The sequence below is a fragment of the Bufo gargarizans genome, chromosome 2, assembly GCF_014858855.1.
Source record: "Bufo gargarizans isolate SCDJY-AF-19 chromosome 2, ASM1485885v1, whole genome shotgun sequence".
Lineage (NCBI taxonomy): Eukaryota > Metazoa > Chordata > Amphibia > Anura > Bufonidae > Bufo > Bufo gargarizans.
This window is the reverse complement of record NC_058081.1, coordinates 561,781,903-562,070,260: the sequence shown is the minus strand read 5'-3', so window position 1 is coordinate 562,070,260 and position 288,358 is coordinate 561,781,903. Positions and strand designations below refer to the sequence as shown.

Sequence of the window (288,358 nt, the reverse complement as noted above, 5' to 3'; positions counted from 1 at the left end):
TCTCAAGAGGTTGATGAAGAGGATGAGACAACGTTGTCAATCACTGAGGTTGTGGTCAGGTCAACAAATCAGGAGGATGATCAGAGTGAGGAAGTGGAAGAGGAGGTGGTGAACGATTAGGTCACTGACCCAAACTGGGAAGGTGGAAAGCCGAGTGATGACAGCAGTACAGGGGGGAGGGATCTGCAGCACCACAACAGGCTGGAAGAGGCAGTGGGGTGGCAAAAGGGAGAAGGCGGGCCAAACAGGCCCATAACTGTTCCACAGAGCACCCCCTTGCGGAAATCTCCCTTGCCAAGCAGTATGGCGCTTTTTTGAAGTGTGGACGACATAAGAATAGTAGTTTGGAACCTGTGCCATACGAAAATGAGCCTGGGCGTGAACACTAGCAACCTCACCACCACCAGCATGATCTGCCACATGGCATCCAAGCACCGTAATAAATGGGACGAACGCCTGGGTCTATAATCTGTGTCTGTGGGTCACACCACTGCCTTCTCTTCCCCGTGTTATGGGCTGGCCAATCCCCTGTCGAAGGCGCAGGCCCGGATGGCTCCCACCTTGCACCTGGACCTTCGCAAGCACCATCAGCGACCACATCCACTTCCGTGTCCCAGCACAGCGTCCAAATGTCGTTACCCTAGGCCTTTGAACGCAAGTGAAGCATACCCAGCCACCCTTAACCCACAGGCCATAGCACTAAATGTGCAGCTTTCCAAATTACTGGCCCTGGAAATGTTGCTATTTAGGTTTGTGGACAATGAGGCCTCCTGCAGCCTGATGTCGGCGGCTGTCCAGCATTACGCAGTCCCTACATGCCACTATTTTTCAAGGTGTGCCGTGCCCTCCTTACACCAACATGTGTCCCGTAACATCACACGTGCCCTGACCAACACAGTTACTGAGAAGGTACACTTAACCACGGACACATGGACATGGTGCATTCGGCCAGGGATGCTACATTTCCCTGACAGCACACTGGGTGAACGTTGTGGAGGCCGGGAGCGAGTCGTACCCTGGGATGGCACAGGTGCTACCGACGCCAAGGATTGCGGGCCCTACGTCGATCAGGGTTTCCGCCAGCACTTATGTTAGTGGCTCCAAACCCCACTTCTCCTCCTCTGCCTCCTCATCCACTTCCACCTCCGATTTATCTGCGTGTAGCACCAGTCATCAGTTGGTAGCTGGAAGCAGTGTAGCACTGCAGAGGTGAAGCGACAACAGGCCGTGCTGAATCAATATGCTTAGGAGACAAACAGCACACCGCCGCAGAGCTGTGGCAGGAGACCAGACTAAGCTGTGGCTCTCACCACTCAACCTACAACCAGGCATGGTTATGTCTGAAAATGGCCATAACTTGGTGGGGGCTTTGGAGCTCGGCAAGCTAAGACACATCCCATGCCTAGCCCACGTGTTCAACCTTGTAGTTCAGCGTTTTTTCAAAATAGACCCCAATTTGCCTGAGCTATTGGTGAAGGTGAGCCGCGTGTGTGCACATTTCCACAAGTCATCGACAGCTTCAGCCGGTCTGTTAACGCGGCAGCAGCACTTGAAATTTCCAGCTCACCGGCTGTTGTGCGACGTGAGCATGCGGTCCACATGTTGGCCAGGCTTTGTGAGCAGCAGAGGGCAGTAGTGGAATACCAACTGCAACATGGTTGTCGCCTTTCCAGTCAATTTTTGCAATTCACAAGCGAGGAGTGGGCATGGATGTCTGACCTCTGTGAGGTTTTAAGAAACTTTAAGGAATCAACACAGATGGTGAGCAGCAATAACGCTATTATCAGCATAACCATCCCACTTCTGTGTCTACTCAAACGCTCACTGTTCACAATTAAGGACAACGCTTTGTATGTGGAAGAGGTGGAAAGGGGGGAAGACATTACACAGGATGATAGCCAGACCACCCTCGGTTTGTCTTCTCAGCGCGAATTGAAACAATGACGAGGAGGAGCAGGAGACGGTTGCCTCCGCTACAGAGGGTAGTACCCATGGAAGTTTAATTCCATCTGTTTAGTGTGGGTGGGCAGAAGAGGAGGAAGAGGAGATTGAGAGTGATCCTCCCGATGATGACAGCGAAGTATTGCCTGTTGGTACCCTGGCACACATGGCTGACTTCATGTTAGGCTGACTTTCCCACGACCCACGCGTTATACGCATTTTAGACAACATGGATTACTGGTTGTTCACCCTTTTCGACCCCCGCTACAAAGAGAACTTTTCATCTCTCATTTCTCTGGTGGAGAGGACAAGCAAAATGGTGCAATACCAGAAGATCCTTGTTGAAAAATTGCTCTAAAATTTTCCATCTCACAACGCTGGCGGCAGAGTCTGTAGTTCCTTGGCCAACCGAGCAGGGGAGACAAGGGGAACACACAGCAGTTCCAACAGAGGCAGGGCAACACTCTTAAAGCCTGGGGAAGTTTCATGACACCCCGCTAGCACCCTCACCCTGATGCGCGGACTAGTTTCACAAGGAGGGAAAAATTTTGGAAGATGGTGAAGGAGTACATAGCAGACCGTGTCAGCGTCCTCAATGATCCCTCAGTGTCTTACAACTACTGGGTGTCTAAGCTGGAAACGTGGCACGAACTGGCGCTCTACCTTGGAGGTGCTGGCCTGCCCTGCCGCAATCGTTTTGTCTGAGCGGGTATTTAGTGCTGCTGGTGGCATTATAACAGATAAGCGTATCCAGCTGTCAACTGAAAATGCTGACAGGTTCACTCTTATAAAAATGAACAAGGCCTGGATCGACCATGGCACTTTAAATGTGTTGTTTATAATGTACTGAATACACTGTATTTACATGCACCCCTTCCACCACAAACAAGGGTATATGGTTGAATCTTGTTTTACAGGGTCAGCTCACCAGCAGGCTTGCACCTAAAATCTTTTACAGGGTCAGCTCACCAGCAGGCCCTCACATATAATTTTTCACAGGGTCAGCTCACCAGCAGGCCTTCACCTACAATCTTTTACAGGGTCAGCTCACCAGCAGGCCCGCACCTAAAATCTTTTACAGGGTCAGCTCACCAGCAGGCCCGCACCTAAAATCTTTTACAGGGTCAGCTCACCAGCAGGCCTGCACCTAAAATCTTTTACAGGGTCAGCTCACCAGCAGGCCCTCACATATCATTTTTCACAGGGTCAGCTCACCAGCAGGCCCTCACCTACAATCTTTTACAGGGTCAGCTCACCAGCAGGCCCGCACCTAAAATCTTTTACAGGGTCAGCTCACCTGCAGGCCCGCACCTAAAATATTTTACAGGGTCAGATCACCTGCAGGCCCTCACCAAATTATACCTAATAGGTAATTTGCACGCATGCTGCCTTGCTTGCATGTGGTAGCCATAGCTGTTTCTCAGGCTCGCTCTCCGGAATCGAACCCTGATTCCCTGTTACCCCTAGTCCCCATGGTTTGCGCTGACAATAACATCGAAATTTGATAGGCCAGATATCCGAATGAATCGTCGCAGTCACGGACACGTGCGATCGGCCCCAGGTTATCTAGAGACACCAAAGGGGCTGTAGGCCCTCACCCATAATGTTTTAGATGGTCAGATCAGCATGCCCTTGCTCCAAATGTTTTTGAGGGTCACCAGCAGGCCATCAATCATAATTTTTCAAGGCTGTGTATGATGCCCTCCTTTATGTGTAACAAAGGGTGTATTGTAGTGCTATTCCCTTGTAATTTTTGGCAGCCCTTTCACTTAGTGCATAGGCTTTATGAGTGTAGGAGTCCCACTACATGAACAATTGTACCACAATGTGAATGAGACCCTCCTTTATATGATATACAGGTTGTATCGGAGTGCCTCTTCCTTTTAATTTTTGGCAGCACTTGCACTTTATATACAAGTAAATATACAGGAAAGAATGTTTTCTAACAATTTTTCCGCTAAAATCAATTTTATCTTCGGTTTTGTGCGAATTATTGTCAGTCTGTAAAAGTGGCGTACTACTTAGACAACATCGTTCCCAGCAGCGACCTGGGAGTCCAAGATTCATCCAGACATCCTCCTCATGCTGTTCCTGAACCATTTTGGTGGTGTTTCCATAAATTTCTGACCTATGAACAAGGCACCCTCCCATCTTCAGAACAGGGGGTGCCTGGTTTAATGCTCGGGTTCTCCCATTGACTTCCATTATACTCCGGTGCTCGGTAGAGCAACCAAGCATCCCGATGTGTTCGGCCCGAGCCCCTGAGAACTATGGTGCTCGATCAACACTATTTTTTTTATATTTTTTAAAATGTATTATTGCTTTTTTTCACTAGGGGATTTGAACATGCAATCATATGATTCTCTATGGCTGCTACAGCAACTGAACGTCTCCCTAACAGTGCAGGGGAGCCATTGGGAGAATAGCGCTCCTGAGGTTTTACTGCTCAGCAGGACCGCCATCAGGGGGGTACAGCCGATACCCCAGTAAGGGGCCCAGACCCTGGGGGGGGCCCGGCCAGCTCCAATGTAAAAAAAAAAAAATTAAATTTTTTTTTTTTTTTTTTTTATTTATTTTTTTTACCCCCTCTCATTTGTCAGTGACTTGAGTTGAACTTTATTGCATTGCTAGAGGGGGGCAATTGATCATTCCTTGCTAGTGATGTCCAGTTCATGAACGAATCATTCATTTGAATTGATTCAGTTCACTGAACCGGAGGAGTCGATTCCTCTGACTAAGCCGATCCGAGTGAAACAGCTCAGTCTGAGTCAGTGAGTCACACAGCACACAATAGCAGAGCCGCTGGCAGCAGGGAGGGACTCGGGAGGAGTGTAATCTGATCCTAGAGTGGAAGCTGCTTCAGCCAGCCCCTCCCCTCCCCGCCCACCAACCAATCAGAGCTGAGTCAGTGAGTCACAGCACACAATAGCAGAGCCGCTGGCAGCAGGGAGGGGAGGGGCTCGGGAGGAGTGTAATCTGATCCTAGAGTGGAAGCTGCTTCTGCCAGCCCCTCCCCTCCCCGCCCACCAACCAATCAGAGCTGAGTCAGTGAGTCACAGCACACAATAGCAGAGCCGCTGGCAGCAGGGGGGACTCGGGAGGAGTGTAATCTGATCCTAGAGTGGAAGCTGCTGCTGCCAGCCCCGCCCCTCCCCGCCCACCAACCAATCAGAGCTGAGTCAGTGAGTTACAGCACACAATAGCAGAGCCGCTGGCAGCAGGGAGGGACTCGGGAGGAGTGTAATCTGATCCTAGAGTGGAAGCTGCTTCTGCCAGCCCCTTCCCTCCCCGCCCACCAACCAATCAGAGCTGAGTCAGTGAGTCACAGCACACAATAGCAGAGCCGCTGGCAGCAGGGAGGGGAGGGGCTCGGGAGGAGTGTAATCTGATCCTAGAGTGGAAGCTGCTGCTGCCAGCCCCTCCCCTCCCCGCCCACCAACCAATCAGAGCTGAGGCAAGGCAAGCACTAGCAGCTCTGAGTCACTGACACAAGTACACGGAGTCTAAGAAAGAATCAAATGAGTCTCAGGTTAAAAGAATCTAAAGATCCGACTTAGAGACTCATTCGATTCTTTGAGTTAAAAGAGCCGTGAGTCACTAGAACTGTTTACACTGAGGCTGAGGCTTTTGCTGCAGCAGTGATAAGATTAAGGGACAGGAGCAGAGAGATAAGAGAAGTGACAGATGACTGTGAAGACCACGCGATCTGTTGCTCAGAAGCCATGAGATTGTAAGGCTGCTTTCACACTAGCGGCAGGACGGATCCGACAGGCTGTTCACCCTGTCAGATCCGTCCTGCCGTTATTTTGCCGGACCGCCGCTCCGTTCCCATTGACTATAATGGGGACGGGGGTGGAGCTCCGGCGCAGCACGGCAGTGCATGGCGAAAGGCCGCCGGACTAAAAGTACTGCATGTCCAACTTGTTGTGTGGTCTTTGCTCAGGAGTAAAATGCAAAGCTGTTTTCTGGATTATCCCACAGGGCCAGGATCCTCCATCATTGTTATTAACCCCTCCCTTGCTAGCCCACCCAGCCCTTTTTAGCTTTGTGTTCAGCTTTGAAAAAAATGTTTAGGCCATGAAGGGGTTAATTAAGTGTTGGAGGGGGTGGGGGGTGTTATTGTGCATATTGTGTTTGGGATCCATTTAACAAGTTTGACCAGTTGGGTTTGAGAGTGGTTGAGTGTCATCCACAGATCCCCCATAACAGTGTGTCATCCACAGATCCCCCATAACAGTGCGTCACCCACAGACCCCCCCATAACAGTGTGTCACCCACAGACCCCCCCATAACAGTGTGTCACCCACAGATCCCCCATAACAGTGTGTCATCCACAGATCCCCCATAACAGTGTGTCATCCACAGATCCCCATAACAGTGTGTCATCCACAGATCCCCCATAACAGTGTCATCCACAGATCCCCCATAACAGTGTGTCATCCACAGATCCCTCATAACAGTGTGTCATCCACAGATCCCCATAACAATGTCATCCACAGATCCCCCATAACAGTGTGTCATCCACAGATTCCCCCATAACAGTGTGTCATCCACAGATCCCCCATACTAGTGTGTCATCCACAGATTCCCCCATAACAGTGTGTCATCCACAGATCCCCCCATAACAGTGTGTCATCCACAGATCCCCCATAACAGTGTCATCCACAGATTCCCCCATAACAGTGTGTCATCCACAGATCCTCCATAACAGTGTCATCCACAGATTCCCCCATACCAGTGTGTCATCCACAGATTCCCCCCATACCAGTGTGTCATCCACAGATTCCCCCATAACAGTGTGTCATCCACAGATTCCCCCATAACAGTGTGTCATCCACAGATTCCCCCATAACAGTGTGTCATCCACAGATTCCCCCATAACAGTGTGTCATCCACAGATCCCTCATAACAGTGTCATCCACAGATTCCCCCATAACAGTGTGTCATCCACAGATTCCCCCATAACAGTGTGTCATCCACAGATTCCCCCATAACAGTGTCATCCACAGATTCCCCCATAACAGTGTGTCATCCACAGATTCCCCCATAACAGTGTCATCCACAGATTCCCCCATAACAGTGCGTCATCCACATATTCCCCCCATAAGAGTAAGTCCTCCACAGATTCCGCCCATAACAGTGTGTCATCCACAGATCCCCCCATAACACTGTAACAGTAAACCTTGTGCTTTTTTTTTTTTTTTTGTGCATATTGTGTTTGGGATCCATTTAACAAGTTTGACCAGTTGGGTTTGAGAGTGGTTGAGTGTCATCCACAGATCCCCCATAACAGTGTGTCATCCACAGATCCCCCATAACAGTGCGTCACCCACAGACCCCCCCATAACAGTGTGTCACCCACAGACCCCCCCATAACAGTGTGTCACCCACAGATCCCCCATAACAGTGTGTCATCCACAGATCCCCCATAACAGTGTGTCATCCACAGATCCCCATAACAGTGTGTCATCCACAGATCCCCCATAACAGTGTCATCCACAGATCCCCCATAACAGTGTGTCATCCACAGATCCCCCATAACAGTGTGTCATCCACAGATCCCCATAACAATGTCGACAACAGATCCCCCATAACAGTGTGTCATCCACAGATTCCCCCATAACAGTGTGTCATCCACAGATCCCCCATACTAGTGTGTCATCCACAGATTCCCCCATAACAGTGTGTCATCCACAGATCCCCCCATAACAGTGTGTCATCCACAGATCCCCCATAACAGTGTCATCCACAGATTCCCCCATAACAGTGTGTCATCCACAGATCCTCCATAACAGTGTCATCCACAGATTCCCCCATACCAGTGTGTCCTCCACAGATTCCCCCCATACCAGTGTGTCATCCACAGATTCCCCCATAACAGTGTGTCATCCACAGATTCCCCCATAACAGTGTGTCATCCACAGATTCCCCCATAACAGTGTGTCATCCACAGATTCCCCCATAACAGTGTGTCATCCACAGATCCCTCATAACAGTGTCATCCACAGATTCCCCCATAACAGTGTGTCATCCACAGATTCCCCCATAACAGTGTCATCCACAGATTCCCCCATAACAGTGTGTCATCCACAGATTCCCCCATAACAGTGTCATCCACAGATTCCCCCATAACAGTGCGTCATCCACATATTCCCCCCATAAGAGTAAGTCCTCCACAGATTCCGCCCATAACAGTGTGTCATCCACAGATCCCCCCATAACACTGTAACAGTAAACCTTGTGCTTTTTTTTTTTTTTTTTTTTTTTTAAATGTGCCAGGGGAAGATTGCTAGGGCAGATAAGAACAGGTAGTGTAGTTAGTGTTAGTGGAGGGTCCTGCTTAAAAGAGTCTACCTTGTCGTGGTAGCAGGCTTCATATTATTTGGTCAAAAATGAATTCCTTACTGAAATCACTGATTATCACTTTTTGCTGTCTTTGTAGTTGTAAAAAAATTATGAAATTGGGGGTAGGTCCTTGGGGGTGGAGGGGAGGTGGAGTCAGGATGGATTCTAAAGGGGCGGGCTAGGAGGGGGGGCCCAGGCCTTGAGCTGTGTAAGGGGCCCCAAAATTTCTGATGGCAGCCCTGCTGCTCAGATGGTGCAGTCATAAATGGTATCTGAAGGGTTAAAAGCTTGTGATTAGTGTTGGGTGTGAATATTCGAATAGCGAATCCTAATCGCGAGTATTGGCACTTCGAGAATTCGCGAATATTTAGAATACAGTGATATATATTCGTATTTTCGAATATTCTAGATTTTTTGGTCATCTGAACTCATGATCCCCCCCTGCTTCTTGCTTGTGGGCCAATGAGAAGGCTGCAATGTCTTTGTCTGAGCTTAGCAACATCCCTAGCAACCAACAGGAAAGTTGCCTACCCCTTACTACAGGGAGTGCTGAATTATTAGGCAAGTTGTATTTTTGAGGATTAATTTTATTATTGAACAACAACCATGTTCTCAATGAACCCAAAAAACTCATTAATATCAAAGCTGAATATTTTTGGAAGTAGTTTTTAGTTTGTTTTTAGTTTTAGCTATTTTAGGGGGATATCTGTGTGTGCAGGTGACTATTACTGTACATAATTATTAGGCAACTTAACAAAAAACAAATATATACCCATTTCAATTATTTATTTTTACCAGTGAAACCAATATAACATCTCAACATTCACAAATATACATTTCTGACATTCAAAAACAAAACAAAAACAAATCAGTGACCAATATAGCCACCTTTCTTTGCAAGGACACTCAAAAGCCTGCCATCCATGGATTCTGTCAGTGTTTTGATCTGTTCACCATCAACATTGCGTGCAGCAGCAACCACAGCCTCCCAGACACTGTTCAGAGAGGTGTACTGTTTTCCCTCCTTGTAAATCTCACATTTGATGATGGACCACAGGTTCTCAATGGGGTTCAGATCAGGTGAACAAAGAGGCCATGTCATTAGATTTTCTTCTTTTATACCCTTTCTTGCCAGCCACGTTGTGGAGTACTTGGACGCGTGTGATGGAGCATTGTCCTGCATGAAAATCATGTTTTTCTTACCTTGCAGACTTCTTCCTGTACCACTGCTTGAAGAAGGTGTCTTCCAGAAACTGGCAGTAGGATTGGGAGTTGAGCTTGACTCCATCCTCAACCCAAAAAGGCCCCACAAGCTCATCTTTGATGATACCAGCCCAAACCAGTACTCCACCTCCACCTTGCTGGCGTCTGAGTCGGACTGGAGCTCTCTGCCCTTTACCAATCCAGCCATCTGGCCCATCAAGACTCACTCTCATTTCATCAGTCCATAAAACCTTAGAAAAATCAGTCTTGAGATATTTCTTGGCCCAGTCTTGACGTTTCAGCTTGTGTGTCTTGTTCAGTTGTGGTCGTCTTTCAGCCTTTCTTACCTTGGCCATGTCTCTGAGTATTGCACACCTTGTGCTTTTGGGCACTCCAGTGATGTTGCAGCTCTGAAATATGGCCAAACTGGTGGCAAGTGGCATCTTGGCAGCTGCACGCTTGACTTTTCTCAGTTCATGGGCAGTTATTTTGCGCCTTGGTTTTTCCACACGCTTCTTGCGACCCTGTTGACTATTTTGAATGAAACGCTTGATTGTTCGATGATCACGCTTCAGAAGCTTTGCAATTTTAAGAGTGCTGCATCCCTCTGCAAGATATCTCACTATTTTTGACTTTTCTGAGCCTGTCAAGTCCTTCTTTTGACCCATTTTGCCAAAGGAAAGGAAGTTGCCTAATAATTATGCACACCTGATATAGGGTGTTGATGTCATTAGACCACACCCCTTCTCATTACAGAGATGCACATCACCTAATATGCTTAATTGGTAGTAGGCTTTCGAGCCTATACAGCTTGGAGTAAGACAATATGCATAAAGAGGATGATGTGGTCAAAATACTCATTTGCCTAATAATTCTGCACGTAGTGTATATAAGAACCTTCCCAGCAGCCATTTTCTGCTGTTTTTTAAAGTTCTGAGAGAGACAGCAGCGTCATTGCTGTGCTCTGTGCTTTCCACACTACATTAGATAGATAGTTAGATAGCTTATATATAATACAGATAGTTAGTGTAGGTTATATCCTGATGTAGCTGTTGCAGTGCAGGGTGTTAGGTAGTGGGATAGGTTCTGCTGTCCATACATACATGCTACAGACATAGTGCTGTGATGTCACAACAATACATAGTGCCCAATCAGTAATATCTACTCAGACCTGCTAAAATGTGGAGTTTCACGTATTGCGCCAAAATATGCGCATTATTCATTGCCAATTAGCGCAATCGTGAATATATTGGAGCAATCTGTCTGCATATAAAACCATTTTTAATGGCTGTGCCAACCATTTTCTCCAGTCTCAGGAAACTTCTAGCAGCTTGGAAAATGTAGCAAAAGTGACCAATGCCTGTATTGCACGTGCATTATGCGAATATTACAATTAGAAAATAATACAAACCGGATTCCAAAAAAGTTGGGACACTAAACAAATTGTGAATAAAAACTGAATGCAATGATGTGGAGATGGCAAATGTCAATATTTTATTTGTAATAGAACGTAGATGACAGATCAAACGTTTAATCCGAGTAAATGTATAATTTTAAAGGAAAAATACGTTGATTCAAATTTTCACGGTGTCAACAAATCCCCAAAAAGTTGGGACAAGTAGCAATAAGAGGCTGGAAAAAGTAAATTTGAGCATAACAAAGAGCTGGAAAACCAATTAAAACTAATTAGGTCAATTGGCAACATGATTGGGTATAAAAAGAGCTTCTCAGAGTGGCAGTGTCTCTCAGAAGCCAAGATGGGTAGAGGATCACCAATTCCCACAATGTTGCGCAGAAAGATAGTGGAGCAATATCAGAAAGGTGTTACCCAGTGAAAAATTGCAAAGACTTTGCATCTATCATCATCAACTGTGCATAACATCATCCAAAGATTCAGAGAATCTGGAACAATCTCTGTGCGTAAGGGTCAAGGCCGTAAAACCATACTGGATGCCCGTGATCTCCGGGCCCTTAAACGACACTGCACCACAAACAGGAATGCTACTGTAAAGGAAATCACAGAATGGGCTCAGAAATACTTCCAGAAACCATTGTCAGTGAACACAATTCACCGTGCCATCCGCCGTTGCCAGCTGAAACTCTACAGTGCAAAGAAGAAGCCATTTCTAAGCAAGATCCACAAGCTCGGGCATTTTCACTGGGCCAGGGATCATTTAAAATGGAGTGTGGCAAAATGGAAGACTGTTCTGTGGTCAGACGAGTCACGATTCGAAGTTCTTTTTGGAAATCTGGGGCGCCATGTCATCTGGACCAAAGAGGACAAGGACAACCCAAGTTGTTATCAACGCTCAGTTCAGAAGCCTGCATCTCTGATGGTATGGGGTTGCATGAGTGCGTGTGGCATGGGCAGCTTGCATGTCTGGAAAGGCACCATCAATGCAGAAAAATATATTCAGGTTCTAGAACAACATATGCTCCCATCCAGACGTCATCTCTTTCAGGGAAGACCCTGCATTTTTCAACAAGATAATGCCAGACTACATTCTGCATCAATCACAACATCATGGCTGCGTAGGAGAAGGATCCGGGTACTGAAATGGCCAGTCTGCAGTCCAGATCTTTCACCTACAGAGAACATTTGGCGCATCATAAAAGGAAGGTGCAACAAAGAAGGCCCAAGACGATTGAACAGTTAGAGGCCTGCATTAGACAAGGTACTTGAGAAACTGGCCTCCTCGGTCCCCAGACATCTGTTGAGTGTTGTAAGAAGAAGGGGAGATGCCACACAGTGGTGAAAATTGCCTTGTCCCAACTTTTTTGGTATTTGTTGACACCATGAAATTCTGATTCAACATATTTTTCCCTTAAAATGGTAAATTTTCTCAGTTTAAACTTTTGTTCCGTGATTTATGTTCTATTCTGAATAAAATATTAGAAGTTGGCACCTCCCCATCATTGCATTCAGTTTTTATTCACGATTTGTATAGTGTCCCAACTTTTTGGGAATCCGGTTTGTAGTAAATTCTCGAATTCGCAAATATATGACGAATGTTCCACAAAATATTAGCGAAATATCGCAAATTCTAATATTGCCTCTGCCGCTCATCACTACTCGTGATCTTTATTATCAGCGATCGCAGACTTTTCCTCTGAGTGTCTGCTGTGTAAAACAGCAGGAACCCAGTGGCTATGGCGCCCACTCAGCTCCTGAGCGGGAGCCATGTTTAAACGACTTTTACTTTACATGTACAGTGGCGGTCAGGAAGGGGTTAAAATTGTCCCCTCTGAGACATTTATGACATATCTTTCTGGGTACTGCTTCTATCTCCTCAATGGGTCCTTGAAGTTAATGGAGAATACACTGCGGATGCGTGGCGTCCTCTCCATTCACTGCTATGAGGCTTATAAAAATGGAGTTTGTACACTCTACTTTCTGAAGTCCATTAGCAATGAATGGAAAGAAAGCTGCACAAGCACAGCCACATCTCTGTTCACCACTATGGCTCTAACATGTGTGGCTTGCACTTCCCTCACTAATGGCACCCTGAAGTGTGTTGCTTATATTGAGACCAGGCAAAAAGTACTTAGAGGGAATGTGTCACCAGCGACCTCCAACTGCACAGACACATAGCTGTGGTTCACAACTTCACCTGAATAAAATTCAGTTTTTCTTTTGTTGATCCAAGGCTCTGTTCCCAACTTATGATACGTTATCTTAATATGCAAATTAGGCCTTTGGTGCAATGAGGGTATTACCATTACTCATGTTGCACCCAAGCACCACTCCTTTCTGTGACCAGCCCTTCCATGGTTGCTTTGACTGATTGACTGACAGGCAAGTGTGGGAAGAGCTGGTGACAAAAAGGAGTGGATGACGCCCTCATTACAATAAGGGCCTAAATTGCTTATTAAGGAATAGTATCATAATTCCAAAACGGAGCCCAGGATCACCAAAAGAAAAATAGCATTTTAATTAGGTGAATCCCAGTTGGATAGGGAGGTCACTGCTGACAGATTTCCTTTAATATAACTTTTTTTTTTTTACACAATAAAAGCACACAGAGCTATGGGGACTGGGTATTGCGGATGTGCTAGCGGCCATCTAGCAACCCATGTCCTCAGCTCTATACCCAAAATCCCGGTGACAGGTTCCCTTTAAAAAAAATTAAGGGTTATGGACACCCATGGAAAAAAATATTTATACATGTTAGTAACCTTAAGGGGTTCTGCAGTTCCTCTGGATAGATCATCAGCATCTGATCATCGAGGGTCCAAGGGACCCCCCCCCCGATCAGCTGTTTGAGAAGGCAGCAGCGCTCCAGGAGCGACACAACCTTCTCTCGGTTTTCCTCAGGCCCCGTGATGTCACGACTAGTATCACTGGCCTAGGCGGGGCTAAGCTTTGTTCACTTGAATGGAGCTTAGCCGCGCCCAGGCCAGTGATAGTAGTTGTGAAGTCACAGGGCCTGCAGTAAAGAGCGTGAAGACCGCGGCGCTACTGCGTTCTCAAACAGCCGATCGGTGGGGGTCCCATGTGTCGGACCTCTGCCGATCAGATGCTGATGATCTAATGAGATAGATCATCAGTTTAAAACAGGGGTGCACAACCTTTTTTGGTCTGAGGGCCGCATTGTCACATCACTCTATTTCAAGGGGCCGCAATGTACACAGGCCGATGTAAAGTAACTGGGGAGGAATGGAATAGAATCGCTATCACAGTTATTCCTCCTTCTTTAGTTACATTGACTATCAGTAGCACATTCCTAATCACACAGAGAGATGTGCGGTACAATTATACTGCCAGTTATCATGAGTGAGTGTCCCTATGAAGACGTGTTTCCAGTAATTGACCTGAATATCTCGCTGCTGTCCCTGGAAAAATACTAACAGTGGCCCTGTTTTGTAGTCGGGTACAAACTGATGGAAGTCGGGGGTAGCAATACCATATTGTAGCACCTTATGCCGCCCCACAGTTCATCACACAATCGCCCCCATGAGCACAAAATACATCCCCAAAAACTCTCACTGGCTGGCCGTGAGGAGGACCCAGGAGGCCCCCTGGGAAATTTCCCTGTGAGATCTATGGCTAATCCACCCTGGCTTAAAGGGATTTCCCAGTAAAAATGAATTTTAACACGTTCTTGCAGCATGGCCCCTGAAACCGAAGAGTTATACTTACCTGCTCCCAGCGCTGATTACACCTCTCAGTGCATGGCCATGGTCAAATGTACCTCTGCAGCCAATCACTGGCTTCAGCGGCGTATGTGACCATGGTCATGCACGAACAGGTGTTAAAGTGCAGGAACCGGAAGATGGAGACAGCGAGGGCAGGGCGGCATGGAGCAGGTAAGTATGCATCTTCTGGTTCAGGGGCCACTCCTCAGGAACTTGTTAATAAAGCAGTGATTTCCCTCACTGCAGAGGCCGTGCTCCCTGGTTATTACCGCCTCCTGCCAGTTACAGGCTCCCTGCAATAACCAGTAAGCACTTTCTCTTACTAGTGGGGAAAGCGCTTATTGGTTAACACTTTAATAACCAGGCCTGAAAAGACACTTTTTTTTGTGCACCTGGTGGTTCGAACGGTTGTAACTTTTTTATGTGTTGGGACTACCAAAATAATTTTTGCAACAATTTTTCACTTGACAGATAGGGCCTTATAATGCATTTTTTAGTTTTATTTGGAGAAAACTGCACAAAACATTTTTTTATATATTTTTTTCAAACTATAGCTCCTTATTCTTTAAATATGCAAACTGACACCAAAATAAATTATAATTAGTTCCTTATTTTGTGTCGGTCGTTTTGTTATATTTTTATGTATAGTTTCACATGAATGGGGCGATAATGGCAAAGGTTTTGGTTGGTGTGGGTGTTTTTTCTTTTATGTATTTCATTATTTTTTTATCTTTTTTTACTTAATTTTAAATATATTTCTGCTACAAATAATATCCCCCAAAAGGTCATAAAAAAAACTTTTAGGGGACACCGACACTTTTTGTGAATTTTTCACTCTTTCCTTTTTATTTATTACTTTTATTTGTATTTTAATAATATTTTATTGTATTCTTTTTTTTTATAATTAGTTTATTACTTATTATTTAAATATATTTTTGCCACATAATATCTCCCCCAAGAGGCCATAAAAAGACTGTTCGGGGACAATGAACACTGTACTATTTTGCACTTTTTTTTTTTTTTATATATATATTTTTTCCACATAATGACAAGGGATAATAAAAAAGACTGTTAGGGGGCAGTGAATGCTCTTTTACTTAGCAATTTTTCCTTTTATTTTTTCCTTTTATTTATTTATAATTTTTTTTTGCCACATCATATTTTATTCATTTTTTTCTTATTTGTGATTTATTATATTTTTAAAATAATTTTTTTAACTTATTTAATATATTTTTTCTTACATAACCTGTCTCCATGAGGTCACTGAAAGACCTTTGGGGACACAGCCTTTTTTATTGCACTATTTCCACTGTAACTGGGGCATCCAAAGGAGCCCCAGTTACAGGGGAAACCAGCCTGCGGTGGGAGCATTGTACACAGGCAGAACTGATCAGGTCTCCTAAGGTCCCTTTCACACGAGCGCGATTTCCGCGCGGGTGCCATGCGTGACGTGAATGCATAGCACTCGCACTGAATCCGGCACCATTCATTTCAATGGGGCTGTGTACATGAGCGTTTTTTTTCACCCATCACTTCTGCAATGCTTGGAAATCGCAGCATGTTCTATATTCTGCGTTTGTAACGCAGGACAGGCCCCATAGAAGTGAATGGGGCTGCGTGAAAAACGCATTGCATCCGCGATGCGTTTTTCACTGATGGTTGCTAGGAGATGTTGTTTGTAAACCTTCAGTTTTTTATCACGCGCATGAAAAACGCATCAAAACGCATTGCACCCGCGTTGAAAAAACTGAACAACTAAACGCAATCGCAGACAAAACTGACTTGTTTTAGTGCCAAAATCGCTGCATTTTCACTGAACGCACCCTGAACGCATCCGGCCCCAATCCGCAACGCCCGTGTGAAACCAGCCTTACCCTGCAGCTCTGGCTCCTCTGCCCCCAAGCCGGGTCCACCCTACATAGTGCTCACCTGTGTGAGGAGAAGTCAGAAGCGCTGATAACTGCTTCTGCCTTCTCCTCGGCTCCCCAACTGTCACTGACAGCCGACGACCCGTCCTGCTCCTGCTACAGTGCAGGGGCAGGAGCTGTAATGATCCATCGCGTGGCGCTACGGGCAGAAACACAGCTGATTTTACGATCAGCTGTGTTTCTGTCCAGGAGGACGGGGGCTGCAAATCTTGGCTCTGGGGGCCGCATGCAGCCCGCGGACCGCAGGTTGTGCACCCCTGGTTTAAAAGAACTGCAGAGCCCCTTTAAGTTAGAAAAATTGCACAGTTTCAGGTTGCAATCCATTCCTTCATTTATTTTCAGATATTCAGTTTGCAACTCACTACTAGTTTCAGACTTTTCTCATGTGGACGTTTCCCTCCCAGTATTACATGCTAGACCAGTGTGTCCAGGATGCTGCTGCTGCTTCTTCAGCTCTGATGTATTAGAACATAATCATTTCTGGACTGATTTTTCCTTTGATAGTCCATAAGAAATGTCCTCCTTGTAATCACAGACAATATTAGGGAGAGTTCACATATCAAATTTTATTTTCCTTTCTTCTGATCGGTCAGAAGAACAGAACTATTTTAACCGTCTAAAAAAACGGATCGCAAACAGAAATGGCTAAAACAGGATGCTTTTTTTTCTGTTCTTCTGATGGATCAGAGGAATGGAAAATGAAACGGAGATGTGATCTCTACCTTACGGAAATAAATCCCAACACGATCTATGGTGCTGTCCGTTTGGGTCATTAGACTTGTGGCTGTGATATGGGTGAAGGGGGAAACTGGCCTAAATCAAAGGCTAGAGCTACATTTAGACTTTTTGTCATGCTCAAAATCACAATGATATCGCTGTGAGATCATTATCCATAGGGAATGCATTAAAGGGTTTCTGTCATGAGAAATAACGTTATGTAGCTGACTGACATTAGCGATGTGCTAATGTCAGCAGTACATAACAGTATGCTTAATGACTCCCTGCCTGCCGCTGTTCTCTTAAAATAAAAATACTTTTATAATATGCTAAAGAGCCTCTAGGTGCTATTAGGGCGTTGCTTCAGCGCCTAGAGGCTCGGTCAACTCACTTTTTGGCACGCCTATGTACACTTGATTGACTTTCGAGTTCTCCTCATCGTCTTGTAAATCCCGCACCCGCGCCGTCCCTTTTAGTATTTGGCGCAGGCGCAGTGAGTGAAGGAGTCAGCTACATAACGTTATTTCTCATGACAGAAACCCTTTAAGCAGCTCTTCCAAATTCCTTTCATCGCTAACTGCTGGGAATTCAGAGAGATTTTACAGCCCTTTCAGAGGTCCTTTGCTCCTCATACTATTCTACCTCCCGTGTGCACACCCCATTCTTCTCACTCCCATCAACAGAGATAACTATTCTGTCCGCAATGCGGACTAGAGTAAGACCTGCTCTATAATTTGTGAATATGTGCATGGCTCCATATAAATGAATGGGTCAGTGAGCTATCCGCAAAGAAATGTGGTTACCACATGGATAAAAAATACGGTCGTGTGCATGAAGCCTATCATGTAACATGTTTAATGGCTATTGATTAAATCACTCTAATAGAGTCTAATAGGGTCATTTATCAAACTGGTGTAGAGTAGAACTGGCTTAGTTGCCCATAGCAACCAATCAGATTCCACCTTTCATTTTTTACAGCTCCTTTGGAAAATGAAAAGTGGAATCTGATTGGTTGCTATGGGCAACTAAGCCAGTTCTACTTTACACCAGTTTGATAAATGACCACATAAGTTTGTACTCAGTTGACGACACTCACCAGAAGAGATTTTCAAGCTACTCACTACTTTTTCAATGGACAAGTAGAAGGACATGAGTTTTAGAGCTCAGTTTTTAGAACCTCCCTCCACATCTTTCTCTACATACCTCATGAAAATGTCTTCATTTCAGAGGTTTAAAGGAATGATACCATAGAATAATAGCAGAGTTGAAGTAAGAGAATGTGTTTTTCATAAAAGTACAGTAGTACTTCTGCTTCAGGCCAGGAGACATTTCATGGTTGACTGTGACAAACTAATCCCAGTTTCAGTATACAGACAGAAATGTAAAGAATGCATATTGGCTTCGTACAGTAAATCAAACCCACATCCGTACTGGCTGTTAAGTAAAAGCTCTATTTGTAAACTCAGCTTACATCACGTTTTCAATAACTATATAGTAAAAAATGTCATTCTGCATAGTATGTACGGTAACTGAACCTAAAGACCCATTTGAAAAAAACAGGTTGCCAGATAATGAGTATTTATAACAATAATTTCCATGCCTGAGTGAGAAGAATATCCACGGGTAACCCTTTGATGAAATATGACGCAGATGTGCTGTAATCACTGGGACTCCCATATTGTTGAATGGATTAGGCAGTGGCTGAGGGACAGACAACAGAGGGTTGTAGTCAATGGAGTATATTCGGACCAGGGTCTTGTTACCAGTTGGGTACCTCAGGGATCTGTTCTGGGACCCATATTGTTTAATATCTTTATCAGCGAAATTGCAGAAGGCCTCGATGGTAAGGTGTGTCTTTTTGCTGATGACACAAAGACTTGTAACAGTGTTGATGTTCCTGGAGGGATACACCAAATGGAAAAGGATTTAGGAAAACTAGAGGAATGGTCAAAAATCTGGCAACTAAAATGTAATGTTGATAAGTGCAAGATAATGCACCTGGGACGTAAAAACACAAGAGCAGAATATAAAATCAGCGATACAGTCCTAACCTCAGTATCTGAGGAAAGGGATTTAGGGATCATTATTTCAGAAGACTTAGGCCCCTTTCACACGGGCGAGTATTCCGCGTGGGTGCGATGTGTGAGTTGAACGAATTGCACCCGCACTGAATCCGGACCCATTCATTTCTATGGGGCTGTTCACATGAGCAGTGATTTTCACGCATCACTTATGCATTGCGTGAAAATCGCAGCATGTTCTATATTCTGCGTTTTTCACGTAACGCAGGCCCCATAGATATGAATGGGGTTGCGTGAAAATCGCAAGCATTTGCAAGCAAGTGCGGATGCGGTGCGATTTTCACGCATGGTTTCTAGGTGACAGTCTATTCACTGTATTATTTTCCCTTATAACATGGTTATAAGGGAAAATAATAGCCTTCTGAATACAGAATGCATAGTATAATAGCGCTGGAGGGGTTAAAAAAAATAAAAAAATTAACTCACCTTATCCTCTTGATCGCATAGTTCCCGGTCTCTTCTTTACTTCTTTAATGATGAGCTGTGGGCTAAAGGACCTGTGGTGACGTCAGATCACATGCTCCATCACCACGGTGATGGACCATGTGATTGGAGCATGTGATCTGACGTCACCACAGGTCATTTAGCCCACAGCTCATCATTAAAGAAGAGACCGGGAACTACGCGATCAAGAGGAGAAGGTGAGTTAATTTTTTTATTTTATTTGTAACCCCTCCAGCACTATTATACTATGCATTCTGTATTCAGAAGGCTATTATTTTCCCTTATAACCATGTTATAAGGGAAAATAATGCAATCTTCAGAACATCAATCCCAAGCCCGAACTTCTGTGAAGAAGTTTGGGTTTGGGTACCAAACATGCGTGATTTTTTTTGGGTACCAAACATGCGTTTTGCACCCGCCTCTTATCCGGGCCAAAAATATGACGCCCGTGTGAAAGAGGCCTTACAGGTAGGCAGACAATGTCACAGAGCAGCAGGATATGCTAGCAGAATGCTTGGGTGTATAGGAAGAGGCATTACCAGTAGAAAGAGGGAGGTGCTCATGCCGCTCTGCAGAGCACTAGTGAGACCTCATTTGGAGTATTGTGCTCAGTACTGGAGACCATATCTCCAGAAGGATATTGATACTTTGGAGAGAGTTCAGAGAAGATCTACTAAACTGGTACATGGATTGCAGGATAAAACTTACCAGGAAAGATTTAGGCCCCTTTCACATGGGCGAGATTTCCGCGCGGGTGCGATGCGTGAGTTGAACGCATTGCACCCGCACTGAATCCTGACCCATTCATTTCTATGGGGCTGTTCACATGAGCGGTGATTTTCACGCAACACTTATGCGTTGCGTGAAAATCGCAGCATGTTCTATATTCTGCGTTTTTCACGTAACGCAGGTCCCATAGAAATGAATGGGGTTGCGTGAAAATCGCAAGCATCCGCAAGCAAGTGCGGATGCGGTGCGATTTTCACGCATGGTTGCTAGGTGACAATCTATTCACTGTATTATTTTCCCTTATAACATGGTTATAAGGGAAAATAATAGCATTCTGAATACAGAATGCTTAGTATAATAGTGCTGGGAGGGTTAAAAAAAATAAAAAAGTTAACTCACCTTATCCCCATGATCGCCTAGTTCCCGGTCGGTCTCTTCTTTAGCTGTGACTAAAGGACCTGTGGTGTTGTCAGATCACATGCTCCAACACCATGGTGATGGACCATGTGATTGGAGCATGTGATCTGACATCACCAAAGGTCATTCAGCCCAAGCCCACAGCTAAAGAAGAGACCGACCGGGAACTACACGATCATGGGGATAAGGTGAGTTAACGTTTTTATTTTTTTTTAACCCTTCCAGCTGTCATGAGGGTGTCAAGAGCCACGCCTGACTCCGTTGTACCCGGGGTCAGGAGGTCGCAGCGGTTGGCTGCACGCTCTATGTCAGATAGGGAAGTTTCCTTATTGTAGCTTTCTGGGTTTGCTTTACAAACCCTTTTGGCTCACTCAGGGATCCGTAGCTCCTTCTCTCAGCTGTTCCTTGTCCAGCACTCCCAATCCTCCTTATATTCCCCTCTCACACTTCTCTGGTTGCCAGATATAGAGCTTCCTGCCTGGACATCTATTCTGACCCACTGGAGCTGTGTTGCTGCGTTCTCTGAGTGTTGCCTTAGAACGCTACCCTCCAGATCCCTGTTGGACCTTTATGGACGATTGTTGCCGTCCACCTGGGTGTTTGTGTTTGTCTGTGTTTGTCTGTCCTCTCCCTGGTGTTTCCCTCTTAGTGCAGTGGTGAGGACTAGCGATCCCACCGGCCCGTTCATTATCTAGGGCTCATTTCAGGGAAAGCCAGGGTTTAGGCACGTGATCGCCGCACGGGTGAGGAACCCGTCTAGGGACGTCAGGGCAGGCAGGTGCCAGCTGCAAGGTGAGTTAGGGGTCACCACCTTTCCCTCTCCCTTGGGCAGGGCTTTCCCTGTTTTCCTCCCTGTGCGTGTTGCCGGTCATTACATTATATCTGGCCCTTATTTTTGTGTAGGTAAAAAAAAAAAAAAAAAAAAAATAATAATAATTTTTTACCTACTTAGAATCCAGTATGGATCAAATTGCTGCTCTGTCCGAACAATTTCATGGCCTGTCTTTGGAGGTGGCAGGATTGAAGGCGTCGGTCCTCCAGCAACAGCAGCAATTACAACAGACCGCAAGCCCAGCGGTTGCTACTGGTAACCAGGTTGTTGCGGAACCCAAGGTCCCTCTCCCTGACAGATTTTCTGGGGGAAGGGACAAGTTTTTGACGTTCCGTGAGGCCTGTAAACTATACTTTAAACTGCGCCCTTACTCCTCTTGTAATGAAGATCAGCGGGTGGGTGTTGTTATTTCCCTGCTGCAGGGGGACCCGCAGTCCTGGGCGTTCTCTTTACCTACTGATTCCCAGGCTCTTCGGTCAGTGGATGAGTTTTTCGGGGCCTTGGGTCTCATATATGACGACCCTGACCGAGTAGCACTGGCTGAATCAAAATTACGGAGACTCCTACAAGGAGAGCGGTCGGTAGAGGAGTATTGCTCTGACTTCCGTAGGTGGGCTACGGATACCCAATGGAACGACCCGGCTCTCAGGAGTCAGTTCTGCTCTGGGTTATCCGAAAGGGTTAAGGATGCGCTTGCATTGTATGAGACCCCCTTTTCCCTTGATGCAGTTATGTCCCTTTCTATCCGTATAGATAGACGCCTTAGGGACAGGTTGAAAAAACCGGAGCCATTGGTAACCCCTCCCAAGCAGCAGTTAGTCTGTACGGACTTAGACGAGCCTATGCAGCTAGGAGGAACTACTCGTCAGGTCCGTCCTCCTGAGGTTCGCCGTAGGCGTGGGGGTTGTTTTTTTTGTGGGGAGAGGGGTCATTTCATTAACGTCTGTCCTTCTTTCCTCAGAAACAAAAAAACCGTCAGAAAACTACTAACCCCAGGCTGTGTGGAGGATGTCAGCCGGGGGGTATACGTTTCCTCCATACGTACATCGCAATTTGTGTTGCCAGCGGTTATTGTTTTTGGTGATAAGACAGAGACTGTTTCTTTCTTTCTAGACAGTGGAGCAGGGGTAAATTTGATAGATGCCCATTTTGCCCGCACTATGGGTTTGTCTCTCTGTACGTTACAGAGACCTATTCCCATATTTGCTATAGATTCTGCTCCTCTGTCTCAGAGAAACCTCACCCACATCGTTCATAATTTACACCTTCGGGTAGGGGACCACCATAACGAGATGCTTTCATGTTATGTTCTGGAGGGGCTTCCCACTCCGGTGGTGCTGGGCACCCGGGTAGTAAAGCAACCTTAGAGCTATTGTCTCGTCGTTTTTGGTGGCCAAGGTTGCGTCAGGATGTAATGGATTTTGTGTCCTCTTGTTCTACCTGTGCGCGCGCAAAAGTTTCACATACACGTCCTGCAGGGTCTCTATTACCACTCGTCATTCCCAATAGACCATGGACACATCTGTCTATGGATTTTATCACTGACTTACCTTTGTCTGCGGGTAAAACAGTGATTTTGGTAGTAGTGGACAGGTTTAGCAAAATGGCACACTTTATTGCGTTACCCGCACTACCTAATGCTAAAACTCTTGCTCAGGTATTCGTCAGTGAGATCGTGAAGCTTCACGGGGTCCCCTCCGATGTTGTTTCGGATCGGGGAACCCAGTTTATTTCTAAATTTTGGAAAGCTTTTTGTTCCCGTTTGGGGGTTCACTTGTCCTTTTCCTCAGCTTTCCATCCTCAGTCGAATGGACAGACTGAGCGTACCAACCAAAACCTGGAGACATATCTAAGATGTTTTGTGTCTGAAAACCAAGAGTTGTGGTCGTCATATTTACCGTTAGCTGAGTTTGCCATAAATAATCGCCGTCAGGAATCCACTGGCAAGTCACCTTTTCTTGGTGCATATGGTTTTCATCCCCAATTCTGTACTTTCAAAGAGGGGGGGTCTTCTGGGGTTCCCGAAGAGGAACGGTTTTCGTCATCTCTTTCATCAGTATGGCAGAAGGTGCAAGCTAACTTGAAAAATATGGGAGGTAAATACAAATGCATGGCTGATAAGAGACGGTCGCCAGGTCCGGACCTAGGAGTGAATGACTATGTGTGGTTGTCTACTAGGAATATCAAGTTGAAGGTTCCCTCTTGGAAACTGGGTCCTAGGTTTATTGGTCCTTACAAGATTGTAGCCATCATCAACCCCGTGGCTTTTCGCCTGGAGTTACCTCAGACTTTTAAAATCCATAATGTCTTTCATAAGTCGTTACTCAAAAAATATGTTCCACCTCTAGAACCGTCACCGCTGCCACCCCCTCCTGTTGTCGTGGATGGTAGTTTGGAATTTCAGATATCCAAAATTGTTAATTCTCGTCGGGTCCGCCGCTCTCTCCAATATCTGGTGCACTGGAGAGGTTACGGTCCCGAGGAAAGAATGTGGGTTCCTGCGTCTGAGGTAAACGCCGACAGGCTAGTCCGGATTTTTCATGCCTCTCATCCTGAGAGACCTGGTCCTGAGTGTCCGGAGGCCCCTCGTAGAGAGGGGGGTACTGTCATGAGGGTGTCAAGAGCCACGCCTGACTCCGTTGTACCCGGGGTCAGGAGGTCGCAGCGGTTGGCTGCACGCTCTATGTCAGATAGGGAAGTTTCCTTATTGTAGCTTTCTGGGTTTGCTTTACAAACCCTTTTGGCTCACTCAGGGATCCGTAGCTCCTTCTCTCAGCTGTTCCTTGTCCAGCACTCCCAATCCTCCTTATATTCCCCTCTCACACTTCTCTGGTTGCCAGATATAGAGCTTCCTGCCTGGACATCTATTCTGACCCACTGGAGCTGTGTTGCTGCGTTCTCTGAGTGTTGCCTTAGAACGCTACCCTCCGGATCCCTGTTGGACCTTTATGGACGATTGTTGCCGTCCACCTGGGTGTTTGTGTTTGTCTGTGTTTGTCTGTCCTCTCCCTGGTGTTTCCCTCTTAGTGCAGTGGTGAGGACTAGCGATCCCACCGGCCCGTTCATTATCTAGGGCTCATTTCAGGGAAAGCCAGGGTTTAGGCACGTGATCGCCGCACGGGTGAGGAACCCGTCTAGGGACGTCAGGGCAGGCAGGTGCCAGCTGCAAGGTGAGTTAGGGGTCACCACCTTTCCCTCTCCCTTGGGCAGGGCTTTCCCTGTTTTCCTCCCTGTGCGTGTTGCCGGTCATTACACCAGCGCTATTATACTAAGCATTCTGTATTCAGAATGCTATTATTTTCCCTTATAACCATGTTATAAGGGAAAATAATAGAATCTTCAGAACATCAATCCCAAGCCCGAACTTCTTTGAAGAAGTTCGGGTTTGGGTACCAAACATGCGCGATTTTTCTCACGCGAGTGCAAAACGCATTACAATGTTTTGCACTCGCGCGGAAAAATCGTGGGTGTTTCCGCAACGCACCCGCACATTTTTCCGCAACGCCCGTGTGAAACCAGCCTAAAGGACCTTAACATGTATAGCTTGGAAGAAAGACGAGACAGAGGGGATATGATAGAAACTTTTAAATACATAAAGGGAATCAACAAGGTAAAAGAGGAGAGAATATTTAAAAGAAGAAAAACTGCTACAAGAGGACATAGTTTAAAATTAGAGGGGCAAAGGTTTAAAAGTAATATCAGGAAGTATTACTTTACTGAGAGAGTAGTGGATGCATGGAATAGCCTTCCTGCAGAAGTGGTAGCTGCAAATACAGTGAAGGAGTTTAAGCATGCATGGGATAGGCATAAGGCCATCCTTCATATAAGATAGGGCCCCGGGCTATCCATAGTATTCAGTATATTGGGCAGACTAGATGGGCCAAATGGTTCTTATCTGCTGACACATTCTATGTTTCTAGGTAGCTCTCACATAAATGCCGTACACGTTTGTGAGAATTTCCACCATTGCAACCAACTTTTTTTTTATTATTTCAAAGTATCTTAAAGAACTTGTACAGGATTAGAATAAAATATGACTGCTTTCTTCCAAAAAACAATGCAACATGTGTTCACAAGTTGAGTGTGGTATTGGAGCTCAGCTCCTTTTACATCAATGGAACTGAACTGCAATGCCAGATGCATGGATGGGTGTGATGCTATTTCTGGTAGAAAGCAGCCATGTTTTTGTAATCCTGTACAATCTCTTTAAATAAAAAATAAAGCATGGGAATGGTTGACAATTAGCAGTTTATTACTGTTTTGTATTAAGAAGTACCTAGGGTCTCTGTCTGAACCACAGCCAGTGAACCCCAGAACTGCAGTCTCCCAAAACCACTCTGATTAGTAGGAAGCTAAGGCTACCTCTAGGTACTTCAACAGAGCCTTACAATGACTGAAAATGGTGCACTCCAATTGTAAATGCAATTGACAATATATGGCTAAACCCACACACTGATATTAAAATGAGACTTTCGCAAATATATTCTTATATCAAGAACATACCAGAGCCCACGCACCCCGTCAAAGTCTCTCAATGTGGCACAGGAGCTAACCTACCTATACCATATGGGTAGTTACTGATAGGAGCCACAAGGCCAGATGGACTTTGTTGATAGGGACCCAAGGTTACTTATGTGAAGCTGCTAACAGGAAACTGGTATGTGCCCACTAGTGGTAGACCTCCCAGAGTGACCAAGTTGGTACAAAGAGAAGTCAGCAAGAGGGGTAAAAACCAGGAGAGACAGACAATGTCAAGGCAGTAAACAAGGGGTAAATCAAGAAACAGGCCAAGGTCAGGATAGTCAATATAAGCATGGACAGCAGCCACAGCTTTATTCCAGGAACAAATCAAAAGTCATTCACCAGGACAGTCCATAGGATATCCCACAGTATAGAGCCAGCATATGCAGTTCTTTACAGAAGCCTATGGGAAAACACCATGAAAAAAAATTCCATCTCTAAAGCATCAAGAATACTGTATTTTCAAAGAAAGCTAGTTACCTAAAAAACACACTAAAAGTGATGAAAAGGCATAAAAATGCACTATTTGTTGTGCAATTTACTGTGTATTTTCCTGTTGACTTACAGCTGGGTACACATGAAAGGGCATCAGTTAGCATCTGCTTTATATAGACTCCATGCTGTGGTGGTCTGCTGCATAACAAAATCATTCACCCCTTTACGCTGCTTGCACAGACGCTCTAGCATAGGCAAGGTGGAATTCCAGCGAGTTGGAATGTAGTGGACCATTCTTTAGCTGCAAGTCCAAGAGGGAGATCCTTGCCACATAAAAATGGCTGAAATGCGAGGACAGTCTCCTGGATATGGCCAGCATCATCTACAAGCTGCAGTACTTTTTCAAAAAGTGTTTTGCGACTAAATTTTATCATGTGTGCCATGCAGGGAGCATGTTATATTACCCTCAAATGCAGGGTGGCCGCGATGCTCTTGCCATTGTCACTGACCACCTTGCCTAGTTGGAGTTGGAGAGGAGACAGCCAGCGTGATGTTTGCTGCTTAATGCACTTTAGCAAGGGATCTACTGTGTTCCTACTCTGGCCCAGGCCAATCAGCTCCAACACAGCATGTCAACACTTCACCTTTTACTGTCTTTGCCTGTAAAAACTGCTTTTGGTCTCCATGGTGGTGTGCACCTTGCCAGACAGTGGAAATTGCAATGAGCAGCCCACGATCTCTGCCATGTGACAATACAAGCAAGGATGTTTTTTTTTTTGAGAAATAATGGTGGCTAGGTATCTTCCAGCAAGAAAGCACACAATCAGTTCCCTAAAAGCAGCATAATCCACTAAGTGGTATGACAACGACTGCACTGCTAGCAACTAAGCCAGGTGGGAGTTAAGCTTGCACACCATCGGATTACCGGGTGAGTAGATTTTTTTCCTGGCTACACATTTCATTTTAAATGGATGACAACGAAGAGTGTCCCTAGTATAGCTTGATTACTGGCTTGTATCTGCTCTACAATTGCTTTTTGGCAGACAAAGCCAAGACACATGCTCTCAGGTCGCAAGAGAAACACAGAATGGCATTCTATTGCATTCACAGCAGCAGGAGCCGACAGAATTCTTCCTCTGAGCTAAGCCCCCTCTCTCCCAGAGTCATGCGAACCTCCATCTTCTTCTTTCCTGACATTTCCCCCACCAATTCTCACAGTAAAAGGGCACTGGGTGCCATTTTTGTGCGACTCATCCAAAGCGAATCTCAAAAACTTTGGATTTATTTGGCAGATGAATTTATGTGAAATTTGTAACTAATCCAATTTGTTTAGAATTAATTCACTCATCTCTAGTATTTACTAAAGCAAACATATCAGGATTATGTTTCATTATTTAGCATTTATAACTAAATGACCCTGGACAAAGTCATGCCGGCATGCGCGTCGGGGTGGCGTCATCTCTGATCACACATACCAATGGGTAAGCCTGTGTTATGCTTTCATATTTCTGTACAGTTCATTTAATGTCTTTTACGGATCACTATTTGTTTAGTAGTCCTTTTACCTATTGGTCAAAAATATATGCACTTTGCCTGTTCAGTTTTTCTTACACAGGCTACATTCACATGGCTGTGGCCTGTTTTGCGGTCCGCAAATTCCAGATCCGCAAAACCACGGACGATGCCTGTGTGCCTTCCACAATTCGCGGAATGGAACGGGCGGCCTGTTATAGAAATGCCTATTCTTGTCCACAAAACAGACAAGAATAGGACATGTTCTATTTTTTTTTGTGGGGCCATGGAATGGACCAACGCATGCAGACAGCACATGGAGTGCTCTCCGCATCTTTTTCGGTCCTATTGAAAAAAATAGTGCTTCCATGGGGTTACGGTCTGTGCCTCTATACTGCAAAAAAATTGTGCATGCACTACTTTTTTGCGGTGCGGACGGACCACAGACCCATTCAAGTTGAATGGGTCTGGATCCATCTGCGGAATCAGCACGGATGTTGCTTGTGCATTGGGGACCACAAATTGCGGTCCCCAATGCACGGAACGGCCGATCAACGGCCGTGTGAATCAGGCCTGAATTTTATTATTTTATGGGTCTATTATGGCTCATTTTTCTTTGTAGGTGTTACAACATGTTTTTGGAGCCTTACCTAGTGATACATATTAGTGTGTAGTCGAAGCACAACAGCAGTGTATTTTACATTATCAATAAACTGGTTATTAGTGCCTCTACTGTTTGGTATTTTTGTTTATTCATTTATAACTAAAGTGCAACAAGATCAGCTCTATGGGTGAGATATAATCGTCATGCTTCTAAATACAGTATCTTACCAAACAGAATAAAAAGCAGTACCACTATACATCACAAGGTGGTGCAATTCATCTAAATCCACATTATTCTTGTGTAATATGTCATGTGAGGCTGGGGCTGCACTGAGACTTTTTGTAGCTCTTGATTGCAGCTGTCAGGGGTGCACCTAGCTTTTCTGCTGCTTGAGGAGAAAACTGAAATGGCGCCCCCCCCATGCTAATTTCTTAACCTAACCCCTTTGCCACAATGAAAGCGCTCATTGCCCATGGCCCTTCTGCTGCCCCCCTCTTGCCCCTTCCTGCTTCTTCCTCACCTCTACCTCAGCCAGGGTCATACCCAGATATCATAAGACCCCATATGGTGAGCTGTTTGACAAAAGGGATTTTTTTTTAAGGGTACTGTAGTGTTAGTGTGATCCGGCAGGCAGTTCCGTCGCCAGAGCTGTTTAACGGATCCGCCGATCAGTGTGACAACTGACAGCATTTGTAGACGGATCCGGGTCCATCTACAAATGCATTGGAAGAACGGATCCGTCTCTCCGCTTGTCATGCGGATGGACGGATCCGTCTTGCAGTCTTTTTCACAGTTTTCCCGGTCTGCGCTGCGGATCCGTCGTTAAGTTGTTTTGCAATGCCGGATCTGGCACTAATGCAAGTCAATGGGAATTAATGCCGGATCCGGCATTCCGGCGACTGATCAGGCATTTTGGACGGACAGAATACCGCAGCATGCTGCGGTATTATGTCCGGCCAAAACGCCTGACAGTGACTGAACGGAAGGCATGCTGATGCAAACTGAACGGATTTCTATCTATTCAGAATGCATTGGGATTCTTTTCCAGCATAGAGCCTCTGTGAAGGAACTCTATGCCGGAAAAGAATAACGCTAGTGTGAAAGTACCCTGATTCATGGAAGATTCTTTTAATGAAAAACAAAGGTCATGCTTTCCTCAACTGTTATGCCAGAAAAATTAGAACAGATTCATTTTTCTCAATGGTCAGTATCCTTTGCCTCCTTCCAACCAGTATGGGGTAAAAGTGTCTGCCTGCGGCCACTACTAGGGGGCTCGGTGCACAGGAATTTATAGAGGTAGCTTTGAACAAAAGTTGTAAAAATCTCTTTTGCACCAAGTGTCCCCTAGTGGGCGATGCAGTAAAATGCTGTGGATTTATGTAGGAAGCAGAAAGAGTTTAGTGTCAGATCCCCTCTCACCATGGGCCCCAGGGGCGTAGCTATAGGGGGTGCAGAGGTAGCAGTCGCTACCGGGCCCAGGAACCTGAGGGGGCCAAAAGACCCTTGTACCACATGAGAAGACACCTGTTTCATAGAAGGCGCATGCTGTTCAAGTTACACCTCTAGCTGGAGAGAAGGTGTTAGGTCAAGAATTTGGCATGGTGGGGCGTGCAATTTCAATTTTTGCCTCAGGCAGCATAAAGGCTATGTGCTTCCCTGCCCCTGGCCACAAAGCAATGAGGGAAGGGGGGCCCAAGCTGAACTCTTGCATCAGGGCCCATGAGCCTTTAGCTACGCGCCTGACGGGCCCCATAGTTGTGGGGTTGTCTGCCTCCATGGTGAGTACACCACTGCATTCACGCAGTCATGTAGCCAATTCGCCTTTTGTCGTCACTTCACCATTTTTTTGCGGTGCGGAGGCACGGACAGAAACACCACGGAAGCACTCCCTCGTGTGCATGAGCTCTAAGACTTTTTTGAGGAAATGTTGTGTATGGGGGCCTTTACTCAAGGCTTTATGACAACAGTTTACTGCTAACAGGAAGTGTACTAATATATAGGGAAAGACGGGGGTATGGTCATGGTCAAAGGCAAAGGAGGAGAGACCGTTTGGTATGACTCACCGCTGTGAGAAATGTGGTAATGAAATGGTTTCACACATATGGCAACATAAAGCACACAATGAGCTCAGAGTTTAACTACTTACCGCATGTAATGTTAATGAGTCACAAGTTATTTGCAAAGTTCCAGTCTAGTCGAAGCAAACATCATAACCGGATTCCAGACGTCTTACATACCATGTAAGGGTTAGGCTACTTTCACACTAGCGTTTTTTGCGTATCTGTCATGGATCTGCAAAAACGCTTCTGTTACAATAATACAACCGCATGCACCCGTCATGAACGGATCTGGTTGTATTATCTCTTCTATAGCCATTTTCTATTGTGTCAGAGAAAACGGATCCGTCCCTATTGCTTGCAGCTTTTTTCTGTCCGCGATGGGGACGCAACCAAATGGAACTAAGTGCATTTTGGAGCACTCCGTTTTGTTCAGTTCAGTTTTGTCCCCAGTGACAATAATTGGGGACAAAACTGAAGCGTTTTCTTCCGCTATTGAGATCCTATGATGGATAATGTGAAAGTAGCCTAACTCCTCTCAGACTCAGAAACCTGTTTCTTCTCCACTTTCGGTGACAATTGCATAATGATCGCTTATAAATCATTATTCACCCTCCTTAGGGATATTAATGAGCTTTTGGAAATTCCACCCCATTCCCAGAAAATCCTATGATTTTATTAGAAGTCATTTCCTCTTCCCTTTACTTCATGCATATATAATTATACAAGATGCTGTTTACTAAATATAGTGAAAATATATCATTTAGATAAATTAAAGGGCTTTTCCAAGACCTAAAATGCCCCCCCCCCCAAATGCCCGGGCCCCTCACACAGATTGTACTTACCTCGCTGCCCAGCACCCGCGTCGCTTCTGAAGCCTGCACGGCCGTCAATGCATCACCCTGTCACGCTGATGAAAACATTCGGGGGGAGGGGGGGGGTCTGCCAATCGCAGGTGGTGACGGGGATGAGTCCCCATCACCGACTGCTATTGCACCCTGCCCTGACGCCATATCTTTATATTTATATGTGGCATACATGGCACCAACACATTTTGCAATGATGTATAGCCTCAGCGTGGCTCACAATCTGATTGCTTATCTGATGCCGGCGAATCTCCCCGTCGGGCAGATGAAAATATCCGGCGCAACGGGAACAAGTGGGTGACGCTAGGGAGGCTTGTTCCTGTTGCAGCCTGCTATTGGCTGCAACCCAGTCCCCACCCATTTCATCCGCGAGACGGGGAGATGCAGTGACGGCCGTGCAGGCATCAGAAGAGACGTGGGTGCCGGAGAGAAAGGTAATTACAATCTGTGTGAGGGGCCCGACAGTTGGGGGGGGGGGGGGGGCATTATAGGTCTTGGATAACCCCTTTAAGATATTATTTTATATATGAAGTAGTGTAATCTATGCTGGTAATTATAGAGATATGACAAGGTGTTATGGAGTTCTGTCACCTTTACACAAAGCCGTTCCTGATAATTGCCCAATGTAATATAGGTCCTTTCACACGTGACGACTCTTCTGGCAAATTCCGGATCCGCAAAACATGGATATCGGCAGTGTGTGTTGCGGAACGGAACACTTAGCCCATAACAGAACAGTCCTATCCTTGTCCGTAATACGGACAAGAATAGGACAGGTTCTAATTTTTGCGCGTGCCGCGGAACGGGCACCTTGTGCCGTCTGCATCTTTTGCGGCCCCATTGAAGTGAATGGGTCCTCATCCGACCCGCTAAAAATGCGGATCGCATGCGGACTAAAACAATGGTCATGTGAATGCTGCCTTATCGGGAACAAGAACAATATTCCTGATAATTACCTGATAGTCAGTGGAGATTAAGTGGCATCAATCTTCTCTGCTGTATGGGGACAGCCGATCGCTACTTTCTTTGCTCTTCCCCATAGAGAATGATTGTTTCTGGGCAGAATATGCATGTATTGTAAGCCCAACCAATGGACAAGCGTCTGCTCGTTGGTCAGGTGGGCGCCGGCACCATTACACGGGACATTATCGGTTAAACTCTCATCCACGATAACTGACACAATGGTCGATTAATCTAATCATTTGACATTTATCATGTTTTATCAACACACAAATATACGGTAATTATCAGCTGCACATCCCCTCGTGTAATCAGGGGTTGGTCATGGAAAAGAACGGTAGAGCAAACAATTGTAAGTTGCAAACTAAAATTCTTATCCATGTTCTTGATCATTTTCCTGTGTAAAAGACCCTTAAAAGGGTTTTCCGGGAATTATTTAAAATGGCCGCCAGCAACTTGTCCTAGAATGTGAGAAGGACTGGTTGCCTCCATTTTCAGAACGTTGAGAAGACTTGGTCTCACTACTTCCCCTAGTGGTGGCTGCATCAAAATGCCGTGGATATATGTTGGAAGCAGAAAGAGTAGTTATGGGTACTTTCACACTAGCGTTATTAGAATCCGGCAGGCAGTTCCGGATCCGGAAAGCCGTATGCAAATGGCAAGCCTTTTTTTTTACGGATCCGTTGATATACCGGATCCGTCTCATCCGGAATAACGGATCCGGTATTCAAATGGTTACAAAGATCAAAAGCCAAAATAGCTCCTCCTATATCCTGGCACATGCGCAGACCGGAAAACCGGATCCGGCGATGCAGCAATTTCCAGAACACTTGGTACCGGATCCGGCATTAATACATCTCTCCGGCAAATGCGTTATTGCTCCTGGGTTTTGGCCGGAAAAAAATACACACAGCATGCTGCGGTATTTTGTCTGGTCAAACACCGTACAAGGGACGCAACGGAAGACATCCTGATGCATACTGAACAGATTGCTTTCCATTCAGATTGCATTAGAAAACTGATGTTTTTTTTCCCTGTATTGAGACCCTTTACCGGATTTCAATACCGGAAAAGAATAACGCTGGTGTGAAAATACCCTAAGTAATACCTCTTTAATTAAAAATGGCAAAAAACTAAATAAGGGCTCATGCACACAAACGTATTTTCTTTTCGTGTCAGTTCCGTTTTTTTGCGGACTGTATGTGGAACCATTCATTTCAATGGGTCCGCAAAAAATAAATAAAGGAAGTAACTCCTTGTGCGTTCCGTTTCTATATGTCCGTATTTCCGTTCAGCAAAAAAATAGAACATGTCCTATTATTTCCTGCATTACGGCCAAGGATAGCACTGTTCTACTAGGGGCCATGGCATGCACACGGACATCATCCGTATTTTTTGTGGATCCGTTTTTTGCAGACCGCAAAATACATACGGTTGTGTGCATGAGCCCTTATAATCACCCATATTCTCCCTTGCAGCTTCCAGGGTCGCGCTGTGGGCCTGCATCACTGAAGTCATCTTCCTGGCTGCAGAGGCGACATCCCATACACACCAGGTCACCATGCAGCCAATCACTGGCCTCAGCAGTATACAGGACACGACTGCTGAGGCCAGTGATTGGCTGCAGTGGTGACAGGGTGTACACAGGATGTCATCACCGCAACCAGGAATGCAAACACCGGCAGAGAGGACTGGAGCAGGGCCCTTGAAGTGGCCGGGGAGAAAGGCGGGAGCACAACTTTTTAGTTAAGACTAATAGCGTTTTTTGTAGTAGACTAGGAATCTTTCACAGGATTTTGACTTCTCTAAATAAATATCCTATTATAATATAGTAATCTGTTGATTGTGCTCGACCATTACGCCAAAAATGTCGTCAGCAGCAGGATCCTATACTAAACAACCCACCAATATGGCGGCACGTGACGTAAGCGACACATTTCTCAAGGCACGCAGCGTAAACATGACGCTCCACCCACCCGCACACTCATTGGAGCAGTTAACTGCCTTTCAAATGAAAAGACAGCTTGTTAGCCAATCAACAATAAGCACTTCTAAGACAGCTAGTTCTGATTGGATAACGGTATGCGGCCGGAAAGAGCTGACGACGAATCCTGGGAGGAGGGGGGCGGGAAGCCGTTATCTCCGGAATAGCAGCTATCGCGTCCGACATTTTGTGCTCCAGAGGCCATTTCTGTGATTCTTCCTCGAGAAAAATCGGTCGTTCGAGAGCTAAAGAAACAATTACGAGGCCATAAATCGCTCTAAGCACCCGGAGACGATTTCGTCGGTGAAGGCCTGCGCCCGAGGGTGAGACCTCCTTCCAGGGGAGGTCAGAGGAGACTTCGGCAGTGGTGAAGGCGTTGGCTGGTCATAGGAGTTTCCTGCATGAGCTGCCTGGCCGAGGCCGCGCCGCTGACTACACGGTACTGGCTTAGAGGGCAGCTCCAGATACGTGAGCCGTGCTAATGCGACCTTTATTTAGTTAGTTTTCAAATGGTTGTCCCCAGCCATATCCATCGGAAACATGGCGTCCTGCAGGGTACATTCTGTATAAAGATGGGGGACTGCAGAGCAGGTGAAGAAGGGGTGACCACGGCCCCTACTTCTGGCCTCCACTGGGCCCTGTCAGTGTCTGGGTTCTAGTCTGATGACACCTCCGTATTGACTGCATGTGATGTGACCATAGGAGTCAATAGTTTCCACAGGGCATCACAGTATTAGGCCTCATGCACACGACCGTTGTTTTATTCCGTAAACGTTGCACCGTTTTTCGTGCTCTTCTGCGGACCTATTGATTTTCAATGGGTCAGTTGAAAACTCGGCTAATGCACCGTTAGCGATCCGCGTCCGTGGTTCTAGTCCGTCAAAAAAATAAACTGTCCTATTTTTGCGGAAAACTGTTCGCGGACCAATTCAAGTCAATGGGACCGCTAAAAACCGCTGAGGCACACAAGATTGTTGTCTGCATCCGTTTTTTCCTATCGTGACTTTTTTTTTACATTCCTTTGTCTGATGGTCCTCCGAAAATAAAGGAAGACACACGGAAACGGGTCACGGAACAATGGAACCCCATGTTGCGTAACGGAACACAACGGTCGTGTGCATGAGGCCTAAGGGTGCGTTCACACAAACATGTCACTGCATAACATGGGAACCGGCTGTGTGCACTCCGACATGCGTGTCCATTGACTTATCTTTTGTGGCACGGATCTGGAAGCGCGCAGAAGGGACTCCATGTGTTTCTGCGTGCTTCTGGGTCCGCAAAATATAGCACTTGTCATTAGTGTTGCGCGAGCTTGTGTTATAAGTTGTGTCCAAAGTTCGGGTTATCGAAGAATCGTGTTATGGATTCCAAATTCCATTATGGTCCGTGGTAGCGGAATCCATAACGCGATTATTTGATAACCCGAACTTTGGACGCAGAACTTAAAAACACAAGTTCGCTCAGCACTACTTGTCATGTGTTTGGCTGAATCTTGTAGATCGTGGACCCATTGAAGTCACCAGGGCCGCACCGCCATCTGGAGGGAGCATGTGTTTTGCGGATCCGCAGTCCACAACACGGGCACGGCTGTCACTTGTTCATATGAACGCGCTCTTCATGAAGGAAATGTTGTTGTCACATCCTTATGCACATGACCATATCCGCAAATCACGGCTGCTGGCGGTGTGCATACCGTAATTTCACGTTCCACACCACCCTATGTTAAAAAATGCTGCAAAATAGACAAGAATATAATTTTTTTCTTTTTTTTTTTTCCTTCGGGGTGGCGGAGCGGACATACGGATGTGGACAGCGTGCTGTGCTGCCCGCATATTTTGGATTGGATGCGGACCAAAAATACGGTTGTGTGCATGGGGTGTAAACCAGGGGTATCGGGTACCAGAGTGCTGGTCTCCTCCTAGCTGTGGTGGAAGGAGGTTTCGCTAAGGGTCCATTCACATGCCTGCAAATGGGTTCGCATCCGTTCCGCAGTATCGGGAACGGGTGCGGACCCATTCATTCTCAATAAGACAGACAGGGGTGTGGAAATAAAATAAAAAAACTATTTGTTGAAGGACTAAAGCGGGGGCTCTGTCTACTTGTCCATCATGACAATCTACTTGTCCTGATACAAAAAATCATTTTAAATCGAAACCCTATTTCAATGCACTGCCACACTTCCTCATGCAGGGAGGCAGTCTTTGTTCCAGTCTTTGTGGTGTAAAATGACTTAGTTTAGTCCTCGTTCACACCAGATGATTATGTCCAGAATGCACTACATCACGGCCGTCTCGCTATGTTGTGGCGTGACGATCCATTGAAGTGAATGGCACCGTAGCCACAGGCGATCGGATGCACGGGATCGCAAGGCACAATTATGCCTGAGGTCCGGTCAGAATGCTGCTTGCGGCATTTTGTTTGGACTAGACCACAGGCATAATGTGCCTTGCGATCCTGTGCAGCCGATCGCATTGCAGCTGTTGGGCATGGTTATGGTGCCAATCGCTTCAACAGACCACTACGCCCTCTCCTGCCCCACAATATAGTTAGCCAGCCGCAATGCAGTACAGTGCATTCTGGACAGAATCAGGCCAGAACGCACTGCTTGGTGTGAACGAGGCCTTAATATGATCATAGCAATTAGTTTACTGCACACTCTTGTTCTTGGCACATTACTACCTGTACCTGTAGGTGGTTTAGGCAAATTAGCTGCTGATGTGGCATGGAAAGTACCCCCCTCACCTTCCCAGTTTGACTACACCTGCAGAAAGGGGGTCCTCTGAGGGATGCTGGCAGAGTTGAGTACTATCAATGCTCCTGGCTCCTGACGTGACAGAACCTTTCATTGCTCCACCGCTCCAGCTCTCATTTCTTCTTCCCCATGCTGTCACTACACCACTCTACAGAATGTGGGAGCCATCTATGGGATCGTCCCATGAATGAGACCGCCGGCAACTGGTTGATCACAGAGCTTGTGCATAGTGGCAATTGCTTAGCCGAATTTTGCCCCTAACTCGAAAACCCCTTTAACTTCTGTTTCATTTTGACTTGTCAGCAGGCCACATCTGAACACTGCGATGTCTACCAACCATGGGGACCAACTGAACCCTGAATGGTAAGCGTTCACAGAAGTGATATTCAGTTCTGGTACTGTAGATGAGGGGTGTCTCTTCATGTTCTGTTTAATCCTGTTCCATACAGGGGTCAGCAGTACAATGCTGGTAGAGATGGCAGCTTAGAGGCACCAATGCATGAGAATCCTGAGTGGGAGAAGGCGCGGCAAGCTCTGGCAAACATAAGTAAAGCCAACGCAGCGAGTGCCAATAAAGGATTAAATGATGGGCAAGCCAATGCTCAGGTAAGGACCATGGATGTGACTGCGGGGGTAATTAAATTCTGTGCATGGCGCTATAAGTTAGCTCCTTCTACAGACCAGTGTTTCAGAGTCAGGTACCAAAACTCTGTAAAACAGTCAAGAATAGAACATTTTCTGTAATTTGTGGAACGGCCGCACGGATGACATCCTTGTGCTGTCTGCATTTTTCTAAGGACTGATATGGGGTGTACTATCTCTTTGTGGAGATGCCACCAGATGTAAGGCAGCTATCCTATAAGTCAATGTTTGTTCTTTTTGAATAGGCCTTAAGATATGACTTAAGATATTAAATAAGCCAACATCTCATCTGCAGACAACTGTTTGGTGGTGATTGCCCCTCACCAGTACAGAGCAGAGAGAACTAGGTGAGATTCCTAAGGACCAATAGGCCAGGCAAAAATTGGCTCTAATGCTGGAAACAAGGCATGTCCCATTATAGTCAGTGGGGTCTGGCAGTGCTTCGGCTGTCCGACACTGTCTACTTTTACACTGGCGTTTTTGGCTTTCCGTTTGTGAGATCCGATCATGACTCGCAAGCGGTCCAAAACGGATCAGTTTGCATTGCAGCGTTTTGGTGTCCGTCTGATGAAACTGAGCCAAACAGATCCGTCCTGGCACACAATGTAAGTCAATGGGGACGGATCCGTTTTCACTGGCACAATAGAAGACTGATCCGTCTCCCATTGACTTTCAATGGTGGTCAGGACGGATCCGTTTTTGCTATGTTAAAGATAATACAAACGGATCCGTTCTGACCAGATGCAGGCGGTTGTATTATCTGTCATGGCGGATCCGCACAAAACGCGAGTGTGAAAGTAGCTTATGACGGATACAGGGAAGTCTGACGGGCTCTTTCCTCTTTAATGTTAGTGTGAAACTAACCTTACACAGTCAGTATCTGGTCAGTATTCTGCAGTAGTATTTGTAAGCCAAAACCAGGCGTGCGTCCATATATAGAAGAGGGGAAGATCTTCCCGTTATACTATTTCTCTCTTTCTTTTCTCTATTTTGGCTTAAGGGTCCATTCACACATCCGCAAAATGGGTCCGAATCCGTTCTGCAATTTTGCGGAACAGGTGCGAACCCATTTATTTTAAATGGGCCGGAATGTGCACTTGTGGATCCGCACTTCCGTTCCACAAAAAAAAAAAAAAATGTCCTGATCTTGTTTGCAATTGCGTACAAGAAAAGGCATTTTCTATAAGAGTGCTGGCGATGTGCGATCCGCAAAACACACATGGACGTCTGAATGGACCCTAAAGGGAACCTGTCATCAACTTTATGCTGCCCATACTAAAGGCAGCAATAAGTAGAGACAGGTGAGTTGATTTCAGAGGTCTGTCATTTATAAGTTAATAAGTGGCTGCCGAGAACCAACATCACAATCCTTGCAGACTGGGCCTGGGAAAGAGTCCCGGCCACCTGAGAAGAGTCCTGGTTATTCATGAATTCCTGCTCTCCTGCCCACCTGCTGATGGCTGACAGTTTTCTACCTAGTTCTCTCACTTCCAATCAGCAAATGGGTGAGAGAGCAGGAGATTATGAATAACCATGACTCTTCTCGAGTAGATTTGACGCTGCAATGATTGATGCTGGTTCTCAGCAACCACTTTTAGCTCATGAGTGACACACCGCTAAGATCAGCATTTCTGTCACTATTTTATGCTGCCCTCAGTGAGGTCGGAATAAAGTTGATGATGGGTTCCGTTTAAAAACGCTTAAGCTAAATACTGACTGTGAATGTGGCCCAATTGTAATGCCACTGAACTGCTAAGTGGTGACTGAACACTCGTGCATGCCTAGAATATAATTTTAGTACAGGTTTTATGGCACATTTTCATTTTTTGTCCCTCTGCTCCTTATGATAAGGTGACTGTACAGGTAATAGTTTCCTTTTTTTCTTTTGCAGTATTCAGCATCACAGAATGATGCGGCGATGCAACAGCAGTATTATCAGTGGTATTCACAGTACAATTACCCATATGCTTACAACTACTACTACCCCATGGTAGGTATCTCATATCTGTTCACTCACCCTGGAGACGTTTTCAGCTTGCAGATAAACTGCATATTACATCATGAGCACTGGGTGACGGAGAAGTTATATTCCCTGCTGACTAGTATAGCTGTGAATCATCTGACGTACACCAGATTTAAAGGGATTATCGTGCAAAATATGATGGATGAAATGTATAATGCTATTGAGAAGATGTGAGGTGTCACCCTCCTCTGTTTCTGTCTTTGAAAAATGATGTATTAGAATTATAATTAGTTGGATATGATGACCCTATTTTTATTTTTTACCAGAATGTCTATGGCGGATACAATGCTTCTGGTCAGTATGGTATGTCTGGCAATTACCAAGGATCAGCATCACAACAGGGTCAACAAAGTGGACAGCACCAGGCAAGCCTGGGTCAGGTATGGTGGATTCAGGGTCTCTATATTAATATATACATGCATAAATTATAAACTATATACTGTAAAAAAAAAAAAAAGAAAACAGTCTGTGCTCCTTAATTGCATGGTGAAAATGTATGGCGATCAGAGCCGTAGTGTTAACTCATTAAAGGGGGTCTCTCGGAATGATTTAAAATGGATGCCAGCAGCCTGTCCTACAATGTTAGCAAGACAATGAAGAGAACACTCTCATTAATTCATATACAGGAAGCGGGAGCTGGCTGCAGAATCATATAGCCATCTCCCAACCTCTGAGCGGTAGCTGCAATCCGCGGCAGTTAACCCCCTCAGCTGCCGCACCTGAGAAGATAACTACCGCAGATCGCAGCTACTTGTCATGGAGGTCGGGAGCCGGCTATGAGATTCTTCAGCCAGCTCCCACTTCCTGTATATGAATTAATGAGTGTTATCTTCATTGGTGGTGCAGTGGCCACAGCACCTCCCCTCCTCTTGTCCTCTCACCTCTCTTTGGTGGCAGCAGCGGCACAGGAGAGGGAGACACTGCTTCCTTCTCACCTGTGCTGCTGAGGGAACACGGATCGCGCTGACAGCAACGCGATCCTTGTTCTCGATTCGTTGTTGGCATATCTGCAAAATAGATGCCAATAACTTTCAAAATCCTGAATATCGGCCTATAATATCAGTAAAACCGATAATCGGTCGATCCCTAATAGGTAAGATTACATCATTACCGTCTATTGCAGAGAAGTTCAGTGAAACCTCACCACCCACCCCAGGCAGCTCTGCATTTGGAGCAACATGTCCTTTAAAACATTACCTGAAAACCATTTAAAGACCGGCCTATTTTCATTTTTCCTCCCCACGTCCCAGTCCCCATAACTTTTCTTTTAATACTCTTTACATAATCATGCGAGGGCTTATGTTTTGCAGTTCAATATTTAATTTTTTTTATTAATGGCACCATTTAATTTACCATGTCTTGTATAGGAAAACGGGGGAAAAAAAACTCCACGATTCTACCAAGATTTTTGACGTTTTGATATCACTGCGTTCACTGTGTGCTAACAATGACATGGCGTTCTTATTCTGCAGCTCAATATGATTATGGTCATACCAAACGTGTATAGTTTTTATTTTAATTACCTAAAAAAATAAATTTGAAAATAATAAATTTTATTTACATCACAATTTGACAGCCATAAGTTTTATTTCTCGTGCATGGCATTGGGGGACACAGCACCATGGGGTATATGTCCAACTACCACTAGGAGGCACTAGACACAAAAAGTGTTGGCTCCTCCCAGGTGGGCTATACCCTCTCCACAGGCACGAGGCTATTCAGTTTTAGTCTAGTGTCCGTAGGAGGCAGACCTGTCCTGCTTTTTTGCAGGTTCTGCTGTTTATTTTTATTCTTTTTTTCTCTCTTCCGCAGGTCGGTTTTTTTCCACCGTTATACCTGCTGCAGGCTGGGGCTCCATCGTGTTCCACTTTAGTTGCCCCCCCTGCGGGCGCGTACTTCGGTACCATCGCCGGTCACCCAGTCCCCACGGACTGCATCCGCAGTGGCTTGCCGGCATTCCCACGGTTCCCGTGTTGAGTCTGCCGAAGGGGTGACCGTGCTGCGCCCGAAGACATCGGATGGTGAGTATATCGGATGGTGAGTATACTCCCCTCCTCCCTGGCCACAGTCTCTCCCTGGCTTCCCCGCTACTTTAGTCCCCGGCTTCTGCCAGGACTAGGCCTCATCTTCTATGGCCTGTCCCCGGCTCCCAGGTGCTCTGTTTGCCCTGATCTGCCTATCCCCAGGTGTCGCTTCTCCCCCCCTACCCTACTCACCTATTTTTATGGTTCGGTGGGCCCTCTGTCGGCCGCGGTTCGCCCCGCCCCCCTTGCTCCATTCCCGGCCGCCTCATAAATCGAGGCCCCGGCTTTTGGGCCTGCTAGGCCGCAATCTTCCCGGCCCCTCCCCCTTGCTTCCCGGGCTTTTCTGAGCCCCGCCCGGCCCTCGGGAGGAGCTATCTCCTCACCCTTTCCTGGGCTAACATGTTTTTTTCTGTTGGAGGGGGTGGTTAACCCCTCGATTGCTTCATGTCCCCTGCAGCCCTACTGACCACCTCTTTTTTGGGGAACAGCTGCTGCTGCACCTCTTTGGGGGAACACTGCGTCCGGGTCAGGATAGACAGCCTCTGCTGGCTGCTTTTTGAGCATCTCTTCTCCCAACAGCTCCTCGGTCGCCACGTGTTTTCACGTGCGTCCGCTGTCTACAATGGCTGCCATGTGGTCATCCTGTCCCTGCTGGTGTGCAGTACCTCTTCCCAGATCCCATTGTTTTCCCTGAACAATCTTTTTGTGTAGGTTCCCCATGAATGGGTCCCTCCGTGTCAATGCCATGGGAACCTTGGCCGACTCTCCCTGGCAGTGTCGCTGGAACGCTACCAACCCAAATTGCGGCCACCTCTGCCCTCCCAGGGTCCTCCCTGCAGATGGGGCATGCTCAGTTAGGGGTACCTGCACCCGGGTTCGGCGAGGGGTAGCTCACAGTACACCCTCGGGTGGTCTCAACGGGGTCCCACCCCTCCTCGGCATCCTCGGATCCCCCCCAGGACAGGCCTGAGGCTGGTGACGAATCCTTCCTGTCACCCCATCCGTTGCCTCTGGGGACACCTCTGCACCGATTCCCTCGGAACAGAGCATCAGGCGGTCTTCCTCCATATAGAAGCCCTCTGGGAGGTCAAGACTACGTGCACGGAGGAACCTCTCCTACCTAAACAGGGTTGGTATCCCCTCTAGTGGATTTTCGGATGGTGCTCCCCTGACCGCACAGGTAAGGCAGCCGTCCCCGTGTTTAGCATACTGAGTCACCTACCCGGTGTCTGATACGTACGCCTTCTCCTTAACAGGGGGGTTCCTGCACCACTGCCATAGGCTGTCCCTGACAAGCCTTCCTGGTTCCCCTATACCAGGGGTTATCCTCTACACATTTGAGAGTGTTTCCGTGGGGTTCCCATCCTGGTGTTGGTGTTCGCCACTCTACCTCATTACAGGGAGTTCCTGTTCTGGGCAAGCGGTTAGCTCGGCTATCGCCTCCTGTAGGTTGGTGAGTTCAGAGCAATTGTACAGCCGCCTTGCCCCTTTTCTTAGGTAGTGTACCTACAGGAGCCATTACTCCTGGCTGGCTCTATGGTGTTCCATACAGCACTATTTCTCCCTTCCGGGTGAGATATACAGGCCGCTTCAATTGCCGTTGCAATTGCACCTGTCTGTTCCCAGCCACTTTGCTCCTGTCATAGGTGGAGTACCTACACCATCTCCTGATGCTGTAGCCGATTCCCCTGGCTTGGCGCTATGGTGTTCCATGCGACACTATTTCTCCCTTCCTGGCGAGATATACAGGCTGCCTTTAATTGCCGCTGCAATTGCGCCTGTCTGTTCCCAGCCAATTTGCTTCCTTCACAGGTAGAGTACCTACGCCATCACCGGTGCTGTAGCCGATACCTCTGGCGGGCTCTGTTGTGTTCCATGCGGCAACATTTCTCCCTACGGGCGGAATATAGAGGCCACTTTCAATTGCCGTAGAATTGCCCCTGTCCGGTTCAGTTACCTGTCTGTTCCCTGCCGCCTTGATCCCTTAACAGGTGGAGTACCTGAGCCATCTCCGGATGCGGTAGCCGTTCCTCCTGTCCGGCTTTATGGTGTTCCATGTGGCATTTTCTCTCCTTACAGGACGAGATATTGAGGCCTCCTCCTATTGCCGTGGCCATTGCACCTACCTCATCATAGTGTGCACCAAACGGCCATCTTACTCCCTTCATGGGTAGAGTCCCTGAACCGTCTCCGATGCTGCAGCCGTTCAACCTGTCTGGCTTCTAGGGTGTGCTATGCGGCCCTGTTTCTGTTGCCATTGCACCTACCTGATTGTGGTGTGCACCTGTCTTGTTCTTTGTGGTACCGTGCGGCCCTACTGGGTTCCATTGTTAACGCGGTTGCTGTTGCACCTCTCTGGGTCTAGGGTGCACCATGCGGCCACATTGCTTCGATCTTAAATGTAGTTCCTCTAACACAGCCATATTTCTACTTTACAGGTTGTGTACCTGTACCCTCCGTATGCTGTCTCATTCCCAGATGCTGTGGCTATGTTTCCACTCTCCTTAGTTGGCAACATGCAGCCACTTTGCCCATATTTTAGGCGTGTGTTTGTAGTACCCCAAGCGCTGGGCCCTGTGGTGCGGTCTGTAGCTCAGACAGTTTCTGTATCACTGGGTGTTTTCTGCCCATGGGTTCTAATCTGTGCTGCGGATGTTGGTTCCATCCATTTGGTTCTTCCATACATCTGCCACTCCTTTACTGTCGCGCTCATTGGTCTCCTTCTACCTCTCAAGGCACGGTCTGCACCAGGCCCCCTTCGTTCAGCGTGTGCATGGTTTCCATGTCTGGCAGGTGTGGGCCAGCCCAACCCCCACCTTGTCGGTCTACTGCTACTTCTGGTAGCTCCAGTATATGACTGATCTGTCTGATCCGGCGGGTGGTCCTCATTCAACCACGCTCCCTACTCCGTGGCCAGGTGGTTGTTGGCCTTCGTGCTGTAGTTGCTCTTGCCTTCTCTTTACGGTACTACGGTATGCTGTGCTCCGCGTTACCCCATGTTATAGGGGAGTACTCGCGTTGTTTCCTAATTGCTGAGCGGCCCATTCCTGGTGAAGTACAAGGATCTCCACTGGATCTTCTACCTTGTTTGGACACGTAGCTGGTGGCATCGGCCGCGGCTGCGGTTTTCTGTCATCGCTGGATGTCCGCCACACGGAATCCTTCTGGGTCCACGGCTTTTATCATTGCTGGACATCCTCCCTGATGGGTCAAGGACAGGACCTCTGAGCGCCACACACACACCTGTCTGAATTTTCAGCTGATTGCTCTGGTATCGGACAGGGCCCCGTAGTTCCTTTTGGGTCCAGGTGTTTTCGGTATTCCCTTGTATTTTCTGCTTAGTTGTGCTACATGGCGGAGGGGCAGTCCTCTTGGACCTTGCCGTCGTCTGCACCTGTCTGGTGCTTTCTCCCCCCTGGAAGTTTTCTGTATGCCGGTCGCAGCTGGTTTCTACATTTCTATGTAGGCTACCCCGGTTTTTTCATGGCGACTTCTGCATTCCTTATGCATATGGATGTCTGTCGTTTTGTGGTACATCCCGAGCTGCTGTACTTGCCCTCTCTGGGACAATGTTTAAGGTTTGCTGGTCAATATTCTTGGTACGGCTAGTTGTCCATGGCCAATGCCCCTTCCCCTATGGTGGTTTCTTTTCGCCTTTCCTGGATATTCTGGCTTGCGTTGTCTTCTGGTGGTTCAGCTTCTGGTTCCTTGTGAGCCCATACTGGGTACTCCTTTCTGGAGTCCCTGTCCCTGTTCATTTGAGGTCCTCTTGGGATTTGTGTCTCTTTTTCCAGCCTCCCACGTCAAGTACCTGGTATTGAGTGGTTTAGTGCTGCGGTTTGCAGTTCCACCGTATGGTCTCCTTCGGGAGGGACCTCCTCCTGTTGTAGGACCTTTCCTCTTTAGGTTTTTTGGAGTGCTCTCCTTCTACTCCCATGTCTCTCAGTCCAGTGTGTCCTGCCGAGGTTGCCTGGCCTGTATCTGGCTTCTTTTTTCCATGATACTTCACATGCCCAGTGTTTCCTCTGGTCTTACGCTTCACGGTGATATCTTGTTTTCGGAGGCTTGCGCCTCGTCTCCTGTTTTTGGGGACGCAGGAGCTATCGTTCTTTTCCTGGTTTTTTACCTACAACCCCCTCCTTCTCCAGGGTTGGCGGTTTCCTCTAGCAGCCTTGGGTTTTCACCTTTACATGGGGCGCTTAGCTTCTTTCCTGGCCTTGCGGTGAGGGGAGTCCCCTCCCTTCACATGTGAGCCTTGCTATGGCTCCCCCACTCGTTTGGTTTTCAGTGCTTCCCTGTTTCTTTTCTCCCCTGGCCTTTCAGGGGATGGCCACAGGTTTTTTGGGTCTGGAACAATGTAGAGCGTTGGGTAGTTTCACCACGCGGTGCTGTCCTAATTTTTTCTCCAGCCCTTGGCTGCGCTCTGTTTCCTTTTGCCACCTTCTTGCATTTGGGATTTTCTTCCAGTCATTTGTCCTGGGGTGCTGGCAGTCTTCCCTGCTTCTTCTGAGGTTTCTTCCTTGTTATGGAACCTCTTGCCCATCTCGTGTTTTTTCCCGTTGGGTCACATGGTTCTCCTGCACCTGTATGCCCAACCGGTGGCGCGTCTCTTCTTTTCCCTCCCTCAGGGACTGCTTTGGGACGTCCCATGGTGCTGTGTCCCCCAATGCCATGCACGAGAAAATTGGATTTTTTGTACTCACCGTAAAATCCTTTTCTCGTAGTAGGCATTGGGGGACACAGATCCCTCCCTATGTTTTTTCTTCCGCTTCTCCGGGCTGGTCTCTTGATCTTTCCCGGTACGGGAGTTGTTGGTTCCTTGCTTTTCTTCTCTCTCCTACTGCTTTTGGTACAAACTGAATAGCCTCGTGCCTGTGGAGAGGGTATAGCCCACCTGGGAGGAGCCAACACTTTTTGTGTCTAGTGCCTCCTAGTGGTAGTTGGACATATACCCCATGGTGCTGTGTCCCCCAATGCCTACTACGAGAAAAGGATTTTACGGTGAGTACAAAAAATCCAATTATTTTGGTCTACAGGGCTTTATAAGGGCTTGTTTTTTGTGTGGAATTATGACTTTAACGACTTTTTTAATGAATTTTCTTTGGGGGGGGGGGCGCAAGGTGACAAAAAAATGGCGACTGGTGATGTAAACTTTTAAATTTTTGTTTTCATTTATTTGTAAACTTTTTCCCACTATTTAATGACTATTAGCCCCCTTAGGGGGCTACAAGCAGACCCCTTGTCCCATTTACCCTAAGGGTCCATTCACACGTCCGGAATGTTTTTTTGGATTATTATTAATTGCCTCTGCAAAAATGCAGACACCAATCATAGTGCTGTCCGAATCACGGAATCAGTTCCGTTTTCCTATTTTCAAGTATGCGGATCCTGAAAAAAAAATTAAGCTCGTCCTACTTTCTGTCTGTTTTTCGGGTCCGTTGTCCATTCAAGTCAATGGATCCGCATAAATGCGGATGACATGCACAAAACCATCCGAATGTCATCCGATTTTGCGGATCCGTTGACAGGAAAATGGATGGGAAAAAAAACGGAATAACGGAAACACAAACGAATTCAGAAGCACTTTAGTAAAAAAAAACAAAGGTTGTACAGAAAAACGGATCTGCAAAAAAAGGAACGTTTATCTGGAAAGGTAAAAATACTGAGGTGTGAATAGAGCCCAACATAGATCTATTGGGGTAAATACAATTTCCACGTGTTCCATGCTGAGCTGCGTCTTATGCACAGCTTAGAAAAAAGCTTGTCAGGCCTGTGAAGCTTCAGAAGTGTCCAGGCTACCATGGTAGCCAGTTGGACCGCCGATCAGAAGACAGAGGGAGCCGCATCCCTTTGACTTACCTTGCAGATGCAGTGATCACTGTTGATCTCTGCATCTGAGGGGTTAAATGACAGGATTTGGCATCATTGGGGCTGGGTGCCTGCTTTATTATACAGCCGACACCAGTAGTGTATGGAGCGGGTTCACCGCAGTAGCCCGTTCCATACAAATGCGGGTGCATAGTTCTGTGCATAATTACTACAGCTCAGCTCCTATTCTGTGGGGGCTGAGCTGCAGTAACCCAACACAACCACTAAACTTTGAATGGCGCTGTGCTTCCTGATCCATTCAACAGCTAGTTCCAGTGCCTGGAGCCTGTAGGGTGCTGGCTGTTGGACCCTTCACAGATCAGACATTAACTACCTATCCTGAGGATAGGTCATCAATAATCGGGAGTTCAGGTAGACCAGTCCAAAGTTTTATGTATCAAACCTGCTTGGCGAGTGTAATAAAAGTTGAATGTATTGTCCAATAAATATATGCCATTTGTAGTTTAAGCGGTATTTCCACCTCAAAGCTGATGACATATTGCTAGAAAATGTCACTTTATTATTGGTGCGAGTCTGGCCTCAGGGATCCTCCCTATTCCAAATGAAAGGACCACAGAGGTCACACCTTCACGGATCATGAAGTGATGGCCTATCCTTGTGAGATCTCATCTCTTTATGAGATTGGAACAACCCCTTTTAACCTGCTCTATTTCTTTTCCGCTCAGATGCTGATCCCTTATGTTTGTGTTTTTTAGCCTGCTGTGCCTGGTCTAGAGGATGAGATGTCTTACGCTAATATCCAGTCTCAAGTGTCTGCCCCTAATAACCAAGGTCAACCACGTCACCAACATGTCAGCCATAATTTACAACAGTCCTGTCCACAGAACTCGGGAGGAGGCAACCAGCAGTCTCCCCAACACTCATCCAGCAACGCCAACAGTTACAATCACCATTCCTACAATGAGGCTCCCAAACCAAAGAAGGGACAACAGATATGGAACCGAATGAAACGTAAGTTGTCACTTATGTCTAGTACGTGTTTTTGTAGACCTGTATCCTTGAAATAACAGCTAATGGCATCACCATTGGTAAAAATAATGTAAGTTTAGATATTCCATTCCATCCATTTTATTTTTTACAGAAGCCCCCGGAGCTGGTGGTCTGAAGTTTAATCTTCAGAAGCGTCCTCTTGTAGTGTCCAATCAGAATTTTGCATCCAATGAACAACACAGTAACAATAATGGGCTGTTGCAACAAGCGCGCATTCACCATCACATGTTACAGCAGCAGCAGCAGCAGTCTGAGAAGAGCCACCAGCACAGGTATGTAGTTGTCGATTATTCTAACCCACTGCTCGGGGTGCTTTGTGTTTCTTTATTTTTATTTTTTTAATCCATTTTTGACTTACGGTAATTAGAACTTGATATTTGTTCAATATTGTTAAAACTTCTCCTTTTCGATTCTGTGTGTTTTCCAGGGCTGTACCAATGCCCGTAATTCTTTTTGCTTGGCCTAAAAAAAAATATTGGGCTTCTGAAATGGTCAAACTAGCACATAGCCAAAGTATTCTCAGTCCAGACTTCTGTGTCTTCCTGTTCTGTTAAATTCTCCAGTTATTTCTTCTTTTCATTATTACAACTTAAAAATATGACCTATTACAGCAACAATCCCTCCACAAAACCAGAGGACTGGCCCCCAGCCATGAAGGAATATGTCCAACGTTGCTTTACTGCATGTGAAAGTGAGGAAGACAAAGATCGAACAGAAAAACTGCTGAAAGAAGTCTTGCAAGCCAGATTACAGGATGGATCAGCCTACACCATTGATTGGGGTAGAGAGCCTTTGCCATGGTATGCTTCTGGGTTAATTTTCCTTCTACGTTATTTTAGATTTGATGGATTATTAGATGTTTAGACACATTGAACTTGAACCTGGTTTGTGCTCAGTTGTCCTACTCTATAATGCAGTAAATATGGCCCAAGACACATCCCTCAACCTTTCTCAGATCCATTAAAGGGGTTATCTGCATTTCACCATTGATGAACTATCCTCAGGATAGGTCATCAGTATCTGATCAGCAGGGGATCCTTCTCCCAGCACCCCCACCGGTCAGCTGTTTGAAGAGAAGGCAGCGCTCAGAAGTGCTACATTCTCTGCACTATCTGCATGCAGCAGCAATTGCAATGTTGAGCAGGTGTAAGTACAAGTATGCAGTCCCAATCACTTCTATGGACAGCTCTATAGTATTCACTTGAACAGAGCTGTCCCATGGAAGTGAATAGGGACGCCATACTAAGCAGCAATTGCTGCGGTGAGCAGAGAAAGCAGAGTTCATATGACCACTGCCTTCCCTTCAAACAGCTGATCAGCGGAGGTTCCAGGAGTTGGACCCCCACCGATCTGATATTGATGACCTATCCCCAGGACAACCCCTATGCCGTTTGCTATTGGATAGGCATCTAGTCTTTTTTAAATGCTGACATCTTATTTTCCTTTAATAACCTCTTGGATAAGGTCAGTTTTTCAGCAGTACTTGTTCTATTCAGTCATTTTCTAAAGTTTCAACCCCTAAAAATCCTTTTGGTCGGGTGCTGGGTTAACAGTAAAATGTACGTTGCATTATATATTTTTATTTTCTTTTAGTAAGGATAGTGTAAAGGAGTCTCCAAAGAAAAAGCACTGGGAACAGAGTACGTTGCAGTCTTCTCTTTGCAGCACCATTACCGTCACACAGTCTTCACGAGGCGGTGTGAGTAACAGTACTGGTACACTAAGGGGCCGTGGCAATAGCTTCCCCACAAGGTTTGGTAACAGGAATGTTTTCATGAAAGACTCCAGCTCCTCTTCAAGCACTGGTTCAAGGTCAAGATCAAGGTCACCTTCACGCTCACCCCACAGGCGATATCGTCGCAGGTAAGAAATAATAGTAACATAGTTTATAAGGCCGAAAAAAGACATCTGTCCATCCAGTTCGGCCTGTTATCCTGCAAGTTGATCCAGAGAGAGGCAAAACCCCTGTGAGGTAGAAGCCAATTTTCCTCACTTTAGGGGAAAAAAAATTCCTTCCCGAATCCAATGAGGCAATCAGAATAACTCCCTGGATAAACGACCCCTCTCTAGTAGCTATAGCCTGTAAAATTATTACATTCCAGAAATACATCCAGGCCCCTCTGGAACTGTTTTAGTAAACTTATCACCACCACCTCCTCGGGCAGAGAGTTCCATAGTCTCACTGCTCTTACCGTAAAGAATCCTCTTCTATGTTTGTGTACAAACCTTCTTTCCTCCAGACGCAGAGGATGTCCCCTCGTCACAGTCCTGGGGATAAATAGCTGATGGGATAGATCTCTGTACTGACCCCTGATATATTTATACATAGTTATTAGATCTCCCCTCAGTCGTCTTTTTTCTAAAGTGAATAACCCTAATTTTGATAATCTTTCAGGGTACTGTAGTTGCCCCATTCCAGTTATTACTTTAGTTGCCCTCCTCTGGACCCTCTCCAGCTCTGCTATGTCTGCCTTGTTTACAGGAGTCTAGAACTGTACACAGTACTCCATATGTGGTCCGACCTAGTGATTTGTAAAGTGGTAGGACTATGTTCTTATCATGGGCATCTATGCCCCTTTTGATGCAACCCATTATCTTATTGGCCTTTGCAGCAGCTGCCTGACACTGGTTTTTACAGCTTAGTTTGCTGTTCACTAAAAGTCCTTCTCCATGTCAGTGTACCCAGTGTTTTACCATTTAGTATGTACAGGTGACTTGCATTATTCCTTCCCATGTGCATAACCTTACATTTGTCAGTATTAAACCTCATCTGCCACTTCTCTGCCCAAGCCTGCAATCTATCCAGATCCCTCTGTAGCAGTTTATTGTCCTCTTCCATGTTAATTACTTTACACAGTTTAGTGTCATCTGCAAAAATTGATATTTTACTGTGCAAATAATGATGCAGTTCTATTTTTGTCAGCATAGTTTTTACTAGGGATCAACCGATCATCTGTTTAACCGATATTATCGACTGATATTCAGGATTTTGAATGTTATCGGCATCTATTTTGCCGATATTCCGTTAACTTATGGGGGACACGGATTGCGCTGCCGACAGCGCTCTTCGTGTTCCCTCAGCAGCACAAGGGAGAAGGAAGCAGCATCTCCCTCCCCCTGTGCTGCTGCCACCAATGAGAGGAGGGAGGACAAGAGTGGAGGTGCTGTGGCCACCGCGCCACCAATAAAGAGAAACTCTCTCATTAATTCATATACAGGAGATGGGAGCTGGCTGCAGAATCGCATAGCCGGCTCCCGACATCTATGAGCGGTAGCTGCGATCTGTGGTAGTTAACCCCTCAGGTGCTGCACCTGCGGGGTTAACTGCCGCGGATCGCAGCAACCGCTCAGAGGTCGGGAGCCGGCTATGTGATTCTGCAGCCAGCTCCCGCCTCCTGTATATGAATTAATGAGAGTTTCTCTTTATTGGTGGCACAGTGCGCCCCCCCCAACCCCAGTATTAATCATTGGTGGCAGTGGCCACAGGGTCCCCTCTCCCCTCCTCCTCAGTAGAAGTTCTGATCGGAGCCCCAGCAGTGTAAGCCTGGGGCTCCGATCGGTTACCATGGCAGCCAGGACGCTATTGAAGCACTGGCTGCCATAGTCGGCTCCCTTGCTGCTGTGTGCACAGAGCAGCAGGGACAGTGTGAGGTTCTATTCACCCTGATAGATCTCTATCAGGGTGAATAGGGCAAGGGTTCTAGTCCCTAAGGGGGCTAATAGTAAAAAAAAAAAACACACCAAAATATTAATTATAAATGAAAAAGAAAGATTTACAAAAAAAATAAACCTACACGTTAACCAACATTCATTTTCAGCAGATTTGTGTAGGAATGTATTTAATTTTTTAATGAAAATTCACAGAATATCGATAATTTAATCGGCCTGAAAGTTCACAGATTATCGGTATCTGCCCTAAAAAATTTATATCGGTCAATCCCTAGTTCTTACTGTTTTGTGACGTTTTACTATGTCATATGAAATCTGGCTGTCTCATTTTTAGTAATTCCCATTCCGACTCTGAAAGCAGTTCACTCTCTGGAAGTGAAAGTCGATTAGGCAATCGCAGAAACTTTCAGAAAGGACGTGGCCGGGGAGGACATATGGATCGGGGCCGTGGACGAAATCAGCGGGGCAAAAGGTGAGTAACGTTTGAGTCTGTGTATTATAAAAGAATCCCGTTACTGGAGTTGTTTGCGAAGCCAGCAAATCTCTGCCATCCCCACTCTTGATGGTGTGTTTTCCACCACATATGTATGACTCTCCCTTCCCTCCAGTCTGTGTAACATTGCTTTATCCAGTCATCCGCAGCCTTTTATAATCGGTTATCACATTTTAGCAGCAAAGGTGCAGTAAGGAGCTAATTGGCTAGTAGCACTAAAGGGATTGTAGCAGGCCATTTTTACGTTATACCCGTTGATCAGGCAGGTAGTAGTAATAAGTTAGGAGGTCCTGCTATTAGGCTCGTCCTCACTTATCACAACAAGGTGTTCTCAGTTCTCTTTCCGGAGAGCAGATCAGACTAGGCATGCACTGTCATTGCCCAGAGTGGTGGATGCCCCCCACCGTTGCTTTTAGAATCTGTCTTACTGACGGGCTATGAAAGTAGAGAAGGGGCTGCAATAGGACAGCCCTTTTAGGCTATTTGCAGAGGACCTGTCACATTATTTTTTTCTTCTAAGGCTACATGCACACGAACGTTGTTTGTTTCCGTGTCCGTTCTTTTTGCAGATGGGATGTAGCTCCACAAAAAAAATAGAACATTTCCTATTCTTGTCTGTTTTAGGCATTGTTACAAAGGATCCGCAAAAAATAAAAAAAAGATGGCATACGGATGTCCTCAGTGTGTGTGTGTTTTTTTTTTTTTGTTTTTTTTTGGGTGTGGATTGCAAAATGCAGATGGTCGTGTGCATGTAGCCTAAAACTAATACTTTCATCAGTAGTCCTCCTCCAGCAGTCATCGCGTGTGTGTGGCAAAGGTACGTGGAGGAGACCTCGGCTCTCCTCAGTTGGTGTATCTTCTCCCTGTCTGTGACAATGCCCAGTTGCTGTGTACTGTTTCACATTCAGTAAAACAAGCTGTTTTCACAAGATTTACCAAATCGGGCTGTGTAATCGACTACTATGTTCACTTGCATAGCATTTTAGGCGCCAGAACAAGGGGCGTAGTGGCCAGTTCAAAGGAGGGGAAAAAACTAACGCCATGGCATATGCTGGAGGAGGACTACAAATGAAGGTGTTAGTTTTTGAACAAAAATCCTTTAACATGTTATTGGAGACTGCAAATGATGGCACATTTCCAACAGAAATCCTAGAGTCATACTCAAATTTTAGGAAAATATTCCATTGTATGAACATGCCTTTGGTGAGTCATTGTGTGCCTTTATACTGCAGTTTAGTATCCTTCTGCATATGCAAAATCTTCTGGGTTTGTATAGGTTTTTATTTTTGAACCGTATATATATTTTTTTAAAGCTGGTCATGTTGAACATGCAGTCAGATCTGTAGGCAGCAGGTTATTGCACAGGAGGAGCTGCGCAGAGTGGTTCACTTTATGGGGCAGATTTATCATGGCCCGGTGGAGTACGTTAAGCTATGATAACAAGATGCGCTGCTGGACGAGGTATACACAAACTAAGCGCAGCATCATGCAGTCTGGATTTCAGTGTTCTATGCCAGAAAACTGATGTAGACTATTATAAACGTGGTGGGGCTGTCGGCCACATCCCCTTTTTGCAGAAGTGGCAAGGATGGTGGAGAAGTGGCACACGTGCACAAATTTTTTTTTTTTTGCCGGAGATGAGATTCCCTTTAACGTTATTACCCTCTTAGTTTATATTTCGGTCACGTCAATTGATACACGGTTTCCTTCTATTTGCTAGGAATGAACAAAACGTAAGCAAAAGAAACCGCAAAAAGAATATGACCATGGATTTTGAGGATCCAGAGAGAGACTTCAAGAAAGAAAAGCGAGCTGCACGCTTCCAGCATGGGCACAGTCCTAAGAAGCTGCGTGTGGAGCCCTTGGTTCTTCATATTAATAATCTAGATCCAAGTGAATCGGGGAGTTTGAACTGGAATGAGCTGAAAATTGTGGGAACGTCGCAGGATATCACAAAAATTTACCTGCGTCTGACTTGTGCTCCAGATCCATCAACAGTTCGACCTGTTTCAGTAAGACTTCAAGTGTTCTACTTTTCCAAAAAACGTTATTTTAAAATTGCTAAATCCCTGTAGTACACACATACTTTATTATGGTTGTGAGTTTTATGCACGGACGGCACTGATTGGACAATGTCAGGACACGAGGCACACGACCCACCCCCCCCCCCCCCCCCCCCAACTGCTGACAATTAATTTATATCTTCTAGTAGGCATAATAAAATGGCACGGCCTAGAGTCATATCTGCTCAGGAATTATTATATGGGGAATGCAAGTAGTTACTAATGCAGACGTGTCAGGAGAGGTGACGGCTCCTCTTTTTAGTTTAAGTTGTCTTGGTATTTATGAAACTTCTTTGATTTATAGGTTTTGCGAAAGTCTTTGACAATGGTAAAAGGGCACTTTAAGGAAAAGCAAGACTATGCGTTTGCCTGTGAGCAGTTGAAATCAATTCGTCAAGACTTGACGGTATGTACCACTAAAATCTCCTCTGTGCTTTATCTGATGTTCGTTTTTCTTTTTTTTTTTTGGGGGGGGGGGGGGGGGTTGTGGGTGTTTTGGTGCCAAGTCAGAGAGATGCTTGTAGGCCAGGGATCAGTAATCCCCAACACTCCAGCTGTTCTGAAACTGAATCCTCCATTCACTTCTATGGGAGTTACAAGAGCAGAGTAGGTGTGTATGCTGGGAGTTGTAGTTCAACAGCAGCTGGAGTGCCAAAAGTTGCTAATAGAAAAAAAAAAGCCACTGACCCCCTAAAACGCAACAGAACCAAAACACTGTACCTCAGATTTACAAATGTGTCTGCATTAAAAATATTTTTATTATAAACTCTCATTGTTGCACCAGAATTCTGGCGTGCAGGACTTTTGTCTCTGCTTAAAAATCATCTTCTGAGCGGAAACATAACGGACTCCATTATAGTCTATGGGGTCCTAAGGGCTCTGTTTGACTCAGTTTGGCGTCAGTTAAGTGCTTTTCCGTTCTCCTGCCCCTAAACGGAGCAGGAGAACCGAAAGGCTGAACGGTGATGTGAACGAAGCCTTAGTCTGTCAATGATTGTCAAAAGATCTGTAATTGCCTCACAATAGCAGCTTTCATTAATGTCGTCTGTCCCTTTCCACTGCTCCCTTAAAAGACAGTTGCTATGGCTTGTCTGTCTCTGGCTAAGAAGACAGGAAGACGGAGGGGCGGTCCTACACACTGCATGCCTGCATTAGGCTTCAGAGTGAGGAGGCGTGTCTCTCAGTAATCCAATCTGGCTGGCTGGCAGGGAACTGCTTGCTACAGCAAGTCTGTATGGGAAGTAAGGGAAAGCAGTTTTGGCCTCGGAACTGACAGAGGAGCCATCTTGAGAGGGTCCTCTTATTGTAAATGTTTAAAAAGCCGTAAGGGAAAAGCTCAAGAAAAACAGTGGTATGTGAAGAAACTAAAGATTGCTTTATGCATAATTCTGCTGCAGCAGTAACATATGCTAAAAAAAAAAAAAAAACATGACAGCTACCTTTTAAGCTTACACCATCTGCAAGATTAGTAAATCTGGGCCTGTGTGTGCGTTTTGAGCAATGAAACTATAGCCTTAGGTGATCTTGCCAGCGGTTTCAGCACAAACTCTCTTCTCGATTTGTATCACTGGAGACACTGAGTGTAGCTGCTGCTGCCAGGAGGTGACACTAATCTGCTATATTCCTCCTGCAAACAGACGGAAAGTCATTATTTCTCGCCCATTTTCCTTGGGGGACACAGACCTTGGGTATAGCTCAGCTCCCTAGGAGGCGTGACACTAAGTAAAACTGTTAAGCCCCTCCTCCATCAGCTATACCCTCAGCCTGGAGATAGAGGCTACCAGTTTTAGCTTAGTGTCCAAGGAGGCAAGACACTCCCTGCTACTGCAGGGCTGTTTTCTCCTTGTTATTTTTACTTTTTCTTCTAATTTTGTTATTTTATTTTTTCCTAGGGATACCAGAGACGCATTAGACCTCTCTGCTCTCCCGGGGTTGAGCTGCGCCAGTGCCAACTTATCTGCACTGCTGCCTCCCCCACAGAAGCAATAGGAGGATCTGGGCAGCAATGGCTCCCCTACATCCCGCCAGCTAGGGGGTCGTTCGCACGCCAAGCCCCTCTTCCAGCTTCCTGCCACTGCGGTGCCAGTGGCTGAAGGGGCGACCCTGCTGGAAAGGACTGAGGGTGAAGACGTCGGACGGTGAGATGGCTATTCCAGCCCATACCCCGCCCCTATCTGCAGCATCTACCCCTCTGGGTAAGGGGGGCACCCGTGGTCGCTCATTCTGAGCGCTCATCTGCAGGACAATGCAGCACAGCAGCATCCTCAGCACCCCCACGCCGTTCCCCCCCACGCTGCTATCTTTCTCTCCACCCCCCCCTCATTCGGGGCTGACTCCATTTTTTCTCTTCTCTCTCTCCCCCTTCCCGCCGAGACCGGGGGGCGGGGCTTAGCGGTCCCGGCAGGGGGCGGGGCTTACGCGCGCGTCATTTTGGGGGCGGAGCTACGTTCTCCTTCACAGGAGACATTTCAAGCGCTGGAGGGGGCGGAGCTTGTTCCCTGCGCTTTCTGCTGAGGTTTCCCGCGCTTCCTCACTCCTGACAGGAAGCTGGGACACGGTGGGGGACTCTAACCTCCTGTGTACATTGCTCGGCTTCTGTGGGCGCTCTCTGCTGCTCTCTGCTGCTCACTGCTGTTCATTGCTTCTCTGCTGCTGCTGATCTGGGCCATCTCCTGACGTTCTTCTGAGGCACTGGTAGGACAGTTAACCCTCTCCTAACCCTCCTGGTCATAGCTGCTATAACCCTTTGTGGTCTCTATATTAGAGTACAACCACACTTCAGCATGTCAGATCCCACAGGTGCCCCCAAACCCTGGTACCATGCCTGTACCGCCTGTAAGGAACTTTTTCCGCGTGGGCAATCTGAGCCGCATTGCCTTGCATGTCAGGCCCCGGTGCAGGGCCCGCTTCCCGCTGCGCCCCCCGGTGCCTCTGAACCCCCTGACTGGGCTAGGTCTCTGTCTCAGGCGGTGGAAAGCCTTACACACGTAGTGGGCCGTCTCGTGGATAGACCGCCTCTCCCGCAGGCTGCCACAATCCCTGTCGCACCCGCTGGGACTACCGTTTCTGCCGCCCCCACTGGTTCCCTGCCTCCCAGCGAATCTTCCAGGGCCCGGCATACTCAGAAACGTTCAAGGGTTGAGCGCACATCTTCTCCAGATGCTTCGCTCTCTCCGCCATGCGTGCGAGCTCAGTCAAGTCTATCCTCTCAAAGGGATACGCTTTCTGAGGGAGAACTGGCGGATTCGGAGGTGGACATGGACTCAGAGCTTCCGTCCAAATTGGCGTCCGCGGTGGGGCATCTTGTCACTAGCATCCGTGATACCTTTCAGCTACACGATGACCCCCCCAGCTCTGAACAGGCCGGCGTGTCCTTTCTCCGCCCCAAACAGGCCTCCAAGGTTTTTCCCATACACGCTGATTTTTCTTCTGTGGTATCCAAGGCTTGGACTCGGCCTAACGTCCGCTTTATTACACCCAAAAAGCTGGACATTTGTTATCCCTTTCCAGCGGATTCTGTGACCACGTGGACATCCCCGCCTAAGGTTGATCCTCCCGTGGCTCGCCTGTCCAAAAGCACTACTATTCCTGTACAGGACGGATCTTCCCTCCAGTCTGTTGAGGACCGTCGTACGGAATCCCTCTCCAAGGCCATATTTACTGCCTCTGGTTCGGCCCTTAGACCGGTCTTTGCCTCCGCCTGGGTTGGCAAAGCGGTCTCTGAATGGGGTTTGCAACTGGAACGGGAGTTAGGGTCGGTCGTCCCTGTTCAGGACCTCCGTTCCTTAGCCCAACTAATTGTTCAGGCCGGAAAATTCGTCTGTGAGGCCTCCCTTGATGCGGGTGCCCTCATTGCCCGTTCCTCTGCCCTGGCAGTTTCTGTCAGGAGGGAACTCTGGCTGAAGGTTTGGGCGGCGGACGCCGCTTCCAAACGCTCTTTGGCCGGCCTACCATTCACGGGTTCCCGCCTGTTCGGAACCCGTCTGGACGAACTTATATCAGAGGCCACGGGTGGGAAGAGTACTCACCTCCCCCAGTCCAGGCCAATGGGCGCCCCCCGTGGTCGCGCTGGTTCGTCCCGTTTTCGGTCCTTTCGCAAGCCCACCGGGTCTAGACCCGCGGCCAGTTCTTCTTCCTCTGGCCCAGCCCAGGATAGACGCAAGAAGCCGTTTTTTCGGACGCAACCTACCTGGCGCAAGTCCCAGCCTGCACGGGCTCCCACAGGCCAGCAGCCCTCTGCCTGAAGGTGCGCCCCCACCCACCCGGGTGGGGGGCCGCCTTCTCCTATTCAGGAACGTATGGCGGGCCCACATCTCAGACGCATGGGCGCTCGAGATTGTATCTTGCGGATACAAAATCGAATTTGCGTCCATTCCGCCAGACCGTTTCTTCCGATCCCGTCCTCCGCGAGATCCCGTACGAGTGGCCGCCTTCTTCGCGGCCATTCACTCTCTAATGGACAAGGGTGTCGTCGCCCCCGTGCCTCCGACGGAAAGGTTCAGGGGGTTCTACTCGAACCTCTTTGTGGTTCCCAAGAAGGAAGACTCAGTGCGTCCGATCTTGGACCTAAAACGCCTGAACCGTTTTCTCCGACTGCAGAGATTCCGGATGGAGTCTCTCAGGTCCGCAGTGGCCTCCCTGGAAAGAGGGGATTTCATGGCCTCAATCGACATTCAGGATGCATACCTCCACGTTCCGGTTGCTCCATGTCATCACCGCTTCCTGCGCTTCGCGGTGGGGGACGATCACTTCCAATTCGTCGCCCTTCCCTTTGGTCTGGCGACGGCTCCTCGAGTGTTCACCAAGGTCCTGGCCCCTGTCTTGGCCCTTCTACGTTCAAGAAGTGTTTTTCTTCTCCCATACTTGGACGACATCCTGGTCAAGGCACCCTCCTTCTCTCAGACATCCCGCAGTGTGGAACTCACTCTGGAGACCCTGACGCGGTTCGGTTGGATTATCAACCACCCCAAATCTTCCCTTACCCCCTCCAGACGGCTGATCTTCCTGGGGATGCTCCTGGATACAGAGTTGGCGGAGGTCCGCCTTCCGTCGGACAAGCGTCTGGCCCTTCGCGGGTCGGTTCGCAGTCTCCTCCGTCATCACCGCCCTTCCCTCAGATCCAGCATGCGGTTGTTGGGAAAGATGGTTGCCTGTTTCGAAGCGGTGCCGTTCGCACAATTCCGATCCCGCACCTTTCAGAGGGCAATTCTGTCGGCCTGGGACAAATCACCGAGGAGTCTGGACAGGACCTTTCTTCTGCCTCCCCTGGCTCGGGCTTCCCTCGGCTGGTGGTTGCATATCCCTCTAAGGGGGAAGTCCTTCCTTCCACTGAACTGGCTGGTGATTACCACAGATGCCAGCTTACGGGGGTGGGGGGGGGGGTTTTCCCTCCCCGGTCCGTCCAGGGCGTTTGGTCTCTATCGGAGTCCAGACTTCCAATCAATATTCTGGAACTGAGGGCGATTCTTCTGTCCCTCAGACACTGGACCCATCTGCTGAGGGGCCACCCTGTTCGGATCCAATCGGACAATGCCACGGCTGTGGCATACATAAACCATCAGGGAGGCAGCGCTGCAGCGATGCAAGAGGTGACCCTCATTCTCCTCTGGGCGGAGACGCACGTGTCGGCCTTATCTGCGATTTACATCCCGGGGGTGGACAACTGGGCGGCGGATTTCCTCAGCCGGTCCACCATCGACCCGGGAGAATGGTCCCTGCACCCAGAGGTGTTCGAAGCCCTTTGTCTTCGCTGGGGTCGCCCCGACGTGGACCTCATGGCCTCCAAATTCAACCACAAGGTCCCCCTATACCTGGCCAGGGCACGGGACCCGAAGGCATACGGCGCCGACGCGCTCGTCCTTCCGTGGCGCGAATTCTCTCTTCTGTACGTCTTTCCTCCTTTTCCCCTCCTGCCACGGGTTCTTCGGAGGATCGCGGCAGAGGGCGTCCCCGCGATTCTAATCGCCCCGGATTGGCCCCGCCGGTCTTGGTACGCCGACCTAATGTTGCTGTTGGCAGACGCACCGTGGCCACTGCCCTCCAGGGAAGACCTTCTCTCTCAGGGACCGATCTTCCACGAGCATTTAGGCTCGCTACGTTTGACGGCGTGGCTATTGAGACCGCCGTCTTAACGCGACGGGGTTTCTCCGCGGACGTAGTCCGCACCATGATCCGGGCTCGTAAGCCCGTATCCTCTAGGATCTACTATCGGGTTTGGAGGTCCTATCTGGGGTTCTGTGAGTCCCGGAGCATCCCACCTCTCCGGTTTTCTCTTCCCACAATCCTGTCCTTCCTCCAGTCGGGTCTGGACCTGGGGCTGTGCCTCAGTTCTCTGAAGGGTCAGATTTCGGCGCTGTCTATTCTTCTCCAGCGTCCCCTGGCCCCTCTAGGGCCAATTAAGACCTTTTTACAAGGGGTGGCTCACTCTGTTCCGCCGTACCGCCCTCCAGTTCCTTCCTGGGACCTGAATGTGGTGCTCTCGGCGCTCCAATCAGCCCCCTTCGAGCCTTTACGGGAGGTCTCCCTTCGCCTTCTGTCCTGCAAGGTCATCTTTCTTGTGGCCGTCACGTCTCTCCGACGGGTGTCAGAGTTAGCGGCTCTTTCTTGCTCCGAACCTTTCCTGATCTTCCACCAGGATAAGGTTGTGCTTCGGCCTGTCCCCCGACTTTCCTGCCAAAGGTGGTCTCCGCCTTTCACATCAATGAGGACATCGTCCTTCCGTCGCTCTGTCCCTCTCCTTCCCACCCCAGAGAACGGGAACTGCACCGTCTGGATGTGGTCAGGGCGTTGAGGATTTACTTGGAGGTCACCGGGTCCTTTCGGCGCACGGACTCCCTGTTTGTGGTTCCGGAGGGTTCGCGCAGAGGGTTGGCGGTCTCCAAGGTGGCTATTGCCCGTTTCATTAAACTGGCGGTGTCTGAGGCTTATCGAGCCAAGGGCAGACCTCCGCCTTTCGGCGTCACTGCTCATTCCACCAGAGCAGTCGGAGCTTCCTGGGCGCAGAGGCATCGGGCCTCGGCTGAACAGTTGTGCAAAGCAGCCACTTGGTCCTCTCTGCACACTTTCACAAAGTTCTATAGGGTGCATACGCATCCATCAGCGGATGCTGCTTTGGGCCGCCTGGTTTTGCAGGCAGCGGTTTCCTGATGCTTTGGTGGTGTTCCGCCTTGGGTTTGTGGTCCCTCCCTTCTTGGACTGCTCTTGAACGTCCCAAGGTCTGTGTCCCCCAAGGAAAATGGGCGAGAAAAGGAGATTTTTTGTATAACTTACCAGTTAAATCTCTTTCTCGCTCTTCCTTGGGGGACACAGCACCCACCCTTCTGTGTTTGGTTACAGGGTTATGGTCTGGCGCCCCGTTGGGTTGCTGGCTGGTTGTTTCCGTTATTGGTTGTTATCCTTTCACTACTTGGACACGCAACTGGTAGCCTCTATCTCCAGGCTGAGGGTATAGCTGATGGAGGAGGGGCTTAACAGTTTTACTTAGTGTCACGCCTCCTAGGGAGCTGAGCTATACCCAAGGTCTGTGTCCCCCAAGGAAGAGCGAGAAAGAGATTTAACTGGTAAGTTATACAAAAAATCTCCTTTTTCTGCATTTGTTTTTATATGTTTGTATGCTCTACAGGTCCAGGGCATTCGCACAGAGTTCACTGTCGAAGTGTATGAGACCCATGCCCGGATAGCACTGGAGAAGGTACTTTTTATTGCTACATAAAAATGCTTTATTTGGGTACAGAGAATCTGGTTGAGCTTTTTAAAAATTAGATGAAATGAGTGGATCTGAGGCAGTGAATGACAGAGGGAGAGACGCTGAATAGAAGCTAACTGCCAGCTTTCCCTGCCTACACACTCATGCTGGGAAAGCACTCCATCAGCCTGCGTGAACGAGGACTCGCAGGCTTTTTCTATATGTATTTCATGTAACTACTGAATCGGATAATGCAAAACTATTCCCAAGCACCCTCCGTTGTCCTATACTGCTTTCAGATGTTCTTGCATATAACTGCTTTTACTTTAAGCATCTTTTTCTAATGTAGGGAGACCATGAGGAATTCAACCAGTGTCAGGCACAGCTGAAATCTTTATACTCAGAAAACCTTAGTGGAAATGTTGGAGAGTTTACAGCCTACCGTGTTTTGTATTACATCTTCACGAAAAACTCTGGGGGTAAGAAAATACTATATACACATCAGCTTTGGCTATGTTAACACCATGTTTGCTGTGCCTATTTGGCAGACGTCTGCTGAGAGCTTGTGTCAAGAGTATTTTGGCATATCTTATTTCATAAATTGAAAAATATATTTAGCTACACATGCCTCAATGTTCTGCATGGTATTTATGATTGGAAACTTTCAGCATAATGGCGAACTGGCAATGCCAGCGCAGCATGAACAGATAGGGGATCATTTTATGAAACTGGTGTACAGTAGAAATGGATTGGTTGCTGTGGGCAACTAAGGGTACTTTCACACTTGTGGCAAAGTGATCTTGCAAGAATGGATCCGTCTCTCCGGATTTCATCTGGAGAAACTGATCCGTTGTGGTTTTTTTTTCTTAACATTTTATACGGATCCGGCATTGCGGTATTTTTAATGCTGGATCTGGTACTAATACATTTCTATGTAAATTAATGCCGGATCCGGCATTCCGGCAACTGATCCAGAATTTTGGACGGAGAGAATACCACAGCATGCTGCAGTATTTCCTCTGTCCAAAACGCCGTTCAGTGACTGAACTGAAGACATCCTGAACGGATTGCTCTCCGTTCAAAATGTATGGGGATAAAACTGATCAGTTCTTTTCCGGTATTGAGCCCCTGAGACGGAACTCGATGCCGGAAAAGAATAACGCTAGTGTGAAAGTACCCTAAACTAGTTCTACTTTACACCAGTTTGATAAATCTCCCCATAGTGTTTGCAGTCTTATGACTTGTGTTACATTTATTTCTTTTCTCTCTTACAGACATCACAACTGAGCTGGCATATTTGACCAAAGAGCTGAAGGAAGACCCTTGTGTTGCACATGCTCTTGCTCTTCGCAGTGCTTGGGCTCTTTCAAATTATCACCGATTTTTCAAGCTATATAGAGAAGCCCCCCGCATGTCTGCTTATCTCATCGACAAGTTTACAGAGAGGGAGAGGAAGGCAGCCCTTAAGGCCATGATTAAAACGTATGTGCAGGTCGCCCGATTAGTGTACATAATTGAGCCTTCTTTTATTAGCTTCTTTGGCATGCTGCTTTTATCATTTGTGTTTTTAAGGGTTATTGTGAACAGGGAGATACATAGGAAACACGTACGCACATTTCTAACCGCATCCTACACGTGATTTCTACTTTAACGCTCTTTAGCAGGATTAGCTGTTGTAAACAAGACAATATCTCTTCTGTATCTTGTCAGAAATGAGGAGGAAGTTCCCAGACTAAGATGGTGTGTCCTTCCTAAGGTGTGGTGGGACTTAACACTCCCTCATAGAGGCTTAGAGGAAATGTAGGTCTGCTCTTGCTCGGGCAGTACTCTGTAACCTCTGTCATTTAAATTCTACAAGTCTGAAATATTCAGTAATTCAATGTCCCTCTTTTCAGTGCTGCCAATGTTGCCTTCAGTCATTGATCTTGCAATCTCTTAGAATGTGTCTTGGACCTCAGACCTTTTCTCTGGCGATTTCCTGGAACTTTTGTTCTAAACAAAATGTTCTGACATTAGAAATCACGATGATTGAATTCAGGTGAAAAGCAGAAACATGTTTGAGAATATGAAAAAAAAAAAATTGCAGCCCTTCAGACGCATTAGAAAATATCTGAATAGAGATGTTAGACATATAGAGCAGATTTATTAACTTGCCAGAAGGGCCCCAGTGAGGATCTTGCCATACTATCTAACTTAGCTTCCCAACAAAAATGGTTATGTTCATCCATCCTTTTCAAACCTGTTGTGTGCATGCATGTGTGTCTATAATTAGTATTATAATCGTTATTTTTATTTTTTTTTAAATTAAGGTAAGTAGTGTAATGTCAAGTAACTGGGGATGCTTTTTTTTTTTTTTTTTTTTTTTTTTTTTTTTAAATATGTAAATCATGTTAATATCCTATTGGGATATGTTGAGGTAACTGAAAAGGATCCTGTAATCAGGAGATTCCTCCCCCCGCCATCTCCAAGGGCTGCTTGAGGTTTTAGTGTCTACTATTGTAGATTACAACAACCCCCCCCCCCCCCCATTTGGTAGGCCTTATTCATTTTTATTTTAGGGCCCAGCATAATCTAATAGAAATCACTGTCTAGTTTTACTCTTTCCATTTTTATAAAAGGAAACTGGCTCATCCGTTCAATATATTTAAAATGGTGAATGCCATTTTGTACTTAAATTGGCATTTGAGTAGGCACTACCTAGCATGCATGACTATATATTTTAGGAATCTGCAACCTCTGGCACCCCAGCTGCTGTGAAACTACAACATCCAGCATGCAAACATGCTCTGTTCTTCTAACTCTGATAGAAGTGAATAAAGCATCCTGGGATTTATAGTTTCTGAACAACTGGAGGTTGTTGATCTGACCTATGTCATGCTAGAGCGGCCTCCAGTTGAGACGCTACAATTTCCAGCATGCCAAGGCGTGTTGGGAATTGTAAATGTCATTCATTGAACAGGGCTGTTGTACTTTGAGTATTTAAATGGCATCTGTCAGCAGATTTGTATCTGACACTGGCTGACCTGTTACATGTGCACTTGACAGCTGAAGGCATCTGCGTTAGTCCCATGTTCATATGTGTCTGCATTACTGAGAAAAATTATGGTTTAATATATACAAATGAGCCCCTATGAGCGACAAGGGCATTGCTGTGACAATTGGTCTCTGCGACCGCTGCACCGTCTGCATTTTTATTGACTGTGTCAGGCAGTGTAAATGTCATCATGCCTGGCCCTTTCAATCAAAGTGCAGAGGATGCGTCAGTTGCAGAAAGAGCAGAGCCTCTAGGTGTAATGGCCCACTTGCATATAATAAAACATAATTTTTCTCAGCAATGTCAGCACATATGAACATGGGACCAACACAGATGCCTTCAGCTGCTAAGTGCACATGTAACAGGTCAGTTTCATAGGTTTAGATCTGCTGACAGATGCCCTTTTAAACTAATTCAGAAATGTTTATTTTGCAGGTTGCCTTAATTTATATGAATGCACTTTTACCGGCCAAGGTCATTTATTTTAGGATTTAAAAATTAGGTGAATTTGAGGCAACCCCTCACTGCCATTGTGACATATATGACCTGCAGAGTACTGCATTTGGCCATCTCTGGTAGTGATTGGAGCGGTGCACACATGGTGGACCTGGGAACACCTGTCCTTGCTAGAGGAGCTTTAGTAGTTCTACATTTATCATATGTTCCTCTAGATAGTTGATACATGTTACAGGATTGCAACGGTACCTTTGTTCTTTTCTTTAGACTTGCACAAGCAGGAAAAACGAAGTTTAATACATATGCAAATGAACACTCGCAAGTGCCCAGGGGCGGCGTTCAGTGTGTAGGTGCCCAGGCTGCTCTGCCTTTTTACTTTACTCCTCCCCAGTCTCTCCCTTTGCCCGCCCTCCAACTCTCTGGGCACTTGCGAGTGCTCATTTGCATATGTATTATACTTCATTTTTCCTGCTGGTGCAAGTCTAAAGAAAAAGAACAGAAGGTACCATTACAATCCTGTATAGGTGTGCTACAGAGCCATGTAAGCACTCTATATGGCCATATGGAGGTGACAGACTCACTTTAAAGTCGTCGTTCCCCCCCCCCCCGAGGGATTTTAATATTAATGACCTAACCCAGGATACAGTCAGGTCCATAAATATTGGGACATCAACAAGATATGCTTTAACTGCAGACTGTCGGCTTTATTTTGAGGGTATTTACATCCATATCAGGTGCACGGTGTAGGAATTACAACAGTTTGCATATGTGCCTCCCACTTGTCAAGGGACTAAAAGTAATGGAACAGAATAATAATCCTAAATAAAACTTTCACTTTTGTAATACTTGGTTGCAAATCCTTTGCAGTCAATTACAGCCTGAAGTCTGGAATGCATAGACATCACCAGACGCTGGGTTTCATCCCTGGTGATGCTCTGCCAGGCCTCTACTGCAACTGTCTTCAGTTCCTGCTTGTTCTCGGGGCATTTCCCTTCAGTTTTGTCTTCAGCAAGTGAAATTTATGCTCAATCGGATTCAGGTCAGGTGATTGACTTGGCCATTGCATAACATTCCACTTCTTTCCCTTAAACTCTTTGGTTGCTTTTGCAGTATGCTTTGGGTCATTGTCCATCTGCACTGTGAAGCGCCATCCAATGAGTTCTGAAGCATTTGGCTGAATATGAGCAGATTATTGCCCAAAACACTTCAGAATTCATCCTGCTGCTTTTGTCTGCAGTCACATCATCAATAAATACAAGAGAACCAGTTCCATTGGCAGCCATTCATGCCCACGCCATAACACTACCACCCCCATGCTTCAATGATGAGGTGGTATGCTTAGGATCATGAGCAGTTCCTTTCCTTCTCCATACTCTTCTCTTCCCATCACTCTGGTACAAGTTGCTCTTGGTCTCACCTGTCCATAGGCTGTTGTTCCAGAACTGTGAAGGCTTTTTTTAGATGTCGTTTGGCAAACTCTAATCTGGCCTTCCTGTTATTGAGGCTTTTTGGTTTACATCTTGTGGTGAACCCTCTGTATTCACTCTGGTGAAGTCTTCTCTTGATTCTTGACTTTGACACACATACACCTACCTCCTGGAGAGTGTTCTTGATCTGGCCAACTGTTGTGAAGGGTGTTTTCTTCACCAGGGAAAGAATTCTTCGGTCATCCCTTTCCGTGGTCTTCCGGGTCTTTTGGTGTTGCTGAGCTCACCGGTGCGTTCCTTCTTTTTAAGAATGTTCCAAACAGTTGTTTTGGCCACGCCTAATGTTTTTGCTATCTCTCTGATGGGTTTATTGTGTTTTTCAGCCTAATGATGGCTTGCTTCACTGATAGTGACAGCTTTTTGGATCTCATCTTGAGAGTTGACTGCAACAGATTCCAAATGCAAATAGCACACTTGAAATGAACTCTGGACCTTTTATCTGCTCATTGTAATTGGGATAATGAGGGAATAACACACACCTGGCCATGGAACAGCGGGGAAGCCAATTGTCCCATTACTTTTAGTTCCTTAACAAGTGGGAGGCACATATGCAAACTGTTGTAATTCCTACACCGTTCACCTGATTTGGATGTAAATACCCTCAAATTAAAGCCGACAGTCTGCAGTTAAAGCGCATCTTGTTTGTTTCATTTCAAATCCATTGTGGTGTATAGAGCCAAAAATTGTCAATGTCCCAATATTTATAGACCTGACTGTAGGTCATAAATATCAGATCGGTGGGGCTCTGACACCTGGCACCCCTGCTGATCAGCTGGTTGAAGAGAAGGCTGCACTTCGTGTTCCCTTCATTGTTTACCTGCTTGCCATCATCATCGCAGCGGCGAGCCGGTGTTATTACAAGCCATCCCATTCACTTTAATGGGATGGTTCCTTCCTATTTAAGTGTATAGAAACGAGCCGTCCCATTAAAATGATTGGGACGGCATGTAGTTACACCCGCTCACCACTGCAATGTCGATGCTGCTGATTTGATATTGATGACCTATTCTGAGGATAGGTCATTGATATCAAAATCCCAGAAAACTCCTTTAAACAGTCCCCTAATGTCCCTTAGTCTCTATTATCGGTCCACCTCTGCCTGTAAGTCCCAAATAACTTCTGTGGGTTCTTGAAAGGTAAAGAACGTATTTCCAATAGACATTGAGGCATGCAAATTATATACAGTCCAGTTAGCATATAATACTTTGAACTTCTAGCTTCAGGCGGGCTGCAGCCCTGTTGGGTTATGACTCCAGGTGGGTATACGGTCTTCTGGTTAAAGTGTTTAAAGCTGTAATGTGGAAGGTAAATTCAATTATTGTCATTATTGTTCTAACGTGTTTTTTCTTCTTTCTTTGCTCCTTTTCCCTCCACTACTTTTTTTGTTTTAACTCTTTAGTTTTCGTCCGGTGCTACCAGTTTCCTACGTTCAGTCAGAGTTGGCCTTCGAGAGTGAGGAGGAATGCCAGAGTTTCCTGGCTTCTCTGTCTCTTGTGTATGCAGGGAACGACGCCAGCAAGATTGAGTGCAAGCAAAGCTTAGCGGTCTTGCCTAACTTCTAAACCAGTCTTTTTCTACCACAACCTACCAATGTGTTTTCCGACACATGATTTAAGCTCACACTGTGTGTGCATGTAAAAATCCGCATTTCACCATCGGATCTCTTTATTTCATATGAAATACCTCCTGGGTCAGAGGGCACAGGCAAAGACAGGGCATCCCAAACAAGACTGCGTTCGGTTTCGTTTGTTTGCCAGAATATCAGTGATTCAAACAGCCACCTTAGGCGTTGGTAATTTCCTGGGTTCTGTGGATAGATGTGCTATCGCTCGAGTGTTTGTATATATATTTATATATGGCACTTTCACCCAGAAGTTACCAAAGAACATCATATCAGCTACTTGTTGGTAAAAAGGTTTTGTCAACTTGTGTTCTGAATGTCTTGGGGTTAGGCGGAATATACAGATGTTGCCGTTACTTATGTAGCTCTGTAGAAAACGTTTCCATAGCCCTGTGTTCGACCATTTGTCAGCAGCACATGTAAGGCAGAATTGCCTTGGACTCTGACCTTAATATCGGTTGTCAGATGGTATGTGCTAGCTTTTTAGTAAGCAATGTGTATATTTGTGAATAGCTTTTTTTCATTTTGAAGTGGGCACAAGGGATTTTTGTATGCGACTGTTCACCCTGTCAGCCTGTTGTGTAATGAGAAACTAACAATGTCTCAGTTTTTCTCTCTTTACCTCACGTGCACAAAGCCTCTGTCCACATGCTGCACAAGACACCACCTCTGTGGCTCTGGGGAGAAGGCATCAAAGTTAGAAAAATTCAGCTCAAAGATTTGGAGACGTGACACAAGCTTCGTGCGCTGCTCCGCCTTGACAGAAAAATGAGAGACTATGTAATGTAAAGAAAAGAACTTTTATTTTAACATCCACCACGTCTACTAACGAAGACTGAAGTTTACATTAAAGTCGAAGAGAATCCTCCCATTACAGGAATCTCCTGCTGCTGGAACCTGTGAGAAGATATGTTTGTACAGTTGTTCGTTTGAGATCCCTTGCTTTTTCTTTTTTCTTTTTTTTTTTTTTTTTCTTCTCCTTCCCCTTGCAGTATTAGTCTTTTTTTCTTTTTCCATCAGGTAAATATTAGGTAACTGCTATATAAACCTACTTTCTCCACATGTATTTTTCTTTCACTGACTCATTTATATATATTTTTTTTCCTTTTCTCCTTTCTCCACCCATTATCAGTCTTTTCCTTTTTTTTTTCTTTTTTTTTCTTTCTTTTTCCCCTCCCACGTTGAGGATGTAATAGATAATGTGCAATAATGAGCAGTTGTCGGTTAAGTGCTCCTTTCTTTGCAGATGCTTTTTAATTTTCCTTTCTCCCCCTAATAAATATGCTTTTGTGACTTGCAAGTGGCTTGGTTTTTTATTAATTTAACAATCGGAGGATGAAAATCTGAACGCTTAGGCTTGTAAGGGTATATTCACACGTGGCAGATTTGTTAGAGAAATTGTGACTGAATGAGGTTGTCACAAAGTTCAGCAGTAAACATTCTGCATCCGAATATATCTTAACAGCGCTTTCTCTTAATGCTGTGACAGCAGGACATTTTCACTTAGGAAATCTTAACAATATGTTCCAGATACACAAGCAAAATTTGTGTACTATGGGGGGATTATAGTTACTGGGAGCACTGTGGGGTGTATAATATATATTGAGGGCACTGCAGGGGTTGGGATGTACCCAAAAAAATGACATTCATCCAATGGACAGAAAATGGATGCAGTGTCCATTTTTAATGGCTTATTTTTTCATTTCGTCCAAGATGACGGCTACATGAGATTGACTTCCTGCCCCTACAGCGGTCGAGGGGTCAGAGTTTAAAAGCCCACCACCCACTCTCACCCTCAGTGTTTCCTGTCCCTGATAGGTCACCTCACAGAGACCACTTGTGGGAGGTGAAGATGTATATACAGATAAAAAAAAAATTAAAAATAATTGTACCTTTCTGGAGGGGATTACTGCGGTTTCTCCTCCACCTCTGCCCACCTGCGGGCTTTTCATAAAGCTGGGCAGAGGATTAAACAGGAGGAGAGCTCGTCCCTGATTATTGGGGGCCTGTTTCTCCCCATTTTTGTAAGGTCTTCCTTCCCTTCTGTGTGGGAGCTGACTGCGAACTTTAGAGCACGCTGCCTGTAGTCCTTGGTGGGCCGCAGCACTGTGCTCTATTCCCAGCTTGGCTGGGGGCAGAGCCTGAGAACCACATGGGAGTACACGCGCGCTTGTGACGTTAGACGCTGTGCTTGGATGATAAAGAGCTGTGTTTTCAAACCACCGCTGCTCCACTGTGGTTGTTCCTGCCTCCAGAGTTAGGATGTCACCCCCTGATGCCCCTGCAAGTAAGATGGATTCTACAGACCCACCTTCGGCTACTTCAACCGGAGTGAAAGAGACCAGAGTTAAATCCAGGGTCGCAAGATGTGCAACTTGTACCAAAAGACCTTCCTTCTGAAGGTTACATCTATGATCCAAAATGAGATAAAATCCTCCTTGGCCTCTTTCAGATCCATTCCTCCAGCCAAAAGGTCTAAAATTTCTGTTCCATTCTCTGAAGCAGAGGACAAGGACGAGGAGGCTTCCACCTCCAGACAGAATATTGATGTACTGTCAGAGGGAAAAATTGTGGAAGATAGAAATAAATAAATATTACTTTTCTTCTGAGGATCTGCTGGGAGAGCTACTATGGGCATTAAAGATGTGCAAAAGCCCCGATCAGTCCAGAATTAAATGTTTGGGGGGGGGGGGGGGGGGGGTCATCCGAAGAACAATTCCAGCTCCTGGAAGTAGCCATCAGAGGATGGGTACATGGTGGTCCTGAAGGGATTGACATGGTCAGAAACAATGCTCAGGTAGCCCGTGGCATTTAAATGATGGCCAATTGGCACTAAGGGGCCTAAAGTGTGCCCAGAAAACATCCCCCACACCTTTACACCACCACCCTGCACAGTGGTAACAAGGCATGATGGATACATGTTCTAATTCTGTTTACGCCAAATTCGGACTCTATCATTTGAATGTCTCAACAGAAATCGAGACTCATCAGACCAGGCAATATTTTTCCAGTCTTCAACAGTCCAATTTTGGTGAGCTTGTGCAAATTGTAGCCTCTTTTTCCTATTTGTAGTGGAGATGAGTGGTACCCGGTGGGGTCTTCTGCTGTTTTAGCCCACCTTTCTTTCCCATTCTGACATTCAGTTTGGAGTTCAGGAGATTGTCTTTACCAGGACCACAACCCTACATGCATTGAAGCAACTGCCATGTGATTGGTTGACTAGATAATCACATTAATGAGAAACAGAACAGGTGTTCCTAATAATTCTTTAGGTGAGTGTGTGTGTGTGTGTATATATATATATATATATATATATATATATATATATAATATTATCCTAATGTTAAAGGGTTTCTGTCATGAGGAGAAAAATCGTTATGTAGCTGACTGACATTAGCGATGTGCTGTCAGCAGTACATAACAGTATATATATTATAACTCCCTGCCAGTGGCGTACTGCCAATAGAGGCAGGGTACGCCACTGCTATGGGGCCCGCTGCAGCAGGGGGCCCAGAGCGCTCGGAAGGCGCCGCCCCCTGCAACTGCACTCACTGCAGGCTCAGAGGCGGTCTGCCCACTTATAATTGGCTCCCAGCGCCGCCGATAATACACGCCCCCCCCCCCCGTCTGACTTCTCATTGACTGTGCTCTCCCTAGGATCCAGCCGCGCTCCCTCGGCTCGTGCGTGTGCTGCGCCTGCACCTCTTCACATACTGGGCCAATCAGCATTAGCAGTGTGCAAAGATCCTGCTGCTGATTGGCCCAGCCAGTGCAGGCAGCAGGCGCGCACCCAGCATGGAAGAACTGGGTGCGCGAGTTTGAAATCAAAATGTGTAAAAAATGACCTGTGAAATCCTAAAGGTGCTCTTTGGAATGTGTGCCCCTGTGCCCACCTAGGCGGCAAAAAAGTGTCACACGTGGTATCGCCGTACTCAGGAGAAGTCGGGGAATGTGTTTTGGGGTGTCATTTTACATATACCCATGCTGGGTGAGATAATATCTTGGTCAAATGCCAACTTTGTATAAAAAAAAAAGCGAAAAGTTGTCTTTTGCCAAGATATTTCTCTCACCCAGCATGGGTATATGTAAAATGACACCCCAAAACACATTCCCCAACTTCTCCTGAGTACAGCGATACCAGATGTGTGACACTTTTTTGCAGCCTAGATGCGCAAAGCGGCCCAAATTCCTTTTAGGAGGGCATTTTTAGACATTTGGATCCCAGACTTCTTCTCACGCTTTCGGGCCCCTAAAAAGCCAGGGCAGTATAAATACCCCACATGTGACCCCACTTTGGAAAGAAGACACCCCAAGGTATTCAATGAGGGGCATGGCGAGTTCATCTAATTTTTTTTTTTTTGGCACAAGTTAGCGGAAATTGATTTTTTTTTTTTTTGTATTTTTTCACAAAGCCTCCCTTTCCGCTAACTTGGGGAAAAAAATGTCAATCTTTCATGGACTCAATATGCCCCTCACGGAATACCTTGGGGTGTCTTCTTTCCGAAATGGGGTCACATGTGGGGTATTTATAATGCCCTGGCATTTTAGGGGCCCTAAAGTGTGAGAAGAAGTCTGGAATATAAATGTCTAAAAAATTTTATGCATTTGGATTCTGTGAGGGGTATGGTGAGTTCATGTGAGATTTTATTTTTTGACACAAGTTAGTGGAATATGAGACTTAGTAAGTAAAAAAAAAAAACATTTCCGCTAACTTGGGCCAATGACAGGGGGGTGATCAGGGAGTCTATATGGGGTGATCACCCCCCTGTAAGGCTCCATTCAGACGTCTGTATGATTTTTACGGATCCACGGATCGGATCCGCAAAACGCATACGGACGTCTGAATGGAGCCTTACAGGGGGGTGATCAGTGAGTCTATATGGGTGATCACGCCCTTGTCATTGATCACCCCCCTGTAAGGCTCCATTCAGACGTCCGTATGTGTTTTGCGGATCCGATCCATGTATCCTTGGATCCGTAAAAATCATACGGACATCTGAATGGAGCCTTACAGGGGGGTGATCAGGGAATCTATATGGGTGATCACCTGCCTGTCATTGATCACCCCCCTGTCAGGCTCCGTTCAGACGTCCGTATGGTGATCAATGACAGGGGGGTGATCAGGGGTTAATAAGTGACCGGGGGGGGGGGGGGGGGGTGTAGTGTAGTGTTTTGTGGTACTTTACACAGCTACCTGTGTCCTCTGGTGGTCGATCCAAACAAAAGGGACCACCAGAGGCCCAGTTAGCAGGTATATTAGACGCTGTTATCAAAACAGCGTCTAATATACCTGTTAGGGGTTAAAAAAAAATCGCATCTCCAGCCTACCAGCGAACGATCGCCGCTGGCAGGCTGGAGATCCTGTCTCTTACCTTCAGTTCCTGTGTGCGCGCGTTCACAGGAAGTCTCGGCTATCGCGAGATGACGCGTATATGCGTCACTCTGCGCAGAGCTGCCGCCTCCGGACTGCAGATCTGCGTTAGTCGGTCCGGAGGCGGTTAAAGGGGCTGTTTACATACTGCATGCCACAGTGGCAGTTTTCCCAGCTACATTATTGGGTGGAGCCAGTGTATACAGTGAGGTGTTTTGGCTTGCCTCATGGTCTACAGCAGGGATCAGCAACCTTGGACACTCCACCTGTTAAACTACAACTCCCAGAATCATCCTTTCACTTCTATGGGAGTTGCAAGAACAGCCGAGTAAGTGTGCATGCTGGGCAGTGTCATAGCGTGGGTTGCCAGCACCCTGGGCAAGCCAAGTATTGCGCCCCCCCAACCTGTGGACATGCCCCTTTTTGCAGATAATGTAGCAGATGTCACCTGCAATCCTATGTAACACTACAGATAACACAGGGATAACTCTCTGAGTACAGATAATGTAGTAGATGGGTGTGAGGCCCCACAATTCAGAACACGCAGGGTGGGCCATATTCTATATCCACCCCCCCCCCCCCCCCAAAACAATATTTGGATGGATATAACATACATTGCTATGAAATATACAGGAGAATACCGCACCATACCTGTTACATCCAGTGATATCTCCTGTGATGTAGACTTTCCTCAGCGTCTTCATTCGGAGATAGGACTGCCATGATACCTTCTTTCAGCTGCGTCTCGTCTCTGCAGAGTTTCACAGAAAGATTTTTGGATTTCCCACTTTACGATCATCCTCAGATAACAGACCCCCCCCCCGTAGTTCCCATAACTATAATGCCCTCTGGATAATTATAATATATACTGGCCCCTCTATATTATTAACCCCTTCTCGACTGCTATACGACTATATATGTGCAACTAGCGCTGCAAAACGCTTGGATTAAAGCTACTGCCCCTGCCCTGCTGCTGTCACAGACAGCATACAGTGCAGTAATATCGGCAAGGGACCAATTAGAGTGGTCCCTTGCCAGCAATCGATCCGATTGGTTAGTCTGTGCAGACTAACCAATCGGATCGCGGCAGTGTTAAAATGCCAGTTTCATGCTCTGATCTGCGCTCTGCAGATGAGAGCCTGAAATCAGATAATGTGCCTGGTGCCCCCCGATCTGTACCCCCCGTGCGCCTCCAACACCCCCCCCTGTAAGCCCTGCCTCCGCCATCCGACCCCACCTGCCCCTGTTGCGGTTCCCCCCCGCCCCCATCCATATCGATGTATCCTGCCCCTGATGCGGTCCCCCCCCCTCCATGCATCCTGCCCCCATCTGTGCCCCCTCAATGCTGGCCGTACCCCTCTGATTTCCAGCGCTGCCCCTGATGCAGACTCCCTGCTTTATTTGATGGCTGAGGCTCCATTCCTGAGCCGCCACCATAAGCAGCGATGCTGTAAGCCCTTAAATGCCGCGGCAGCGGCATCCATGTGGTCAATAGAGGGAGGGGGCTCCCTCTCTCAACCATCGTGGCTGCCGATGGTTGCCATGCCAACCGGATGCTTCAAGATCCAAGTGAGACTTGATAAAAAATAAATAAATAAAATAATAAAAGTAAAAATCAATAAATAAATGAAAAAAATGAATTACCTTTTCCTATAAATAAAACTACACATATTACTTATCACCGCGTCCGTAATGACCGTCTCTAAAAATATATCACATGATCGACCCGTCCGATAAACACCATGAAAAAAATAAAAAAACGATGTAAAAAAAAAAAGAAGCAATTTTTGTAACCTTATATCACAAAAAGTGCAACACCAGCGGATCAAAAAGGCGTATGTCAAACAAAATGGGACCAATAAAACAGTCACCTCATCCCGCAAAAAATAAGACCCTACATAAGAAAATAAAAAAAAATATAGCTCTCAGAACATGGACACACTAAAACATAATTTTTCTACAAACCGGATTCCCAAAAAGTTGGGACACTATACAAATCGTGAATAAAAACTGAATGCAATGATGTGGAGGTGCCAACGTCTAATATTTTATTCAGAATAGAACATAAATCACGGAACAAAAGTTTAAACTGAGAAAATGTACCATTTTAAAGGGAAAAATATGTTGAATCAGAATTTCATGGTGTCAACAAATCCCAAAAAAGTTGGGACAAGGCCATTTTCACCACTGTCTGGCATCTCCCCTTCCTCTTACAACACTCAACAGATGTCTGGGGACCGAGGAGACCAGTTTCTCAAGTTTAGAAATAGGAATGCTCTCCCATTCTTGTCTAATACAGGCCTCTAACTGTTCAATCGTCTTGGGCCTTCTTTGTTGCACCTTCCTCTTTATGATGCGCCAAATGTTCTCTATAGGTGAAAGATCTGGACTGCAGACTGGCCATTCCAGTACCCGGATCCTTCTCCTAGGTAGCCATGATGTTGTGATTGATGCAGAATGTGGTCTGGCATTATCTTGTTGAAAAATGCAGGGTCTTCCCTGAAAGAGATGACGTCTGGATGGGAGCATATGTTGTTCTAGAACCTGAATATATTTTTCTGCATTGATGGTGCCTTTCCAGACATGCAAGCTGCCCATGCCACACGCACTCATGCAACCCCATACCATCAGAGATGCAGGCTTCTGAACTGAGCGTTGATAACAACTTGGGTTGTCCTTGTCCTCTTTGGTCCGGATGACATGGCGTCCCAGATTTCCAAAAAGAACTTTGAATCGTGACTCGTCTGACCACAGAACAGTCTTCCATTTTGCCAAACTCCATTTTTAAATGATCCCTGGCCCAGTGAAAACGCCTGAGCTTGTGGATCTTGCTTAGAAATGGCTTCTTCTTTGCACTGTAGAGTTTCAGCTGGCAACGGCGGATGGCACGGTGGATTGTGTTCACTGACAATGGTTTCTGGAAGTATTCCTGAGCCCATTCTGTGATTTCCTTTACAGTAGCATTCCTGTTTGTGGTGCAGTGTCGTTTAAGGGCCCGGAGATCATGGGCATCCATATAAGCCGAGCGCTTCTATGGGAGCAGCGCTTGGTGGTGGACGGGGTCTCAGTGGGAGGTGGGACCCGCACCTATCAGACAATAGGAGCATATCCTAGCGATATGCCCCCATTGTCTGAGATGGGAATACCCCTTTAAGCTCCTCCAGCATACAGTCCCATGTAAGATACATCACTCTCCTGCCTTCAGCCCCTCCAGCATATAGTCACATGTAAGACACATCACTTCCCCGCCTTAAGCCCCTCCAACATACAGTCCCATGTAAAATACAAAACTCCACCTGCATTCAGCCCCTCCAGCATACAGTCCCATGTAAATAATATCACCCTCCTCTCTTCTCCACCGCTGGCCTTCAGCCCCTCCAGCATACAGTCTCATAAGATACATCACTCCCCCTGCCTTCCAGCCCTTCTGGCAAACAGTCCCATGTAAAATTCACCACTCTTCCTGCCTTCAGCCCCTCCAGCATACAGTACCATGTAAAATAATATCACCTTCCCCCGCCTTCAGTCCCATGTTAATAATATCACCCCCACTACCCTGTCTTCAGACCCCCCTAACATACAGTCTCCAGTACAAGGATTATTCCTCCTCCCTTCAGCCCCTGCAAAAAGCCCCCCAGTCACTATTCTCCTCCACACACCGACCTGCAGCCTCTGCTCCTCTCTCCAACAACATGCTCTGTAGAATCTCCTGCAAATATTGAGGCCCCACCCCCTGGATGACGAGACTCCACCTCGTCTCCCAACATCATATCTCCTAGGAGCAACTCCATTCTAGTCACTACGGTCGCTTTACTGCCTCATAGGCTTCAGGACACTAGCCTGAAGCCTATTAGGAAGAACAGAGGGGAGGGGAGCCATAGGCTTCCGTGGCCCTCATTGAAGTGCTTGCTGCCTGGCGCCCCCTGCAATTCTGTGCATGGGGCAATGCCCCCCCCCCTCCCCACGCTACGCCACTGATGCTGAGGGTTGTAGTTTCACCTCAGCTGCAGTGCAGAAGGTTGCTGATCCCTGGTCTATAGTGTGGAGACAGTTTGTGTTTGGAGAGTACAGAGAACTTGTCCGGTGTGGGATAAGTATGCACCGGACTGACACTCCTAGATCCAGAGGAGGTCGTGAACAGGAGTTGGACCAGCATTTGTTACTGTACAGTGTGAACCCTGCTGAGTGGTTGTGGACTGATTCCAACATCTTGACCCTAAACCAGACTGTTGTGTTTCTTGGGTCAGCTAGGAGAGTGCTCTGTGACTGGAAAAGGCCTTGTGTATACTGCAAGTGGTTCCAGACCACTTCTAATGTGTTCCTGTACCATGGCCTGGTGGAAGACGAGTCACCTTTGCCTTGTAATAGTGACCAGAAATAGTGAACGAGAGTACTAAGCTCATGGTGGTCTGGCATCTACCAAATACCATGAGTTGTTCTGTGAGCACATTAGAAACTATAACCATAAAGCTGTGTACCCATCTGAGGCTCTAAGCGTCATGGTCTGTAGCCGATAGGATTTGTGCCTCAGCCAGACTAAAGTTCTGTGCTGTATCCACCTCTGTTACTGTGCCATTTTCAAGTGGGGTACCAAGTCAGCGAAAAAGGTCTCACACAAAAAACTGACCTTCTTACATATCTACTATGGTCAATTTGTTGTCCCCTAACCCATTTGTGGATAGAGCTTCTGACCCTACTTGGTAAATTGAGTTTATATAAAGTCTGATCTTTCTAGAATCCATGCTGGGATTGCTGAGCAGTATGCGTCATGTCAGATTTTTTCTTTTTTTTTCTTTAAAGGCCAAGCATGACCATTCATTGATATCAGTGATAACAGTTTAATTCTGCCTTTTCCTTGTGGTGTTAGTGTAGTGAAAGTGAACTTGTTGCTTGCTTTCTCAGCAGGTAAAGCTGGCCATACACATGAGATAGTTGTCCGCAGAACCCTCTGGCAGCAGCTTAGAATGGGCAGTTGAAATCCATCATTCTTGATCCTTATAAAGTTAGGAGGCCACTATACACTTCAGATGCTCGATTGAACCCACCAAAATCAGAGGGTTCAGTTAATATACAGTACATCTAATGTCTATGGCCAGTTTAACAGTAAATTAAATAATTATGACTGGACAATCCCTTTACGGATGGATTTTCACACAGTGGAAAAATTGCAGTATAGATCCCAGAACCCACTATAGGACTGAGATTGTGGTGCAGATATAGCCATGGATTTAACTCTTTGCATAGCAACAGATAGGACATGCTGCAGATTTGAAAATCACTAGCATGCCTAGCAGCTGTTGCAAATTTTTTACACTGTAAATGTATGGGTTACGGGTGCAAATTCCACACAAATATGTGATATGTGAACCCACCTTCATACTAATATTGTCACTACAAAACACTTAATACATGGTAGTAGATAGTGTTTTTACTGATCTGATTTAGCTTGTATTATAACATAGTAAAAACCGACTCAACATCACACGCAGGCCTCTTGCACACGACCGTATGGCTTTTTCAGTATTTTGCGGTCTGCAAAAAACGGATCCGCAAAAAATACGGATGACATCCGTGTGCATTCTGTATTTTGCGGAACGGAACAGCTGGCCCCTGATAGAACAGTACTATCCTTGTCCGTTATGCGGACAATAATAGGACATGTTCTATTTTTCAATGGAACGGAAATATGGAAACGGAAGGCATACGGAGTACCTTCCATTTTTTTTGGGCAGATGCATTGAAATGAATGGTTCTGTTCACGGTCCGTATACAATTGTAGTGTGTTAAAAGGACCTGGAGACAATATGCAAAATACTGATCCGTTGTTTTTTTTTAGGACCATATGTGGAACCATTCATTTCAATGGGTCTGGAAAAATGCATTCCGTATGTCCGTATGTGTGTATTTCCGCTCGGCAAAAAATGTCCTATTAGCGTCCATTCACACGTCTGCAAAACACGGACATCGGCAATGTGCGTTCCGCATACCGCGCATCACGGCTCTATAATAGAAAATGCCTTTTCTTCTCCGCAGCTGCGGACAAGAATAGGACATGTTCTATTTTTTTCAGGAACGGAATTGCAGATTCTGTAAATTCGGATGCGGACAGCACATAGTGTGCTGTCCACATCCGTTCCGGCCCCATTGAAAATGAATGGATCCGCACCCGTTACGCAAAATTGCAGAACGGATTTGGACCTAAGTTGCAGACGTGTGAATCGACCCTTATTGTCCGCATTACGGACAAGGATAGTACTGTTCTATTAGGGCCCCTATGTTCCGTTCCACAAAATACAGAATGCACACAGACGTCATTCGCATTTTTTGCTAATCAGTTTTTTTGCGGACTACAAAATACATAAGGTCGTGTGCATGAGCCCTAAATGTAAGCCACATTATGATGAAAAATATTCTACAGTTTTCAAACCAGCACCTGGGTCTGAATACTTTTGTAATTGCATGCAATTAAATTTTTTGTATAGCCACTGAGTTATTCAATAAAATGTATCTGTGTAGCGCCACCTGCTGTTTGCTTGTTTCTTATTTCTTTGACCTGCTCCCTGAGATGGCCGCACATGCTCAGTTTCATCCTTCAACTGGCTCCTGAGCTGGGATAGGGAGAGCATGGGCATGCCCCCTTGAGCTGCAGCAGAAAAGACACTTTCTTTGAGCTGTCAGCTGGATATAAATCTAGCAGAGCAATAAATGGGGAGATCTCTGGATCCATGTGAGGTACAGGGCTGGTTGTGTCTTTGATAAAAAGAAGTTGTCATGTACTATATGATGTCTTATTTTTTTTTAAATTACATTAGTCCTGGGATAACCCCTTTAAGCAGCTTCATTTTATCATCTGTACCATGACACCAAGACCCAGGCTCCCCACAGTTCATGAGAACGGACCGTAGATCTCCATAGAACCCTACAGTGATCCAAGTATGGTTCAGTTGAACCATAAGGGGTCTGCATTTTGCTCCGATAATACAGATGGCAAAATGAAAGCACAATTTTGAATGTGGACTTACATAGCTTAGATTTACAAGCATACCTTCATTGCAGCAATGTAACGAGACTTATCAAATGAGTAACCAGGCGAAGCAAGGTAAAAACTTCACTTTTCATATAGAAAGCTTTATTTTATAGACATGTTGCATATATTATTTTACTGATATACACACTGCAAGATAGATTGCATAGCACCCAAGGAGATTTAAAAAGTTACGGTATGTCCACTTATGGACAAAATTCGACAATTTACATATAGACATAATCTATATAAAAAGTGGAGTAACCATGTAAATACGTTACTAATTTTGCACTGATCCTGAGTCATATCTTGTATTATAGCTTAGAGCTACATTCACAGTTCTACTAGTTGCCAATGGATGCAGGCAATAAGCGTTCCGACAGAGACAGGATTAGAAAACATGGCTACTCTCTATCAAAAACAGCACCACACCTGTCTATGGGTTGTGCCTGGCATTGTGTTTTTTTTTTTTTTTTTTAAACATTAGACCAGCAAGGAATGCTAGGAGAATTCTGATCTACTACCAGCAGAATTATGGATATAGCTCTGAACAACCATAATAAAGGCTGCAGTCTAGGGTCAATTCAAGTAAAGCTGTGGACATACAAAGCTAGGCCTTGGCTTTACATCTGTATACCTCTGATTTCATACAAAGGCATATGATTTATTTTTGTCAGATTTTGTACAAATTCAACAGGGAAAAAAATTGGGAGATTGTCCTCCAGGACCCAAAGTCCCCATGCAAATGGCTCACAGCATTGCATAAGGCCTAATCAAACTTTTTAGGTATGTTTCTTCTATATATAAAATGTTAATGTTGTCACAAATTCAGTTGGTGTCTTGGGCTAACAATATTAAGGTACTACCCATGTACAGTAATTTGGGTGCTCATTTCTGCTTTTGAAAATTAATTTTGATGCAGTTATACAGTGTAATTATATTATGGAATCAGTAAAGAGGTAATTCTAGAAGTGTTGTATAAAAGCCATCAGTTCGTCTTGAGCTTCCAGCATAACAGAAACTAAGGCAATCAATATGTTGTGCCCCAAAATGGGTGAGCTGAACTGTACTGTACACCTCTGGGAGGAAAAGAAGATTTGGATTTTTACTAGCGACGTTCCTAGGAATTTTTGCTACAGTCAAATGGAAGGTGTTGGATTGTGGTGGATCAATTATTTTCAAACCTTTACTACGAAAACTTTGATTTAGCTTGCTTACAAAGCTTGCTAGGCCAGGAATGGGCGCAGGTTTTAAGTAGAGCACACGTGAATGAAAATCCTTCAGTCCATCGAAGCTTAGGATAAGACTTGGGGGAAGAATACGTTGAATGTCGCTTTTAAGTTCTTGAAGCACTATGTAGGCAACATCAATATCTTCTGGAGATTCCAAATGCAAAAGGCACAAAGTTAAGTGAAGTTCTGGCAATGGGATACAAAACTGTGACATATCTGGGTTATGCTTTTGGAGGATATTTTGAACCTCCTTTACTGATTGTCTCAAATCACCACTGCTTATACGAACTGCTATAAAATGTGTTGGCCTCAATTTTTTGGTATCCTCTTGCGCTAAAGAATTACAGCTCTCTTCAAGTTCTTCTTCTGCATCATCTTCTTCAACGGCCACATCAAGAGTCTCCTGTTGATTGTTATCATCCAAATTATTTATTTCTGCTTGTATCAATGTTTTATACTGATCAATAATATCCAAGATTGTCAGGCCACTTCCTGTTGACCCAAAGACATTGTCTATTCGACTAGCCTTGTCCCACACAACCAAATCTTGATATTTGAAATGCTGAATGCGATGTTTGGGTATGGCAAGAACATCTACCCCGATGGATGCTAAATCTTCCCAACAAAATGCAGAGAAAGGTTTCTCAATTATTCCCAAGAATCTATCAAGGTAACCAACTATAAATTGTTCCTTTGGCAACTGTGTGTCCCATTGAATCCGGGAGATGACATCACTGGCTGTCTTCATTGGAGGCTTTTTCCCCTTTGGTTTAGGTGTTTGGTTGCCTTTGTTATCTTTTGTCATATGAGGACTGGATGCTGGAGGAACACCTGAGTGGGAGTTTCTACATTTATCCCCAAACCTGCAGCGTCCTAAGAGAAAAAATTGGCATACGGCATCATCAGGTATTACTTCTAATTCCTCTGATGTTATACTTTCCTCATTCTGTGAAGCCACTTCTTTTACATTGACCTCATTTTCCACCTTCAGTTTGTCACTGTCAGTGTCTGAATTATCCATGGCTTGTATTACTGTGGGAAGACAAAACATGAAGTAATGGCAAGGACAAAGTTGAAAATATCAGTTTTTAACATGGCATTGCTGTCTTATGGATGTAATACAGACATTGCTAGGAGTACCATACATTTACAAGAAACATTGCTAGGCAAGCCTAGCCTAGTATACTGTGGTATACTTAAAGCAGACCTGTGCTACATTTCTAATTCTCAGTTGTCTCTAAGCGGGTGCACAGAGAGTGACTGCTCCTCATAGAATATACACAGAGACAGGAGATTCTGCTTCCTCTTTCACACTCAGAATCATTCATAAGTCCTGTAAAGGACATTGCAGAGCAACACTGAGCAGTATAGATGTGAATAAAGCTGTTAGAGAACACTTGCTATTAGCTGATGAACATGTTGAAACATGTCTGTGAATCTGCTGAATCATGTGTGCACTGTCTAGTCTTTCTTCACTTCCTTACTCCCCCCCCCCCCCCCCCAATCCTTCAGTGGACAGACAGCCTGCTTTGATCTCACAAGATAGATTTCTCTTAAATTTCAAAGAGAATGTTAGCTAAAAAAAAAGAAGCTGGAGGCAGGGGGTTTGGGGGTAACAGCAGATAACCCTATGATGAGGTATATTTCTAATAAAATATATTAAAAAGTCTCTTAAATTCACCTGTACCATATATGTATGCAAAGTTGTATGAAAGTACAGTGACCATTTAAAGGGGTTGTGCAGGGGTTTTATATTGGAAAAAGGACGATTGATCCAGCTCTGTAAAACAAACTAAACTTTATTTCTTGCGGTATAAAAACTCCAAAACACACATCGTAACAATCTACGCGTTTCGGACCATCACATGTCGGTCCTTACTCATGATACATGCTACAATAACTCCATGGTATATATGTGCTTGTACCGTTTAAGCTCTGTTCACATCTAAGTTTTTCCTCCCATAAGAAGTATATGTCAGGAGTAGTCCACAATGTATACCTCGGATGGAGGGCTGTGATATATGTCAATGTATAGACATACAGTGGCATGTCACTCATGTTGTAGAAACAATGGGGGTCATTTATCCAAAGGGTGTAAAGTAGAACTGGCTTAGTTGCCCATAGCAGCCAATCATTTTCCAAAGGAGCTGTCCATGCTGCGGTATTATCTCCGTCCAAAATTCCGGATCAGTTGTCAATTTACATTGAAATGTATTTAGGGCTGGATCCGGTAAAAATGTGAAAAAAAAAATAGAAACTGATCCGTTTGTCCGTATGACAAACGGAGAGACGGATCCATTCTTGCAATGCATTTGTGAGACGGATCCGCATCCGGATACCTCTACAAATGCTGCCTGTTTGCATGCAGATTGCTGGATCCGGAAGGCAGTTCCAGCGACGGAACTGCTTGCCGGATCACTCTGCCGCAAGTGTGAAAGTACCCTCATTAACAAATCTGCAGTTGGTAAATTTGGGAAGAATAGTTGCTGCCTCATGAACACCCTCCCCCCCTTTCCCAAACAGTGCAGGACCTTACACAGTCCTTGCCCATTTTCAGCCGAGAAAAGCGAAAATTTGCAGGGATTGTCTCTGAAAATTAGGGACAGTCCCTACAAATTTGGGACTGTTGGCAACTATGCGCATACTGACCCTGCATATCACAAAAGGGCAGTTATTTGGCATGCCCCATGGGGCCTTATAGATGCATTTAGCATGTGGTCTAGGAGTTTTACTGGTACGCCTAAGGCTACTTTCACACTAGCGTTCGGCTGTCCGCTCGTGAGCTCCGTTTGAAGGGGCTCACGAGCGGACCCGAACGCTTCCGTCCAGCCCTGATGCAGTCTGAATGGATGCGGATCCGCTCAGACTGCATCAGTCTGGCGTTCGGGTGTCCGCCTGGCCGTGCGGAGGCGTGCGGATCCGTCCAGACTTACAATGTAAGTCAATGGGGACGGATCCGTTTGAAGATGCCACAATATGGCTCAATCTTCAAGCGGATCCGTCCCCCATTGACTTTCAATGTAAAAGTCTGGACGGATCCGCTCAGGCTAATTTCACACTTAGCTTTTTTTTGCCAATTTAATGCAGACGGATCCGTTCTGAACGGAGCCTCCGTCTGCATTAATATGATCGGATCCGTTCAGAACGGATCCGATCGAACGCTAGTGTGAAAGTAGCCTAATCAGTAAAAAAAAACTAAAAAAAAACTAAAATGTCAATGGAGTCAAAATAGTGGCTCCTATATAAATGTAGCAAACAAGAGCCTCTTGATTATTAAAAAAAAAGGCTGAAAAATGATAGAGACAACCCAACAATAAAGTTATAATCACAAAAGGGATAGACTAGTAATATGGCTACTTTTGATCGCTCCCCTCTAGAATGAACGATTACAGCCAAGCTTCACAATGTTACCATTAATACTTACAGAAATGTCTGTGCTTCCTCACTCGTCCTCCTCTCCTGACCTTCTAACCAGACACTTTGCACTGTGGGTGAATTGGCGATGTTTGTGACTCACCTGCACGTTACGTCATTGTCCCTGGTTACTACAAACACATTTACAAAACATATAGAAAGCTTTCTGGTCACATGTCAACAGAGCTGAGTCATAGAGTTGAACATAGAGCCAGAGCGGCTTTCCTGCAAGGTTTTCTGGGATTAATGCTAATGCAAACTTTTACCACAAGGTGGCAGACTTGCCATTTAAGAGAATAGTCAAATCCATTGAGCATCAGTTTATCCTGGCTTTCAGCAGCTGAATTGGGCATATGTAGACCTTCACCTCTACGTTTCTGTAACCTGCATAGAACACTCACTTTCATTGCCACCTCCTCTGTGTGTCTTTATCGAAATAATTTTGCAACAAATTTTCCAAGAGGAAATTATTGTTAAGGGTCCATTCACACATCCGTAGTGTATTGCGAATCCACAATACACCCGGCCGGCACCCCCATAGAACTGCCTATTCTTGTCCGCAATTGCGGACAAGAATAGGACATGTTCTATTTTTTTCCGGAGCCGTCGACCGGAAGATCGGGGGCGCGCTCCGGAAATGCGGAATGGTCGGGATCTCAGTGCTCAGACCCCACCTATCTAAACTTTTGATATATCTCTATGACTTATCAAAAGTTTTTTTTAAATTTAGTGACCCTGTACATGGGAATATCCTGTCCTAGGATTAAGATTTTTTTTTGCAAAAATTTGTGTATTGGTCCATGATCTTAAGGCCTTATGCACACAACCGTATTTTCCCCTCACCCACAACAGCACCACAAGAGAGGATCCGCCAACCCTACTCTCAAACTTCAGTATGGTTTCCTGTCTTTGGAGGGGAAGCCTGTGGTTCGTCTTCTCTCCCTGTGGTTGCCCTTGTTACCTGCAGTCCCTGGTCTTTATTCGCAGCAAAGGGGTGCGCGGTGGGTCCAACAGAGGAGCGATGGCTGGGGGCTCCTGAACCTGAAGGGCATGAGGCTTCTGTGCGATTTAAAGCACTAGTAAGCATCGCAAGCACGTCTGGGTGAACTTAAAAGCAGTAAGAAGATCGATTAACCGGGGGGAGGAGTTTCTGCTCCACTCTATGGTAAGATTCCAGAAGGAGGCCTGGAGCGCACGTGGCGTTGTGACGTATCACGTGACATCGGAGGAGGTGCAGATAAGGCACAAATCCCGGAAGTGTGTTGCTGGCGGTTAAAGACACCGTTTTGAATTAGGAGCGCAATAATTGTCTGGCAGCCACTATGGAAGAAGAAAGAAAAGACACAGCGGAAGTTCCAGTGTCAACTCTGGCCTTGGTACCTATTGGAGGGGTGAGAGGCCTATGGCCATGTATACCTATTATTTTCTCATGGCATTGAATATATGTGTTTTCCAGGGAAAGCCTAAAAAAGCCGTGGTTAAAAGGCGAAATAGAGAATGTGCTATATGCTAATTTTCGCTAGCCTCTGATTATGAGAAGAAGCTATGCCAGACCTGCATTGATAAAACGGTGGCGAAGGAGTTGCCATCTTTTTACAAATGTCTGCAGTCACTGGCCAGATCGGAAATTGACTCGTCCCAGGCATCTAAAAAGATCAGTGCTACTAAGAAGCACAGGCATAGGAAAATGCAGATGCGATGTAATGTGGTTTCCTCAGATTCAGAAGAGGGGGAAGATTTACAATCTTTGAAAAGTCCTTGTTTGGACAATTCATCTTAGGCCTCTTTCACGCGGGCGTTGAGGGAAAAGATGCGGGTGCGTTGCGGGAAGATTTCGCAAGTGCAAAACACTGTAATGCGTTTTGCACACGCGTGAGAAAAATCGGCATGTTTGGTACCCAAATCCAAACTTCTTCACAGAAGTTCGGACTTGGGATCGGTGTTCTGTAGATTGTATTATTTTCCCTTATAACATGGTTATAAGGGAAAATAATAGCATTCTGAATACAGAATGCATAGTACAATAACGCTGGAGGGGTTAAAAAAATAAAAAATAATTTAACTCACCTTAATCCACTTGATCGCGCAGCCTGGCATCTCTTCTCTTCTGTCTTCTTCTTTGCTGTGTGCAGGAAAAGGACCGTGGTGACGTCACTCCGGTCATCACATGGTCCGTCACATGATCTTTTACCATGGTGATGGATCATGTGATAACCGGAGTGACGTCACCACAGGTCCTTTTCCTGCACACAGCAAAGAAGAAGAAAGAAGAGATGCCGGGCGAGCAAGTGGATTAAGGTGAGTTAAATAATTTTTTTTAACCCCTCCAGCCCTATTGTACTATGCATTTTGTATTTAGAATGCTATTATTTCCCCTTATAACCATGTTATAAGGGAAAATAATAATGATCGGGTCCCCATCCCGATTGTCACCTAGCAACCGTGCATGAAAATCGCACCGCATCCGCACTTGCTTGCTTTCACACAACCCCATTCATTTCTATAGGGTCTGCGTTACGTGAAAAACGCACAAAGAGGAGCATGCTGCGATTTTCACGCAACGCACAAGTGATGCGTGAAAATCACTGCTCGTGTGCAGAGCCCCATTGAAATGAATGGGTCAGAATTCAGTGCGGGTGCAATGCTTTCAACTCACACATTGCACCCGCGCTGAAAACTCGCCTGTGTGAAAGGGGCCTTACTCTGCTGAAAATGAAGAAAAAGACATAGGGAAGCCCTTCTTTCCAGTTGAAGATGTAGATCGTTTATTTAAAGCAGTTAAATCAACTATGGATAGAAGATTCTAAGGAACTGAGATCAGGATATAATGTTTGGTGGCCTTGAAACAAAACATCCGAGATTTTTCCCGGTTCACAAGAACATGTCAGCATTAATTAAGGAAGAATGGAAAAGACCTAATAAGAGGGTGTTCATCTAAAAAAATATAAAGAGAAAATATCCTTTTTCTGAGGAGGTAGCAGCCACCTGGAATAAGGCGCCAAAGATAGATGTCGCTATTTCCAAAGTAGCAAAAAAGACATCCCAACCTTTTGAAGACATGGGATCATTAAAAGATCCCTTAGATAAGAAAGCGGAGGGGTTTTTAAAGGAAGCCTGGGAAGCATCTACCTCTTCCTTCAGACCTTCGCCTCGGCCCGCTCCTTAATAATCTGGTTGTCGGAGCTGGAAAATCAAATAAAAAGTAAGTGTACTAGAGAAGAAATTTTAGCTGGACTCCCAACTATCAAGAAAGCAGCAGATTTTTTGGCAGATGCCTCGGCAGATGAATTAGGTTAGCGGCTCGTTCCTCTGCTTTGACCAAATCTGCACTGCTCTGTGGTTAAAAAACTTCAGTCAAAGAAGAGGGTTTGTGCCGTGCCCTGTGAAGAGGAATATTTGTTCGGTTCATTATTGGATGAATTGCTAGAGAAAGCAGCAGACAAGAAGACGAAATTTCCTGTGCAAAACTTATTTTCCTCAAGAGGAAGATATAGTCAGTCCTTTAGCCTCTTTCAGTCCAATAGAGAAGGAGAGGAAAGAGACAAGGATCTTAAATTTAAATCCCAGAGACAGGGGAAAGGGGGGGAAGGTTTTTCTTTAACAAATCCTTTAGAGACGAGAAAGAAAATCAAGTCAACAATGACGCCAGGTACCATGTGGGAGGAAGATTAAAGAATTTCCTTCCTGCATGGATAATTTTCAGAAGCCCTTGGACCTTGGACACCTTGAGTCAGGGTCTAAAACTGGAATTCCGCTCTCTTCCGCCATCAAGATTCATAATAACAAAATCCACCGGGTTAGAAGGAAAGGCTATAGTGTCAGAAGTGTATTGGTTCCAGTACCAAAGTGTCAGAAAGGAGAAGGGTTTTAGTCTTTTTTTAGTAAAAATACCAGATGGTACTTTCAGAACCATCATAAATTTAAAAAAGTTAAATCGGTTCTTGTTGGTAAAAAAATTCAAGATGGAGACCATAAGTCAATGATAAATCTTCTGTTTCCAGAGTGCTTCATGGCAGTGTTAGATTTAAAAGACACTTATTTTCATGAACCTATACATCAGGAGCATCAGAAGTATTTAAGAATAGCAGTGGAAATAAGGGGAGTTATCAGCCACATGCAATTCCAGGCCCTTCCCTTCAGGTTGTCTATGGCCCCCAGAATTTTCACCAAAGTGGTGGCAGAAATGTCAGCTCACATTCGAGAAAAAGACATAGGGACAGCTCACTCCACTTTCACATATGACTAAAGTCAGTTTTAGCCAAGTCAGATTTATGATCGGCCCTTTAAGACTGTAATAAATGTGGTTTGACAGTAGCAGTTTATCTGTCAGTAAGCGGCTTTGCAAAAGTCGCACATCCTTACGAAAAAGTCGCATGTTCTATTAAAAAGTCTCATAAGATAACTCACTGGAGTGAAATTGCGCATTTTTGGGGGACTTTTTTGCGACTTTTTAAATCGTCCCAATAGTTAATCTGTCTAGAGATTAATTTACATAAGAAAACACACCCACTTTCAGAAAACTGGCAAGCATAGTGCAGAGCAGAAAAAAGTGCGCAGATTTGTGCGCAGTTTTAGCGTTTGCGCATTTTTTTGCGACTTTTTCACTCCATTATTCTGACTTGAGCTAATGATAAATCTGGCCCATACTCTTTATCCCATACTCTTTATCCCATACTTAGACGTTTTGTTAATTAGAGCAGAGACCAGGGAGGCATGCAGCAGGGCAGTACAAGAGGTGATCAGAATTCTAGAGAAATTGGGTTGGATCTTGAACAGGCAAAAATCTAAACCAAATCCCCCTTCAGCGTAAACAGTTCCTGGGTCTAATTCTAGACTTAGAGATCTTAGCCAAGATGTTACTCAACCTGAGATGGTGGTTGAATATGGACAATTTGAGTCAGGGAACACCATGGATAGTGAACGACTTACTATGCTTGATGACCGATGCAAGTCCTTGGGGTTGGGGCACCCATATTCAAAACTTATCCTTTTATGGATTATGGAAGGAAGATCTGAGATTTGTCTCCTCCAATATGAAGGATTTGATGGCGGTAAAATTAGCAATTCTACAGGTTCTTCCATTGATTTCAGGCAGGAACTTTAGAATAATGTCAGACAACAGTACAGTGGTATCTTATGTAAACAAACAGGGAGGTACCAAATGCCGAAGTTTGATGTCAGTGCTGGCCAACATTTTTCAGAATTTTCAGATTGTAGTACAAAACTGCAAGTCTATCTCGGCAGTCCACATAAAAGGGGTAGAGAATGTACAGGCAGATTTCCTGAGCCGCCACTTAATCTCACAGGGAGAATGGAGCCTGAACCCAAGGATATTCAGAAAAATGACAGACAGTTGGGGTCTTCCATGTGTAGACCTTTTTGCTACAATTCAAAACAGGAAAGTGAGCACATTTTTTTCCCTGTCTCCAGAAGGATCCCCCTGTGGTCTAGATGCCTTTCTCCACAGGTGGAATTTTCCACAAGCTTATGCCTTACCTCCCTTCCCCGTAATTCCACGAGTTTTGAAAAAGATAAGGGATGACCAAGCGAGGGTCATTGTAATCACTCCATTTTGGCCCAAGAGACCATCGTTCACTTGGCTAAGGAGATTGTCGGTAACAGATCCATGGGTTCTCCTAACAACCAACGATCTTATTTCTCAGGTGCCGGTGTTTCACCCTCAGGTAGACAGTCTGTATCTGACGGCCTGGAACTTGAAAGGCAGCTTCTAGCTAGAAGAGGTTTTTCTGATGAGGTAAGAAATACCCTCTTAAAAGTAGGAAAAGAGTTATGGTTTCCATCTATGCTAGAGCTTGAAAATATTTTTGTCATTTGCAGGGTTACTCTTTTCAGGCCTTCCATGTCAGGCACCAATTACTAAAATCTTGGAGTTCCTTCAGAGGGGTTTGCAGATAGGGTTGTCTCCCAACACCTTAAGAGTTCAGACTTTGGCTCTATTGGCTCACTTTAATGAACAAATTTCTACAAACACATGGGTCATACGTTTCTTTAAGTCAGTCACTAAAACAGCTTTGAACTTGTCCCCATGAGTAGCTACTTGGGACTTGAATCTTGTCCTGAATGCTCTAACAAAAAACGCCTTTGAACCTATTGAGCAAATTCCAATTAGTATACTATCTCTTAAATTGTGTCTCTTGGTGGCTCTTACTTCACCCTCTGGATAGGTCATCAGTATTTGATCAGTGGGGGTCCCACACCCGGGTCCTCCGCCTTTCAGCTGTTTGAGAAGGAAGCAGTGCTCCCGTGAGCACTGATGCCTTCTCACAGCTTAAGGGCTCATGCACATGACCGTTGTTTTATTCCGTGTCCGTTGTGCCATTTTTCGTGATTTTCTGTGGACCCATTGAATTTCAATAGGTCCGTTGAAAACTCGGCTAATGCACCGTTTGTCATCCGCGTCCGTGATACGTGGTTTCAGTCTGTCAAAAAAATATAACCTGTCCTATTATTTTCGAGGAAAATGGTTCACGGAACCATTCAAGTCAATGGGACCGCTAAAAAACACGGAGGCACACAAGATTGTCGTCCGCGTCCGTTTTTTTCCTATCATTTGCATGGCAAACCTGTCTTAGATTTTTTTTAACTTTCCTTCATGTCTGGTGATCCTCCAAAAATAAAGGAAGACACACGGAAACAAAAACGGAAACGGATCACGGAACAACGGAACCCCATTTTGCGGATCGGAACACAACAACGGTCGTGTGCATGAGGCCTAACAAGCACACCGCCGTACATTGTATAGCAACTGTGCTTGGTGTATTGCACTCACACCCATTCACTTCTGGGGCTGAGCTGATCCTACGCCATGTGACCTATGAATGTGTCGTCACTGGAAAAGCAGAGAGAAGGCTGCGGCGCTACTGCAAGCACTGCTTCCTTCTAAAACAGTAGATCTGCGGTCCTAGGTGTTGGATCCCCACTGAACGCAAATGCAGCTTCCTCTGCCTTCCGATTGGAGCCCCTGGAGTTAATTTGCGTTGCTCCAAACAGTTACCATGACAGCATGGGAGCTGCTGGAGGCACAGCTCAGCAGGGAGTATGTCAGAATACTGTTCATCCTAATAGATCCTAAAAGAAAATATTAAAAGTTTAAATCACCCCCTTTCACAATTTTGCATATAAAAATAAACAATAGAAAAATAAACATATCAGGTACCACCGCGTTCAAAAATGTCAGAGCTATTAAAATATTTTAACAGTGATATTCACGGTTAAAATCTGCTGCTTTTACGCAGAAGAATGAGCATGCTACGGATTTGAAAATCCAAAGCGCACTCTGATTTTTATGGTTTTTTTTGTTGTGCTGCATAAGGATAGATTTGGAAAATCCCATTTGCTTCTATTGAACTGTAAAATGCAGCAAATTTGCAGTGTGGATTCTGCAAATTCACACTGAATTCTCAACATCTGGAACTACCCTTTTTGTCACCAGTAGCTCTTGTGTATTCCAACGTGGCACCTGAACCAGCTGCTAAGTGTCACTTTATTCCTTCTATCTGCACCTAATAGCTTCCATCATGCAAATTGCAATTAACATATTACCTCCATGAGGTCCTTGACCTTGTGTTGATTATGATAAACAGATTATGCTGACTGAAGCATGAGTCACCAGTATTTAATGCCTGAGATTTCTTGTACAAATCATTCTGATTGAGAAAGCCAGTAGGATGACTAGTGAAACATCTTCAAGAGAAAATACAAATCCACTTGCTCTGTCTTCTTAGTACTGACTTTTTATATTGACAACTTTTTTCCCATTCACTCTATTTCCAGTAGTCCTATCAAAGTGAATGTCTCTGTAATCATGCATGCCATCACCACTGCACTCCTAGACATCTGTTCTTGGTGTCACTGGGTGTCCCAGAGGGTTGGATACCCGGGATCAGGGATAAGTATTGTTAGTGTGAAAACCCATTTATTCCCTTAATGACCGGCCTATTTTGGGCCAGACCTGCCAATTGTTTTCATGTTATATCCACACATAGCAATAATTTTTATTTTTACATTGCAGTGGCTATATGAGGGCTTTTTTTTGCGAGACAAGTTGTTTTTGGGGTGATGCAAAAAAGACAGCAATATTTTTGAGGTTTTGTATTTTAGGTTTAATTTTTTTATTCTCCATGAGGTATACGGTAATTGAAATGTTAACTTTACACCGTGGCTCAATCTAATTATGGCAATACCAAATGTATATATATATATTTTTTTTTTATCATTTATTACTTTTGCACAATTATAAAAATTGACTTCTTTTTGTGTTGCTATATTCTGACAGCCAACTGAAACAATTATTTTTAGCACAAAATGTATAAAATTTAATCATAAAAAATTGCTCCCTAAGGCCTCTTTCACACTTGCGTTGTCCGGATCCGGCGTGTACTCCACTTGCCGGAATTACACGCCGGATCCAGAAAAACGCAAGTGTACTGAAAGCATTTGAAGACGGAGCCGTCTTCAAAATGCTTTCAGTGTTACTATGGCACCCAGGACGCTATTAAAGTCCTGGTTGCCATAGTAGGAGCGGGGAGCGGGGGAGTGGTATACTTACCATCCGTGCGGCTCCCGGGGCGCTCCAGAGTGACGTCAGAGCGCCCCATGCGCATGGATGACGTGCCATGCAATCACGTCATCCATGCGCCTGGGGCGCCCTGACGTCACTATGGAGCGCCCCGGGAGCCGCACGGACGGTAAGTATGCTGCTCCCCCGGTCCCCGCTACACTTTACCATGGCTGCCAGGACTTTAGCGTCCCGGCAGCCATGGTAACCATTGAGAAAAAGCTAAACGTCGTATCCGGCAATGAGCCGAAACGACGTTTAGCTTAAGGCCGGATCCGGATCAATGCCTTTCAATGGGCATTCATTCCGGATCCGGCCTTGCGGCAAGTCTTCAGTTTTTTTGGGCGGAGCAAAAAGCGCAGCATGCTGCAGTATTTTCTCCGGCCAAAAAACTTTCCATTCCGGAACTGAAGACATCCTGATGCATCCTGAACGGATTTCACTCCATTCAGAATGCATTAGGATAATCCTGATCAGGATTCTTCCGGCATAGAGCCCCGACGACGGAACTCTATGCCGGAAGACAATAACGCAGGTGTGAAAGAGCCCTTAGGTGTGTATAGCCTTTAAGAATTGAGTTTTGTTTTGAAAATCCAAGAAAACTGAACATGCTTGTAGACTGTAATTATACCATTTAAACATAGACTATATTATTTTTGTCTCCTTGTAACTATTCCATGCTCCATACTTGCTACCTTAGACAAGTATGTAACATGGCCAGGCATGTTACATACTGTAAGCTTTATAGCACTTTACATAGTATAGTCTTTATTACATACATTTTGTTCTTATCAATGTGTGGTAGAGTGTCAGGATTCATCCTGTTATGTCTGTTTACTTCAGACTGTCTTGCCCTTAAGTTTTCCCTCAGTTAAGATGGTGGATTGTGTTTCAGCTGGGTGCCAACTGACTTGCTGTTTCATATATAAACTAGGGTTGCACAATATCAAAAATATTCCCACGATAACGATATTAAGAAATTTATCGCAATAACGATATATATCGCGATAAATGCCCATTTAGTAACAACAAAAACATTACAGGGTTAATTCTGTATCAGAACGAGTGGTTTATAGTAGGGATGTCCCGATACCCCTTTTTTTTTTTAGACCGAATAAGAGTACTGATACTCTTATTTAAGTACTCACCGATACCAATTACCGATACCAATTATAACAATTAAATAAATAACACATTTATTTTGTGACCACTGACCAACCAAAAGTCCAAAAAACAGCCCCCAGCCTCTCATGTGCCCCCCAGCCTCTGATCAGCCCCCCAGCCTCTGATCAGCCCCCCAGCCTCTGATCAACCTCTCATGTGCCCCCCAGCATCTGATCATCCTCTCATGTGCCTCCCAGCCTCTCCCTCTTATCAGCCCCCTCTGGTAACTCAACCCCCCCTAGTATTGATCATTGGTGGCAGTGGCCACAGGGTCTCCCTTCTCCCCCTCATCATTGGTGGCAGTGGGCAGTGCGCCCCCTAGTATTAATCGATGGTGGCAGTGGCCACAGGGTCCCCCTCCCATCATTGGTGGCAGTGGGCAGTTCCAATCAGAGTCCCAGCAGTGTAATGCTGGGGCTCCGATTGGTTACCATGGCAGCCAGGACGCTACTGAAGTCCTGGCTGCCATGGTATGTTAGTGAGCAGCATTATACTCACGTGCGCCGTGGTCGCCAGACGCTCCTTCTTCTGTCTGTGCAGCGCATTGCTAATGCTTATAGCATTATCAATGCGCCGCACAGACCTATGAGAAGAAGGAGCGCCCTCCGGCCACGGCGCACGTGAGTATAATGCTGCTCACTAACATACCATGGCAGCCAGGACTTAAGTAGCATCCTGGCTGCCATGGTAACTGATCGGAGCCCCAGCATTACACTGCTGGGACTCTGATCGGAACTGCCCACTGCCACCAATGATGGGGGGGAGGGGAGACCCTGTGGCCACTGCCACCAATGATTAATACTGGGGAGGAAGGGGGGGCACACTGCCCACTGCCACCAATGCAGAGACTGAAGAACATTCCCGGCACCCGACCTCTGAGAGGACGCTGTGATCCGCCCAATAAACCCCTCAGGTGCCACAAGTACTCTGCAAAATGTTCACTATTGGTTCATGCTGGGGTGGGCGGCCGCAGACGCAGAGTTAGAAGCGGTCAGTGCACATGACCGTTTCTATGACGTCACAAAATACCGCGGTATTTAGGAAACAGCGATATCGCCATATCTCCGTTTTTTTAATACCGCGGTATATCGTGATACCGGTATATTGCCCAACCCTAATATAAACCTCTCAAGCCTGTTATTCATTGCTTGAGAATTATGTTTTAGCTCCTCCTTGTGCAGCCCTCTCGCCTGGAACTTGCTCTCTGGTTTGTTCCTTCTCCTTGCGGTTTACCCTGCTACTCCTGGACACCTGCTGGCCACTCGCTGGGTTTCCCCCTGACCTCTCTACTGGATCCCTGCTTTCATCTGCATACCTGCTACCTCCTGTTCAAGACTCCGATGCCTCCTGTGTTTAGGCCTTGTCCCTGCCATTGGATTCCAGCAGTATTCCACTTGTGACATAGAGGGAGGTGTTTGGCTTGGAGTAGTTCTATGTTAGAGAGACATCTAAAAAGAACAGTACCTAGAGGTCACACATCTGAGTGTAAGAGGACTTTCTGATAGAATTATGAGATGACAAGCATAACCATATTTTGTATGTTTTGAAGACCAACATTAGTTTTATTGTTAAGATAAAGAATTTTAGAGAAACCACAAGTGTTATCAAAAGTCATTTGTGTTAATATAATTACAAGGTGTACCTGTAAGTATTGGGCACATGCAATGCATTCGGAAAGTCTTTGGACCCTTTCACTTTTTCAACATTTTGTTATGTTGTAGCCTTGTGCTAAAAAATTAAAAACAAATTCAAGCTCTACCCCATCATTTTCCACTCAATACTCCCATAATGACAAAGTGAAAACAGAACATTCAAAATCTTTCCTAATTTATTGAGCGGAAAAACTAAAATTTTGCATTGACATAATAAGTATTCAGACCCTATACTCAGTACTTAGTTGAAGCACCTTTGGCAACGATTACAGCCTTAAATCCTCTTGCACACCTGAATTTGGTGATTACTGCCATTCTTTTATGCAGATCCTCTCAAGATCTGTCAGGTCAGATTGGGACTTTCTGTGTACAATCATTTTCAGGTCTCACCAGAGATGTTAGATTGGGTTTAAGTCAAGGCTCTTGCTGGGCCACTCAAGGAAATTTACAGAATTGTTCCTAAGCTAAACGGTTTATTCTTGGTTTCATCAGACCAGAGAATCTTGATTCTCACACTCTGACAATCCTTTAGGTGCATTTTTATAAATTCCAGGGCTTTCATGTGCATTTTTACTGAGGAGAGGATTCTTTCGGGCAACTCTGCCATAAAGCACAGATTGGTGAAGTGCTGCAATGACAGTCGACCTTCTGTAAGTTTCTCCTATCTGCAAAAAGGATTTTTGGAGCTCTGCCAGAGTGACCATCGGGTTTTTAATCACCTCTCTTACCTCTTACCAAGGCTTTCTTCCCTGATTAATTTGTTTGGTGGGGTGGCCAGCTCTAGCAAGAGTCCAGGTTATTCCAAATGTCTACCATTTTAGAATTATGGAGGCCACTGCGCCACTGGGAGCTTTCAGTGCAGCAGAAATATTGTTGTACCCTTCTCCATTTCTGTGCCTACACATAATCCTGTGTATTATCTGTACAGGCAGTTCTTTCCTCCTCTTGGCTTGGTTTTTGCTCTGATATGCATTGTTAACTATGAGACCTTATATAGACAGGGATCTATCTTTCCAAATCATGTCTAATAAACTGAAGTTACTACAGATGGACTCCAATCAAGGGGTAGAAACGTCTGAAAGATGATCAAGAGAAATCTGAAGCCCCCAGAGCAAAATTCCAGTTTTTTTCTTTTTAATAAATTTGCAAAAATGTCTAAAATTCTGTTTTCATTTTCTCATTATGACGTATTGGGGGCAGAATGGTATAGGATGAAGACTTTCTGAATGCACTGGAGGTCAAATGTACATAGAAGAATATGTGTGAAAAGTTTGGTGGTTGTGGAGCTATCTCATTGTCATTGCTGGTTAAGTGGTGGGTCCATGAAAACCGTTTTTTAAGCTATGCATAGAAGGTGGATTAAAGGAAACTGGATTTTGCACACTAAACTGCCAGTACCACATTTTTTGTATAAAAAAGAACTTACATGTAATACACAAATTACCCATTGTAAACAGTCATGGTCTCCTTGCTGTAATCACACCCATTGAGGCATAATTGACTTTCCAAAGATGGGTCAACATCAGGCTTTGAGTTGAACATGAACCTCTATCACTCACTATCTCTCACTGTGCATGTCCAAAGAGGAGGAATCAATGGCAAATGTGCAAGATTTCAGGAGCACTTCTGCTGATGTTAGGCCATCTTTTGAAAGGGCGTAATTGCGATTTATCGTGCCTTTACTTCAGATTTGGCTTCAAAAAGTCGCAAATCTGGCTTCAAAAAGTCGCAAAATAAGGACTTGTGCTCAAAAATGTTGAAACATGGGTGGGAAGGTGGACATGGTTAGCTATATTAATGATTTTCACTCTAGATTTGTCACTGAGACTTTTTTTTTAAAAGTCACACTCTCACTCCAGTAGGAGGATGGAGTAGAAAAACTCTAGTAGCTTTTCTAGACAAAAAAGGTTTAGGTTTTAAATTTATCAAACATACCATATTTGATAAACGTGGCATAAAGTACTCCAACACAGACTAAAGCAAAACTTAATTCAAATATTACCCGCATAATAAATCCCCTCATTCCACTATTGACACAAATGGCTCATACAGATGGCTAGTCAGGGATAATTAGCATATGGCATATAAGTTTGTTTTTTACTCTATGTATGTTTTCGCAAACTTTATACAATGGTGTGTCTATAAATTTGTATAAGGAAGGAATAACATGATTCTTTTTGTATAGTGTACAAAATCAAATCAACGTGTTCTCTTTAAATAAGGATAATATTTCCATAAGGTTCATTCCTTACAATAATAAAAAAAAGTTTTACATGGGTAAGCTACAGTAAAAATAGCCCTGTAGAGTTACGGCTGTAACTAAGTGATTGGACTATGACTTTTACCATCTGTGCCAGTGTATCCCAACCATGATTCACTGAAACCTTGGTGTCCATGCAACCTGGTCAGAAGACAGCAGCAGGTGTAGGAATAGCAAAATTAGTTCAACCTACTCGAGGATGCTTGGCATGGGGGCAGGCAAGACAAAATCATGGTCAGAATATAGATTTTAAAATGCTTTACCTGCCACCACACCAAGCATCTTTCAGGTGAGAATGGAAGTTGGAGTTCACTGGGAGAGGACAATTTTTCAGGAGTTCCCCTATGGTAATCTCTGTTCTGAAAGCATGTAATTTGCATCCTATGCAACCCTCTTGCCCAAATCTAGATATTGTGATACTTTGTATGTAAACCAAAATGTACAGACAGTTGATGCAAACAAGAATAAATTATTTTTTAAAATAAAGTGTGTTTTTCCCTTTTATTTCAAATCAGTGTAACATATGAGATAGTGTTAAAATGTTCTAATAAAAACAGATCCATCTGTGAAGGAAGGAGTTTTGCAGCAGCAATGTCCTTGATCCTTAACTCTACAATTAATTCTATGTCCTCCCCACTTCCATATTATGCACACATGCCAGTCAGTGTCAGAATCATTGGTCTCTCTATATCCAGTAATCCAAATATAAGAGTATAGGAGGCCTTCTCTATTTGATGATTTCCATTCCTTCTCTTTACAACAGCAGTTTTTTTTCTTCAGGAATGAACATCTTCACCACTTAGGTTCTTTCTGTGTCCTCCTAAAAATCCTCCTGTACAGACTCCCCACGGTGCCCCCTTTGGAAGTCAATTGCAAGGTCCAATGTATGTTAAAAGAAATATTGAACAAGTCTTTATGGGTAAAAAGAACATGAACCAATACAAAATATATAAAACTGAAGGCAGAGGAACAGTTCAGAGAAAATTACCCTGGCAACACAAGAGGGTAAGAATTTAATACCAAGCACAGGAAAGCTGAAGGGGTTTAGCACCCAAGTCTCCTTCCCAAATGAGGTTAAAGAGCACCAAGCTCAGTCTTTATTTTGTTTGTCTCTGTTAGTCATCTTTATAGCTTGGAGGGAAACTGAGGAGAGCAAAAGGAATCTTCTAAGATACAACTTCTGTTCGGCAATAAGTATCGGACTCTTCTTGGGTTGCACTGATGAACGATGTTCGCATGCTAGGGGAATACTGGTGGGATCCACGATAAAGATGAAGAAGGGAAAAGAAAAATGGAATTAGATAATACAGTAATTTCACTAACTTTTTCTTTATTATTAAAGCAATCCATTTAGTGTAACATAGGGGATGTAAGGTGCTCGGTTCTCTCCTTATTTGACCTCTTGCCATAGATCCACTAATTCTCGGTCCCCTCTGTTTTCAACTACCATGGCCTTCAGTTTCTCTTACCAGTCAGAGACATTACCCCTGCTCTCAAATTACCTAGTAGTGGACCCAAAGAATTTAAAATTTGGTAGTGAGGCTGATCGGTCTTTAGAACATCCATGGTTAGTTCGAACCTGCATGGAACTCTAAAGAAAGTACTGAAAGAGCTGTTTGTTCTCCCTTTGATCCAGCTATTAAATAGAAAAACCCTTTAAACAATAATTCACCAGTAAATGGAAAACCTTGAGTGGCCTCTGTCATTTTATTATTTCTAGTTAACCATTTTCATTGTTTTGGGGAAAATTTTGTCTTAAGCAATATAGCGACCATCTCGGCACCAACAGAGGTTGTCACCTAGCACCCAGTTACAGCAAGAGGGTATGTTGGCTGGGCACAGTATTATGAAGGCGTTTACAACTAGAGATAGCGCAAAGGGGAGAAACTTGGTAATACGGCATTGATGGAGAACACAATGATTTTCTTTTTAAATCAGAGGCATGTGGAGGTGCATTATGGCTCCATATACATTTTTGGGTGTTGCATAATGCATCCATAAAACATGTAGGCTATATAGGGTCAAGTGCATGAGCCCTAACTAAATAATGGTTCTAAAAGTGTGATGGCCACAGTGCCCCCTAAAAGACACAAGAATAACTACGGAGATAGCTAACTGCAATGTAACTCTTTGTTCCCTAGACTAAGTTTGGAAGGCAGGAGGTCTATTTTCAACAGCTCATACCAGTTTTCATATCTATAAAAATAAAATAATTGTGCACATAGACAATGTACACAATGGCTGCAGTACAGCAGTAAATACAAGATACAAGAACCCTCCTGCATTCTCCTGTATTGATGTCCTTATGACAGAGATAAAGTTGAATACTGCAGCTACGGCGGCAGTATTTTATGCTGGACTGGGGTATTTGGTTGTTTTGGGGCAGTATTTCGTGCTGCACTACAATATTGCTGGCCCGGCTTCTTATGCTGACCATTCAATCTGTCAATTTGGACCCCCCTACAACATAAGGTCACTTTTAGCTTTTTTTCCTGGGCCACTTTAAGTTCCCAGTTTGCCCCTGTGGGTTATAAATTGTACTAATGCTATATTGAATATAAAAAGAAATATGAGGCCATTAGCGCATATTTTGATTGATGCATTGGAGGCCATCTGCCCCAACAAGGCAACCACTTTTACAGCAGAGTATTGCTGGATGAGTTAATTTGGAAGCCTATGCCCAAGAAAAGATGAGTCATTATAGTGTAGGGTCCCAGCTATAAAAAGGATTGCTGAAAGCATCTACTTCAGGCACTGGTGCAGATACTTGACAGGGGCAGGACCATTAGAGTTTATAGTGTTATTGATACTACGTGTTACGGTACTTGATGAAGGTGACAGTCCAGCTCACTAACATGTAAGATCAATAAAGCTAGCAACTGCACTGGTCTTGCCTATCTCCACCAGTGCCAGAGGTACCTGCTATTTAACTATTTTATCTGCAATCCCTTGGTCTGTCTATCTATCTATCTATCTATCTATCTATCTATCTATCTATCTATCTATCTATCTATCTAGTTATCTCTATTAGTATATCTATCACTATCTCTCTATATGCATATCTATCTATCTATCTATCTATCTATCTATCTATCTATCTATCTATCTATCTATCACCTGCAGAGTTCTGTTGCATCTCATGTTTACTATCTATCACTTAATCATTGCCTACCCGTCCTCATGAGATGCATTTTATATTCTTGTTCTTTGAATCCCAGATTACGTTTTTCCCTTTCCACAATTCTCTGCATGCAATTCATTCGCTCTGCCTCTGTACGGTGTTCTCTATTTGACCTTGTTGATACGTCCCATCTGTCACATTGCCAGCTCTGTGATTTCCAGCTCGGCTATGCTCATTATCTGCTGCTTGATACTGCTTTGCTAGATTGCATTTTGAAACTGTTTAAATTCTGTGCTTTCCAACTGATTTAAGTATAAAAAACATTACATTACAGTGAAATATATGTTGCTGCTGTGTTATATTAGAAAATGGAAAGGGGCCGTGGCAGATTTTTAAGTTATTACCTACCCACAGGATAGGGGATAACTAACTGATTAATGGGGGAGGGGGGGGGGGGCGGCGCCCACTGGGATCCCCACCATTCCTGAAAACAGGGGTCCCCTGCACATGCACCCTACTGCTCCCTTCATTCTCTATTAGACTGATGGAAATAGACCATTCCCCCCACCGCCCCAGAAATAGCTGAGTCAATGCTATTTCCTGAACATCATTATAGGGTTAGGCTACTTTCATACTAGCGTTTTTTGCGGATCCATCATGGATCTGAAAAAATTCTTCCATTACAATAATACAACCGCATGCATCCGTCATGAACAGATTGAGTTGTATTATGTCTTCTATAGCCATGACAGATCTGTCTTGAACACCATGGAAAGTCAATGGGAGACGGATCCATTTTCTATTGTGCCAGGTTGTGTCAGAGAAAACGGATCCAACCCCAATGACTTACATCGTGGCTCAGTTTCGTCAAGCGGACAGCAAAACGCTGCAGGCAGCGTTTTGGTGTCCGCTTTCAGGGCGGAATGGAGACTGAACGGATCTCACAAATGGAAATCCAAAACACTAGGGTAAAAGTAGCCTTAGCCATTTAGCCTGAGCTGTTCTTAGCAGCATTTAGAGATATGCTTTACAGCAGCCATCATGGGAGATAGACACAATGGATAGGATGGAAAATCATTGACTTCTATGGGACAATTTTCTAGGCATGCTTTATGACCTGTGCAGCGGTCAGAAGGGAGTAGATAAGCTGTGATATCACATATTGTGGTTAGTGGATCCTATGTTATCAATAGGTGATATTTGTCATTCTAATCCTGCCTACAATGGTAGAGAGATGACTACTGAAAATTGATCTGCACAGACTACGGAGTGGAGTCTATTATTAGACAGGGTGAAAACTGCAGGATTTTTTTAAATATAGATAGTGAAATTAAAAATATCAACAAAAATTGTTTAAAAATATGAAAAATGCTATGAAAAAGGCATGTTCGGTCTTATAGTAAATGATCGCAGCTTCAAGTTCCTTAGTGGGAACTAATGTTTAAAAAAGTTAAAGGGTTCTCTAGTTTGTTTAAACTGATGATCTATCCTGTGGATAGATCATCAGCATCTGACCGGCGGGGGTCCGACACCCGGGACAACCGCTGATCAGCTGTTTGAGAAGGCAGCGGCGCTCCAGCAGCACCGCGGCCTTCTCATTGTTTACCGCAGGCCCAGTGACGTCACGACTAGTATCACTGGCCTGGGCGCGGCTAAGCTCTGTTCACTTGAATGGAGCTTAGCCCCGCCCAGGCCAGTTGATACTAGTCGTGATGTCACTGGGCCTGTGGTAAACAGTGAGAAGGCCGCGGCGCTGCCTTCTCAAACAGCTGATTGGCGGGTGTCCCGGGTGTAGGACCCCCGCAGGTCAGATGCTGATGATTTATCCAGATGATAGATTATCAGTTTTAGGGTCCATTCACACGTCCGTTGTTTCTTTCCTGATCTGTTCCGTTTTTTGCGGAACAGATCTCGACCAGATCTGGACCCATTCATTTTCAATGGGTCCTGAAAAAAATCAGCACAATGTCAGATTTTTTTTCAGGACCCATTGAAAATGAATGGGTCCAGATCTGGTCCGCAAAAAACGGAACAGATCAGGAAAGAAACAACGGACGTGTGAATGGACCCTAAACAAACTGCAGAACCCCTTTAATTACAAAAAATATTTTACTGTTTTAAACATTTAAAAAAACACATAAAGGCACTGTCACATTTGTAAGGACATACAGAACTAGAAAAGCTACAATTTCTGGGGAAATTGTGTGAATTGTTCTTGCCTCCACCAGTAGTCTACAACTGGAGTGGGCGGAGTAACTGGGTGGAGTGGCTTAGGTAACTGTTGTGTGGTTGGAGTGGCTAGAGTAACTGTGGAAAGGTTGGACTGGGCAGAGTAACTTTATGGAGTGGGCAGAGTAACTGTGTGGAGTGTTTGGAGTGAGTAAAGATAGTAAACATTACACTAACCAATTGATTTAACAAATTTAAAAAGTTCACATGGCAAGCTTGATAGAGTGAGAAATGCATTTCAACTTTTATTTATTTATATAGCACATTTAATTGCAATGTTGTTGCCCAAAGTGCTTCACAGTTACATTAAAACATACATTTATAAAAACATTAGCAGCCGATTTGTGTAGGTGCGCTTGAAAATGAGGGAGTGGTGGCAGTTTACAAATCATGTCCTGATTTTTTAGCTCACACTCTAGCTTTTGTCACTCTGCTGGCTGCTCACACACCTGGGTTCCTATGGCAACTCACTCTATAGCAAGGACAGAGAAGAGCGGTTAAAAACAAACTGCTCCAACTTGCTCACTTCACTGGCGGTTGCCATCTTCAAACGGTTGTAGTTTAAAAATTATAAATCCTACAGCAAAGAGCTTTATATTGTGAGAATCACAAGACCCAGACCTACATAGTATATCTCTGACATATTAAAAATGAAGGCACAGTTGCAGTTTAGAAATTGCCCTTCAAATTTGAGGTGGCTAGAGTGGAGTTTCAATGATTGTCGATGGGCGGCGTGAGTTGCAAATAAATGGTCATATTGTGAAAACTATCAGGACTATGGCTTAGCCGTGGACATTTTTAATGGCAGCAGGGATAGCTAAAAAAATTAATATAAGATTTGTGTAGGTGGGCTTGAAAATTAGGGAGTGGTGGCAGTTTCGAAATCATGTCCTGATTTTTCAGCTCACACTCTAGTTTTTGTCAGCTCCCACTCTAGTTTTGAACATTCCACCATTCATTCCTATGGGACGAATTTTGCCACAAAAACGCCGATATTTCGTGAACCATTCGGCAAAATGTTCCACAAAGTAATAGCACACCAATCAGGAACAAGCCGCACATTTCGGTATATTACTGTCTATGTAGTGTAAAAACTGTGGGAGGAGTTAGGGTGGTAAATTTGGCTATAATAAGAATATATATATATATATGTGAGATAACAGTAAGTGGTTTTGCCATGCAAGAACACCTAATAATGTTAGCATATTATTTATACCACTGGGGAAATGGCATAACAAAAACAGTGATGGGGGATTAGCTTTTTGTCCATTCCCCCTAAAAATTTATAAAAATGAGTCAATAAATTATATGTAACCCAAAAAGGCGCAAATAAAATCTACAACTCATTCTGGAAACAATAAATAAAACAATCCCTCACAAGACTACTTAAATAGAAAAATGTATGCCTCTGAATGCGATGTCACTATGGACCTCAAATGCCTTAAAGGGGCTATCCAAGTTCTATAATGCTCCCCATTTGCCCCTCACAGAGGTTGTAATTGTATGCTTCTAATATCGGCCCGGGCCGCTGTTGCATCTCCCCATCGCACGGATGAAAACATCCAGCCCGGGGGGGTGGGCAGCCAATAGCAAACCGCGACAGGCACGCGTCTCCCTAGAATCGCGGGTGATGCTAGGGAGGTGCGTTCCTGGCGCGACCTGCTATTGGCTAACCCTCCGCGCAACGGGGAGATGTAGTGACAGCCGTGCCAGTATGAGAAGCGATGCGGGTGCCGGGGTTGTAAGTACAACCTCTGTGATAGGCCCAGGCATATAGGGCAGCATTATAGAACTTGGATAACCCTTTTAACATGTGAATTAGACCTAAGGAACAAAAACCTCAACAAACCTCACCATAGATGTTATCTTCCTTTCAACTTGAGTTTGGAGATGTGGGATACTGATTTTAAATGCTGAGAATAATTAAATATAATTTGATATTTTAAAACAAACCATGTTTCACTCGAGTCGTCATGTTTTATTCATGTGTTTTTATAAATGTGAGCCTTGTTAGAAGAAGGATTCAAAGTAGATGTTTGGACAGATATTTCCATCAACTTTATTGAAAACACATAGGCTCGGCTGTGTCAAACTTTTGCAGAATCTACTGATGTGTCCGGAAATTGCTTAAATTACAATCCCCCAGTAAGTTAGCAGGAGAAGCAATCCAATATTAGAGCAGCTTTTTTGGACAATTAAAATTACATCCATCATTTAGCCCATTGGTTCATTGCAAGCTGTGTACAGTAGCAGCAGCAGACCAACAGTTTGGGCACTGCCCCAGGTCATAGAACATTATAGGGGTTGGACCTCTGTTTTTATATATCCTGGCTATCTGAAGCTGCCACTAGGGGGAGCCTACGGCATACAGTTAATACACAGCAAATTATTTGGGGGACCTTTATATCAGTAGATATTGTATCAGAGCAGCAGGCATCTATAATTCTCTAATATTTTCCCATAGCCTCTTCAAAGATGAATCTTTGCTGAAACAACATACAAAATGCATAAAAAAATAACTCTAACAGTATTTATACTTACAGAAGGGGGCGGGGACTGCCTCTCAATCAAGGGGACATTTTCATATCGAGGATTGCCACTGAACAAACCGCTTTGATTCCTAGAGGGAGAAAAAAGGGGAGACACAAAAGCTCATAACAAAACAGGAAAACATCCATTTGTGAGAAGTATGTCTGTATGATGTAGTGCTGTATCTGGTATTTATACCGCATCTATGTATCTTTTTTGGATATATTTTAGATTTATCTTTTGTAGGTGTTTAATATTGATTACCTATCCTCAGGATAGGTCATCAATATCAGATCAGCGAGGGTCCAAATCCTGAGCCCCCCCCCGCCAATCAGCTGTTGGGGATGTTGTCCATTGGATAAGGGCCATGCTTGGCATTACAGCTCAGTCCCATTCATTTGAATAGGACTGAGTTGCACCTAGACCATGTCATTGATGAACATACATAAAAGGCACAAGTAGAGGGCACGGCTCTTCAAACAGCTGATTGGCTGGGGTGCCTGGAGTCTGACCACCCACCAATCAGATATGCCCCATCATATTGATAGGCGATCAATATAAAAATCTTGGACCACCCCTTTAACTTGCTAACATTTTATTTTGTATATCGCCTATATATGTGAATCAAAGCTATTGTTCTATGTATATTTTTTATTGCAACATTTATCTAATACAGATTAAATAGGTTTATAAGGTTCAACAAATATTTCATAAACAGTGCCACTGTTACCCAGGGCGTGTGTGTTGTGCCATTCAAGTGAATGGAGCTGAGCTGCCATAGCAAAAATTGTAGTGGGCAAAAGTAGCACTTTTTCTGGAAATGTATTTTACTTACATAGCGTTGACATATTCCGCAGCGCTTTACAGATGTTATCATGACTGGCTATCCCCAGTGGGACTCACAATCTAGATTTCCTATGTCTTTGGGAGAAAACCGGAAACCCACACAAGAACAAGCACCATGCAGATGTTGTCCTTGGTCAATCTGAACCTAGGACGCATCACTGCAAGGCACCAGTGCTAACCAGCCACCGTGCTGTCCCTGGAAATTATACATTTTCTGATTTAGTCTCTACTTAAATGGAATCTGTCCCCAGGTAATTCACTGTGCCTTGTAGGCGTGGGCCCAGGCCAATCTGTCCCCCCTTGTTCCTCTTGCTTTCTCTAGCAGTCCCTCCCTCTCCTTCCTGGTTGACAGGGCCTGGTTTCAGCACTGGCATCTTGCCTCATCCTGTCAGTTAAGAAGAAACAGGATCTAGCACAGGAAACAGGAGGCGCAAGGGTGGACAGAGTTGCTTGGGCCCGCCCTCTGTGCACTTAACTCTGTGCACTTAACTGAACAAACCGCTTTGATTCCTAGAAGGAAGATTAAAGGGGAGACAGAAAAGATCAACTTTTTCTCCAGCATGAAGAAGTGAAAGGTATCATTATGTTCAAATGCACTAGCCCTACAAGGCATTGTGCCTGATCTAACTGTGAATTGCCTGACAATAGACTCCCTATAAACAGTTTTCTGACCAGATGGCGATAGGCTATTCCTAGAATGTCTGATCAGCAGCATTCTGGCCACTGGAACCCCCTCAGTACCTAGAATGAAGATGTCTCTGTCCAGTGTTACAATTCTATACACAACACTACGATGGGCCTTCTCCACTGGTTCCCACACTAATAACATTATAGGAAGTAGGTTCCTCCTTGTGCAACTCTTGCTTGATTAGTAGGGAATTGCATTTCTAGCATCTCTTTGGTATCTCCTTGCATTTCTAGCATCTCTTTGGCATCTCCTTGCATTTGTAGCATCTCCTTGGTTGTGATTAATAGAGCAGGGAAGCCGCAGGGATAGTTCATTTCTAGCTGGTGCCTGAAAATCTGTCAGCAGAACACAGGCTGCTCTTTACAGCAGCCTGCACTACATATAGTATGTACAGGACTTTTCTAAAGCAACGCACGGTATGCCTATTGATGTGCTGTAGGAACACCGAATGTAATACCCTATGACATATACTGAATGTATTGGAATTTAACCCCTTAATACCCCAGTATACGGTAATGTAGCCAAAAGTCAATTGGCTGGATTATGTTTGGGACAAATTTGTAATGTACGTCTGGAAAATCCTTACACTTTATGGTCTCAAACCAGCAGACATGGGCATCAATGTGTTAGTTTAGCCACTTTAAAGGGCAAACCTGACGAGATGCAGGTACTCTGCCACTAGCAGCATATCGGACACATTTCTGCCGCTGTAATGGTATGATCAAAGGGCCAGAGGCATAGCTGTAGGGGGTGCAGAGGTGGCCATCATACCCAATGCCCGAGATGGCCCAAAACCCCTATTGTCACCTAAGACATGAAACATGGCAGGTGGGGGACGGGGGCTGTTTCAGATTTTGCTTTGGGGTGATGCCTCTGCAGAGAGTAACCATATGCTACAATTGAAGGGGAGGGAGCACGTCTTACAGTTCCTATATTAATATGTCACTATATGGAAATATTATAAAAGCCCGCTTTTTCTAAGATCTAATTGTTCCAGTCATACACGATAAGCTTCAAATGTTTTTTTTTTTTATCTATATTGTGCTAACATTAAGAGCAGAGCACAGCAGCATTCGACTGCGGGTCTCTCTGCAGGAATAACAAATTAATATTGTTAATGGCTTTTTTAAGGAAAAAAAAAGCCCCCATGTGGCTGCCGGCCTGTGTCTGCGGCTACTCACATGTACTGTGAGACGGGGGCGTTGGATATAGGCGGGGCCGAGACCCGCACGCTGTTGTGGCTGCCGCAGCTACTGCTGTAACTATAGAAACTGGGCAGGTGCGGTCTGCCTGCCGTGCGCAGCATCTCTCTACGTGCCTGGGGGTTAAAAGGGTCGTCCTCGTCCATATCATCATAATCCAGGTCCCTGGAACCAAGAAGAAACAGTTTTCGATCACTATAGTTTAAACACTAAGCATACATCACAAATGCAGATATGCTCATGATCACCGATTCACTCTGCATGTTGATAATAAATATTGGTTTGGCCTACAAATTGGCTACATCAAATAAACTGGTGTGGAGCTGGTTTTGGAAGAGAGCAGCCGTGCAAGGAAGAGTCCTGCCGTTGTGTTTACTGCCGGTCAGTATGAAGATAAAAATTACAGTAGAATCAGCATCATACACCGCTTACGCTGATTTGGGGGGTGTTTTGGAGCTGACAGATTCCCTATAAAACCACGTTAACACAACAGATTTTTCATTGAAGATTTTGGCACACTGTCCACACCAAAATTTGTGTGGAGCCTGCTCTCTACCCACCTTCTATTATTTTCAATGGAAAATCCACGCTATAGTTCATATGGAGCATTTTTTTCTCATGTGTTTATTTTAATCCAAATTGCAGAACACATCCTTGGTGTGGATTCCATATTGAAATTCCCATTGAAATCAATGGGAAGCCTACAAACCATATCAAAATTCACACCAAAAATTGCTTCAAACAAATAACTGCATTAAAAAAACTGCATGGAAAATGCATAGAATTGTGATGCTGATTCCGCTCCTAAATTTTCAACGTACTAATATAAACGTATGAAAGTAACTATGAAACTTTGTAATATATCTTATCAGAAAATGCATTTATCTCCACTTATCAGTCCCCCCCCCAAAAAAAGAATATTCTCTGTCTTGAGAACATTCTCTCTATAGACTCGTTCCATAGGCTTCTACAAGCAGCATGTAATCTGATTATTTAGTGAGCTGAAAGTCTGTTTCACCCTCTCAAGATGCAGAATATAGGGGGAGAGAGCCTGAAAAGTGGAGAAAGAGGCATTTTTTTCTCTGATAAAATATATGACAAAGTTTTATTGTATCACCATTTACTATTGACCTATGCAAGGTTTATTGAAAGCACAGTGACCATTTAAAGCTCTTTTCTGTATCTAAAAATATACTGTGTATCTACATATATATCAATTCGTAAAGGTAATCTGTCAGCAACAAGACACCCCTAAACTAAAGTAAGCGGCGTATAGTGTAAATGGCGCTTAGTCTGATTATGTAATTTTTATCATCATACTCACTTTCATCCTGATGCTGTGCTCCCACAAACCAGCAGTAACATACATTGTGAAGACTCCTCTTTGAGTCCTCTCCATCTCCTCTACACCGTGTATCTCCACATCCCTACGTCCATTCCGCAAAAAAGATAGAGCATGTCCTAGGCATTTCTATCATAGGGCTGGCAAAATGCAGAACGCACACGGCCACAAAACACATGCAGGCCGCAAAACACATACGGTCGTCTGAATCAGCCCTTATGGGCATGAGCGTGGGAGTCCTCTCCATACATTATACTGCTAGTTTGTTGGAGCAGAGCATCAGCACACAAGTGAATATGAATATAAAAATTACATAACCAGACTCCGCTTCACTTACACTGTACACCGCATACTCTAGTTGGTGGGCTGTTTCAGGGCTTACAGATTCACTTTAAGAGTCATATAAAAAAAAATGACAAAGTATCTTGCATGACCTTGTTTCTCATATAATGCTCTACATATGCTTAAAACTGCATAGCCATTCATCCTATAATCTAATAATCCTGTTCTGCATTAATAAAGCAATCTAAGAGATGACTGCATGCACTCTCATTTATTAGATAAAGAATATCTGGGGGAATGGGAGTCAGTCACGCCATGAATAGTGCTAACCAAGCCAACCATGAATCAGGCAGTATGATGGTGTCACGGATTAAGGGTGTAAGAAGAGTCAATCAAGCCTCTTGGTGCCACCTACCTGTTCTGAAACCGTTTCCATGCACGGGGCAGACTGCATACAGCAGCCGTAAAAGAGAGAGCGGAAAGGAAAGAGAATAGTAATAGAAACAGGATTCCTTCCATGCCATCATAACATAGTCCTTTGAGGGCATCTACATAGTCCTAAAAAAAATAAGCAGAAATTCAAGATACATTCTCAAATTTACTACTAGCCTTTTAAAATAGACACTAGTGTAAACCGTATATATATATATATGTATATATATATATCTATATATACATTATATCGGGATGTCAGTGCTCTAACTACATTGTACAAATACAGTAGCTATGAGGCTACATTGTGATGCAGACTGATCTGCTAAGATCTACCCCACCCCTCACACGGAAGAAAGCTTGTAGTAGGAGATTTGTTATGCTTATGCTATAGACACATTTTCTGGGTTCTCTTACCTTATGGAGCCCACGACAGTTCAAGAGAGCTACGAGATGGTGGAAGTTCCCCTCTGTTGTATTCAGCATGGCTTGGACCACTAGTAAGTGTCTCTGGTTGGAAAGTAAAGACATAAATAGTTCATATCTTTTACATGGGCTGATAATCGACTGTATTGTATAAAAAGTAATTTCTAATTCAAAGCTGCATTAGGGCTCATACACATAACCATATTTTGCATTTGTGTCCGATCCACATATTTTGTGGCTTGCACATGGACCCATTTATTTCTATGGGTCTGCAAAAGGAACGGACAGCACACGGATGACATCCCGCATCTGTATGTCCATTCGGCAAATGTTCTATACTTGTCTGTATTGCAGATAAGAATATTAATTTCTACAAACCGGATTCCCAAAAAGTTGGGACACTATACAAATCGTGAATAAAAACTGAATGCAATGATGTGGAGGTGCCAACTTCTAATATTTTATTCAGAATAGAACATAAATCACGGAACAAAAGTCTAAACTGAGAAAATGTACCATTTTAAGGGAACAATATGTTGAATCAGAATTTCATGGTGTCAACAAATCCCCAAAAAGTTGGGACAAGGCCATTTTCACCACTGTGTGGCATCTCCCCTTCTTCTTACAACACTCAACAGACGTCTGGGGACCGAGGAGACCAGTTTCTCAAGTTTAGAAATAGGAATGCTCTCCCATTCTTGTCTAATACAGGCCTCTAACTGTTCAATCGTCTTGGGCCTTCTTTGTTGCACCTTCCTCTTTATGATGCGCCAAATGTTCTCTATAGGTGAAAGATCTGGACTGCAGACTGGCCATTTCAGTACCCAGATCCTTCTCCTACGCAGCCATGATGTTGTGATTGATGCAGAATGTGGTCTGGCATAATCTTGTTGAAAAATGCAGGGTCTTCCCTGAAAGAGATGACGTCTGGATGGGAGCATATGTTGTTCTAGAACCTGAATATATTTTTCTGCATTGATGGTGCCTTTCCAGACATGCAAGCTGCCCATGCCACACGCACTCATGCAACCCCATACCATCAGAGATGCAGGCTTCTGAACTGAGCGTTGATAACAACTTGGGTTGTCCTTGTCCTCTTTGGTCCAGATGACATGGTGTCCCAGATTTCCAAATAAAACTTTGAATCATGACTCGTCTGACCACAGAACAGTCTTCCATTTTGCCACACTCCATTTTAAATGATCCCTGGCCCAGTGAAAACGCCTGAGCTTGTGGATCTTGCTTAGAAATGGCTTCTTCTTTGCACTGTAGAGTTTCAACTGGCAACAGCGGATGGCACGGTGGATTGTGTTCACTGACAATGGTTTCTGGAAGTATTCCTGAGCCCATTCTGTGATTTCCTTTACAGTAGCATTCCTGTTTGTGGTGCAGTGTCGTTTAAGGGCCCGGAGATCACGGGCATCCAGTATGGTTTTACGGCCTTGACCCTTACGCACAGAGATTGTTCCAGATTCTCTGAATCTTCGGATGATGTTATGCACAGTTGATGATGATAGATGCAAAGTCTTTGCAATTTTTCGCTGGGTAACACCTTTCTGATATTGCTCCACTATCTTTCTGCGCAACATTGTGGGAATTGGTGATCCTCTACCCATCTTGGCTTCTGAGAGACACTGCCACTCTGAGAAGCTCTTTTTTATACCCAATCATGTTGCCAATTGACCTAATTAGTGTTAATTGGTCTCCCAGCTCTTTGTTATGCTCAAATTTACTTTTTCCAGCCTCTTATTGCTACTTGTCCCAACTTTTGGGGGATTTGTTCACACCGTGAAAATTTAAATCAACGTATTTTTCCTTTAAAATGATACATTTACTCGGATTAAACGTTTGATCTGTCATCTACGTTCTATTACAAATAAAATATTGACATTTGCCATCTCCACATCATTGCATTCAGTTTTTATTCACAATTTGTTTAGTGTCCCAACTTTTTTGGAATACGGTTTGTATTTATGGAAGTGAGAAAATGCAGATTGCACATGGAATGTACTAGTATTTTTTGGATCGGAGGTTTGCGGACCGCAATATGGACAGGATCATGTGCATGAACCCTTAGTCTAAAGACATCCACATTATTTTTCAAAGGTAAGCCTTATTAGTAGAGAAGACCTCTATATCTATAGTGTTCTTGATCAGTCCCATCTTACCTCTGCTGCTGGAAATTGTGGTACTGCTTCTCTTTCCAATCCATAAAGTTGAGGGTGAATGTTGGAGAGTGCTCTCTGTGACATGGTCAATCTCTGTATACAAAAATTAGTGTGAATGTGTGCATAGAGGTATATTAGCCATTGTGTCATATTTTTCATAGTAAAAGGAGTCTGCCAGCAGTTTTGTCCATAGTAAACTGCTGACCGCACTAGGTAGGGACTGGGTAGAGCTGGACAATCATACCTTTTGTGCAGCTTTTATTGTCAGGAGTAGGGTGAATATGAATTTTTATTCTTCAAGATTCTGCTCATGCAAGAGCTCATGAGGAAGAGGAGCATCACTCTGAAGTGCTCTTTGCAGTGAACTGCTTCCCAATATCTCTGCTCTGAGTGACATCTGCAGTTCAGATGCTAAGAGTGGAGAAGAAGGGCTGTAAAGCAGCTCAATATAGAAATCAGAGAGCACATCACTGTGAAGCTCTGCCATCTGGGCACGTGCTAAAGCAGAATGTGGAAGAGTAAAAGTGCATATTCAGATTAAAAGCTCCTTAAAAGGTATGTTTGTGCTGATCTCTTCAGCCAGCAAGTGCTCTCATCGGCTTATCATGGTCAAGTGATGCACCTGGAGTTCTCTGCATCTCTGTATAACCTATTCTATGGTCTCTCTATAGTGTGTGCAAGATATTCCTCCTTTAGAGAATTGCTTTTCAAAGTCACTAAATTAAAAAATAAATACATAAAGCCTACCTCTCATTAGAACCCCTTCTTCGACTGCTATAGATGTGTATTAGGTATTGTACTGCCATAAACATTGTGTGTAACCTGCGTCTATACCAGGATGAGATGTTCCTGGTATGATGTAAGAGCTGTGCTGTGTGCTTTGAGGAAATCAGATGTCTACCCCTGCTATCCCACCTCTCTTCTACTCCTCGTGCTCTATTCCTAAACAATGAATGAGAAGCTGCAGCTGCATCTCCCTCCTCCCCATATTCTATTTTCATTCTATACTCGAGGGGAGTCTGAAGGCAAGGAAAGGTGAACCAGCTGCTGGACGGTAAGGAAGGTGGTACTTTCTCCCGATTTTATTCACAAAATAATGATAGGTGCACTTTTAGTTATTACTGATGTTCATGAATGATGACAACAGATAACTGTACCTGGCGGAAGGGATTTGTAACATCTTGGTTACAGGAGATGTAATACTGTAAAATATCTGAAATTAACACAAAACATAAAATAGTATGTTAAGAAATGTTTAGAGAACAAAGTTGTTATAATTGACTCACCAGTGAGTTAAAATAAATCAGTGCAGTGCACCAATACAATGTACACAACAAAGCCGTCCAGACTCATAATCCGGAAGTTTAGGTAAGCTATGATTCATTGTACAAAAGGAATCTGCAGAGACTGCCACACAATAAGAAGCACAGAATGCCACATGGAGCTAATTTTTATTCACAAGAAAGAGCGATGTACCCTGCTCGTCGCTTACATTAGAAGGAACATTTTTTAATAGGTTCTTTTTATTGACTTTAATGAATATAAGAACATCAGCCGAACCCGGCCTCAAAAACATTTTTAGCATATATTAACAACCTATATGTGAATATTCTACAGATTTTACATTTTAATCCATGTTTTTCTTTAACACATTGAGGGTTAACAGCCAAACAAAATGGTTTACAGAAACACCCCACTGGTCGTAAACTGATGTAAGGGCACATGGCAGGGCACATGGCAGGGCACAGAAGAAAAGAAGCGCCATATGATGCCATGTCCCATTTGAAGCCCCCGTGATGCACCCTTACGTGGAAACTCCCAAAAAGTTTCCCCATTTTGGAAACTAGGGGATAAGGTGCCAGTGTTATTGGTACTATTTGGGGGGTACATATGATTTTTAATAAAAAAATGGTTGTTTTGGCACCATTTTAATTTTTTATTTTTACAACATTTATCTGACAGGGTAGATCATGTGCTATTTTTATAGAGCAGGTTGTTAGGACACAATGATATCAAATATGTCTACTTTCTTTGTTTGTTTCAGTTTTACATAATAAAGCATTTTTGAAAACAAAATTATGTTTGGTGCTAGATCATGTGATGGACCATGTGATGAGTGCAGTGACATCACCAAAGGTCTTTTTACTCCCAGGTCATCAAAGAAGAAGACAGAAGAGAAGCCGGGCTGCGCGAACAAGTGGATGAGGTGAGTTATAAGGGAAAATAATAATGATCGGGTCCCCATCCCGATCATCTCCTAGCAACCATGCGTGAAATTCGCACTGCAACCGCACTTGCTTGCGGATGCTTGTGATTTTCACGCAGCCCCATTTACTTCTATGGGGCCTGCGTTGTGTGAAAAACGCACAATATAGAGCATGCTGTGATTTTCATGCAACGCACAAGTGATGCGTGAAAATCACGGTTCATGTGCACAGCCCCATAGAAATTCAGTGCGGGTGCAATGCGTTCACCTCACGCATTGCACCCATGTGGAAAACTTGCCCGTGTGTAAGAGGCCTAACAGGTTGCCTAGAAGGCAGGTCCCGATGCCATGCAAGGCATTGGGCAGCCTGTGCATGGCATCGGGCTGCCTTGTCACCCATTGGGTCCCTGCCACAGCAGTGTGGGGACCCGATGGGCTCCCTCACCCACCGCATGCACCTTCTGTGCTGCGGTCAGCGCTGACCGTGGCATAGATAGGGTTAATCCGCCGGCTTTTATAGCGATGCCGGCAGATACAGCAGGGGCGGGGCTATTAGGGACTTCAGGGGCCCCTGCAGTGATCAGGCACGCACCACCATGACTTACTATTATGTCATATGTCGGGAAGGGGTTAAAGAGTGTGTAGACCTTTAAACATTTTTAATCTAAAATAAAAGAGAAGTACGGTGGCTCAGTGATTAGCTCTGGTGCCTTGCAGCACTGGGGTCCTGAGTTAGAATCTTACCAAGGACAACATCTGCATGGAGTTTGTATGTTCTCCCTGTGTTTGCGTGGGTTTCCTCTGGGTACTCCGCTTTCCTCCCACACTCCAAAAGTGTGGATAGGGAACTTAGATTGTGAGCCCCATTGGGGACAGTGTGATGCTAATGTCTGTAAAGCGCTTCGGAATATAGTAGCACTATATAAGTGCGTAAAAAAAAAAATAATAATAATAATAAATAACCTACCACTGTCTGCACAGCTAGTATGCAAACCTATATGTCTCTATGGTTTCAAGCTACAAACAAACCCTAGTCATCTCATCCCACAATCATATTTGTTTCCATCTGTGCAGGGAGAGGATGTGGTCGATCTGTGCCAGCTACACGCCCAAATGAAACACCTTCCTCATGTGCACGTAGGCGACAGAGCCTTGACCGTTATTTAGTAGGCCGAATGCCGCTCTACGAATGGCGATGCCAGAACAAGTACAGGCGCTAGTAGATTGGGTGGCTGACAGTGCCTCCAGTTCCTTCACATTGTCTTCCACCCAGTCCCCTGCTGAAAGATCAGAGTTGGCACCTGCAGCCCATGGCCATCAGTCTATCACCTCACCCCCTTGCAAATCAGCCAAGCAGTCTGAGCCCCAAGTCATGCAGCAGTCTCTTCTGCTTTTTGATGACTCTGCTAGCAGGGCCATCCACATAGCCCTGCCCCAGAAGTGAAAGAGATTAAGTGCACCGATGGCAAGCCACTTATGTTTCAGGATGAGTACATGGGAGGACCACCGCAGCACGTCTCGGATGATTACGAAACAGGTGCCAACTGCTGTGGCTTTCTGCAGTGTGCAGACCGACAAGGAGGACAGGAGTGAAGACTGGGTGGAAGATGATGTGGAGGACAATGAGGTCCTTGACCCCACATGGAATCAAGGTCATGCGAGTGACCTCTGTAGTTTGGAGGAAGAGGCGGTGATCGCACAGAGCCACCAGCACAGCAAAAGAGGAAGCAGGGTGCAAAAGCGGAGCAGCCATCCCCTAGACAGTACGCCTGCTACTGTCCACCGCACCAAGAGACCGAACACACCAAAGCCAGCTCCAAGGAGTTCCCTGGAGTGGCAGTTCTTCAGACAATGTGCTGACAACAAGACACGAGTGGTTTGCACGCTGTGCAATCAGAGCCTGAAGCGAGGCATAAACGTTCTAAACCTGAGCACAACCTGCATGACCAGGCATCTAAGTCTAAAGCACGAGCTGCAGTGGAGTATGTAACCAACGTACCTGTACGCAGACGGATACCACACGTATCAAGGGGTGGTTAGCTTCCGGTTAACCCTTTATAGATGCAATTCGGTATACTGCCACCACGTGTTTTAACGGCAACTACCGGTCACTCACCCTCATGCAAATCAAGGAATCAACCAGCTACCGCTTGCTGACCGATCGCAATCGGTCAGCCAAGCAACAATCAAAATGACCTTTCTTACACAAAATGGTAACCTTTGCTTAGAACACGGAAGACTTAGCAAATAAGATTTTTCAATCTTTTAATAAAAGGTGAAAGGAAAAACTGCATATTTACATTTACAGAAAAATTACTATTCTAGATAATAATAATTCACGGTTCTAGTAATTCACGACAGTTAAAATATAAGGGATAATGGATGAAAAGTATATTTAAGTTCCTCCGTTCCAGTCCTTGAAACCGTTGTGTAATCCGATTGGTATAATATCAGTGGACCCTGAGCACTGACATTTAGAAAGCGATATAAATCCAGGTGTTAAGGCAAGGCAGGGTTGACATACAATGCCCTGACAGCACCTTATACCAGTTCTAAAACAGGAGGTGCCAGCAGTTCTTCCCACTAATGGTACGAACATGTGGGCAGGGTCAATGAGGTGTCAGAAAGGTTTATGACCCAGCTAAGGTCAGCCCAGAATGTCCTTATTCTGGCTGAGCCCACAGTTCTGTGGAACCACTAATTACAGCTATGACATTTATGTATTAATGACCCTTATGATTTTACGAGTCTAACAAGACCAAACTTGACTCTGCTGGGGCTTATGGTTCTCCAGGACGACTTAAAGCTGGCTTTTCAGCCTTCCAAGGGCACAAGAACATACTGTTTGATATCTCCGTGATCGCACTGGTCCACGGAGGTTGAATCCGGCCTTAGCCAGTGCAGAATATGCCTACGACCAGAGATATGAAAAATGACTATGTTTGAGTCCCTCAAAGGTTCAACAGGTCACTTTCCCATCTCTCTCTCTGGTCCCCTGCTGGGACTGTAGTCAGAATGTTTCACATTTTCCCAGGATCCAGTATTTTACAATGAGCCTCGGCAGGGGTGCTTTTGAAGCTCCCATCATTATCTTTAGGATGGGTAAGTGTCATTTTTAATTACTAGGACACAGCTCCAAGCAAGGGAATATTTATCTTTTAAAGCAGAATAAAGTGGGCCTCTAGGCCTGTGAGTGTGTATTTAAAAAAGGGACTCTACTTGGGGTACCCTCGACACAGAGTAGACAACTCAAAAACCAAGAAAGGTCTCTGGCTCCTCCTGCTTCCTCTTCTGCTGCAGTCTCGGCCTCTTCATCCCCCTCTGGATTGACAGTGGCACCTGTCACCCCGCAAACAGAGGATGTGACAGCAACACCACCACCTCGGTCATCAAGCATCTCCAAAATGTCCCATGGAAGTGTTTAGCTGTCTATCTCCCAAACATTGGAGTGAAAGAGGAAGTACCCCCCTAGCCATCCGTGATCCCTGGCCCTAAATGCCAGCATTTCAAAATTCCTGGCCTTTGAAATTCTGTCATTCTGTCTGGTGGACAAGGACCGTTTTAAGAATCTGATGGCGGTGGTTGTCCCACAGTACGTTGTGCCCAGCCGCCACTACTTTTCCAGGCGAGCCATCCCTTCCCTGCACAACTAAGTGGGGAACAAAATCAGGTGTGCACTGCGCAACGCCATCTGTGGCAAGGTCCACATAACTATAGATACGTGGACCAGTAAGCATGGTCAGGGACGCTATATCTCCCTAACAGCACACTGGGTAAATGCAATGGCGGCTGGGCCTGAGGCAGATAGCAGTTTGGCACATGTCCTTCCACCACCGAGGATTGCAGGGCGTTTCTCTTTGCCTCCTGTTGCTTCCTCCTCCTACTCTGCTTTCTCATCCTTTGCCGCCTCCTCATTCGGTCAGCGTAACACCTTCACCACCAACTTCAGCACAGCCAGGGGTAAACGACAGCAGGCAGTTTTGAAACTTATCTGTTTGGAGGACAAACCCCACGCCGCGCAGGAGCTGTGGACGGGCATGGAACAACAGACCGATGAGTGGTTGGTGCTAGTGAGCCTCAAGCCCGGCCTGGTGCTGTGCGATAATGGGCGAAATCTCGTAGCAGCTCTGGGCCTAGCTGGTTTGATGCACATCCCTTGCCTGGCGCATGTGCTTAATTTAATTTAATACCTTCCACCCGATCACATTTCAGCCATTGACCTCCCTTGGATGTGGTATCCCTGTCTCAGGCTCCCTCTCCAGCATGGAACCCTGATTCCCCGTTACCCGTGATCACCCTGGTAGGCGCATAAATGAACATTGAAAGTTGATAGGGAAGATATCCAATTGGATCGTGGACGTCACGGAGACGTGCGACATAGTGGAGCAGTATGTGTGCACACTCCTACACATACTGACTGATGGGTCTGCCCCCTTCAACTTCTGGGTCTCCAAATTGGGCACATGGCCTGAGCTTGCCCTTTATGCCTTGGAGGTGCTGGTCTTCCCTGCAGCCAGTGTATTGTCTGAACGTTTGTTTAGCACAGCAAAAGGTGGTTATCACAGACAAGCGCAGCCGCCTGTCCACAGCCATTAAAATGAACCAGGCAGGGATCCCACAGGACTTGTCCGTACCTTGTGCAGAACAGACATGTATACCGGCCTCACCCAGCCATTGTTGTATTCCAGCGCACTTTCTCTTTGTTTTATTTTTTATATTTCCCAATGTTTTGGGGTCTACCCAAATTTTAACAAAAAAATAATAAAAAATAAAATAAAGAACAAAACAAAAAAACTGTGTTGGCTACCTCCTCCACCGCCGCTTCCACCTACACCGCCACATCCACCGCCTCCTCAACCTCCTACTCCATATGGACCTCCTTCTCCTAGATCAAGATTATTATTTTTTATTTTTACGTATTGTATGTTATTTTAAGTCATTTCCATATCCACATTTGTTTGCAGAGCACTTGCCACGCTCTTAACCACATTTTGATGCCATTTGCAGCCCTCTAGCCCTTTCCATGACTTTTTTAGAGCCATTTTAGTGCTCTAAAGTTTGGGTCCCCATTGACTTTAATGGGGTTGGGGTTGGGGTTCGGGGTCCAGCTTGGGTCCCGAACTCGAACTTTTTTGCGAAGTTCGGCCGAACTTGGCGAACCCGAACATCCAGGTGTCCGCTCAACTCTATTAATAGGTAGAAGCCAGTGGCAAGTGAGTATGTCTACTAAATTAGATAACACAGGGATTGTCTGTAGTGTGTAATTGGAGACACAAAACGGTAGGAAATGTATAAGCAAGGCAATTTGAAAAACTGTTTCATCATATTTTTTTTCATTTTTAGATGTTTCTTTTTAACCCTCATGCATAGTCCAGTAGGAATAAAGCTAATGCACTTAACAGCAAAGAAAGAATCTATGAAGTTTAAAGGGGTTTTCTAAGACTTTAATACTGATGACCTATCCCTTAGAGGACATCAGTATCTGATCGGTGTGGGTCTGATACCTGGGACCCCCGCTGATCAGCTGTTTGTCCCCTATACACGACTCCATTCATATGAGAGGTGCAGGACCCCCGTCCCAGTACTCAGCATGCTCACTCAGCTATTTTCGCAACTGTCATAGAAATTCATGGAGAGCATGCCGCGCATGACTTCATAGGCCATTCTGGATATAGGTGCGGGTGCCAAATTTAGGATCCGCATCTATCTGAGATAGGGGGCATATCCTAGTGATATGCCACCAATGTCTAAGATGAGACAGCCCCTTTAATGACTCTATTACCTCTTCTTCTTAATCCCCTTTCCACTAATGTATCCAATTTGCCATAATTTTATAATTCCATGAAAACTGCATTAAACAAACACTACACTAAACAAATGACCTATATAAGCCATCTGCTCCAATTCTACTGCATTGAATTCTGGAAGGCCCCCGAGTTGCTCAGCTCTTACTCCAGATGGAAATTTATATTTTGGCTCCTCACAATAAAACTGAAACAATATCCTATTCATGTCTCATGTGCTTCCTGGGATGATCTCTGGTTCTACTGGTTTCTACTACTAATAAATAAAGAGGATCACAATTCAGTCTCAACAATGCCACATTATAATACCCTCCGCTCTATACATTGTATAGCAGGGTTGAGTAGCTCTAGTTAAACATTAAAGCTATAAGGACTCAAATAAAATAATAAAGTCATACTGGGAATATAATATCCGGATTAATGTGAAACAATTGTCCTCTGACTTTACATTTGTGTAGTCATGAAGGCTAAGGCTACTTTCACACTCGCGTTTTATGCGGATTCGTCATGGACGGATCCATTCAGAAAATACAACCGTCTTCATCCGTTCAGAACGGATCCATTTTTATTATCTTTAACATAGCCGAGACAGATCCGTCTTGAACACTATTGAAAGTCAATGGAGGACGGATCCGTTTTCTTTTGTGCCAGATTGTGTCAGAGAAAACGGATCCGTCCCCATTGACTTACATTGTGTGCCAGGACGGATCTGTTTGGCTGCAGGCAGCATTTTGGTGTCTGTCTCCAAAACAGAATGGAGACTGAACTGATGCATTCTGAGCGGATCCTTTTCCATTCAGAATGCATTAGAATGCAAACTGATCCGTTTTGGACCGCTTGTGAGAGCCTGGAACGGATCTCCCAAATGGAAATCCAAAACATCAGTGTGAAAGTAGACTTACATCAATGTCTTACCTGGACTGATATTTGTCACCACTTGGGTTTGATTTAACACAAATGCATCTGGATCAGAGCAAAAGTCACTCAATCCCTGCATAGAAACAAAAGAAACAAAAAGAAGAGCTGATGTTTATTTAAATGTAATTTTAATTTTGTTTTAAGGGTGCATGTTACAGGCAAATAATGAAATGCAGGCATTCTGTATGAAGTATGAAAAAAGGTAATTTTACCGGAATCTGTACACATATCCTAAACCTAACCCTAACATTTCCTAACCCTAATAAAATGAATCTGCACATCTTTCCTCACCATACCCCTAATAGACATCTCCTAATCCTAGTGCAAATTTCCTACCCCTAATATACATTTTTCCGAACCCTGATAAATAAAACACTGAAATTGTGCAATGCAATCTTTTTAAATATTAGTCACTATGTTTTCTATTATATTTTAATTAATCTGGGTTTCACAGGTTTCAATGTGTTAATAAATCAGAATATTATGGACTTTAGGTTTAATCATTTTACTTTTTTATTTATTAGTGTTAGGATTGGAAAGTGAGGCTAGGAATTCCATTGAGATGGACCATGTGATGGACCATGTGATGAGCACAGTGACGTCATCAAAGGTCCTATTCCTCAAAGATGAAGACAGAAGAGAAGCCGGGTTGCGCGAACAAGTGGATTAAGGTGAGTTAAATTTTATTTTTATTTTTTTAACCCCTCCAGCCCTATTGTACTAAGCATTCTGTATTAAGAATGCTATTATTTTCCCTTATAACCATGTTATAAGGGAAAATAATACAATCTACATAACACCTAACCCAAACCCGAACTTCTGTGAAGAATTTTGGGTTTGCGTACCAAACATGCCGATTTTTCTCACGCGAGTGCAAAACGCATTACTATGTTTTGCACTCGTGCTGAAAAATCGTGCATGTTCCCGCAACGCACCCGCATCTTTTTCCGCAACGCCCGTGTGAAACCAGCCTAAATCTGTAGATTTCTGTGTGAAGTAGAAGACTAAATAATGCAATGTTAGGTTTCAGATACCAGTTAAACTACCTTATTTCATACTTCACTTAAAGGGGTTTTCCAGTTCCGCACACAAAAATAAATAACATCAGCAGTCAACCTTACGACATTATATGTCAGATGATAATGATCTGAGTGCATTTTGACTCCTCCAACGTAATTGCTATCTGTGACCTGCACCCTGTGTTTACATCCGAGTGCAAGACTTAGTGCATGGTGATTGTGTCTGTAGCATCAGGTCTCTCCATCTCCTTTCTCTTCCAACTGGAACATCAATGCATTGATTATTATAATATTCAATGCAATGAATACTAATGGAACTGTGTTGGATATGGGTTGGGAGAGAGGTCCTCTTCCAGCGCATAGACTTTTACAGTAGAAATTATTTAAAAAAATCTTCATCAGGATTTGAACTTCAGACCTTCTGTATGTCAGGCAGAAGAGTTACCATTACACAACAGACCTGCTGTGTTGGAAGGGCCACATTTTCTGTGCTTAAAAAGCTATTTTCTTCACAGGCATAACACTAAAACACTAAATAATATTTTTTTCCTTCTACCAATCACCATAAATAATGTGTTCATTATATTGTACAGCTTATTACAGGGATAGCAAATACTGTTTTGTGATACCACATACTAAGGGCTCATGCACATGAACGTTGTTATTTTGCGATCCGTTTTTCACTGATCTGTTGTTCCATATCTTTTCTCTGATTTAAGTCCTCTTCCGTTCCGTTATTGCACTAAACATATCCGTATGGTTTCCGTATTTGATCATTTTTTTGCGGACCATTTACAGAAAGAGTAACTTATTAATCACCAAACACATGAGCAATACGGGCTGGGCATAGCATTTCTACAGTATGGATCCGCAAAATACGGATGAAATATGGATGGCAAACGAATGTGTTCCGTGTGCTTTCCGTATTTTTTGCGGACCCATTGACTTGAATGGGGTCTTGGACCTTGATTTGTGGACAATAATAGGACATGCACAACTTTTTTGCGGAATGGCCTACACGGACAAATGGAAACGGAATGCACAAGGAGTAACTTCTGCATTTTCTACAGCCCCATTGAAGTGAATAGTCCCGCATACGGTCCACAAAAAAAAAGGAACGGAATCGGAAGGGAAAAACGCTCGTGTGCATGAGCCCTAAGGATGTTACAAAAACTTCAGTGGTATTTGCTTTGTTATCTTTTTTAGTAACAATTGCAGTAAATTGTAACTTTTATCATAAAAGAAAAAAGTTCTATATGTCATTTGACCAGTATGGAGTGCAGGAAAATGGGGCATTACAAATAAACAATTAGTAAATGATAGTATGTGTTGTTTTCTGTCAATTGATGCTAAAAATTACAAAACCGGAATACCCCTTTAAAAATAGAATATTTGCATTTCAGACATTAAAGTCAATTTATGATGAAAAAACTTAAGTAGTTCTGATGAAAAATATCATACCTTTTAATCAATACAGTTTTAATGCAAAAATATCTGTGTCCATGGTTCTACATTACAACCATCCTACACACTACACTTAACTTTTTTTGTATTAAAAGTTAAATCAAACACCCTCACTCAACAAAAAAATATTAAAAATTATTAAAAATATTAAATATGTAATACCAGGCTAATTTACTAAGTTATCCAGCCTTATATACAGGCAACACTTAATTGCTAAAATGCTTGACTCTGCAGTCATTATGTATTGAGGGCAAAGTGGAGTGCAACTCCATATATAGTATATCTCCTATATCCCTGTGTTATTTCAGCTCAGGTAAGAAAAAAGACATGACACCACAATGAATGGGAACTGACTGGGTCATTCTTGAAACCAAAACTATTTGGTCTCTGCATGCTGAGGACATCTCATCCCGCTGTTTTCCCAATTGACTCAGCAAACGTTTTCTCGTTCAGTATTCCCGTAATGGTAATGAACTTGAACTCCAGACCCATAGAGAGTTAAACATGGCTGGGGGGAGGCAAAAGAGGTGTCTGTGAATTGAGCAACGTGATTCTGGTTCAACAGAACTGCAGTAATACCTAGTTTTGGATGCTAATTAAATCTGACAGATGTGACAGAGGGTGAGGGGTGGGGGAAACCACTGACCCAGCACATAAAATAGACCAATTAAATTATCTCGCTTCACGGGGCTTGATGGGCATGCGGGCAGGACACAGAATAGAATAGGGGAGGGAGGACCCTCCAGCAGAGAGCAAATGAAAGACACAGTACAACTCTGACAATTGATTCATACAAAAACAGAGCATTAGACTTATGTCCTCAGTTTAGAGAACACTCCAGGAGGTTGTCTTCAGGGAAGAAGTTGCCTGAATTCTGTGGGGTCTAATTGTCAATGACAATGACATGAGTTATTACTTATCTGAAAATGTGCAAAAAGTGAGCATCTCCATATGGATTTAGAATTAAAAAAAATTATATTATGGTAGGCAGAGGATTAACTTGAAGCCCTTGGGCCACAGTGTAAAATTGTAGCAGGGCCTGTCTACCATATGCCATTTATACTACTAATGGTTTCTTATGTGCCCCCCCCCCCCCCCCCAGGCACCAGGGAATGGATGTGACTCTTATCTCTTTAGTTGCTATAGGAAAGTTTGTAATGCTAATTCTGTTATATCTCTAACTAGACTTACACAAGCAATGGATGAACAGTAGCATGATAAAGCCATGCTGCTTCACAAATGTGTGCTCTCATAAGCGGTGTCAAGTAGAGTAGCACCACCTTAGGTATGTAAAAGCTTAACTCCACGCTAAACTACTTTTTAATTATCTCTTAGCACTATTCAATATTTTCCATTCCAATATCTTCTGCCTATTCTCAAAGCTGCCTCACAAGCTAAGGAGAGCAGGACATTACAAGAATGGTGCCCTTTAGGTGATACTCTAGTGCAGTAATTTCACACATACCAGATATCACCACAGTAGACTCCTGAAAGTTGTCACATAAAAGGGTCTCCATCATCAGTAAGGTCACATGGGGATAGCAGTCTACAGGGAATTCTTGTAGCACATGGGACCATATATTCAACATCCAATGGCTTGGTTAAATTTATCGTGTAATATCTATGTAAATTATTGTTAGATGAAGGAGACTAGTTGTCATGGAAGTATACATGATTTGGTTGATAGTGATATAGTGAGTGTCCATTCTCTATTGTCCAAAGGTAACATCAGCATCAAGACCAGTCCTTGGTGGTACAATGACTTTATAATATTTGATGCCCAGTGATTTTGTAATCCCTTTGATTTATTTGACAATTTATCCCTGGTCTGGTGGTGAAAAGCCTGCTAATTCCTGGTCGATCAAGCATATTTTCACAGTGGATGATGTATTAACCACTCTACAAAGTCTGACTGGATTTCTATGGATATTAGAGGAGTAGAAAGTGGACAACACTACTGTTGCCTGAAGAATAAGACCTTGCGTCTAGGAACAAAGACTTGGACATGAGCAGGTAGAACATGTCATGTTCATTGTGCATGAAGAACTTTTTCCTCCTCGAGAGTTTACACAAGTGAGAAAAATTGAAAATATGATATTCCTAAAATGTTTGTATTTGATTCTCTCTGCAAAATACTGTACTATAATCTTTAACTCTTTATTATAACAGATTAGAAAGTGTATTGTGTAAGACCTACCACAGCTGTGGCCATCTCAAGTCCCATTGATCCCCAGCTGAGTAAGAGTACAAAGAAGCTTATCACTGTTATCCTGCAGATAGAGATGAAAACAGAAGAATATCATCAGGATATACATTTAAGAAGTTTGCTCTGGCATTATTTTCACAGTATATTAGTTCAATAGATCTTAGTTCTGTAAATGATATACATTGGAATAACACGTCCACCAAAAGTCAAAGTTATGGAATTTAAGAGCAAATTTAAAAAATGTTATGTTCAAAGTTTAACCACAGAACCTAAATTCCTAAGTTAAATTGAAAAATATTTGAGAAGATCCCCCAAAATTGCAATGAAAAATGGTCCCTCACAGGGGAGGTCCTCTTATAGAAGAGATACAGTATAATGCATCACAGAAACATGTGTCTGGATCAGGCATGGACTTTTCAAAAAGCTTATTTAGCTTATAACTACTATATACGTACATTTGTGGGTTGCAAACTTTATTTTATATCCTCTATTATAGCAATTGGTGGCCAAAAGTTCTTGTGGTATTGCAAAATATATTTAGTTGCAGCATCCAAGGATCAGGCATTGTAACAGCGGTCCCAAAAAACGTAATGGAACCCAGTGCAGTGTGTAATGCATTAATTCAGTGACATTGATACATTCACATATTCAGATTACATTGGGCTACTGTTGAATAATGGAGCACTAGACTCCAGGTAGTGTTCAGATTTTTCTACATAGATATTTGGTGGTTAAAAGATAAATAAGAAAACCTAGCAATAATTGTCGCTGCCTGTTAAATACATCAGAAATATCTGGCTCCCAAGGGGCTAATGATAAGAGCCCTTATTGTGTCCCCTTTTGTCTCCAACAACCTCCATCGTGTACCCTATAGCATAGGCACCTGAGGGATACCTGTTCTCAAGCATACCACTGATTTCAAAATAATTGGAAAACTATAGGGGGACTATTTACACCCAAAAAAAAAGTCACACATTTTGGCTTACTTCATGTTTGTAAGACACTCTCCAGTTCCGCGATACACTGGGACCCCCAGGGGTCCTTCTGGGGCTCGGCCTGCGGGGGACCCCATTGAAGTAGTGGGACAGGTCACGCATGTGCCTGGGGAGTCTTCGGTTCCGACTCCTTTGCGGGCAGACGTGGTAGTGCGTCCGCATGGTCGCCGGAGGGGAAGACCGCCAGGGTCTCGGAGGCAGTTTGACCGGACTGATGGTGGCTTGCAGCCGCCGGTCCTGTCTCCGGTATTACCTGCAGGTTCCGTGCCGACGCGATCATGTATTCATGCTGTGCCACTCGAGCGTCTGCGTGCACGCTCGAGAGGAGGTTCACAAAAGGATACGCGGCCGAACGTAAGCGCATCTTATTCGCTACGCCGGCCGCTGACGGGGAAAATACCTGCACGTAAAATCTAGTAGATTAGAGGGCAGGCATGGGTTAAGTGACTAAGGACCAGACTAGGCCGCACAAGTGTCAGGGATTAGGGTCATTATATGACCTATGAGGAATAGACACATGGCACTTTGTGATTGGCTAGCAGGTACTTATAAGGTTGCCACTGTTGTTTTGACAACCCGGGTGTATGTTGCAGTTCATATTCTCCCAGACTTACCTGTGCATGACCACTGCCTTCCTCGATTTATCTCTAAAGACTGCCTCTAGATACATCATCTTTGCTGAACAGTTTGTCTCATGTATGACCTTGGATCGGACCCTGGAAATCCCTAGGTACCACGTTACACGGACTAATACTGCGCATAAGAACTTTGGCCTGATAACTGGCTGTCCCCTTGGTGTTTCCCTGCACAGGTTATTATTCGGGTTGGTTACCTGTATATGCTTACTGGTTTGGACTGTACTGCCTTTTATTTAATAAATTCACTATTGTTTAACCTCTGTTTTGTTGCTTGGGGTTCTGCACCATTACAATGTTTGTGCAAAATTTGTGAGTTTTCCCTTTCTGAAAAGTGTTGAGAAAAGGGAGCAAGGCGAGGACAGGAGGAGGGGAGGGCAGCAGGTTGGCACAATTATATGCATTCACGCTAGTTTTCTGGTGTGAGTTAAGACATAGAGGATGCACCAAGTCCACGAGAGCCCTGTGCCTCTAAATATATTTGGTGCATCCTCCGGCAGCACAGTGGTAATCAAGTCCAGCAATGAAAACTCCAGTAATGATAAATGTCTTCCATAATCTTTATGCGGCCTCTTAGGCTCATACCGTATACTTTGTGGGACATTGGCAGAGATAGGACAGAACATAGGTTGAAGTCTGTTCATTTAGGGTCGATTCGCACGACTGTATTTCATCTCAATGGGCCAGCAAAAGATGTGGACACCAAACCGCGTGCTTTCTACATCTGTATGCCCATTCCACAGCCCTGCGAAAAACATAGACCATGTCCTATTCCTTTCTGTTTTGCAGACAAGAATAAGCATTTCTAACATTAGGCGGAATGTGTGGGACTGCAAAATACGGGACACACATGGTTGGTATCAGTGTTTTGTAGAGCTGCAATTTGCGGATGTGAATGGACCCTACACTTATTTATTGCATTTACCTACATCATAAACAATACAGCAACTGGTGGGTAGCGGTCGGAGCCCACAGTTTACTTTGGGCCCCTTATTTGCATGGAACCCTGACAGCAGCACCGCCTTTACTACCCTGATAGATGATACTGTGCCTTCCAACAAATAGTAGAATTCCTAGTAGGCCAGCATAGTCAATGACTGCAAGACTTACAGTATTCCACATTGTTTGCTGACTGCAACATTTACTAAGTAAAGGAGTTGTGAATGCAGCTTATCAACTCACTATGTAACAGTAACACCCCTGAGACTTGTGTCCAGGGACTTCACATACCACATGCCATTATCTATTGGTTCAACAAACAAGTGACTGTGCATTGGTTATATATCGCAAGTTCCACTTAATAATCCAATAGTTCTTAGTAAGCATGTATCTGACATAAGAGTCTAAGTGGTTCAGAAGGCTAGGCACAGCAAAACAAGGTTTGTAATTGATGTTGAGTTTTTTTTTTAATTATAATTACTTTAAGCCCTTTAAAGAGGACCTTTCATCTGACAAAAAATTGTGAAGTAAGTATCATGATATATACAGCGGCGCCCAGGGATCTCACTGCACTTACTATTATCCCTGGGCACCGCTCAGTTCTCCTGCTATGCCCTCCGGTATGTTCGGTCACTGGGTTATAGTAGGTGGAGACTTAGGGGACTTGGTTATAGTAGGAGGAGACTGCCCTTGTTCTCCTGGGTGTCTCCTTTTCCCAGGCTGTAGTGCTGGCCAATCGCAGCGCAGAGCTCACAGCCTGGGAGAAGAAGACGGCCAGGAGAACAAGGGCAGTCTCCTCCTACTATAACCAAGTCCCCTAAGTCTCCACCTACTATAACCCAGTGACCGAACATACCGGAGGGCATAGCAGGAGAACTGAGCGGCGCCCAGGGATAATAGTAAGTGCAGTGAGATCCCTGGGCGCCGCTGTATATATCATGATACTTAGTTCACAATTTTTTGCCAGATGAAAGGTCCTCTTTAAGCTTGAAAACTACGCTAGGGATCCCTATTACTGGTCGAGGAGACATAATATCAATCATAATCCTGAATCATTGAATTTGAGGATGTCTATACTTTAAATTAGAACCAGTCACAATTCTTAGCATTTAATATAAATTCATCTAAGCCCATTTCTCCAAAAGATATATAGATGAATAAATAGATAGATAGATAGATAGATATGAGATAGGTAGTTATATAGATAGATATGAGATAGATATATAGATAGATATGATATAGATAGATATGAGATAGATAGATGAATAGATAGATAGATAGATAGATAGATAGATAGATATGAGATAGGTAGTTATATAGATAGATATGAGATAGATATATAGATAGATATGATATAGATAGATATGAGATAGATAGATGAATAGATAGATAGATAGATTTGTTACAATCATACATGGAACTTGTCAGCAGATACTGCCATAAGAATGGACAACATTAAATAATGACAGACTCCATTAATAAAAATCAATGTTTTATCCTGAATTACTGCAATGTTTCAGAGGAAGCATAGCTGTAATAAAGAGCTGTGCACGGGGAGAAGTATCCACTGGGTGGCGCTCCAGCAGCTTCTCTCCGCCCCTATCTGTGTCTATCTGTGGCTTTATCCTATGCTTTGCTCTTTTTAAAGTTGTTTCAGAGTAAAATGTAGTTTTCTGTACTGAAAGAAACTGTGAGTATTATTCTGCCCATGGTTAGAACAACATAAATCAGCTAACAGGTCCCATTTAAGACAGGCACAGTGACTTGTCGGGCTAGTTCAGCTGAATGTAAAGATACCTTTCACTTAGAAATCTGACGCTTTAGTCTGGAGAAAAAGTACTTTTACTCTATATGCAAATTAGCAGTTAAAAGGGTATTGCACGTTATCCCATATCCAAAGGATTAAAGGGGTTGTCTCATCTGAGACATTGGTGACAAATCACTAATTTCAGATAGATGCGGGTCCTACCTCTATGACCAGCACGTAACTCCAGAACAGGCGCCTGAAATGAAAAAAATAATAATACACCGATCATTTGCGGCAGCCATCCATTGATTTTAAATTTTTATGGGAGTAAAAAAAAAGCTGAATGAGCGCACACAGCTATTCTCGGAAGTCCCATAGAAATAAATGGAGAAAGTAAAACGCAAGTGCAGCCACCAATCTATTCACTTCTACAGGACTGCCAGAAATACCCGAACCAGTGCTCGGCTAATTTCGTCGGTCCCCTAGAAATGGATGGAGGGCTGCCTCCCGGTCTGGAAATAGGTGCGGATCCCAGAGGTGGGATCTCCACCTATCTGACATTGGTGGCATATCCTAAAAGATTTCCAACCATGCTTCCAACTTCTAAAATATTTGGCAACTTATTTTCTATCTATAAACCATCATTTTATTTACCAAATTGAGCCAGTTATAAATACTAGGTGGCTCCTTGGCCATCCATCCTCTTGCAATAATCATACAAGCCAAAAGGAGTACTTTAGAAATTCTAAATCACAATCTGCATGTTAAAGTGTAGCACCACATTGAGCCGGCTATTAATAGTTTCGTAGACCCTACGCCGAAAATTCCAACACCCCTACAAGACCAGCACATATGAACAAAGTCAGCAGACCCATGGTCACCACTAGGGCAACCAGAGTTATAATTCCTGTACGTTTTGGTCCTTGTTGCTGGGGAAACATATAACCAATGAATAAAATTAAATTGAACCATCATTTGATTAGCATCAAGTGACCAAGTGCTAATATTTTTATATATCCATTCCCAAGCTACTTGACTTAACCCAGGGATGTCTCGATTCCATCACTGCTGACTAGAGAAAGGCATACAGTACAAGTCGAGAAAATTTGTATCAGTGTTTTATATATGTGCAGCACTCTAATACTATGGCCCTGTGATTGAACCAGAGAATCAATTAATCTATTAGATTCAATTGAAAATAATCTTGACTGTCCGGTTCCAATAAAGGCAAAGTGTAATGGACTATAGCTAAACCAATTAATTCCCCTCACACCACTAGTTGTCCAAAATGTTTTATAAGGAATAATTCTACATTTACTAAAAACCTGAGAAACACGGGGAATACCTGATTTCTTCCAAAATACATCTGAAGACATAAACGAAAATTGCTTCCGGTGAAAATTTCCTTATCGGGTGAAACATCAAATGCACCCGTACCACCTAATAACTCCTTCAAACAATTATACGTCTTAACAATTAATTTACCCAAATAGCAAGGCTTATTCCCCATGGATAATTGACCCAACTCAAGTAACACAAAAATATCGCTATATCCTGAAAACTGGACCATTTAGTTCAGAATGGAATGATATTGCCAGTCCATAAGTGTATGAAGTTGAGATGCAAAAAAATAACCCTGAAAGAATGGTAAAGCAAGACCCCCTCTATTAACAGGTCTGTATAGATATTTCATTTTTAAACACTGTCCCAAGACTTGTTGAATATCACAGTTGCCCAGTTCTGTGTGTACCCAAAAAGAGCGTTCAAAGACGATAAAACAGAAGATCACTTTCCCAGAGACTTATACTGAATTATAGTGTATTTATTGCGGACTAGCACAGTTCTCTGTGTACTCAAAATGAATGCTCAGATTAATGTTGAAAAAATGGTACAAGAAGGAGAAAAGTCACTGTCCCACAAAATCCAGTAGACTTGCAACAAGCTTTCAAAGTTGCAGTAGAAATAAAAGTGGAGCTGATTATAATATTAAATATCTCAGCTCAGGGCCGTCTCTATTAATATGCAGCAAGCTTCATGCGGACTGTAGGGAGTGCAGAGCACCGCTGAGCGCCAAAGATCGATTGCCATGCCACTTTGTTCCCACTGCGAACCGTGCTCAGCTGCACCTCTCTCACTCATGCAACCAAGCCACAGGAGCAGAGAATAACGTCCTCTCCAAAACGACTGCGGACCCTCTGTGCACACGCTGGTAGCCACACACAAGCGCTGGCTCTTGCCAGGCACCACACAGCCGCCAGACACCGCGCTTCCTCTTGAGTCCCAGCTGAACCCTAAGCAGTGTCACGGCCGGTTAACGATGAGCCAAGGGACTCAACAAGGGCAAGAATTGCCGTGAAGGTTGGAGCTCCGTCTGTAGGCACAACACATCGCCTGCATTCAGCCCTCAGCTGCTTGGTTGGTGCATGGTGTTCGCTGCTGCCAATCCAGCTCAACACAGAGGAGAGAGAGGAACATGGTAGAACTTGATTATATCTTGCCGGCCCCTTCACATACCTATTCTGAATGCAAATTATTCATTTTAATTCAAATGCTAGCATGCAAGATTGAATATGGCTAAATTTAGTTCATTTGAGTTGTAAACAGTTGAAACATGGCTGACGTAGTATGTTCCTGGTCAACTAGGCAAAGCACTGGCAAGCCCTAGGATCTTTGCCATCAAATGTATGGCTGGGGTCAATGTGGAATAAATGTGCAGTTATACTTCAGTTCCTTTGAGTTGATTTTTGGGGGTATTCTTGATTTTATTTCTCATATACATTGCAAAAATATATCCATAAGTTATGGAATTCTATACATTGTTACAGTAGGCTGCTGTTATGTGTCTCTATGCACACTTGAATGTACAGTTTGTTCATTGCTTGGGACTTACCATATTTCTGGCACAATTAACAGTTCTTTGAAATAAAAAAAATGTATTCCATTCATGTGTCCCATAATGTTCTGCAGTCTGTCTAAGTGGTACTAATGGCAGCATCTAACTTCAATGTGGACGTCCGCAGAACACTATATTCCTTTGTGTGAATGGAGACAGTTGTGCAAACAAGACAATGGCAGCAATGGATATGTAAAAAGACAGAACACAGAACATCCTGGATCTAATAGTCCTTCTCTGTCAGTTTCCATTGCTTGTTGCCATTTTATCCAAAAATAGCAAAATCTGACACATCCATTAAAATGGATAAAAATGGATTATGACAAATTATAATGTATCCTTCATATCCATCACAAGTCATACAAAGATGGGTGTTTATGAACAGAAGATTATATAGCAGGCACAATTAGTATTATTTGTGCTGCATGTGCTTGATATGGCTTGTGACGGTAAAATGTTATCCTAATGCTCCAATGTTACATAGACAAGAACTTGAAGATATCTTTCACTATTCATTAAAAGAAAAAAAAAAGTCCAGGACCTAGACGATGACCTCTTAAATACTTAGGTTTGTTCACACTACTGGTACAGCCTTCTGGCGGGCTGTTCCGGTATAGAATGCCGGTAGTTGGCCGGACAAAACCACTGCATGCATCGATATTTGTCCGGCCCATTCTCCGCATATTTGCCGGGTTTCAATCTCCACCGGACCCCATTACAGTTACATATAGGATATAGGTAAACGGTATTGTGAAACAAGCCTTAAAGAGGACCTGTCATCACAAAATGCAATGCAATCTGAAAGCACCATGTTATAGAGCAGGAGAAGCTGAGCAGATAGATATATGGTTTTGTGGGAAACGATTCCGTAAAATCTGTAATTACAAATGCATTTATTTCTCTGCTTTTTCTACCTCCTGTGGACAGCATCGGTACAAGGGGAGGGGTTATCAGTGATTGATAGCATTGTGTATATAAGTGTGCATAGAGAGATAGCTGTCAGTCACTGGTAACCCCTCCCTCTTCACAGGCAGAGATATAAATGTATAAAGTACAGGTTTTACTTCATCTTTTAACACAAAACTACAGTATACAGCCAGGTCCATAAATATTGGGACATCGACACAATTCTAACATTTTTGGCTCTATACGCCACCACAATAGATTTGAAATGAAACAAATAAGATGTGCTTTAACTACAGACTGTCAGCTTTAATTTGAAGGTATTTACATCCAAATCAGGTGAACGGTGTAGGAATTACAACAGTTTGCATATGTGCCTCCCACTTGTTAAGGAACCAAAAGTAATGGGACAGAATAATAATCATAAATCAAACTTTACATTTTTAATACTTGGTTGCAAATCCTTTGCAGTCAATTACAGCCTGAAGTCTGATGATTTCTTATGAAATTCTGGCTGTAGGCAACTGGCTGAAAGGGGTTTTCTGAGTGTTTAATACTGATGGCCTATCATCAAGATAGGTCATCAGTATCTGATCAGTGGTAGTCTGACTTCCAGCACCCCCGCTGATCAGGTAAGGTACCTTTACATGAGCCGATTATTGTGTAAATTATCGTTATATCGAGCAAAACTGCACAATTATTGAACAGTGTCAAAGCAATGAGCGACAGCCGACAATCAGTAGATTTCTCGTTGGTTCAATCGTTTGTGTGGACACAAAAATCATTGTTGGATGTTAACGATTTCATACGTGTAAAAAGGAATTGTTCACTGCAGACATGATTGCACGTGAAATAACGATATGTAGCTGACTGATATAAGCGATGTGCTAATGTCAGCAGTACATAACAGTATGATTTATATCTCCCTGCCTGCCGCCGCTCTTATGAAAGAAAGACTTTTATAATATGCTAAAGAGTCTCTAGGTGCTATTAGGGTGTTGCTTTAGCACCTAGAGGCTCGGTCTATGCACCCTTTGGCACGCCCAGGTCCAGTTGATTGACTTTCGAGTTCTGCTCAGTGTCCCGTAAATCCCACGCCTGCACCATCTCGTTTAGTATTCGGCGGAGGCGCAGTGAGTGAAGGACACGCTCCTGCTGCCGGCTTCCTTCCTTCGGTGCAGGCAGCAGGAGCGCGTCTTTCACACTGACTGCGCCTGAGCTGAATACTAAACGAGATGGCGCAGGCACGGGATTTACGGGACACTGAGAAGAACTCGAAAATCAATCAACTGGACCTGGGCGTGCCAAAGGGTGCATAGACCGAGCCTCTAGGTGCTGAAGCAACGCCCTAATAGCACCTAGAGGCTCATTAGCATATTATAAAAGTCTTTATTTTAGGAGAACGGCGGCAGGCAGGGAGATATAAAGCATACTGTTATGTACTGCTGACATTAGCACATCGCTTATATCAGTCAGCTACATAACGCTTTTTCTCATGACAGAAACCCTTTAATATGGAAGAAATTATAATTAAACAGGAAGTTTGAATATTCTAATTTAGCTCCATGACTCTGTGAAGGGGGATTTGGACTACTGTATCAGAAAAAAAACATGGTATTATGAAATTGATCAGCACAGAATTTTAGACCTATATAGAAAGTAAACCGGTAGGAATATGCTTTCTGAACTTGCTTTGTAAGATCTTGACCTCAAACCCATCAAACATCAATGAACTGTACTGTGAGCATTATCCAACATTAATGCATGACCTTAATATTTTGCTCATTGGAAGCAAATCTCCACATTCCTGTTCCAAAATTGAGTGGAACAGAGCCAGGGGCGGATTGGACATAGACCTTACAGGGCCGATGCCCAGGGGGCCACCTGAGCCCTCCTCACGGCCGGCCAGTTGAAGATTTTGGGGATGTATTTCATGCTGCTGGGGGCGGTATTTTGTGATGGACTGTGGTATTTGGCTCTGTTGGGGTGGTATAATGTGCCACAATATGGTATTGTTGGCCCCACCTACTACAAAACGGGGCCACTTTTAGTATTTTTTCCAGGGCCACTTTAATTTTCCAGTTCATCCTTGAATAAAGCTCCACATCAGTTCTCATTGTATGGTCATGAGAGATCCAGCAAACACATATGGACGTAATGTTCTAGAGGTTACCTTCTTTGAGCTATAGGAGTCATAAGCTTTGTTACTTATTGTTTAGATCTCCAGTAGATTTGATTTGGAATTAGGGGAGTTTAATGAAAGGGACGTCTCAGAACCATTGCATTTACAGATTGAAATTAAAAGCATGGTCTATTACATCTGATAATGACCATATAGATCATGGAATGCTGAGTCTACAGTGCTGGCCGGTCAATGGTTTGCTATGTGGATGTACCAGTGATGCTTCTGGTTGCACGAAAGCAGGAGAAGCAAAGCTTGAATGATTAATGTAACACATTAGACTCCCAAGTTGTTACTGTATCTGCTACAATCTATTTTTTTCCACTGGAAAGTCTTTGTAAAAGGCAGATTTATAGGATGATCCCATCCCCCATTTTCCAATCATGCTTTCCCACTGATTGAATGACCATGTCATTGATTTTGTAATGGGTAAAACACGTTTCCTTCAACTTCATTTACTTTCTTAGGAGGATGTAAATCTCATACAGAATTCTCATCCTTGTCTATTTGGAACAGTTAGGCTTCCTTTTCATATACATTTGCATTGGTGTTTTTTTTTTATCACTATACCTTTTCAGTTTTTTCCATGCTACATGCATATTTTATATATTTTTTGTGGCACATTTGAATGGCTTTTTTTCAAAAAAATTTCCCTAGAAAGGAGAGGATGAAAAACTGCTGAAAAATGCCATTACTTCAACATGCTGTGTTTTAAAATAAAAATGCCAGAGGCACCAAAAACCCACCAAATAAAAAGAAAAAAAAAGTTTCAATAAATCTGCCTGACTGAAGGATTATCATTAGTCGCCGTTACTTGTTAGCAGTATAAATGCTTTAGGGGTGATAAGCTACAAGCACAATAATGAGAAAACAGTGGAAAATATATAGCAATTATTGTTTCATGCAATTGAACATTTTTGAATGCAGACGACTCACTAAATAGTCGCTTGCCATTTATAATGCCGCTTAAAAGGACCCTTAGGCCAACTTCACAAAAGTGTATTCGGACCGGGAAACGTGAGGGCTGTATCATGTGAGTACAATACAGTAGATCCGTGGTCAGACAGGAATATACAGAATAATAAATCCTTATGATAAGGTGAGCTCACGTGAGATGAGAAGGGTTCAGTTCTGGAAATACAGCCCTCATACTGAGCATGTTTACCAGACGGCACATGCCTGTGTGAAATTGGCCCTAGTTAGGGTGAGTAGGTTTGTTTGGTTATAATTATCCATCTGCTCCATTACCTGACGTCATCACCATCATCTAATTGGGCCATTATCCATGATCATCCTACGGTTCCCGTCATTTGTATTCCTGTTACCTGCTAGTATTGAGACGCGTTGATACGTATTATTCTTTAGGTGACTATCCATGACACGATACAGCCCTACTGTAAGTCCTGGGCGATACTGTTAGTACCTGGAAAAGGCGACTGTAGAAAGTGAAGCCACGTTCTGATGTCTAGTGTCTGTTAAATGCCCTAAATATACCCCTAAGGAAAGTCGTCAGCTGAAATAATGTTTATCCTATAACTGTTATGCCTCATACACATGTGAGAAATCTGTGATGGTCAGTGATTCATCCATGAAAATCTCCATGAAGGATCCGTGTTTGGTCCGTGTGTCTGTGTTTTGCTCTCCCCGTGTTTCACGAACACTGCATATCTGTAAATCAATTTCCATAGTATCTCCTCCCAATGGCCCGTGGAACATGGATGAGACACAGATTGCGTCCATGTTGCATCCGTGTTTTTCACAGACCCATACAATGGGCGTGATGGATCCGGACACAGTAGAGCATGCTACCGTGCAAAAACCACAGACCCACGGACCCTGCAAAATCATTCATGTGTGAATACACATATTAAAATGAAGGGGAATGTGTGCCGTCCGTGGAGAACACATACAGCACATGTCCATGAATCATGGATGTGTGACTGAGGCTTTATTTGGGGAACAGTGGTCTTCAGTTTTGCTAGAAAGCAATTTTTTTTTCAATCATATCCTAGCAGATTTCAGGCTAATATCCTGATAAGTAGTAATCTGAGCAAGCAAACTCTTTAAATGTCCACGTAGCCTGCACACTTAATAAAGTATGTATAGAGGTGGAAAACAACGTATACACAGCAGAACACCAGGGAAGGCTTCATCTACCCCAGAACTATTTGCCTCCCTCTGAGAGATAACATTTACAAACCATTGCAGCACCCAAGGGATTGCTGCTCACTGCTAAGTAATTACTTTAGAAATGTGCTTACTGTACATCCTGATTGCATTTATTCCTCTGACTGCAGTACACTCGGTGAACACAAGGGGGCATACTCACACAATAACAAGCCACTTGATCTGCTTGGCCAGGCCGAGTAAGGTGAACAGACAGATAATCAGATCCAAGAGAAGCAGCAGTATGTAAGCCAACCACCTGCAGAAACCAAAGAAAAGAAAATGCACAATTGAAATACATGTGACAGCAAGGGGCGGAAGCGTACGCCCGAAATCCGATTTATTGCATGTAGCCTGTTAGATTCAGGTACCTTCCTGATGTACAGTATTATAAACATGATAAAGTCTATAGCGTATTCTTCATATTCTTCATTAAGACTATTCACATCATGTTTTAGCTTTTAGGGACGGGGGTACAGTTGCATATCCAAAAATTGTATTGAAACGAATCGCTCAGTCCAAAGGATTAAACTGCGGACCCCATTTGACCCGCTTTCCATCTGTATGCAATAGCGCAGTCTACAATGATATGGTATCCTACAAGACAAACGTACACAGATGGAAAGCAGGTGAACTATATCCCAAAGTTTAATCTATTGGAATCTATCAAGGGAAATTCATTTGAATGCCATTTGGTGTTTTCAAATTTACATTCCCCCCCCCCCAAAGGAATGCTCAACGGAGTGCGAAAACGTGATATATTTATACAGACTCACAAACGCATGGACCAGATGACTATTAGTGAAAGACCAGACGCCATGCAAGCCTCAGCTGTTTTCTATAACTCATTAGAAATTCATTACCAAACTGCACAGCTACAAACAATAAGTAAATGACTGATAATCAATTTGTATCGCTTTATAGAAAACCGCACGGCTGCATTTCGACCATCGCCATTTGAGTCCTACCCTTAAAGTGCATTGTCAGTATGATCAACCCTGGTAAACCAAGCACACTGCCTGGTAGGGTTGATCATGCTGGATGCGACAACACCACTGTTGCAGTAATCGGAGGTGTCGTTTTAGAGAAATGTATAATTGTGTTTATATGTTAATGAGGTGCTCGGAGCACTGAGGGGCTGGCCTAGGCTCTCAGAGCACTACTTCACCTTCTCCACTCACACTGTGCGCGCTCTAAGATTCGGCGAGAGTACAGTCACCACATGTACATTTTGGATCTTCAGAGCTGCGTCCCCTCTGAGATCCAAGCTGTGAGATTTTAGGACAAAGCATCAGAAAAGTGACGATCCCTGGCCCTGTCAATGAGTGTAGGAAGAGGAGTGGCGACGAGTGAGAGGAGGAGGTGAAGTAGTGCTTCAAAAGGTTAAAGGGGTTGTCTCACTTCAGTAAGTGGCATTTATCATGTAGAGAACGTTAATACAAGGCACTTACTAATATATTCTTATTATCCATATTGCCTCCTTTGCTGACTTGATTATTTTTCCATCACATTATACACTGCTCGTTTCCATGGTTACAGACCACCCTGCAATCCATCAGTGGTGGTCGTGCTTGCACAATATAGGAAAAAACTAAAATGTACAGATATATGCGCTCCCATGGTACCGGCCACCAGAGAGGATGATGCTTTTTCCTATAGTGTGCAAGCACGACCACCACTGCTGGATTACAGGGTGGTCTGTAACCATTGAAACGAGCAGTGCATAATGTGATGGAAAAATGAATCCAGCCAGCAAAGGAAGCAATATGGGCAATTACAATACATTAGTAAGTGGCTTGAATAACTTTCTCTACATGATAAATGCCACTTACTGAAGTGGGACACCCTTTTAGGGTTAGCCCCTATGTGCACCTCATTAACATAAAAATAAGAGTACACAATTCTCTAAAATTCTGAGATGTTGTTGCACTCTGCCTGATCAGCCCTACCAGGCAGTACCCCTGGTTTACTAGGGTTGATCAAGCTGACAGATACTCTTTAAAGCAATGCATGTGAGGTTAGACAGGAGAATTGGATGGACATGGGGCAATCCATGTTCAGTGTTTAAAAGACTAGACTATCTAAGGAGAAGTAATCCTGAAGTTGAAAGCTTATAAATATATTCCTAATTTATTTATGTTATATAGCACCGTCCTCAGAGGTCACCACCCATTCACTGTCCCCAATCCGCACACACATTTGGGTTAGTTTTATAGGAAACCAGTTAACCCATCAGAATGTTTTTGGAGTGTGGGAGAAAACCCATGCAAACACAGGGAGAACATACAAAAATCCCTACAGATGCTCTTCTTGGTCAGGTTTTAATTTAGGACCCTAGTACCTCAAGGCCACAATTCCCACCATGGAGCCACCATGCCACCCGTTCATGCCTATAAATGTAAAGGTTTCTGGAGCTTGTCGGAACTGGAGACACTCCATGAAATGCTCATACCAGGGGACTGTATTTAGCTGCACCGCAAATGGAGTTTAGTGTCTCTATAAATGTAATAAAAAAGGTTGTATAAAGTCAGCTCACGACTCCACTGCAGGACAATCCCAGAGCTCACAGATAGACCTGGAGTCCTGCCTGGAAACAATGGAAGACGTCCTGCACCACACAGGAGTCCCATAAAAGCATTCCAGTTTACAGTAAATTAAAAGTCCATGTGCAGAATACTGAAAATAAAAAGACACACATTTCAGTAGGACATCTGTAGGACTGTCCGCGCTTTGAGAAAGTTTGATTCTGCACATGGACTTTTTAGTGCATTAAAAATTAATTAGATTGCTTTTATAGGACTAGACTTTTTCCATTGTTTCACACTATAAATGTAATAGTCCTCTTTCAATCAATTAAAGGGGTTTGCCCATGAACAACCTGTCCCAGGATATGTAATAAATATAAGATTACTGGCGTTTGACTGCTGGACACCTGCCATCCACGAGAGCAGGGGTCCCGTAATCTTCTGTGTGAATGTAGCGTGGACATGTGTGACCAACACTCCACTCACTGTCCACTCTGCTAAGTACAGAGTTTGGTGGTCTCGTTCAGTCCCATAAAAGTGAATGGAGCGGTCCTCTCACATCTCACCACCACTCTATTCACGCGGAAGACACAGTGAGCCTAGTCTCTAGTGATCAGGGAGGGTCCCAGTGGTCAGAATCTCGGCAATCATACAAGGAAGCTGCACTCTACCTTGCTCACTTTAACTGATTTGCTGAATATTACTAATTTCACACGGGTATATACAAGAAACACGCTCTGTGTAACGGCTGTATTTCCCAGACTGAACACTGCTCTTCTGATGTGAACTCACAGCATCTCAATGATTTATGATGCTGTGTGTTCCTGCCTGTCCATGGCTCTTCTGTACTGTACTCGCATAATGCAGTGAGTACAGTTTAGTAGACCTGTGGTCAGGCAGGAATCTATAGTCTCTGAAATCATTATGATGCTCTGAGTTCACATCAGAAAAGCAGTGTTCAGTCTGGGAAATACAGCCGTCACACAGAGCGTGTTTCCCAGGTTGAATATGCTCGTGTAATATTGGCCTTTGTCAGAAAAAGTGCTTTATAAATTTCTTACTCTATTCTAGACAGATGACATAAACGTGATACACCTTCCCTAAACAGAAACCCTCTGCCATTACATGATAAAGCCGGATGCCTGCAGCCACCACTAGAGAGAGCTCCATGCCTATTCATGTATACAGTTACTATTGAACTTAGTGAAAGCTTGAAAAATCTGTTTGCACGGAGCTCCCCCAAGTGGTAGCTGAAGGAAAATGCTGTGAATCTATGTTGGGAAATAGAAGTTCCATAGCAGCGGCGTGGTCTGAGTACTTCTGAGTAATATTGCATATGCCAGCACTTTAAAACATTACTTTTCCCTGGCATTCTTATCCTTTAGTGAAAGCTATGAGAAATCCACCAGGAAAAGCACCACCAAGTGCATGCTGCATTTTTGAACCCAAAGCTGGACAAAATAGTGTAGCATGATGTGCTATTTTCTCTTAAAGTGACGGACACCAAAACAATAACTTGATGGACCTCATTATGGTCAATGGATTCCTGACATCCAGCTGCAAAAAAACTACAAAATGCAGAGTGTGGATCCAGCCATAATGTGGTATTGAATATATAAACTTAAAGGTTTGCATTTTTTTTTTATATAAAATCATATACTCACCTGTTTCTCCCTTGTCGTTCTTCAGTCCTCCTGCCAGTATACAAGGCTGCAGCAGTGTCATAGAGGTATGACGGCTGCAGGCAATCATTATATATGATTGTTTTATTTTGCTGACATGGAGCAAATTGTTACTTAACTCAGAAGCTATTTTTCCTCATGCAGAAGGACTGAACATGTGCCGGTATATGCGTTCTCTAAAATGGCAAGGGTTCAGCGCTAATTTATTATCTTATAAATCTAAGTACATATTTTTTGTTGAAGCAGATTTGTATAATGTGAAAAGTCACCACGTCATCCTGATTTTCATACTGTGCCTAAAGCATACGTTCACCTTTGAAACTCAATTTATGGTTTATAAAATTAGATGCTATTTGCATAATTATCACTTGCATAATACATAAGATTCCGTGACCTTGAGTTCTAGCCTGTATTATAACCTAGAGCTGCATTCACAATTCAGCTGGATGTGAATGGAAACAGTCCTGTTCACTTGAATAGGCACAGCTTTGCAGTAACCAGGCACAGCCACTACACACTGTACAGAGCTTTGTCATTCTGGGAACTTGTTCCCGCCACCTTAGCTAGTGAAAACAGCTGATCGGCAGAGGACCCTGGGCAATTTTATACTTATGACCTATTTGTAGCATAGATCATCATAGGTAAGTCCTGGAAACTGAGCATTTACAGTAGTATAAGGTGCTGAAATGAATACTTCCCATGTGCACATCAGCACAGCAAACTCTGGCATTAAGCACTCAAGAGATATTTCAGCTCTGAAGCCAGTAGAATTATGAATGCAGCTCTGAGATATAATACAAGCTCTAACTCATGACCAGCACAAAATATTTTACAAGGTCATTCATCTATATATTCAGATTAATGCTATATGTAAATACACAAGCAGGCTAAAAATGAAAAATATTGTGATCAGTAAAGTAGAACCACCAATTGTATAAGTCAACGTTGCCAACTTTCTGTAAGGGGATCATTCAAAGCTCAGAAGCTCTCACCTGTAATCTTCAATGAAATTAACCTGTTCGGCCACGGCATGTGGATTCACATCAACTCCCTTCCAGAAGGAAAGCTCTGCCAAGTGCTGAGTCACGGATTCCACTTCCCTCCTGGTGTTTCGAACAATGACCAAAAAATCGGTACGTTTAGAAAAAATCTCTTCCAGCTGAGTTAGGTCGCTCTTGACTACAGATTTGAGAAGTTGCACCGTGTCTGAAATCTGTGGGAACATAATGTAAAAGTAATACTTACTAAAAATAAAGATAAATATGTCATATCAAGTGTCAATCAAATGAATTACCTTAAAGCCACCCTCCAGGGCTCTCCTTAGTAAGGGACCTTCTACAGGCCTGATGAAGGGCCATAACAAGCACCAATTGACGATATGGTGCTTGTTTAAAATGTCTCACCCTGGCTGATGCAGACTGAAAGGGGGATGAGCAATTATTATCATCCCCATTCACCTTGTTTACTCCTGGTAGCCCCTTTCTTGTTTACACAAGAAGATGTGCCGGAGACCGGACGGAATTTTTGTGCCCCTATAAAAGATCCAACAAACGTATTGGTTGATCGCTACCTGTTTACACTGGGCAATGATCAGGAATGAGTGTCTTTATGAGTACTCGATCACTGGTCCAAGTGAAAGGGTTCTGATGGCTCATTTACCTCAGAATAGGTCCTTTAGGAAACTATTGAAAAGGCCCCCCACCTCATCACATGGCATAACATAAATAACGTGTTACCAAACGTATACCAAATATGTGTTTTAATAGCACATTTAATGTATAAAAGGACAGGATATGGACAGTGTAGAATGTAAAATTGATGATTGTTGGTGTGAGTGTGGTGAAAGTGTTTGGCGCAGCTTTTTGCCATGATCCAGACACTGGTAAATGTCTGGGTCATGGCGTCAATAAATATCACTACTTTTGTGGAAAAAAAGACCATCCATGTGACAATCAGACAGCAAGTATGCTCTGCGATTGATAGTGGAGGAGTGAATAACATGCACAGAAGTCTATGTTACCCATCCCCCTTTGGTCATGTACAGTAGAATGACCCCAAACATTCAGCTAATGTCATAAAGAAATGTCTTCTGCATAAAGAACAGTGAGTGCAGAATATGCTGATATGGCCCCCGCAGAGCCCTAATCTGAACCTCATTGAGTCTGTAGGGTATTAATAAAGAGACAGAAGGATTTGAGCAAACCTACATCCACAAAAGATCTGTGGTTAGTTCTCCAAGATGTTTGGAAAAGCCTTCCTGCTGACTAGTTCCTTCAAAAACTGTGTGTAGGTGTACCTAGAAGAATTTATGCTTTTTTTTTATGGCAAAGCTGGTCAAATGTAGTCAAACCAAATACTGATTTGATTTAGATTTCTGTCTTGTTCATTCACTTTGCATTTTGTTAATTGATAAAAGAAATCTATTTTTGAAACTACCTTACTTTGCAGCATTTTACAACACCTGCCTAAAACCTTTGTACAGTGCTGTATATTAGGAACATGAAAAGCAGTTTAGCGCAGTCCCTCAAAGGCCCCGTAGCAGTGGCGTGTTCCGCCTCCATGGTAGTTACGCCACTGATTGTGACTGTTATCCCTGCGCTGTGACATCGCTGAGTGTATTATTCCTGTACTTTAGGGAGGCCACAGTTATCATCAAACTTTTCATGTTATGAACTTAGACACTAACCATTTCTGTTACCACTCTGAAGGTGGTTACAGCAAAGTGGTGCACGATTCCAAGCTTTGCTATGGGATCCCATTGTTACAGGTTAAACCTCAACTCTATTTATTGGTGCTCCACCTACAGCTTTCCTGAGCATAGTGTTATGCCACAGATATGCCCATGTGGTTGGTATCAACAGACCACTAAAATGATCTACTTAAATGTTATAACATTTTCAGTGCTGATTTACAGCAGGAAGAGTTAAAGACCCTGAGCAGCATGCTATATGCTAATCCCCGGCCCAGTCCTAACATCCCAGTTCCTATAAGTATGGCTTAGAGGGGTTGTCTAAGATAATGAAAAATCGCAGACAAGCCCTAAAATAGATTAAAAAAATCATGTTATACTTACCCCTTTCTCCTGCGTTGTTCTCTGCGGTGCTGGTCCGGTTCTTCTTCAAACTATGTGACCACAGCAGCCAATCACTGTCTTCAGTGGTCTACGTTGAGGACAGTGATTGACTGCAGCGGTCACATGCCGTATACCAGCATGCCACTGTGCATATACAGTACAAGCCGCCCAGGTACTTGGGAAAACAACAAACCGATTCTAACCTGGATTTAGGCTTTTTTCAGCTTCCGTCACGCATCCATATGTCAGCAGAGTAGTGAGACGATCCCTATGCAGATCCAACAATGCCGTCCAATTTTTTTCTGGAACCTGCTGCATACACCTTATAGATACTGCACAATCTCAACCACTCATGATACAGACTGGGTGAAATTAAAGTACAATTTCATGTGAAATTACTCTTTAAACACAGGATGACAATTCTTGGCTTTGCTTTAAATTCTCTTTTACTATGTTACAGTCCTGATAACACCTACAGGCACTATGGGTACTAAAGTCCATGTCAGTAGTACAGAAGGCAAACCCTCAACCTATCCCCTGCAAATACTCATTGCCAGGCATAGCAGAGCAATTTTTTTTTTGCCAGAGGCTTATGATGCACAATAAGGCAACACAGTTCTGCATGAATGACTTGCTGTTTTAATGTATTATGACAAGTAACCCCCTTGGGATAATAGAAGAGGCAGGAGCTCGGCAGCAGAGGCCACTTTCAACATTTGTTGTGGAGTGTAAAGGCTCCAGGTTCTTTGAATTAAAGTGGACACAACAAATATTGAAACTTGACAATAAAGAGAAGGGTGAGGATAGAATCTCTGGATTAAAAAGCTATAGATAGCTCACATCTGGAGGAACATATTGGGATTACCAAAATGCTGCACTAACGTAATGTCTGCTCTGTATTTTAAGTATCTAAGGACTTAACTTTGGAGTACTACCAACATTCATCGTGCAATGTGTTTGTTTTTATGATGTCCTTTAAAACTCTCTTTGGTCTACTTGACATCTGTACCTTAGGTGGCATTGTAAAGGGAAGTGCTCAATGTTGAACTTTTTTTTAGCAGAAGATCGTCTAAAATATTGTTACCCCAGAAATGCCACTTAGTAGACTATTTGTTCCTGATAAACTCTATATTAGAATGTTTCGATATTGTGCCAGAAAGGTGGTTATTACTGTATGGAAATGTGTGAATAGCCTTAGTTTTTTTTTTATTGGATCAACCTGGTTAACGCACGTGTGATCTTGTAAAAGCCACTGCATATAAGAAGGGACTGCCCCCAAAATCACCAAAATATGGACCCTATGAATTATGTGGAGAGGCATATACTCTGCCTTTGGCTTATTCAATTGAGTTTGATGGGTTTGAATACCCTTTGCTGATGATATTCTTGAGCGTCACTGCTTGTCATATCATCATAACATGGTCTAAAATAGGGTCAGAAACAGGAAAGCAATGTATGGTGTTCACTGTTGACATTATCTAACTCCACCTGTTACTAATGACATGACCATTGAGGAGGCCATGTACTGTATTGTACTGGAATGGAAACAGGTTATTTTTATGTCTCCAGTTTTCCTGGCTGCAGCCCTACTGTTCCCTGTGGCAGTGAATGTCATGCTGCTCACTATGCCATTCTTAATTCATTGCAAGCTGCTGCATCCATGTTGCTATCTAGTAAAAATGTGCCTTTAAGCCTTGGTGACTGTTTAGACTGCTCCTGCTGTTTTCCTGCGTTTGTGGTGCCTTTTCTTTTTTGTGGGCTCCCAGTGCTTGCACTGGAGTCCTTGACCCCAGTGGATCAGCTGCCAACCACATGGGGAATATCCAAGGAGGTAGCAGTCTGGTTGCTCCCCCCACAGCAAAGTCCAGATCCCCCTTCAGGGGTTAAAGTGTAAATACTGGGGGAGTGTCAGAATAACTCCCTTAAGGTTAGCCCAAAGTTAAACCGGTTGGTTGGAACAGAGGGTCAACATTCACTCATCCTTAACAGTTAAGAGTACCACTCTTAAGTAACATTGTATCTAACCTTGTGCAGTGACCCAGCAGACATATAAAGTTAAAGGGGTTGGTCACTTTATGGATACTTTTGACCAGTGTGTAGGTAAGATGACTATATGACACTTACTAATATATCCTTTGCTAAATTTCTTAAGTCATGTCCCCTTGTTGGGCAAATCCTCTGTGCTCTCCACATAGAGTTCCTGTCCATAGGATGACCGCTGATGGAGGGTCATGACCAGGAAAAAATAACTCCAGACACATCACTCAGCCTTCTTCACTCAAAGACACCGCATTTGCCAACTGCACTTGCAATGTTGAATGTTTAGTGCAGGTGCAGTGTGTATGAAGGGAGGAGACTGAGTGATTTTCCTGGTCACATGACCCTCCATCAGCAGCCATTTTATGGAAAGGACCTCTGTGTGGACAGCACAAAAGACTTGACCAACAAGGAAGAATACCTTATGAAATATAGAAAATGGCTCAGAATATAAAAAAAAGGCTAGATTAGTAAGTGCCATATATTTATCTTACAAACACATTGATCAACAGTAGCCAGAAAGTGGCCAACCCTTTAATTGTTTGCAAAAAGATAAATATAGCGATTTATTGCTAAATGCAAAGGTGCCTTAACTTAACTACCCCTGAGAGAACGAGAACAGGCATCCATGGAAGGTCTAGAACCATCAAGGCCGCGCACTGAACCCAGACAGGTGTCGCTCGTTTATGGCATTCAGACTTTACTGTTTGTGCAAAATGTTAATTGCCTCTGGCACCCACCATACTTTGAGAAGAACTGGTCATCCATATCTAACATCTCCACCCCTCAGCCTGGGAATTGCAGAATGAGTTAACGAGAATGGCATTGCACGCCTGTTTTTTTTTTGTTTTTGTTTTTTGAAGACTGCAAAATGTGTTTGGAGTGAGACTCAGGGAGGACTACTACTACCATCATTGCTACTGCCTATACACAAGTTTTGGGAGAATTCTACTGCTGTGTAATATACTCCAGAACTGTACCTATTGCTGCTGTATGAACTACTACTGCAATTATCTATTCAGTAAAGAGAGACTTTATTTATTGCAACCAAATGGGCCTGATCATTGACTCCACCACTCTTCTACTGGCCCTTGCATCTGTCCTCCTGCCTTGTACCCATCTACCTAACATCAACACCTGACAAAAAAAAACAAAAGGTCCAGGGGGTGCACCGACTGAAGAAAGGGTATAGCTTTCATTCACTGTATGGCCCCAGGGAGCTATGGAGTGAGGACAACCACTGTGAACTAGTACAACTCCTATCAGTGATACAACTACCACTCTCCATGTCCCCTGCAGGCTCGCTTCACTTGTTATGGACCCTCTGTCATAAGCACATGCTCTATGCCTGGAGGAAGGTTTTTGTCAAGTCTGCTTGCTGGGAAATGTATGTGACGTTGGTGGAAGGACCATCTTGATAGTGTACGGGATCATGTGAACTGTGTTCTAATCTTGAGATACAGTACAGACCATGTAGGTAAGTATGTTACATTTTTGACCTACTGTAGAGTTATTGTAGGCTGGGAAACCCCTTTAAGGACTTAACCTAATTTTAATTTCCAGATGGAGAGATTTTGCAGACAGAAATTTTTCAAAAGCCCTTAACTTTTAGACTTTTCATCAACATTGCTATATGAGGACTTGCCATTTTGGGGAACATCTAAATTGTATTATTTTTTTGGGGATGATGATGTAAAAAAAAACACAGCAATTACGCCATTGTTCTTAGATTTTGTTTTTATATTATTCACTATCTTGATATGATAACTTTATTGTGCAGTCAGTATGATTTTTAGTGATGAGTGGCAGGGGCAATATTCAATTTTGCGGTTATTTTCTTGATTGCGAAAATCGCCAATGTAATATTTGTGCAATGCGCTCACAATACAGGCGTAGGTCACTTTTGCTATATTTTCGAAGTTACTAGAAGTTTCCTGAGACTGGAGAAAAGGCACGGCAGAACATTAAAAATGGCTTTATATGCAGATAGAGTGCTCCAACATATTCGCAATTGCGCTAATCAGCACTATTTATGTGAATATTTTGTCGCAATACGTGAAACTTCACATTTTAGCAGGTCTGACTACATATTACTAATTGGTGCACTAAGTATTGTTGTGACATCACAGCACTATGTCTGTAGCATGTATGTATGGACAGCAGAACCTATCAGACTACCTAACACCCTGCACTGGAACCTATCAGCTACACTATATCACGATCTAACCTACACTGACTATCTCCCACTGACTATCTGTATTATATATATATATATATATATATATATATAAGCTATCTAACTACCGTATCTATCTAATGTAATGAGTGGAAAGCACAGAGCACAGCAATGACGCTGCTGTCTCTCTCAGAACTTTAAAAAACTGTAGAAAATGTCTGCTGGGGAGGTTCTTATATAGTAAGAGGTGGGCAGCTTTCCTATTGGTTTCTAGGGATGTTGCTAAGCTCAGACAAAGACATTGCAGCCTTCTCATTGGCCCACAAGCAAGAAGCAGGGGGGGATCATGAGTTCAGATGAAAAAAAAATATTCGAAAATACAAATATATATCACTATATTCTAAAGATTTGCAAATTCTCGAAGTGCCGATATTCACGATTAATATTCGCGATTCACGCCCAACACTAATGTTTTTCTACTTTTGCACTTTTTTTTAATGAAATTTGTGTTCGATTACCCATATTTTTCCGATGACTTAGCTGTGTGACGGCACAATTTTTCATTTTTTCAAGGCAATAAAGGCAAAAAATTTGATTTTTGTGCATTTTTAAGTCCCATCACAGGTCTTCAACCAGTTATCTACATTGCAATGTATGCCAGTTATAGTAAAACTGATAGAAATACTATTATGCCCTGCCTTGCACTGGTATACGCCAGACTTTGGGGCCATTGCTAGGCCCCTGGCTTCCATAGCAATCCCTCAGCAACCTGCAATTGTGTCACGGGGGAGTTGGGGGTGATTGGGTAAGAGAGAGAGCACAGTGAGCATAGTATCGGGGTGGCATGATGGGATGTTGACAAGGTGAGGAGGAATAGTAGAAACCTAAGATGTCTGTCAAACTTTGCAGAGATGAGGGATGGCTGAAGGAAATCATCATGGCCGTCTGGTAGGAGAAGATGAGAAAAGAGAACATCTACATCAAAGAAAACTTCAAACAGCTTGATGGAATTGCGCTGCTTATGATTTCGTCGTACGGTACACAAGTGAATGAACCAGGGTATTCGCCTTCGTCCTCCTCTCTCAAAGGGTTTGATCCTCCTCAGACCGCCTCCTCTGTAAGGTTAAATGACCGGCATATAGTGAAGTACCCTCTTAGTTGTTAAAAAAACAGTTTTAGTCTACTCACAAACAAGGGTAGATAACATTTTCTGCCCGACCCGGGTTTCGCTCTCTGGCTTCCTCAGGGACGACAACTGAGGAAGCCAGAGAGCGAAACCCGGGTCGGGCAGAAAATCTGAACTGATTTTATCATTGTGACATGCCTGTTATCTACCCTTGTTTGTGAGTAGAATAAAACAGGTTTTTTTAACAACTAAGAGGGTACTTCACTATATGCTGGTCATTTAACCTTACAGAGGAGGCGGTCTGAGGAGGATCGAACCCTTTGAGAGAGGAGGACGAAGGCGAATACCCTGGTTCATTCACTTGTGTACCGTACGACGAAATCATAAGCAGCGCGGTTTCAGACCCTGATTATATGACTTTTCCAGTGTGATATACCCACCACACTACATCGGAACCAGCAGCGCAAGTAACTGTCCGTGTCTTGGGATGCAGGACTGACACTTTCTATTTTTATTCCAGCTTGATGGAATTGACCAGATCCGGCACTGCTGGGTGCATGCAAAATGTCCGCCGGCCCCATTAACCATAATGGCGTCCGGCAGAGTTCCGGCTATAATCTTGCAAAAATGCTGAGATTCGATGGGACACAAACTGCAGCATGTTGTGATTTACATTTCCTTGCGGTCCCTGCCGGATCAGGTGGCCGGATCAAAGTAGTGCAGGTATGAAAGTAGCCTTACCCTGTATGTTTCGTATTGCTGTATGTAATGTTAGGAGGGAATAGGTTTGGTTGAGAATTTGGCATGGAGGTTGGGAGGGCCCAGGCACATTCTTTGCACAGGGGCCCTCTGCTGTCTGTGTCTGCCCCTGTGATAAAATGTATGCTGCAGATTATAATTGTCACATGATGTGATCTAATAAACTTCATGTGCTTCTTTTGTATATTTATTCATATGCATGTATGCATGTTATAGTCAGACAAGAGCATAGCTTCTGGGTAGACATTGTTTGTATGTCATAATACATGAAGTTACAAGCAGCAGCTTGTAAAACCACAGATATCATTTTGTAGTAAACCATTAGCCAATCACAGTTACATTCAAAATGAATAAATACCCCTCTGCAAATTAGGTTTATTAGCCAAATTTACCTACTTTTAGCTGTTGCAATAAACCATTCAAACAAAACAATTTAAATAGTGCGGCACAAATAAAATGCCACTTTCAATGCCTACTGCAGTCTCAGAATTATTCAGCTCCTTCATGACAAGCATCATTAATAGATGATACATAGCAAGACACCAGCTTCTAGCAGTATTCCTTTTAGGAATTTTGAGCGTATTCCTTGTGGGTAATGACCTCCAGTTCACTAATATTTTTGGGTTTGCGTGCTGCAACTACCTTCTTCAAATCCCACTAAAGATTATGAAGTTGCAATCAGGCAACTGTGACGATCACTCCAGAATCAGGACCTGCTGTGAAAGCAAGTCTTGGTGGACTTAGAGGTATGCTTGGGATTATTGTCCTTTTGGAAGGTCCAATGACGCCCAAACTTCAGCTTACTCGTGTGTGGCATGACTTTTTTTTACCAGGAGTTTCTGATACTTGATTGAAAACATTATCCACACAATGAAGGTTTCCAGTCCAGTTCCAGGTTTCCATCACTGAGCCTTGGCCATGCTTTACTGTCGGCAGGCTTTTCTTTTCAGCGTATGTTTCATTCTTCCCCCTCCTCTGCAGACATCACTGATCCATAGGTCTGTAAAGATCCACTTTGTTTCATCACTCCATAGAACAGAATCCACCATATATGGAACAAGACCCAAACTTGTGATAGATATTACATTAGATGCAGCTACTAAACAACCATCAGCTACAGTACCTAAATTGAGCTATTGAGAGAAATTTGCAAGTAAGGGAAGAGTAATAAGGGAAGAGTAATAAGAATGTTAGATGCTGAGGAATTAAGTGATCAAAATAAATCTAGCTTTGAAGTCTTTTTTTTATTCTTTCGTATGGAAGTTCTACAAGACACAATCCCAAGATTACCAAAAAGGCAACCTAGGGGTCAACTTCTAGGTCCCAGGTGCAAGTTATTGGTTAGGATGATTAACCCATTTTTTGGATTTATCTCAGCACATTTAAATTCCTAATTTAATGTTCTTCACAAGCAAGTGGCTGGTATAAAAATACTAAAATATTGTGTACATGAAAAGGATTTAAACCCCTTTGAAGTTTTTCAGTGGTACATGATACATTTTAATCGTAGTTTCTGTCTTCATCTTTGGAGAAATGTGAGAGGTGACTTTATAATCCTGTGACCGCCAATGCATCAAAAAAAAAAGAAGGGGCCCTGGGTAGATAGTTTGTAAGGGAAGGTATATGTTATAATCTTGCTAAAGGTAAAAAGGGTAATATTTGTAGTCTGCTTTGAAGCATTGTGCCAAATGTATTAAACATCACATATTGGTTGTTAAATTTGGCTCCTGTTTAAGCCTCTTTAACACTTTTGTCTAGAAATGTTACTCCAGTTTTCTGAATCACCACCTACTGGAGTAGCTTTTGGACTTTTTTTGTGACTTTTTAAGAAAGTCCCAATCATAAATCTGGAGTGAAACTCATTAACATAGCTAACCATGCCCACATTCCTACCTTCTTTTCAAAACTCAAAAAAGTCACAAATATCTTGCACGAGCGACCTAAAAAAGTCACAAAAGCCTTATTTTACAACTTTTTGAAGACAGAATTCTGGAGTGCATGGCATGATGTTTAAGCTCTCAGTTAACAGGATGAGGTGCAAACATCTGAGTAGGCTCAGTATAAGCTCAAGGTTAAAATAGGTGTGTTTGTTGGGATGCTTGTGCATTGTGCCACAAAACTGATAGAGGGACAGAGAGATGCTGATGAAAACGAGTGATGTGCTTGCTGCCAAAGGGTTTAGGGTAGATTGTCTGCATGTGGTGCCTGGAAGACTTGTGATTGGTCGGTGTAATTCTTAGGCTGTCCATTGGGGCAGTGGTGCTGAGTATCAGTCAACTGGAGGCCAGAGTGGTTTGTTCATCGAAAGAGAAGTATAACAATTGGCTTGTTGAGTGAGTGACAAGTGAGCTACGGAGACGGTACATGTAGGTTTACCTAATGTGCTGTTGGGAGATCCATAGGCGAGATGGGTCAACTTGATATCACCTAGCAAGGCCTGGAGAAGAAAGGTCACTGGGAAGCAGGCTTAAGTTGGCCAAGAGGACCACAGTGCTTTAAACCAGTTGGCTGGAATAGTATAGACATCTTTTAAGAGCTCTGTGCAGGCTGTCACTGTGCAGTTCTTATCACTGTTGCCGTGCAGGCTGGCTGCAGGCTCCCTTGGTATTGGCTGCAGGCTGACATCTGTGTATGCTGGTTGCTTGGGAATGCATGCTGGCTGCAGTGTAGTGTGTAAACTGTGGCCAGTGTTTGTGGCTTCCTTTCTGCATCTCTGTGGCTCCTGTCTCTGGTGCCGTGCAGGCTGGCTGCATGCGCTTTGTGTACTGGCTGTGGGTGTTCCCATGTACTCTTGTTCTTCGATGCCTGTTGGCTGCAGTCTTGTGTGTGAACTGTGGCCTGTATTGTTTTTTCTATGGTTCGGGTACTCCTGGTTCTGATGGGGTAACCTCGCCTGATCTGTGCCTGCGTGTGCTTGTCAGGTGCCCTCATTATGCAGCTATATCTTTCTGTGAGCTGTGGGGCTTGTGGTCAGTCTATCTTATGTCTTGCTTGGGTGTAGCACTTTGCTGCTCACCCAGGAGGTGAGTCTATATTGTATCTTGCTGGGTGTAGCACCTCGCTGCTCACCCATTAGGTCAGTTCTGTCCTGTGCCTTAATGGGTGTAGCCTCTTGCTGCTGACCCAGGGGGTTTTGCCATCTACCCTTGTTTGTGGTGTCATCTGGTAAACTGTTAATGTTATGTACTTGCCTGTTCTTCTGTACCTGTCCTGTATGATGTGTATGTTGTTATCCTTGTCCATGCCTTGCCTGTTCTTCTGTACCTGTTCTCTGTCTGGATCCACTCTGTTCCTTGTATAACCTAGCAGTGCTCTAACTGCGTCTGATCTAGTCTGTTCCTTGTCTGTCCTGCTGTGCCTTACTGCTTCTTTTCCTGTGTATGTCCTACCTTTGTGAGCGGGTCCTTGGGTTCTCTGGAGGGAGGATCGCTTGTTTGTGTGCAGCTCTGCCTTAGACCAACATGCTTCCATTATGCATGTGGTACAGGTATCTGCTTCTGTGCTGGTTCCTGTTTTTCTTGTCTTATCCATGTCCTGTGTTTGTATGGGTTCCAGTTCTGATGTTGTCTGTTTCCGCTGGTGCTTGCATTACCATGGTACTTTGCAGGTAGGGGCCAAGTGTACCGGACCTTCCTGGAGTTGCGACCAGTGAGCCCTCGGCCCAGTTCATCCCCACCACCAGGGGCTCTGTGAAGAATGGGGCTCACTGGCTCTCCACCCTGTGGGTTTTGCCGGTGGTCTGCCAGTGCACTTGGTTCTGTGGTAGTGCTACCACTATTGCCTAACCTGCTTTACTGTCATGTTCATTTATTACATTTATAATAAAGTCCTTTGTTGGTCCCTGGTCTGTTTCTGTCTGTGTACTGTTTGCAAGATGTTCTGGAGGTTTGCCTTGGGCCTCCGGCACGTGACAATGGGTGGATGTGGTAGAGTCAATCCTGAAAAAGGCTGCAAGTGGGTGAAGGAGGAGCTGTGTTGGATGACAGCCTTGGAAGGACCAGTGACCAGTGTCTAGAAGAGCTAAAGCCTGCTTACAGGCACATGCCTGAAATGCTGTTATTTTTATTTATTTTTTGAATCAGTAATACAGCCCTTCTATGGGCCTATATGACAATATGCCTTGGAGTCAATGGCTTGCCAACATAATGGACAACCATTTGAATCAAGATAACATTTATGTGATGTATGTCATTTATTCTGAAAACTCACCAACAAGTCAATGGAGGTCAACGTATGGTTGGCATTCATGAGAGAGTAGGTCACTTGATATACACCATCATTTGTTTCACTATTTCCATAGAAACCAATGCCAATACCAGCACTGTAAAAATAAAAAGAAGAAAAAAAGAAGTTATAGAAGTGTTGTCACTGTGAATCCCAAGATAACATTAACAAGGAATTAATTCACACTGCTTAAAAGTCCCAATTAACTTGTAACTTAAAAGGAATTTTTAAATGGCTCGTCTGATATCTCCAAGGAGTTCATATCTAGGTCTGCCTTGCCCAGAATACCTTCCATAGCCTAGAAAAAAAAATCTTTTGATGTATAATCAATCTGTGTTTTTGATAACACTTAGCATTTTATGTATTTGTACTTTTCATTCAAGTCATTTTAACTATGTACAGTGCCAGCAAGCTCAGGCTGCATCAGGATAATGGGCCACAAAGGTCCTGCATAAGAAACCTCATTTATAGGTGACTTTCGAGCCACTAAGGTCTGTTTCTTACAAGGTGATACACAAATAACCTAGTAAAATTTATTGATGACATGTCCTGTGTTTGGAATGATATTGAAATGTATGGTGCTATTAAAAGTTGGTGTGTACGTAATCTATATAGATGCTGGGTGGGCCCTCACAATGATTTGCTTTGGTGTACTCTTGGAACTCTAGTGAAAATGAATTTATCACCCTGACACTGGGTCAGAATTCCAAATTAACAAAATGATCCAAAGTCCCAGAACCATGTTTAATTAGGAGGACCATTGGGAACCAAGGAAAAGATGGGCCCTCAATAATTTCCTGTGGTGTGCCATCAGCAGTAGAGCACTGGTTACAGGTCTGTTTATTGCAATAATCTACCAATATACAGTACAGACCAAAAGTTTGGACACACCTTCTCATTCAAAGAGTTTTCTTTATTTTCATGACTATGAAAATTGTGGATTCACACTGAAGGCATCAAAACTATGAATTAACACTTGTGGAATTATAACAATAACAAAAAAGTGTGATTACTGCTTTGATTACTGCTTTGCACACTCTAGGCATTCTCTTGATGAGCTTCAAAAGGTAGTCACCTGAAATGGTTTTCACTTCACAGGTGTGCCCTGTCAGGTTTAATTAGTGGGATTTATTGCCTTATAAATGGGGTTGGGACCATCAGTTGCATTGTGGAGAAGTCAGGTGGATACACAGCTAATAGTCCTACTGAATAGACTGTTATAATTTGTATTATGGCAAGAAAAAAGCAGCTAAGTAAAGAAAAACGAGTGGCCATCATTACTTTAAGAAATGAAGGTCAGTCAGTCCGAAAAATTGGGAAAACGTTGAAAGTGTCCCCAAGTACAGTCACAAAAACCATCAAGCGCTACAAAGAAACTGGCTCACATGCGGACCGCCTCAGGAAATCAAGACCAAGAGTCACCTCTGCTGCGGAGGATAAGTTCATCCGAGTCACCAGCCTCAGAAATCGCAGGCTAACAGCAGCTCAGATTAGAGACCAGGTCAATGCCACACAGAGTTCTAGCAGCAGACACATCTCTAGAACAACTGTTAAGAGGAGACTGTGTGAATCAGGCCTTCATGGTAGAATATCTGCTAGGAAACCACTGCTAAGGACAGGCAACAAGCAGAAGAGACTTGTTTGAGCTAAAGAACACAAGGAATGGACATTAGACCAGTGGAAATCTGTGCTTTGGTCTGATGAGTCCAAATTTGAGATCTTTGGTTCCAACCACCATGTCTTTGTGCGACGCCGAATAGGTGAACGGATGAACTCTACATGCCTGGTTCCCACCGTGAAGCATGGAGGAGGAGGTGTGATGGTGTGGGGGGGCTTTGCTGGTGACACTGTTGGGGATTTATTAAAAATTGAAGGCATACTGAACCAGCATGGCTACCACAGAATCTTGCAGCGGAATGCTATTCCATCTGGTTTGCGTTTAGTTGGACCATCATTTATTTTTCAACAGGACAATGACCCCAAACACACCTCCAAGCTGTGTAAGGGCTATTTAACCATGAAGGAGAGTGATGGGGTGCTGCGCCAGATGACCTGGCTTCCACAGTCACCGGACCTGAACCCAATCGAGATGGTTTGGGGTGAGCTGGACCGTAGAGTGAAGGCAAAAGGGCCAACAAGTGTTAAGCATCTCTGGGAACTCCTTCAAGACTGCTGGAAGACCATTTCAGGTGGCTACCTCTTGAAGCTCATCAAGAGAATGCCAAGAGTGTGCAAAGCAGTAATCAAAGCAAAAGGTGGCTACTTTGAAGAACCTAGAATATGACATATTTTCAGTTGTTTCACACTTTTTTGTTATGTATATAATTCCACATGTGTTAATTCATAGTTTTGATGCCTTCAGTGTGAATCTACAATTTTCATAGTCATGAAAATAAAGAAAACTCTTTGAATGAGAAGGTGTGTCCAAACTTTTGGTCTGTACTGTACCTTCATATAATTAATAATTTAGGTGCAATAAAGAAACGAAAGACTACAATAGTGGAGGAGATTTATTCCTGTGCCGCCAAAGGATGCACCTATAATGAAATCTACAACATCTCATGCTGCTGTAGAGTTCGGTTGTCATTTCGGCCAGAAAACTGGCATAAATTATAGAGGCTGATGGCCATGACTACACCATACTCCTTTTGAAAAGTGGCAAAGACTTTTTTGAATAAATGGTGTTAGGCGTAGGGGTTTAATAAATGTCCCCCCAGCATTTCTATCCAAAGAGACACCTACAATTAAATTCTGATTATCACCTAATTGCCTCTTTACTGAGGCAACATTTCCCACCAATATACAGTCAGGTCCATAAATATTGGGACATCGACACAATTGTAAAATGTTTGGCTCTATACACCACCACAATGGATTTGAAATGAAACGAATAAGATGTCCTTTAACTGCAGACTGTCAGCTTTAATTTGAGGGTATTTACATCCAAATCAGGTGACTGGTGTAGGAATTGCAACAGTTTGCATATGTGCCTTCCACTTGTTAAGGGACCAAAAGTAATGGGACAATTGGCTTCTCAGTTGTTCCATGTCCAGATGTGTGTTATTCCCTCATTATCCCAACTACAATGAGCAGATAAAAGGTCCACAGTTCATTTCAAGTGTGCTATTTGCATTTGGAATCTGTTGCTGTCAACTCTCAAGATGAGATCCAAAGAGATGTCACTATCAGTGAAGCAAGCCATCATTAGGCTGAAAAAACACAACAAACCCATCAGAGAGATAGCAAAAACATTATGCGTGGCCAAAACAACTGTTTGTAACATTCTTAAAAAGAAGGAATGCACCGGTGAGCTCAGCAACACCAAAAGACCACGGAAAACAACTGTGGTGGATGACCGAAGAATTCTTTCCCTGGTGAAGAAAACACCCTTCACAACAGTTGGCCATATCAAGAACAATCTACAGGAGGTAGGTGTATGTGTGTCAAAGTCAACAATCAAGAGAAGACTTCACCAGAGTGAATACAGAAGGTTCACCGCAAGATGTAAACCATTGGTGATCCTTAAAAACAGGAAGGCTAGATTAGAGTTTGCCAAACGACATCTAAAAAAGCCTCCACAGTTCTGGAACAACATCCTATGGACAGATGAGACCAAGATCAACTTGTACCAGAGTGATGGGAAGAGAAGAGTATGGAGAAGGAAAGGAACTGCTCATGATCCTAAGCATACCACCTCATCAGGGAAGCATGGTGGTGGTAGTGTCATGGCAAGGGCATGTATGGCTGCCAATGGAACTGGTTCTCTTGTATTTATTGATGATGTGACTGCTGACAAAAGCAGCAGGATGAATTCTGAAGTGTTTCGGGCAATATTATCTGCTCATATTCAGCCAAATGCTTCAGAATTTATTGGACGGCGCTTCACAGTGCAGATGAACAATAACACAAAGCATACTGCAAAAGCAACCAAAGAGTTTTTTAAGGGAAAGAAGTGGAATATTATGCAATGGCCAAGTCAATCACCTGACATGAATCTGATTGAGCATACAATTCACTTGCTGAAGACAAAACTGAAGGGAAAATGCCCCCAAAACAAGCAGGAACTGAAGACAGTAGCAGTAGAGGTCTGGCAGAGCATCACCAGGGATGAAACCCAGTGTCTGGTGATGTCTATGCGTTCCAGACTTCAGGCTGTAATTAACTGCAAAGGATTTGCAACCAAGTATTAAAAAGGGAAAGTTTGATTTATGATTATTATTCTGTCCCATTACTTTTGGTTCCTTAACAAGTGGGAGGCACATATGCAAACTGTTGTAATTCCTACACCGTTCGCCTGATTTGGATGTAAATACCTTCAAATTAAAGCTGCCAGTCTGAAGTTAAAGCACATCTTATTTGTTTCGATATCACTTTAATTAATTGAAACATATAGGCATAATATGTGTATTTCATTTTCTTTAGGCAACACAGAATATATGTGTATGCAAACATGAAATGCAGATTGCTCTAATTTAATTTACAATGGAAGGTAAACATTAGAAACCTTTGAGGAATAACGAGACACATTTAAGTGGAAACAAAGCATTAAAAGGTGACCAATCATTGCATGTCCATAAAACCTTATTTACTCATGAATTCCTTTAAAGGGACACTACTGTCAGAAAGTTTTTTTTTGTTATTCAATATTTTAAAAAAAACTTTTTTTAGCAGTCAGCACAGAGAGATAAGACCTCCTATGTAGATAAGCAGTACATTTTTTTTAATTAATCTTCATTAAACAATTTACATATAAAGATAACAGCTATAATACTATTACAAATATTTCAATGTTAATATCCATATACCCTTAACCTCCCAGTCTTCCACCCACCCACCCCCTAAATGAGCATAGGAAAAAAATATTTTCCTTTTTTCCCTTTTTCTTTTCCTTCTCACCTTCCTCTCCTCTTCCTCCTGTCACTTAAAGGGATTGTCCCACAAAAAATATTCTACACTTTTCAATTCAGCTGGATCTGAATACTTAATAAAATGTATCTGTATAGCACCACCTGCTGTTTGCTTTTTTCTTATTTCTTTGTCCTGCCCACTGAGAAGTATGCACATGCTCAGAATCATCCTTCTACTACCTCCTTAGTTGTGATAGGTAGAGCATGGAGACGCCCCCTTAGCTGCAGCAGAAAAGACACTCCCCTTGAGCCGTCAGCTTGATATAAATCTAGCAGAGCAATGAATGGGGAGATCTCTGGATCATGTGTGGTACAGGGCTGGTTCTAGCTTTGTTACAAAGAGATTTGCATGTACTATATGATTACATCCAGACATTACAACACCACAAAATAATAAAAAAATCTATAATCTTTATTGAAACATTTAGATTAAAAAGTCACAATAAACAAAAAAAAAAAAAAAAAAAAGGAGGAACCCATACAGAATCAAAGAGCTGAACTGTGGTAACATAACAAAAACTAACCGTAAGAGGCAATGATTACAAATGAAAAACAACTACAATTACCCAAAAGGGAATAAACATTAGGCTGCAATGTGTACATGAATCCAAAGTGCATATAATATATCGACCACAATGGCTCCTGAAGCCCCAACACTGTTTTGCAGTTGTTGCAAAAGAAGCTACTGCGAAAAAAGGCATTGGGGTTTCAGCAGCCACTGTGGTGTTTATATTATAAATACTTTGGGTTTGTGTATATGTCGCAGGTGATGATAATAATGGTGATAATGGAGATTTGATCAAATCCCCAAGGGAAATGATGAAAATGGAGATTTGATCAAATTCCTAAAAGAAATGATAAAAATGGAGATTTGAATGCTGCAAAACACCTAAAAAGATAAGCTGAAAAAATGAAAGATGTTTCTTTGAAGAAATTTAAAGACGTGTTAGTGGACTCCACAGTTTTGGTATATGTACCTAAGGTAGATAGAGGCCCATTAGATGGAAATAACATTGTGGGGATCATATTAGATATAAAAAATTATTTATACCAAATTGGTACCTCAGTTGGAATTATAAAAGATTGTCTACCAGAGACGATCTTCAAATAGCTAATACAACATTTACCGAAACAGTTCCCCGAACAAAACCTAAGTCTGCGTGAGATTGCAGGAAAATGATCCTTATTTGGAGGTCAAGGATTTAAGAGGTGTTCTTGTGAACAAAATACAATGTAAAACAAAAAGATGTGCCTGTAAAAAAGTAACATACTTTGTAACTCGGGATGCCACAAATCCACGTGTTTTAATAAAAATAAATGAACATTATTATTTATTAATTACATTCACTAAAAATGTTTAACATTTCACTAAAAATATACTTTTTCCTTTTAAAAATATCAGCTTAAGTACCTATTTCTTACAATATTGTTTCATATAATTATTATATTATCAAAAATATAAAACTTTTCACTAAAACAGTTAAGGGATTTGATTATCAAATCACTTACTTTCTTTAATAATTTGTGTTTCAAAAACTATTGTTGTATCACCTATTCTACATTTATTAATGCATGGTTTACTAAATAAATACTTTTAATATCTAAACAATATTATTTCATATTATGATATTATCAAAAATATTATACTTTTCACTAAAATATAAAGTGTAGCAGGGCACACCTGCACTTGAGGTCACACAGGAGAGTAGGGTGGATAGTTATATATTTTTATTTATGTCAATTCAATACAAGAAAAATATACTTATAAAATTATTAAACAGTATGCTATATAGACTTAAATTCCTCTAAAAATGGGTATCGCTAAAATGTAACAACACATGTGTGATCCTATGGGAAGGATATCTTGATGGCCAAGTTCCTTACTAATGATAGTGTCCAATACACTTGGTATGATCAGGTTTGTATTGTCAAGAGTCATAGATTGAATGCCGTATAGTCAGAGTGCCACTCACTCCGGTTTCTTTTGCCGTTAGTTGACAATGCAACAGATCGCTCTGCCTGTGTATACACTCGTTCGGCACTTTTGTTACTTACAGTTCTGTAGGTTTGTGCCGACTGTGCTGAAATTTCACGTGGCGTCCCACGTGTGATGCGTTATTCAGGCTGCGGTATATCCTCCAGGAGATAAAATCAGGGATCCACGGTAATCCACGGTGATCAGTTGTAGAAGTGCAGTCTCAGTAATTTGGTAAACTTCAGTTCCTGCACGGGTACTCAATCACGCAGGCAGGTCAGATGTTGCTGCGGCTGATGAGTTTTAAAAGATTTTTCAATTTTTTCTACCAAGTTGTGATTACCAATCCCGTTACTCCTGGTCGACTTGAAGCGCTTCAATACGTCCTTAGTCTCATGGAATTGTCCTACCAGACGCGTTTCGGAGTTAACTTGACTCCTTCCTCAGTCGAACCACTGAGGAAGGAGTCAAGTTAACTCCGAAACGCGTCTGGTAGGACAATTCCATGAGACTAAGGACGTATTGAAGCGCTTCAAGTCGACCAGGAGTAACGGGATTGGTAATCACAACTTGGTAGAAAAAATTGAAAAATCTTTTAAAACTCATCAGCCGCAGCAACATCTGACCTGCCTGCGTGATTGAGTACCCGTGCAGGAACTGAAGTTTACCAAATTACTGAGACTGCACTTCTACAACTGATCACCGTGGATTACCGTGGATCCCTGATTTTATCTCCTGGAGGATATACCGCAGCCTGAATAACGCATCACACGTGGGACGCCACGTGAAATTTCAGCACAGTCGGCACAAACCTACAGAACTGTAAGTAACAAAAGTGCCGAACGAGTGTATACACAGGCAGAGCGATCTGTTGCATTGTCAACTAACGGCAAAAGAAACCGGAGTGAGTGGCACTCTGACTATACGGCATTCAATCTATGACTCTTGACAATACAAACCTGATCATACCAAGTGTATTGGACACTATCATTAGTAAGGAACTTGGCCATCAAGATATCCTTCCCATAGGATCACACATGTGTTGTTACATTTTAGCGATACCCATTTTTAGAGGAATTTAAGTCTATATAGCATACTGTTTAATAATTTTATAAGTATATTTTTCTTGTATTGAATTGACATAAATAAAAATATATAACTATCCACCCTACTCTCCTGTGTGACCTCAAGTGCAGGTGTGCCCTGCTACACTTTATATTCACTAAATCCTTTTGAAGATTGGGTGTAATCTTCCCGCAGGTGCACCCACTCCATTTTTTGCCTAGGAGGTGAGCCTTCTCTAAGCTTTTTCTCAATTTTCACTAAAATAGTTTAGGGATTTGATGATCAAATCACTTACTTTCTTTAGGGAACATCATCTTCCGTGAATTGATAATCTCTCTTAGGGATTTGATCAAATCTCCATTTTCATCATTCCCCTGCGACATATACATCGCAGCCTAATGTTTATTCATATCATTTATCCATAATGGTGCAGGGAGACTGCAGGAAAAGTGCAGGGAGACTGCAGGGGGACTAATTCTAAATCAGTTTTAGTTATTCCTACATTTACTTATTCCTACATCAGCCGTAAACTACGATATGTAATTCAATACCAATAAGATGGAAGCCTTTATTTTTCCACTGCCAGCATGCCAACCAATACCATCCAGTCTGCACCCCTTAGGGGGGGGGGGGCAGGTCTTAATGATGACCACCCTCATCTGTTGCTGGCTTTACTTCTTCCAAATCCTCCTTCAAAATATCCATCCTAGAAAAATCAGCAAGATGCAGAGAGAGGAGGAGCTGGATGTTCCTGATGACATATTCTCATCTATATTAGATGATGTGGAAAAGAAAGAAAAGCAGACAGCAGAGGAAGGACTCCCACCTGTAGGGCAGAGAGTTGGAGAAGTGGCTGCAACCCATATTTAAATCTGTGTTAAAGGTGCCATGTGGCCATTAGTGATGGCCTTGCGGTTCGCCCGGTGGTCGGTTCGCGGCGAACTTTGAGCATTCGCGATCCGCCGAACATGCTAACATATAGCGATGTTCGCGCACACCATATTCTTTTGCATTGCACCGAAATTTAACCCATGACACATCCATCAGGTGGGACAGGACAGCCAATTGAGACGTTTCAGCACATGGACACACCCCCACCCTATAACAGAACCCGATCTGGCTGCCATTTTACATTCTGCATTTTGTCAGTGTAGTGAGAGGTTGCTTTGTGGAACAGGTACAGGCGGTTAGGGACACCAAACGCTAGCTAATAGGGCCACAAAAGTCCTTTTAAGGACTGGTATAGGTGTGCTATTGATAGGTGTGATATACAGAGGGGTGCGATATACTTATAATATACTTTCAGCCCAAGGAGGGAGGTCCCCGCTGTTGCTGCCTACTCCGAGATCTCAAATGTCAGTGGTGGTGAAGGTGAGGATGATGACGTGTCGATGGGTATCACATGGGTGTCCACAAGAGAGGAAGAGGAGGGGAGTTCAGAGGAAGAGACAGAGCAGCAGAGAGGGAGGATAAGGAGGAGAAGCAGGCACAGCTCGCAGGGCACAGGAGGCAAAAAGCACACTGCAAATGTATCTGGAGGTAGCTATCCACCATGCACAGTCACTTCTGGCGCTTCCAGGACGCTGGCACATGGCTCCGCAGTGTGGGCTTTTTTTAACGTGTCAGCTGCTGACAATAGTGTTGCAATCTGCAGCCTGTGCTGTCAACGCATACGTCGCGGTAAGCCCAACACTCTCCAAGGGACGACCGCCTTAAGAAGGCACCTGGCCTCTTATCACCAACCCCAGTAGGAGCAACGCCGTCAGAACCCACAAAGCCACACTCTCGGAACTCCACATCCTGCCTCTTCTCCTCTCTCCTACCATTTGTCCTCCACGCCACCTTCCACTGTGCCATCGTCGCGTTCATCTGGCATAAGGCAGGCTTCCGTGGCCCAAATGTTCGAGCGTTAAAAGATGATGACGCCAGATAACCCTCTTGCCCAACGGGTGACCGCTGGCTTGTTGGAACTGTTAGCCCTCCAACTACTACCATATAAACTAGTGGACTTGGAGTCCTTTAGAAAATGTGTGCCCCTTGGCACACCGCAATGGAAGGTTCCTGGAAGAATATCCCATAGCTATATTGACATGTTCAGCAGCAAGTGAATAAATCTCTGGCACACAGTGTCAGTGCCAAGATACATCTGACCACAGACACATGGTCTAGCAAACACGGGCAGGGAAGGTACAAAACTTTTACTGCCCACTGGGTGAACCTTCTGACGTCCGTCAAGCATGCAACCTGTGGCTCCTGTGTGGATTTGGTGTTACCGTTACGGATTGCATGCAGGCCTGCCTCTTCTCCTACTCCTCCTATTCCATCCTCCTCCTTGGCTGACTCCTCCTTTTCCACTGCACCCCCCCAAGCTCCCCAGAACCTATTCAACATCCCAGGTGAGACGTTGCCATGCTGTGCTGAGGATGTTGTGCCTGAAAGCCAAGAGCCACACCGCTCCTGTACTGCTTTCAGCTCTGCGGTCACAGGCCGATCAGTGGCTAAACAGGGCAAAATGACACTCATGCCATGCACGGCACTCATCCTGAACTTAGTCGTGCAGCGATTCGTTGCCAAATACCCCGGGTCCAGAACGTCTTGCAGCATGGCCATGGCACCATCAGTGACATAGTACCTTACACCTTCTTTCTGGAGTGTGCATTGCGTCGTGTCATTGAGCAGGAGCTGGAAGATGAGAAAGTCACAATGCTGAATGAATTCCCGGGGGGCTACTCCATCTGAGACAAGTCAGCAGGAGTCTGAAGCGGAGTCAGAGGAGGATGGTGGCTGGGGGGAGGAGGAGGAGGAGCAAGAACAGCAGGCATTGACGGGGACTTCAAACTTTTCGGGGGTCCATGGTGTTGTCTGTGGCTTGGGGAAGGAGACCGAGGATGACATTCTCCTGGGTGATGAGCAGAATCCAGGTGGTTCCACCACTTCCAATTTAGTGCAAATGGGGGGCTTCATGCTCTATTGCAAAGGGACACCCGTATAAAAAGCATAAACACAAAATGGTGGTCATGTTACCAGCATCACAGAGGGCTGGCAGAATGCAGCATTACCAGGCCTTGCTGTTAGAGATGCTGCATTCTGCTGTTGCGGGCGCTGGCAGAGGAATTCCACCCACAGCAAAACAGGTGCGGGTACCAATCTTACCGCACCTGCAAGAAGAGGGCGGTTTGAAGATGTGTTGGTCACTACGTATATGAGATCATTCTTGCAGCCAATCCATCGACAGCCGCCCTCCGGATCCAGCCTGAGGGAACGCCTAGACCAACAGGTGTCCGACGACATCGGGTTAGTGGCCGATGTGGACGCTCGGAGAAGCGAGGAACCCCTGGACTACTGGGTGTGCAGGCTTGACCTGTGGCCAGAGCTGGCACAATTTGCCATGGACCTATTGGCTTGCCCCTCATTGAGCGTCCTGTCCGAAAAGACATTCAGCGCAGAAGGGGGGATCGTGGCCGATAAGCGCACTTGCCTAGCTCACAACAGTGTGGACTACCTCACATTTCTAAAAATGAATGATGCATGGATCTCTGAGGAATTCAACACCTGTGACGACCACGTGTAATTGAATTTCCTCATACCAGCCCACACATATCCGCCACCACCCAGAACAAAGAATGGTCCTTGTCTTATGTATATACAGCGGCTTAAAAGGCCTTTTCTGTCAGGTGAATGCCCTAATTTTTGGGGCCTCTGCTCCAGTGGCCTACAGTGCAATTTTTATCAAGTGACCGCCTAATGTACCTCCAGCCACAGAATCACAAGTTCTTTTGTGTCAGCTGAATGCCTAATTTATGGGGCCTATACTCCAGTGGCCTACAGTTCTATTTTTATCCAGTGACCGCCTAATGTATCTCCAGCCACAGAATCACAAGCTCTCTTGTGTCAGATGAATGCCTAATTTTGGGGCCTATACTCCAGTGGCCTACAGTTCTATTTTTATCCAGTGACTGCCTAATGTATCTCCAGCCACAGAATCACAGGTTCTCTTGTGTCAGGTGAATGCCTAATTTTTGGGGCCTGTACTCCAGTGAGCTACAGTAACAATTTTAACCAGTGAATGGCTAATGTACCTGCAGGCAAATCAGCCAAAGTTCTTTTCTGTCCAGTGAATGCCAAATTTTTGGGGGCCTGTACTCCAGTGGCCTACAGTAAAATTTGTATCCAGTGACCGCCTAATGTACCTCCAGCCACAGAATCACAAGTTTTTTTGTGTTAGGTGAATAAAAATTTTCAAGGCATCAGCAGGGCACAGTTTTAAGAGTTTCCCTTTAAGACGGATAAAAATGGCCCCTGATTAAAATACATATTTTTTGTGGGAATTTTCGCCAATGATCTCCCTCTGGTATATCACTGTCTATTTGGTCACCTGCTATTAAATTGAATAGGCCAGCCGCGAATGCGCGGTTTGTGAAGATTTGATCGCGAATGCAGGTTCGCGAATCGTCCCGGCCAATGTTCGTCCATCACTAGTGGCCATTAACAATAAAGACCGACTATACAGTGCAGTTTTCATTATTATCAGAAAGGCGGCTAAAGGTTAATTGGCCATGCGGTTCTTCCCTGCAGCATGGCCGCAAACCGCCTGCAACATGTAACTTGACAGCAAGTGTTCAATTCTCATGGAGTGCCACAAATGGGGTGATGAAATATTACACAGTTACAATTTAAAGTGAATGTATCATCACTATTTTGGTAAATAATTTATAATTGTAGATTTTTTAACTTAATTTTCTTTACACGATTATGAAGGCAGCCATTATGCTGAGCTGCTGTTAACACCATTCAGAGATACCTTTTACAGCGTAGGAGAGTGTTTTAAGTATGTTCTATGTTCTAGGTCAATGTGCAGGAAGGGGGTGGAGGTGAGCTGTGATATCACCTGTGGTGAATGAGGCATCCTTTGTTATTTAAACAGAAGCATTATCTGCCATTGTAATCCTATCTGCAATGATAATGAGATGACTTCTAAACAGGAATTGTCAGTCTAATAATTAACTTAGTATCCAATTTGAAAACCATAGGACATAATTAAAAAAAAAAATTATACAGAAATATATATATATATATATATATATATATATATATAGTATATGACATCACCAAAAATTCTTTAAAAAAAAATGAAAAAAATAACAGAAAAAGTTCATTTAGACAGTAGCTAATTTTCTATTGACACATATCCTTTAAACCGATTAGCTATTTGTGAACATCCTGGTTCCTTCAAAGACAGAGAATCTCTTGTAGCTTTTCTCCCCACTGAGTAAGAGATCAAAGTTGTGAATGCCCTAAAAACTCTGAATATCATAATAGGGTATTTAAAATGGATTTTCTAACCCAGAGAACTTCTGTAAGGAAAGAGGTGCAAATTATTTAATTCACCATAGGAGCTTCAAGCAGATTTGTTGCCGAAATTTCTGTGATTGTCTCATTCTTTTGAATGGGGCTTACAAACATCCCATTCAGAGGAATGAAACTGATTTTCAGCTGCAGAAATTTGTGCAAGAAATCTGACACTTGTAAATATACTCCTACACAGCCGGTACATCAAGTGGATGTATGATAATTGGCAGCACAAATGGATGCATCTATTTAAGAAGACTTGTGTGCCATGAGTGAAAACATTAATTCCTGTCTTCCTCCATCTTACTTTAGCAAACGACCGTTTAATTTATCCAGCTCTTGAAGAGAGATAAGAGAGGGAATAATGATCTCCTTTCTTAGTTTTAATTACTGACTAGCCTGTTCACCCATATTTTGTTTCAATGTTCTCTTCTCCTTCCAACTTTCCCTATCATTAACAAAGCCTGAACAAGATAATTACAGATCTTTGTCTGACAACATAGAGAACTTCAGAGACAAAGCACCTGATACATCTCTACAAGCACAGTTGGAAACAAGTGACCCAGATGTTGCTGCAGTTACATCCAGCTTTTTATGTTTTCAGAAAATGGTTTGGGATTATGGAAATATTAAGAAGCATATCTATGGAGGACAAGTTTAAAACCCATCCTGTTAGTTTACAACCTACATGCTAATTCAGAGGTGACAGAAGTGTGACTGGAAGGGTGTAACTAGGATGATTCTGGCGGGTGACTTCACAGTATATGATAATGAACAACCTCTCATATTGATGCGCTCAACCAGACCTTACATACTGTACAACTTGCAGATCTCACTCCCTTAAGTAAATATAGCTGTGCCACCTCAAACAATAATCAATGCAGTGTCCTTCCCTTTCCCTCCAAAGTTATACAGCAGTTTTCTCCTTCTCGCTTCATATAATTACTAGAGATGAGAGAATTTCTCATAAATTTGATTCGGTCGGTTCGCCAAATTTATTTGGGGCAAATCTCATTAAAAAACAGCTATTTCTTGGCTGCAGAGAGCCTGTATCGTGGTGTAGAACACTGTGTATTGCAGTAACACACATAGGGAGTCTGCTGTGGTAGTAAAACAATACTGTAAGTCAGTATGACACGCAGATGACAGACGTCGCTCTTACTTCATGGGGCCAAAACTGACTAAATAACTCAAGTGTGAACTCAGCCTTACAGGTCAATGTTAACGCCAGGTATAAAGAACCGTGCAGAGGCCCAAGATCCTACTAGCATGAAAGAGCGCACTCCTTTTACACCGTCGTCAGCTGATTCCACATAGTTTTCTACAGAATCTGTTCTGTTAAACGCTTATACAAGTAGAGTGGAGAGGGTGTCAGTCAGCAGTAAGTTGACGTCACTGATTATTTTTCTCCTCCTCTGATCTGTCAGAACAATAACCCCCAAAAAACGGATCCTGTCTGTTGAGCATCCGCCTTCACTCAGTCATCATTTGGTCAGTAAATCATCAATATTGCTGAATCCAATTAAAAAAACAGGAGTGGATCCAAAACAGAGATGACACGTGAATGGAATATTTGCATGTCTTCTGTGTTTTGTACCCACTCCTGCTTTTGGCTGCCAAACCATGTTATACAGGCCTTACAGCTGCTACATAGACAGGATCTGTTGTTTGTCTCATTTTTCCTTCCTCATCACAGATCAGAAGAAGGGTAAAAAAAATGGTGATGTCATTCAGGCCAAAAAGGCAAAATAGTGGCACAGTCATGAAGTGGGGAGGGTGAGAACATCATGAGAAGCCATAGAGTGGTCCAGTGACAGAGTGGTGAGGTAACAGCAGCATGAAGAGACCAAAGAGTGGCCCAATGACAGAGTGTTGAGGTGGCAGCAGCATGAGGAGACCACAGAGTGGCCGAGTGACATAGTGGTGAGCTGGCAGCAGCATGAGGAGACCACATAATGGCCCAGTGACATAGTGGTGAGGTGGTAGCAGCATGAGGATCACAGAGAGGCTCAGTGACATAGTGGTGAGCTGGCAGCAGCATGAGGAGACCACAGAGTGGCCCAGTGACAGAGTGTTGAGGTGGCAGCAACATGAGGAGACCACAGAGTGGTGAGGTGGCAGCAGCATGAGGAGACCACAGAGTGCCCCAATGACAGAGTGGGGAGGTGTCAGCAGCATGAGGAGACCACAGAGTGGAGAGGTGTCAGCAGCACGAGGAGACCAAAGAGTGGCCCAGTGACATAGTGGTGAGCTGGCAGCAGCATGAAAAGACCACAAAGTGGTGAGGCGGAGGAAGCACAAGGAGTCCACATAGTGGCCCAGTGACATAGTCGTGAGGTAGCAGCAGCATGAGGAGACCACAGAGTGGTTAGGTGGCAGCAGCATTAGGAGACAACAGAGTGGCCCAGTGACAGAATGGGGAGGTGGCAGCAGCATGAGGAGACCACAGAGTGGTCTATTGACAGAGTGGTGATCTGGCAGCAGGATGAGGAGACCACAGATTGGTGAGGTGGCAGCGGCATTAGGAGACCACAGAGTGGCCCAGTGACATAGTGGTGAGGTGGCAGCAGCATGAGAAGACCACAGAGTGACCCAGTGACAGAGTTGTGAGCTGGCAGCAGCATGAGGAGACCACAGAGTGGTGAGGTGGCAGCAGCATGAGGAGACTACAGAGTGGTCCAGTGATAGAGTGTTGAAGTGACAGCAGCATGAAGAGACCACAGAGAGGTTAGGTGTCAGCAGCATGAGGAGATCACAGAAGGGCCCAGTGACAGAGTGGGGAGATGGCAGCAGCATGAGAAGACCACAGAGTGGTTGAGGTGGAAGCAGCATGAGGAGAACACAGAGTGGCCCAGTGACATAGTGGTGAGGTGGCAGCACCATTAGGAGACCACAGAGTGGCCCAGTGACATAGTGGTGAGTGTGGGGCAATACCAGTACCAGCTGAAGATAGTGGGTGGCTGTAGAAGCACCTGGCAGCAGGTATGTGGCAGGCTGCAGCATCAGAATAGTGACAGAAGCTGGTAGCCAGAAGAAACAGGTCTCATTTGACAAAGTTTAGGTGTGGCACCATGGATGATCTAGTCTGATGCATCAGGCACTGGTGTGTGGAAATCCTGGCTGATCCACGCCTGATATATCTTTGCAAAGGTCAGTTTCTCAACATTTTGGGTGGACAGGCGAGTTCTCCTTGTGCTAACTGGCCCCTGCTGCAATAAACACCCGCTCTGATGCCACACTGCTGGCTGGGCAGGAAAGCTTGTCCGGGGAAAAATCGTCCAGTTGCGGCCACAAATCGAGTTTGGCTGCCCAGTAGTTCAGGGGATCTTTGAGGTGGCAGGGTGCACTCCAAGAACAGTATGCCACAACCTGCTGGTTCAGTTTCTTCTCTATGTCTAGCTGCTGCTAGTGGTGAGTAGTTTCTTCAGTAGGCAGGTGATGGAGCTGGTACTGCTCCTGCTCCCCACTTCCCCAGCAGCCATGGCAGTGGAACATGAGTGCAGAGGGCCCCCCCGGTCATACCTGCATGTGAATGGGCGATGGCACACATAGGCAGCGGCCAACTGACTACATAGGATGTCTCGTTAGTAGTTCAGTTTGTCCTTCCTCTCAGCAGGTGTAAGTGACTTGGAGGGACTCCCTGCCTCCATCTCCACTGCATACTGCAATGGTGTGCATGGGTTATCAGACTTGTCTTCCTCATCGCCCTGTAGCACCTCCAGCTGCTCCTGCTCCTCCTCTCCTGTCACCTGTGTAGATAAAACACCCATTTCTCAATGCATTGCTTGTGCTCGAATGTCCTCCTCCTCCTCTAGTTCAGCCCCCCACAGGGCTCATGTGGCCGTGAGATGTAGTCGTCACGTCTCCTGTCCCCGGGCCAGCCAGATTTAGCAGCATGTGCTCCAGGACATAAATCAGTGGATTGACGTTGTTCATCCCGTAGTCCTCCTTGAGGCAGCGTCGACACCATGCTCTTCCCATTGTCGGTCACCATGGTTCCGATTTTGATTTGTCGAGGAGAAAGCCAGGATTTGATTTATTGATGAAGGACGTGGAGCAGTTCCTCCCCTGTGTGACTCGGATCGCCCAGGCAAACTAGGTGTAGAACAGTGTGACACCACCTTGCCCTGCACATGTGGTATGCTGGAGGAGCACTGTAAATTGTCCCTGCAGTGGAGGCTGAGGACACGGTGGAGGATGAGGACGCAGAGGCAGACACTGTCTCAGAACCAACAGCGTACATATATTTCCTATTAATACACCCCATAAATTGCTGTATCACACAGCACTTGCACCCCAATAACAAGCAAGGTTTGCTGGAATTACTGAGCTATAATTTAGTGCAATTTGGATCCCCAGTTAGTGCATCAAGGTGTAATAGAATCGCTACTATTACACAGGCTGTACACTCCCTTATTGGACCCTGTTCTCCCTATCCCTTCCTTACAGTATCAATAATCTTTCCTTGAACTTATAAATTGTTTTTTTCAGCACAATGAAGTCTTTCCTAGCACTGTCCCTAGCGCCTGTCACATATCTCCCTGCACTAAGTACACTGGAAAATGGCAGAATCCAAGATGCCTGAGGCTATTTATAGGGCTGTTACATCACAGGGGCTGTCTGGCTTCTGATTGGCATTGTGGGTGATACCTCATTCCCAGAGTTCTTTGCTCCACGTGCTAACACATGCAGCAGCCATTTTAGCAACAAATGGGATTCGTTACCACGAAGCATGAGGAAATTCGGTGCAAATCAACTTTTTCCTGAAATTTGGATTGAATTCCATCAACTTCGATTCACTCATCTCTAGTACTTACAGCTGTGCCTCCCCCTTTCCTCCAGTAGTCATCTGGACCTACCACAGCAGTGTCCACTTCCCCAATAGTCACAGCTGTGCCTTCTCCCCTCCTTTCCTCCAGTAATCATACGGACCTTCCATAGCAGTCACAGAAGTGTCCACTTCCCCAATAGTCACAGCTGTGCCTCCTCCCCTCTTTTGCTCCAGTAGTCATCTGGACCTTCCACAGCAGTCACAGCAGTGTCCTTTCCACCAATAGTCACAGCTGTGCCTGATTCTTTCTTCTAGTAGTCATCTGGACCTTCCACAGCAGTATCCTTTCCACCAATAGTCATAGCTGTGCCCCCTCTTTTCCTCCAGTAGTCATCCGGACCTACCAAAGCAGTCACAGCAGTGTCCACTTCCCCAATAGTCACAGCTGTGCCTCCTCCCCTCCTTTCCTCCAGTAGTCATCTGGAACTTCCACATCAGTCACAGCAGGGTCCATTTCCCCAATAATCACAGCTGTGAATCCTTATTTCCTCCAGTAGTCATCCGGACCTACCAAAGCAGTCACAGCAGTGTCCACTTCCCCAATAGTCACAGCTGTGCCTCCTCCCCTCCTTTCCTCCAGTAGTCATCTGGACCTTCCACATCAGTCAAAGCAGTATCCTTTGCACCAATAGTCACAACTGTGCCTCCTCCTTTCCTCCAGTGGTCATCTGGAGCTTCCACAACAGTCAAAGTCATATACATTTTTCCAAAAGTCACAGCAGTGCCTCCCTTTTCAGTCCAAAATAGTCCAGACTGCACTTTATCCAAAGTAATGATTTAAGAGTCAGCAGCTTAAGAACATACCATTTTTTATCTACTGTACAGACAACGCATTTCAGGGCATACAGTACCCAGTTCAGATATTCTTCAGATTTGTATTACAGTATATCTGAAGGAGCTATTGTATGCCCTGAAACGCATTATATCTACCTTTGATAATAGATGTGATCTTCTTAAGCTGCTGGCTTTCACATCATTACTTTGGGTAAAGTGCAGTCTGGATCATTTTGAGCTGATTATCTGGCATTTCCACTGGACCTGGTGTATCCAGTCGTGCCTTTGTACAATTCAGGGTGAACACATAAGCTGTTGTTCAATGATATCATACACCATTATACTTTTTCAAACATATTGCCCTATGAAACCCTGTGCTTGTCTTTCTTCTGTGGCACTGCATCCTTTTTCAGTAGCCACAATAGTTTTTTCTTCTTCCCCCCAGTAACCATAGCACTGCCCACTTTACTCAGTATTCACAACAGTCTGCTTTTCTTACTTAGTCACAGCAATGTACCCCTACCCCAGTAGTCAAAGCAGAACTTTCCCTTCCATGATCGTTAAGGCAAGGTCTTCCCCCTCCCACAGTAGTCTCACAGCTCCTTCTCTTAATACTTATATAGCTTATTGCATTTGTTCCCTTCAAAAGTGGAGCGCTGAGACGGCAAGACTCTGTTCACACAAGTGTCATGACTTCCATTTATTTTCCACATAATAATGCACAGAAGTACATTGCCTATCAAGAAACCAGCCGCTTTCCTTCTTGGGGCTAACCGATGCTGAAAACTCATTACGTGTTCCATATGAATGGATAAATGAATCTGCAAGGGGCACAATGACATTGGAAGGAATGATTCGCTGCTTATAATCCACTGGCTTGGAGCACCCTTACCAAGCAGGGCTTCATCTTACAATGTGATAATAGGCTGTGCTATGATTTTACATTGCTTCTCTCTGGGTTATAAATAAATGCAAAACCAACACTAAGGTGCACATTTATTAAAACCAGCGTTTTAGACGCTGGTCTTAATAAACCCATGCGCTGGCGGTGGCACAGGCCTCTTCATAACTTCAGCGGATCCTCCGCCTGTTCTAAATGTAAGACAGCTGCCTTGCTGTCTTACATTTAGACCTTTTTCTATGCCTGAAATAGGTGTAGAAAATGGTAAATGAGACAGGCCTGCCGGCCCGACCTCTTCCCCGCCCACAATTTTAGACCTGGCGTGAGCAGGGAGAAGTCATAGATTGCGGCGCAACTAACCGTTGCGCTGCAATCTGCTCCTGAAATAAGCCTAGTTTAGGCGTATTTCAGATTAATAAATGACCCCCTATGTTTATAATGTGCTTTCAAAGGGTATGTGCTGGGGAATTTCCTGAAGCATAGGCGGAACTTTTCCATAGGGTCCCATTTACCATATGGAGACTAAAAAACTGTCCTTTTGGCCTCTGTCAAGCAGGTATGCATCGGACTATAATTTTTTTAACTGCAAAGGAAAATGCAGTAGACTGCTTTTCTATATTGTGGGTCACCACCTTTACAATATCTTTAGGCTTCCCTCACATTGAGGCATTTTCTGATTGTTAAAAAAGGTCAGAAACGTCAGAATGTTTTCTATTCAGACATTCTTGACATACATTACTAAGCATATGGAAAACGGTATGAAAACACCACAATAGAGCATGTTTCCTTTTGTCAAAAATGCATTCAACCCCTAAAATATACCCAAAGTGTTGAAAATACCATTAAAAAATCAACACTATTTGTAGTGCATTTCATTTTTGTCTGTCTTACATCAAACATCTGGCTGTTTTAATACTTGAAAAAATGCCATGAAAAACACACCACAAAATTCTTATAAAAAAAATATATATATATATATATTAGGCACCCTAGGGGAGCATTATATACTAGTATTACAAGGGGATAGTCTTGTTGGGGCACCAGGATGGGGACTTTGTGTTGAAAGGTGGGGAGGATGAGGGCAAAATGAGGAACCTAAGATGTTTATGTGGTAAACTCTGCAAAGAGCAGGCTTGTTTGGCATAATTCATCATGGCGGTCTGGTCTGAATGGAGAAGATGAGAAAAGAGAATATCTACATCAGAGGAGATTGTAACAGCTATGTGGTACTATTGTGGTGCTATGGTGTTATTGGGACCTCCATCTATGACATCTATAAGCCCTAATAGGGTTGTCAACAAAAGACAAGCCCTTTAATAATTGCACTAAGGTGTTAGAAGTTCTAAATACTTAGCTAGTTCCAGATGATACATAGAAAAAGTTTAGCATAGAAAAATATCAGATTCAACTTGTCATCCTAAAGAAATAAATAGAGAAAAACAAGGTTATTATTTAAACAAAATATTCAGAGTGCTCACATAAAGAGCTATACGTCATGCTGCCATTTTCCACGGAACTAGTGGTGGGAAATGACCTGTGACCTGTAGAGGTCTTCTCCCTAGACATTTACCTCCTCTCCCTCCATATTTCTTTTATGTGAAGTTCCCTCCCACCATCTCTTTGTCTCCATGGAGACAAGCTTCACTAGTAGAATAAAGGAGACATTATCATGCTAATGGGACCCTTTTCTTTCACTGGAGGAATTCTTGGTGGGAAAATGATAGTGCTTTAAAGATGGGAGGGGTAGTGAAAAAAAAGCTTCTTTTCTTCTCCCCCAGACAGTCAAACTGTAAACCCTTCTAAAGAAAACTCTGGGAAGCTGACGCTTTCTGTTCTCCACTGTTCTATTTTATTTCCATTTTAAGAACCTTTTTTTTTTTTATAGCATTTTAGTATAAAAATTCTAGAATCCCATTTGAAAGTAGTTAATTTTTGCAGATAAGTCAATTCTGCATTTTATTTAACATAATTATTATTACTTATTACCAATTTACATTGCCTATTCTTTAGGGTTGTGCAAACTGTGTACCCAGATGGGTCCCTGTCCCACTGTAATTTTCTTATAATATCAAGTACACACTAGGTCCATTGGTGCAGCGATTTTAGTTACATCAACGCTCTGGAGCCTGAGGGACCTAAAAGGTCCCTCTGCACATACCACGGAGAGCATGAAGATGTTGTACTGGAGATATACCATGCTTCTTGGTCCTGAATGAACACTGAACCACAATACCAACCAAATTATAAGCAATTTTAAGCAAATAAAAAAGTTTGATGAAAACCTTATGCAGTACGCAGCCCTGCAGGGTATTGCGATGGTGAAGTCTGGGTTACTCACAACTTTTTGAAAGACCCTGGGCAGGTGTACAGCAGTGATGGATAGGCTGACTTTCTGCATATAGGGACCTGGCCTGATGGTAGATGAGGTGCCCTGGATGTTGCAGGTGTTTAATGTGCCCGTGGCAAGATCCCTTTAAGATTTGTGACGCCAGTGCCGGTAACGGTGGCACACCGATTTATGATAGGAATAATTGAGGAACACGTTGTTGTGGTGAACCAAAACTTCCTTTTACTAGAAACAGTCAACTTTGTACAGTCTAGGTTCAGTTCCACATGGCAGTAGCAATTATAAGCAGGCTTTTACAAATGGTAGGCACAAATTTACTAATGTGGGTGAAAGAGGAGGAATAACGGCAAAAAGATATAAGATATTGATGCAGGGAAAAAAGAAACAGGTTACAATATTAGCTAGGAAAAAATGGGAGAACGAACTTCAATTCTTTACGGAAGAAAAATGGAACGATGCTTTAAAGAACTATTCTCGAGTCTCAAACAAGGGTTCACATAAGATTTCACAATTCTTTGTAGTTCATAGGTTGCGTAGATCCCCATGGATATTGAAAAGAATGGGTGTTAGAGCTTCGGATGATTGTATAAAATGTGGGGGAGAGAATGCTGATTTAATACATTGTTTTTGGAGATGCCCAAGATTGTTCAGATATTGGACAGAAATAACAGATACTATATACCGAATTTTGAAGGTTCAAATATCAGAAGATCCCATGACTTGTATTTTGGGGGCAACCGAACACCTGGGGCTAAATAGAGATATACGTATGGTCCTGAGTAAGGTGCTATTTCAAGCTAGACTCTTAATACTTAAGAAATGGGTAGGGGCTGACCCTCCAACAGCTCGGCAGTGGAGAAAAGCAGTTGACGACTTGATTAAAGAAGAACGGGTGATGGAGGGCCATAGTAGAAAAGAAAAAAACTGCTGATGAAATATGGAAGAGGTGGTTACTTTAGGGCTGGATAGATTGAGTTTTTTTTGTTTTTTTTTTGTTTTGCTTTGTTGTATTACACGTCCCCCTCTCCCCCTTCATAAGGGTGGTAGGAGGGTGGGTAATTGGGGAGTAAAAATATTTGGGTAGGTATAGAAAAAGATTTGAATGTTTTCTTTCTGATGGATTAAAAATGTAACTTTTATCTAATCTATTGATGATGAATTTTGAGATGATGGAAATAAAGAGATATTTAAAGGGAAAAACATGCAGAAAAAAGAAGAAGAAAAAAAAACAAATGGTAGGCACAATGTTCTTGCAAGATACTCAGAGGGTTAAAACACTTACAGATCAGGCTGCACCTTTCCTCAGAAATCCTGTGCACTATTCCTCAGAACTCCTGTCTGTCTTAATCCCAAGACCCGTATGCCCTAATGCTGGCTTTATCCTTGGTAGAAAACTTCCTCAGGTATATATATCCTTGCTTTCGGTAAAAATCCTTCTGCCCTTCAGCTCTCAGGTTAGCTGGAAACACTTCTGCTCTGCTCTGGTTATGGGAACTTCTGGTTTCTCTCAGGAGGCAACTTCTTCTCCTGGTGGTCAGCTAGAAGCCTGGGCTGTCTATCTGCATGTCAGGAGGTGGCCCTCAGCTCCTCTCTGCTGAAGTGCACACTCTCTTCTGTCTTTACACAGACTCCTGACTACACAGACTACTTTCCCTGAACAGGACCTGACTATTTATACTAGGGGCTCCCTAGCTCCCTCTACTGTCTAGGAGGAGGAACTACACCCTAACAGGCCTGATACACACATAACAGGAAAAAATACACATACAAGCATAGCAATAAACAATAAATGCAATGTAAAATACAATGCCACTGTTCCACAGGAGGTGGAGAACAACGTGGCCCAATTGACCCTTGTGTAGTGCCCACATTTACCTAGTGGGACACTACACTTAGCCATGCACATGGCTGTATTTTGGAATCTGTATCAGATGGCACCATACAAAGCTATGTACTTCTGGGTGACAAATTTTAAAGGGAACTTGTCACCGGGATTTAATGTATAGAGCTGTTGACATGGGTTGCTAGATGGCCGCTAGCACATCCACAATACCCAGTCCCCATAGCTCTGTGTGCTTTTATTGTGTAAAAAAAAATACGATTTGATCCATATGCAAATTAGCCTGAGATGTGTCCTGTATGTGAAATTAGTCCAGCGTGAAGGAGCGCAGCACCGCCCCGCATCCTCAGAATCTCCTCCTTGCTCCCTGATGTTAGAAAGCCAGAGCGCCATAATCTCGCAATGTGCGAGCTAGCGCATGCGCAGTTCCTTCCCTGAGGCTGATGCCAGCACAGGGAAGGCACACTGTGACGACATTGTGCATGCGCTTGCTTGCGAGATTACAGCGCTCTGGCTTTCTTACGTCGGGGAGCAAGGAGGAGATTCTGAGGATGTAGGGCGCTGCTAGGCTCCTTCACGCTGGACTAATTTCACGTATAGGACACATCTCAGGCTAATTTGCATATGGATCAAATCGTTTTTTTTACACCAAAAAAAACACACAGAGCTATGGGGACTGGGTATTGCAGATGTGAAGCGGCCATCTAGCAACCCATGTCCTCAGCTCTATACATCAAATCCCGGTGACAGGTTCCCTTTAAAGGCATTGCATGGCACATTATACAGGAATTCTCCAGAAGCATTACTTCTAGGAGAGACAATGGTGCATTAATTGGAGAGACAACAAGGTTGTAATATAAATCCCTTGCTGTACATGGTTTTAAACCGTTCACATCTTGTCTGTTAACATGAATGGTCATCTGGGCCCATAGGGTATGGGGAGATATATGGCTGTCAGATAGTCCAAATTACCTGAATAGACAATTTTAAATGATAACATTCTAACTGCCTTCAGCTACCCCTAGAGGGAGCTTAGTAGCTTAAAGCATTACATTGAAAAAAGCTCCCTATCAGGGCCAGCATTAGCACCCGGCAAACCCACAGGGGGCACACTGAGCTGCTATGAGCAGTTCCATAAATACAGATGGAAGCTCTCATTGCTGTCATTTAACTTACGCAGTAGCCCTTTGGTGGGCCATCTGAGTCACATGAGGCCGGCTGCTGCAGAGACTCAGACACCCCCCCTCTTTACTCTGTTCAGCAGAGCATCAGGTTACTAGTGTTGAGCGCGAATATTCGAATTGCGAAATTTTTTCTCGAATATCGCAATTTCGAGATTTCGCGAATATTTAGAATATCGTTCTATATATTCGCAAATTCGAATATTCGTTTTATTTTTTTTATTATTATATTTTTTTCTTTCCCACTTCTCTAAAGTTGTTCTTACCTGTCCTTTGGATTCCTGGCTTCCTGTCTGCTCCAGTCAGTGGCGTTTTCAACTTACTGCTATATTCCATATTAGCTAAATTACAATCTAATCTATGTGTATTTTACGAAATTTCGCAATAGTTGAAATTGCGATGCGAGTAATATAATACAAAATAATCGCATGAAGATTTCAACTTAGCACTGCTATATTCCATATTCTAGCCTAGTGTGGAATATAGCTGTGCTAAGTTAGCACTGCTAAATTCCACACTAGGCTAGAATATGGAATATAGCAGTGCTAAATTGAAATCTTCATGCGATTATTTCGTATTATATTACTTGCATCGCAATTTCGGCTTTTGCAAATGTTCTTAATATTGCTCTAACTTCGTCTTTTAGAATATTACGAATATTCTAAAAGACGAAGTTAGAGCAATAGTACGAAATTTCGTAAAATACACATATAATAGATTGTAATTGAACTAATATACTGCAATGGTATTTTTTTTAATACTGTACATATTTTACTAAACTTAAGTTCATTAGATGCAAAAAAAATTTGAGGACTAAAAAAAAGGATTATAGCAACATGTTAGCTAAGTTAAAATCTATATGTGTATTTTACGAAAATTCATAACTGCTCTAAATTCGTCTTTTAGAATATTCCAATCATTAAATAAGTAGTTAGAGCTATATTACGAATATTCGTAAAATACAAACACACGCATAGCCATAGTTGATTAGTCATAAGAACATTGCCTAAGGAAAGATTATTCGCATAATTATCCGCATATCAGCACGAATCCTATGTACATTGCTTGCGAATAATATTCGCATGCGTGCATGCGAAATTAGGCGCATTACATGCGAATATTATCTGCACCAATGGAATAATTGCGAATATTCGGTTTCGTCGAATATATAACGAATATTCAATCGCGAAATATTGCGAAATCGAATATGGCACCTCCCGCTCATCACTACAGGTTACCTTACCAGCTTCAGACACGCAGAGTTTGTCAGTGAGTCTGCACTGTGACTGTCTCTTCTATGTGGGACAGGAGGGGGAACTCTTTGAGCTGCTGCTGGATGCTGCTTCATGCTATTTAATTGTTTTACTGCTTCATTAAGCAGTTTGCCTCCATGACACCTGCCCTCCTATTCCTCCTATCTCCTATTGCTGCCCTGCACAGACCTCCTGCCACTACTTCTTGTATGAATCCCCCTCAGAGTCCCTTCCACCTACTTGCTGTGTTCACTCCTCCTGTCCATCCAGGGCCCCGGGCCTCTGTCTCAATCCTCTGCCTCTCATTATGGTGGTGTATGAATCGCATTCACCATAAGGATCTTCTAACATCACAGGGTCATGTGACTGTGCCACCCACCCCGTACTGTGCCACCCAACCCGTACTGTGCCCGTCACCCCGTGCTGTGCCCCCTTATATCCTGCATTGTGCCCTCTTACCACACCCTGTACAGTGCCCCTAGCCCAGTGGTGGCGAACCTATGGCATGGGTGCCAGAGGCGGCACTCGGAGCCCTCTCTGTGGGAACCCACACCCTGGAAAAAGTCTGTGGTGTACCAATATGCCTTAGACTTTTCCTGCCATTCATCAGCACAGGCTGAGCTATGAACGGCACAGGTAGCACACTGAATGTAGGCAGGCTATTATAACTAAATAATAAAGTACATGGAAGATATACTATTGGACTGTAGTATTCAGGGTAAATTGCCGTTTTGGGATAAATAAGTGGGTTTTGGGTTGCAGTTTGGGCACTCGGTCTCTAAAAGGTTCACCATCACTGCCCTAGCCATTCCCTGTACTGTGCCCTCTTGTACCCTTTAATCTGGTCACTGTACAGAGGTGTTATCCGGTCACTGTATGGTGGTGGTATCCAATAATTTTATGACCATAACTGTATTCCTTTCCCTGCCCACACCACCTTTTTTAGACCTGGAATGAGAGGGAAAAAAGATGCAGATTGCGGTGCTAAGGACCATTGCGCCACAATCTGTGTCAGAAATATGCCTAATATAGACGTATTTCTTTATAATAAATGACCCCCTAATTGTATTATAGGGCTAATATATTTATATTATATAGATTCTAGTGTTTTATACTGTGCCCTGTATTTCCCAGTAGAAAATGATCCTTGGGAAACACAGTCCTCACCCCTGACCACCAGGACCAGGTAGTGCTCTGTCAGTACATGGCCGCCTCCCCTCTCCGCCACGCTGCTCCGCTGTGTACTGGTGCTTATTCTGACACTAGGGCTGGGTTCACATCCTATTTTTGCCATCCATTTAATGCATACCAAAAATGTATACATTAACAGATGCCTCAGACTGATGCCGTACAGTGGCGTCTGTTCACCATACAGTTCCATTGTAAAAAAAAAAACATATACGTTAACGTAACATTTTTTTTACTGGACTCTGCGAAATACAAAAACGTGGATTGATGCACACTTGTATACATCAAACCGATAGGAAAAACATGATGTCAACCCACTGGGGGCGGAGGGCGTACTAAAATTTGCTGTGGGGCCCAGTCAGTTCTAGATACATCACTGCACAGCTCCTTCTCTCCTCCAGGCCCGGCCCAGCGGTGACGTCATGTGTCTCACTGCTGCAGCGGGCCTGAGGAGAGAAGGAGCGCAGGGAGCTGTGGTTAGTGAATGACAGGACTGCCGGCTTCCCTGCGCTCCAGCAATGATACGTATGTGAGGGGCCACTGGAGGGGTCATTACACTGTGAGGGCCCCTTACACAGTATAATGACCCCCCAGTGCCCCCCCCCCTATTTAGTATAATAATCCCCAATGACCATTCATTCAGTATGATGAGCATTAGAGCCCCCATTCAATATAATGCCCCCTCCATACAGTATAATCCCCAGTGTGGGGGCCAGTGGGGGCCTGTGGGGTAACTAGGGGTTATTATTCTGAATGGGGGGGTGACTGGGGGTTATTATTCTGAATGGAGGGCCACTGTGGGGTCATAATACTGTTTGTGGGGCCACTGGGGGTCATTATACTGTGTTTGGGGGCATTGGGGGGTCATTATACTGTTTAAAGGGCCACTAGTGGTCATTATACTGTATAGGGGCCACTGGTGGTCATTATACCGTGTGGGAGCCACGGAGGGACATGTACATGTACAAAAATGCCTCAAGGGGGCACACTGGGATTTATCGCCCAAGGGCCAACATGAACCTGGGGCCGGCCCTGCTCCTTATCTCCTCTAGTGGTAGCTGCGAGCAGTCAGTATTTTATCAACCAACTAAGATTTGGAGCTCTGCATTAGGAAAACAGAGCTGATCCACCTTAAACTTAACAAAGTACAGTTCACATATCAGCACACAATCTTAAAACATTATAATGGTAAAAGGTGGAGATGTCTCTTAAAGCTACAAATATATAAACATATTTAGACTAAATCCATTGAACTCACTTATAAACAATTTTTATCCAGTTTCCTATGTTTGAAGGATATACAAAAGTACAACAAATTTAGAAAAAAAGCAAAATAAGTGCAAAATAAGAGCCTTCAGCTGTCATCTCAGATAAGTTTTCGATGCTTATTTGCTTTACAATGCAGTGATATTCTTGAGACATATATCCTGAATAATGTCTCTTGGGCAGGTTTAAGGTCACAGGCACTTAGCAGTGTGACAAACTTTAGGTGTGGGAATTTAATAGAGCTCATTCTGTCTCTACTTTTACTTCTTCCACATCATTTTTATAAGATGTCAAGTACAAAACATGTAAAGAGAGCAGAATACCCACTTTTCAGATTTAGTATTAATATCAAAAGCATCTGTATTTCAAGGTAATGTGTTATATACACTTTTCTGAGAAACATACCATATGAAAAAGGAATCTATCACCAGGTTTATGTAGCCCTATCTTAGGGTCAAATACATTCATGAAAGAGACCCCGATTCATCCGCTAGGTCACTTACTTTTTCTTTTTTTGTGAATTAGCTTTCATACAATTGTAGCTTGAGCTAACATGGTCAATAATGTGCGTGTGAAGTGGAGTATTGCATATTTAGGATATCAATTTGCCAAACTAATAATTTAAAACCCCCAAAGAAGCACTCAGCTAAGGCTACTTTCACACTCACGTTTTGGGCGGATCCGTCATGGATCTACAAAACTGGATCCATCACAATAATACAATTGCATGCATCCGTCATGAACTGATCCGTTTGTATTATCTGTAACATAGCCAAGACGGATCCGTCATGAACACCATTGAAAGTCAATGGGAGACGGATCTGTTTTCTATTGTGCCAGATTGTGTCAGAGAAAACGTCTTGCTCTGCACCACATGGCGGACAGAAATACTCAGCAGGCAGCGTTCTGGTGTCCGCCTCCAGAGCGGAATGGAGACTGATTGGAGGCAAACTGATGCATTCTGAGCGGATCCTTTTCCATTCAGAATGCATTAGGGCAAACTGATCGGTTTTGGACCGCTTGTGAGAGCCCTGAACGGATCTCACAAACGGAAAGCCAAAACACGAGTGTGAAAGTAGCCTAATTTATTTTGCCTATTTAGTGCAGCATAGGCTATTAATAAAGAATGCAGTAGAGGCTCATGTAGACCTGTTTTAATTGATATGCCTATTTATGGGTCCTCTACCATCTTGGTTACATATTATCATTCCCATCATGCCTCTGACTTTTCAGAGGCAAGGGGTGCTAACTCTCATCACACTGCACTTGTTCTGCTCTGATGTTCTTTACATTAAACTCCCCTGATTCGCGCTAGCTGTCTATACCATCTGTGTACTGTGTACTATACTATCTGTGTGCATAATCTACATTGTATTGCTGCTTTATTCACACACTTCTGCCCTCTACCTCTTGCTTTAAAGATAAAAGGGAGAAGAAACCTATCACTAGCAGGAAACAGGGGAGAGCAGTGTGAAGCTGCACCTCATAGGGATACACCGGAGGTTCTGTACACAGTACACAGATAATTTAAGCAGTGAGTGTGAGTTATGGATGTTTTATAATTATTTGGCTAATCACTATAGGGACTTGCCTAACATATTATACCACTTTTGGTCCATTAGATAAGGCAGAAATGATATCTTAAGCAGTACTCTGTGCAACTATGAAGATAAAGGGCAAGGGGTCTAAGAGCTTCCAGGAGAGATTTGACAGACAATAGTGTAATCCTGTAGTTCACAGAAAGTCAGCCACACAGGTGAGACTGACTTCCATAGATGACCAAGCTCTTGATTTGTGGTCTGAATTGGAGATCATATGAATTATTGATCCTCGGCTACAGTCAGCATTATGCTTCAGAGCTGCATTCATAAGTGTACTCACTGTCATTGGAAACAATCCATACACTTGTCAGTCAGACAGATGCACATTTTATTTGGGAGTGAAATTCAACTGTAAGCTCTATTAGAACAAGAACTAATGTATGAAAGGAAATTCTAATACGTTCTATCTACTTTTGTGTATAATACAATAACAGCTAGTCTAGACAGGAGGTTGATAAAGGAGCTGTTCTTTCAGAACCTGTCCTTGGAAAGGGGTCTTTGTGCCACAAACTACTGAAGTGTCATAGATGTACAGTTGTAATGCCATCCACCATTAAGGTTTTTTTTTTTTGTCTGGAGAACAAAACAAACATGGAGATCCCTGGCCACATCGAAATGTTATCCACAAATGACTAGATTGAAGCTAAATGATTTTGGACATATGAGAAGCCTTGTGTCACTTTAGAAACTGGCATTTATTATTTAGAGAAAGTTAATACAAGCCACTTCCTAATGTATTGTGATTGACCATATTGCCTCCTTTGCTGGCTGGATTCATTTTTCCATCACATTATACACTGCTCGTTTCCATGGTTACGACCACGCTGCAATCCAGCATCAGTGGCCGTTCTTGCACACTATAGGAAAAAGTGCCAACCTCTCTGGTGGCCGGGACTGTGAGAACGCACATAGGCTAGTGCTTTCTCCTATAGTGTGCAAGCACGACCACCACTGCTGGATTGCAGGGTGGCCGTAATCCCTGGATATGAGCAGTGTATAATGTGATGGACAAATTAATCCAGCCAGAAAAGGAGGCAATATAGACAATCACAATACATTAGTAAGTGACTTGCATTAACTCTCTCAACATGATAAATGCTATTTGCTGAAGTGGCACAACCCCTTTAAACTAATTATGGTTGACAGGAGAACCAAAAAAAGAGGAAGACCAGTAAAGTGAGGGAATAAGGTATAATTAGGCTACTTTCACACTAGCGTCAGGACGGATCCGACAGGCTGTTCACCCTGTCGGATCCGTCCTGCCACTATTTCGCCGTGCTGCCAGACTGTCACTCCGTCCCCATGGAATATAATGGGGACGGGGGCTGGGCTCCGGTGCAGCACAGCAGTGCACGGCGAGAGGCCGCCAGGACTAAAAGTACTGCATGTCTGACTTTTTAGTCCGGCGGCCTCTCACTGCGCACTGCCATGCTGCGCCGGAGCCCTGCCCCTGTCCCCATGGGAATATGGGACGTTTTTATGATCAGTAGGGGATCCTAGCAGGCACGCCCCCACCAGTTAGCCTGTGCTTAAATATTCCAAAATAAGCAGGAGTGGAGGAAAAAGCATGGCTGAGGGCAATAAGTCAGAATCCAGATGTTTTCTAGTGCAAGTTTTACAAAAGTTGCAGATTCTGCCATTGGAAATCCATCTAAAGTTAGGGAGACTTTTCCAGGTATTTTCTCGCTCTGACAAACCCTTTTTATATAAGTGCTGCAGATTCTATACTCTACTACTCTACTATACAGTAGAGATGAGGGAGGTTTTGGAAAATTCGGATTGGCTGCTTCGCCGAATAAAAAAAAAAAATTTGCTTTGTGACGAATTACTTTGTCACATAGTGCATTTCTTTGTAAGTAGTGGGTGCAATGACAGGGAGATGCGATTGCACCGGTCCCCTCACTGATAGTAAAAACTGAGTGTAAAATTAACAGAACAATTAATGAAATCATACTTACCTCCTCCATTTGCTCATGACGGGCTGGCCGCCGCCATCTTATTGAAGATCTGGCAAGAAATGTTGTGCAACCCGAGTTGACGTCATCACGCCGGCTGGCGTGGTGACATCATGCGTCACCGCGCACGGGATTTCGTCCAAGATCGTTAATCAAGATGATGGCGGCTAGCCCGTCGCTAGCAAATGAAGGAGATAAGTATTTTTTTTATGTTATTTTTTACGCTATTTCAGGTAAAATCTACCAAGAAGCACAAGGATATTCAGCTTCACGGCAAATCAAATTTATCCTAAAATTCAGATCAAATTCCATTTTGTCAGGTTCGATTTGCTCTACACTAATTATAACCATGGAAGAGGCTGTCTGATATTTGAACCCCCCCACCGATCTGACATTTGCATAAAGTCTAAGAGCCTTTTTTATTCAACATATTTTTACAAGACAGGTTATCATTTTAATGACCAGGATTCACCCTACCAGGCTGGATGCCTAATTAAATGGGGTTGATCCTGCTGACACGTGCTCTTTAATGGGTGAGTGTCTGTGTATTGAATGATTTCCAGTAGGTTAAACCCCTTTAATAGCTATGATCACTGTCTAAGCCTGGAGTTTCAAATGTTAGAAGTTATTCCCGTGGACGTTCTCATAGCAGTGCCCCGTTCTGCCCTTAGCGACTGAACCCCCAGAATATACATTATAAACTGGGAACGTCTCTAATGCTCATTATAATGGATTTTATTTGAATTCTAGAGGTAATAAAGACACAGTAAGTATATAACCTAAGTAATAAATCATATGTACTCCCATAGCAGATATTAAACAAATGTCTCCACACTGCTGCATATCCAGGGCTAAACTCTGGTATAATCCTGTGCATCCATGTATAAACTGCTGATTTAGAAAATGTCGCCGAATATCAAATGCAACAAAGGAATGAGAGATTTCCTTCTTTGCTTTATTTCATTTAAATTCAGTCACAGCCTGCATCAGCCCTCTGGTCCCTTTAGGTCGGTTGGACAGAGAATGCATTGTCTCCACTGGTGAATATTCTGCTGTCATTTGAATGGGGCTCTTGTTCCTGCAGAAGGCCATACATTCACTCCCAATCATTCTTTCTGTTCTGGCACAGTTCGGTGCAACGCTCTTGTTGACCCAATCATTCCCCTATAACCTCCTTTCCTCGAAATGCAGGCCCAAAAATACAATGGAGACACTTTCACCCCTGTCGTCTATTTCTGACTGGTTCTAATCTGAATTGCAACTCTTCTGCCCTAGTGCTGAATAGATATAATAGAAGCACAAAGCACCAAATATAGAACAAAGCCTGGAGGCAGAAGCCGAGCAGAAGTCTGAGGAGATGAGGGCTGAATTGAGTGACATTAGTAGTCTGGTCATATAACTTCTGGTCCCACCTGAAGCTCCCAGCCTTCAGTACCACCAGGTCATATAGACCCCTCAGCACCCCAGGACTGTATTGCCACCCATGGGGTGAAAAATGAGCCTCCTTCCTTTATCTAGACCATACTTCACTACTTTCCAGAAAGAAGCAGAGACCCCTGGACTCCTAAAGTAGCATGCACAAGTCTTGGTGGTACATCCTGACTAAATACATATTTTTTCTTCAGTCCACTTTTCGTTGCCTGTGAAGGAGGACAGTAATGATGAGTCTCATCTGGAGTTTGTTTTAGTGAAGGGGTCTGTTCTGCATAAATCTATTAGTTTAGGGGGTCTGGTCTAGGGTCAGAATGTAGAGGTCTGAGTATTAAGATTCTGGTTTGGTTCTGAATTATTTAGCTATTCTGGTCTTGAGTTTATATTTTATAGGGAGCCTGGATCTGTATTTGATTAGGGGTTATGGTCAAAAAGTTTTTATTTATTTTGGGGTGTGGTGGAGAGGGTCATAGGCACTGGTATTGGTTTGATTTCATTTCTCAAAAGTGGGCAAGTATGGTCTGCTCTACTGAATGTAACTGCCCACTGGCATAGATTTAGGTATTTAATAGAGTTGGATCCTGTCTGGACTGCGGTCACTTTGCTGGGGTAAGTGGGCACAGATGTGTTTTGATCAAAATATATTTGTTAAGAACCTCAGGGTTATTTATCATATTAAAATGATCTATTGGTTCATACATAACCTTTGTATTTAGTGCTATGAGAGTGTTGTTATAAGTATGGTCTAGACCCTTATCTGTTGCCGTATTTGACGATGGCAATGAAGGAGTTAAACAACTAGAATCTGCTTTAAACATGCATGCATGGCTCAGAGGGGAGAAAGCTCCTGCCAGACTCCCCCCCCCATTATGTTGCTGGGTCCATTTCTTTCTGCATAGTAAACTATACTGCTATGAGTCTCTCTATTCTCTTCACAAGTGGCATGTGTGCCACATAGGAGGAGATGGCAGGAAAAATAAGAACAAGATATGATTTGTTGCTACAGCTGGAAAGAGATGGGCCACACAGCACCAGTGCCATCCACAGCCGTCAAACAAATGAACCCTTGTGTCACTGTCATTGGAGGAGGGTAGTGAAAGTGACACAAAGTGCCCTCTCCTATCTATCTATCTATCTATCTATCTATCTATATCTAAACTGGTACATGGATTGCAGGATAAAACTTACCAGGAAAGACTAAAGGACCTTAACATGTATAGCTTGGAAGAAAGACAAGACAGAGGGGACATGATAGAAACTTTTAAATACATAAAGGGAATCAACAAGGTAAAAGAGGAGAGAATATTTAAAAGAAGAAAAACGGCTACAAGAGGACATCGTTTTAGAGGGGCAAAGGTTTAAAAGTAATATCAGGAAGTATTACTTTACTGAGAGAGTAGTGGATGCATGGAATAGCCTTCCTGCAGAAGTGGTAGCTGCAAATACAGTGAAGGAGTTTAAGCATGCATGGGATAGGCATAAGGCCATCCTTCATATAAGATAGGGCCAGGGGCTATCCATAGTATTCAGTATATTGGGCAGACTAGATGGGCCAAATGGTTCTTATCTGCCGACACATTCTATGTTTCTATGTTTTCTATCTGATGTAAGTGATGATTAGGGATGAGCGAACTCGAACTGTATAGTTCGGGTTCGTACCGAATTTTGGGGTGTCCGTGACACGGACCCGAACCCGGACATTTTCGTAAAAGTCCGGGTTCGGGTTCGGTGTTCGTCGCTTTCTTCGCGCTTTTGTGACGCTTTCTTGGCGCTTTTTGAAAGGCTGCAAAGCAGCCAATCAACAAGCGTCATACTACTTGCCCCAAGAGGCCATCACAGCCATGCCTACTATTGGCATGGCTGTGATTGGCCAGAGCACCATGTGACCCAGCCTCTATTTAAGCTGGAGTCACATAGCGCCGCCCGTCACTCTGCTCTGATTAGCGTAGGGAGAGGTTGCGGCTGCGACAGTAGGGCGAGATTAGGCAGATTAACTCCTCCAAAGGACTTGATTAACTGATCGATCTGCAGCTGTGGATCATTGAGCTGCTGATCCTCAATTGCTCACTGTTTTTAGGCTGCACAGACCGTTTGTCAGTCTCATTTTTCTGGGGTGATCGGCGGCCATTTTGTGTCTTGTGGTGCGCCAGCACAAGCTGCGACCAAGTGCATTTAACCCTCAATGGTGTGGTTGTTTTTTGGCTAAAGCCTACATCAGGGTGAAGCTGTCACACCAAGTGCATTTAACCAGCAATAGTCTGTTCATTTTTTGGCCATATACAAAATCAGGGGCAAGCTGCGCCTGTCACCAAGTGCATTTAACCCTCAATGGTGTGGTTGTTTTTTGGCTAAAGCCTACATCAGGGTGAAGCTGTCACACCAAGTGCATTTAACCAGCAATAGTCTGTTCATTTTTTGGCCATATACAAAATCAGGGGCAAGCTGCGCCTGTCACCAAGTGCATTTAACCCTCAATGGTGTGGTTGTTTTTTGGCTAAAGCCTACATCAGGGTGAAGCTGTCACACCAAGTGCATTTAACCAGCAATAGTCTGTTCATTTTTTGGCCATATACAAAATCAGGGGCAAGCTGCGCCTGTCACCAAGTGCATTTAACCCTCAATGGTGTGGTTGTTTTTTGGCTAAAGCCTACATCAGGGTGAAGCTGTCACACCAAGTGCATTTAACCAGCAATAGTCTGTTCATTTTTTGGCCATATCCCAGTCTAATTCTGTCACTAAATCCATACCGGTCACCCAGCGCCTAAATACTAGGCCTCAAATTTATATCCAGCTAAATCTGTCCCTAGTGCTGTAGCTGGGCGAGTTATTTAGTGTCCGTTCAAGCACATTTCTTGTTCTGGGTTGAAATACAATTCCCAATTTAGCAATTTCATAATTTAGTGGTTCCTGCTATATCAGAGCTATTTGAAATCTATCCCAAAAAGGGTATATAATATTGAAGGTGCACATTGGGTCATTCAGAATAACTTCACACACACCCGCTACTGTGTATTTCCAAGTCTAATTCTGTCACTAAACCCATACCTGTCACCCAGCGCCTAAATACTAGGCCTCAAATTTAAATCCCTCTAAATCTCTCGTTACCCACCGCTGTACTGTTGTTGCTGGGCAAGATATTTAGTGTCCGTCAAAGCACATTTTTTGTTCTGGGTTGAAGTACAATTCCCAATTTAGCAATTTCATAATTTAGTGGTTTCTGCTATATCAGAGCTATTTGAAATCTATCCCTAAAAGGGTATATAATATTGAAGGTGCACATAGGGTCATTCAGAATAACTTCACACACACGCTTCTGTGCATTTCCAAGTCTAATTCTGTCACTAAATCCATACCGGTGACCCAGCGCCTAAATACTAGGCCTCAAATTTAAATCCCTCTAAATCTCTCGTTACCCACCACTGTACTGTTGTTGCTGGGCAAGATATTTAGTGTCCGTCAAAGCACATTTTTTGTTCTGGGTTGAAGTACAATTCCCAATTTAGCAATTTCATAATTTAGTGGTTTCTGCTATATCAGAGCTATTTGAAATCTATCCCTAAAAGGGTATATAATATTGAAGGTGCACATAGGGTCATTCAGAATAACTTCACACACACGCTTCTGTGCATTTCCAAGTCTAATTCTGTCACTAAATCCATACCGGTGACCCAGCGCCTAAATACTAGGCCTCAAATTTAAATCCCTCTAAATCTCTCGTTACCCACCGCTGTACTGTTGTTGCTGGGCAAGATATTTAGTGTCCGTCAAAGCACATTTTTTGTTCTGGGTTGAAGTACAATTCCCAATTTAGCAATTTCATAATTTAGTGGTTTCTGCTATATCAGAGCTATTTGAAATCTATCCCTAAAAGGGTATATAATATTGAAGGTGCACATAGGGTCATTCAGAATAACTTCACACACACGCTTCTGTGCATTTCCAAGTCTAATTCTGTCACTAAATCCATACCGGTGACCCAGCGCCTAAATACTAGGCCTCAAATTTAAATCCCTCTAAATCTCTCGTTACCCACCGCTGTACTGTTGTTGCTGGGCAAGATATTTAGTGTCCGTCAAAGCACATTTTTTGTTCTGGGTTGAAGTACAATTCCCAATTTAGCAATTTCATAATTTAGTGGTTCCTGCTATATCAGAGCTATTTGAAATCTATCCCAAAAAGGGTATATAATATTGAAGGTGCACATTGGGTCATTCAGAATAACTTCACACACACCCGCTACTGTGTATTTCCAAGTCTAATTCTGTCACTAAACCCATACCTGTCACCCAGCGCCTAAATACTAGGCCTCAAATTTAAATCCCTCTAAATCTCTCGTTACCCACCGCTGTACTGTTGTTGCTGGGCAAGATATTTAGTGTCCGTCAAAGCACATTTTTTGTTCTGGGTTGAAGTACAATTCCCAATTTAGCAATTTCATAATTTAGTGGTTTCTGCTATATCAGAGCTATTTGAAATCTATCCCTAAAAGGGTATATAATATTGAAGGTGCACATAGGGTCATTCAGAATAACTTCACACACACGCTTCTGTGCATTTCCAAGTCTAATTCTGTCACTAAATCCATACCGGTGACCCAGCGCCTAAATACTAGGCCTCAAATTTAAATCCCTCTAAATCTCTCGTTACCCACCGCTGTACTGTTGTTGCTGGGCAAGATATTTAGTGTCCGTCAAAGCACATTTTTTGTTCTGGGTTGAAGTACAATTCCCAATTTAGCAATTTCATAATTTAGTGGTTTCTGCTATATCAGAGCTATTTGAAATCTATCCCTAAAAGGGTATATAATATTGAAGGTGCACATAGGGTCATTCAGAATAACTTCACACACACGCTTCTGTGCATTTCCAAGTCTAATTCTGTCACTAAATCCATACCGGTGACCCAGCGCCTAAATACTAGGCCTCAAATTTAAATCCCTCTAAATCTCTCGTTACCCACCGCTGTACTGTTGTTGCTGGGCAAGATATTTAGTGTCCGTCAAAGCACATTTTTTGTTCTGGGTTGAAGTACAATTCCCAATTTAGCAATTTCATAATTTAGTGGTTCCTGCTATATCAGAGCTATTTGAAATCTATCCCAAAAAGGGTATATAATATTGAAGGTGCACATTGGGTCATTCAGAATAACTTCACACACACCCGCTACTGTGTATTTCCAAGTCTAATTCTGTCACTAAACCCATACCTGTCACCCAGCGCCTAAATACTAGGCCTCAAATTTAAATCCCTCTAAATCTCTCGTTACCCACCGCTGTACTGTTGTTGCTGGGCAAGATATTTAGTGTCCGTCAAAGCACATTTTTTGTTCTGGGTTGAAGTACAATTCCCAATTTAGCAATTTCATAATTTAGTGGTTCCTGCTATATCAGAGCTATTTGAAATCTATCCCTAAAAGGGTATATAATATTGAAGGTGCACATAGGGTCATTCAGAATAACTTCACACACACGCTTCTGTGCATTTCCAAGTCTAATTCTGTCACTAAATCCATACCGGTGACCCAGCGCCTAAATACTAGGCCTCAAATTTAAATCCCTCTAAATCTCTCGTTACCCACCGCTGTACTGTTGTTGCTGGGCAAGATATTTAGTGTCCGTCAAAGCACATTTTTTGTTCTGGGTTGAAGTACAATTCCCAATTTAGCAATTTCATAATTTAGTGGTTCCTGCTATATCAGAGCTATTTGAAATCTATCCCAAAAAGGGTATATAATATTGAAGGTGCACATTGGGTCATTCAGAATAACTTCACACACACCCGCTACTGTGTATTTCCAAGTCTAATTCTGTCACTAAACCCATACCTGTCACCCAGCGCCTAAATACTAGGCCTCAAATTTAAATCCCTCTAAATCTCTCGTTACCGCTGTACTGTTGTAGCTGGGAAAGTTATTTAGTGCCCGTCAAAGCACATTTTTTGTTCTGGGTTGAAGTACAATTCCCAATTTAGCAATTTCATAATTTAGTGGTTCCTGCTATATCAGAGCTATTTGAAATCTATCCCAAAAAGGGTATATAATATTCAAGGTGCACATTGGGTCATTCAGAATAACTTCACACACACGCTTCTGTGCATTTCCAAGTCTAATTCTGTCACTAAATCCATACCGGTCACCCAGCGCCTAAATACTAGGCCTCAAATTTATATCCCGCTGAATTTGAATACAATACATTGGGCCAAATAATATATTTGTTGTTGTGGTGAACCATAACAATGAGAAAAACATCTAGTAAGGGACGCGGACGTGGACATGGTCGTGGTGGTGTTAGTGGACCCTCTGGTGCTGGGAGAGGACGTGGCCGTTCTGCCACATCCACACGTCCTAGTGTACCAACTACCTCAGGTCCCAGTAGCCGCCAGAATTTACAGCGATATATGGTGGGGCCCAATGCCGTTCTAAGGATGGTAAGGCCTGAGCAGGTACAGGCATTAGTCAATTGGGTGGCCGACAGTGGATCCAGCACGTTCACATTATCTCCCACCCAGTCTTCTGCAGAAAGCGCACAGATGGCGCCTGAAAACCAACCCCATCAGTCTGTCACATCACCCCCATGCATACCAGGGAAACTGTCTCAGCCTCAAGTTATGCAGCAGTCTCTTATGCTGTTTGAAGACTCCGCTGGCAGGGTTTCCCAAGGGCATCCACCTAGCCCTTCCCCAGCGGTGAAAGACATAGAATGCACTGACGCACAACCACTTATGTTTCCTGATGATGAGGACATGGGAATACCACCTCAGCATGTCTCTGATGATGACGAAACACAGGTGCCAACTGCTGCGTCTTTCTGCAGTGTGCAGACTGAACAGGAGGTCAGGGATGAAGACTGGGTGGAAGACGATGCAGGGGACGATGAGGTCCTAGACCCCACATGGAATGAAGGTCGTGCCACTGACTTTCACAGTTCGGAGGAAGAGGCAGTGGTGAGACCGAGCCAACAGCGTAGCAAAAGAGGGAGCAGTGGGCAAAAGCAGAACACCCGCCGCCAAGAGACTCCGCCTGCTACTGACCGCCGCCATCTGGGACCGAGCACCCCAAAGGCAGCTTCAAGGAGTTCCCTGGCATGGCACTTCTTCAAACAATGTGCTGACGACAAGACCCGAGTGGTTTGCACGCTGTGCCATCAGAGCCTGAAGCGAGGCATTAACGTTCTGAACCTGAGCACAACCTGCATGACCAGGCACCTGCATGCAAAGCATGAACTGCAGTGGAGTAAACACCTTAAAACCAAGGAAGTCACTCAGGCTCCCCCTGCTACCTCTTCTGCTGCTGCCGCCTCGGCCTATTCTGCTGCTGCCGCCTCGGCCTCTTCCTCCGCCTCTGGAGGAACGTTGGCACCTGCCGCCCAGCAAACAGGGGATGTACCACCAACACCACCACCACCACCTCCGTCACCAAGCGTCTCAACCATGTCACACGCCAGCGTTCAGCTCTCCATCTCACAAACATTTGATAGAAAGCGTAAATTCCCACCTAGCCACCCTCGATCCCTGGCCCTGAATGCCAGCATTTCTAAACTACTGGCCTATGAAATGCTGTCATTTAGGCTGGTGGACACAGACAGCTTCAAACAGCTCATGTCGCTTGCTGTCCCACAGTATGTTGTTCCCAGCCGGCACTACTTCTCCAAGAGAGCCGTGCCTTCCCTGCACAACCAAGTATCCGATAAAATCAAGTGTGCACTGCGCAACGCCATCTGTAGCAAGGTCCACCTAACCACAGATACGTGGACCAGTAAGCACGGCCAGGGACGCTATATCTCCCTAACTGCACACTGGGTAAATGTAGTGGCAGCTGGGCCCCAGGCGGAGAGCTGTTTGGCGCACGTCCTGCCGCCGCCAAGGATCGCAGGGCAACATTCTTTGCCTCCTGTTGCCACCTCCTCCTTCTCGGCTTCCTCCTCCTCTTCTTCCACCTGCTCATCCAGTCAGCCACACACCTTCACCACCAACTTCAGCACAGCCCGGGGTAAACGTCAGCAGGCCATTCTGAAACTCATATGTTTGGGGGACAGGCCCCACACCGCACAGGAGTTGTGGCGGGGTATTGAACAACAGACCGACGAGTGGTTGCTGCCGGTGAGCCTCAAGCCCGGCCTGGTGGTGTGTGATAATGGGCGAAATCTCGTTGCAGCTCTGGGACTAGCCAATTTGACGCACATCCCTTGCTTGGCGCATGTGCTGAATTTGGTGGTGCAGAAGTTCATTCACAACTACCCCGACATGTCAGAGCTGCTGCATAAAGTGCGGGCCGTCTGTTCGCGCTTCCGGCGTTCACATCCTGCCGCTGCTCGCCTGTCTGCGCTACAGCGTAACTTCGGCCTTCCCGCTCACCGCCTCATATGCGACGTGCCCACCAGGTGGAACTCCACCTTGCACATGCTGGACAGACTGTGCGAGCAGCAGCAGGCCATAGTGGAGTTTCAGCTGCAGCACGCACGGGTCAGTCGCACTACAGAACAGCACCACTTCACCACCAATGACTGGGCCTCCATGCGAGACCTGTGTGCCCTGTTGCGCTGTTTCGAGTACTCCACCAACATGGCCAGTGGCGATGACACCGTTATCAGCGTTACAATACCACTTCTATGTCTCCTTGAGAAAACACTTAGGGCGATGATGGAACAGGAGGTGGCCCAGGAGGAGGAGGAGGAGGATGAGGAAGAGGGGTCATTTTTAGCACTTTCAGGCCAGTCTCTTCGAAGTGACTCAGAGGGAGGTTTTTTGCAACAGCAGAGGCCAGGTACAAATGTGGCCAGCCAGGGCCCACTACTGGAGGACGAGGAGGACGAGGATGAGGAGGAGGTGGAGGAGGATGAGGATGAAGCATGGTCACAGCGGGGTGGCACCCAACGCAGCTCGGGTCCATCACTGGTGCGTGGCTGGGGGGAAAGGCAGGACGATGACGATACGCCTCCCACAGAGGACAGCTTGTCCTTACCCCTGGGCAGCCTGGCACACATGAGCGACTACATGCTGCAGTGCCTGCGCAACGACAGCAGAGTTGCCCACATTTTAACCTGTGCGGACTACTGGGTTGCCACCCTGCTGGATCCACGCTACAAAGACAATGTGCCCACCTTACTTCCTGCACTGGAGCGTGATAGGAAGATGCGCGAGTACAAGCGCACGTTGGTAGACGCGCTACTGAGAGCATTCCCAAATGTCACAGGGGAACAAGTGGAAGCCCAAGGCCAAGGCAGAGGAGGAGCAAGAGGTCGCCAAGGCAGCTGTGTCACGGCCAGCTCCTCTGAGGGCAGGGTTAGCATGGCAGAGATGTGGAAAACTTTTGTCAACACGCCACAGCTAACTGCACCACCACCTGATACGCAACGTGTTAGCAGGAGGCAACATTTCACTAACATGGTGGAACAGTACGTGTGCACACCCCTCCACGTACTGACTGATGGTTCGGCCCCATTCAACTTCTGGGTCTCTAAATTGTCCACGTGGCCAGAGCTAGCCTTTTATGCCTTGGAGGTGCTGGCCTGCCCGGCAGCCAGCGTTTTGTCTGAACGTGTATTCAGCACGGCAGGGGGCGTCATTACAGACAAACGCAGCCGCCTGTCTACAGCCAATGTGGACAAGCTGACGTTCATAAAAATGAACCAGGCATGGATCCCACAGGACCTGTCCGTCCCTTGTCCAGATTAGACATTAACTACCTCCCCATAACCATATATTATTGGACTCCAGGGCACTTCCTCATTCAATCCTATTTTTATTTTCATTTTACCATTATATTGCGATGCTACCCAAAGTTGAATGAACCTCTCCTCTGCCTGTGTGCTAGGCCTAAATATATGCCAATGGACTGTTGCAGTGGTGGCTGACATGAAGCCTGATTCTCTGCTATGACATGCAGACTAATTCTCTGCTGACATGAAGCCAGATTGTCTGTTACGGGACCTCTCTCCTCTGCCTGGGTGCTGGGCCTAAATTTATGACAATGGACTGTTGCAGTGGTGGCTGACGTGAAGCCTGATTCTCTGCTATGACATGCAGACTGATTCTCTGCTGACATGAAGCCAGATCGTCTGTTACGGGACCTCTCTGCTCTGCCTGTGTGCTAGGCCTAAATATATGCCAATGGACTGTTGCAGTGGTGGGTGACGTGAAGCCTCATTCTCTGCTATGACATGCAGACTGATTCTCTGCTGACATGAAGCCAGATTGTCTGTTACGGGACCTCTCTGCTCTGCCTGTGTGCTAGGCCTAAATATATGCCAATGGACTGTTGCAGTGGTGGGTGACGTGAAGCCTCATTCTCTGCTATGACATGCAGACTGATTCTCTGCTGTCATGAAGCCAGATTGTCTGTTACGGGACCTCTCTGCTCTGCCTGTGTGCTAGGCCTAAATATATGCCAATGGACTGTTGCAGTGGTGGGTGACGTGAAGCCTCATTCTCTGCTATGACATGCAGACTGATTCTCTGCTGACATGAAGCCAGATTGTCTGTTACGGGACCTCTCTGCTCTGCCTGTGTGCTAGGCCTAAATATATGCCAATGGACTGTTGCAGTGGTGGGTGACGTGAAGCCTCATTCTCTGCTATGACATGCAGACTGATTCTCTGCTGTCATGAAGCCAGATTGTCTGTTACGGGACCTCTCTGCTCTGCCTGTGTGCTAGGCCTAAATATATGCCAATGGACTGTTGCAGTGGTGGGTGACGTGAAGCCTCATTCTCTGCTATGACATGCAGACTGATTCTCTGCTGTCATGAAGCCAGATTGTCTGTTACGGGACCTCTCTGCTCTGCCTGTGTGCTAGGCCTAAATATATGCCAATGGACTGTTGCAGTGGTGGGTGACGTGAAGCCTCATTCTCTGCTATGACATGCAGACTAATTCTCTGCTGACATGAAGACAGATTCTCTGTTACGGGACCTCTCTCCTCTGCCTGTGTGTGTGCTGGGCCTAAATATATGCCAATGGACTGTTGCAGTGGTGGCTGACGTGAAGCCTCATTCTCTGCTATGACATGCAGACTGATTCTCTGCTGACATGAAGCCAGATTCTCTGTTACGGGACCTCTCTCCTCTGCCTGTGTGTGTGCTGGGCCTAAATATATGCCAATGGACTGTTGCAGTGGTGGCTGACGTGAAGCCTCATTCTCTGCTATGACATGCAGACTGATTCTCTGCTGACATGAAGCCAGATTCTCTGTTACGGGACCTCTCTCCTCTGCCTGTGTGTGTGCTGGGCCTAAATATATGCCAATGGACTGTTGCAGTGGTGGCTGACGTGAAGCCTCATTCTCTGCTATGACATGCAGACTGATTCTCTGCTGACATGAAGCCAGATTCTCTGTTACGGGACCTCTCTCCTCTGCCTGTGTGTGTGCTGGGCCTAAATATATGCCAATGGACTGTTGCAGTGGTGGCTGACGTGAAGCCTCATTCTCTGCTATGACATGCAGACTAATTCTCTGCTGACATGAAGACAGATTCTCTGTTACGGGACCTCTCTCCTCTGCCTGGGTGCCGGGGCCTAAATATCTGAGAATGGACTGTTCCAGTGGTGGGTGACGGGAAGCCAGATTCTCTGCTATGGAACCTCTCTCCAATTGATTTTGGTTAATTTTTATTTATTTAATTTTTATTTTAATTAATTTCCCTATCCACATTTGTTTGCAGGGGATTTACCTACATGTTGCTGCCTTTTGCAGCCCTCTAGCCCTTTCCTGGGCTGTTTTACAGCCGTTTTAGTGCCGAAAAGTTCGGGTCCCCATTGACTTCAATGGGGTTCGGGACGAAGTTCGGATCGGGTTCGGATCCCGAACCCGAACATTTCCGGGATGTTCGGCCGAACTTCTCGAACCCGAACATCCAGGTGTTCGCTCAACTCTAGTGATGATCTATACCACAGGGAAATAAACAAAAGTGACAATTTTGACAACATGTTTTTGTTCAGCCATGCATTCCAGCAAGAAGAGGCATGGTTGGCAATGGTTGACAGGGATAGGGCTAACCACCCTGTCTAGCACCAGTCCAGCATAAAACTTCCTTTATTAAATCATGGAAGTTGAAAAAAGTAAAATCAAAAGCAAGACCTATATGTTTTGAATCCCACTCTTAAACCTGGCATTAACCATCGTGTTCTTCCCCTCTTGGTAGGAATAGGCTGGTCCTGCCAGGACGGAGGGAAGTTCCAGAGTAGAGAAAGTGGAGGAAGGAAGCACATGCCAGAGGTCCTACTCCTAGAGCCTGATTTGATTTTTCTGTGAGAATGACTAGCAAGATTGGGCTTCACAGATCCTGTGGCTGGTAAGGGAAAAAAGGTCAGACACCCATCCACCTAGAATAACCACCAGGCTATTCTAACTTCAGGCCTGTACCACACAGTGGACAACTATACCCACAAGTGCATGCTAGTGCCATCTAATTGCCACACAACCAGCCACCATACCTCATCACCTGGTGCCAGAAACTGCACTTTGTACTTTATACTGCTGGATGTGCCACAAGTTATATTTTAAGAAAAGAGAGACTGTTATACATTTATTCAAACCACATTGTGACACAAAATCTGATCAGAGCCACTACTATTTTCATCATGTGCACCAAATCCTGATCTGCCTGCTGCACAGGATTGTGCCTTACTATTGTTACCCTAACTGCTTTGTGGACACTAAAAGAGACCTTATTGCCTTGCTGGAGGGAATTCAGTGGACGTCACTACCATATAGTTTTAACAAGACTCCTTGAGGGTGTTTCACATTCACCACCACTTGCTACCAAGGCCCAGAAATGTTTATTTCACTGTGCATCAGTAAAGAAGGGGTAAATTGTCCATCTTAGACCTGCGCTATGTGCGCTAAAGCTCCGCCTCTCCAGCAGATGAGCAGGCAAGTCTGCCCTATGCTTCGCTGGATGTGAAAGTCCAGCCAGACTCCCGTTTTACATTCTGTCAAGGCTAAGGTCTGTGGGCTTAGAGAAAAGCCTGTCCTTGAAGCGGGGAAGGTTGCCTGACTTCAAGATTAAATCGTCTTGCTGAAGTGCACAGACCTTTAATGGACAGCCCCACCACATGTACCATAATGGCAGGTAGATGAGCCAGGCCTACTGAATCAGCGGTTGCAGCTGTGGCTTCCGCTCCACAGCTAGGCCTGGGTGGCTCTTTATTTGGTCTCCCTGCACTGATAGCCAGTGCGATACCCAAAGTCAAGAATATGGGATGCAGTAGCCATTTCAACAGAAGGCCCAGGTTAAAGATTGGGTGATCCAGGTGCTTGACCACCCTCACCCCAGTGACCCAGTGCTGGACCAATGCATCTCTGTGACCCGAGGCTTTGGATTCCTTTTTGAATCTGAGACCCAGGATAAAATCAGTGTCAACAGCAGGTCAGTCAAGGGGTTCTACCTACTATCTGCCCTTCATAGTCTAAACCAAGGTGATCAGGTGGAATACCCATGCCTGGTCCCGGGGCTCATTTGGTACAACTGGCTTTGACCTGAGAGGAAGATATCAGCACTGTTGGAATTGGCGAATGGTGTTGGAGCTCATTCCTTCTTGATCCAGGGGTCTTTTACATACTGAAGATGAGAGGGAAGCTGTTCCCCCTGTGGCTACTAAGGGTTGCCAATGTACCATGAGATCTTACCAAGAACTGCAAGAGTTGATGCTGTGAAATCACCACCAGATGGTCCTCTCATTCATCTAGAAGAGGAGTAAGAGTTCCCCCCCTTAGTTGAGGAAATATAGGAGCGCTAAGAATGTCAGAAGAGTAAGAAGATTGGGACTGGCTTTGTTAGCTAGTTTAAGTTTGGACCCTGAACAGCCACCTTCCTGCCTCTTGTCTTCAAATAACTCCCCCTGCACTGCAATTAAAGTCCAAGTTGCGCTAGTTGTGCTATTCCTCCTCCTTCTCAGGTTTTTGCCAACACCTTGCCTGAGATGGGCCTGTAATGTTGAAAGAGAGCTGTACCCAAGACCTGGGGGTATCTGCAATTGTTTTATATGTGCAGTTATGTATTATGTTTTTGTTCTGCTGTGCATTCCAGGAAGAAGAGGTATGGTTGGCAATGTTTGGCAGGGACAGGGCTAACCACTCTGTTACTCCCCTCTTGGTAGGAATGGGCTAGTCTTATTTCCTGCCAGAAGGGGTAGTTCCGGAGTGGAGAAAATGGAGGGAGGAATTATATGCCAAAGCTCCAACTCCAAGAGCCCGAAAACAATTTTTCTGTGACACCCTTACTCTAGGAACATTGCCAGAATCAAGGTACAGCTTTCACAAACACTACAGCCGATAAAGTCAGCAGAGTGACCAGCAAGATTCAGCGTCACAGTCCCTGCTGAAGGTGAGGGAAAACAGGCCAGACTCCCGTCAGCTAGAATAACCACCAGGCCATACCAACTTGAAGCCTGTACCACACAGTGGACAGCTATACCCACAAGTGCCTGCTAGTGCCATTTAATGCCACTCAACCAGCCACCATGCTTCATCATCTGCTGGATGTGCCACAAGTTATATATTTAAGTAAAGAGAGACTGTTATACTTTTAATTCTGGCCTGATGACATGGTCCAGAGGAGCAGAGAATGATAATAGTAATGTCTCTGGCTACCACAGTTATTCACATAAATCATAGTGGCAGTTGTCACACCGATGCTCCCTAGGGCTGGGACAGTGGTAGGAGGGGCTCCTTTCTTGATGGTAGTTGGGTGTCCTTGGTGTTATGGGTCCGGTACATGTGAAAGTACAGAGATTTAGGTCCTGTGGCCGGCGAATGGTGTTAGAGTCACTGACCAGGCCAGTTATAGAAGACAGACAAGTCTTTCTTTAGTAAAGTATAAAATGGGAGTTGTAGAATATCCAACAGTATCAAAACACAGTTCCAAACAATTCACAGTGCAAAGGTTTCCTGATAGCATTGCATGGATATATGCAAAGATGGGGGTTGTAGCACTCCTCCTCTCCTTCTATCTTTCCAAAGTCTCTCTCTGTAATTCCCAGCTGAGAGGTACAGGATTAAGATACGGGTTGCCAGGACCATGTCTACGTTTGGAAGGATGTATTAGCAATGTCCCTCTCACTGCGGTACATCAGAACGTTAACATTTAAATAGCAAGAAACCTATTCTGGGGTACTACACATAAAACAGTATCATACTCTTATGTTTGGCACATACCGTACAGACCAAAAGTTTGGACGCACCTTCTCATTCAAAGAGTTTTCTTTATTTTCATGACTATGAAAATTGAAGATTCACACTGAATGTGAATGTGGAATTATATACATAACAAAAAAGTGTGAAACAACTGAAAATATGTCATATTCTAGGTTCTTCAAAGTAGCCACCTTTTGCTTTTATTACTGCTTTGCACACTCTTGGTATTCTCTTGATGAGCTTCAAGAGGTAGTCACCTGAAATGGTTTTCACTTCACAGGTGTGCCCTGTCAGGTTTAATAAGTGGGATTTCTTGCCTTATAAATGGGGTTGGGACCATCAGTTGCGTTGTGGAGAAGTCAGGTGGATACACAGCTGATAGTCCTACTGAATAGACTGTTAGAATTTGTATTATGGCAAGAAAAAAGCAGCTAAGTAAAGAAAAACGAGTGGCCATCATTACTTTAAGAAACGAAGGTCAGTCAGTCCGAAAAATTGGGAAAACTTTGAAAGTGTCCCCAAGTGCAGTCACAAAAACCATCAAGCGCTACAAGGAAACTGGCTCACATGCGGACCGCCCCAGGAAAGGAAGACCAAGAGTCACCTCTGCTGCGGAGGATAAGTTCATCCGAGTCACCAGCCTCAGAAATCGCAGGTTAACAGCAGCTCAGATTAGAGACCAGGTCAATGCCACACAGAGTTCTAGCAGCAGACACATCTCTAGAACAACTGTTAAGAGGAGACTGTGTGAATCAGGCCTTCATGGTAGAATATCTGCTAGGAAACCACTGCTAAGGACAAGCAACAAGCAGAAGAGACTTGTTTGGGCTAAAGAACACAAGGAATGGACATTAGACCAGTGGAAATCTGTGCTTTGGTCTGATGAGTCCAAATTTAAGATCTTTGGTTCCATTCACTGTGTCTTTGTGCGACGCAGTAAAGATGAACGGATGGACTCTACATGCCTGGTTCCCACCGTGAAGCATGGAGGAGGAGGTGTGATGGTGTGGGGGTGCTTTGCTGGTGACACTTTTGGGGATTTATTCAAAATTGAAGGCATACTGAACCAGCATGGCTACCACAGCATATTGCAGAGGCATGCTATTCCATTCGGTTTGCATTTAGTTGGACCATCATTTATTTTTCAACAGGACAATGACCCCAAACACACCTCCAGGCTGTGTAAGGGCTATTTGACCATGAAGGAGAGTGATGGGGTGCTGTGCCAGATGACCTGGCCTCCACAGTCACTGGACCTGAACCCAATTGAGATGGTTTGGGGTGAGCTGGACCGCAGAGTGAAGGCAAAAGGGCCAACAAGTGCTAAGCATCTCTGGGAACTCCTTCAAGACTGTTGGAAGACCATTTCAGGTGACTACCTCTTGAAGCTCATCAAGAGAATGCCAAGAGTGTGCAAAGCAGTAATAAAAGCAAAAGGTGGCTACTTTGAAGAACCTAGAATATGACATATTTTCAGTTGTTTCACACTTTTTTGTCATGTATATAATTCCACATGTATTAATTCATAGTTTTGATGCCTTCAGTGTGAATCTACAATTTTCATAGTCATGAAAATAAAGAAAACTCTTTGAATGAGAAGGTGTGTCCACATTTTTGGTCTGTACTGTACATCAAGAGATGTCTTTGATATATGCACTGTCTTTAAAGGGGGAAATTTTATGTGAACAGCATATCATTTTGACATCTTTCCCTCATAAGATATTGATAAATATGCCCCAGTGTCTCTCCTCAGAGTTCCTCCTTCACCCATTGCAAAGAAAGTTTAAAATAAGTCATTCTTTATCCTTTCCATCACTGCAGGGAGTTATACTTCAGTTGGTACATTCACATAACACCTTAAAGTAGAAGACCTGTATGTAGGACTTGTCAGACATAAGTAGGTAATATTGCCAGTTTGATGGATCACAAGCTTTGAAGACTTAATTTTTCAGTTTGTCTGATATATATGGTGATGTAAGGACTTGGAGGAAAGTTTTATCCCCTAGAGCTGATACATTTAATCTTTTCAGTGTTAGAAGGGATTGCAGAGAATCACTCTGTGTTGTATTGTATACTAGGTAGCTTAGGATGAGATATTTTAGCCAAGCGGCAAACATCTTAAAGAATCATCAAAACTATCCCAAAAGGAGAGAACATCTCTTGCGACTAGTTATCTAGGTTACCGACTGTCCTATCGGAAAATAGAAGAGGCTGATTATCAAGCCTTCTTCCTTATTGTTCAAGGTCTTATTCTGTTCTACTAATTGCATCTTATGTTCTAATCATTAATTTCAGTTTTTGAAATGTTATCCACACACTGCCAATGATCCTTTACATTCCCTTTTAATAAAATACCAAACTTTTTTTAACTCCTATATAAGGATAAAGGGGCCAAGCATGGCCTATATGGGTGTAGTATGGGTTGTAGTGCTGACAGTAGCAGTGGAGAAGTAATTTAGGTACCTTGGTGCTGACATGCTGTGCTTATATCTTTGTGGCCCCAGCTTCAATATAAAACTTTCTTGACAACATCATGGATTCATTTTTCCTACTAATAAGTACCGCCATTGCTCAAATGATTTGTTTGAGCTCCAGAAGAGACAAATCATGGCACCCCACATACAGTGGCATGGAAAAGTTTGGGCATACCTGGTCAAAATTACTGTGAACAGTTAAACAAGTTGAAGATGAAATGCTCTCCAACATGAAAATGTAAAATATGAAAATAAAAAATAGTTTTTGCTTAAAATACAAAGGAAATATGTCATCATTGCCTTTATGCCTTTTGGGGATCATTTAATCTTCAACTTGCTTAACTATTCACAGTAACAGTAATTCTAACTAGGAGTGCCCACTGCCCAACCTTTTGCATGCCACTGTAGAGGGTAGAGGGTAGCTGCTGGTAACAGGTTCCCAAACCAGCAATAAAACTGATAATTGAAATTTCTGCACATTCCAAAATTGTTCATGTTTTTATTGTTTTCCCATGCTTTTAGGTGCAAATCAGATGATAGGCAAACGTTTTCTATCAGCAGACCTCTATCATTGTCTAGACAGAAAGACTTGAGGAAAGCAAGCTCACCAGTGCAGCTGTACTGGGGGCGACAGCCTTTAAGGGAGGCTGCCATGATAAGTTTTGGGGAGCGAGGGGATGCAGGGGAAGTCGGTGAGGGCTAGTGAGGTGAGGAAGGGGTTAAGTGGAGGGTGGTAGTGGTTAGGGGAGGGGGAGGAGCTGGAGGTTTATAAGGGTGGCGCCAAGGGCTATCTGCGCCATCTTTAGTTCGAACAATCTCCCACCCACCCTCCCATTTGTTTGCGGGGTTGGGTAGGTGTCGTGTGTGGGATGGGGGGGCACTGTTCTGGTGGTGTTCTTTCCATATTTGGTACTGTACGGAAGGTCGATTCTGTTTGTCACGGCAGTTGGGGCGGTAGGAGGTCCTGGAAGCTGGGCTAGGACTTGGTGTTTTGTGGATGGGGGGGGCCTCAATTGGTGGGGCTGGACTCCCAGGTTTTGGTAATCGGTCGGTTTAAGGGGGATACAGCACTCGGGGGTCTCCGAGCTGGTGTGGTGCGGCTGGAGGCAAGTTGTATTTACCCGGGTGTTTTGGTGCACTTGTTTTAAAGTGAAGCTAGGGCTTTCAGGACCTCCTTCGTCGGGTTCATGATGTACATGTTTTGATGTTATGTTTGTATTAATAAAAGGCTGTTGTGGCCATTTAATTCCAATATCTGCCTCAGTGTCTTTATTGGGAGGATGATGGAGTGGGGGAGGTTGGTAGTTACTGGTGAAATAGGGTGGGGAGGACCCGAGGGAACTTCCCCAATAACCTTATCAAGTGATTACATCACCATGCTTTCCTCATATCTTAGTGTCTCAGGATTCAGATGGCCTAAAGAAGGTCTTCTGACTGAAAACATTTGCTTATTTTGGTAGTGCATTCTCTTTAGAGATGAGATAATCAATTCTAAATTTATCGGATTCATCATGAGTTTCACAAAAATTCTTCTGCCAAATAAATCTGAAGTTCAGCGATTCCCTTTGGTCAAACACTGCAAAACTGCGCTTGACATTTAACTTTTTCTTTAGCGAGAGAACCTGCAGACATCTCCCAGTTAAAACCAGATAGTGACATATATCCTATATCTAATCAGTTTTTATTTTTGATTGAAGATTTTTTTATATTGTTCATTGAACATGATTTTGGGAGCTGCCATATTGCCTTAGCTGTTGTTAACAGCATCTATATGTGCTTTACAGCAGCCACCTTTGGCCTAGGCTTGCTAGACTTCTGGCTTCCTGACTAGGCGTAATGCCTAGATGGACAACTGGAAGTCCTCCTTTTTAGTGGCTGAGTGAGTCGGCATCCTCAGTCATTTGCTAGGGTGGCAGAGTGACCAACTTTGACAGTGACACACAATGGCAGATGGCAGTCAGTGCAGACAGTAAAAGCAGCTGTAACTTACTCTGTCCACAATCCTCCTCTCACTGCAGCTCAGGGAGATACAGTCCCGGAAAGCTGTAGTAAAGGACCAGCCTGTCAGCCTTAACAGCGCTGGCTCCATACCTTCTTGGGATCCTACTTCTGATGAAGGCAGCTGAACAGCAGTTAGATCCACAGTGAGCCCATCAACATACAGTGACTCACCAGTGACTAGACTGCTATTAGAGAAGCCACAGCCTGTATAATGTTCAGGACAGTGCACTAGGGACAGAACGCTTGGTTTAGGGTGATGGTGCTTAATGGGGAAAGGTATGGCCTAGGATGTCCTCCTTTTTAGGGTTATGAAAGTGGCCAGCGTACATGGGCCATAAACACAATGGATAGGAGGGGGATCTCACTGACTTCTATGATAGAGTTTACTGGGCATGCTCTGTGACCTCTGAAGAGGTTTGGAGGGAGTAGATAAACTTTGACAAGCACTTATTATGAATGATGGATCATGTGTGTCTATCTATCTATCTATCTATCTATCTGTTTATTGTAGGTAATATCTGTCGTTCCAATCTGCATGTGATGATAAGCAGATAGCTGCATTAAAGTGATCTGTACATACCAAGACGTGGCACCTATTATGAGACTTAGTGGCCATGGCAAAAACGGCAGGATTCAATGTTTTTTGTTTTTAACATAGATATTGACATTGGAAATTAAAGGGCTTTGCCACTAATATAAATGGATTCCACCCAACATATATTACTGTTTCATCACTTTCCCATATTCCATTTATCAAAACTGCCTCATTTTAAAGTTATTAGCCTACCATTGCACCCCGTGGGAAATCTGTTTAGATATTTAGTTACTGTAGGTTATGTCCTGCTTTGGAGCCTTGTAATATAGGATGTAGGATGTGATCTTCTGAAGTCAGGACACATCTCACTGCCCTAAGCCATGATGACATAGCAGACACATGACAAACCAGGATTCAAGCATGGGGGATAGGACAAAACTGTAAATGAGGCAAATTAAATAAAAAATACCCAAAGAGGAATGGGAGTAATTGATAAAAATACACTTTAGAGTGAAAAGTAGATTTATAATGCAACCCCTTTAAATATAACATCACCAAAAATTCTTTAATAATATGTTTAACATAAAAAAATGATTTAAACAGCAGGTAATTTTCTGATTATACATTCCCTTTAATATGCTTGCTTGGAATCAATGATAGCAAATAGTTTCAATACTGAATTTACAGACAGTCATTCCCAGTGGAAAGGTCTGTGCACAATCTGGGAATTCCTGATCTTCTAATGTTTTCTGTTTTTGAAGCTTTGGCAGTGAAAGGTATGACCACACAAGCAAGGCCTGACGTGGTAGCATGGAGATGAAGTATATTTATCTTTACCCAGGTTTATTTGGCTTTACAGAAAGGCAAATTCTGTATGTCTGGCAATGACCATAATGTAGCACCATGGTGGTCCCATTATTAGTGGATTATCTGTATGTTCTGCTACTACACTAGACAAGCTCTGCCAGTGTAACTTTATCTACTATAAATCCGATCCAATTTCAGAAATAGATAATGTTGGAGACTCACCAGCATATGATGACAGCTGCAACGCAGCTCCAGGTGATGCAGCAGACACGGTTGCTCTTAGAGTCTACTTCTTCCTGACGACTGCAGCAGCAGAATTTGATTAAATACACACAGATTAAGACAAGGCTGATGGCCAGGCAAAGTCCCGCAATGCCAGCTAAGAAAAGGAGAGCCTGGAGAAAAGAAGAGAAAACAATATTTAGGATATAAAAGGCAGAAATACTGGACAATCTGTGGGGTTAAAGCTTCAATTTATGGATCGTGGGGTGGCATTGTAGGCAAAAACAGAAGTAAAATGGACTGTTCCTAAATTATGGCAAGGGGATGCCATTGTTCCCTGACCTTTGCAAGGTCTTCTGGTCTAGAAAGTCAAGAAATAGATTGACGTGGCCCTTCTCCCTTTAAAGAGGGCTGTGAGAAGGACCCAAATGAGTACTATGGTGGAGATAGCACAAGTTGACCTTTCAAAAAAAATCTGTAAGTGCAATTTGTAATTCAAACACGTGGTGATTTGTTTATGAGGTTGAATACCTTTACAGGGCACTGTGCCTAATTACTTTTTTAAGTGGGTAAATATTTTTGCAATGTACAGTACTTGAAAGGACGCCACTGAAGCAAATGGATCTTCTGACTAAGAGAATTAAATTGGAGATTCCAAGTTACAGAAACCTACAGAAGGCAATACAGTAGATCAATTGAGGCACCTTTATCGAAAAGTTACAAGTAATTCAGGTTTTTTACCACAAGAGATGTCAAGGCTACAGAGAACTGGGATTTATAGTGTTGACATGAAATATATAATGTAATTTACAAGATTATTTAAAAATGCGGCAGCTATGTAGGTTCAGTTAAAACATCTGTACAACTAGGGGGTTCCTACATATCTACTCAAATTAGATGAATATATTGTTAGCTGCAAGATTATACCACCAGTTGTCCCACACATTTCCTACTGCAGAAGAGCTTTCATTCACAACGATGTATACAATCCAATGAGGATTACCACTGTCGTGTATTGATAGTAGGGGGTTACTGATGGAGGGAAGTCCCCTGTTCAGGACCCTTATATATTAATCAATAGAAGAAATGCTACAAAGAAATCACACCTATATTAAGAACCGAGCCCTGAAAGTGCTGGAGAGCGCACTGCACATGCACAGCCGCCTTCCATTCATTTTCTATGGAGCTGCTGAAAATAGCCGAGCGCTGGCATGGCTATTTCCGTCAGGCCCATAGAAGTGAAAGGGAGAAGTGGTCGGTCATGTGCAGCGCGCTCCCATTCACTTCTATGGGGAGAGAGCTTGGTGGTGGCCAGACCGGAGCCCTCCAGCCACCACCTTGCGGGGCGATATAGGTTATATAGGTGCAGATCCCAGTGGTGGGACCTGCACCTATAAGACAATGGAGGCATATCCTAGCGATATGCCCCCATTGTCTGAGATGAGACAACCCCTTTAAGCAAGGACAGACCTTCTGTGAACCCATCTACTAAGAAAAAAATTCTTGACCAGCCATATCAAGCAATGCGTAGTCAAGGACATATTATTTAAGCACCCCATCTGATATCACAAGCCAGCAACAAAAACTGCAAGTCATTTATTCACCCCATAAAGTGAATTTTTCACCTCCGGCAAGCACTATTAAGTATGGTAGTACATGAACAAAACTGCTGCTGTAATTTGCATCTTTATACTCACCCCCGGTCCCCAATGTAAACATGGTGTGAAGTTTGAACTAGCCATGGAATGCATTGAGTGGACTTCTGCAGTCCTGTCCATTAAGTGTGCATGCTCAGGAATCCCCTCAATGTATTCCACAGCCGATTTGAAGGCACACATTGTGGCAATATAAGTGAGTATCAGCATACATATTACTCATCTGGAGTCATTGGCAGTCGTACTATTCATGTATTACAGTATTTAATAGGGTTTATCAGAGGTGACAGATTGCCTTTAAGTCATTATTGCTAAGGTTGGAAAATACTAGCACTGTGTATACTACGGAAGGGGAGCAGATGGATATAAGTTGATGCCACCATATGTCCCTCTATATTTATTAAATTAATAAGCATAATCTTTCAGCAAATTTGAAAAGTAGGATTTTGATAGAAAATAAGCAAATATTTTAGTCGATGAGATGTGGTTGAAAGAAGTCATCGTGGTGGTCTGTGTCAAATGAAGAAGATGAGGAAGAGAATATCTACAATTAAAGGAGACGTCACTGGTGTAGTGCTGTATTCTCCTGTATGTTTTATAGCACTGAAAGACTATGCTGAAGGTAAGGCTCTATTGGTGCTGTAGTCAGTGTTTCACCTACTCAGCCCCGACTTCCATATCTTAATTGGAGACAACTAAAGGAAGAAGTGGACAGAATGTGGCAGATGGTGCTGGCCACCACAGAGGTGCAGCTTCTGGGGAAGTATTTTGCTTATTGACGCTGCTGAGCCAGTATTTTGTGCTGCACTGTGGTATTCTGTTCTGCTGTATCAGCATTTTGTGCTAAACCGTGTTATTTGGTTCTGTTGTGTCAGTATTCTGTGCTGCACTGTTGTATTTGGTTTTGCTGCAGTGGTGTTATGTGCTGAACTATGGTATAACTGACCCTACCTCCTTGCGTTAGCCCTGTCTAATTGTATTGCCGCCATCTTCTGCCAATCTGGACCCATCTACAACATGTGATTATTCTTTGGTCTTTATCCAGGGACACTTTAGGTTTCCAATCTGTCCCTGAGTGTACCTTTACAGCAGGAGACCTCCTTCTCTCTCTTGGGCCTAAGCCTATAACAGGGGTGGCCAATGGCTCTTTGTCTCTTTAAGTGCGGCTCTAGTGGTGGAGCTGGGAAGCAGCTGCTCAGCCTAGTATCAGTTAGAGAACATGGCACGCGCCGCTCTCAGCAGCGTGCCATGTTCTCTTCACTAGCACAGTGGAGAAGGAGGGAGTCCCTTCCTCTCCACTGTGACGCGGCTGCTGCTGCCACCAATGGGTAGATAGCAGGGGAGAAGGGGAGGGGCTGTGGCCACTGTGCCACCAATGAATGTAATTAACATATTAATTCAAGTATAGGAGGCAGCGGGTTCCGGCGGCTGTATCACATACCCGGCACCTGGTCTCAAAAACAGGGCATGTGATCTGCTGAACCGTGGAAATTAACCCCTCAGGTGCCACACCTGAGGGGTTAATTGCCACGGTTCAGCGGACGCATGCCCTGTTATTGAGGCTGGGTATGTGATACCGCCGCCGGCACCCGCTACCTCCTATACTTGAATTAATGTGTTAATTACATTCATTGGTGGCACAGTGGGCCCCCTGTATTAGTATCATTGGTGGCAGTGGCAGGGTCACCTCCCCTCCTCTTCATTAGTGTAAGTGTAATTGCTGGGCTCCGATCGGTTACCATGGCAGCCAGGATACTACTGAAGCCCTGGCTGCCCTGGTAAGCTCCCTGCTGCTGTGTGTACTATGCACAGGGCAGCAGGGAGAGTGTGAAGTCCTATTCACCCTAATAGAGCTCTATTAGGGTGAATAGGACAAGGGCTTCTAGCCCCTAAGGGGGCTAATAGTAAATAAAAAGTAAAAAAAAAAAAAACACCAAAATACTAAAAGTTTAAACCTCTCCCTTTCCCAATTTACATATAGAATTTACAAACAATAAAAAAGAAACATATTACATATCGCCATGCCCGAAAAAGTGTAAACTATTAAAATATAAAAAAATATTTCCTATGCTGTAAAGCCATAACAGTAAAAAAATCACAGCTGTGCGATTTGCCATTTTTAGTCACCTTGTCCCTCCCAAAAAAAGGATCGGACTGTTCTATTATGGGCCGGATGTTCCCTAAAATATGAATTGCACACAGCTTTTTGGGTGTTTTATTTTTTTCGCGTGGTATCGAGTATCGCAATACTTTTTGATGGTATCGAAATCGAATCAAAATTTTGGTATCGTGACAACCCTAGTAGGTGGAGACACGCAATATGACCTGACGCTGTGCGCATCAGGTCACAGTGGAGACCATGTCAGACCTGCAGAGTAGCAGGTGCCTGATCAGGAGGCCGGTGCCTGATCAGGAGAGGTAGGCGATTTCTTTAAATTATTGTACTGAGCATGGGGGATCTGAGCATGGGGGGGTCCTGATCTAAGCATTGGGGGTCTGATCTGAGCATTTGGGGTCTGATATGAGCATGGGGGGACTATTCTGAGTATGGGGGTAAGATTTTAGTATAGGGGGTCATATTTGAGCATTGGGGGTCTGATCTGAACATGGGGGGTCTGATCTGAGCATGGGGGGTCTGATCTGAGCATGGGGGTCTGATCTAAGCATGGGGGGTCTAATCTGAGCATGGGGGGTCTGATCTGAGCACGGGGGTCTGTTCTGAGCACGGGGGGTCTGATCTGAGCACGGGGGGTCTGATCTGAGCACGGGGGGTCTGACACTGGGAGTCTGATTTGTGCTGTCTGATCTGAGCATTGGGGGTCTTTTTTGGGGGGTCTGATTTGGAGTTCTGATGAGGATTGGGGATCTTATCTTAGGTCAGATGAGCACTGGGGGTCAGATAAAAAAAAAAATCTTAGTTTTCTCCGCTAAAACCTAGGTGCATCTTATAGGGCGAAAAATACGGTGACTTGTGTGTAAATGTGTAGCTTGTGGCTCCTAGTAGTCATACATTTTTTTTCTGGCTCTTTGTGTCTGTAAGGTCGGCCACCCCTGGCTTATAAAATAAACACAAGATAGGTATGAATAAGCCAGTTAGCATCTGAACGCAAAGATGAGTGGCATCCTGGGATAGTGGTACATTGCTGGCAAACCTATAAGAGGCATGGAGAGGCAGTGTGTTGTTGAAGGAAAGAACTATCTTATATCTATCAGTATAATAAGACGCATTCCCAAAATCACTCCAAATCCCTTTTTGACATAAATTATTAAAACAACTCCCCCTTTTGTGGCTCTCTGGAAGGTTGCACAAGTTGATTGAAGGTGGTTGGCATGCTATTTGTGTACTCTTCAGAATACATTGAAGCACTACATGTATCCAAATGGTTGTCACCAAGAAAGCAAGCCAAGTGGTTGTTAGACAACTTGAACTTATATAGATCCAGTCTATTTAGCGTACTACTGTCAACAACGTCTAAGGTTAGTTTCACACTACTATTAAAACTATCCAGCAGGCCTTTCCAGCAGAGGAATAGCTTACCAGAGTTCATCATATTTGGCATAGCCAAATAGGGATGCCGCACCACAAGACCCCTTTGATTATAATGGGTCCCAGCTAGGATCTGGCTGGTTTCTGGTATGAGTGATGGGAGTCAGCCGTACAAAAACCAGTGCAACCACAGTTTTTGTCCTGTCAAATTCCGGCACTAATGCTGGAAATAGGCTGGATCCCAGCCGGGTCCCTTATAGTCAACTGGGTCTGGCAGTTACTCAGGCCCTATCTAGCTATGTTGGATATAATGAACTCTGGTCCTCTGCCGGAACAGCCTGCTGGATAGGTTTAATGCTAGTGTGAAACTAGCCTAACTAGAGATGAGCAAAACGTTTTACCAAGTTCAAGACCCAGTGCATTAGATATTTGCCAAATATAGAACATTTCTGAGTCCCCAGTAGAGCATATTTCTGCCTGGTGACTTCAAGGGAATGGCTGTGAGTTTAAGTAATGCTTATTGTATATGACTCAGACTGAGCACATTATTTAATGGGATGCTTGGAGCACTGAGTAAGAGCAGACAGTGAGGTCACCCTCTATATCACCTAAAATAGTCCTCATAATTCTGAATGTAAATAGGGAATGTATCTGACAACTACAGCATATATAATTGCATTCTGAGGTTGTGTATCAAAGCTGTCTGCTGGAAAACTGGGTCAGCGTTGTATTGTGGAACCCATACGATAATCACTGCACCCAAAGGCACTCTTTTATCCAAAAGATGTTTCTGCTAATTATACTACATGTTCCACTTTAAAGAAGACATTCCTGCACATCAATTGGGAATGAAATATCTAGTTAAAGGGGTTGTCTCTCTTTATACTGTCCATATGATTGTTTAGAGGGGGAATCTCATGCTGTTGGGTAGATACTACTATTCACGGATGACACCAGGAATGTTATAGAATTTCTGAAATATGACATCAAGTTTATAATCATTCGACTGGCAATTCATATCCAAGCACAGGACTGTCACCTAGCTCCCGGTTCAAGACCATAGCTCTGTTCACACTTTCATTACAATTTTTTATTTTTTTGCTCCATCATAGGATGAAGAAATAAAATAATAAATTACACCCAACAGATCCTGACTTATAATGGGTCTGTTGGGTTTTTGACATGGTGTCTGTCATTTCCAAAGGAAGAATAGCACAGGATGATGCATTATTTTCCCCATCAAATATAACAGAATTTATTATGTAGGATCCTAACGGAATCTTGGATGGAAATGTGAACAGAGCCTAATAGGCACTTGTTACTACTGCCATCATTGTTGGACTTGACTGTGCACAAGCATAGGGGGGCAAATTGGCTTGAAGACATTCAATATTAAAGGGGTTCTCCAGGAATTAAGAAAATGAAAATACTTAAATATTACTTTATTATAAATATATTCCCAAATACCTTTCATTAATTATAATGACTCGATTTGGCTGGGGAGCAATCATTAGGAGAAATAAAATGTCTGCCGTCCTATTAGTACACAGAAAACCTGTCCTAATCATACAGGAGGACAAGTTACTTCAGAGCACTGAGCTGAAGTGCCGCCTCCTCTTCCTCTCTGCTCTACTTGTCAGGGAATATGATCTTGAATATAGCTGATAAGATCTTCAGCTGAATCTCTGTAGGAGTGGAGTTCATGAGGAGATATGAAGTACAGAGAGGAGGTGGGGAGGATAATGAGCAGCAGCTCTTGTATTAAGGTCCCATTACCACAGTACATCCAATATTAGTAAACCACAAATATTTCAATATGTGTGACACTATACCAAAACTCACTAAACACTTAAACACACACATATAATGTAAGGTCATCGTTTATTAATAGAAATTCATACAATACATAATAAATATCATGATAAAATTAGCAGCAGAACAAGAAGTGCTGTGACAAAGGTATGCCCCCCAAGTCTACAAGGTCACATATTTATTTGGATCTCAAAAGGGTAGTCCCCTGTCCCTAAAGGGAGTAAACATTACTGTAAGAAGCTAAAAAAAAAATGACTTTTACTAACTCCTCCAGGAGGGGAATGGAAAAAATCATTGTTGCCTTTTTACATTGCAAATTTAGCAATGTTCATTTTGCGTCATAAATACATTAACTTTACTATTTGAGTCAGTACAATTACAGCAATATCAAATAAATATAATTGTTTTGGCATAGTTGTTTTAGAATTTTTACACAATATGGGTCCATTCCCACGTCCGTAGTGTATTGCGGATCTGCAATACACCCGGCCTGCACCCCCATAGAACTGCCTATTCTTGTTCTATTTTTTTCGGGAGCTGCGGACCGGAAGATCGGGGCCGCGCTTCAGAAATGCGGATGCGGACAGCACACTGTGTGCTGTCCGCATCTCTTCCGGCCCTATAGAGAATAAATGGGTCCGGATTCGTTCCGCAACGTTGCAGAACGGATCCGAACCCATTCTACGGACGTGTGAATGGACCCTAAAAAAAAAAGTATGTTTTGCATTGCTGCATTCCAAGATCCCAAACTTTTTTTATGACTTGTAGTTTTCACTGGTATGATTTTATGGTACATAAGACTTTTTGATCACTTTTAATTCTGTTTTTCGTGTGGTGGATATGCTTTCTGGCTTTTTTTTTTTTTACTGCGTTGATCGTGATACATGATAATTGTATAGTTTAGGTCGCTATGCATGCTGTGATGCCGAATATGTGGAGATTTTATTTTTTCTATTGAAAAACAACTTTATATTAAAAAATGTGTGTGTGTGTGTGCTTTGTTTTTTCAAACCAATCACTAGTCCCACATGGTGATTTTGACTTGCATTGCTTTGATCGTTCACATAGTACACTATACTTCTTATGTAGTATGATTCTAACAGGCACTTTATTTAACTGCTCCTATGGCACAGCCTAATAGGGCATATGTCCAGGGCAGACCTTCATTGGACCCCTGGCTGCCGTATACAGGCATATGCACTTCACAATTTCATTTGGGAGCCTCCTCCCTTTAAATGACTTAGATGCCGTGGTCACTATAAACCGCAGTGGCTAAAAGATTAAACAGCCCAGATTGGCCCTTTGCTGGATTTCATATGAAAGCCGAGCTCCTGCTCTCTGCTTCACAGAAGACCTGTGCAGCACTTATTCTAGGCTGCTGTAAAAAGTCATCGGTCTAGAATAAGACCTATTAAAGACTGCAGTAAAAACATGTAATGGTGGTCATTAAGGGTTAACGGGAACTTGCCATTGTTAAATACAATGCAATCTGTAGACAGCATGTTATAGAGCAGGAGAAGCTGAGCATGTTGATAGTTTTTTGTATAATATATACTTTATTTGTATAGATCTCTGCTTATTCTGAGCTCTGTAGTTATATGGGTGGTCCTACTCAGTGATTGACGGTTAGCTCTTTGTGCATAGTTATGTATGGAATTCTGTCAATCACTAGTAGGACACACACATGACTACTGAGCTCAAAGTGAGCAGAGATTTACATGAATAAATTAAGTTATACTGAATCTTGTCCAATAAAGCTACAGGATATACCAATCTGCTCAGCTCCTTCTGCTTTATGACCTACGACCTACATTTCAGCCACCATGTCTAATTTAATGTTACAGGTTTCATTTACAGAGGTATTCCAACTCAAACATTTATGGAATATCCACTCTTATCTTTAGAAGCCTGTACTCCCACCTAACACTGTCCTGCCTAGGTGCAGTCTGTAAAGTTTAGCAGGATTGTGATAGTTTCTATTACTACAAGCAGATCATGGGAGTGTAAGGAGGGGGCAAAGAGCTAAAAGCATATCAAAATCACATGCAGGGCAGGACTAAGGCAGGACTAAGGCAGGACTATCTGACCAGTATCTGTTCAATCAGACCAATAGTTGGTGCGTATAACAAAAGGTCTGTGTGTGTAATAAGCCATCTGACCAACGCTTGGTCAGAAAAACTGTCAGATAAACTGTTGGTGTAATACAGACCTAAGGTTGATGTGTGCCCTACTCCATGCCTGGGATATGAACAAAAAAAGGTTTCATGTATGCTTCCTCTCTTCCCTTTCTTGACTGGACAGAATTACAGAAAGAGTGTTAGTGGTATGTCCCCAAGGAGGTTGGAGCCTCAGGCACATATCCCCTGTGCCTCCCCTATCTGACCTTGTTCAGGTACCAAGAATCAGTGCCAAATCAAGAATAGATCATAGAATAGATCAGTGCCAAATTAACAGAGTATGCCATAACATAAGTAATACAAGTTATTGGAGCATACGAAAAAGGAACTATTAGAATAAAATTTTGATCACAACTACTATGTCACAGTTGGCGTCCTCTTCAATAACTGTAACTTAACTAAGCTTTGTGACTGAGTATTATCTATGTGTTGTAGCTTTGTTAATTTTCCTGTCCTGTCTCAGGTCATTATGTTTTGAAGCTCTAATTAAGCCATCTAATGAATGGAAACAAGGTCAAATATTGTTAGATGGTGACAGATTGTGCTGCCATTTTGCCCTTAACGGTTTCTCGCAAACATAAATTCCCACAAGAACCAAGCTGTCTGCATTAGCTTTTTAACTCCAAAATTAGACCAAGTATTGAAATTATAAGCCCTCTGTGTACTTACTCTAAATGAATTGTGCACATTCACTGCAACGTCTGAGGTAACCCTATTACCATGATGAAGGCCAAGGGTTACGAAGAACAAAGTTGTGATCAAGCTCTTGATGTGACAGAAGATCAATAGACGAATAAGATAAAGAATAGAGATATCAGTATTAACATTAACAAGGGTCTTACAGGATCATGAGGAGGTCCAGATGTCATCTTATGTATGAATAGACTCCTTTATAGGAATATAGAGGACAAGAAATATGTAGGTCTTAAAGCAATTCAAAGTTCATGAGAAAATGAGAAATTCAGAGGTAAAATTATAGGTAATCTGTAGATCATTACAGTAGATGTGTCTTTGATCTCTGCATTATTTAGACTTCCATGTCTGGAAAACAAGGCCCATAAATCCCTAAATCTTTTACGGACAACATATAGTGAAAATTATAGTGACCACATGCAAAAAATAAAAAATAAAATAAATATATATATATATATTATATATATATATATATATATATATAAAAAAAGCTGAGTGTATGTACAGGGTGGGCCATTTATATTGATACACCTTAATAAAATCGGAATGGTTGGTGATTAGGGATGAGCGAACTCGAACTGTATAGTTCGGGTTCGTACCGAATTTTGGGGTGTCCGTGACACGGACCCGAACCCGGACATTTTCGTAAAAGTCCGGGTTCGGGTTCGGTGTTCGTCGCTTTCTTGGCGCTTTTGTGACGCTTTCTTGGCGCTTTTTGAAAGGCTGCAAAGCAGCCAATCAACAAGCGTCATACTACTTGCCCCAAGAGGCCATCACAGCCATGCCTACTATTGGCATGGCTGTGATTGGCCAGAGCACCATGTGACCCAGCCTCTATTTAAGCTGGAGTCACATAGCGCCGCCCGTCACTCTGCTCTGATTAGCGTAGGGAGAGGTTGCGGCTGCGACAGTAGGGCGAGATTAGGCAGATTAACTCCTCCAAAGGACTTGATTAACTGATCGATCTGCAGCTGTGGATCATTGAGCTGCTGATCCTCAATTGCTCACTGTTTTTAGGCTGCACAGACCGTTTGTCAGTCTCATTTTTCTGGGGTGATCGGCGGCCATTTTGTGTCTTGTGGTGCGCCAGCACAAGCTGCGACCAAGTGCATTTAACCCTCAATGGTGTGGTTGTTTTTTGGCTAAAGCCTACATCAGGGTGAAGCTGTCACACCAAGTGCATTTAACCAGCAATAGTCTGTTCATTTTTTGGCCATATACAAAATCAGGGGCAAGCTGCGCCTGTCACCAAGTGCATTTAACCCTCAATGGTGTGGTTGTTTTTTGGCTAAAGCCTACATCAGGGTGAAGCTGTGACACCAAGTGCATTTAACCAGCAATAGTCTGTTCATTTTTTGGCCATATACAAAATCAGGGGCAAGCTGCGCCTGTCACCAAGTGCATTTAACCCTCAATGGTGTGGTTGTTTTTTGGCTAAAGCCTACATCAGGGTGAAGCTGTCACACCAAGTGCATTTAACCAGCAATAGTCTGTTCATTTTTTGGCCATATACAAAATCAGGGGCAAGCTGCGCCTGTCACCAAGTGCATTTAACCCTCAATGGTGTGGTTGTTTTTTGGCTAAAGCCTACATCAGGGTGAAGCTGTCACACCAAGTGCATTTAACCAGCAATAGTCTGTTTATTTTTTGGCCATATCCCAGTCTAATTCTGTCACTAAATCCATACCGGTCACCCAGCGCCTAAATACTAGGCCTCAAATTTATATCCAGCTAAATCTGTCCCTAGTGCTGTAGCTGGGCGAGTTATTTAGTGTCCGTTCAAGCACATTTCTTGTTCTGGGTTGAAATACAATTCCCAATTTAGCAATTTCATAATTTAGTGGTTCCTGCTATATCAGAGCTATTTGAAATCTATCCCAAAAAGGGTATATAATATTGAAGGTGCACATTGGGTCATTCAGAATAACTTCACACACACCCGCTACTGTGTATTTCCAAGTCTAATTCTGTCACTAAACCCATACCTGTCACCCAGCGCCTAAATACTAGGCCTCAAATTTAAATCCCTCTAAATCTCTCGTTACCGCTGTACTGTTGTTGCTGGGCAAGATATTTAGTGTCCGTCAAAGCACATTTTTTGTTCTGGGTTGAAGTACAATTCCCAATTTAGCAATTTCATAATTTAGTGGTTCCTGCTATATCAGAGCTATTTGGAATCTATCCCTAAAAGGGTATATAATATTGAAGGTGCACATTGGGTCATTCAGAATAACTTCACACACACCCGCTACTGTGTATTTCCAAGTCTAATTCTGTCACTAAACCCATACCTGTCACCCAGCGCCTAAATACTAGGCCTCAAATTTAAATCCCTCTAAATCTCTCGTTACCGCTGTACTGTTGTTGCTGGGCAAGATATTTAGTGTCCGTCAAAGCACATTTTTTGTTCTGGGTTGAAGTACAATTCCCAATTTAGCAATTTCATAATTTAGTGGTTCCTGCTATATCAGAGCTATTTGGAATCTATCCCTAAAAGGGTATATAATATTGAAGGTGCACATTGGGTCATTCAGAATAACTTCACACACACCCGCTACTGTGTATTTCCAAGTCTAATTCTGTCACTAAACCCATACCTGTCACCCAGCGCCTAAATACTAGGCCTCAAATTTAAATCCCTCTAAATCTCTCGTTACCGCTGTACTGTTGTTGCTGGGCAAGATATTTAGTGTCCGTCAAAGCACATTTTTTGTTCTGGGTTGAAGTACAATTCCCAATTTAGCAATTTCATAATTTAGTGGTTTCTGCTATATCAGAGCTATTTGAAATCTATCCCTAAAAGGGTATATAATATTGAAGGTGCACATAGGGTCATTCAGAATAACTTCACACACACGCTTCTGTGCATTTCCAAGTCTAATTCTGTCACTAAATCCATACCGGTGACCCAGCGCCTAAATACTAGGCCTCAAATTTATATCCCGCTAAATCTCTCGTTACCGCTGTACTGTTGTTGCTGGGCAAGATATTTAGTGTCCGTCAAAGCACATTTTTTGTTCTGGGTTGAAGTACAATTCCCAATTTAGCAATTTCATAATTTAGTGGTTCCTGCTATATCAGAGCTATTTGAAATCTATCCCAAAAAGGGTATATAATATTGAAGGTGCACATTGGGTCATTCAGAATAACTTCACACACACCCGCTACTGTGTATTTCCAAGTCTAATTCTGTCACTAAACCCATACCTGTCACCCAGCGCCTAAATACTAGGCCTCAAATTTAAATCCCTCTAAATCTCTCGTTACCGCTGTACTGTTGTTGCTGGGCAAGATATTTAGTGTCCGTCAAAGCACATTTTTTGTTCTGGGTTGAAGTACAATTCCCAATTTAGCAATTTCATAATTTAGTGGTTTCTGCTATATCAGAGCTATTTGAAATCTATCCCTAAAAGGGTATATAATATTGAAGGTGCACATTGGGTCATTCAGAATAACTTCACACACACGCTTCTGTGCATTTCCAAGTCTAATTCTGTCACTAAATCCATACCGGTGACCCAGCGCCTAAATACTAGGCCTCAAATTTAAATCCCTCTAAATCTCTCGTTACCCACCGCTGTACTGTTGTTGCTGGGCAAGATATTTAGTGTCCGTCAAAGCACATTTTTTGTTCTGGGTTGAAGTACAATTCCCAATTTAGCAATTTCATAATTTAGTGGTTTCTGCTATATCAGAGCTATTTGAAATCTATCCCTAAAAGGGTATATAATATTGAAGGTGCACATAGGGTCATTCAGAATAACTTCACACACACCCGCTACTGTGTATTTCCAAGTCTAATTCTGTCACTAAACCCATACCTGTCACCCAGCGCCTAAATACTAGGCCTCAAATTTAAATCCCTCTAAATCTCTCGTTACCGCTGTACTGTTGTTGCTGGGCAAGATATTTAGTGTCCATCAAAGCACATTTTTTGTTCTGGGTTGAAGTACAATTCCCAATTTAGCAATTTCATAATTTAGTGGTTTCTGCTATATCAGAGCTATTTGAAATCTATCCCTAAAAGGGTATATAATATTGAAGGTGCACATTGGGTCATTCAGAATAACTTCACACACACGCTTCTGTGCATTTCCAAGTCTAATTCTGTCACTAAATCCATACCGGTGACCCAGCGCCTAAATACTAGGCCTCAAATTTAAATCCCTCTAAATCTCTCGTTACCCACCGCTGTACTGTTGTTGCTGGGCAAGATATTTAGTGTCCGTCAAAGCACATTTTTTGTTCTGGGTTGAAGTACAATTCCCAATTTAGCAATTTCATAATTTAGTGGTTTCTGCTATATCAGAGCTATTTGAAATCTATCCCTAAAAGGGTATATAATATTGAAGGTGCACATAGGGTCATTCAGAATAACTTCACACACACCCGCTACTGTGTATTTCCAAGTCTAATTCTGTCACTAAACCCATACCTGTCACCCAGCGCCTAAATACTAGGCCTCAAATTTAAATCCCTCTAAATCTCTCGTTACCGCTGTACTGTTGTTGCTGGGCAAGATATTTAGTGTCCGTCAAAGCACATTTTTGTTCTGGGTTGAAGTACAATTCCCAATTTAGCAATTTCATAATTTAGTGGTTTCTGCTATATCAGAGCTATTTGAAATCTATCCCTAAAAGGGTATATAATATTGAAGGTGCACATTGGGTCATTCAGAATAACTTCACACACACGCTTCTGTGCATTTCCAAGTCTAATTCTGTCACTAAATCCATACCGGTGACCCAGCGCCTAAATACTAGGCCTCAAATTTAAATCCCTCTAAATCTCTCGTTACCCACCGCTGTACTGTTGTTGCTGGGCAAGATATTTAGTGTCCGTCAAAGCACATTTTTTGTTCTGGGTTGAAGTACAATTCCCAATTTAGCAATTTCATAATTTAGTGGTTTCTGCTATATCAGAGCTATTTGAAATCTATCCCTAAAAGGGTATATAATATTGAAGGTGCACATAGGGTCATTCAGAATAACTTCACACACACGCTTCTGTGCATTTCCAAGTCTAATTCTGTCACTAAATCCATACCGGTGACCCAGCGCCTAAATACTAGGCCTCAAATTTAAATCCCTCTAAATCTCTCGTTACCCACCGCTGTACTGTTGTTGCTGGGCAAGATATTTAGTGTCCGTCAAAGCACATTTTTTGTTCTGGGTTGAAGTACAATTCCCAATTTAGCAATTTCATAATTTAGTGGTTTCTGCTATATCAGAGCTATTTGAAATCTATCCCTAAAAGGGTATATAATATTGAAGGTGCACATAGGGTCATTCAGAATAACTTCACACACACGCTTCTGTGCATTTCCAAGTCTAATTCTGTCACTAAATCCATACCGGTGACCCAGCGCCTAAATACTAGGCCTCAAATTTAAATCCCTCTAAATCTCTCGTTACCCACCGCTGTACTGTTGTTGCTGGGCAAGATATTTAGTGTCCGTCAAAGCACATTTTTTGTTCTGGGTTGAAGTACAATTCCCAATTTAGCAATTTCATAATTTAGTGGTTTCTGCTATATCAGAGCTATTTGAAATCTATCCCTAAAAGGGTATATAATATTGAAGGTGCACATAGGGTCATTCAGAATAACTTCACACACACGCTTCTGTGCATTTCCAAGTCTAATTCTGTCACTAAATCCATACCGGTGACCCAGCGCCTAAATACTAGGCCTCAAATTTATATCCCGCTAAATCTCTCGTTACCGCTGTACTGTTGTTGCTGGGCAAGATATTTAGTGTCCGTCAAAGCACATTTTTTGTTCTGGGTTGAAGTACAATTCCCAATTTAGCAATTTCATAATTTAGTGGTTCCTGCTATATCAGAGCTATTTGAAATCTATCCCAAAAAGGGTATATAATATTGAAGGTGCACATTGGGTCATTCAGAATAACTTCACACACACCCGCTACTGTGTATTTCCAAGTCTAATTCTGTCACTAAACCCATACCTGTCACCCAGCGCCTAAATACTAGGCCTCAAATTTAAATCCCTCTAAATCTCTCGTTACCGCTGTCCTGTTGTAGCTGGGAAAGTTATTTAGTGCCCGTCAAAGCACATTTTTTGTTCTGGGTTGAAGTACAATTCCCAATTTAGCAATTTCATAATTTAGTGGTTCCTGCTATATCAGAGCTATTTGAAATCTATCCCAAAAAGGGTATATAATATTCAAGGTGCACATTGGGTCATTCAGAATAACTTCACACACACGCTTCTGTGCATTTCCAAGTCTAATTCTGTCACTAAATCCATACCGGTCACCCAGCGCCTAAATACTAGGCCTCAAATTTATATCCCGCTGAATTTGAATACAATACATTGGGCCAAATAATATATTTGTTGTTGTGGTGAACCATAACAATGAGAAAAACATCTAGTAAGGGACGCGGACGTGGACATGGTCGTGGTGGTGTTAGTGGACCCTCTGGTGCTGGGAGAGGACGTGGCCGTTCTGCCACTTCCACACGTCCTAGTGTACCAACTACCTCAGGTCCCAGTAGCCGCCAGAATTTACAGCGATATATGGTGGGGCCCAATGCCGTTCTAAGGATGGTAAGGCCTGAGCAGGTACAGGCATTAGTCAATTGGGTGGCCGACAGTGGATCCAGCACGTTCACATTATCTCCCACCCAGTCTTCTGCAGAAAGCGCACAGATGGCGCCTGAAAACCAACCCCATCAGTCTGTCACATCACCCCCATGCATACCAGGGAAACTGTCTCAGCCTCAAGTTATGCAGCAGTCTCTTATGCTGTTTGAAGACTCCGCTGGCAGGGTTTCCCAAGGGCATCCACCTAGCCCTTCCCCAGCGGTGAAAGACATAGAATGCACTGACGCACAACCACTTATGTTTCCTGATGATGAGGACATGGGAATACCACCTCAGCATGTCTCTGATGATGACGAAACACAGGTGCCAACTGCTGCGTCTTTCTGCAGTGTGCAGACTGAACAGGAGGTCAGGGATGAAGACTGGGTGGAAGACGATGCAGGGGACGATGAGGTCCTAGACCCCACATGGAATGAAGGTCGTGCCACTGACTTTCACAGTTCGGAGGAAGAGGCAGTGGTGAGACCGAGCCAACAGCGTAGCAAAAGAGGGAGCAGTGGGCAAAAGCAGAACACCCGCCGCCAAGAGACTCCGCCTGCTACTGACCGCCGCCATCTGGGACCGAGCACCCCAAAGGCAGCTTCAAGGAGTTCCCTGGCATGGCACTTCTTCAAACAATGTGCTGACGACAAGACCCGAGTGGTTTGCACGCTGTGCCATCAGAGCCTGAAGCGAGGCATTAACGTTCTGAACCTGAGCACAACCTGCATGACCAGGCACCTGCATGCAAAGCATGAACTGCAGTGGAGTAAACACCTTAAAACCAAGGAAGTCACTCAGGCTCCCCCTGCTACCTCTTCTGCTGCTGCCGCCTCGGCCTATTCTGCTGCTGCCGCCTCGGCCTCTTCCTCCGCCTCTGGAGGAACGTTGGCACCTGCCGCCCAGCAAACAGGGGATGTACCACCAACACCACCACCACCACCTCCGTCACCAAGCGTCTCAACCATGTCACACGCCAGCGTTCAGCTCTCCATCTCACAAACATTTGATAGAAAGCGTAAATTCCCACCTAGCCACCCTCGATCCCTGGCCCTGAATGCCAGCATTTCTAAACTACTGGCCTATGAAATGCTGTCATTTAGGCTGGTGGACACAGACAGCTTCAAACAGCTCATGTCGCTTGCTGTCCCACAGTATGTTGTTCCCAGCCGGCACTACTTCTCCAAGAGAGCCGTGCCTTCCCTGCACAACCAAGTATCCGATAAAATCAAGTGTGCACTGCGCAACGCCATCTGTAGCAAGGTCCACCTAACCACAGATACGTGGACCAGTAAGCACGGCCAGGGACGCTATATCTCCCTAACTGCACACTGGGTAAATGTAGTGGCAGCTGGGCCCCAGGCGGAGAGCTGTTTGGCGCACGTCCTGCCGCCGCCAAGGATCGCAGGGCAACATTCTTTGCCTCCTGTTGCCACCTCCTCCTTCTCGGCTTCCTCCTCCTCTTCTTCCACCTGCTCATCCAGTCAGCCACACACCTTCACCACCAACTTCAGCACAGCCCGGGGTAAACGTCAGCAGGCCATTCTGAAACTCATATGTTTGGGGGACAGGCCCCACACCGCACAGGAGTTGTGGCGGGGTATTGAACAACAGACCGACGAGTGGTTGCTGCCGGTGAGCCTCAAGCCCGGCCTGGTGGTGTGTGATAATGGGCGAAATCTCGTTGCAGCTCTGGGACTAGCCAATTTGACGCACATCCCTTGCTTGGCGCATGTGCTGAATTTGGTGGTGCAGAAGTTCATTCACAACTACCCCGACATGTCAGAGCTGCTGCATAAAGTGCGGGCCGTCTGTTCGCGCTTCCGGCGTTCACATCCTGCCGCTGCTCGCCTGTCTGCGCTACAGCGTAACTTCGGCCTTCCCGCTCACCGCCTCATATGCGACGTGCCCACCAGGTGGAACTCCACCTTGCACATGCTGGACAGACTGTGCGAGCAGCAGCAGGCCATAGTGGAGTTTCAGCTGCAGCACGCACGGGTCAGTCGCACTACAGAACAGCACCACTTCACCACCAATGACTGGGCCTCCATGCGAGACCTGTGTGCCCTGTTGCGCTGTTTCGAGTACTCCACCAACATGGCCAGTGGCGATGACACCGTTATCAGCGTTACAATACCACTTCTATGTCTCCTTGAGAAAACACTTAGGGCGATGATGGAACAGGAGGTGGCCCAGGAGGAGGAGGAGGAGGATGAGGAAGAGGGGTCATTTTTAGCACTTTCAGGCCAGTCTCTTCGAAGTGACTCAGAGGGAGGTTTTTTGCAACAGCAGAGGCCAGGTACAAATGTGGCCAGCCAGGGCCCACTACTGGAGGACGAGGAGGACGAGGATGAGGAGGAGGTGGAGGAGGATGAGGATGAAGCATGGTCACAGCGGGGTGGCACCCAACGCAGCTCGGGTCCATCACTGGTGCGTGGCTGGGGGGAAAGGCAGGACGATGACGATACGCCTCCCACAGAGGACAGCTTGTCCTTACCCCTGGGCAGCCTGGCACACATGAGCGACTACATGCTGCAGTGCCTGCGCAACGACAGCAGAGTTGCCCACATTTTAACCTGTGCGGACTACTGGGTTGCCACCCTGCTGGATCCACGCTACAAAGACAATGTGCCCACCTTACTTCCTGCACTGGAGCGTGATAGGAAGATGCGCGAGTACAAGCGCACGTTGGTAGACGCGCTACTGAGAGCATTCCCAAATGTCACAGGGGAACAAGTGGAAGCCCAAGGCCAAGGCAGAGGAGGAGCAAGAGGTCGCCAAGGCAGCTGTGTCACGGCCAGCTCCTCTGAGGGCAGGGTTAGCATGGCAGAGATGTGGAAAACTTTTGTCAACACGCCACAGCTAACTGCACCACCACCTGATACGCAACGTGTTAGCAGGAGGCAACATTTCACTAACATGGTGGAACAGTACGTGTGCACACCCCTCCACGTACTGACTGATGGTTCGGCCCCATTCAACTTCTGGGTCTCTAAATTGTCCACGTGGCCAGAGCTAGCCTTTTATGCCTTGGAGGTGCTGGCCTGCCCGGCAGCCAGCGTTTTGTCTGAACGTGTATTCAGCACGGCAGGGGGCGTCATTACAGACAAACGCAGCCGCCTGTCTACAGCCAATGTGGACAAGCTGACGTTCATAAAAATGAACCAGGCATGGATCCCACAGGACCTGTCCGTCCCTTGTCCAGATTAGACATTAACTACCTCCCCATAACCATATATTATTGGACTCCAGGGCACTTCCTCATTCAATCCTATTTTTATTTTCATTTTACCATTATATTGCGATGCTACCCAAAGTTGAATGAACCTCTCCTCTGCCTGTGTGCTAGGCCTAAATATATGCCAATGGACTGTTGCAGTGGTGGCTGACATGAAGCCTGATTCTCTGCTATGACATGCAGACTAATTCTCTGCTGACATGAAGCCAGATTGTCTGTTACGGGACCTCTCTCCTCTGCCTGGGTGCTGGGCCTAAATTTATGACAATGGACTGTTGCAGTGGTGGCTGACGTGAAGCCTGATTCTCTGCTATGACATGCAGACTGATTCTCTGCTGACATGAAGCCAGATCCTCTGTTACGGGACCTCTCTCCTCTGCCTGGGTGCTGGGCCTAAATTTATGACAATGGACTGTTGCAGTGGTGGCTGACGTGAAGCCTGATTCTCTGCTATGACATGCAGACTGATTCTCTGCTGACATGAAGCCAGATCCTCTTTTACGGGACCTCTCTCCTCTGCCTGGGTGCTGGGCCTAAATTTATGACAATGGACTGTTGCAGTGGTGGCTGACGTGAAGCCTGATTCTCTGCTATGACATGCAGACTGATTCTCTGCTGACATGAAGCCAGATCCTCTTTTACGGGACCTCTCTCCTCTGCCTGGGTGCTGGGCCTAAATTTATGACAATGGACTGTTGCAGTGGTGGCTGACGTGAAGCCTCATTCTCTGCTATGACATGCAGACTGATTCTCTGCTGACATGAAGCCAGATCCTCTGTTACGGGACCTCTCTCCTCTGCCTGGGTGCTGGGCCTGAATATATGCCAATGGACTGTTGCAGTGGTGGGTGACGTGAAGCCTCATTCTCTGCTATGACATGCAGACTAATTCTCTGCTGACATGAAGCCAGATTGTCTGTTACGGGACCTCTCTCCTCTGCCTGTGTGTGTGCTGGGCCTAAATATATGCCAATGGACTGTTGCAGTGGTGGCTGACGTGAAGCCTCATTCTCTGCTATGACATGCAGACTGATTCTCTGCTGACATGAAGCCAGATCCTCTGTTACGGGACCTCTCTCCTCTGCCTGGGTGCTGGGCCTAAATTTATGACAATGGACTGTTGCAGTGGTGGCTGACGTGAAGCCTGATTCTCTGCTATGACATGCAGACTGATTCTCTGCTGTCATGAAGCCAGATTGTCTGTTACGGGACCTTTCTCCTCTACCTGGGTTCTGGGCCTAAATTTATGAAAATTGACTCTTACAGTGGTGGGTGACGTGAAGCCTGATTCTCTGCTATGATATGAAGACTGATTCTCTGCTGACATGAAGCCAGATTGTCTGTTACGGGACCTTTCTCCTCTGCCTGGGTTCTGGGCCTAAATTTATGAAAATTGACTCTTACAGTGGTGGGTGACGTGAAGCCTGATTCTCTGCTATGATATGAAGACTGATTCTCTGCTGACATGAAGCCAGATTGTCTGTTACGGGACCTTTCTCCTCTGCCTGGGTTCTGGGCCTAAATTTATGAAAATTGACTCTTACAGTGGTGGGTGACGTGAAGCCTGATTCTCTGCTATGATATGAAGACTGATTCTCTGCTGACATGAAGCCAGATTGTCTGTTACGGGACCTTTCTCCTCTGCCTGGGTTCTGGGCCTAAATTTATGAAAATTGACTCTTACAGTGGTGGGTGACGTGAAGCCTGATTCTCTGCTATGATATGAAGACTGATTCTCTGCTGACATGAAGCCAGATTGTCTGTTACGGGACCTTTCTCCTCTGCCTGGGTTCTGGGCCTAAATTTATGAAAATTGACTCTTACAGTGGTGGGTGACGTGAAGCCTGATTCTCTGCTATGATATGAAGACTGATTCTCTGCTGACATGAAGCCAGATTGTCTGTTACGGGACCTTTCTCCTCTGCCTGGGTTCTGGGCCTAAATTTATGAAAATTGACTCTTACAGTGGTGGGTGACGTGAAGCCTGATTCTCTGCTATGATATGAAGACTGATTCTCTGCTGACATGAAGCCAGATTGTCTGTTACGGGACCTTTCTCCTCTGCCTGGGTTCTGGGCCTAAATTTATGAAAATTGACTCTTACAGTGGTGGGTGACGTGAAGCCTGATTCTCTGCTATGATATGAAGACTGATTCTCTGCTGACATGAAGCCAGATTGTCTGTTACGGGACCTTTCTCCTCTGCCTGGGTTCTGGGCCTAAATTTATGAAAATTGACTCTTACAGTGGTGGGTGACGTGAAGCCTGATTCTCTGCTATGATATGAAGACTGATTCTCTGCTGACATGAAGCCAGATTGTCTGTTACGGGACCTTTCTCCTCTGCCTGGGTTCTGGGCCTAAATTTATGAAAATTGACTCTTACAGTGGTGGGTGACGTGAAGCCTGATTCTCTGCTATGATATGAAGACTGATTCTCTGCTGACATGAAGCCAGATTCTCTGTTACGGGACCTCTCTCCTCTGCCTGGGTGCTGGGCCTAAATTTATGACAATGGACTGTTGCAGTGGTGGCTGACGTGAAGCCTGATTCTCTGCTATGACATGCAGACTGATTCTCTGCTGACATGAAGCCAGATTCTCTGTTACGGGACCTCTCTCCTCTGCCTGTGTGTGTGCTGGGCCTAAATATATGCCAATGGACTGTTGCAGTGGTGGCTGACGTGAAGCCTCATTCTCTGCTATGACATGCAGACTAATTCTCTGCTGACATGAAGACAGATTCTCTGTTACGGGACCTCTCTCCTCTGCCTGGGTGCCGGGGCCTAAATATCTGAGAATGGACTGTTCCAGTGGTGGGTGACGGGAAGCCAGATTCTCTGCTATGGAACCTCTCTCCAATTGATTTTGGTTAATTTTTATTTATTTAATTTTTATTTTAATTCATTTCCCTATCCACATTTGTTTGCAGGGGATTTACCTACATGTTGCAGCCCTCTAGCTCTTTCCTGGGCTGTTTTACAGCCTTTTTAGTGCCGAAAAGTTCGGGTCCCCATTGACTTCAATGGGGTTCGGGTTCGGGACGAAGTTCGGATCGGGTTCGGATCCCGAACCCGAACATTTCCGGGATGTTCGGCCGAACTTCTCGAACCCGAACATCCAGGTGTTCGCTCAACTCTATTGGTGATATTAACTTCCATTATACATTAGTATATGTGAGGGGGGGGAAACTTTTCAAGATGGGTGGTGACCATGGCGCCCATTTTGAAGTCGGCCATTTTGAATCCAACTTTTGTTTTTTCAATAGGATGAGGGTCATGTCACAGCATATGCTGTGAAGATACGAGATGTGCAGCACCTGAAACTACGGATACTGGAAGCCTGTGCTAGCATTTCTCCTGCAGTGTTGCTATCAGTGTGTGAAGAGTGGGAGAAGAGGGTTGCATTGACAATCCAACACAATGGGCAGCACATTGAACACATTTTATAAGTGGTCAGAAACTTGTAAATAACTCATGAAAGAATAAAGTTATGTTAAAACCAAGCACACCATTGTTTTTCTTGTGAAATTCCCAATAAGTTTGATGTGTCACATGACCCTCTTCCTATTGAAAAAACAAAAGTTGGTTTCAAAATGGCCAACTTCAAAATGGCCGCCATGGTCACCACCCATCTTGAAAAGTTTCCCCCCTCACATATACTAATGTGCCACAAACAGGAAGTTAATATCACCAACCATTCCCATTTTAATAAGGTGTATCTATATAAATGGCCCACCCTGTGTATGTTAGTCTGCTAAAGAAATGCACATCGTCACATTTACAATCACAAAACACAGGTACATCACAGGTACATCAGATGTCTGGGAAGGTTTTAGACCAGATCTCAGCTCTCTAGCACGTACCATTCCTGAGATTTTCCCAAAAAATGCATTAGCCAATAGAAGCCTGGTCACATGACCCTTATCAGCCAATAGAAGCTTGCAGGCCCTTAGTCTCCACATACGCACAGTTTTACACTGGGTTTTCATAACAACCCAGCCATTTTTCTTCACTGCTGTAGGTCAGCTTTAAAGGAAAACTGTCACCAGAATTATCGCTATTGAAGAAAAGCCATAGCCTAATAGCACTTAGTACCTTATTTCCAGATGTGCCTTTGTTCCAGCAATAGATGTTTTTTATCCTCTGAAAATCCAGTTTATTTGGTATGCAAATGAGCCAGTAAGGTGCCCAGAGGGGCGTCATTCTTGCAGGAAGGAGCCCAGGCACCCCCCCCGCCACAATTTGTCCACCCACCCCTCCTACATCACATTCAAGTCATAACTCTGCCCCCATTTTCCCTGCTCCCAGCATGAGGGCATGTCTGGGCTCCTTCTTGCAAGAGTGACGCCACTCTGGGCACCTTACTGGCTCATTTGCATACCAAATAAACTGTATTTTCAGAAGATAGAAAACATACTGTAGAGGTCACTAATAAATAGGCGGCGCTGTGGAGGTCACTGTTAAAGGGGAGGGCGCTGTGGATGTTACTGTTAAGGGGGCAGGATGATGTGGAGGTTACTGTTAAGGGAGGAGGGGACTGTGGAGGCCACTATTAAAGGGGCAGCGGTATACTGCAAGGTCACTGTTAAGGCAGCGGGGTACTGTGAGGTCACTATTAAGGGAACGGGGTACTGTGGCAGTACCTGTTAAATTGGCAGTCACTGTAGAGGTCTCTGTTAAGGGGACCAGGAATGGTGGAGGTCACAGTTAAGGGGACTGTAACCTATGGTCAGTGTTAAGGCGCGGGTGCTGTAGAAGTCATTGTTAAGGGGGCGAGCCCCTGTGGAGGTCACTGTCAAGGGGGTGGGGTGCTTTGGAACTCACTGTTAAAGGGTCAGACTGCTGTGAAGGTCAAAGTTAAGGGGGTGTGCTGCTGTGGACGCCATTTTAAGGAGATGCGGCACTGTGGGGGGATCAGTGTTAAAGAGTGGGAGTCTGTGGAGGTCACTGTTAAGGGGGCGGGGTACTGTAGAGGTCACTGTTATGGGGGATACTGTCAATATTTGTTTACGACAAACATTAAATTAAATAGATGAAATACACCTGGGTCCTTTAGCTAAAATCTATGTATATTAGATACCTGCAATATGTCTACTAGTCTGCTACCCATTTACTTGCAGACAGGTATGGAAGACTAGGATTTTTTTTAGAGGCTCCTCTCTAATCATGTCTGAATTTATTACATACAGCCATAGGGTGCTTCAATATGGCACAAAATATGCAACAATTTTTGACTGTTGGAATCATAAAAAGTACAGTAGGGCCCCATATACCTATTTGGGTGCCTCATTACGGCTCTTTAAAACCTGGAGGTTTTACGGAGCTGTAATACATGAGTTAGGAGCTGTAATAAATGTATGCATGAGCCCTAAGGAGCATTAGCATAAAGTAAATTGCACAGTAGTTACTGTCTGAGAAATAAACTTTAAGGGCCCTTTTACCCAGGCTGAGAACCAGGTCAATTATTGAGAATGACCATTTATAGCACTTCTCGCACTACCTGATGCATCAGTAGTCTGGGGTACTCACTCTGTTCTCAAAATGGCCACTGCTGCTCATGTGAGTTTGATGTCCAAGCCATTCAGAGAACACAGAGAATGTCTCAGGCTACCCAAGCACAGTGTGCATCAGGTAGTCTGAGAAACCATGTTGGGGGAGAACAGAGAAGTCTAGGAATTGGAGGGTCAGTGGCACAAGGAATGAAAAGGAGGGCACCAGGTTACTTAACAGAGAATTCCTTAGATAATGTTTAATTTTCATGTCAAACTGGAGGGTAGCTTTAATTCAACTGTGCTAGCTAGCATCTTGGTTGGTTTAAGTATCACATAAAGACACCGGGTGAGTTTTCAAGTTAATGAAAATATCTAGATTAAGACCTTTGGATGTCTAATCAGAAGAGCAAAAAAGAAACACCACAAACGACTGTTCATTCATTTCATCGTCTTGCAAACAGTTTTTCCCATTTGTATGATAAAGACAACCAAATAATGAAAGGGGACCACCACTTGGAACTCCCTCAATAATCTGGATAATCTGGATAAGAATTTCTCTCATACGGAGTGGATTTTACAAAAGTGGGCCCAAACCATGAACAGCCACCATATAATACCATCAGCCATCAGAATAGCTTGTATTAAAAAGGGGGGGGGGGGGGGGGGGGGCCCCCAAATTCTCTTTAACTGCTATGCACACATTGCAATTATTTGTGTATTATGTTAGAAGCGAAGATGCTGCTTTGATTTATTTTCTAGAACTGTGTATTCTTTCCAGTTCCTTTATCATATACAGCTTGTACATTAAGAAGATTACAGAAAAACTGTTGTAATCCATCCAGAAACTTGAAATGAGAACATGATAGCTCCTTCTCCAGCAATTACTGAAATCATTGTGAAAAACAATGATACAAACTGGAAAAAGCAGAAAACAAGTGAAGAAAGAAAACTGAGAATATAATATAATGTGAGAATATAAAAGACAAAAACAATACATTATCATGATTTTATATGATAGTTTAATTAAAGATCCATAGATAATAAATCCATTGTAGATCATGGTTATGACTACTATGTAATTCATCAATGGTGACCGTGGTTGTACAATATAAATGATCTCTCTGGTGGCCGAGACCGGAGGTGTGCACATAGTCCAGCACTTTTTTCTATACTGCGCAAGCACAGCCACCACTGCTGGATTACAGAGTGGTCGTAACAATGGAAACAAGTTGAAAAAAAAATTATATAGCACCTCGCTACATATCCTCCCTTATTCCTGTCTACCACCCTACTCGCGCTCTCCATTCTGCGAATGATCTAAGATTAACATCCTCCATAATTCAAACCTCTAACTCCTGTCTTCCAGACTTTTCTCGAGCTGCACCAGCTCTCTGGAATGCATTGGCCAGGACAATCAGGTTAATTCCCGACTTCCTTAGCTTCAAATGTGCCTTTTCAAGCAGGCTTATGAGATTCCCTAACCTGACTCCTCCCTGTTTACCCCCCTTAATTCTTCATAATTAAACACCATTTTCCTACAGTAATCCCTACACTCAATGCACTAGGTCATGCATCTTCGTCTGTACTGCTCTATCTTGTACAAAGATGGCTGGTCCACTTTATAAAAAAAAAATAATAACATTGACCTTTTGTGTCACCCACATTTCCTCATAGATTGCAAGCTCTTGCAAGCAAGGCCATCACTCCTAGTTTTTCATTTGTATACTAGCCTGTGATTTTGTGATGTCTTTTTTGATTTGTACATGTATCCTCTGAATTGTAAAGCGCTGCAGATTATATTATTATATTATTAAAGAGCTGGATGAAAGAGAGACAGGATTAAGTCTACTAGTTGAGTCAAAAGTAAGCAAGTTGATCCCCTATCGTGATTTTTCAGTTTTATACAAGATGGCAGCTTTGAAAATGGTAGCCAGGTAGGGTAGCATATCTCGTAGATACATCTATTGGTCTAAGGCCAATCAGCAATAATGATATTAACAGCTCATCCACAGAGCCTTATTATAGCTCTGTAGAAGCATATGGGTGTTACTATACCTCAGTATGTCTCCAACTTCATATGGAGTCATAAAGACTTTTTCTATTCATTCAGAAAAAGAAACGCATCATATTAGAGGCACCATAGACTGCACACAGTAGTACCGAGCCATTGTGACTCTGTGTGCCACCATCTAAGCTCTGGCTACTCCCTGATTTAGGATTACCTTTGTATATTAAAGGGGTTATCTAAGATATAAAAATGGGTCAAACACACGGAATGTGTTTGACCCAAGAACTACTGCAAGAAACCACTGGCCTCAGAGGTATTGTGTAGTATACTGCTGAGGTCACTGATCGGCTGCAGTGGTCATGTAAGGTACATGTCAACGCTGCAGCCATGAAAACAAAGCCCAGCAGGACCAGTAATTATAGTTTCCCCTTCAGATATATGTACAGTACAGACCAAAAGTTTGGACACACCTTCTCATTCAAAGAGTTTTCTTTATTTTCATGACTATGAAAATTGGAGATTCACACTGAAGGCATCAAAACGATGAATTAACACATGTGGAATTATATACATAACAAAAAAGTGTGAAACAACGGAAAATATGTCATATTCTAGGTTCTTCAAAGTAGCCACATTTTGCTTTGATTACTGCTTTGCACACTCTTGGCATTCTCTTGAAGAGCTTCAAGAGGTAGTCACCTGAAATGGTTTTTCACTTCAGAGGTGTGCCCTGTCAGGTTTAATAAGTGGGATTTCTTGCCTTATAAATGGGGTTGGGACCATCAGTTGCGTTGTGGAGAAGTCAGGTGGATACACAGCTGATAGTCCTACTGAATAGACTGTTAGAATTTGTATTATGGCAAGAAAAAAGAAGCTAAGTAATGAAAAACGAGTGGCCATCATTACTTTAAGAAATGAAGGTCAGTCAGTCCGAAAAATTGGGAAAACTTTGAAAGTGTCCCCAAGTGCAGTCACCAAAACCATCAAGCGCTACAAAGAAACTGGCTCACATGTGGACCACCCCAGGAAAGGATGACCAAGAGTCACCTCTGCTGCGGAGGATAAGTTCATCCAAGTCACCAGCCTCAGAAATCGCAGGTTAACAGCAGCTCAGATTAGAGACCAGGTCAATGCCACACAGAGTTCTAGCAGCAGACACATCTCTAGAACAACTGTTAAGAGGAGACTGTGTGAATCAGGCCTTCATGGTAGAATATCTGCTAGGAAACCACTGCTAAGGACAGGAAACAAGCAGAAGAGACTTGTTTGGGCTAAAGAACACAGGGAATGGACATTAGACCAGTGAAAATCTGTGCTTTGGTCTGATGAGTCCAAATTTGAGATCTTTGTTTCCAACCACCGTGTCTTTGTGCGACGCAGAAAAGGTGAACGGATGGACTCTACATGCCTGGTTCCCACCGTGAAGCATGGAGGAGGAGGTGTGATGGGGTGGGGGTGCTTTGCTGGTGACAATGTTGGGGATTTATTCAAAATTGAAGGCATACTGAACCAGCATGGCTACCACAGCATCTTGCAGCGGCATGCTATTCCATCCGGTTTGCGTTTAGTTGGACCATCATTTAATTTTCAACAGGACAATGACCCCAAACACACCTCCAGGCTGTGTAAGGGCTATTTGACCATGAAGGAGAGTGATGTCACTGGACCTGAACCCAATTGAGATGGTTTGGGGTGAGCTGGACCGCAGAGTGAAGGCAAAAGGGCCAACAAGTGCTAAGCATCTCTGGGAACTCCTTCAAGACTGTTGGAAGACCATTTCAGGTGACTACCTCTTGAAGCTCATCAAGAGAATGCCAAGAGTGTGCCTTCTCAGACAGCTGATTGGCAGGGGTCCCGGGTGTCGGACCCCCACCGATGAGATACTGATGACCTATCCTGAGGATAGGTCATCAGTATCAAAATCTCAGAAAACCTTTTTAAGCACTTCCTGGCACAGTCTTTTAATTGGGAGAAATGGTGACTCACTGGTTGGCACTGCTGCTTTATCTCGATAGGGCCATATACTACGTCCAGCTTGTACAGTATATGCTAACTGCCTTTCCTAATCCCTAAATAATTGCTTACTTGACTATCCAGTATATTGACTGCATGAGAATTTAGATTGTGAGCTCTGCTGGCGTAAATCCTTGATATGAGTCTGTTCCATTTCCTATCAATGAGGGATAGTAGGTAAATAATAGCAGTAGCCATCTTTTCATCTACGAGTAATGACAGGAGAGCTGCTAGACAGACAATTGGCATGTGAAGAGGAATAGAACCTCTCAGACAGCAGGGATCTGACATGGGGTGAGGGCGGAAGAATAGAAGGGATAGTGAGAGACAGACTCCAAGTGTGGGAAACCGGGGGGGAGGGAGTTACAAAACACACTCAAAACAAACATCACCAGGGGCACAGAATGAGAATCAGTCTGGGGGGAGAGCGGCCTGACGGTGGGAAGGGATGCACACAATATGAGAGATGAAAAAAGAAATCATGGGCAGATGTGCAGACGGCAGTTCCCAAGGATCACGCTAATTGTATTATGGGAGGTTTAAATGGCTGGAGCTCAGTGCTATTAGGACGTGGTTATACACAGAGTCCTATGCAAATGTCTGATTCAGTATCAAGACGTTACATTGAAAACCATAGTAGGGATGCACAGAGCTTTCAGATGGACTCCATTGTCCTTCTTCTGATTTCCAGACAGATTTCTTTCCATATAAATGTGGCATGAGAGCGATGGGTATTACAGTATCGTCGGAGAAAGGGTACGAAGAAAACATGAGCTGTGCACAGTACTTACACAAATATATTAGGGTACTTTCACACTTGCGGCAGAGGATTCCGTCAGGCAGTTCCGTCGTCAGAACTGCCTATCCGGACGCAAACGAATGGCATTTGTCAGACAAACGCCTTGAAATACCGGATTCGTCTCTCCGGTGTCATCCGGAAAAACAGATCCAGTATTTTATTTTTTTGCATCTTTAAAGGTCTGCGCATGGGCAGACTGGAAAACCGGATCCGTTTTGCCGGAACACTTAATGCCGACACTAATATATTTCAATGAAAATTAATACCGGATCCGTTTTGCCGGAACACTTAATGCCAGCACTAATACATTTCAATGAAAATTAATGCCAGCGTTCCGGCAAGTGTTCAGGATTTTTGGCCGGAGAGAAAACTGCGGTATTTTCTCCGGACAAAAAAACGTAAGAGGGACCGAACTGATGCAAACTGAACGGATTCCTCTCCATTCAGAATGCCTTAGGATAAAACTGATCAGTTTTTTTCCGGTATTGAGCTCCTGTGATGGAACTCAACACCGGAAAAGAAAAAGGCTAGTGTGAAAGTACCCTTAGATAATCTAATCTCATTGTTGGAATTGCTCCCTTTTACAGATGAAACTCACCTATGACACGTGTAGGTCAGTGGTCTTATAGTTTATGACAAAGTCCATTCACATGCATCGGGCACATTTGTTACAGGCAGACTATGCTGATGGATCAGAAGGGAAATTTGTCAAATGTAACATATTTGTTGTTGTTAAAGGGATGGGAGCAATTCCAAATGTATGAATATTTTATCCGTCCATATGCATGTTGTATAATTGTCTGCTGTAGCCATGCTGCACAGACTGCCTGGTTATACTAGACTGACAGCTTGACTGCTGCTGGCTTCTTTTTAGGAGAGGTGAAGGTCAAATGGAAGGTCACCTAGATATTGTGCTCATTACGTTTCGATAATATGCATGCTGTTCTAGGCATAACACAGCGACATCAAAATCATTTGTTTCATGCAGCATGTCCACATGGTATCACAGTGTATGCTGGGCGATCAGCAGCCATTACTTTTCCTAATAATCTTTTGGCATATTCATCAGAGACAACATTTTACATCTAAGGATACCCCCACATGGTAGATTTTGTGGTAGAAATTCTGCGACTAAAAATCTGTTCTATTCATTAGAATGGGCCAGCAAGCACATGGATTTCTGCAAGCTCCATTAACGTGAATGGAACAGATTTTTAGTTGCAGAATTTTCTGCCACAAAATCTGCCGTGTATGAAGGCCCCCTAAGTGGAGAGGTAGATGGAGGAGTTGGCCACTGGCCAGCATGACTGTCTGGTCACTAGACAAATTAAATTCAATATGTATGGGGGAAAAGTACCAACAATTAATTAGGCTGAGTTCATATTATCGTTTAGCTTTCCGTTCTTCTGATCCGTCAATAGAGGAAAGAGAAGATAAAAAAAAACCAAGATCCTGTAAAAGTGGATCCTGTTGCATCAGTTGTCATCCGTTTGAGTCATTTTCATCTGAGATCCGTTTATTTAGACGGAAAAAAAGTCCTGCTGCAGTACTTTTTTCACATCTAAAAAAATGGATCTCAGATGGAAATGGCTCAAACAGATGACAACTGATGCAACAGGATCCGCTTATTTTTACAGAACAATGTTTTTTTGTTTTTTTCTCTTCTGATGGATCAGAAGAATGGAAAATGAAACGGAGATGTGAACTTTGCCTAACAGGTGTACCTTGGATCTAAAAATTCTGTCTTAGACAACCATCTCAATTTCTCAAAATTTACCTAAATCAAGAAGAGCGACTGACGTCCTCTACATTTATACTCTACATCGGTCTTCCTCAGGCTAGTTAAAGATGTTTTCGCACAAAAAATATTCTACATTTTGCAAACTAGCACCTGGATCTGAATACTTTTGTAATTGCATGTAATAAAAAATGTATTATAGCCACTGAGTTAATAACTGAAAACTATCTGTGTAGCGCCACCTGCTGTTTGCTCCATTTCTAATTTCTTTGTCCTGCTCATTGAGATGGAAGCACATGCTCAGATCCAACCTTCAAATACCAGCAGCTGCAGTAGAAAGTGCACATTCCCTGAGCTTCCAGCTTGAAATAAATCAAGCAGATCAATTGGAGCAATGAATAGTGAGATCTCTGGATCCATGTGAGGTACAGGGCTGGTTCTAAGTTTGTTATATACTATATGATATCAGATTTTCATTTTTACATTAAAATCATTGGACAACTCCTTTAAATTTACCCTGACAGGTATAGTTAACTGAATATGTATTTTCATTTCAACCCCCTCCAGTTGAGCTGCACAGTGTTGGCATACTTACAATTAGGCCAAAACTACACATTAAAGACTGCCACAGAACAGAAGCCGTTGTGTGAATATCCCAGGTTATTCCTAGGGGCTCACACACATCTGAATTCTGTATGAGTCGAATAATGTGAGTTAAACTGAATCTAACAGCAATATCACTGATTATGTGACTTAAAGAGGGCAGATCCCTGGGGAAAGAGGACATGGCTAGTCTACTCTTTATGTAGACTTCATCCCAGCCACCCAGTGTGTCTCTAATAATAAACTAGGAGGCACATTTATTAAGACAGGCGTTATAGACGCCGGTTTAATAAAGTCTCATAGCTGCCGGAGGATCCGTTACATAACTTTGGCAGATCCTACGCCAGTTCTAAATGTAAGCTAGCTTCGGAGCTGTATTACATTTAGACCATTTTCTACGTGTAGAAAATGATGAATGAGATGGGCGTTCAGGCCAGTCACCTTCCCCTGCGCTGTGATCTGCTCCTGAAATATACCTAATATAGGCATATTTCAGTATAATAAATGACCCCTAGCTACTTTGTTAAATAATCTACCCGGTTCTTCATATGAACATAGGCTGGTTAAGCTCCTGTATTCTGTCTATCTCTAAATCTACTGTGCCATGTGCCTCTTGCACAGGGGTTGGGGGACTAGGGGCCATCCTTGCTCAGGGGTCCACCAGGGATTCACCTGTTTCCCTGTGGGACAGTCCGATCCTATGTGTATGACTCCTGCATGGTACCATGATTTGGCCATGTGCCCAGAACCTAGCTCTAGGTGCCATGTGTGTATAGCTGAATCTGACTACAATACAGCCGCAGTTGATTACAATTTATCCATATTCTAGTGGTCAGATTACTGAGAAGCCAGTATCACACTTCAAAAAAACTAAAAGTGGTACAATGTTAAACATAACTAATAGGAATGAGTGGACCACTGGGTTCGGCCGAACTTTGGGTCAAAGTTCGGGTTCGGGACCCAAACGACCCAAACTTGAACCCAAACCCCATTGAAGTCAATGGGTACCCGCACTTTGGTGCACTAAAATGCCTGTAAAATAGTCATAGTAAGGCCTAGAGGGTTGCAAAAGGAAGCAAAATGGGGGTAAGAGCAGGACAATTGCCCTGCAAACAAATGTAGATAGGGAAACGACTTAAAATAGCATAAAATAGATAAATGAATAAGAATAATAATCTTGAACTAGGAGGGAGAGGTCAAAGTGGAGTAGGAGGTTGAGGAGGCGGTAGACGTGGCGGTGTAGGTGGAAACGGCGGTGGAGGAGGAGGAGGAGATAGCCAAGACTTGTCTATTCAGCACAATGTACGGACAAGTCCTGTGGGATCCATGCGTGGTTCATTTTAATGAATGTGAGCTTGTCCACATTGGCTGTGATTGAGTGTGATCACCCCCCCTGTCGTGCTAAACACACGTTTGGAAAATACACTGGCCGCTCCAAGGAGTAAAGGGCAAGCCCAGGCCATGTGCCCACTTTGGAGACCCAGAAGTTGAATGGGGCAGACCCATCAGTCAGTACGTGTTGGCATGTGCACACGTACTGTTCCACCATGTTGCTAAAATGCTGCCTCCTGCTAAAACGTTCCGTATCAGCTGGTGGTGCTGGTTGTTGTGGTGTTCTGACAAAGATTTTCCATATTTCGGCCATACTAATCTTTCCTTCTGATGTGCTGGCGGGGCCCCATCTGCGTTAGTGACTTCTTCTTCCTAATCTGCCTTTGCTTTATGCTTCCACTGAGCCCCCACTGTCAGGTGGGAATGCTATCAGCATGGCATCTACCAGCGTGCCCTTGCATCTTCGATCACGCTCTAGTGATGGAATTAAGGATGATACGTTGTCCTTGTAGCGGGGATTCAGCAGGGTGGCCACCCAGTAATCAGCACTGGTTAGAATGTGGGCAACTTGACGGTCATTGCGCAGGCACTGCAGCATATAGTCGCTCATGTGTGCCAGGCTGCCTAGAGGCAACAACAAGCTGTCCGGTAATTTTTGAAAAGTAAATATACAGGAAAGAATGTTTCCTAACATTTCCTCTAAAATGGATTTTATCTTTGGTTTTGTGCGTATTATTGTCAGTCTGTAAAAGTGGCATACTACTCGGACACCATAGTTCCCAGCAGCAACCTGGGAGTCCAAGATGCATCCAGACATTCTCCCCATGCTGTTCCCGAACCATTTCAGTGGTGTTTCCATCAATTTCTGACCTTTTCATGTGAACCAGACACCCTCCCCCCTTCAGAGCAGGCGGTGCCTGGTTTAATGCTCTGGTTCTCCCATTGACTTCCATTATGCTCGGGTGCTCTGTAGAGCACCCGAGCATCCCTAGGTGTTCTACTCGAGCACCTGAGCACTTTGGTGCTCGACCAACACTAGTATATGTCACACACATGTGCTCGACCAATCACTATAGGTCACCCACAGAATAAATAGCCAGATGAGACTGTCCCTCACTTCAGCTGCCTGCTTCCTGTCCCTGCACTACTCAGAGCTGATGGGCGGTGCTACACGTGATCCAGTTGTATAGAGGCTGGGTCACATAATACACTGGCCAATCACAGCCATGTCATTAGTAGGCAAGGCTGTGATGGCTTCTAAGTGCCCACAGCTTAAAGAGGACCTTTCATGGGTCCAGACATTATAAACTAAGTATCAGGCTATGTAGGAGACAATGCAGGGATCTAACTGCACTTACAATTTTTTCTGGGCGCCGCTCCGTTCGCCAGCTGTGGCCCCTGTTGTATTCTCCTGCTCTGTATGCTAAATGACAGCATTGGAGCAATGGGGAGGAGATGCAGTCTTTCTACATAGGCGTCTACTTCTCCCTGGCTGTAGCGCTATCCAGTCGCAGCGGAGAGCGTCACAGCCAGGGAGAAGGTGAGGTTTTTTTCTCCCTGGCTGTGACGCTCTCCGCTGCGATTGGACAGTGCTACAGCCAGTGAGAAGGAGACGCCCACGGAGAAAGACTATGTCTCCTCCCCATTGCTCCGATGCTATTAATTAGCATACCAGGCGGGAGAATACAATGGGGGCCACAGCGGGGGCGAACGGAGTGGTGCTCAGAAAAAATAGTAAGTGGAGTTAGATCCCTGCACTATCCCCTACTTAGCCTGATACTTAGTTTATAATGTCTGGACCCATGAAAGGTCCTCTTTAAAAGCTTTTTGATTGGCTGCCCTGCAGCCTTTAAACAAGCTTTATTAAATGCCTGAACACCAAACTCAAACCCGAACTTTTGCTGCAAAGTTTGGGTTTGTGTCCGGGTACCCAAACTTGCAAAGTTCGGTACTGACCCGACTTTGCAGCTCGGTTTGCTCAACTCGAGTGCTGGATGTTAGCCATCACTGCTCTAGTACATAAGAAGTGGATACAGAGAGATTTCCAGAACAGATCCAAGGGTTAACTCGGCAGCAGGCCCTCACTCATCTGCTTCTACAGAAAATAGATTATAGAAAATCCTACAATTTGTTAGAGGCTTAACATGCTAAATCCAGGAGTATGAGCTGCAGGGCTGTCTCAGCCAGTGATAACACTGCAATCGCTGGAGTAGTGGAAGGAGGAGGACAGAAAGGGGGAATAAGCTGATTTCTTCTGAAATATTTGAGGCGAGGAAGGAGTTAGGAGTTGTCATGTCTAATTTAGCAGACACCTATGTTGAAATCAAAGCACTTCATTAAGCACCTGCAGGAGCTTAACTTGGGTCACTGTAGAGCCTCATTCGCACATCAGTGTTTTGGTCAGTGATTTCCATCAGTGATTTGAGCCAAAACCAGGATTGGAGCCTCCACAGACATAAGGTATAAGGCCTCTTGCACACGACCGTATGCCCTCCGAGACATACGGTCCATGAGCGGGCCATATGTCCCAGAGCAGCATTGATCGTGCGCACGGGAGCACACAGCATCATAGATTACAGTGATGCTGTGCACGTCGGGTCGCCCTTCGGGGCTATTGTCCTGCACTTATAAGATCATATGAGTGCGGGACAATAGCCCCACAGGCTACCCGACGTGCACAGCATCATTGTAATCTATGATTCTGTGTACTCCCCTGCGCACAATCAATGCTGCTCCGGGACATATGGCCCGCTCACGGACGGATGGCATACGCTCGTGTGCAAGAGGCCTAAGGGAAAGATCTGCACCTGTTCTGTGTTTAGAGCCGCACCTGGTTTTAGTTCACAATCACTCATGGAAATCACTGACCAAAATACTGACGTGTAATTGAAGCCTAATAGTTAGGACTCTTGCATTTTCAGTATTTTGCGGTCCACAAAAAACGGATGCTCAAAACATACGGATGTTGTCCGCGTGCATTCCGTTTTTTGCAGAACGGAACAGCTGGCCCCTGATAGAACAGTACTATCCTTGTCGGTTATGTGGACAATAATAGGACATGTTTTATCTTTGAACGGAATGGAAAAATGGAAATATGGAAACGGAAGGCATAAGGAGTACCTTCAGTTGTTTTTTTTGCGGATCCATTGAAATTAATGGTTCTGTATACGGTCTGTATACGGAAGGCAAAAAATGGAATGTGAACAGAAAAAAAACCCATTTGTGTTCAAGAGGCCTAAGTTTTAGTGTCTGCTTTACATACATTTCCTGCCGCACACTATATACCTCACACACACAAACACAGTCTGTAGATTAGAGTTTGTTTCCTGTTGGTCTGGACTCAGGAGAAGCTTTCTTTTTCTTACCGCCAGTATTTGCTGGTTCATTTAGAGTTACCCAGGGTGCACCACGGGGAGGCGAACCAGCTGTACACCCCATACCGTCACTTCACTAGACAGGTGCATCTCTGCTCAGCTGGCCAATATCCGATTGCTCAGACCCCACACACATACAATCGCAATAGAATAGGAAGGGAGGCAGGCCGCCGCGGATCACCTGACCAGCCAGATCACATGACCAAAATGCGTCCGTACTCACAACCAAAGCCGCCCATCTACATCACAAATTTGGCGTTACAATAATAATAATTGTAACATAGCAATGATGTAATAACACTGTTGTGTCGCATGTAACCCCACTAATCAGATTAAATCATTATAAAGTATTACATAGGAGGACTAAGGAGTCGGTTTCATATATATGAACTCACAATAGTTATCCAGATATTGGGGCTACTGTTATGCTTATTGACCGCCTACTAGGTGGATGGGTATGTGTATCCCTGTCACTATGGGGGACTTTGTGATGACGATTATGTTGTCCCTCATGGTATTCTCAAGTGATGATGAGCTCTTATGTTCTTAGTCCTCCTATGTAATACTTTATAATGATTTAGTCTGATTAGTGGGGTTACATGCGACACAACAGTGTTATTACATCATTACTATGTTACAATTATTATTATTGTAGCGCCGGTGATGCTATGCCCTTTGACCTGTATGTTGGATCACATGACACGTCACGCCGAATTTGTGATGTGGATGGGCGGCTTTGGTTGTGAGTACGGACGCATTGCGGTCATGTGATCTGGCCGGTCACGTGATCTGCAGCGGCCCGCCTCCCTTCCTTGGCTCGCATCTTTCACGTCAGTGTTCTGTGTCTTGTTAGGGGCCGGAGGTGCCGGCGAACAGATGGTTACGTCATGGACATGTGCACTTGTGTGAGTGAGATGCCGCTCCTCCTCCCATGCTGGTTCGTGGTTTTCATCTTTTTCATTTAGTAGTTATGCTTTTTAATCTTGCACCTGTCATAATTTTATGGATACCAATTATGCAATTTGGAAAATTATGGACTTATAGCACGTAAATAATGTTTATATTTATATATGAATTTTGCACTATGGAGATCACAATTGTTTATAAATGTGAATCATGTATATGTAATGTGATCATAGATGTATACACATTTTTGTCATTTATGAATTGTTTTTACTTGTATTGCCACCATTGTTTGTTATCACTGCTTAAAAAAGGTTCCATGGAGTGAACCGAAACGTTGCAGCTTTGGTGAATAAAGCACATGTCCCTTTAATGGGTTTGCCGCGGTATTCTTATATATATATATATATTTATTTATACACAGCGAGGTACAGATGTATGATGTAACCGGCTGATTTCTTGCGTTTTACACACACAGAAATATATATATATATATATATATGTGTATTAACATAAACTGCAATCATCATTCTGTATTCCAGTAAAAGGCCCCGTACATCATTACATTAGATACATCCCCCAGTTAACTCCTTAATGCCCTAAGACGTACATGTACGTCAGATCTGGACGTGACTTAAAGCCCAGTGACGTAAATGTACTGCATGGTGATCGGGCAGGAGCTGCGCCAGCCTGATCCGGGGCAGGGGTCCGGCAGTCACTGATAGCCGGACCCATGCTGTATGCTCTGGCGTCGGTGAAATCACTGATGCCGGCGCATTAACCCCTGCATGGCCGCGGTCAGCGCTGACCGTGGCACGTGCGAGCTTCAGACATGTGCGAGGTGTCCATCGGGTCCCCGCGCTGCTGTGACGGGTACCCGATGGTAGGGAAGGTAGCCCAATGCCTTCCTTAGGCATCGTGGCTGCCTTACAGGAGGGCCTGTGAGATCCAGCCCCCTGTATTACACTGGTAATACACTTACAGACAATGCATTACAATACAGAAGTATTGTAATGCATTGTAAAAGGGATCAGACCCCCAAAAGTTGAAGTCCCAGAGGGGGACAAAAAAATAAACTGAAAAAATGGTAGTAAAAATATAGGTTTTAAAAAATATATTTTTCAAGAAATAAAAGCGTTATTTTTCCAAAATAAAGATTTTTTTTTTTAAGATTGTGAAAAAAAGAAAAGTAGACATATTATGTATCGATGTGTCCATAGCGACCGGCTCTATAAAAATATCACATGATCTAACCCCTCAGTTGAACGCCACAAAAAAAAAACAAAAAAAAAACAGTGCTAAATAGAAAATAAAATTGGCACATTACATCACTAAAAGTGCAACACAAAGTAATTAAAACGGCGTATGACCCCCAAAATAGTACCAATGTAACCGTCACCTGAGCCTCTACCCAAGACAATCACCTAAAGAAATTAAATAAATATGTCTCTCAGAATATGGAGACATTAAAACATGATTAATTTTGGTTTAAAAATGCTATTACTGTGTAATAATATAATACCCCCCCAAAAAGTATACATATTAGGTATCATATATAGCGGTCATTAAGGGGTGAATCTGCATTTGTTATGAGTTCTGACTTGTTTATCTAAATTCTGAACATTGTGTGATTACAGGGGTTCCAGTTCCCTCTGTACGGTGCAGGCCTTCTAAAGAGGAAATGGTGGTGGTTGTGGTCTCTGCATTGGAGGAGGAGGAGGGAGAGCATGCCAGACCCTCCCAACATGCAGATGCTCCACCACCACCTGATGTTGGCAAAATGGTGGAGGTGGAGGCCAAAGAGGCTGGTCCCTCTCAGCAGCCGCATTCTCCCACAGCTCCTGATGAGGAAGAAGAGGAAGAGGAGGTTGTCACCAGCCCTTGCCAGGAGGGTAACTATGTGCACACAGCAATATAATTCTGTATCAATAACATATACAGAAACAAAGGTCCAAAAATGAGGGGACAACACACACTGCAGTAATAGAAAACAACAACACTGGACACTAACTCAGTAATCTACATAAAAACCATTAACTAACCAACTAAATAACATTATACTCTACATAACTATCACAAACTAACCAACTAAATACAATTATACTCTACTGAACTAGCACTAAACTAAGCAACCAAATAACTTTATACTATACTAAACTATCACTAACTAAACAACTATATAATCATCATAAATATCATTAACTAACGAATTGTAATGTAAATCATCAGTCTCAACATCAAATACTCAACACAATGCACTAATTGCCTCTTCATCTTAATTGAAAGTAATTTTAATACTTTTTTTAATCCTTAAAGTACTCAGTAAATAAAAAAAATATATGTTATGCAGCCGTAGCAGGACGACCAAAGAGCAATGCTGGAGATCAGAGCCCAGCAAAACATAATACGGGAGCAGCAAAGGAGGTTACAGCAGCAGCAGCGGCATCTGGATAAGAAGGTGCATCAGCTGGAGGAGGATTCAGGAGTTGCTGGACCTCCATAATCAACTAAAAAAGTTGCCATAAAGGCATATTTGTTCCTCAACATTGTTGATAAATATTTCTTTACGTTCTAACGTGTGCTTTCGTTTTTAGATATTGTTATGTTTTTGATTCATTTTTATCTATAAGGTTGCAGGAAAGCCCCATTAGTCCTGGGGTAAACTTATCTGGATCAGGACAGACAGCAGCAGCAGGTAAGGGTAATGGTGGAGTAAACGGCCTACACAAAACTCAGCAGGATCAGGACAGACAGTAGCAGCAGAAGGTACATGGTAACGGTGTAGTATAGGGCCTTGACCAAACTCATCAGGACAGACAGCAGCAGGTAGATAGTAATGGTACTGTATAAGGCCTCATGCACACGACCGTGCCGTTTTTTGCGGTCCGCAAACCGCGGATCCGCAAAAAACGGATGTTGCCCGTGTGCCTTACGCAATTTGTGGAACGGAACAGGCGGCCATTGATATAACTGCCTATTCTTATCCATTTTGTGGGGCCGCGGAACGGAACAACGGATGCGGACAGCACGCCAAAACGGCGGCTCGAATGCGGACCCAAACAACGGCCGTGTGCATGAGGCCTAAGGCCTACACATAGCTGGGCCAAACTCAGTCAGAATAGACTAGAGCCAGTTCTTTGATTGTAGCAGGAATATGTTCCCAGGAATGTGCCCTCGCCAGACCTCTATAAAAACCTTATAAACCTCTGACAGCAGCATGTTCTTTGTTGGCATCAGTAATGTGTCCCCATGCATACAAATTGCAATATATTCCTTTGACAATTTTTATTTCAAATAATTTTTAAGATTGTAAAGCCCACAAGAAATTTAAAAAAATACATTTTTAGATATATAAAATATGTTAAAAAAGCAATTTTGTCATTAAAATATCCGGTGTACCGATTAAAAACATAATGGAGGGGGCGAAGAACTAACCAGCATGGATCCAATATAGCGTCCCGTTTGGTTAACAGAGCATATTGGTGCATTGCTTCTGCATTACATAAAGAAAAATGTGATGCAATAATGTAATCGCATCGAAGGAGCAACACACACAGACCGCTAGTGTCCATAGACAGGGCGTTCACATGATAACAGATCACGTGTTCGCACCAGAAACTGAACACAAGCTGAGCCACAAATGCATCCTGTCTATGTGGTCACATGATAGCAAACCTTTGAAATGATAAGAATAACTCCCAAAATGGTGACAGGGCTTCAAGAATATTACATATACCACAGATTTTATAAAAAAATGAAAAGCTTTGATTCTATAAAAATCTTATGTGCACATTATCATTTCATAGTTGTCAAGGAGTAACATCAAATAAAAATGTATATATAGAATTTATACATGTGGCAATATCGCTCCATTTTTCAAAACAGGATTACCACACGGATGAGTATAACGCCAGTCACACCCAACCATGTGGAGAGGTCAACATGGAAGTCAGGCATCCTGTTCAGGATAACAGACAACACTATGTTCGAACCTAAATCCTGATAAAAAAAATAAAATAAATAAAATAATACAATTTAATTAGGGTCCTCAATCAGTCCTGCAGAATCTTAACTGCACAACACCTTTTGACAAGGGAAGCCCACATACGGTCCACACCTAGTTTTAGTAAGAACCACACCAGGGCCGCCCAAAACCCAAGTAAAGCAAAATGATAACAGAAAAAAATAAATATGAAAAAAACGTTTTTGGGTGAATGAAGTGTAACACTGCATGATTGTATTTTATTCAAAAGAATATATATATGTATATATTAACAATATATAATGAACAGAGAACATGTGCAAAAAATGAAGCATGCACACCAGTTTAAGAGAATTCTAATACTCGATAGTTGATAAAGTCAAAGGACGAATAAGTGGTCTATGATGGTAGTCCTCAGCAGGATCAGGACAGACAACAGCAGCAGGTAATTGTTAAAGTTATAGTATAAGGCCTACACCTAGCTAGACCAAACTCAGAAGGAGCAGGACAGACTGCAGCAGGTAAATGGTAACGCTGTAGTGTAAAGCATACACATAACTGTGCCTAACTCAGCAGGAACAGAACAAACAGCAGCAGGGAAATGGTAATGCTGTAGTATATGTCACACACATAGCTGGGCCTAACTCAGTAATATCAGGACAGACAGCAGCAGCTGAAAAATGGTAACACTGTAGTGTTAGGCACACACATATTTGGGTGTAAATCAGCAAGAACAAAACAGACAGCAGCAGGGAAATGGTAACGCTGTAGTATAAGACATACACATAGCTGGCCCTAACTCAACAGGAAGGACAAGGTCGACACATAACTCATCAATATCAGGATAGACAGCAGCAGCAGATAAAGGTAACGGTGGAGTATAGGGCCTTCACATAACTTAACATGATCAGGACAAACAGCAGCAGCATGTACATGTTAATGGTCGAGTCTAAGTCCTACACATTGCTTGGCCTAACTTATCAGAAGCAGACAGCAGCAAGTTCTTTGTTTGCAGCAGGAATGTGTTCCCAGGAATGGGCCCCCACCAGACCTGGGCAACAACAAAAATAAACGTAGACACCTCTTACAGCAGCAGGTTAATCATTAAATGCTGTGTGATGATTCCTCCAAGCCAGAGGGCAGCAGGTCTGGCGTGGTTTAGCAGCGGCTCTGTCATCCTCCTTTTGTCTGTGAAGAGGCATGGTTACCGCAGATTGCACAACCCATACATGATCAGAGCCACGCACACGCCATGCTCCAGGCATTGGCAGCACCCAGCCGTCCCCTGCCCGTGAGAGCACAGAAGCCAGTGTGGAACCAGCTTGCCTTGTCCCGAGTGTGGAAGTTTCCCTGGCCCTGCTGCCGGGCTCAGTTCCCCTCCCCTCGGTGATGACTCTGTCACGGTCCCCGGCTGCTGGCGGGGTCCTTGGCGGCTCCCTCCAGTGCGCAGCCCAGATCATCGATCGCAGGTCATGCTGCAGAATAAGCCTTTAGCTGCGAGGCTTGGCTACACAAAGGGGGGTAGTGTCACACAGCCCGGGGCAGACTTCACCACGAAGAAGCTGACAGGCACAGGGGAGTAGAGATGTCGTAAACATATAATTTTCCGTTCGCAAACGGCGAACGCAAATTTCGGCAAATGTTTGTAAACGGGCGAACCGGGTGAACCGCCATAGACTTCAATAGGCAGGCGAATTTTAAAACCCACAGGGACTCTTTCTGCCACAATAGTGATGGAAAAGTTGTTTCAAGGGGACTAACACCTGGACTGTGGCATGCCGGAGGGGGATCCATGGCAAAACTCCCATGGAAAATTACATAGTTGACGCAGAGTGTGGTAAGTTGAACTCGCAATGTGATTAATATAACCTGCATTAATCGCATTGCGAATTCAACTTAGATCTGAGTTCCTAATGGTTGTATTGCTAGAATTGACGAATATAACGAATATAGCACTATATTCTCCATCTTCGTTATATTCTAGCAATATAACCATCAGGAACCCAGCTCTAAGTTGAATTCGCAATGCGATTGATATAACCTGTATTAATCGCATTGCGATTACAACTTAGATCTGAGTTCATAATGGTTGTATTGTTAGAATATAGCACTATATTCTCAATTCTAACAGGCTTAATGTGTAGTATACATATTTATATATATATATATATATATATATATATATATATATATAGATAGATAGATAGATAGATAGATATTTCAACAAATAGTTAAATAGCTGAATAAATCAATAAGAGGTTTAATAAATTAATAAAAAATATAAATAAACTCATCGATAGGAAGAAAAAAAAATTGTTCGCCCCAAAAAAGGAATGAAATTCAACAATAGAGAAATACCATATTTTTCGCCCTATGAGAAGCACCGGCCCATAAGACGTACCTAGGTTTTTGAGTAGGAAAATAAGAAAAAACAAATTTTGAACCAAAAGGTGTGCTTTTGGTGGGCTTTGAACTTATGGTGGTCTGTGGATGACACTATTATGGGGGATCTGTTGAGGACACTGTTATGGGAGATCTGTGGGTGACACTTTTATGGGGGATCTGTGGGTGACATTGTTATGGGGATCTGTGGGTGACATTGTTATGGGGGATCTGTGGGTGACACTGTTATGGGGGATCTGTGGGTGACAATGTTATGGGGGATCTGTGGGTGACAATGTTATGGGGGATCTTTGGATGGCTCTTATTGGGGGTCTCTAAATGGCACTGTTATGGGGATCTGTGGATGACACTGTTATGGGGGGGATCTGTGGATGACACATATATAGCATCTTATGCTATGTGTCATTCACAGATCCCCCCATAATAGTGTCCCTGCGGTGTGAATGACCCCCAATACAGTGGGTGGGGGTCGCATCTGGTTTTATAATGACAGCGGGGCCCGTGCAGTGACTGTGTTCTATTACACGGGCCACGCTCACTGTATATAATCTTATCCATAATTGTAGGCATTGTTAATATATAAAATATATATAAAAGTATATATATAAAAGTTCAGGGTAATCAGCGCCTGTATACCGTACTTACAAGTGCTCGTAGCAGAGAGCAGGCAGGCTGGGAGGACAGGCACTGGCAGCGTGAGTCACTACGTCATGCGCCCACGCCACCTGCTTCATTTATAAAGTGGGTGACGCAGGCGCGTGACGTAGTGACTCACGCTGCCAGCGCCCGTCCTCCTGTGCCTGCCTCCTCCCTCCTCTCTGCTACGAGCGCTTGTAAGTATACAGGCGCTGATTACTCTGAACTATATTAACAATGTCTACAAATATAGATAAGATTATATACAGTGAGCGGGGCCCGTGTAGTAGAATACAGTCACTGCACGGGCCCCCCTGTCATTATAAAAGCAGATGCCGGCCCCCAGCCCCTCCTCCCTCTCAGCTGATACACCCGCCGCGCGGCATTGCGGCGCAGCGTATCATTGAAAATTCAGAAAAATGCAGCATTCGCCCCATAAGACGCACTGCTAGTCCCCCCCCCCATTAAATACGGTATATAAATAGTCATCAATAAATAAAATAAAAATATATTAATAAATGTATCCATAAATAAATTCATCAATACAAAAATATATAAATAGTTACAAATAAATAAATATATTAAAAGTGCATCCATAAATGATTAAATATGTAAATAATTTAATAAATTTGTCAGGAAATATATACAGAAGTTAAAAAACAGCAAAGTTTGGGAGGGAGAGCAAAGGAGAGGGATTAACAAGGGACCCTTCAGCGTACGGAACCCACGGCGGGGGCCAAAAATTCACTGCAGATCCAGGACTTGTTCATTTTGATAAATGTCAGTCTGTCCACTGAGTCAGTGGACAGACGGGTCAGCTTGTCGGTGACCACTCAACCTGCCACACTGAATATTCGCCGCTCAGACAGTACGCTGGAGGGGGAGCAAGACAGTACTTCCAGCGCATACTGAGCGAGCTCATGGCAGGTGTCCAGCCTGGCAACCCAGTACTCCATGGGGTCATCGGAAGCACCGATGGAACCCATGAAGTCTGCCACCATGCGGGCCAGCGGCTGGTGGTGACTGCTGCTGCTACTGGATCGCGCAGACAGGTAGAACAACCTCATCTCACCCATAAGATCACCTTAGGCTGAGGGTTTGCCTGCTCCAGCCGGAGGATCAGACAGGCCCGCAGGTTATGTGGATTTCTGCACAAATTGGTCATAAAATGTGATCTGATCTTCATCTAAGTCACAACAATAGACAATCACAGTCTGCTTAAACTAATAACACACAAATAATTAAATGTTACCATGTTTTTAATGAACACACCATGTAAACATTCACAGTGCAGGTGGAAAAAGTATGTGAACCCCTAGACTAATGACATCTCCAAGAGCTAATTGGAGTGAGGTGTCAGCCAACTGGAGTCCAATAAATGAGAGGAGATTAAAGGTGTCAGTTACAGCTGCCCTGCTCTATAAAAAAACACACACCAGTTCTGGGTTTGCTTTTCACAAGAAGCATTGCCTGATGTGAATGATGCCTCGCACAAAAGAGCTCTCAGAAGACCTACGATTAAGAATTGTTGACTTGCATAAAGCTGGAAAGGGTTATAAAAGTATCTCTAAAAGCCTTGCTGTTCATCAGTCCACGGCAAGACAAATTGTCTATAAATGGAGAAAGTTCAGCACTGCTGCTACTCTCCCTAGTAGTGGCCGTCCTGTAAAGATGACTGCAAGAGCACAGCGCAGACTGCTCAATGAGGTGAAAAAGAATCCTAGAGTGTCAGCTAAAGACTTACAAAAGTCTCTGGCATATGCTAACATCCCTGTTAGCGAATCTACGATACGTAAAACACTAAACAAGAATGGATTTCATGGGAGGATACCACAGAGGAAGCCACTGCTGTCCAAAAAAACATTGCTACATGTTTACAGTTTGCAGAAGAGCACCTGGATGTTCCACAGCAGTACTGGCAAAATATTCTGTGGACAGATGAAACCAAAGTTGAGTTGTTTGGAAGAAACAGACAACACTATGTGTGGAGAAAAAGAGGCACAGCACACCAACATCAAAACCTCATCCCAACCGTGAAGTATGGTGGTGGAGGCATCATTGTTTGGGGCTGCTTTGCTGCGTCAGGGCCTGGATGGATTGCTATCATCGAAGGTAAAATGAATTCTCAAGTTTATCAAGACATTTTGCAGGAGAACTTAAGGCCATCTGTGCACCAGCTGAAGCTCAACAGAAGATGGGTACTGCAACAGGACAATGACCCAAAGTATAAAAGTAAATCAACAACAGAATGGCTTAAACAGAAGAAAATACGCCTTCTGGAGTGGCCCAGTCAGAGTCCTGACCTCAACCTGATTAAAATGTTGTGGCATGACCTCAAGAAAACTATTCACCCCAGACATCCCAAGAATATTGCTGAACTGAAACAGTTCTGTAAAGAGGAATGGTCAAGTATTACTTCTGACCATTGTGCACGTCTGATCTGCAACTACAGGAAACTTTTGGTTGAAGTTATTGCTGTCAAAGGAGGTTCAACCAGTTATTAAATCCAAGGGTTCACATACTTTTTCCACCTGCACTGTGAATGTTTACATGGTGTGTTCAATAAAAACATGGTAACATTTAATTCTTTGTGTGTTATTAGTTTAAGCAGACTGTGATTGTCTATTGTTGTGACTTAGATGAAGATCAGATCATCAATCATTTTATGACCAATTTGTGCATTAATCCATATCATTCCAAAGGGTTCACATACTTTTTCTTGCAACTGTACATACGGGCATCCCTCCGGCTGGCTGGGATGAACTGCTCCAGTTTCCCCTTGCAGCAAGGGTCTAAAAGGGTGGCCAACCAAAAATCATCCCTCTCCTTTATTTTATTCATCTGGGGGTCCCTCTTGAGGAATTGCAGCATGTGGGCAGCCATGGGGAAGAGGACAGCCTGCTGTGACTCTTCTTGGCTGCCCGGGACCATGACATCTTGGTCCTCCTGCTGCTGCTGCTCCCTGTGGGAGCCGCCCCACCCCTGGACTAACAGTGCCCCCAGCACCGGCTCTTCGTCAAACTCCCCAACAAATTCTTCCTCCTCCTCCTTGTCCTGTGTCTTAGTGGATCATTGTTGCCTCTTCTTGCACCACCAATGCACTTTCCCCAGCAGGAACACTACGGGGAGCACGTCATTGAGGCCGACATGTTCCCAGCTGACCATCTTGGTGCCTGCTCAAATGGGGCCAACACGTGGCAGACCTGTTTATCTGCCCCCACTCAGCATTGGTGATGTAGGGGAGTGGGTGTTATGGCCAAGAAGTGCCTCGGTCCAGCAGGTATTCTTTCACCGCCCATCGCTGCTCCCACAACCTCTCCAGCATCTGGAGGGTGGAGTTCCACCGTGTCACGCTGTCAACAATCAGCCTTTGACGTGGCAGGCTGTTGTCCTGCTGCAGTTTGGACAGGGACGCAGTGGCAGTTGGGGAGCATCGAAAGTGGCTGGCAATCCTACGTACACGTTGCACGATGTTGCTCAACCTTGGGTATGTGCGTAGGAACTTCTGTACCACAAGGTTTAGGACATGTGCCATGCAGGACACATGTGTTAGACTGCCAGCATTTTGGGAGGAGAGGAAGTTGCTGCCATTGTCACAGACAAACATACCTGCCTGGAGCCTTCAGGGTGTCAGCCACTTGTGGACCTGAGCCTGGAGAGCAGCCAGAACATCAGGTCCAGTGTGTCTCCTTTCCCCTAAGCTTACAAGCTGGAGCATGGCCTGGCAGCGGATGTGCCCCACACTTGTGTAGCTACGGGGATGCTTTCTGGGGGGCTCACGCGGCACCACAAACTGAGATGCCACCACATCTGATGATCCCTCCTTGGGGACACCCAATTGGCTGTAGAACTGATGTATCATCCCTGCCCATGTCCACTGGTCCAGCCATCCCTTGTCAGGTGCACCCTGTTGCTGACAGCGTGATCCAGCGACAGGGATACATTCTGCACAATGTGCTGGTGTAGGGCAGGGACGACGGTCCTAGCAAAGAAATGGCAGCTGGGGACATGTCATCTGGGTTGGGCCTGCTCCAACATCTGCCGGAATGGATTGCAGTCCACAATATTGAAGGGCAGCAGATGTTGGGCGATAACCCTTGCAAGGAGCCCATTGAGTGAACACATGCGTTGGTCCCCGGGGGCCTAGGACGTAGTGCGTTCAAATGCAACCGACAGCTGGCCAGATGGCAGAGGAGGCGATAGAGGAGGGTGCAGAGGAGGTAAAGGTCTGGCTGCCGGTACCAGTACCTCTAGGAGAGGGAGTGGGGGAGTGGGAATGCATTGTTGTAAGGGGGTGGGATGGCTGCAGGACAGTGGCAGGAGCTGCTATCCCTTGCGCACTTCTGCTGGCGCTGCTGCGATCATCCTGCATCTGTTCCCACTCCTGCCAGCGGTTGACTCTCAGGTGCTGGGTAAGGGCAGTGGTACCCAGCCGAGCAACAGACCTCCCTCTCCTCACCCTGGCATGGCACAGCTGAGAGATGGCAATTGTCACATCGTCTGCTGCCAGGGTGAAGTAAGCACAAACAGGCAACTTACGCACCGACCTCCTGTCAGATGCGGTGGTGCTGGCTTGCGTCTGTTCAGGCTTGGTGCGCACAGGTGGAGGCAGCACCTTCTGCTTCTGCCGCTGCTGCTGTTGCCTCCTCCTGCTGCCATTACCAGTGGAGCCGCTGCCACTGGCCTCCCTGGTGACCTGGCGTACCGTTTGCCTCAGGTGCCTAACTTCCTCATCAATCCTGCTGTCACCTGACAAGGGAGGTGGCACCCATTCTAAGTCACCCTCCTCTTCATCCCCTGTAATGTCAGACCCAAGGTCGACCAGTGGTTGACTGAGGGGAACAGCAGACGTGGAGCCCCTGACCTGACTCCGCTGTCCACTCACTGATGCCTGGTTCTGACTAGTTGCGGGGGTTCTGTGGCTGAAACCACCCGTACAAGTTGGAAGGGATGTCACTGGAGTACTGATGGGTGGTACCCCCTCCTCCTCCATCCCTTCCAAAAGGTCCTGAGCATCCGGACCAAGCTTTAGCTCACTCTCCTGCATTACCACTCCCAAGATGTCCCTCTCACTGTCGCTGTCAAACAGCATCAGGGTCGATTCTTGGGGGCTCGGGACTAATCCTGCAGGAGGCGGAGAGCTGTTGCTGCTGAGAGCCTGGGCAGAGAACTCCGTGCCACTAGCTTGTGTCACGAATGACACCACTGCCTCGGCGTCTTGAGATGACTACCCACACGAAACCCTAAAACACTAACCCTAAAACACAGAGAAATACTTTTTTTTCATTTTCATTTTTTTCTTTTTCACAGACAAAATACACTGACACTAATCATTACCCACACAAACCCCTAAAACACTAACCTTAAAACACAGAATTTTTTTTTTACAGAGAAAAGATGATGACACCAATCACTACCAACACGAAACCCTAAAACACAGAAACAAACAGCACTACACTATACTATATCTCTATCTAACCTACACTACACCCTGCACTGGACCCGATCAGCTACACTATTCACTCACTAACATACACTGACTTTCTAACACTAACTATCTGGATTATATATATGAGCTACCTAACTGATGTACCTAACACCCTACACTGGACCCTATCAGCTACACTATTCACTCACTAACATACACTGACTTTCTAACACTAACTATCTGGATTATATATATGAGCTACCTAACTGATGTACCTAACACCCTACACTGGACCCTATCAGCTACACTATTCACTCACTAACATGCACTATCTAACACTATCTGGATAAAGATCACACTCCTCTCTCTCTCTCTCTCTCTCTCTCTCTCACAACTGCATGAAACAGCACAAAATGGCTGTGGGGAGTAAGGGGTAGGCAACTTTCCTATTGGTTGCTAGGGAAGTTGCTAAGCTCTTTCAGCCTCGTCATTGGCACACAAGCTAGAAGCAGGGAGGGATCATGTGTACTGAAAAAAAACAAAAAAAAAAAACTTGATTTTACGAATATATAGTGCTATATTCTAAATATTCTCAAATTCTCGAAGTGCCTATATTAGCAATTAAAATTCGCTATTCGAATATTGGGGCTCAACACTATTGATGACACATGCACCACAAGGCCACCAGGGCTGCCATATTTGGCTCCATATATACCTACTTACCCAGTGCAAACTTCTTAAAGGGGTTATCCCATAACTAATGTAAAAAGGGAAAAATCTGAGATCATAGAGTACATGACAGCCTCTTTCTAACAAAGCTAGAACCAGCCCTGTACCTCACATGGATCCAGAGATCTCCCCATTCATTGCTCTGCTACATTTATATCAAGCTGACAGCTCAAGGGGAGTGTCTTTTCTACTATACCTAAGGAGACGTGTCTCAGCTCTCCAAATCACAGCTCAGGAGGCAGCTGAAAGATGAAACTGAGCATGTGCGGCCATCGCAGTAAGTAAGACAAAGAAATAAGAAAAAACAAACAGCAGGTGGCGCTATGCAGATACATTTTATTAAATGTTTAATTACATGCAATTACAAAAGTATTCAGGTCCATGTGCTGGTTCAAAAACAGTAGAATATCTTTTTTGGGACAACCCCTTTAATTTGCAATAACTGCTAGAATTAGGTGATGAATATATCACTGATCAACAGGAACTCACTGCTGAATATACCGCTGATCACCAAGGAGGGTGTGCAGAACAACCTCAACATGAGCATTGGCAGTCCTACAGTACATAAAGGATTACGTCAGAGATACTGTCATACACAGTTCTCAGATTACTGCTACTGCCAATACTCTAGTACCGGGTACTGCCAATACTCTAGTAGAGGGTACGGACATGCAGTCAGGTTTCCTGATGCAATTTTGGAAGCCAAAGCAAGGAGTGAAATAAAAAAAGAAGAGTTGTATTTGTCCTTTAAACTTCTCCCCATTTATGATCCACTCCTGATTTTGGCTCCTGACGCTGCATCAACAAACCATGTAGTCGTACCCTTATGGTTGGCACTATTTTGTTACATATACAGTACATTAGGTTGGGGACTCCAAGCTCAAAATTCACATTTCAGTCCACCTGTATGATCTCTAAATGTTGTAAGTTACTGTATGAGCTATATAAAATCTATACCCGTCATGGGAATCCAGAAGCTAATAAGGGGTTCCTAAGCATTATTCAAGCCAATTAATAAGATTGTATTCTAAAAGGGGCAAAGAGATTTTATGCATTTCTTAGACTTGGAATATTGGTGAGTGTAATTCTATAATTGCCATGTGAAGAAGTATCTGCACACAATTTAGCCCATTTGTACACAGCTGGCACGTTGCTTGCATGCAGCTGGACTTCATTCCTGTGAATCTGGGTAACCGTTATGCCATGTTATATTACTGCTGCGCCTAGAGTTTACACCTAATGGTTGCTTCGGTGGTCACAGATTTGATTATTAACACAGCTGCCATTAGATGTTACTGAGATGCCTGAGTCCCAGAGATATCACAGAACAGGGTGAAATGTGATTGCAGGGAAGAAAGTGGAAAACAGCTTGCTATAAACTCTTCTTGTTAAGCCATCCTTGAAATTAAACTGTGTAATTTCTCTCACTCTTCTCCCGCCACTCTCGCCCACACCAAATCATTTCCCTCTCCCACTCCATATTTTTAACACTTTCCTATATGAAGTCACAATGAATCTCACAATTTGGAAAAATATCATCAAATGCTTTGAGTCTCTGGACTTATTTCCCATTGGGGTGCACCACGCCTTACCATCTCTTCCAGATAGCAGCAAAATATGGTGACACCTCAACAGTGTCTGGGGGACCCAGCGTAGCATTGGGGCCACTCTATACAGATGATTCTGAGAGGAACAGATTATTATTATTATTACTTATTAAAACGCCATTCATTCCATAGCGATGTACATATGATAAGGAGTATACATACATAATACAGACAATTGCACTAAGCGTGAACAAGATGAGTTACAAACTGGTACAGAAGGAGAGAGGGCCCTGCCCGTGAGGGCTTACAATCTACATGGCATGGGAGAAGGACACAGTAGGTGAGGGTGAAGTTGGTCATGGCGGTATAGAAGCAGCAGCCACACTGGTTGTAGGCTTGTCTGAAGAGGTGGCTTTTTTGGTTTCTTTTGAAGGATTCTACTGTAGGTGAGAGTCTGATATGTTGGGATAGCGAGTTCCAGAGTGTGGGGGGTGCACTGGAGAAATCTTGGAGGCAATTGTTGGAAGAGGTGATAAGAGGAGAGAAGGAGGTCTTGTGAGGATCGGAGAAAGCGTATGGGGATGTATCGGGAAAGTAGCTCACAGAGATGTAGGGAGGGAATAGGATGTGCACAGTCTTGTATGTATTTGTTAGTATTTTGAACTGAAGTCTCTGGGCAATGGGGAGCCAGTGAAGGGATTGGCAAAGGAGAGAGGCAGAGGAGTAACAGGGTGAGAGGTGGATTAGTTGGGCAGCAGAGTTGAGGATAGATTGGAGGAGTGTGAGAGTGCTAGATGGAAGGCCACAGAGGAGAATGTTGCAGTAATCTGGGTGGGAGATGAGGGCATGTACAAGCATTTTTCGCAGACTCAAAGTTGATGAAAGTGCGGATGCTGGAGATGTTTTTGAGTTGGAGGCGGCAGGTGGTGGAAAGGGCTTAGATGTGTGGTCGGAAGGAGAGGGCAGAATCCAAGGTCACTCCAAGGCAGCAGACTTGGTTGACTGGGGAGAGTGTGCAGCCGTTGATCGTGATAGATAGGACTGTTGGGCGGTAGAGCAAGATGGGTGAAAGATGATAAATTCTGTTTTATCCATGTTAAGTTTTAGAAAGCAAGAGGAGAAGAAGGAGGATATGGAAAACAGGCATTGTGGGATTCTGGATAGTAAGGTGTTGATATCTGGACCAGAGAGGTAGATTTGTGTGTCGTTGGCATAAAAGTGATACAAAAAACAAGGGACTCTATAAGCTGTCCCAGGCCGAAAGTGTAGATAGAGAAGAGCCTTGCGGGACACCAACAGAGAGGGAATGAGACAAGGAGGTGGTGTGAGAGCGGGAAACGCTAAATGTCTGGTCTGTGAGGTATGATGTGATCCAGAAGAGAGTCAAGTCAGTGATGCCAAGAGATGAGAGAGTTTGTAACAGAAGGGAGTGGTCGACAGTGTCAAAGGCAGAGGACAGGCCAAGGAGAAGGATGACTGAGTAATGTTTTTTGGTTTTGGCTGTTAGTTGTTCATTGGTGACTTTGGTAAGGGCAGTCTCAGTTGAGTGGTGGGGTCGGAAGCCAGATTGTAGATGTGGAGAAGAGAAGGATAGGAGATTATGGGTGGGGAGGTAGTGAGAAATAAGGACAGAGATGTAAGGTCGGCACAGGTTATGGAAAGCCCTAGCTGTTGTCAGTATTTCAATTGAATTCACTGGCAATGGGTATCCAATGAAGGAATTGGTAGAGGGGAAAGATGATGAAGAATCAAGTAGAGATTTGGATGGATTGAAGGGGATATAAAAGTGATAGGATACTCCAGAGATGCTTGGTAGTCTAGAGAAAGAAATGTTTCTATATCAACTAAGATGTGTGACTTGAAAGACAGAGCTGAATGAAAGGTTATCCCCAGGCAGTGGACTTGTCAGACAGGGGTAAGTAAGGAGCTATCAGCTGTGACTGACTGATGTGGTGAAGGGGCTGAGCAAAATCGAAGAAACATGATGAATTCAGTTTTTTCTGTGTTCAGTTTTAGAAACTGGGAGAAGAATAAGGAGGATAAAGCTGAAAGACATTGTATGATTCTGGATAGCAGTGAAGTGATATCTGTGTCAGAGTGTGATCAGCAAAGTAGTGGTACTGAAAGCCATAGGACTCTATGAGCTGAGAGTAAGGGTCCCAGGGCACAGTTTTGTGGAACACAATGGTTGACTGCATGGAAGGCAGAGGAACGGTCTAGAAGAAGAAGCACAGAGTGAAGACATTTAGCATAAGAAGTTAGCAGATCATCAGTGACTTTGGTGAGAGCAGTTTCAGTAGAGTGGTGTGGTGAGAAGATGTAGTGTAGCTGGCTAAAAGGAAGAATCCAATGGTCTCTCCTCTTCCTACTACCCCTTTCAGCAGTAACTGATGGGCTGTATGACTGCATAATTCTAATAACATCCCCAAAATGCAAATTTTCACTTCAACTATGAGTGAAATTGAACTTCGAGACACTCAAAGTATACTATTAGATAACACCATTTGTTTTTCCAACCCATTACCTTTTTTAAAATCAGCGGTCACAGTATAAAATAACATAATGTGTTGACCTCAGTGACTCCACCTCCATGTCTAATGATAGGCTGCATTAGTAACACGATGACATGTCATTGTTGGAGCCAGTTAAATACAGACTGGAGGGAAACCAGAGAAACTGTAAACTGTAGTCAGCTGATTTTCAACAGATGTTGCTAAAAGGCCCTTTTAAAATGGACTTATAGGGGGTATATCTGTCGCAGGTTCTGTCGCACACCATGATCTGTCAGTCGATTTGCACCTATGAAACTGGTTGACCTGTTACATGTGCTCTTGGCAGCTGAAGGCATCTGTCTTGGTCCCATGTCCATATGTGCCAGCATTGCTGAGAAAAATTATGTTTTTATATATGCATATGAGCCTCAAGGGTAACAAGGGCGTTACCATTACCCTAGAGGCTCTGCTCTCACTGCAACTGTCATATCCTCTGCATGTTCGTTGACAGGATCAAGGAATAGAAACATCATCATGCCTGGCCCTATCAATCAAAGTGCAGAGGTTGTGGCAGTTGCAGAGAGAGCTGAGCCTCTAGGTGTAATGGCAACACCCTCGTTGCTCCTAAAGGCTTATTTGCATATAGTATAACATCATTATTCTCAGTAATGTGGGTAGATATGAATATGGAACCAACACAGATGTCTTCAGCTGCCAAGAGCACATGCAACAGGTCAGCCAGTTTCATAGGTACAAATTTGCTGACAGATGCCCTTTAATAACTTTGACACTGTCCAATTAGTGTGTGTAGAGTCACTCACATTCCTTTGACAAGGGGAATGGTGTTTCCCAGTTCCCCTCTAAGAGGAGTAACAGGAAGAGGAATGGTGCAAGCTCTAACATAGGGTGCTTTTTCATTTGGAATACAAGTAATTGCATCTCTCTCTTTTTTTAGCCACGATGACCCCAGGTTCTCTGTGCGGCCAGATTTCAGTAAGGCCTGGAAATTCTGCATTCTGCCAGCCCTCTGTGATGCTGGTAACATGTCCGCCATTTAGTGTTTGTACCGGGGGTCTAAGTACGTTGCCACCCAGTACTGGTCCTTGCCCTTTATGCTTTTTATACGGGGTCCCTCTTCAAACACTGGAGCATGAAGGCCCTCATTTGCACTAAATTTGAAATGGTAGAGCGCCCTGGGTCCTGCTCATCGCCCAGGAGAATGTTGTCCTTGGTCTCCTCCCCCCAGCCACGGACAACACTAGGAATCCCTGAAAAGTTTAATGTCCACCAAAAGCCTGCTCTTCTTGCTCCTCCTCCTACTCCCCCCAGCCACCATCCTAAACTGACTCCTCTTCAGACTCCTGCTGACTTGTCTAAGATGGAGTAGCCCCCCTTCGGAATTCATTCAGCATTGCGACTTCCTCATCTTCCAGCTCCTGCTCAATGACACGACGCAATGCATGCTCCAGAAATAAGGTATATGGTACGATGTCACTGATGATGCCCTGGCTGCGACTGACCAGTTTGGTGATCTCATAAAATGGCTGCAGAAGTTTGCATGCGTCGCGCATAAGCAGCCACTGGTGCGGTGAAAAGAAACCAAACTCCTCAGAACCTGTTCTGCTGCAAAGGTTCGTACAGGTAGTCATTAACGGCAGGTTGCTGCTGGAGCAGCCTATCAAGCATATACAAGGTGGAGTTCCAGCGTGTCGGGCTGTCACAAATCAGACGTCTGATGGGCAAGTGGTGTCGCTGTGGTGTCGCCGCTAAACGTCAGCAAGTCGAGCCATGGCCGTGTAAGAGCTTCTAAAATGGCCAGAGATTTTCCTGGCCTGCTGCAAGACGTCCTGCACTTCGGGGTATTTGTCAAAGAATCGCTGCACGACTAAGTTCAGGTGCCATGCATGACACGTGTGTCATTTTGACCTGTTTCAGCGCGCTCAGCAGAATGGCACCGTTGTCGCACACCACTTTACCAACTGTCAAATTGATCGGCCTGTGACCGCAGAGCTGAAAGCAGTGCAGGACCGGTGTGGCTCTTGGCTTCCAGGCACAACAGCCCCAGAACAGCATGGCAACGTCTGACCTGGCACGTCGAATAGGTTCTGGGGAGCTTGGGGGGTGCAGCGGAAGAGGCGGTAGCAGTGGAAAAGGAGGAGTCAGCAAGGAAAGAGACAGAGTATGGAGTAGGAGGAGTTGGAGAAGAGGCAGGCCTGCATGCAATCCGTGGCGGTAACACCAAATCCACATGGGTGCCACGAGTTACATGCTTGACGGCCGTCAGAAGGTTCACCCAGTGGGCAGTAAAAGTTATGTACCTTTCCTGCCCATGTTTGGGGTCAGATGTATCTTGGCACCGACACTGTGTGCCAGAGATATATTCACTTGCCGCTTAATGTGGCCATATAGCTCTGGGATGCCCTTGTGTGAGAAATATTTCCTTCCGGGGACTTTCCATTGTGGTGTGCCAATGGCCACAAATTTTCTGAAGGCCTGCGATTCCACCAGTTTATATGGCAGTTGTTGGCGGGCTATAGGGTTATCCGGCGCCATCAACTTTTTATGCTTGAACATTTGGGCCACGGAAGCCTGCATTCTGCCAGATGAATGCGGCCACGGCATGGTGGAAGGTGGAGGACAAATAGGAGGAGAGAGGTGAAGGAGAAGAGGCAGGACGTGGAGCGCCAGGAGTGTGGCTTTGTGGGTACTGACGGCGTTGCTCCCACTAGGCTCAGTGATGGGAGGCCAGGTGCCTTCTTAAGGCAGTCGTCCCTAGGCAAGTGTTGGACTTACCGCGACTTATGCATTGAAAGCACAGGCTGCAGATTGCAACACTATTGTCAGCAGCTGACACATTAAAAAAAGCCCACACTGCGGAGCCATGGGCCGGCATCCTGGGAGTGCAAGATGTAACCGTGCATGGTGGATGGCTCGCTCCAGATACATTTGCAGTCTGCTTTTTGCCTCATGTGCACGGTGAGTTCTGCCTGCTTCTCCTTCTTCTCCTCCCTATCTGCTACTCCATCTCTCCATCTGAACTCCCCTCCTCTTCCTCTCTTGTGGGCACCCACGTGACGTCTGTCGACACGTTATCATCGTCACCTTCACTATCACTGACATTAGAGATCTTGGAGTAGGCAGCAACAGCAAGGACCACTCTCCTTGGGCTGTTGGGTTCTGTCGTCAGACCGCTGGGTGGCGGCCATTGCTACCTCCTCTTCCTCATCCGATACCAAGAATGGCTGCGCATCGGTAAGGTCTGGGAATGGATGGGAAAATAATTCCTCTGACTCGAGTGGAGGGGCTATGGTGGTGTTGGTAGTGGTGTCTTTGGGGGTGAACACAGCAGAGAGTGAGGAGGGTGCAGGTACAATGGATGAGGAGGGTGCAGAAGCAGAAAGCTGAGTGAGCCACTCAACGAACTCTGGTGCGTCCTTTGACGTAATCGCATGCACCTTCTTCAACTTCCCACTTAGGATCTGGCCTGGTGCACCTGCCCAACCCCTACCACTCCTGAGGAAAGGCCTGCCTCTTCCTATGCCTGTCATTTTCAAAATGACCTTGTCCCAAAGTCCCTAGAGAAGAGCAGTATATGTGGAAGCAGGCCTCAATCTGTATTTTGTGGAAGCAGGTATATAGAACCCCTTATTCAGTATTTTGTGGAAGCAGGTATATCTCACCCTTCAATCAATATTTTGTGGAAGTAGGTATATCAAACCCATTAATCAATGTTTTGTGGAAGCAGGTATATCGCACCCCTCAATCAGTATTTTGTGGAAGCAGGTATATAGAACCCCTTAATAAATATATGGTGGAAGCAGGTATATCGCACCCCTTAATCTGTATTTTGTGGAAGCAAGTATATCAAATCCCCTAATCAGTATTTTGTGGAAGCAGGTATATCGAACCCCTCAATCAGTATTTTGTGGAAACAGGTATATAGAACCCCTTATTCAATATTTTGTGGTAGCAGGTATATCGCAGGCCTCAATCAATATTTGGTGGAAGCAGGACTATCAAACCCCTTAATCAGTATTTTCTGAAAGCAGGTGTATTGCAGGCCTCAATCAGTATTTGGTGGAATCAGGTATATCAATCTCTTTAATCAGTATTTTGTGGAAGCAGGTATATCAATTGCCTTAATCAGTATTTTGTGGAAGCAGGTGTATCGCAGGCCTTAATCAATATTTGGTGGAAGCAGGTATATCGCACCCCTCAATTAGTATTTTGGGGAAGCAGGTATATAGAACCCCTTAATCAATATTTGGTGGAAGAAAGTACATCACACCCCTGAATCTGTATTTTCTGGAAGCAGGTATATCAAACCTCTTAATCAATATTTTGCGGAAACAGGTATATCGCAGGCCTCAATCAGTATTTGGTGGAAGCAGGTATATCAATCCCCTTAAGCAGTATTTTGTGGAAGCAGGTGTATAGCAGGCCTCAATCAAAATTAGGTGGAACCAGGACTATCAATCCCCTTAATTAATATTTTGTGGAAGCAGGTATATAGAACCTCTTAATCAATATTTTGTGGAAGCAGGTATTTCACAACCCTCAATCTGTATTTTGTGGAAGCAGGTATATCAAACCCCTTATTTAGTATTTTGTTGAAGCAGGTATATCGCACTTCTCAATCAGTATTTTGTGGAGGCAGGAATATTAAACCCCTTAATCAGTATTTTGTGGAAGCAGGTATATCGCACCCCTCAATCTGTATTTTGTCAAAGCAGGTATATCGCAGGCCTCAATCAGTATTTGGTGGAAGCAGGTATGTCGCACCCCTTAATCAGTATTTTGTGGAAGAAGGTATACAGTCCTGATCACAAGTTTAAGACCACTTGAAAAATGGCAAAAAAATCATATTTAGCATGGCTGGATCTTAACAAGGTTCCAAGTAGAGCTTCAACATGCAACAAGAAGAAATGGGAGTGAGACAAAACATTTTTTGAGCATTCAATTTAATGAAAACAACAAATAAACTGAAACAGGCTGTTTTTCAGCTGATCAAAAGTTTAGGACCACATGCCTTTAAAAGGCCAAATCTGTGCAAAGATGTGGATTCATTGTCATTTTCTGTCAGGTAGTCATACGTTGTGATGGCAAAGGCAAAAAAAACTCTCCCTTTTTGAACTTCGGGTTGTTGAACTGCATAAGCAGCGTTTCTCACAGCGCGCCATCGCTGCTGAGGTGGGACGCAGTAAGACAGTCATTTGGAATTTCTTAAATGATCCTGAGGATTATGGAACAAAAAAGTCAAGTGGAAGACCCAAAAAATTTTCATCAGCACTGAGCCAGAGGATCCAATTGGCTGTCCGTCAAGACACTGGATGATCCTCGACCCAAATTAAGGCCCTTACTGGTGCTGAATGCAGCCCCATAATCATCAGACGGCATCTGAGACTGAAGGGCTTCAAAAACAAAAAATGTCTTCAAAGACCTCGTCTTCTTGAACGCCACAGAACTGCTCGTTTGGACTTTGCAAGAGAGCACCAAACTTGGGACATTCACCTAACACAAGACAGGTTGTTGTTAGTCTCTTTGTGGTATGGCCCATGTGTGCAACAGTAAAGTTTGTAATGATATTAAAAGGGGGTATCCAATAGGAGGCAAATCCAGCACTCCAATGAAATGTGACAAAATGTAGCGTTTATTCCATACTTGTTAAAATGTGATACATCAAGTCCAAGGGCAAAAAAGGCAAACTAACTGACGCGTTTCCGACCCCCTCTGAGTCCTTAGTCATAAATCTATGAGGGAACCAGGAGGGGTCAGAAGCACGTCAGATGGTGTGCTGTTTCCACACTAGAATTTGATGTATTGTATTTTAACAAATATGGAATAAACGCTACATTTTATCACATTTCACTGCAGTGCTAGATTTTCCTCCTATTGGATACCCCCTTTTAATATCATTACAAACTTTACTGTTGCACACATGGGCCATACCAGAAAGAGACTAACAACAACCTGTCTTGTGTTAGGCCTCATGGGCCTCATTGCGCCTGAACCATTTTACCTAAGATCTGCACCCACTGGAAAATCCTGTAGTGGGCTAGTCTGACCCTAATGAGTTTATAGTCTACATTCTCTGTACTAAGGTGTTGCTTTGAGTGCCTCTAGGAAGCTACAGTGTATATACTACTATTATAGATTTTCTTCTAAATATATATTGGATACTTTGGAAGGCTGAAGCAGTCGGAATTCTGTGCGGAATTCTCACTGGAGGTGAGCTGACAAACTTGACTAGTGGATTTTTCTTAGTAGTGATTGCTGAAAAGATCGCTGTAAGCGACACTCGGTGCTGTCGTGTAAATTACCGTAATTATTTAGTGACCTATGTAGTCATGTCATATGTCCCCTATCGATCAAACATCATATTTACATACAGTACCACAATGTTTTACCGTTATGTTCATCTAATTAATTATACACATGATCAGCACACTTTATAATCATCCATCTAGCTACAATATTGTGCATTTGTGTTCAGATGTGACCGATTATCTGCTTGTATAAATGGGCCTTGCTGCTTAGTACATAATACTTAATAATAAAGTGACTCATTCTACAGTAAGCAGAGAATGTAGTAAAGTGACTCATTTTAATATGAATCCAATGACTCACAGACGACTTTGCACAAACATTACACAATGGAGTGAACAAAGGAGAGGAGAGACAATGACAATGCATGACAAAGATCACAGGATATGGTCACCCCAATGAGACTACAGAAGAAGCAAGCAATAGCTGGGGACTAGTCCACAAATGTTTCTTTGTGACGAGCGTATACATCTACGATACTTCCAATAGTTGCTTTCCCTTCGTAGTACATTCAGGAGTCTGTTTCAATACCTTTAGTTTATGACACTTGCAAATTAGGCATCAATACAGTTAGATATCCATACTTGTCAACTCTCTCACAATACCCAGGAGGATCTCTCAGAAAGAGTTGTCAAATCTACCAGGTGCTACAGAACCCCCCTGGCATCTCCCAGAGAAGAACCATGACTCTGTGGTACCAGGATACTGTGTCATAAGAATCCGCCCTGACATTCAATACACATTGATGGGGAGCAACACTGCACGTAAAGAGGGTGTGGCCTACCTAAAACAGGGCAAGGTTTGGGAATAAAATGGGGTTGTCTATGCCAAAAACAAATTTTGCATGCCACAATCTGACTTTTCCTGGAAGTCTCCTCCACAATGTAGGCAAGTATGCCTATACCTAGCCCCTTCTTCAATGGCAGAAGGACCCTGTGCATGTTAACCTTTCCCACTTCTAACCCACATACAAGAGAAAGATGCTGAAAACTCTAGGTCAGTTTCTCTTAACCTTATTTGATAACATTTTTCTAGACAGGTTTCCACCTCAAATAGAGAAGGAGTCAACCTAAACTCGGCCTACAGCTGGCCAACAGAAGAGGTAAGGGTTTGTGTATCACATTCTCTTCTGTATCCCCGTATAAATATTTAGGAATTCAGAGATAAAATGGCACCCCACAACATGACTTTATATGTTATATGAAGCTTAATGATGCTGTGGGCCTTAGTACTGAAGGGCCCACAGCAATGTACTCTAGAGGTAAACTATGGGAAGAGATTTATAAAACTGTCTAAAAGAAAACCACGACAACACAGTCGTCATTGGTCTCTAACGGCAACAAAGTCATTTTTTTTTCATAAATTTGCTCCAATATGTCTTAAACTAGAATTATCATTAGGGAAGAAGTATTCAACCCATATGCAAAAGATCAGTTAAGTGTACTGGAAGACTTGAGACATCTTTGTATTACACCCTATGATACTAGAGGGGAAAAGCTGGATGGCATGTCAACTGCACTACCTTTCAGAGTAAATGGCAGGGCAGGGTGATATTGGGAGAGACTTATCAAAACTGGCGCAAAGTAAAACTGACTGGAGCTCTGAAAATTAAAGGTGGAATCCGATTGGTTGCTATGGGCTACTAATCCAGTTTTGCATCAGTTTTGATAAATCTCCCCCTTTGGCTCCCATACCCTGCTGCAGCATTCAACAGTCCTCAGAAGGGCGATACAGTTGTATATCAAGAGACCTTATCGACCAGCAATGAAACATTCCTGGCTGCCAGGGTAGTCCTGCGTATCCTCTCACCCTGCAGTGCTTAAGAAAAACTTCAACACTGATTGCTTTTTCATGCCAGATGTATGCTATCGAGAACTTTGAGATACCTTCTTAATATCCTACATATAATATTTCTTCCTATGTTAAAGATGCTTTCTAGTTAAAGAAGCCATTTATATTTCCAAATCATGTAAACTATAACTAAAACACCAAAGAGAGAAGAACGTAAATATAGTGAGATTCCAACAGGCTGAGCCTCATGGGACAAACTAGGTAGATTTGTGGTTTCACAGTCAAGGCAATGAATATTTAATGGAAAATTCTTCTGCTCGGTCTCTAATGGTGCCTATAAGATGAATGCATTGTAATAAGCTGCCCTGGCTGCTAATCGATGTGCAGAGATAGATATTACATGGGTGATCACACATTCTTATTGCCCCCTAAGTATCCCACACTTATAACCCACTGCATTGGTTTATGGTTTCATAGTTGTATGGAGACAGTAAATCCATGGACAAACCATCACAACTAATAAAGGTCATGGTAAATTTTGATTGCACTGACACTGATAAAAAATAAACCTGAGCTCTTTTGCTCATGACTGGTGGAACACAAAAGAATTTTACTTGCATTGTGAGGTCTGAGGTTACACACCTGACAATGCGTTAGATCCTATTACTCGTAGATAAGTTTCCTTTCTTTCTAGGATCAATAGAGGTCCTCAATTTCCAGGAGTGTGTATTACATTACTCCAGGGCTGCGGTGTGACCTAACCTGACTTATCAACATCCTTCTAAATTGGGTTGTACAAAGGGGGCTATTTCCTAAGTGCAATCCTATACATCCCATGTCTTGTTCTATGTATAGTCTAGGCATCTAGCTTAGGGCAAGGTTGTGAGGGTTTTTGCCCCATATGCCAGAGAAAAGATACCAACAAGTTACTCGGCCTTGATCAGGGTGTTTAGATACAGAGCCTAGGTCACTGAACGTCTTAGTGTCTGGGTATACAGATCACACATAACCCGGAATCATAAATGTGCTGTATATAAAGTGAATACACAGATGTTTAAATATAAAAAATTGAGTTCTCAGTTTGTCCCTTGTTTGTGTGACAACAAATGCAGCCACCATAGTTGTTCCTGCAGCAATTGTCATTGAGCTTTCCGAGACACTGAATATTCAATATGCCTAGTTATGCAAATATCCATCCCCTGCTCACATATAATTTCCTAAGTAGGTGACAATCCCTGCAGGAGCCATATTAATTGCAACTAGGAAAGGCTGCATATTATTTTTACCAACTTGACATAAGAGGTCAGCTCAAGATATATTTGCATGCAGTATGTAAATTATTTTTTTTTTTTTAAAGGGTTGTCTGGCTTATGGACATTTTTAACTTTCATTAACAATGTTCTCTATCTCTACCTGTTGAAAAAATAATAGCTGCTACCTACTACTCAGTTCTGGCTCCCTGGCTCCATTTAGGGTCTTATTGTCCCTGTCCTGTAAAGTTTTGGATGGACGGGGTCACATGCGCAGCTGCAGCCAACACCTGGTTTATTGGTGATGTGTCCCCAGTGCATGTGACCCCATCCTTCCGGAAGTTTATGGGACGTAGACCAGAAGACTGCTGAAGGGAGCCAGAATGGAGAGGTGCGTAGCAGGTAAGTATGATTTTCATTAACATCTAGAGCAGGGATCATCAACCTTGGGCACTCTAGCTGTTGTGAAGCTACAACTCCCAGCATGCTTCTTTCACTTCTGTGGGAGTTCAGAGAATAGCAAAGCGAGTGTGCATGATGGGAGATGTAGTTTCACAACACCTGGAGTGCCAGAGTAAAGCTCGACAACTCCTTTAAGCGCATCAGTTTGCAGGTTCTCTTCTGATAACTTTGTTCAATGGCACCTGGAGGTATGTGCAAAAATACTAATGAAGCACAGAGGCCATTGGGCACCCTCAATTACTAGTGTTTGGTTGTGACTGCCAGCTCTGCCCCCCATGTAGTCACAACCCTACTGGCATAAGCCTTGTTAACGCATGATTATTTACTAAAATAAAAAGTCTCATTAACCCATTTTATCAAATATTACAACTCATAGCGTGTTTCGTGGTAACAAATCAGGTTTTTCTAAAATGGCAGCTGCACATGTTACAAAGCGAAACGAAGTGTAGAAGAAACAAGCCTGGGAATGCAAGATCACCCATAATGTTGTGCAGCCAGACAATCTGCAGATAGCCATCCCCTGTGATGTCACAGCCATAAAAAACCCTCATCCTGCGCGGTCTCCGTCATTTTCCTGTGAGCTGAGCATAGGGATAGATGTGGCAAGCGCTCTTGCCCTAGGGACATATGGATAATCTCCATATGCACCAGTGTCTCCAACTGCATACCATAAAAGTGACCCTTTGGCATACATTCAAAAATACATTTTTTTAACTGTTTTCAGAAAATGATTTGATGTAGTATACCTTTTTTTTTTACAGTGGGAGTTAATGGCAGGCATGTGTAACTGTATAGGCAATACAGCAAAATAGGTCTATTGCATACATTTGGTGCCATACTTTAAATAGCATTATTTACAAATAGTCTTTTGGACTTAGAATTGCCTTATTTTCAAATTATTACATCTTTTAAAAAAACATTTGAATATAATGCATTAAAAGTTACGTTTAGCAGGAGGCATATGTGAAAAGTTACATTCACATAGAGGCATATGTGAAAATAAGGCAATTATTAGTCCAAAAGACTATTTGTAAATAATGGTATTAAGTGCCTGCACATATGTCTTGGGTCTATGTGTGTACAAACCGGATTCAAAAAAAAGTTGGGACACTAAACAAATTGTGAATAAAAACTGAATGCAATGATGTGGAGATGGCAAATGTCAATATTTTATTTGTAATAGAACGTAGATGACAGATCAAACGTTTAATCCGAGTAAATGTATCATTTTAAAGGAAAAATACGTTGATTACAATTTTCACGGTGTCAACAAATCCCCAAAAAGTTGGGACAAGTAGCAATAAGAGGCTGGAAAAGTAAATTTGAGCATAACGAAGAGCTGGAAGACCAATTAACACTAATTAGGTCAATTGGCAACATGATTGGGTATAAAAAGAGCTTCTCAGAGTGGCAGTGTCTCTCAGAAGCCAAGATGGGTAGAGGATCACCAATTCCCACAATGTTGCGCAGAAAGATAGTGGAGCAATATCAGAAAGGTGTAACCCAGCTAAAAATTGCAAAGACTTTGCATCTATCATCATCAACTGTGCATAACATCATCCGAAGATTCAGAGAATCTGGAACAATCTCTGTGCGTAAGGGTCAAGGCCGTAAAAACCATACTGGATGCCCGTGATCTCCGGGCCCTTAAACGACACTGCACCACAAACAGGAATGCTACTGTAAAGGAAATCACAGAATGGGCTCAGGAATACTTCCAGAAACCATTGTCGGTGAACACAATCCACCGTGCCATCCGCCGTTGCCAGCTGAAACTCTACAGTGCAAAGAAGAAGCCATTTCTAAGCAAGATCCACAAGCTCAGGCGTTTTCACTGAGCCAGGGATCATTTAAATGGAGTGTGGCAAAATGGAAGACTGTTCTGTGGTCAGACGAGTCACGATTCAAAGTTCTTTTTGGAAATTTGGGACGCCATGTCATCCGGACCAAAGAGGACAAGGACAACCCAAGTTGTTATCAACGCTCAGTTCAGAAGCCTGCATCTCTGATGGTATGGGGTTGCATGAGTGCGTGTGGCATGGGCAGCTTGCATGTCTGGAAAGGCACCATCAATGCAGAAAAAATATATTCAGGTTCTAGAGCAACATATGCTCCCATCCAGATGTCATCTCTTTCAGGGAAGACCCTGCATTTTTCAACAAGATAATGCCAGACCACATTCTGCATCAATCACAACATCATGACTGCGTAGGAGAAGGATCCGGGTACTGAAATGGCCAGTCTGGAGTCCAGATCTTTCACCTATAGAGAACATTTGGCGCATCATAAAGAGGAAGGTGCAACAAAGAAGGCCCAAGACGATTGAACAGTTAGAGGCCTGTATTAGACAGGAATGGGAGAGCATTCCTATTTCTAAACTTGAGAAACTGGTCTCCTCGGTCCCCAGACGTCTGTTGAGTGTTGTAAGAAGAAGAGGAGATGCCACACAGTGGTGAAAATGGCCTTGTCCCAACTTTTTGGGGATTTGTTGACACCATGAAATTCTGATTCAACATATTTTTACCTTAAAATGGTACATTTTCTCAGTTTAAACTCTTGTTCCGTGATTTATGTTCTATTCTGAATAAAATATTAGAAGTTGGCACCTCCACATCATTGCATTATTCATGATTTGTATAGTGTCCCAACTTTTTTGGAATCCGGTTTGTAGTAGTGTCTAAGATACTTTAAATAGTGCACATAAATGTGCCCCAAATGCAGTGCTAACTGACCCTTACTTAGGTTTTCTGTAAAGAGGCTCATAGTTTGCTGGAAGGTGATAGAGTTTCTAACTTTGTATGCGCAGAAGAACAACTTCTTCCCAAATTGAACCAATATACAGTAATGGACGACAGAATGAACATATCATCGGTTTGATGAGTCCAAGTAAACTATTAACAAATAAAATGAATGAAAACTATCATTATTATTATTACTAGTAGTAGTAATACTAATATATGTAGGTCATCCTTCTCATTATTAGTACTACTACTCATCATCAGTATCACCTGTCATCCTAATTATGTGTACTACTACTCCTCCCCATCATCACTTCTACTAAGCCTACCGGTAAGTATTGATACCACTAGTCATGCAATGCAATGGTAGAACATGATTATCACACATGTCACATACTATACAGCTTGAGATATTTCTAAATTTATTGCACTTCAGATTTAATTCTGAAAGGAAAGAGTTAACCATCCCATTAGTTCCTCCTCTTCTCATTAACACATTTCCACAATTGTTCTAAGTTACATTCCTAATAATTAGGAATATTGACCGCCCTGTATGTTCTCGGCACCATGAGACCCTAAAATTGATCTGACTGAGGTCATTCATTTTCTTTGGGTAAAAAACGTTAAGTTAACCCCTTCCAGTCCTGTTTCCTGTGGATTGCTTTCCGCCTGCTTACTTGTTGATGCACCTGCTGTGCTCTATGCTGTACTGCAATCTCCCCCCCCCCCCCCCCCCCCTTACCTGCTGATAGTTCCATTCCTGGGGAGCAAAATTGCTGTCCACCACTTCAAACTGGAAATTGGTATGAGGCACCTGGTGCAGAATGTACGTCCACCAAGATGCCCGGTATCCATGACTGAAGCTCATGGCTCCTTTGTAACCACAAATAAATAAAAGGAAAAAAAAAAAGAAAAAAGAACAGCAGCGATACTAAGAATATAGTCCTTAGAAGATGCAGTGTTAAAGGTGCTATGCTATTCTCAGTGCACAGCATTCATTTTGTTAGGAGCAGATCCAAGACATGGTGGGAACTGATGCATCTGGAGTGTAATTGCTTAAAGCAGGCAGAAGCAAGAAACATAGGGGGAGGAGGCAAACATGTAGGTCTATCCCTATCCATTGCCATGATATGGAGATGGAGGAATATGGAAGGGCGTAGCAGCACCCCCCAGTGGTTTATTAACAAATCTTCTATTAATTAGTTTGTCTCTGTGGTCTTTCTTACTAGGTTACAAAGGCCATTTAGTAAGACATTTGACCTCTCCCAGGGGCTGATGAACAAAGTCTCAGCATGAGTTTTATACCGGAGATCGGGGACTGAATGGAACCTAGCAATGTTCAGATGTACTAAAAGTCTCACTGCACAGAATGCATTTCAGACCTTTAAAAAACTCATTAGAGCTGACTGCACAGTGCTCGACAAAGTACTTTCCCATATGAAGAGCACATGAAAAGGCTGAACATAACATATAGAGGTATATAATGGAGCACAATCACACAGCCTTATGAGTGTTATCCCCTGGGGCATACACAATAATCCCAGGGCCCCATAGAAAAACTCAGAAAAGGGGAAAAAAAGTAAAGAAGAAAAAGAAGTTTGATGCGCTGAAGTTTCCCATAATCCTAACGATGTCAGATTATCGGAATTTGTCAGTAGCTAGTGGCTACAGTAAACTTTTCAGAATTAACAGAAAATAAATGGAATTTCCCAAAATACAAGCATCTAAAATAGGTGAGGGTCCAACTGTTGCAACCCCTACAGATGGCCTCGAAATCCAGCATTCGAGCTCCGCTCTATGAGACTGCTTAAAGTAGCTGAGATATGAACTTGGCTATCTCCGGCAATCCTGTTGAGAATGAATGGAACGCAGCACACATGCTCAACCCATCACTACATTTATACAAGGACTCCTATTCTCATGATCGGTGGGTATCCCAATGGTTGGACTATATTGGACACATATTTGGGTAGTGGATACCTTATGGATATGAATGGTTATTCTGCCTAGGTATGCAGATGCTCAGTTCTACCAGTATTCCTCACTGTCCCAATGCAAAGCTGAGCATGCATGTTTATGACAGTATGGGAAGAGAAAGTTGTCAGGTGAATGTTTTTGGTCAATGGATTTCTCATATATTTGACCTGCCTATTTATACATAGTTATTAGATCTCCCCTGAGTTGTCTTTTTTCTAAAGTTAATAACCCTAATTTGAATAATCTTTCAGGTACTGTAGTCCCCCCATTCCAGTTATTACTTTGGTTGCCCTCCTCTGAACCCTCTCCATCTCTGCTATGTCTGCCTTGTTTACAGGAGCCCAGAACTGTACACAGTACTCCATGTGTGGTCTGACTAGTGATTTGCAAAGTGGTAGGACTATGTTCTGATCACGGGCATCTATGACCCTCTTGATGCAACCCATTATCTTATTGGCCTTGGCAGCAGCTGCCTGACACTGGTTTCTACAGCTTAGTTTGCTGTTCACTTAAATTCCTAGGTCCTTTTCCATGTCAGTGTTACCCAGTGTTTTACCATATAGTATGTACGGGTGACTTGCATTATTCCTTCCCATGTGCATAACCTTACATTTGTCAGTGTTAAACCTCATCTGCCACTTATCTGCCCAAGCCTCCAATCTATCCAGATCCATCTGTAGCAGTATATTGTCCTCTTCTGTGTTAATTACTTTACACAGTTTAGTGTCATCTGCAAAAATTTATATTTTACTGTGCAAGCCTTCTACAAGATCATTAATAAATATATTGAAGAGAATAGCCTTCAAATAGTTTACCCATGACAGATGTTAAACTTACGGGCCTATAGTTTCCGGGCTCTGTTTTTGTACCCTTTTTAAATATTTGCTATGCGCAAATCCTGTGGAACACTCCCTGTCAGTATAGAGTCCTTAAAGGGGTTGTCCAAGTTATATTTATTGATGACCTATTCTCAGGATAGGTCATCAATATCAGATCGGCTGGGGTACGACACCCGGCACCCCATCAATCACCTGTTTCAAGAGAAGGCTTGCGCCGTGCCAGCGCTGCCTCCCCTTCATTACACCCAAGCCGTCCCATTCATTTCAATGGTACGGATTGCTCCTATACAAGTGTATAGAAGCGATCCGTACCATTGAAACTAGTTTCCTAGTTTAAACACTCCTCCAACCTTCTACCCATCTTCTCCCCCAACTCAGCTGCCCCTTCCCCATTTAGGTGCAGCCCATCTCTACGATAGAGTGTGTAGCCTACAGTGAAGTCGGTCCAGTTCTCCAAGAACTCAAACCCCACCTTCCTACACCAGTTCTTGAGCCAGTTGTTAACCTCCCTAATCTCCCACTGCCTTTCTTATGTGTCTCGTGATACAGGGAGTATTTCGGAAAACACTACCTTTGAGGTCCTTGCCCTAAGCTTGTGACCTAAATCCCTAAAATAATTTTTAAGGACGCTACACCTACCTCTAACTTTGTTATTGGTTCCGATATGGACCATGACTGCTGGATCTTCTTAAGCCCCGCCCAGTAATCTGTCAAACCGATCTGTGATGTGTCGAACTTGAGCGCCAGGAAGACAACACACCGTTCGACGATCCTGGTCTTTGTGACAGATCGCCCTATCTGTACCCCTAATGATTGAGTCTCCCACTACCAGTACCTGTCTGGCTTACCTTGCTCTCCTGGTCCCCTGCTTACTGGAGCTGACATTCCCCTGACTGGCAGAGCAGTGCTCTCCCTGAAATGACATCCCCCTTATCTGCCAACCTTGCAAACTTGTTGATGTAATAAAGCGAGAAAAGACAAGAAATTAATCGCACATCCACTGCTAATGCTTTGATCTCATCCCTGCTACTTCTGCAGGAGACAGCACTAAATAGCGTATGTGTACCACCTCCTATGCTACATGCTAAATGAGGCATTAGTGTACATTTTGATCAAAAGGCATAAGCCCACTCACCACGCCAAGGTTGCCTTTATGAGTGGGTCCTAACCTAACATTGGCGCAGCTTGCAAACTTGTTGGGGTGTGTCAGATCAGGGCTAGCCTCCCTGGCACTCTTCCCTCTACGCCGCTTTCTAACTGTTATCCAGCTAGCTACCTCATTTTCCTGTGCCTCCTCGTACCACCCTCCCCCACATCTACCCCATAGAGTGCTTGCTCAGTGAGCAGCAAACTCTTTTCCAAATTGTCAACGCTTCTCAGTGTTGAAACGCGCCCAGTTAGATACACGATGTGCGATTCCAAATGGGCAATTTGCTCACATTTTGAACAAATATATGCACCCTCAAACGGCTGTTCCAGGACTGCATACATTAGACAAGATGTGCACTGGACTGCGCTGTCAATAATGGAACACATACTAAATGGGGATTACGCAAGAAAAGAGAGTACAATATAGTGCAGTGATAAGAATCTAATTTACTGTAGTCCCCTCCTAAAGTCACTGAATCTGAAGTCACATAATCTAAAGTCACACACTTGATACACACACAAACTCAAAGACGCAAACGCTCACAAACTCTCGTTGTTTGTCTGCTTGCATAAGTGCAGCTTTCAAACCAGACTGCTTTTTTCCTCTGTATTCAAAGGACTGAGCTGCCCACAAGACTGGCTATTTAACTTCTCCTAATTAGATAGCCACACCCTAATTACTCACCTGTGCAACACCAAACTTGCGTTGTTTGTCTGCTTGTTTAAGTGCAGCTTTCAAACAGACAGCTTTTTTTCCTCTGGATGTTGTAGACCATTAATCTATGCCATGTCACATAAAAGTCACAATGGACTACAAATGTATAGACTTAGCATGTTTCTCCACTGAAATTAAGTATAGCTTGCCACCTTGTGGTGAAGTAGAATGCACACTGTTCACTGTGTTTATTTTGGATATATAGAGTGAAATACAGTATGTAATGTCTATACATTAACCCTTTAATATCGCACATTTTTTTATTTATTTTTTTATTGGTGCTGCCTTTTAAAGGTCATAACTTTTTTACCATTGATATAGCTGTGTGAGCACTTATTTTTGCCAGACGAGTTGTATTTTTCAGTGGTACCATTCAAGGGTACATACAGTTGATATAAAAAAAACACCCCTACACACCCCTGTTAAAATGTCAGGTTTCTGTGATGTAAAAAAATGAGACAAAGATAAATCATTTCAGAACTTTTTCCACCTTTAATGTGACCTATAAACTGTACAACTCAATTGAAAAACAAACTGAAATCTTATCGGTAGAGTTAAGAAAAAATATAAAAATAAAATAATATGGTTGCATAAGTTGAAGAATTTTTTACAGCACTCAGTCTTTTTGGGTATGAGTCTATCAGCATGGCACATTTTGACTTGGCAAGATTTGACCACTCTTCTTTGCAAAAACACTCCAAATCTGTCAGATTGCGAGGGCATCTCCTGTGCACAGCCCTATTCAGATCACTCCACAGATCAGATTCAGGTCTGGGCTCTGGCTGGGCCATTCCAAAACTTGAATCTTCTTCTGGTGAAGCCATTCCTTTGTTGATTTGGATTTATGCTTTGGGTCGTTGTCATGCTGAAAGATGAAGTTCCTCTTCATGTTCAGCTTTCTAGCAGAAGGCTGAAGGTTTTGTGCCAATATTGACTGGTATTTGGAACTGTTCATAATTCCCTCTAGCTTAACTAAGGCCAGTTACAGCTGAAGAAAAACAGCCCCAAAGCATGATGCTGCCACCACCATGCTTCACTGTAGAAATGGTGTTCTTTTGGTGATGTGTAGTGTTGTTTTTGCGCCAAACATATCTTTTGGAATTATGGCCAAAAAGTTCAACCTTGGTTTCATCAGACCATAACACCTTTTACCACATGCTTTTTGGAGACTTCAGATGTGTTTCTGTAACATGTAGCCTGGTTTGGATGTTTTTCTTCGTAAGAAAAGGCTTTCGTCTGGCCATTCTTCCCCATAGCCCAGACATATGAAGAATACAGGAGATTGTTGTCACATGTACCACACAGCCAGTACTTGCCAGATATTCCTGCAGCTCCTTTAATGTTGCTGTAGGCTTCTTGGTAGCCTCCCAGACCAGTTTTCTTCTCATCTTTTCATCAATTTTGGAGGGACGTACAGTTCTTGGTAATGTCACTGTTGTACCATATTTTCTCCACTTGATGATGACTGTCTTCACTGTGTTCCATGGTATATCTAATGCCTTGGAAATTCTTTTGTACCCTTCTCTTAACTGATACCTTTTAACAATGAGATCCCTCCGATGCTTTGGAAGCTCTCAGTGGCCCACGGCTTTTGCTGTGGTAAGCGACTAAGAAAATTTCAGGAAAGACCAACTAGAGCAGCTGAAGTATATTTGGGGTTAATCAAAAGCACTTTAAATGATGGCAGGTGTATGCTGACTCCTATTTAACATGATTTTGAATGTGATTGCTTAATTATGAACACAGCTACATCCCCAGT

At 44.0% G+C, this 288,358-nt stretch overlaps 3 protein-coding genes across 5 annotated transcripts; 1 reads left to right on the top strand and 2 right to left on the bottom strand.

Annotated features, from left to right (window-relative positions):
- The first annotated feature begins 34,860 nt into the window (after positions 1 to 34,860).
- Positions 34,861 to 70,836, top strand: LENG8 (leukocyte receptor cluster member 8). Of its 2 annotated transcripts, none has more exons than XM_044281642.1 (16): positions 34,861 to 35,151; positions 37,771 to 37,827; positions 37,914 to 38,070; positions 39,998 to 40,096; positions 40,396 to 40,509; positions 48,738 to 48,993; positions 49,124 to 49,304; positions 49,644 to 49,832; positions 50,626 to 50,895; positions 53,036 to 53,173; positions 54,915 to 55,206; positions 55,562 to 55,663; positions 62,879 to 62,947; positions 63,291 to 63,420; positions 64,216 to 64,423; positions 69,318 to 70,836. In XM_044281642.1, the coding sequence occupies exons 1-16, from the start codon at positions 35,114 to 35,116 to the stop codon at positions 69,478 to 69,480; spliced, it is 2,463 nt and encodes an 820-aa protein (XP_044137577.1). In that variant the 5' UTR covers positions 34,861 to 35,113; the 3' UTR covers positions 69,481 to 70,836. The 2 variants fall into 2 exon arrangements, with proteins under 2 accessions (XP_044137577.1, XP_044137576.1); XM_044281641.1 differs by having other exon boundaries at positions 37,768 to 37,827.
- An 11,531-nt stretch (positions 70,837 to 82,367) lies between these two features.
- On the bottom strand, positions 82,368 to 87,737 carry LENG9 (leukocyte receptor cluster member 9). 2 transcript variants are annotated; one of them, XM_044278178.1, is made up of 2 exons: positions 87,542 to 87,737; positions 82,368 to 84,198 (listed from the first exon to the last, which is right to left on the bottom strand). In XM_044278178.1, the coding sequence occupies exon 2, from the start codon at positions 84,185 to 84,187 to the stop codon at positions 82,883 to 82,885; it is 1,305 nt and encodes a 434-aa protein (XP_044134113.1). In that variant the 5' UTR covers positions 84,188 to 84,198; positions 87,542 to 87,737; the 3' UTR covers positions 82,368 to 82,882. The 2 variants fall into 2 exon arrangements, with proteins under 2 accessions (XP_044134113.1, XP_044134112.1); XM_044278177.1 differs by lacking the exon at positions 87,542 to 87,737 and adding an exon at positions 86,591 to 87,533.
- A 13,002-nt stretch (positions 87,738 to 100,739) lies between these two features.
- TTYH1 (tweety family member 1) lies at positions 100,740 to 282,933 on the bottom strand. Its single transcript, XM_044278176.1, has 14 exons — positions 282,662 to 282,933; positions 214,210 to 214,382; positions 159,164 to 159,275; positions 146,776 to 146,996; positions 141,740 to 141,835; positions 129,108 to 129,180; positions 124,425 to 124,500; positions 116,657 to 116,712; positions 115,500 to 115,592; positions 113,323 to 113,415; positions 112,889 to 113,031; positions 110,829 to 111,014; positions 108,126 to 108,204; positions 100,740 to 101,484 (listed from the first exon to the last, which is right to left on the bottom strand). The coding sequence occupies exons 1-14, from the start codon at positions 282,785 to 282,787 to the stop codon at positions 101,401 to 101,403; spliced, it is 1,611 nt and encodes a 536-aa protein (XP_044134111.1). The 5' UTR covers positions 282,788 to 282,933; the 3' UTR covers positions 100,740 to 101,400.
- Positions 282,934 to 288,358: the final 5,425 nt, after the last annotated feature.

Bases quoted from the DNA above. Each gene is read 5' to 3' on its own strand.
- LENG9 (XM_044278178.1), bottom strand. From the start codon at position 84,187: ATGGATAATTCAGACACTGACAGTGACAAACTGAAGGTGGAAAATGAG.
- LENG8 (XM_044281641.1), top strand. From the start codon at position 35,114: ATGAGCTGCCTGGCCGAGGCCGCGCCGCTGACTACACG. The intron at 48,994-49,123 runs GTAAGTTGTCAC...TATTTTTTACAG, and splicing joins GATATGGAACCGAATGAAAC to AAGCCCCCGGAGCTGGTGGT. The intron at 50,896-53,035 runs GTAAGAAATAAT...TCTCATTTTTAG, and splicing joins CACAGGCGATATCGTCGCAG to TAATTCCCATTCCGACTCTG.
- TTYH1 (XM_044278176.1), bottom strand. From the start codon at position 282,787: ATGAGCTTCAGTCATGGATACCGGGCATCTTGGTGGACGTACATTCTG. The intron at 141,836-146,775 runs GTGAGAGCTTCT...TGGTTTCTGCAG, and splicing joins AATTTCATTGAAGATTACAG to GTGGTTGGCTTACATACTGC. The intron at 115,593-116,656 runs GTACAGTTATCT...TTTTGTATACAG, and splicing joins TTACAAATCCCTTCCGCCAG to AGATTGACCATGTCACAGAG.